A 280398-nucleotide genomic window follows, 5' to 3' on the forward strand; every position below is an offset into this window, starting at 1 on the left:
CAAAGGGTTGCTGACTCCCTAGTGAATGACTGATTATTATTTGGACACTATTTTACATTTTCATTTAGTCTTATTTCTGATGCAAATTTTTAGACTTCAAGCTTGAAAAACAGGTTATAGGTCTATATTTAATAATGCACTGCAAAACATTTTCCAGTTATTAAACTGGCTGAACTATTTGTTAGTAGAAAGAATCTCATAGGAGACTGGCAAAACAGTAGATAGTAGGACCTGGGAAAAACTGGAGAGGAAAAAATACTAAGATAACTGACAATTAAAAATCCCACAGTGATGAAGAAAAAAGGATTGTGCTTGTTTGTGAAGAGGTACCTTTGAATAGCTAAGCTCCCAAATCTCAATGGGCAGTCTGTTAAACAAACAGGGAAAGATACCTACAATCCCAGGAGGGGCATTAGCATTTAAGTATTAATGGTGCTAATTTATAGAAACATTAGGATTAACTACCTAGTCTAACAGCTCTGTAATTCTGGCAAGGTTATAATTAAAAATGAAAGGTACAAAAATTGTGCACAAATGCTACTACATTAAACTTATGTTTTAAGTATCTAATAGCTTAATTAAGTACATTAACTGGACTATTAATCCAAATTTCATTTGTAATGGTTAATGTTAGCAAATGATCAAAAATATTTTATTAGCCTTATAAAACTTATAAAAACTATAAATAATACAGTGAATGGCACATATGATTACATTCTGGTGAAATTCAGTTTCTTTTGTTAGTGACTTTGAAATGAAGGCTATTCTTTAAAAAAAAAAAATTCAAGGAAAACTAGCTAAGACCTATCCTTATAAAGTTAAAAAGCTTCCATTTAAAGGTAATTTAAAAGAAAGAAAAGCATAATGTACTTATTTTACTCCTTTGAGAATAGAAAATGAAATGCTAGCCATTTTAAAACAAAAAGGCTAATTATACCCTTATATGATGAAAACATGACAACCTGGGCTGTGTCTACTATAGAACTGGTACAAAAACTTGAAATTAATTAACTTATTGAACCAATCAACTCTCATCCAGGACTGAGCATTAACTTAGACTGAGAATTTTCTCTCCACTCTGGTTCATTAGCTTGATCAAAAATTATAATTGGAGGTCTATTATAAATCAGGCAGATAAAACTTTTTTTAAAAATCACATACAAGACATATACAATCACCATAAAAGCTTTCACAAAATTTAGGTGTATTCCTTTAAATCATAAGAGGTTCACTTTTTGAAAAAAAAAGTTTTTATTTACAATTCTTCATTAAACACACTCTAGAGAAAATCCAGAGCATTAATTAGTTTGGAGAAAAGCCTATCCAAATCAAGAAGCTGACTACACACTATCATCTCCTAACTAAGATTCTACATTAATATTAAACACTACTACCAGTTAATTCACTATATGACAATTATTTTCAACCACCTTTTTTGAAACAAAGTGCTAAATTTGGCTTACTTTAATAAAAAGCTTACGTCAGTTACCATTAATAGAATTAAGAACTTCATACAAAAATGAAATTCATGGGGAATATTACCAAAATAAATGGTCCTTCAGACAAAAATTGTGTTAAAACAATGTTCCTGCTAGTTAAAAGGCTTAGCTAGGTGAAAGCAAAAGGTCCTAAAGTAGTTACAAAAATTTTTTTAATATTAGGTAGTATGTGGCTTTGAACAAATTACTTTTTAATTTAAGACATGTTAAAATGGCAATAAAACAACTTCAAGGGACAATATCAGGGTATGAAAGGGATTTGAAATCTTAAAAAGCAGTAGAAAAAAAAATTTTAAAGGATAGTTGTGACTGACTTCATTCAGCCACTAACATCTTGAATGACCAGCTATACAGAAATTTTCAAAAACCTTACTCACAATAATTTATTTATTGAAAAGGCTATAATTTAAAGAAAAATATTTATTTTCATTTCTATTTTTAAGAGCAATGTACATTTAGCAAATATTTTTCCAACAGGAGTAGGCCATTCTGGCTCAAAACTATAAAAACTGAGTAATCTGTACACCATTCTCTTTAATAAAATTTAACATTTTTGCATTCAAATGTAAAATATGTTGCACCAATAACCAGTGATTCCATGAATGACCTTCAGACAAGCCAACTTGTCTGTCAACAAAGCACCTCTTAATTACTAAAGTAATTTATTTATAGTAATTTAATAAATTCACTTGTTAACAACTGACCATAACTATAAATTGACACAAACTAGGTGAATGTAAGCCATGTACAAATACTTTAAATTGTTGAGAACCAAATACAACCACAAAAAACCTTTATTACATTTAGTTCTGTACAACAAAAAATTCTATCCCACTTTTGAGAAGACAATCTGACTAGCTGTGCTGTATTTTAGCCATTTTCATTAAATGGAAAATACTTAAATTGATTTGTCCAACTGCAGTGGAGAAGATGGAACAAATTCTTTTGTTACACACATTTTAAAGAACTAAAATTATCTCCAAATGACTTAGACTAAATAAATTCTAATGATATTACGCTCTTAAATCTGTTATTCAACTGACCATTTTTCTTTTATTCTAAATTAAAACACCAGATAACTTCACAAATAGTGTTTTTCCTCAAAAGGAAGACTAAAGGAAATTTTAAGAACAGAGAAGCTGGCTATTAGAAGCAGGAGGTGGAGAAAGAGTTAAGTCCAGTGACTGGCATTGCTATGCTGGCATGTCAAAATTCTCTTTCAGGAACTTAAAAAAAACAAACAAACAAAAAAAACAACTTGAAAGTATTTCAGTCTTTCCTTACTCTTCTTTTGCGTACTGATTTCACTGGCCCATCTCCAGACCCTGTACTTTCATCAGCTTCTTTCATCTAAGAAAAAAAGAAAGTATATTAGTAATTTTGTTTTCAAACACTTTATGAATTATCTTGAAAGGCATCTGACCAGGATACTGCTAATCAATTGCCTACATACTAGATTTTGACAATCTCAGTACTATCATCATGTACTTTATCATCATGGACTCTCTACTTTCTGTATGTCTCTATGAAGATAACTCGTAGATTCGTTTATCCACTCCTAGTATTCCTTCTGTGCTTTGGTCCCATATTACCAACTGTTTACCAGACACTTCATGCGCTAAAGTCATCTCAATTTCCATATGTCCCCCACAGAACTCATTATTTTTCTTCCTATATACATGCCTCTTTGAACTTCCTTTTTGTTGTCTAAGACAGGACCATGCTTCAAGCCAATCCAGTCTCAGCCATGATCGTTATCACTAGCCCCCCATATCCAAACAACTTCCAAATCTCGTCATTTCTATCTACTTAGGCCCTTTCCTGTCCACTCACACAGCCAACACTCTAGTTTAGGCATTATTTTCTATCGACTGTAATACCCGAACTTCCTTACTTGGATCTCCCTATCTCCTTGAAACCTCTTCCTACTCCAATTGATTCTTCACAAAGCTTAATAAAATTATGTCACCCCATAGCCTATAGAAGCAAATATAAATTGTGTTTGACATTTACCACTTCACAACCCAGCCCTATCTTATCTTCCCAGTCTTCTTACATTTTATTCCCTTCCTCCCATTCTGCTTTCCACCCATATTGGCCACTTGCTATTAAGCTACATAGGACAATCTATTTCTACTCTTTGTGCCTTTATCCAATTTTGTCCCAATAGTCCATTCCTGGTCTGCACTTGCTATTCACCTTTGCCTCTTAGAATTCCTTCCAAATTTTCTTCAAACGACTCAAGAAATACTTTCTTCATGAAAACTTTACAGATGCCCCTGCTAGCCCTCCATCCAAAAATACCTTCTATTCATTATACATATATATATATACGTGTGTGTGTGTGTGTATTCTATACATACTTACATATCCATATGTCATCTTCCCCATTAAAACATTAAGTTCCTTGAAGGCAGAGACTATTTTATTTTTGGCTTTGTATTTCTGGTACTTAGTAGGCATTTAATAAATGTTTGTTGATTATCAGGTTCTTTTTAAAAACAAAAAAATTTTTCCCCAAATTACATGTAAAGACAAATTTAACATTTGTTAAACAGATAATTTTTAGTTCCAAATTTTCCTCTCTCTTCTTCTGGAGATAGTAAGCAATCAAACATGTAAAATTATGTAAAACATTACCATATTAGTCAGAATGTAAGGTTCTTCAGGGTAGCCTACTCAATCTATCATAATGCCTTACACATAGTAGGTAACTTGATTCACAACAAATTTGTGTTATTACATCAACTATGCCCTCATCATGCATGGCAACACTTTATTTATCTATGATTGATCATATTTCCTTGCAATAGTTATATCAAAAGCTCCCTAATCTCTAAGCAGGAATCCCTTGCTTTACTGAGATAATTGATAAAAAGTCTTGAGTTCCCTCACCCCACACCTTTTCTCCTCACAACACCACAATCTACAGAAACCTTCATCTTGTCCTCTTTTAAGACTCACAAAAATAACTGTTATTCTTCTCATCAATAATAAGTCATCTGCTTTTATACTTGAACCCAGAAAATCCTGACTCCTCTGGAAGACGTCCAACTATCATTCTCTCATATTATCTTTCTATCTCTCATCTTTTCCTTTACTACTGGTGCTTTTTCTCCAACGCTATGCTACTTTAAAAATGTTCAGACATTCTTCATTCCTTAAAAAAAAAAAAAAAAAAAAAAAAAAAAAACTTTAGGAAAGGAGAAAGGATGGGGAAAAAAAGAGAGGAACTCATTTGAGTTCTCCAAAATTCCCCTCTAAATAGTACCTTAGAACAAATTCTGGAACAACAGAATTCACAAAAAAGATGGAGTGAAAACAATTCTCCAGACCCCTAAAACTTAGGTCAGCAAGCAAAGGTCCGTCCCACTGGAATGAGAAGGGAGCCCAGTTCGGAGCAAGGCACACACCAGTAAGTAAACCAGCCTCCAGTCTTGGGGTCAAGGAGATCATAGAGGCCTCTCTGCAAGCCATAAAGGAAGAACTCAGTGGCAGTGCCCATATGGAGATCTTGGATCACAGTCTAGTCTAGCCAACCAGAGCCTGCTGTTCCAGGCAAGCAGAGAAGAGTCCTTGTGGTCACTCACAAACCAGAGCACAGGCCAGGAGAGTAACATAGACACCTCTCCTTAGATCATACCACCAAGGAAACTTCCCAGCAAGTTTATAGACACCCAGAAATAGCTGTTCAAAAAACCTGAAGCTGGGGACAATGGGGCCATCTACCCAGGAACAAAGCCAAACTTTAATACAAATTTATAAATTAAGAAACAGGCTAGGAAAATGGGCAAACAGCAGAAAATGATCCATAAAAGTTATTATGGTGGCAGAGAAAATTAAAATGTAAACTCAGAAGACAACAACAAAGTCAAAATTGCTACATCCAAATATTCCCAGAAAAATCTGAATTGGTCTCAGACCCACAAAAAGAATTCTTAGCAAGAGCTCAAAATGGATTTTAATAAGTCAGCAACATGGAGAAAAAATTGGGAAAAGAAATGATAAGGATGTAAGAAAATCATGAAAAAACAGTGATAGCTTGGTAAAGAAAGCACACAAAAAATACTGAATACATCTGGAAAAAAAAATAGGTCAAATGGTAAAAGAGGGACAAAAATCCAATGAAGAGAAGAACTTGGCCAAATGTAAAAAGATATACAAAAATTTACTGAAGGTCAGAACTTCTTAAAAAGTAGAATTGACCAAATGGAAAAGGTCGTACAAAGCTCACTAAAGAAACTAATTTTTAAAAAAATTTAAATGGGGCAAGTGGAAGCTAATGACTATGAAACATCAAGAAGCAATGAAACAAAAAAAAAAAAAAAAAAAAAAAAAAAAATGAAAAAAAAATCAAAGCGTAAAATACCTTTTTGGAAAATCAAATGACAAGGAAAGATAATTTAAGAATTATTGGACTATCTGAATGCCATGATCAAAAAAAAAATAAAGAAAGAAAGAAAAAGAGCCTAGTTAACAAATTTCAAGGAAATATCAAGGAAAATGCCTTTTGATATTCTAGATCAGTAAGTAAAATATAAATTGAAAGAATCTACCAATCACTTCCTCAAAAAAAAAAAAAAATCCCAAAATGAAAATTCTCAGGAATATAACAGGCCAATGAGAAAATACTACAAAGTAGCCAGAAAGAAACAATTCAAATATTATAGAGCTAAAGTCAGAATAACACAAGATTTTGCACATTCTACTAAATTAAAGGATCAGAGAGCTTAGAATAGGATATTCTAGAAGTCAAAAGAGCTACAATAAAAAAATACCTACACAGTAAAACTAAATATAATCCTTTAAGCCAAAAGTGAACATTCAATGAAATATAAAACTTTCAAACATTTCTGCCAAAGACCAGAGCTGAACAGAAAATCTGACTTTATTCAATTAAAAAACTCAAGACAAGCAGAAAGGTAAATGATTTTTAGTAATCTATCTTACCATGAAGAGAAGTAGAAGGGAAGCAGATAAAGGCAGAGGACTGATATAAAGGAGGGTAGATTGGGGGATATAGTGATTACAAGCAAAACACTTTTGAGGAGGGACAAGGTAAAAGAGGAGTGGGGAGAAAGAGACAGCAGAGACAGAGACAGAGAGAGAGAGACAGAGAGAGAGAGAGAGAGAGAGAGAGAGAGAGAGAGAGAGAGAGAGAGAGAGAGAGAGAGAGAGAGAGAGAAGGATAAGTGGGGAAAATGGAATAAAGGAACATACAGTTAGTAATCATAACTGAAAAAATGAAAGCCTTTCCCCATTTGGTTTAATCAAAGGATATGAACAAGCAGTTTTCAGACATCAAAGCTATTTATAGTCATATGGAAAAATGCTTTATATTGATTACAGAAATGCAATTCTAACAACCTTGAGATACCACCCCCCTCACCTATCAGATTGGCTAATATGACAGAAAAAGAAAATGACAAACGTCATTTGATGTAGCAGTAGTACCACACTAAGATTGAAAAGCTAAAAGAACTTAAAAGTTAAGTTTAAAATCCTAAAGAATTAAAGAACCGAAAAAAAAAAAAAAAAAGATGTTTGTGTACGAAAATATTTATAGTACCTCTTTTAGTGGTGACAAACAATTGGAAATTGAGGAAATGTCCATCATTTGAGGACTGGCCTAACAAATTGTGACATATGTCACAATGTGCTACTATTGTGCTCTAATGGGGAGCAGAATGCTCTCAGAAAACCTGGAAAGACTTACATGAACTAAAGCAAAGTAAAATGAGCAGAACTAGGAGATCATTGTACACAGTAACAACATTGTACAATGATCAACTGTGAATGATTTAGTTATTCTAAGAAACACAATGATCCAAGACAATTCTCAATGACTTATGATGAAAAAGGCCATCCATCTCCAGAAAAGAATTGATGGAATACAAATGCTGATCAGAGTCATGCTATTTTACAATCTATTTTCTTAGGGTTTTTTAGGTCTACATTTTCTGTTTTGCATGGATGTATAAACTATATAAAATTCCTTCTTTTCTCAAAAGGGAGGAAGCAGAGGACAAAGAGAGGAAACTCAAAATTTTTTAAATTAATGTTAAAAATTCTTTTTACATGTAAGTGGATAAAAAAATAAAATCTTAAAATAATTTTAAAAGAAACCTTTCATTTCACCCTATGTTCCAAGTTGATTTCAATACTAAATTCACAGAAAACAGTTTACAGTAGCTGTATCTACATATCCTCTTTCCCCTGTGGCCAATCAGTAAGCATTTATTAAGCAGTTACCTACATTCCAGCTATTACATTTGGCACTGAGAAAAGATAAAAATTTAAGTCCCCACTTTCAAGAAGCTCATGTTCTATAAAAGAAAATGTGTGTGTGTGTGTGTGTGTGTGTGTGTGTGTGTAAACATGTTTATACAGCATTTGTAAGCACATATTTACATACACATGAAGAGTAGAGCATGATTGAATGATGGAACAACAAATATAAATATGTACTGTCTACACAAAAGCAAAGAAATGGAATGTTTTATGTGATGACCAACAAACATAGTCAGAAGAGGAAGAGGAAATGAGGAGGGGAAGAAGAGAAGGATCATCTAAATGCAAATTATTACAATATGTGGGAGTTGATGAAGCCACTCCAAATGGTCCACAAAATCAGAGAATTGGAGTACACAGGATGTGAGACAGAGAATGGGAGGCAGCAGTGTCACAGAAAGCAAGAGAGGAGCACATAGCTAGGAACACAGAGATTTGGGCCAATAGTATCAAATGCCACTGAAATAAAAAATGAGTGAGGAAGTTTTTCTTTTTCTTCCTTCTTGATCTGTGCAACCGGATGGCTGTGTGAATACCTATACACATATTGGATCCGGCAATATATTTTGGCATATTTGGCATGTATTGGATTGCCTGCCAGGTGGGGGAGGGGATGTGGGGAAGAAGGGGAAAATTTGCATCAGGGGGTAATATGGGGGTCAATGTCGGAAAAATTACTCATGCATTTGCTTTGTTAATAAAAAAAATGAGTGATAAGAGATCATTACATTTTGTAATTAAAGAGATCACTTGGGGGGGGGGGGGGAAGGGGAGGAATTCACTTGTTCTCATCTTCAAAATAGCTAGGGACATTAACAAATGATACTTCCCTAAAATAGCTGCCCTCAATTTCCCTCAAATACTGATGCTAGCATGATATCAAAATAAAAAAACAAAAACCAATAATGAACATATATAAAGTCAAGATAATTTTCTCCCTTTTTGTGAAGAACCTTATAACTTACAGTGTCTCATCAACACAAATTCATCAAAAAAGAAAAAACATATTTTCTTCTGGAAGTTTGACTCTTTCTAAAGAAAAAGGACTTGAGTTCACTAAATCAAGCTGCCATAATCTCTCATGTGTCCTACCTTCTCCTAGGATTAAACATCATTATCTATTTAAAATACTTGAAGAAACCCTATATATGTGTTTGTAATTTTACTTCTCCAAGCAGCACAATCCACAGTACTTGGAATGCCACCTTATTGGATAAGGACCTCAATAGAGAAGGGGAAATTGTTCCTCTAAGGCAGGATTCCATGATTGCTATTCATTATACAAGCATTGCTTTAGTTCCCCCATGTCCTCTCTCTCCCCCTTCAGAGGACTCTATTCCTCATTCCCTCTTTCTGTGCCCTTTGTTCCCATCCCATTTTCTGTCTATGGTGCTCTAATGCCTGGCGGCTTTATGGTTCTGCCATTCTGACAAAAATTATGTTTTTTCATTGATTTAGCTTTCCTCCACAAATAACTGACACTATTGTTCCAATTGCTGCTAACTACAACTGTTTCCCACTCTTTGCTTTTCTCAGAGTAATGTTACAGGTCTTTCAGAAAGAGAACAAAAGTGTTAATTAGTGACTATCTTCTTTACCATCTATATCCCGGGCCTTATCAAACTATCTCACACCTGAGTTAAAAATTTCCATTCATCTTGTTCCTTCTCCTAATCATTCAAGCTGTTCAGAATTCTTTTCTGGATCAGGAAAAAATATATCTGAAATGGAACATCCCATTTTGGAGGTGGGAAACTAGAACGCTGATACATTGTTGGTGGAGTTGGGAAATGATCCATCCATTCAAGTCCACCTTTAGGATTCCTGAACTTATTCCTTAGGCCCACATCAAGTTCTGAATTCTCTGGGAAGTCTTCCCTCCTTTCCTTAGCTGGTAGGGTTTTCTCCCTCTTCAGATACAAAGAGCACTGCCTCTTCTCTTCATGGGTCCCTAGCAATTCCTAATTGGAAATACGTATATTTTTCTTGCATTTCTGCCAACAGAATTTAAGCTTCTTCAGATTTGGGATGTTTATTCTTCTTACTCTATCCCCAGCATCTAGCACAACAATAGCTACTCATTTCCAAAATATATAGAGAACTGACCCTAATTTATAAGAAATCAAACCATTCTCCAATTGATAAATGGTCAAAGGATATGAACAGACAATTCTCAGATGATGAAATTGAAACTATATCCACTCATATGAAAGAGTGGTCCAAATCACTACTGATCAGAGAAATGCAAATTAAGACAACTCTGAGATACCACTACACACCTGTCAGATTGGCTAAGATGACAGGAACAAATAATGATGAATGTTGGAGGGGATGTGGGGAAACTGGGACACTAATACATTGCTGGTGGAGTTGTGAAAGAATCCAGCCATTCTGGAGAGCAATTTGGAACTATGCCCAAAAAGTTGTCAAACTGTGCATACCCTTTGACCCAGCATTGCTGTTATTGGGATTATATCCCAAAGAAATACTAAAGAGTGGAAAGGGACCTGTATGTGCCAAAATGTTTGTGGCAGCTCTATTTGTTGTAGCTAGAAACTGGAAGTTGAATGGATGTCCATCAATTGGAGAATGGTTGGGTAAATTGTGGTATATGAAGGTTATGGAATATTATTGGTGTTCTGTAAGAAATGACCAGCAGGAGGAATACAGAGAGGCTTGGAGAGACTTAAATCAACTGTTGCTGAGTGAGATGAGCAGAACCAGAAGATCACTATACACTTCAACAACAATACTGTATGAGGATGTATTCTGATGGAAGTGGAAATCTTCAACATAAAGAAGAGCCAACTCACTTCCAGTTGATCAATGATGGACAGAAATAACTATACCCAGAGAAGGAACACTGGGAAGCGAATGTAAATTGTTAGCACTACTGTCTATCTACCCAGGTTACTTATATCTTCGGAAGCTAATAATTAATGTGCAACAAGAAAATGGTATTTACACACATATATTGTATCTAGGTTATATTGTAACACATGTAAAATGTATGGGATTACCTGCCATCGGGGGGAGGGAGTAGAGGGAGAGAGGGGATAATTTGGAAAAATGAATAAAAAAAAAAAAAAAAAAAAAAAGAAAGAAAGAAAAAGTGAGATGAAAAATTGACATGAATCAAATTTTTTTCCCTAAGGCTATTTTTAAGAATCCATGGCCACATCAAATTCAAACTAGTTCTTTCCATTAAAGAGCTCACCTCATCTTCTGATCCAGATTTATTAGATTTACTGCCTTCTTCCTGTCCTTCTATAGTTTCATTTTCTTCTTCACTCTTTTCTTCGGTTTCATCTTCTTCCTCTAGAACAGAGATATCACAGAAATGATTCTGTAAACTCAGCTATGTTATTAAAAATTTCAAATATACAAAAAGGATTTTAAAATCCACTTTTTCAAGCAAATTCCTGCATTCAAAAATTTCTTATATATCTTATAATGTCCTTGGATTTTGCTAAATACTGCCTTTTGTCATAAATTTTGAAACAAATTATATTTATTTGAAGTGTCAGGCAACTTTCTTTAGGGCAGATTTAAATACTGTATCAAAGTTTTAAGTCAGTGATCCTCAAACTTTTAAAATAGGGGGCTAGTTCACAGTCCCTCAGACCATTGGAGGGCCAAACTATATTGAAAACAAAAACTCACTGTCTCTGCCCCTCAGCCCATTTCCTATAACCCGATGGGCCTCATAAATGTCCTCAGCAGGCCACATCTGGCTTGAGGGCCGTAGTTTGAGAACCCTTGTTTTAAGTGAACTGAAGAGGAAATCCAAAGCTGACTTCCCTCACAGAAACAAACTTATACATATAATCTGCACAGTGCATTATGTAAAATATAAAAATTTTATCATTATCATCCTCACAAAAATCCTTTCAGATAGGGCAATATTATTATTACTCATTTTCTACATTAGGATAAAAAAAAAAAAATAGAGACTAAGAGATTTTGCAAATAGAGATCCAAAAGAAAAAATTAACACAAAAAGTAGCAACTGGAAATCCATGGCCTCTAAAAATAAAAAACATATATTGTAATTAAAATCTAAATATTAGATTATTAAAATAAATATTTGCTGCTCTGTATTTACTTCTAGTATCTAAAAATTTACTGCTCTTCCTTTATCCCAATTCTGCACATCTGAGATATCAGTAGACACTGATAAAATCAATTAATTCCTCTTTAGCACTCTAAAATAAAATAAAATAAAAATTTTCAAACTCTAGTAATAAAAAAAAAAAAAAAGAAAAATCCTTTAAGGGCACAGAAGATAAACACAAATCATATTTATTTAACAGGCTGGCTCTCATATATTTTTTTATTTTATATTTGGATTCCTATTTTATCTATCTCAGGCAATAAACTATGTGGCATGTATGTAATCTCAAGGCATGCCAGCGTCCTAACATGAATAATTTTAATGAAACAAAAACCTGACAAGTTATTTGGAGTTAAATAACCTTTTTATTATTGAGATTAATTCCATATTTAAGATTAAAACTATGGGGCAGCTAGGTGGAGCAATGGTTAGAGCACCAGTCCTGAAGTCAGGAGGACCTGAGTTCAAATATGACCTCAGACACTTAACACTTCCTAGCTGTGAGACCCTGGGCAAGTCACTTAACCCCAATTGCCTCAGGGGGAAAAAAAAAAAAGATTAGAACTAAAGCAGGACTAAGAAGAGTCTCTTCAAATTCTCAGTACTTAGAACAACAATCTATTATGGAGAGAAACTAGAACCTAGGATTTATAATTCAGATCTAGCATTTTCAATCAGACTACTTTAGGAGAGTAGATAAGAAAAAAGAATTCCAGCAATCCTTTAACCGCATTCTGTGGGATGGACATTTTGGTGGACATATACCACTGAAAGACTATTTTTACTTGTGATTTGGCTTTCTTTAAGCAATAGCTCTCCTAATTGCACCTTTACAAGCCCATATATAATAAACAAATTCATAGAAAATAATAAAAGTGAATGAAACCTGAGCATTTGATTTGTATATCTAGAAATTCACTCAAGCAACTTGCTCCTGAGAAGCCAAAGAACACCAGGAATTTATAGCCTCATGACAATTTAAAATTGTAAGGGATTCTAGATGTCACCTAGTCTAGTCCACATCCTAATTCATTAATCCTCTCTATACTATCCCAAGTTGTTATTTAGACTTATTAGACATTTTCAACTGATGGGTAACTCTATATGAAGCAACTTGTTCCCTTTCTAAAACTGATGTAGAATCTATCTCTTAGTGCCAATTTTTATGAAACTTTTCTTTAGAATTCTTCATACTATGTATACATATATTGGATCTAACATATATTGTAACATATTTAACATGTATTGGATTACCTACCATTTAGGGGAGGGGGGAAAGGAGGGGAAAATTTGGAACAGAAGGTTTTGCAAGGGTCAATGTTGAAAAATTACTCATGCAAATATTTTACAAATAAAAAGTTTTAATTAAAAAACAAAAAACCAATTCTTTATACTTCCTTAATCTGTCTCTCTTAAGTTCTGTCATCTGGAGCTGTTGAATGACTTCTAAAGAGTTATAAGGGATTCTGGGTTCAAATCCTGGCTCTAATATTTATTAGCACTGTATGAGCTATAATTTATGGATAAATTCCTTACATCTCTCTGAATTTTCTTATCTGTAAATTGAAGTTAAGATTAGATGGTCTCTGATATTCCCTCTAGCTCCCAATAATATTTAAGAATATCCAAAATGCATTTTCCTTTTAGACTTCTATGAGATGCTGCTGATAAAGATTTAAGTTCTTTAATGTCAATTCAGACAGTATCTTGTTTCTTTGCCATCTATTATTCAGAAACTCAATGATGAATTGTGGCATAGGAAACAACAGACAGACAATAAGAAGGGGCCAACTTTAGCACCTGAGACTATCATTAAGCCCATACCATTAAGCCCATACCATCAAAGCCATGGAAAGGTCTCTTAGACCACCATCTCGAGTTGCTTTGACAGATGTGTTCCTCTTTTGCTTCTAGATTTTGGACTATAAGCTAAGATGGAGCTATATATTTGAATAAGTTACTATAACTAATACCAAAACTAGTACTTACCAGATAGCACTAATCTTTTTATATAGGTATAAGCATGCCTATATAAATCATCACCATCCTACCTTTTTCAATTTCACCATCATTGTGATTTTCTTTTTCCTCTTCCAGGTTTATAGTATTTTCTAGGGCTGCCTTCTCCTCTTTTACTTCTTGTTCTAAGGCTCCTTTTGTTTGTGGCTTATGTATATCACTTTTTTTGTACTCTGCATCTTCATCTTTTTTCTGTGGTGATTAACAAACTAATTTCACTATAACTTGCAATTACTGTGTGTCACATTAACAATGAAGCATGAAAATCTTTCAGAAAGTTTAGTTTAATGTTTAAATGAGTCACTTTTTCAGCCCAGAAACTCCTAAACATTGAAAAATTGAGAAAAGAAATCCTGTTCCATTACCTTTCTTGGCCAACAAAATAAAGTAATCAATATTAAAGGCAGCCCTGCTGTCAAGGCATAAATGATCCAAAGCCACCACCGCTCTTCAGCAGCAGTCAGCAACTGAGTAAATACACCAGGCTACAAGGGGGGAAAAAAGAAAAAAATTATTTTACAATGAAGAATTTTGAAATATAACGACATTTAATTTTACCAAGGCAGCTAGGTAAAAGAATATGTGAGCAAAAGAGTGCTTTATTCTATCACAATATACTAATAACAATTTTAAATCTGTAACAGATTTTAATATCAGTTTTAATATAATTTAATAGTAGAAAAATCTTTATAGAACTAGAAATACTGTTTAGAGCAATATAAGGAAAATTTTAAATATAATAAACCATATTAATAATTAAAAACCACATCAACAGATTCTTAAAATACTTTTGACAAAATAAAACATTAATTTCTGTTAAAAACTCTAGAAATCATAGGAGTTCATTAATGTAGTAAACAGTATTAATCTAAATCCAAAAGAAATATATATATACATATAAAATGGTGTTAAGCTAAAGCTTTTCCAGTAAGATCAGGAGTAAAGTAAATATCTCCATTATTACTACTACTACTTAAGTAGCTACCTACAACAATAAAATAAGAGAAAGAAGTTAAGGGAATGACTATATGGAAAGAAAAAAAATATCACTTTCTGCACTCTATGATAATATATACTTAAAGAACCTTAATAAACATAGATCAATTACTTGACCCAATTAGAGAACATAAGATAAAGCCACGTGAATCATCAGCATTTCCATATATAATCAACAAAACCCAGCAAGAAGAGTTAAGAAGAAAAACTCAAAGTAACTTTGGAAACTATGAAATATATAAAAAGTATCTACTAAGATTCAATGCAGGGAGCATTATGAAGGTAATTATAAAACAATCTCTGCAGAAATAAAGATAGACCAAAATACTAGAGAAACATTAATTGCTCAAGTTGAGGTTAAATAAGTATAAAAATGACAATACTATCTAAATTATTCAGTGCTATATCAAACTGCTAAATGAGTATTTCTAGAACTAGAAAAAAATAGAAAAATTCATAAGGTAGAACAAAAGATCCAGCATATTAAGGGTAATAATGAAAAAAAATGGGGAGAAGATTCTATTAGTACTAGATATCAAACTGTATACAAACAACAATCTTTTATTTTTTTCCTCCTGAAGTAATTGGGGTTAAGTGACTTGCCCAGGATCCCATAGCTAGGAAGTGTTAAGTATCTGAGATCAGATCTGAACTCGGGTCATCCTGACTTCAGGGCTGGTGCTCTATCCATTGCACCACCTAGCTGTCTCAGCAATAATCATTAAAATGATTTTAAATTCATTAAAAAAAAAAAGACAGAAATAGATCAAATTAAGTACATAGTATACAGAAGCAAAAAAGCATACTATTATACTGTTTGATAAACTCCAAAAATCTATTTAACCAGGGGGAAGAGTTCATTATCTAACCAAAAACTTCTAGGAAAACTGGATATAAAGTCTGGCAGAAATTAGGTTCAGACCAACATTTCATAGGATACAACAAGTTACGATCTAAATAGATATAAGAAGTTCTATCATAAACAAATTAGAGGAGCAAGAAAGAAATTACCTTTTGGGTTTTTGAATAAATAAGTGGCAAAACCATATAAGATAAAATTGACAATTTCAATTATGTAAAAATTAAAGTAATAAACATTAGAGTGGAAACTAGTAATTGGGGGTGGGGAATCTTTGCCTCTGATATGAGTCTCATTTACAAGACACACATAAAGCCTCATTAATACAATGATCCAAGACAACTCTCAAGAACTTATGAAAAATGCTATCCATCCCCAGAGAGGAAAAACTAATACTGTCTGAATAAAGATTGAAATATACTTTTCAAAAATCTTTATTTTTCTTGAGTTTTTTTTTTTTTTTTTACAACATGTTATAAGGGAAATGTATATATATAATCTATATTGAATTGCTTGTCTTCTCAATGAGGTAGGGTAAATGGAAAGGAAGGGAGAGAATTTGGAACTCAAAATTTTTTAGAAAACAATGTTAAAAAATTTTACATGTAATTGGGAAAAAATAAACTATTAAATAAATGTTAAATGGTATAAAAAAGACATAGTAACTGATTCAAATTAATATGCCCAAGATCTATATCCCATTAGATAAATGGTAAAACGATATGAACAGGCAGGTAATTTTCAGGGGAAGAAATTAAGCTAATAATTAGAGAAATGCAAGTTAAAACAATCAGATGATGTAAGAGAAAAATGACAGATGGAGAAGCTATAGAAAAATAAGTACACTAGTACACTGTTGGAGAAACAATGGATCAGTAATGCTATTCTTAGAAAAGAATTTGGAATTCTGCCCAGAAAGATACCAAACTATGCACACCCTTATACCTATACTAGGCTTATTCCTTGGGGGAAAAAATCGCATAAAGAGGAAAAAGATCTTTATATACAAAAATATATTTAGTAACTGATTTTATAGCAGCCAAAATTTGGAAACTACAAAATTGTTTTCCTATCTGGGAATGACCAAGTTAACTGTGATACACGAATATAGTAGAATGTTACTGTTCCATAAAAATGATGAAATGGACAATTTCAGGCAAAAATGAGACCTTTTATGAAATTATGCAGAATAAAGTGAGGAGGATGTTGAGAACAATTTACATAAAGATAATATTACAGAGAAAAACAATTCTAAAATATTCTGGAACTCTGCAATAATAAGCAAGTCCAAAAGAATGAAGATGAAACATGTAACTCTAAAATGTAGCGAAAGACACGTTTTTTTGCCACAGCTAATGTGGGAATTTGTTTTGATAAACTACATAAAGCTGAATTAAAGAATGTGATTTTTGCTGTTTCAAAATTAGGTAGTGACATACTTATATTTGAAAAAAAATTTTAAATGAAGAACTAGATGATGTTTGGTAAAAAATATTTTAAATTATTTGAAATCATGTAAGAACTAGGAAAGAGGAAAATCCTAGTTCATAAAAACTCTTGCCCTGCCATAGAGAATAACAATTTACATTGGACACAGAAGGATTTTAAATTTAGGAAAATTCTAGGACATTACCACTCCCTATACAGGGTAAATACATAGTATATCTTTCCAGGGATAATTTACTGAGCCATTTCAAAGAAGCTGGACCTCAAATTATGCTATATACTAACTTTCATTCAAGCAGTAAATTTCTTCCAAGAAATTCTACAACTAACCTGACTTTTCCAAAGAACTCTGTATCCTCTTTTTTCAGGTATCTTGAAAACTGTATAATCTCTAGTAAGATTTTTTTTTTAAGGTTGGTCTAATCTATTTGATCTTTCTATCTTTGTTTTCCTTAATATTATTTCTACTTTTTCATGCATCATGTAACAACACTATTAAGACTACAGTGATCTTGTCTGTATTATCTTCCTGAAAGTGGATTAAATATTTGGGGAGTTATTTTCCTTAAGAAATGGTGATAGTTTATGTCAATGCATGTTCACATACACATACACACACACACCCATTTCCATTTCCTTGACATCTGCAAATTGGTTAAATTGCCTTCCTCCTCAATTGCATGCCACATTTTCTCGTTTTATTCTTTCTCCTAATTTGGTATTGATTTCCACTGTAAAATATCAATGTTCTGAATGCACATGTTTTTGGACCTTTAATTATTCCACTTTATCATCTTCAACTTCCATCTCTTGGTTCCTTCCCTACCACCTTTAGACATACCTCCATCCTCTGACCTTAAAAAAAAAAAAAAAAATTTTTAAAAAGTACTTTCACTAGACTCCATTATCTCCCTCAAACTATTGTCCTACAGTTCTCTTCCCTTTCTAAGCCAAATTCCTTCAAATGAGTTGTCTATAATCGCCGCCTCCACTTCTTCACCTTTACCCTTTGGAATCTGGTTTCATTTAGCTGAAATTGCTCTCTCAAGTTATCAATCATCTCTCAGATGACAAATCTAATCTCAAGCCTCAACTGTTCATTACCCTGATTTTTCTACATGTTTGAACATTCCTCAAGTCTCCTTTGACAGCTTATCATATGCTTCAGTGTGTTCCCTCCCAAAAAAACCCAAAAAAAGTCTGAGATATTTTTCTTTTTTCCCCTGCTTTCTTCCTGTTACTTTACCAGCTCCAAAGGGATTACCTTTTGTCTCTACTGACAACTCACCAGTGTGTGTGTGTGTGTGTGTGTGTGTGTGTGTGTGTGTGTGTGTGTGTGTGTGTGTATATATGTCTCTGTCCATCTTTAATCTCTTATTACCAAATGCCCTTGAATAGTTATCTAAATTGTGTGCTTTATTATTTTATTTTTATTCTTTCATCTAATCTGGATATCTAGGAAATATCTTTTTTTATTAAAGCTTTTTTTTTTTCAAAAGATATGCATGGATAATTTTTCAATATTAACCCTTACAAAACTTTGTGTTCCAATTTTCCTCCCCTTCCCTCACTGTCTCCCCTAGATGGCAAGTAGTCCAATATATGTTAAACATGGTAGAAATATATATTAAATAGAAAATATCTTAAATATGTGAATGCCTTATCTTTCCCAAAAACCCTCACCTCTTTAAAATTTCCCTACTGCTGTCAAAGACAGCAACAGAAGTCATCACATCACCACCATAAGGCTCTAGTCTCACAGGCTTATAATGTTGGCATTGCCTTGGATTCCCTACTTTTCTTCACCCATCATAACCAAAAAATTGCCAAAATCATGCTACTTTTTACTTTATAACATTATTTGCATCTGAGCTCTTCTCACCATTCATAAAGCCATTCTTAATTTAAGCCCTAGATTATGACAACAACTTCTTTTTTTCCCCTTAAGTTTTCCTAAATATGATTTCTCAATTTAATACAGTGGCTTCCTATTGCGCTTCTAGGATTAAAAATAAATCTATTTAGCTTTTAAAGCTTTACACAAGTTTGTTCCAATCTAATTTTCCAGCTTTGATACTATATTACCTTTTACCTCTCTTCCTACACTCTTTAGGTGTAACCTATCATATATATAGATAAGACTTCACCAGCCTTTTCCCTGCTCACCCCATATACCTAGAATATATTATGCCCAACTTTTGTACTTTAAAAATTAAAATACATACTGATTTAATTTGGCTGAGTATGAAACAGCCACAGAGTTTTAGTGTCCCCTTTTTATATGGCTGTGGATTCTGATGAGCAATGCAGAGCCAGTGAAACTTTGATGAGCTAAGTCATCTCAAGGTATTCAGAAAATCTAACTTTCTTGAATATCCTCTTCATGCTATGGAGAAATCATTCTCCTTTTCTTAACTAATGAATGACCTGCAAATGCCTTATTTCATTCAAAAGTTGAATATGAACTACCAAAGAACTAATAGTTGACTGTCCCCTAAACACTGATTTTCAAGGTTTTACATAATTTAGGCTAAACTTAACTTTTTATTCTTATACCAAAATTCTCAGTTCCAGCCTTATTTATCTTCCAACCACCAAATATGCTACCAAGTACAGATGAATAATGGATATGCTTTGTTGCAGTCAGTAATCCTCTGTTCTAATCCTAATCAGGCTAGCTAACCACATGATACTGACTGTCCATATCAAGACATATATCTTTCAATGTTCAGCTTAGATCTCACTTGCCTCTTTAAGCTTTTCTTTGATTCTTCAAACTTTGGGCTTTGAATTTCTCAAATTCCAATTTATTCATTCATTCATTTATTTGTTTATTATTTAATGGAAGTTTCTTTATTTCCCTGCCTTCTGTAAGGAAGAATATATTAGTTCTTAACTAGTTTCCTCCCAAATGCCCACTATGGCCACTGTGTGTAAGAGTAGCAGGGTGAGCTTTTCAAACAATTGCAGGTAGACTGATCATATGAAATACTTGGAGGGAAGTAAGATGTGAGAATAATGGAAAAACAGGAAGACACCAAATTATAAAGAAGTATAAATGCCAACATTAGACTTTATACTTGATCTTGGAGGTAAAAGGAAGCCATTGTAATTCAGTGAGCAGGAAGGTGGCAGTCAGATGTACGTTTTAAGATTTTAAATTATTGTATCCACTTAGAATAAAAAAACTTAACAGCTACAGTTCTTGTCAGTGTTTTTACAAAAAGTATCATTATTTTAATTTTGTGAAGCGAGAAATGGGTCTATAATGATTAGCAATTTCACTTTTCCAAACGGGAAAAAAAAAAAGTGTTAGAATCTCATTTGCAAAAGATAAAATTTTTACCTAAATAAACTAAAGGATATTTATTTAAATTGTAGTATCATAAAAGAAATATTTCATGCCCAAATGAAAATTAAGTTATATTAAAGCTTTAGTAGTTATATTTTTACTTACCTTTTAAAATGAAAAATTTTCATAAAGCATTTCATCATTAACATACACAATTTTATACCTATTATTACTATTATAGTCCATACTATACCTCATTAGCTCTCGCTACCAATTTTTTCACCATCCAGCTATCTTCGGCCCAACGATCTGCTATTTCCTTATCTGAACAGATAATAAAATTATCAAAGTAGATATCGGATGTCATAGACCACAATTCTAAGCCAAGAGCACTGAAAGAGCTCAGAAGAAATGGATTTCTATCCTCATAATAATCTGGATTTGGAATTTTTCTAGGGGTCCATTCACCCTGGGTGAAAAAACAAAACCAAAAGGAGATAAGATTTATATATCTAATTACTAGAAGTCATTTTATACAATATACAATATATAATAATAATTTTATATAACTGATAAAAAGAAGTCTTATCTAAATTAGATATGCTAGTTGAAGCACAAAACTACTAGAGAGATACAGGAGAGTTAGGCACATGTGAAACACATCAAATCACTACCACCTACCCTCCTATAATAATGGAGACAGCCCAGTAGACATGACACTGAAGAAGAGTATGCTATGAAGGCACTTTGCCTCCCAAGTTGCTGTTGAAACTTTCCATGTTGTACTGTTTCCTCCATTAGAATGTAAGCTATTTGAATGCCTAGAACTAAGCACAGAAGTTCCCACATAGCACGTGCCTAATAAATATTTGGCTTATTTATTCATTCATTCATACAACTTAAAAAAGGGAGAGGAGAATCAAAAACTTAAAAGTTTAAAGCAAAAAGTTAACTTTAACACAAAACTAAATCCATCATTTTAAAGATGAAAAAACTAAAGATCCCTAAGTTAAGCAATTTCAAAATGATCAGAAATAAGAGTTAGGACTAGAACTTTCAAATCTATGCAAAAAACATTAATTAGTCTACCTAATTTGCTAAGTAAGGGTGTTGGAGTCAACTATTTCATTAGTCAGACAATTTGTCCTTATTTTGTCCTATTTTTTTTAATAACAACATATCTAATAATACTTTGGGAGTATTACAAGCAATTTCAGTTATCTGGCAACATCATTGTTATGTAAAATTACATAAATTACATAAAAATACATTATAAATAAATACAAAATAAAATCTACATAATAAATAAACATTTTAAGGCAATGTTTTAGCCACATAGATATCAAAACATAAAATATTTGTCCAAAGTAAATTTTATTCTAAAAATTCAAAGTAGTTCTTTTTTTTTGACCATAGGAATAGATTAAAAAAAAAGTTAATTACAATGTAGAAGAGATACAATTTGGATTGGTGTAGAGTAATATTCACAATGATAAAATTTCTCATGTTTTGAAGAAATTAAAGAGATTTTATGCATTATTTTATAAGGCTATCCTAAGAAAGAAATTTGTAGAAGTGGCCAAATTTGTTAACAAACAGAGTAGAGAATTACTCAGAAAATGTTTATGTAATTGTCAAATTGTCAGCAAAATAGAAACCTATAAAATCAAAATCTGTAACAATACAAAAATTGACAGTTATTAAAAAATCAAAATTTTAAATAAAAGTGAATGAATAATGTATCATTCTGAAAGAAAAGAAACAAAAGTTGTGACACAAAAAAACTAAATTTATTAAAAAAACAGTTCTGTTACTCCCTTATGTTGCTAAAAAAAAAAAAAAAAAAAAAAAAGCAAAGCAATTTAGGATTTGTGTGATCAAGTATAAGAACTAAGAAGGAAAAGTGGGCAAGTATGAGAATAAAATACAATTATTTGATGAAAAAGTTATTCATATGTTAAATCATATGAAAACATTGATTTTTGTTTTTTGATAACCCCTAAAACATATGTTCTTAATAATTCAATTTTTCTATAACACTATAAACATAAAATAGCATGTTGATAAGGTATTTTACAGATCACAGAGATTTTACTTCCATTATCTCATCTGGCCCTCAACCGAATTCCAAAGTTGATTGTTAGGTTAGGTGACATAATTCCCATCTGGGCAAATAATAATCTGAGCTTCAGTGTAGTTAAATGAATACCAAGATTATAAAAGTAGAGTAATGTTATATTATTTATCATTGTAAAAGACCATAGAAACTATCCAAACCTAAACTCCTCTGACAGAGGAGGAACTGGTGAAATGAATTGTATGTGGTTACACAAGTCACAGTTAAGCTGGGTTACAATTCAAATCCAAATGTAGATTCCTAAGTCATTATTATTACTCAGGAATAGAGCCTGAACTTGTACTAGTTCTTCTGAATCAGTCCAGTCTTCTTCCAATTATAAACTATGCTGTCTGGCTCCTTTATATACTTTTACTTATAGCTAATTTGTAAATTAAAATTTATTTTTGTATAAAGCTATAAATCTAAACATAAAAATCACAATGAAAGTATTCTTTTTCTGAAAAAGTATCTAAATGAATTAAATTAATACTGAAAAATAACACAAAGTTTAATATTTTAGTATGAATCAACTATTGTGTCCTTGTGTATTTATATGTCAATGTGACTTATTTTTTTAAAAAGTATCATGATAGATCACAAAAAATTTTTATTAAGAATCTGGAACCAATGAATATTACCTGATAGTTGGGGTTATCAATCATTGGAGGTTCCCATTTTCCTCTATATTTTGGATTGTCAATCATGGGATGCTGCCATTGACCACATCCAATTTTACATGCTGGATTAGGAATACGAGGGGCTTCCCATTTGCCATCCATGTCTTCATTCCTGTAGATATGAATATATCAGAAAGTAGCGAAAAATAATTTTCACATGGTTCTCTCAGCTAAGTAAAATATTTGAAACCACCAAAGGGAGAAAAAGACCTTAAATGTATATCCAGAGATCAAGGATTCTTACCAGTCTGAAGGTTTTTCAGCATTAGGATCTTCAATATATTCTGGTTCATCATCAAGCCAGCCCTCAGGTTTAAAAGCATCAGGATCTGCTATTTGGGCAGGCTGGCTTTCATCCCTTCAAAGAAAGAATTATTTAATGTTACTATGAATTGAAAGCACTAATTTAAGTATTCTTAAAATGTGCTACCAGTGTTTAATTTTCATAAAATTCCTCTAGTGGATGTATCATACATACTATGGTTTTTAAAAATAAATGTTACACACACACACACACACACACACACACACATATTCAAAGTACTTTAAAAGAACATCTCTATTTTTTGAAAATCTAATGACTTATCAATGAGAACTTTTTAAAAATCATTTTGAGTTACTGTATGAGGATGTATTCTGATGGAAGTGGATATCTTCAACATAGAGAAGAGCTAATCCAATTCCAATTGATCAATGATGGACAGAATCTGCTACATCCAGAAAAGGAACAATGGGAAATGAGTATAAACTGTGAGCACTGTTTTGTTTTGTTTTGTTTTTCTTCCCAGATTATTTTTAGCTTCCAAATACAATTCTTCCTTTGCAACAACAACAACAAAATTAGGTTCTGCACACATATATTGTACCTAGGATATACTATAAAATATTTAATATGTATGGGAATGCCTGCCATCTAGGGGAGGGGGAGGAGGGAAGGAGGGGAAAAATTTGGAACAGAAGGGAGTACAACGGATAATGTTGTAAAAAAAAAAAAAAAAAAAAAAAAAAAAAATTACCTATGAATATGTACTGTCAAAGAAAATGTTATAATTATAAAAATGAATAAAAAAAATTTAAAAAATCATTTTGAGTAACCAATTACGGCAATATGATCCATATGTATTAAAAGGGCCATTATTTATAGCTCACTGGACTGTCAATATCATCTAATCTAAGCAGCAGAGGAATTCCTTCTTGAAGCATCACAGCTTCTGGTCCATGAAGGGACATAATGACTATTTCTCAAGGCATCTCATTCTACTCTGTCATATTTCTAATTGCGGGGAAGCTTTTCACTTTTTTGGTGGTATTAGGCAGGAGCAAAGAATTAGTTCTCTTTACTAATTATTACTAATTTACTAATTACTCATTAAAAAAAGACAATTGCAATATTTACAACAGTCTACAACAATAAATACTGTTTCTTGATTGATCATTTTGGAAATTTCAGGTATCATTAAGATGACCAAAATTTCAGATCAGAATTGCTCTGATAAAATATTATATTGTTCCATAAGAAAAGTAAATAAGACATTCACAAAATAGTTGATATATGAAAGTAAAACTGGTATGATACAAGTTATTTTTTAATATCTTTGTATTGGTATATTTACAGTGTTTTTTCCATCTTTTTTTCCTGCTGTTATGTGAAAAACACTTTACTTGTGCCCCATGCATTTGAAATAGAAGACACTCTCACAAATTAGCATTCCCTTGATGCAGGCCCCAAGCTTAAAACCAGTGACATGGTGTTGTTGAGTAAGTCTCAAGAAATCTAAGTGTTATACTTTAGCAACTGTCTTTTATTATTATTATTATTATTATTATAGCTTTTTATATATAAAACATATGCATGGGTAATTTTTCAAAATTGACCCTTGCAAAAACTTCTGTTTCAACTTTTCCCCTCCTTCCCTCCATCTCCCCCCCCCCACCAGATGGCAGGTAGTCCCATACATGTTAAATATGTTAAAATATATGTTAAATACAATATATGTATACATATTTATACTCAACTGTAAGTCTTAAGCAACTTACTTAACTTCCTTGGTTTTCAATTCCCTGGTTAAAATAAATGGATTATACTAGTTGTTCTCTAAATTCTTCAGTTTTAGCACAATATTATTCTTATGAACGGTAAATCAAGTGAACCCCAACATTGTCTATTGCCAATTCTGTAAAGATGGTATATCACCAGCTTCTAAAATTAGAGGCAAATTGAATTTTAACTAATAGGAGCACAGTTTAAAAAAACCCAACAACTATATAAACCAAAATATTAACCTCAAATTTGAAAATATTTTTCCTTATCCATATATTCTAATTTTACATCTAAATTCCCAACAAACAAGTGCCTACCATTTCCATTTTATATTCCTTTGCACCTATATAGAGCCTGAGAAGTTCTATTTATGTTGAACTAAGAATGGTAAAGGGGGAATATAATATTTAGTGTTTTATTGTTCAAAGAAATGGGTTAATAAATATCCTCACTTTGGGGAAATGAAATTCGTCATGTGTCACACCAAGGTACCCTGTAGGACACAAAGGTCAAAATAATTCTTTCTCTAAGTACTTGAGAAAGGCATGGTGCAAGGACATCACTATCTGGTATATCACCATGATTTTTGCTTTAGGGACTTAACTCAAAACTATACATGTAATAGCTCTTCTCCTAAGGGTCCCTACTGATGAAACAACTAGAAGGTAGTCTTTTCAGAAAGCCAATTTAATAAATAAGGGCTACTTAGAAACAAGCTGTTCCACACTTGGCTCCAAACATTTAAGTAGGTCTTATGGGGATTCCTATATTAAAATAAGTCCATAATAATGATTCTCAGAGATAAAGATAAGGGTAAATGATGTTCATCATATTATGTTTTAAGAAGAGAGAGAAATGTATAGAAACATTTTCATGACAATGGTTTACTTAACTTTTGGTGTTAAAAGTGACATAAAATTCAAAAAGGTTGAAAAGTAAAAAAGTAGATCTCATTCACTGACTCACTGATTCAGTAATTAAGTACCTAATGTGTGCAAGTTACAAATGCAGTTATGATTGCATTTAAAAAAAACAAAAACTTACCAATCTTCTGGTTTAACAGAAGTATTATCAGGAATTTCTATTCTATCATCCCAATCATCAGGCTTTTTGTCATTAGGATCTTCTATTTCTTTAGGAGGGTTGATTGGAGGGTCCACATCTTCTAAAAGGCTTCCCTGGTTTACAATCACTTGGTCAATGTACACTTCAAATGTATTATCTGGGTTCATCACTAAAGTCCAATTTAAACACATATATTAGTTCATTTGGCAATATTATAATGACAATCCTTTTTAAAAGAACTGATTGCAAGCCAAAGGGGAAAAGTTAAAATATAATAAAGATTAGGTAAAAATGCAATTGAAATAACAAATGCACACAACTCACTACATATCTGGCTTTCTCTCCCAGCTAGAAGTAGCTGAGTCACTGGTACTTTGAAGAAAAGGAATCATAATAGTTTGGAATTAAAATTTGTGATATTCCCTTGGAGAATATCACACATAGGCAAAATGAAGTCTACAATATGTTCTAGACCAGAGGCATTACCAAATTTGTTCATTCCCAGTTAGCTTTCTCAGTAAATTTTCTTGTACTCCCTAATCACAATGAAAGGAAACAGAACCCCCAAGGTTACCATTCATATATAAGTAATAAAAATTAATTTCAACGGGAAGTAATTTATTTGGTAATAACTATTACTAGGTAATAATTATTTGGTAATAATAATGTCCAGACTCTAGACAAACATTCAACACTCTAGTCTGTGAATTACTATCTAAATCATTGAACTATGGCATAATTTGCCTAAACAAACTTACCTAAAAGAATAATTTTTTTAAAACTTGCCATTTAGGTATCATTTTAAAATGTTTTTAAAAATGTAACACTTATCAAATACTTTATAATCATTTGTTGTAGAGAAGCTAAGTGGTACAGTAGATAGAGCATTAGTCCTGAAAGTCTGACAGACTCAAGTTTAAATCTGACCTCTGACACTTGGGTAAGTCAACTAACCCTGCCTTCAAACAAACAAACATTTATTCTTTTGTTTTGTTTTTTTCACAGTAATACCAAATTATCCAAATGAAACGTAAGCTGACATTGAAAATTGACATGCAAAGAAAGAACTGCAAATTATAAATAGCCAGATGAAAGATTTCTCCAAATTACAATAGAAATATAAATCAAAATAACCTCAAAGTTTTACTTAACACTCAGAAAATAAGCAAAAATGACAAAAGTCAACACCACAGACAGACATCAATGCATTGTGACCCAACTACTCTGTAAAGTAATGCAAAGAAAGGTGACTAAAATGTCCATACCCTTTGACTCAGGAATTCTATCTAGAAGAAAACCAATGACGAAAAAGAACTTTTTTGTTATAGAAAGAAGTACTAGAAAGCAGATGATCATCAGTTGAGGAATGTCTAAACAAATTATAGAACATGACTGTAATAGATTATCACCGTCATAAAAATGATAAAGATAAAAAGTATATAAAGGCTGATGTGAACTGATGCAAAATGAACTAAGTAGCCCCCCCCCAAGATATTCAGTGACTAGTGTAAATGAGAATAACAATCATCAAAATTAAATACTGTAAAATCCAAAGAAGAGATATAATTAGATGCTTCTTTTCTCTCTTTGCCTCTGCTTTTTTGCAGAAGTGGGGGACCATGAGTGTGAAATACTATACATAAGTCTTCTTAAATATGTTAATTTTGACAATTTTTTCCTTACTTTTATTATAAGAGATAGTTCTCTGGGAAAGCTGGGAAGATGGACACAATAGAAAACTTAAGTGATATAAAATAAATTACCAATCAAAATTAATTTTTAAAGGATTAAACGTTGCTAGATCTACTCAGCAAATCAGTGTATGAGTTAGAATGTAAAATCAAATTTTCCTCCAGGTATCAAAGTACTAGGCATTACTATTTCTCGATTGCAATATACTCAATTTCTGGTTATAGAGTATGGTATTTAATTACAGAGGCAAGGGAGTTCTTAATGGCTAGTTATATTTGTATCCATTCAAGTGTGTATATTTGTGTGTGAATTAGACCCTTTTGGCAGTTTAGCATGACCCCTTTCTCAGAATGTTTGTAAATATATTTTTTAAAATTACAACATAAGCCAATTCTCTTGGAATATAGTTACCAAAATATGATATATATGCACGCACATATATGTATATATTAACACACATACACATACACACACTTGGTCACTGACCTTAGCTTAAGAAAACCTGAACAAACCTATAGCCAAAGACTACTTATCTAACTCTAGCCAGCATATCTTTCTGCTACAAAAATAGACAATGCAATAGAATATGAATGGTCAGGAAAAAAAGTTATCATTATTATATGATATGCTAAAGTACATATTCTATACCAAAGATGAATTTTATTCTCGCATAACACACAAAATGCTTTTTAGAAAATCCTTGAAATAGTTTAAAGAAAATAATAAATATTTGCCTAGTTCTGGATTATTTCTAAATAGTGTCAGTGAGCCAAATTTAAGAATTTTGTTGTCCACAAGTCAAAGATAAAAAGTGCCATTGAAATGAAGCCATTTATAATGACCATTAATGTCTTTGCTTTTCAAATGGACAAGTACCAATTATTAAATACAATTTCCTCATATTACAATTCCTCAAAGCTATGGGGAAAAGCAACTTTCATAATTCTGGCAGGGCCCTATCAGCATGAAAAATCATAGCATTTCCCAAAAGTAAAAGTAAGTATAAAATCTTTGAAAACTTAGTTTAAAATATAAATTCCATACAAAAGTACCTATCATTATACAGAGTAGTTGGAAGGCAGATTCCTGAGATACCTCAGATTCCTTCTTGCTATAATGATATTTTTATTCTTCAGATTATTTAAAAAAAAATAAAATAAAATAAAGATACTTCTTTGGTAATTATTCTCAGAAACCTAGAAAATCCTGCTAGTTTTATAAATATAAAGGTTACATGGGCAAAGGGCAAATTTAAGGAGTTGTATCAGCTATAAAACAAATGTCTTTCACCAGATCATTTCCAAAATCTCTCTCAACTCTAACAGTCTATAGTTTATGATAAATTTAAATTAAAATAATTTTAGTTATTAAAATAATTTAACAGTAATAACAGCAATGATACAACAGTCAACATTTTTATGCCCCTATTATATTCCAGGTATTGTGCTAAGTACTCTATAAATCTCTTATTTGATTCTTACACCTCTCAGCAGTGAGTGTTCTTAACCTTAGTTTATCTCAGTCTGAAAAATGTCAATAAGGTCATAAAGCTAAGATCTGAGGCTGGACTTGAACTTGGGTCTTCCTGCCTCCAGGCCTCCTTGGCACTCTATCCTGGGCCATCCAGCTACTTCTATATCAATATTTAAATAGTGAAAATTTCTAAAGCATTAAAGTTGTAAGTCACCTGAAGAGCCACAAAAAATGCCTTACAGGTAGATAGCCCCATCATGTACATCTCAGAGAGATGTCTGACCAGTAAAGGATGAGAGAACAGATGTCCCAGTGGCTGTGGGGCAGACTACTGCACTGGTAAGCAGGCTGCCAGGCATCTCTCTCCTGACCCTGTGGTACACTGGCTAACACACAAGGCTCAGAAGTTAGTTATACTTTGAAGAATCCGGCTATATCTGCTGACATGGGGCATTTTAAAAGATCCTTATGCCAAAGAAACCTGAAGATCTAATGTTTTATTTCAAAATAGTTTTTCTATCACCTGCCCTACTTAGTCCTTCTTGTGTTAAGAATGGATCAATTAAAACAGCAGCAAAGTGAATCTGTGTGACTGACCTCAGACCCACAGATGAGGAAAAGACATCTTGCTCCTTCCCTTGATGAGCCTTGAAGGTTGCTCCGCCCCCCTCCTGCAAGGCTCCTCCCCTTCCCCTCCTTTTCTCTCCTTCCCTTTCCTCCTTCCCGACCCCCCACCCCAGCGCTGCATGTCCCAGACTTTCTCCAGGCATTCACATTACAGGCCATCCGGTGACTGCTTCCAATCTATCCTGCAGAGGGCCTGTTTGTATGCCTATATTTCTCCTACTGGACACTGAGGTCCTCAAGGGTGGGCATTACCTTTTAACATTCTTCCTAGGCCCAAGGTTTAACATGGTAACTGGTACATACTAGGTCCTTAACAAATGCTTCTTGACTCACTGATAACACTAGAATATGGTATTAAAAAAAGAGCTTTTGTTTCCATGTGAATCTTTCATAAGAGCTGTGCAGTACAGCAGCAGAATAGATTAAATTAAGAAGAATTAAGTCCATTCAAATCCCAACTATGACACCAGCTATGTAATCACAGACAAGTCATTTAATCACTTTGAGCCTATTTCTGTAAAATGGAGTTAACAGCATGTCTCAGAGGGTGGCTGTCAGGATCAAATGAAACACAGTAAGTATAAAATCTTTGAAAACTTAGTTTAAAATATAAATTCCATACAAATGTCATCATTAATATGAATTATCTTTAGTTCTCTCTAGCCATTTTGAAATTTGGATGTTGGTTACCAACATATCCTATCCAACATCTCTTCTCTGTCTTGAGTTTACTTCCTATGACATCTGACATTTATTGCCTGGCTAAATATCTCGAGATTTTCATAGCATTTCTCTCTTTTGGTTCTCCTCTTTGACTTCTCCTCAAGATATCATGTCAACATGCCCAATAACTGTGGCTGTCCCAAGGCCTCTTTCCTTTATACTTTCACAAGACGATCTCTTGCAGTTTTCATGTGTTCAATTATCACTATGTAGCTAACTTGCAGAAAAATATATCCAGCCCTGGTCTTTCTACTAAGCTCTATCAATGACTAATTTGAATTTGATATTATTCCAGAGATATCTCTAACTCCATAGGTCCAATTTCTATTTCCTCTTAAACTTATGTTGTTTAAAAATTAAACTGAGACAAAATTCCAAGGATAGTCAATTTATTATTTAGCCAAATGATAGGCAAAGAATGAACCCATGGCCTCCCAATAGTCAAAGGCCTCAAACAAGGGCTGACAAGCCAGAGATATCTCTAACTCCATAGGTCCAATTTCTATTTCCTCTTAAACTTATGTTGTTTAAAAATTAAACCGAGACAAAATTCCAAGCATAGTCAATTTATTATTTAGCCAAATGATAGGCAAAGAATGAACCCATGGCCTCCCAATAGTCAAAGGCCTCAAACAAGGGCTGACAAGCTCTTTTAACAATTGAGCAACCAAGCTATCTTTTCCCCTGATTGGCTGTCAATGCCACAGTCAGAACTGATATTACATCATTTGGCCCTCCTCTTCTAAAATCCCCATAAGCACAACCAAGACACAGTCACATGACAAAGGATCCCAGGCAATGGGAACAGGCTTCAGGAGACGCACTGACCAATTCTGTCTGAAGGAGGGTAGTAGGTAGGTTTCCAAGGTGGAAGTATCTACAAGACACTTGCCAGCTAGATACATGGCCCTGGTCAAATCTGATTGGCCTTCATCCACTGGAGAAGGACCTGACATGTATGTATATGTGTATAATACATCCATGTGAATATAAAATGTAATGTAACAACCTCACTAATATCAATGATGGCTTCATTCTTGTCTTAGTTTTTCCAATGTTTAACACAGTATCTGGCAGATAGTAAGCACTTATAATACATGATGAATAACAGAAGGTTCTGAAAGACAAGGTCTGGAAAAATAAGCCAGATAAGTATTTGCTTCATATCACTTAGATGTTTATAAGATAATAGAATTTTAGAAGGGAAGGTCTCTGAAGTTTCCTTTCAATTTCAATTTTCTCTTATACATCAAGTAAAACTATTTTCAATTTTGTAATTAGTTTATTTTTATTATTTTCTCTAAATAGATAAGTTTTTATATTTCTTAATAATTCTGAGAATAATAAGCTCATTCATTTTATTTTTAGTATATTTTTATATATGGCAATTCTTTCCTCTATCAAGAATAACCAAATTCTGTTTGGTTATCAGTAACTTCTTGATACCCTACCCCTGCCCTAAAAAAACAATCTAACACAGCAGTACACTGAATAGTACTCAACAGATTAAAACTGAGAACCCACATTCTAAAGGATCAACAAAAATGGGAAAGATGTAAATCATCATAATCTCTTCTGCTCTGAGAATAGTGTTGCAAGTATATACCTAACAACTATCAGTATCATTCATCAAGACTATTTTCAGGATTGTTTTCTCTATCTGAAAGAATGAAACTCAGAATTTCAAATGCAAAGAAAGAAAAAAGTAAAAACACCTATTTTAGACAGAACACTGTGAAGATTAATACCTTAAAAAAAAAAAAAAAAGAAAGGCACATTTCTATTACTAAATATAAAGGATCTATTACACTTCTACCCTTTTCTCCCATTTGATTAGCGGTATATTTCAGGTCTATCCCACACAGAACATAAGCATTCCCACAAAGCTCTGTCTACCAAAATGATAAAGAAAGAAGAAGAAAAAGACATGGATGGAATAGGGGGGCAGGTATCAGAATTAGTTTGGGCAAAAATAATCTTGGTTTCATTGGAAGGTGAATTTGGTTAAGGACAGAAAGGGAGATGATAAAATGGCCACTGGCAGTAAGGAAAAGTGAATTTGAGGGTTTAGCATATAATTTTCCTGTAAGATTGAATTCCTAGACAAAAAATGAAGGTGGTACCTGAGCAAAGCTGGCAGCTAAGAGAAAAAGCACTAACTGGAGGCAGAATCTTGAAAAAGATAGAGACCATTTCCAAAATATATAGAGAACTGACCCTAATTTATAAGAAACCGAACCATTCTCCAATTGATAAATGGTTAAAGGATATGAACAGACAATTCTCAGATGATGAAATTGAAACTATGTCCACTCATATGAAAGAGTGTTCCAAATCACTACTGATCAGAGAAATGCAAATTAAGACAACTCTGAGATACCAATACACACCTGTCAGATTGGCTAAGATGACAGGAACAAATAATGATGAATGTTGGAGGGGATGTGGGGAAACTGGGACACTAATACATTGCTGGTGGAGTTGTGAAAGAATCCAGCCATTCTGGAGAGCAATTTGGAACTATACCCAAAAAGTTATCAAACTGTGCATACCCTTTGACCCAGCAGTGCTACTACTGGGCTTATATCCCAAAGAAATACTAAAGAGCGGAAAGAGACCTGTATGTGCCAAAATGTTTGTGGCAGCTCTATTTGTTGTAGCTAGAAACTGGAAGATGAATGGATGCCCATCAGTTGGAGAATGGTTGGGTAAATTATGGTATATGAAGGTTATGGAATATTATTGCTCTGTAAGAAATGACCAGCAGGAGGAATACAGAGAGGCCTGGAGAGACTTAAATCAACTGATGCTGAGTGAAATGAGCAGAACCAGGAGATCACTGTACACTTCAACAACAATACTGTATGAGGATGTATTCTGATGGAAGTGGAAATATTCAACATAAAGAAGATCCAACTCACTTCCAGTTGATCAATGATGGACAGAGGTAGCTACACCCAGAGAAGAAACACTGGGAAGTGAATGTAAATTGTTAGCACTAATATCTGTCTGCCCAGATTACATGTACCTTTGGAATCTAATGCTTATTGTGCAACAAGAAAATGGTATTTACACACATGTATTGTATCTAGGTTATATTGTAACACATGTAAAATGTATGGGATTGCCTGTCATCGGGGGGGAGGGAGTAGAGGGAGGGGAGGATAATTTGGAAAAATGAATACAAGGGATAATATTATAAAAAAATATATATATATATATATAAAAAAAAAAAGAAAGAAAAGAAAAAGATAAGAGACCACCAACCAGAGTATGCTATGTCCCAAGTTCTCTCCAAGTGACTAAACACTAATTCTCCAAACTGGTCATGAAAAAGCAATGCTCTCAGCTCCCCCAAAGGAAGCAGTTTTGTTTCTTAAAGTTTGAAAGCACACCCTTAACTAAAAGGGTTAGGCTACAAGGAACCAGGGGTATACAGCCCATGTGGTTGCTATTTCAATATGTGTGTGTATATATATATATACACACACGTGTGTGTGTGTGTGTGTGTGTGTGTGTGTGTGTGTATGTATATAGTCATCCATGATGGGGTGACTAATTGCATTTATTCTAAAAGCAAGGAAAGGAAAATTGTTTTGCTTTCTAGTGGAGAGAAGGTACTACGAGAACAAGTCTAATTAAATAAATTTATAGACAGAGAAATAAGTTGCCATACACAGCAAGGAAGGAAGCCATCAATGAAGGGTCAGACACCTAGCCTGCAATGCCCTCTAATGGTTAAAGTAAATACTAAATGGTTTGTCAGTCTTCATAATAAAAATAGCATTCCAAAAGACTTGGTGAAGTATTAAGCTTTAATAGGTTAAAGCTATTTGTATCCTCTTGCTCAAACAGCATAAAATTGACCCGAATTACCTAGCCATTTTCTGTGAGATCTTTGAGGGAATGTATGCCATGTTTACACATATACACATACATATCTCAACACAGATTCATGGTGTCTTTTCATTTGCAAGAGAAGTATTAAATAATAATACATTCTATTCCCAATTATCTCTTAGAAAACACTTTCCTTCCCACTGCAATTTACATCCTGAAAAGAGCTTTAGGCTCTAAATTTAAACTTAAAATTATCAAAGCCAAAACAAGAAGGAATGATATAAAAAATATTAAGCCAGTACTTATATTAGTACTCTCCTGCTTAAAAAACGACAGGAATTCACTAAATAAGTCCTATATTCTTAAAATAAATAATATTATTTTGCCAAAAAATTCTGAATAACAATGTTTTAAGAATAATCTTTTTTTTTGTAACCCTCAGTAACTGTAAACCACTTCAGAACAAAGCAAGAGTATTTACAAAAGCCCAGCTTTGAAAGAAAAGGAAAGTCTGTTTGAAATATTTGGCAAAATAGTTCCATTTCTAACTAGGTCTATTAATAATTACTTTAAATGAAATTAAAAGGATATACCAAGTGTATAGAGATGTGTCTTCTTATCAGAAAAATACTTTTTCAAGTCTACATTTGGAACTTTAGCATGTTTCTCTTCAAAAACTTCAGTTTTAGGATGTTTATATCTAAAGATAAAATGAAGTTTATGCTCTTCTCCACATTTATCTGGTCCAAACATAATGGTATAAGGTGTTTTATCAAAGAAATTTTCCTGCAAAAGGGGGGAGAAAGGGAGAAGGGAAGAGATGTCTTAATATGGGATTAAAAAATATTTAATGAGCTTCTATTCTCTACTTAATCTATGCAAAGTTCATCCTTAAGATATATTTTATGTAAGAAAATAATTCTCAATACATCAAAAATTACTTGAAAAGAATAATTTTATTAACAATAATAGATTAAATTGAAAACATTTTAATGTAGGAGAATGTAGGAGCCAATAACAGAAAGAGCACTGAACTACAGGTCAGAACAATGATATTTCACAAATACTTATCATATGCTACCTCTGTAATTTGTATTAAAGAAGAAACAGAAGTTACTTTATCAGTGTTTTTATATGCTCCTTTTTACTGTATAATCTAGTTTTGTTTTTTTGTTTGTTTGTAATGTAAATTGAACCTGTGCTTTCACTGGTGTAGGGAATCCTCTATAATTAAATTCCTTTACCAGTGCAGATGGTCACCTGATCCCTAATTTATCTTAAAGAATTGCTTGGGACGCAAAGGTAAAATAACTTGTCCAATATATATATATAAGGGGACTTAAACTTGGATCTTTGCTTCTTACAATGAGGCTTAAAATACTACAATATAAAAATTACATTAATACTTGATATAGTAAATTAAAAGTTTTTTGAGAGAATAATTTTCTAGCTAAAGAATACATTTCATTTTTCTTTAATGCACAAAAAGGAAAAAAGGCAGCAAAAGTGTAATCCAACAGGCACAGGACGACTACAGAGACCAAACATACTAGCTTCCTATCCCCAATCATTTCCTTTCCAACTGGGATTATATCTTCAAATGATCTTAACCAATTGTAAATGCTCTTACAAACTGTTCTTCCAGGACTCTGATACACTAAACAACAATCAAAAGAACTAAGGTTCTTTACCTCTTTTGTGTTTTGGAGTTGCCCTGTACTTTCCACAGAAAAGTTAATCAATCTATGGACCCCCTTCTTAGAATAAATTTTAAATGCATAAATTACTGAAATAGTTATATAGTTTTAAAACAAGCTAAGACTCCAGGTTAAGAAGCTCTATTACAGAAAGTTCTTTCAAACTGTATTTTGAATTATCCCTCCTCCTAGATGGACTGAATAAAAGTATTTAATCAAAGTTGTTTTTTTTTCCCAGTTACAATTTCCTAAAGCTTGAGGTTTCATTCTCTAACTTTTTTCTTAGTAATGTAAACAATGTAAACAAAGGGTTTAATTAATTTTCATTTGTTATTCCTTTTCTGAACTTGTGTTTATTAATCTTATTTTGAAATCATATATAACTTTACTTTACTCCAATAGTATTTTAAAGCATATTTTATAATTTAAAATTACAGCAAAATGTTAAGAAAATTGATATCATCAAGTAACAAATAATAAAAGGATAAAATCTTTTATTTATGTTGAGTTTTAGAAATAACTTTTATTAGATTTTTTAAAACTTTCAGAAGTTAATTTCAATTAATTTTAAATATTGTTCATAATTTACAAAATATATTATTTAAACATATGTTAATTCAAGAAAATTAATTATTTAAAAGATCATACCAGATTCAAATAATCATTGTCTGTTAGAAGCTTAATGTATGCACCGCCACAATCCATACCATTTTGAAAATTTACTTCATATCTGCATAAGTGGAAAAGAGCTACATTGTAGATAAATGAAAATCATTAAAATGGCTACTTTATTCCTATTTACCAATCTAAAGTCAAGTAAAACATTCACCCTGCATGTCAGCAAGTGACCTATAAAATATAATTTCTAAAATTACTACAGCAAATGAGTGAGCTTTAACAAACATTTCCTGTTAAAATGTAATTTGAATCCCTGAAATACAAAAGCTAAATTCTTTCTCATAAAAAAATAGGAAAATCTTCAAAAACATCAGAAAAATATAAAATTTTAATTCGATGTTTTATGCCCACAAAATGCCAATGAAACTAAAATTCATACTTCAAAAGAGGTGGGACTACAGGCTTGTTTACTTAATGATAGCTTGTTTTTATTTTGGTAAGAGTATGTTTAACAGAATCTCTAGAAATCAAATCTTCCACACTGCCTCTTTCAGCTGATTGAAATCTAATGTACTTGATTAATCAGTTAAATACTTCTAGGAAAAGACACATTTAGGAAGCTTTTTGAATGTGTTTCACAATTTTTACATATCCAGACTTAAGGCAAAGTATCAGTTGAGAATGAGATTCTTCTCACAAATAATATCTCTGGTTGTTATATCCCACTCTGATTAAATGAGGAAACACCTCCTTATCTCACTTCACCCTGTCTGCCTCAGTTTCCTCATCTGTAGAATAAGCTAGAAAAGGAAATGGCAATCACACTCCGGTATCTTTGCCAAGAATCCCAAATGGGGTCAGATATGACTATGCAACAACAAGCCATAGTAGGAGAGCAGCATCTTATATAAAGGTCCTAGTAACATGACTAAAATGCCTGTCCGTATTATGTTCCTATCAGGAATCTTCAGGCTGCAATCCTCCCACATTCCCAACTCAGCATTAAAGCCCTTCACAATTTGGCTTCTGCTTCCCTTTTTAAGCTTACTGTATATGCATTACTACCCTAGATCTCTCCCAGCAAAACTAGCCTCCGGGAGCTTCCTGAAACTGAACCTTCTGCCTCCTTCTGCCATATTTTCACAAGGCCTGTAATCCCTGCTCACTTTCACCTCTTGGGATGTCCTGTGTCCTTCAAGGCTTCAACTTACCTGGACCTCTCCTCTAAATGGCCTAGAGCCCATTAATTCTTTGTGCTGTCTCCCCCTCAAATAATCACTGGTATGTTGTACATGTTTACAGATTACATTTCTCCATTCAAATGCAGGCAGCAATTTTGCTTCATGTTTTTATATGCTAGTGCCTAGTAGAACATTAATAATATAAGATGGGACTTTAAAATAGACTTTAAAATGAGTAGACTTGAGAGCAATGAGATAGCACAGCAGATATAGCCTCGGCTCTGGGTCAGGATGACCCGAGTTCAAATCTGGCCTCAAACACTGGATGCTTAGTAGCTTTGTGACCCTGGGGAAATCACTTCACTCCAACTGACTCACAAAAATAAATGAAATGACTAGGCTGAGTTGAAGACATCTGTGCAATCATAATTTTGTTTATGTTGGTAAATTCTTATAACTTCTTGCTATCCCCATTAAAAACATTAAGATATCTTTACACCAATTATGCCCATTCAACTTATTCAATCCCTCAATAAAAGGACAAAACAAATATTCAACATCTCCCTTACATCAACTCTCCTGGGAGACATGGCATTCCAACCTTTATATTTAGTCTTGTAAGCAAGAATTTGCATTAAGATAATAATGAATGCTAATTTCATTATCTCATCTTTTAGCCCTTCATTGATAAACTGGAAAAAACTACAAATATCGATACATTTTTGTTGCTTTTCTTTTAATTCTGTTATTTAAATTTCAGAATCAAAAACCTAACTCCTGGAAGCCTACCAAATTCTAAATATGGTGGCAGGAGTAATCCTGATACTCTGAGGATGAGAGAAAAGAGAATGAATTTTCATTATAACAAAATCTTAACAATATACTGTTTTCAACTCACAACAGCATAATTTAAAACCTACCTATGGTATGGACCTTAAGAAAATCTGTAGTATTGTAAACAATTCAAAGTTTTGTGTTTGCTATATTTTTTTTTCTGTAAAGTTGAAGTCCCTAAAAGAAATAAAATTCCTATATATGCCTGTTAAATTTTAAATAACAATACTGAAAGTTTTAGTTAAATTAAAACTATCAATATTTAAAGTAACTTTCTCTTTTTGGTAATTGTTTCTGAATCCTCACTTACTACAATTAACAATATAGTTAACAATAATTATGTCAATATTAACTGTTAACAATAAATCATCACTCAATTTGAATGTTATCTTAATTAAACACAAGAATGTAAGGTAGCATTTTAGTCCAAAATAGAACATTTAGCCATGAATATCAGAGAATTCTGAAATCTAGAGTCAGCATGTTCAAGATGTGCTGACACTAATTTGTTGTATGAACTTTTCATTTAACTATTAAGCTTCAATTTCTTTATCCATAAAATGGGAATAATATCATTTATAATAACTGCCTCACAGGATTGTTGTGAGGAAAACACTTAAATCACAATATAACTTGTGTTATTTTTAAAGAGCAAATTTTATATAGCAATTTTAGAATAGCAAATTTAGGTTGCATTGTTTTGTTGTAAAGAGTTAAAGAAGAGGGCAGCTCTGGGGAGAAGTAGATAGAACACTGGCCCTGAAGTCCTTAGGACCTGAGTTAAAACTTAGTCTCAGACACTTAATACTTACTTGTGTGACCCTGAGTGAGTCACTTAACCCTAATTGCATTGCCCAAAAAAAAAAAAAAAGTTAAACATATTTAAATGTGTAACAAATTAACATGCCTGCTATTTCAAGCCTAATTGGTTTTATACTCACAGGACAATGAATTTCTGTAAAGAAGCTAAGTTTGCCAAGGATAGTTAGTAGTCATACCCAGTATTTCAAATTCATGAAATTCTAAGTTCTAGGAAAGCAGTCATAAAACTTACTGAACTATCAAAGGTTTATCTGCAAAAATAAACGGTTTTGATAACAGAGCTGATATTGCATGATGTTTTGCTTGTGATTTCAAAACTAGTCCTCTGTCACCAGGAACTCTATTTTCTTTCAAATCTTCTATCTCCCATCTTCCTAAAAGGAAAAAAAAAAAAAAAAAAAAAAAAAAAAGACAATGAAAAAATAATTTTTTGAAAGAAAAAACAAACAGCATATATTAATGTTATAACATCTTTGTTACTCTACAAAATGTCCAGGTATCTTTTGTTTTGACATGATGACTATGTTAAAACTGGTTTAATAAATCAAAAACTTCTTTTAAGTGGCACTTTGAATAATTAGTATACAATGATCCTCATGCTTTTAACTCATGATATCTATGGAAAACTATAAAATATTAAGTGCTAAGATGTGGGGACTAAATTATGTTTCGTTTTCAAGTCATCCTTTGTACCATGGTCATCAAGTACTTTTGCTGATTTTCTAGCTGGCTTCTTCCCTTTGCTGTACCTAATTATTCATTAGTTCTAGTCTCTTACAAGTCTCTTATGTATTAGTCTCTAGTCTCTTCTTTTCTTAAATGTTTTGCCTAATTCTTTGCAACAATGAGGGGATTCAGGCAAGTTCCAATGGAGTTGTGATGGAGAGCCATCTGCATCCAAAAAGGGGAATATATGGGGACTGAGTATGGATCATAACACAATATTTTCACTCTTTTTGTTGATGTTTGCTGGGGTTTTTTTCTTCTCATTTTTTCCTCTTTTTGTTCTGATTTTTCTTGTTCAGCATAATTGTGGAATTGTGTAGAGAAAAACTACACATGTTTAACTTATGCTGGATTATTTGCTATCTAGGGGAGGGAATGGGAGGGGGGAAGAAGGAGAAAAAATTTGGAACACAAGGTTTTGCAAGCAAGGGTGAATATTGAAAACTATCTTTGTCTCTATTTTGAAAATAAAAAGCTATTAAAAAAAAAAAAGTAACAACTGTTTCATCTAATCCTCTGGTTTAGAATTGACCTTTCAAGTCTTCCCTCTTCTTTTTACTCCTTTAGCATTTTTAAGTGCTTTTTTTGGCTCTGAGAAAAAGGTATATATATTTTTTGAACCCTGCTTCATTATTTATCCAAAGATTCCAATATTCTGAATGCTAAAAATTTTATTATCAGTATTGTGATTATTCTCTTCTCTCATAAACAAAGTTCAAAGAGCTTTTAAGCCTTTATTTTTTTCTACCAAATTAATGCCTTCTTTAAAAAAAATAAACCCAGATAACCTTTCTATATCTCTTAGTCAATTATGATGACGAAGATATGGTGTACTACAGAAAACCACCTGTGAAAAACTGTCTTTTAATGTTTTCATTATAGATAACTGATAGATGACAGTATTTTTATAGAGATGAGAAAGTAGACATGCACAGGGTTATTTTCTTAAATGTCTTTTTTTGTTAAAAAAAAAAAAAAAAGCATCATGAATGCGCTTGATTATTCTTTTAGATTTCCCTTCTTTGGGACTGCAGTACAAAATCTGAAAATAGTCAAGGATTCTAAAATAAACTGATTTTTTTGGCTTGAGCTTTCACCTTTTACTCATGCTGGCATATGAATTTGTTCACATTTTTAAAAAACTGAGTAAGTGCAAAACAAACTCCCTCTTCACTGAGTAATAACCCCATCTTGTGGACTCTTAGGATATTGTGGCTATTGTTTTTTAAAACCTTGTTGAGTTTACACAACTACAAGTAATAAATGGGATTTATCAACTAGGAAATGAGGATCAGATACAACTAGAAAACTGTGACTGGGCAGAACAAAATCAAATCAAGGGATAATTCTGGTCACTGGACTGAAAGATTCCCCATCCCTTATAGTTAATAAATTAACTTTCTGCTGATCAAAATACTTAACTGATCAGGAATTCTTATTCCCAGACTATCATACAGAATTTTATAGGGCATTACTTTAGTAATGATCAACGGTCTCTCAATCTTATTCATAAAGAGCAGTTTGTGGCTAAGTTTAAAATATTATGATATATTTAATGATAAAATATTTCAAAACAAAACTGCAACGATATCACAACAAAACTAGTACTGTGTTTCCAATTATAATTTAATATGCTTTTGATTTAATATATTTAATGATACTTTTGAATAAGTGAGAGAAACCTTGAATCACCTTTTAACACAATTCTTAGCTAGTAATTCAAAAAGCAAAAGTAATATATAAAATGTTGAACTTAAAATCGGATTTGATATAATCTGAGGATTCCCTAATTCATTTCTAGAGTTTTGCTTAATAGTACTGAGCCAGGAAAAAAAAAAAAATGCCCTTTATAAATATTTGAATTTTTAAAATTATTTTAATTAACTTATTTTAAAAGTTTACAGACTAGTATTTTTGTTTCCATTTTATGTAGAAAAGAGTGAGGAGTATTGCTTTGATAACTTAACTAAGAAATAGCACACACAGAGAGCTAAATAAAAACTATTAAGGCATCATAAGACAAAGTATTCCTCTTGCCCATTTTTCTAATCTGTCGATAAGAAAACTAGAAAATAATCTACAAACTGAAAGTGATCCCAGTATTCCTTCTTCTATTTTGAGTTGCATATTCACATGGAAAAGACAAGGTTCTAATTTAAAATTTTTGTTTCATAAATATATAATTTTATGTGTACATAAAACATAAACATACATTTTTAAAACTTTGCTAAGTTCTTAAATGTAGCCAGAAATTCAAATCACAGAAAATTTTTATACAAAGTTTCTATTCTACAAAGTAGAAAACAGTTAATTTTTATTTAATGATAAAATGTGCAGTAAATTAACTTTTCTGATTCTTCCCAGTGCTTACCTTCAACAAGGGCCCAATCTTTTGTTCTTCCTTTTCCTCTGCTAACCCTAAAATTTCTGACTGAGATTGGATTTACCAAGTACTAGGTCTCACTTAGCAATGATTTTTCCTTAAAAGTAGTACTGCTCAAAATACTAGTAACTGAAATATGGACATCTGGATTCAAATCCTGGCTCTACAAGTTTTCATAACGTCAGTTTCCTTATAGGATTGTTGTTAGAAATACTGGGTAAGGCTTAAAGTTCTGTCAAAGTGAGTAAGATGACTAAGTTTTAAATTATCTGTAGTGGAAGCAAATGGCTTTACACTACAACTATGAATAATTAATGCTACACATTTAAAAAATAACAATCCTGATAACCCACCTCTATAAAAGCTTACACAGCACTTTTCAGACCATGCTCTTTTTTTTCCTATTTTGTAAAGGGTTAAAATGAATGTAAGGAACTTGCTCTATATCATACAGCTGGAAAGTGATTGAAACAGGGTTTGATTTCTGGTCCTTTTATTCCAAGGGCAGGCTTCACTTTACTGCCACAGTAAACCCTTTGCTGTTAAGTTTATATCACCCCAAAATTTGTAATTAATTTCTTTTGTAAGTTTCTTTGAAGACCAGTGGCAAATTCCACTAAAAAATGTAATTAGATCAAATATATAAATACAATTACATAATGTGGTTTAAACATGTATATATTTAAGGAGTTTACCATCATATTTAGCAATGTTTTCATCAGTGTCTTCTTTTCTTGCTTTGGATAACACCCACCTGTAAACAATTAGTTTTCTTTAATAAATAGCACACATGTTCATCAATTTTTCAGATAGTTTAGAAAAGACAAATGAGTCAATTCCATAGTTTATAAAGGGTTCTTAAGGTTCAGTTTCCACTAATACTACAAACTGTTTATTATTTCTGAAAGTAATTACAAATTTAACTTGAAATAAAATCAAATAAACATACATACAACTATTTGCACAACATATTTCTCAAACATGTGCCCATGACTAAATTACATATTTTCTCTGAATCTTTTGCCTTTGGACATTTTTTTTTAAATGTTGTTCTTCAGACTTCATAATCAATTGTATTGTTTTTCCCATCTATGACATGCTCCTTTTGTTCATTAAAAAAATTGATTTATCTGCTTTCATTCAATATCTTTTTTGCTTGTTGAGGAGCTATTCACTATTATTTAATAGTTTAAAATGTATGTGTTAAACAAAAATAGAATAAAGATATTATATATTCCCTAATCTAACATACTGTTTAATACTGATTCATTTGGAATTTACTGTATTATGTGACATAGATATTTACATTTACTTTCTTCTATATTACAATAATTTCCCCAATATTTCTTATATAAAATAGCTGTTTCTTCAGATATCATTATTATTCATAAGATCTCAAATACCCATCTTTAATATACTTTTGGTTCTATTTCTGCATTGTCCTTCTTTCCCACTGTCTTATTTTTCTGTTCGTCTTTTTTTTTTTTTTTTTTTTTTCTGAGGCAACTGGGGTTGTGACTTGCCCAGCATCACACAGCTAGGAAGTGTTACATGTTTGAGGTCAAATTTGAACTCAGATCTGTTAGGTTCTTACTAAGTGCTAATGAGATAATGAGATGATTAAGTTCTTACTAAGTGGTAAGTCAGTACTTAACAATTCTCTAGATCGGGCCTTTACTGGGAGTTTTACTTCTGTGAACTCCTGGGGAGGAGCTTACATGCTTAGGAGGAACAAGTTCATTGCTTGAAGTAATTTTTCCCAGAAGTCCTTGCGTTACCCACGCCCATTCCCTGGGAGGAGATCTGCTGTGTCAACTCAAATCTCTAGGACAGATTCTTCTTCCTGTAGAGAGCCCTTGTCTCCAGATAGTTGCACTTAGTAAAAACCTAACACAGATCCTCTTGATTTCAAGGCTGATGCTCTACCCACTGGACCACCTAGATGCCCCAATAAATTTTTTTTAAAGGACAATGCTTTTATAAAATCTGAAATAACTAATCTAGTCCCCAGCTTCTTAAAATTGTGGTTCACAACCCCATAAGAGGGGTTTCACAAGTGAATGTGGAAATTACAAAATTATGATTATCAGGAAATGTTTGACTTGTATACCTATTTCATATTCTGAAATATGTGGGATCACATAAAAATATTTTGGGTGAAGAGAAAGGGTCACAAGCAGAAAAATTTAAGCAGCCCTATTCCCCAGAAACTTTAAAAGAAAAGGTAATAGGATCACAGATTTACAATTAGTTGAGATCCTTGGAAATATGACTAAGGTAACAAAAGGGATGGGATTACTCCATTTCACAGAACTTGTCAGGTACTTGAAAAATTTATACTTTTGTTAAAAAAAAAAAAAAAAAAAAAAAATATATATATATATATATATATATATATATATTAAAAGCAGTTATCAATGGTCTAAACTCTAGCTTTAAAATATCAGGTACAATATCCTTTTTAATATTCACTATAAACTTACCCAGTTAATATTCCATTATCAAAGGTTTCTGTGAAATACGCTTCTCCTATAGGTTGTGGTGTCTTATATTTTACCTAAAAGACATGTTACAAATTGGTCTAAGTAAAAACAAAGCTTTTGAAAAGAACTTAGTACAATATACATTGATGAAAAATAACCAACTTTTGGGTCTGCCTCTAGGGGAGCAATGTCTATCAAAGAGAAAGCTAGATTTTAGGGAAAGGACATATAGCTTAATTGAGCAATACTGGTTTTAGTGGGAAAACATTTCCAGTTTCTACAAGAAAAAGAGATTATCAGTGAACAGGCAAGAGTCTACAAAGTTATTACTAGCAGGATTATGAATAAAACTATGGAATCTGGTTCAGTCTATTCTCAGCTTACTCAAAACTATCTGCTTCAACTAATTCCTTCCGGGAAGTAGGAAATTTTTTTTTTTTCTAGTAGGCTTTCCCTAACACACCAGCCCTGTCTGTCTTTACATCTATCATTGTACATTTTGGTCCTCTCCACTAAAAAAATAATCAAAAAAGCATTTATTAAGACAGTCTAGTTTAATCTGGCTCTTTGGATAGAAAAACCAATAGCAAAGAAAAATTCCTGCCTAAAGATTTCTTTATATATGAATATTTAAGATAGAACCACAGATGGTTAGTTTCTTTGGTATAATTTTCTAAAGCAAAAGAGTCAAACACCAATCACATAGCTTACATTTCTGAATGATGTTTGAAGCCAATTAAAATACATTTAGAAAATGTTGAACAAAATAACTAAGAAGATAATAGCAACTAATGTGAATGTGTGGTTTTCTAAGTCAATATGCTGTGCAGCCCAGAGGGATTCTGAGATAATTTCTAGCTGAGTTTGATACCAGAGTTCAATATAATTACTTAATAGCTGTGGCTAAACTAGTTATTTGAACAATAATAAATGAGTGTGACTGCTTTCTGTAAGAATCTGAAATTCTGTATTTAATGAGAGGAACAAGAAAGAAAACAGAATCAAAATAGTACAAGGAAAAAAACAAAAGAAATATTTTCAGAGAGCTTACCATTTAGCTAAAGAATGTGCACACATGCATCCCTGTCAAGCACAGCATCCAAATATGAAACAATAAGTTTATAGATTATTAATTCCTCCTAAGCACATACCAGATTTTAATGAGTGTCTATGTTTCAACTTTAACTCTTTCCCTTCCTCATTTTTCATTAGAAAAAAAAAATTTTTCTTAAAGATGTGTTATTTTCTCTTCTACAGATAAGAAATTCAACACTTATTGGAAGAGGAATCTATAGTTTAGAAGTCTTAGAAACAGAAAAGCTTTAAAAACTATTCTCAAAGTAATTTGTACTAATTTACCTAATACTAAAAGAGGGAATCCCTGAACTCTGAAAATCCTTGAAAGGGAAAATCTCCTTCAACTCTGCCTCAATAAGGGACACTGCCCATCTTTTTCCTTTAAGTGAATTTTAAGTTTTGACTGCTTGAGGGGGGAATGAAGAGGAAACTCTAAAACTCTGAAAAATCCTTAAAAGAGAAAACCTCCTTGGATTCGGCCTCAAGGAGGGGACTCCACCCCTTTGTTATCTGGGTAGGGTCGGCTCAGTCTCGAAACCTTAGAATTCAATTCAAATTCTAACCCGGGCTGAAACCCAGCCAGGAGCCAATCTGGTCCTCCACCCAAAAGTCCCCTTCAGCTTGTAGCTGAAAGCCCCTATTATAAAAGAGCCAGACTGGAGTACTCTCTTTTCAGAGGTCCCAAACTAGACAGCCTTACCCCTGACATACCAAAGATCACTGCCCACTGGAACACTGTTTCCGGTGCCCTCTTATCTCTCTACCTTCAACTTTACTAACTAGACTTTAACTTTATTTCCAAACCCCATAATAAACCTCTGTTCTAGGTTTTCGGGTCTGTAAATTCCTTTGCAGGGGACTCTTGCGCTGCTACCAGACCTCATTTAACTCCATATCTTTGCGCCGAATCTAAAGGGGTTGCAGGGGAGCTCTATTTGACTCCCTGTACCCCAAACCTGCCACTAGACTCAATTAAACCCTAATTTCATTTAGGTACCCCAATTCTAGACCTCATCAATACTAATATTACTAATCACTAAAAGATACTAATAGTACCTAAGGTACTATTTTTGATGTTTTCTTTAAAAAAAATTTTTTTTAAGTGACCTGAAAAATTTAAAGCAAAACCCTATTGATGGGGATTGAGGTCCCTTTAAGATTCCTTTCTAATTGCCCAACCCATGGCTGACCTTGATTCACAAATCCTGGTCAAAGGCACCCTTTGAATATCTGGGCCCAGCCCCACTATCAGCTCAGCTTCCCCCTAGCCCTCACCTGATCTGAGCTAACTGAAAAGCCCACCAAGAACTTGGGGGGTACCACCCATCATCTTCTAGGTATAAAAGAAATGAGCCGGAACGCCCTCTTAGCAAGGAGCCCTCCCATCAACACTTGGTATCCCTTCCAGCTACGTAAGGGTTCCTGCCCAACCAGAGGCCACCTCTGGCCCTGACATCTTTCCAACTGAGCTTTACTTCCAAATTTCTACAATAAATCTCTTTTATCAATCTAGGTTTTTGGGGCTGTAAATTCATTTACAGGAGACACTGCGTGCGCCTCATGAAATTATCTTATTATCTTTGCACTGAGAAATGGGGTTCCCCCTTTCCTTTCCCTCATTATTATTATGTAACATAATACAAAAGAGAACAAAACAATTCCCGATAGTAGATTAACAAACTAGACAACAAAGTCCTATGTATATAGACACAAGTCAGTCCATTTAGGAATTGTAGAATTGCAGATCTATAAGAAATTCAGGGATTAATCACATATAGGAGTTAAGGTAAAAAATTGACTATTAAATTTAATTGAATACTAATTTTACCTCTGGGGAAAGTTTATCTTCATTGGTCACAATTTCTTCTGAACTTTCATCAAAATCCTCCATCTCAACATCTTCGTCCTGCAATTCTGCTTTTACTAAGGTGAACAGTAGGAGATTCAAACACAACCAAAAGCCTTGGAATTGCATATTGTTTATCTGTAAAATTAAGATAAATTGCTAATGTAACTATAACATATAAAGCTATCTTTTACAATTTTTACAAATAATAATTCAATTCTCCCCACTCATTTTTAGGGCATCCTTATAGCCAAAGCATATATAAAAACATTTTATTATCTTGCTATTGAATGAGATGAGGTGAGATCTTTCAAGACAGTTGTGAAAATCGAGTAAGGCTTCATCTACTTCAGAGTTCGAGTAGGCCTGAAGGACTCTGAAGGGCATTGCCTTCCCCTCCTATGACCATCTCCCTATTTTATCCAAATATGGGCAACTATGTACTTATTGGTCAAGTTCAATTTCATGGGTAGATCTCGCGTTTAGAATGTAAGACTCTCAGCCAATGAGGATGAGGGTCAGTGGTGGGAGGGGGCGTTTTGCGTTAGGGATTAAAGGTGCTGTCCTGCCCACAGGAGGCGCTTCCTCTCTTCGATAGTCTACTCGAAGAGTGGGACGCCCTTCTCGCGAGAATGTACAATAAACTTTGCTTTTCTCTAGAGCTCTCTCCAGCTTTTTTATTAAATGGTGACCCCTCACCATTTCCGTACCACACAGTTTGGGGGCTCGTCCGGGATCCTTTACTCGGTGAGTAAGTGAACTCCTGGGTGCTAGTGGGGTGGCGCCCTGCCTTGATTTAGGCAGCCCGCCAGCATCCAGGGGCTTCTCCTTGCTCCCTGACGTAGAGTGGACCCGAAGTGGAGAAACTCAGAGAAAAGCAACGGAAACTCCGCGGTGAAAATCCCAACCGGTTGGTGGAGGACAGATCAGTCAAGAAATTTGCTGCGCAGCAACCCAGTGGAGGTAAGCGTCCTGTGAAGCCCCTTGAGTCTAGTTATAGATTCTGGAGGGGGCTGTAGACGGTAGACAGGAAGAGAGCTAGGCCTTCCTGGGTGACTGGGTTAACTGGTGACAGTTAGCGTGTTTGGGCGTTTAGGAGTCTGTTAAACTCCTTCCAAATTCAATGGGTGTGGCCTAGTCCCAGCCAGCCCTCGCGGAGAGAAATGAGAAAAATATCAGAAAATACCGGTAGATATTCCCTTGGGAGATAAATTAAGTAATTGGAACAAACTGCCAAAATATGAGGAAAAATAAAAAGCAAGAAAAAGCGGATAAGGTATTGTTGTTTTGTTGCAGACTGGTGGTACCAAAAGGATTAAGTGGTACCTGAAGGGAAGGACCTGAGAGGATTTAATTCCATTAGCCCTTCCAGGGGCCTTCGGGCCGGGAGGAGAACTAGGTCTTTTGAAGCAGGGGTCGTTTCAGCTGACCAGAAATAGCTGTTAGTAGATCCCATTTGGGATCAGAAACCCTGTACATGGGGAAGTTTGTGGGATTGAGCCAGTGAAGATGGTGGCTTCCTTCCTCTTCCTCCCACGTGTCCTGACTGCAGCAGGGCCACGGGGGCCGGGGGAAAGAAACCGCTATTTAGTGAAGTTCATTGTTTTAAATCTGATAGCAAAGTAGTTTTATATTATTGGGAATTTAAAGCTGTGATTGGGATTTTAAGTTAAAACATAGGTTTTTAAAACAATGCTGGTAGCTTACTTAGGGGAGGTTGTGGTTGTATCTCCCTACTTCGATGGTATGTTTGCTAGAGGTATTGGGTAATTTGTAACTGAGCTATGCCTTAAGTGTTTGTCAGCTCTGTTGGGCATGTATTAAGTTTTATGAAATTTGGGTCAGTTACGTGCAAACATTGAAGTGTAAAGTTTAAAAATATATACATATATATTTACTTAAAGGCGGGACAGGAAAGATTGATTTGTAAAAGTAATTAATAGTTTAAATGGAGCTATGATATATTGGGTCGGAAAGCATGGTGGTGTGGGGGAAGGGTGACCACGTGGAGAGGTCCCTCCCATTAAGTATAGTGGGGTTTTTTGTTTTTAATAACTGCACCTCCTTGCTGATTTAGATATTAATTATTTCTACTGTTTAAAGGAAAAGCCTACATTTATATGGTGTTGATAACTGAATGTTTTATTTTTATTTTTCAAGTCTATAACTGTTCTAAGGAGTTGGAACTGAAGTTTTCTGAAAACAAGTTATTCAATATTTATTTACATGTGTGATAGTCTCCTTGTTTAAAGATTATTTTAATCTGATCTGATAATTTGATAGGGTTATTTGCAAAAATTTTAATCCTGCTTCCTTTTTGTCCCCTGGAGAACAGAACTATTGCTGTATAAAACTGTAGAACTATTGCTATGTTTTGGGAAATTTACTAGTCTGTTGTGTATAATATGATAATTTCTGTAAACAGGGGGGGAAGGGAAACTGAGATTTCAACTGGTCAGAAAATTGGGAAAAACTGATGTCTTATTTCAGTTCAGGCCTAATTGGAAACTACTTACTCTTTGCTTACCTCATCATTTTGGTTCCCTGATGAAGGACCTCGAAAATAGACATAATTTGGGTACTGAATGGAACTCTGGAAAAGGTAAAAGATTTTTTTTTTTTGCACTGGACATCCAGGCTGCTTCTGGCCTGGATCGTTGTTAGAGCTCTATGCTCGGCAAAATTCTTTTAAGAATTGCTGCGATTGACAAAAGGTCTCCTTTTGTCTCGCTCTCTTGTCTCTACAGATAAGGGAGAGGCTGCAAAAAGTTGAAAAAGCTCTTTACCTGTCCACTAGCTAGACACACCTGATTTTAGCAGATGCTGGGTTTGGAGAAGGCTGCAGAGACAAAAGGCCTTTACAGGGGACTCTAGCTGAAAATTTGCTAGACTATGATTGGCTAGCTTATGTTTTAACTTTGAATTATTGTCCTGACTCAGTCCTGCCTCAGTTTCCCTGCCTCTTAGTTCTGCAAACCCCCCCCCCTGCCTCTATCAGAATACTTGATAAGACCTTATGTTTCAGAATAGCAGAATGTCTCTCCCATTACAAGTTAATGGGAATCTATTATCAAAACTTCTTGAATTCTCTTGTGTGGAATTAGACATTTTGTATATGATTGTATTTGCATTGGATGTTTTTAAAAACAAACTGATTTGTATGAATAATGTTCACTTATGAAAGATCTACTTGGATATAAACTCATTGGGACAAATTCCTTATTGTTATCAACACAAGGTTATGATAAATATTTGTTTAGAATTTATGTATGGTTCTTCTAGGATGGTAAATGGGAAAAGAAATGGGTTTGTTAGAACTTCCACTGTTACCAAGGGCAGTCTACCTGCCCATTGGTCTGCTCAAACTTGTGAATTGCTGTGAATTGTATGCTTTAAATCAAGCGTTAAAATTATTGTGTGACCAAGATGGGAATATATATATACTGATTCTAAATATGCCTGGGGTGTGGTGCATGTATTTGGGAGGATTTGGGAGGAAAGAGGATATGTAAACAGTAAAGGTAAAGAACTGGTTCATCATACACTAGTCAGAGAGATACTAGAAAATATTCTGACTCCTAGGAATATAGCAGTAATACATGTAAAGAGACATCAGATGGGAAATTCTTTTGAGGTAAGGGGAAATAGATTAGCAGACCGGGAGGCCAAGGGAGCCGGAGATCAGGAAATCTCTCATATAATGGCTTTGATACCTGTACTTCCCCCTAGTCTACCCTCTCCTAGTTTTACTCAGGAGGAAAAAGAGAAAGCCTCAACTCTCGGAGCAGTTGAGAACTCGGAAGGATGATGGCTCTTACCTGACGGCAGAGAGGTACTGACCAAAGCAAGTATGAGGCAAGTCCTTCAGCAACTGCACCAGGGCAGTCATTGGGATGTCCAAAACCTGTGTGATGCTATACTGACAAGGTATGTTTCCCCCGGCCTATATACTATGGCTCGACAACTGGTGGACGGTTGTCTTGTTTGTCGAAGGACTAACAGGGCTGCCCAACGCCAGCTTCCAAAAGGGGGATGACCTCCTGGAATCAGACTATTCCAAAGCATCCAGGTGGACTTTACTGAGCTGCCACCAGTGGGTCGAGTTCTTGCTGGTCATAGTGGACCATCTGACCTCATGGGTGGAGGCATTCCCGTCGGGCCGAGCAACTGCTTCGACAGTAAGTAAGGTCTTATTAGAACAAATTATTCCTAGATATGGAATGGTGGAGAGGATAGACTCGGATCAGGGAACACATTTTTCTGCCCAGGTATTGCAGAATCTGATTAGGGCCTTAGAAATCACTTGGGATCTCTATACCCCTTGGCATCCTCCCTCTTCTGGGAACGTAGAAAGGATGAACCAAAAAATAAAACGGCAGTTGACTAAGTTTTCTTTAGAGACCCAACTACCTTGGACGAAATGCCTTCCTCTCGCTCTGGTTAGAATCAGGACCAAGCTGCGTAGAGATATTGGGCTTTCACCTTATGAATTATTGTATGGTCATCCTTTCCAGGCTTATCCTAAAGGAGACTGGGACCCTATTTTAGAAACTAAGGATTTGTTTGTTAAGAGATATGTTAAATCATTGCTGGAACATTTGCAAGGACTTCAACAAAAAGGGCTAATAGCTCAGACTCCTCCTCTAGGTTTCCCTGTTCATAGAATTCAGGTTGGTGATTGGGTGCTGATCCGTTCCTGGAAGGACGAGAAGCTGACTCCGTGCTGGGACGGACCCTACCAAGTGATACTGACTTCAGATACTGCGATTTGCACCCAGGAACGAGGCTGGACACACCACACCAGGACAAAAGGACCTGTGGCGCCACCTTTATCACAGTGGACAGTTGAAGACAGGGGAGACCTCCAATTACATAAGAGGAGGGGACCTCCACTGAATGGGAACACTGATTCTGAATCCAGTGCATTGTAACTGTATGACTTCTCTTTTCTTACTTTGGGTCTCTTTGCCTGTTTGTGATTTGATATATTTTCCTTTGGGAAGTTCACCTTAACTTCACGGTGTTATAATAGTTGAACATTATGAGGCTCTCCCTAAGCTTTGGGTTTATCTATTTCCTTATGACCTTCTAGAGATGAGAACCAATTTCTCCTGCTCATGCAGAATATAGGGAGGACATTTAACTTATCAAATTGTTGGATCTGTGGTGGATCCCAACAATTGAACCAATGGCCATGGGTACCTGTCCCCCTAAGCCCAGCCTGGATCCTTAGCAACAGATCCCAAATTCATAATGGGACCGGTTTCTGGAATTTAGAAGAGAAACATCAGTGGTCATTGACCAAAGATAGGAAAGGGAAATACTGCTTAAATCAGACAGGACGAGGTTTGAAGCTGGGAAATAGTGTTTGTGAGTGGACCTATTAGAGAACAGACCTGAGGCCAAAGACAATTGACTGTACAAAAATGTCTAAATATTGGCGGGATACGGGGAGGAATCCTCAATTGAAGTGTGGGAAGGACTAGAAAGACTGTACCTTGGATGTTCTCCCAGAAATAGGAGAGCAGGGATATTGCTATCAACAAGTCACTACTGCTGAGTGTAGTGAAGTAGAATGGGATGTATTGAGATGTATAAAAGAGAATAAGAGGAAAGGGAACATATACATTGGGTACAGTTACCAATGGGGTTGGTATAATGTCACCCCAGGGACACCCGGGCAACATGGGACTCTGTTTTCCACATTTTGGAGTACCTCTAATCTAACAGGCCAGTGGCCAGTTGCCAATTGTAGTTGGAGAAAAGAGCAAGGTTTATGAAAATGCCAGTATGACCCCTTTGTGGGGGAAGCCCCCTAGGGACGAGAGACCAACAATATTACCCTTTTACAAGGAATAGCTCAGACATATTTCCAAGGGAACAACCTGCTCTAAAGGGTCATTGGATCTGTGGTTTAACTGCCTATACTCATCTGCCTCTTAATTGGACAGGGAATTGTTATATTGGACTAATAAGGCCAAAATTTTTCTTTCTTCCCGAACAGGCAAACCAATATTTAGGGATTCAGTTGTACGATGATTTGGGAAGGGAAAAAAGGAGTTTAGATACTTCCATCACTTGGACTGGAGATGCAAATGGTTGGGGTGAGGCCTGGCCCCCAGAAAGAATAGTCAAAAGAATATGGGCCAGCAACTTGGGCTCAAGATGGAAGTTGGGGATATAGAACTCCAATATATATGTTGAACAGAATAATTCGGCTTCAGGCAGTTGTAGAGATTATCACCAATCAGACAGCTGAGGCACTAGATCTTTTGGCTGATGAAGCTACTCAAACCAGAGAGGCTGTTTTACAACATAGACTTGTGCTGGATTATTTGTTGGCTGAGGAAGGGGGAGTTTGTGCTAAATTAAATTTATCCACATGTTGTATAAAGATTGATAACAATGGTAATCTAGTGAAAGAAATCACTAAGAACATTAGGAAGCTTGCTCATGTTCCTGTACAGACATGGACCTCACCATTCAGTACTTCTTGGTGGTCCTGGTTTGGGGAAAGCTGGTGGAAGCAGCTCCTTTGGTTTGGCCTTATAGCTCTTAGTGGTGTTATATTACTCCCTATCTGCATCCCCTGTTTGATCAGATTAATAACCAGAATTGTCCAAAACTCATCATCTGGAATGATCAGGTTGGAAGAGAAAGCTGAAGGGTCTGTTAAATAGATGCTGTTAAAAGGGTAAGGGTGGAGCCGGTGGCCCAAGGCCAACAGAAACCAGAAGGAAGTGAGGAATTCATAGGGAATGTGAAATTATGTTACAAAAATTTGAAGAGATCTCAGTGTACAAAATAAGAGGAGGGACTGAATGAGATGAGGTGAGATCTTTCAAGACAGTTGTGAAAATCGAGTAAGGCTTCATCTACTTCAGAGTTCGAGTAGGCCTGAAGGACTCTGAAGGGCATTGCCTTCCCCTCCTATGACCATCTCCCTATTTCATCCAAATATGGGCAACTATGTACTTATTGGTCAAGTTCAATTTCATGGGTAGATCTCGCGTTTAGAATGTAAGACTCTCAGCCAATGAGGATGAGGGTCAGTGGTGGGAGGGGGCGTTTTGCGTTAGGGATTAAAGGTGCTGTCCTGCCCACAGGAGGTGCTTCCTCTCTTCGATAGTCTACTCGAAGAGTGGGAGGCCCTTCTCGCGAGAATGTACAATAAACTTTGCTTTTCTCTAGAGCTCTCTCCAGCTTTTTTATTAAATGGTGACCCCTCACCATTTCCGTACCACACACTATAAGTTCAACTTTAAACAAAAAGCTTCTACAATGTATACCTTTTTTACAAAGCATAAGACTTCTGATCTCCCAAAATCTAAACAAATGTTAATAAGATGGGTCTTGATGTGACAAAAATGACTTAATTTAGAATGACAGAGTACCCCTCCCCAAATTATATTTAATAACAATTATTATTGTTATTAAATGGATAAAGTGGATAAAGAATGTTATTAGTGCAAAAAAGCTTTGTATCTATGTCTGCAAGTTGTCAATAAATGGATTTTTATGGATAAGAGGCAGCTCTGAAATCACCAAGGACCATCTAAATTTAAGGTTTTTGCTCTATACTCGTGGTATGACCAAAACTGATCAGATTGGGACACAGTGATTTGTCGGATCAACTTGCTCATTACATATCTCACAGGTTGTGAAAAAAATGTGGTTTATAAACTTTCAAATGAGCAGAAATGAGTAATTATATATATATATATAATATATTAATTTCTATGGATCTGAATTTCATCATCTGTAAAATGACAAGTCATAAGGTTCTATTATTTATAATGACACATGAGTTTACAAAGTATTTTTGAAGAGGGGACTCGGAAACTCTAAAAATCCTAGAAGGAGAAAATCTTCAACATTGCCCTCAGAGAGAGACCACCCCAGGAAATCAGATAAAGTGGTTTATCTAAGTAGGATAGATTCAGTCCTAAGCTAAAGAATTCCAACCCTATTCAAATGAAGATCTTCTATTCAACTCAAGCAGTACCCAGCCCCATCAAGAGCAACCCCCAGCTTGTAGCTAAAACTTATAAAAGAGCCAAACTAAGTCTTCTCTTTACAGAGGTTCCAAAAATGCCAGCAACCATGCTTGCTATGCCAAGAAGCCTCTGTCCACTGGAATATTCTTTTCCAATGCCACCCTCTCTTTACCCTCACCTATTTCCCTAATGAGACTTTATGCCTCTCTGTCAGGATTTCTAACCTTACTTCACAATCCCTATAATAAACCTCTTTTATCAATCTAGGTTTTCGGGTCTGTAAATTCCTTTACAGAGAATCTCTGTACCCCCAGAAGGGACTCCCCAAAACTCCCTATCCTTGCGCTGAATCCCAAGGGGGTGCAGGGAAGCCAAACCTCTCCATTTGGTTCCCTGAACCCCAAAGCTGCTACAGGGAAGCCAAACCTTTCCATTTGGTTCCCTGAACCCCAAAGCTGCTACTAGACCTTATCATTTAACTCCCTGACCACCAGAAACAATCTCATTTTGGGTCCCTAAATCTAGACTTTATCACTTTCACATGTAACATTTCATTTGATCATAAAAACAACAGGTAGTAGCCCACACATGTTTTATTATTTCTTTTTTAAGGGTGATAACATATATATATATATATATATATTTTTTTTTTGGAGGCTGGGGTTAAGTGACTTGCCCAGGGTCACACAGCTAGGAAGTGTTAAGGGTCTGAGATCAGATTTGAATTCGGGTCCTCCTGAATTCAGGGCTGGTGCTCTATCCACTGTGCCACCTAGCTGCCTCTGATAACATATATATTAGATAATAGGGATAAAGAACCAAAATAAAAATGCGTGAACCTTTAGAATATTAGTTAAGAGACATGATGCTTAGGTGGCACCCCAGCCTCAGAAAAAAAAAAAAAAAAAAAAAAAAAGAGACATGATGCTCTTCAAAAAAATGTTTATTTTATAGATGTTTTTTTCTTCACATCAGTCATTTCCCATTCCTCCAGAATGAGAAAAGCAAAACATGCTACAGATTTTGCTTAATTTCATATATAATTCTTAATAGTCCCCCATGTCTCTGACATGAAAAAAATTGGTTTGCCACCTGTTCTCCAAACTTATATCAATAATATTTAATAGAATCTTTTTTAAAACCAATTCCTTCCAATTAACTTCATTAAATTTATTTGTACAAAATTTTTAATTCTCATAAGTTTAAAATTGCTAATTTTTTTCAATTAACATACTGCCTCTTCAGACTTATATAAAAACATGAATTTAAATTTAAATAAATTTTGGTAAATAGAGAATTCTAATTCTAATTCCTAATGGTAGAATACTAAATAACAGAGTTAAAACATCATCTATTTTGAGAGTCAAATGACTTTTCTGTGCAAATTAAGTTAAATCAGAGCAATAAATATTCATTTAACATGGCTGAAAACCATTCATTCTGTCTGGAATTAACAACTGTCTTTACCACTTCTAAAGCCTCCTACTGTTATATATCTATCTAGTATTTCAGAATAATTAAGCAGGCTGTTAGTTATTCTAACTCCTAACTTTTATTGTATATATATATACATATATATATATATATATACACATATATAAAATTTATTTTGTTAATTATTTCCTAATTAAATGGAAAAAAATTAATCACTGAAAATTTTTGAGTTCCAAATTCTCTCTTCCCCCCATTCTTCTCCCCTCCTTGAGAAGGGAAACAATTTTGTATAGATTATTCATGTTGTCGTGTAAAAAACATTTCCCTATTACCCATGTTGCAAAAGAGAAAAAAAATTAAAAACATAAAAGTTTAAAAAACATGCTTCAATCTGCATTCAGACTTCATTCTATGGAGGTACATAGCATAGCATTTTTTCCATCTTAAGTCATTTAAAACTGTCTTGGAACATTATCAGACATGCTAAGTCTTTCACAGTTGATCATCATACAATATTGCTATTATGATGTTCTCTTGGTTCTGCTTATGTTACTTAAGAAGAAGTTTTAATTAAAAGTCTTGCCAGATTTTTCTGAAACCACCTTGTTCATCATTTCTTATAGCATAATATAATACATCACAATCATATACCAAAAGTTGCTCATTCATTCCCCTGCTCATGGGCACTCCCCTTCATTTTCAATTCTTTGCTACTACAAACTGCTTTAAAGGCCTTGTAGTGGTATTGCTGGGTCAAAGAGTATGCACAGTTTTATAGTTCTTTGGATACAGTTCCAAATTGTTCGCCAGAAAGGTTGAACTAATTCATTACTACAACAATGCATAGTGTCCCAATTTCTTCCACATTACCTTGAGCTTGTCATTTTCCTGTTCTATAAGTCAATATTCAAATTAGTTAACCTTTCCCTCGAGTTAGACAATCTGATAAGACATGAGATAGTATCAAGAGTTCTCTTAATTTGCATTTCTTTAATCCGGAGTGAATTAAAGCATTTGTTTTCAAATTATTATTGATATCTTCAATTTCTTCGGAATGATTTCATAGTTGTTCAATTGACATAAATCCCATCTAATCACAGTATATGATCTTTATGAAATACTGCTGTATTTCCTTGCTAGTATTTTATTTAAAATTTCCACATCAATATTTATTAAGAATTGGTTTATCGTTCTTGGTCTAATTTTGCTCTCCCTGGTTTAATTATCAAAACCCTATTTATGTCAAAATAGGAATGTGATGGGACTCCTTTAATGATTCCTGAATTATTTTGGGTTAAAATATAAATTCCTTAGTCCCCGTAATCTACCTCCAAATTATCTTTGTAACCTTAATTCACATTAATCCTCTAAATACATTCTATTTGGTCTATGCTGCCTAAACTATGCTGCATGCCTCAAATGCACTTACTTCTCATCTTAACATTTTAAGAACACTTCTTTTCCCTTTAACTCAGCTCAAGCAACATCTTCCTTGCACAGTCTTCCTTTATAACCACTCCCTTTGGGTTTCTCCTTTGTCTCCTATCATTCCCTGAGTTTAACTCTAGTGAAAACATTGTGTGGTACAGAAATGGTGAGGGGACACCATTTAATAAAAAAGCTGGAGAGATCGCTAGAACAAAGTTTATTGTACATTCTGGAGAGAAGGGCGACCCACTCCTCTAGCAGACAATGGAAGAGAGGAATCACCTCCTATGGACAGGATCAGCACTTTTAATCCCAAACGCATAATAACACCCCCTCCCACCACTGACCCTCATCCTCATTGGTTGAGAGTCTTACATTCTAAACTCAGATCTACCTATGAAATTGAACTTGACCAATAAGTACATAGTTGCCCATATTTGACTGAAATAGGGAGGAAATTGTGTCATGAGAGGATAACCAGAAGGGAACTCAATTATGCCCTTGAATCAATGCTCAAAGTCCTTCAGACCTACTCAAACTCTTAAGTAGATGAAGCCTTACTTGATTTTCACAACTATCTTTAAAGATCCCACCTCATCTCATTCAACATGATAACTAAGTCCATAGACTATAAAATCTTTTGAGGGTAAGATATCATTCTTTTGTTTCTCTCCAGTATTTTTCATGGCAGACACTTAAGAACATTATTGAATGGCTTTGTTTATAACTAACATTTACCATTTAATTGAGTGCTTTTTTTTTGAAACTACATACTTTTCCACAATAATAGTTGGTTTACTGATTTACTATAGATATTACTCAAGATGATTAAAATGATAGCAAGTATAAGAATTGTTTCTCATTATTATTTAATACCTTCAAGGGCTTTGGTACACAACAAATAAGTTAGATAAAAGAAATACTGCTAAAACTCAATTTGCAAGATATTTCCATCTTTATTATTACATTATTAATATGTTTCACCTGTTGTTTTGTTAGGAATTAAGATTGCCTAGAATCCCCTAAGGTGTTCAAACTGGAGGGGGCTTGGGGAAAGGGCAAAACAGTGCAGAACAGCAGTTGTTTATTAAAGGAGGAAGACTAAAACTTGATACAAACATATGCACACAGACACACAGAGACTGCTAAGAAAACCAATCTAAACATTTCCAATGTTCCCAAATATTATATAAGGTTAATTTAATAAAATATATGGTGTTATATAAAACAATAAATATACACTTTATATTTCCACATATGCACACCATGTTTAAAATTTTCCAATTTTAAATAATATAACCTCAGTGTAAAATCCTTTCACAACACAGAAATAAAAATAACTTCTTTAAACTATATTATAGGGAACTGAGTGTGGACCACAACACAGCATTTTCACTCTTTCTGTTGTTGTTTGCTTGCATTTTGTTTTCTTAAAAGTTTTTTTTTTCCCTCTTGATCCAACTTTTCTTATGCAGCAAGAAATATGTATATTGTATACATATATTGGATTTAACATATATTTTAACATATTTTGATGCGGTCCCTTTAAGAAACTAGTCCTTTCAGATGGATTTATTCCTTTCTGATTCCCAGCCCCTCCTAGCTGATGCATTATCAATTCAAGAAGCTAGGAACTTTGATTCACAAATTCTGATCAAAAGCACCCCTTTGAATTCCAATAGGAGATCTGGGCTCGTTCCAGCCCCCCATCAGATCTGAGCCAACTTGGGCTCTTCCAGCCCCCATCAGATCTGAGCTAACTTGGGACTCCACCCAGGGGCCCCTTTAGCTAAATCTCTCATTATAAAAAAGCCAAGCTGGAATCCTCTCTTTGCAGAGGGTTGAAACATGCCAGCACCATGCCTGGCACTAAGGATTCTCTGCCCACTGGAATCCTGCTTCCGATGCCCTCTTATCTCTACCTTCACCTATTTCCTTAACTAGACTTTAACTTTACTTCCAAACCCCATAATAAACCTCTTTTATTAATCTAGGTTTTTTGGGTCTGTAAATTCCTTTACAGGGGACTTTTGTACTGCCACCAGACCTCATTTAACTCTGTATCCTTGCGCCGAATCCAAAAGGGTTGCAGAGGAGCTCTATTTGACTCCCTGTACCCCGAACCTGCCACTAGATCTCAACCAAATCCTAATTTCATTTAGGTACCCCAAATCTAGATCTCATCAATTTAATATGTATTGGATTACCTGCCATGTAGGGGAGGAGGTGGGAGGGGAAGGAGGGGAAAATTTGGAACACAAGATTTTGCAAGGATCAAGGTTGAAAAATTACCCACGCATATGTTTTGTAAATAAAAAGCTTTATAATTGAAAAAATAAAAGAAAATAAACTATAATACCTAGAGTAAAGGCCTCTGCTTACCCATCAACAACTAGTAACCTGCTATACAATACTGAATATTGTTTCTAGCTAGATGTAAAGAGTGAAGGAAATTTCATGTGACTGGTATGAAAAAGCTCCACTCACTCCATAAAAGCAGGTGCTTATCTCATCTCAAAAAATGGAAAATTCCATTTGTCCATCCATTGTTATAAAAATAATTAATGGCTTGTATTTATATATGTTATGTTAGAATTTACAAACGGTCATACAATTATTTTCTCATTTTACTCTCACAACAACCCTAGGAGAAAGGTACTGTTATTATTATCCTCATTTTAAAGATAGCAAAATGAAGCAGACACTTAATGATTTGCCTGTGGTCAAACAGTTAAGTGCCCAGCTTTTCCCTAGCTTTTTTTACTATTTTGTAAAAACCAATGCAGCACTTAAGTTGTAATAGGGATATTCTTGGTTTTTATTACAAGATTTCCACTCATACATATATAAGTCTTTAATGAATGTCTTTTATGACACTTCACAAAACAAAAAATTCTATCTACAACCACTTTCTCTCTTTCCATTACACTTAGAGTCACTTCCATTTTGATTCTTCTGACATTTAAAGCAAGATAGCTGCAGAATTATTAATAATAAACAGATAGCATTTATAAGAGCTACAAGATCAGCATCATTGAAAAGTGTTATACAATCTCCCTACTGGCTAGTAACTGGCTGGTCCAGCCAAATCTCTTTTCCTACTCAATTTAAGGTAGAGGGGCAGCTAGGTGGCACAGTGGATAGAGCACCAGCCTTGAATTCAGGAGGACTCGAGTTCAAATGTGATCTCAGACACTTAACACTTCCTAGCTGTGTGTTCCCTGGGCAAGTCACTTAACCCCAGCCTCAGAAAAAAAGAAAAAGAAAAAAAAAAAAATTTAAGAGAGAACTGGGGGGAGGATAGAAGGGGGAAGTTCTGGTATTTTCACAAGATTCAGTAAAAAGCTATTAAAATATTTGTCTAAAAAATCAAGTCAATACATCAACTGATGCTGAGTGAAATGAGCAGAACCAGAAGATCACTATACACTTCAACAACAATACTGTATGAGGATATATTCTGATGGAAGTGGAAATCTTCAACATAAAGAAGATCCACTCACTTCCAGTTGATCAATGATGGACAGAGGTAGCTACACCCAGAGAAGGAACACTAGGAAGTGAATGTAAATTGTTAGCACTAATATCTGTCTGCCCAGGTTACATGTACCTTCGGAATCTAATGCTTATTGTGCAACAAGAAAATGGTATTTAGACACATGTATTGTATCTAGGTTATATTGTAACACATGTAAAATGTATGGGATTGCCTGTCATGGGGGGGGGGGAGTAGAGGGAGGGGGGATAATTTGGAAAAATGAATACAAGGGATATTATTATAAAATATATATATAATAAAAAAAATCAAGTCAAAAATATAAACAAGCAATAAGGATTTTCAAATATTTAATTACTTTTTGTTAAGATTTTGAGTTTCAAGCTGTCTCCCTCACTCCCTCCCAACCCTGCACTACAGAAGGCCAAAATTTCTCTCTCTCTCTCTCTGTAGAAGTAAATCACATCTTCCTTCATAGATCCTCTTAGGTGATATGAAATATTTATCTTACCCAGAATAGCTTAGTCATTCACAGTTACTCTCCACATAGTATTGCTGTAACTATTTATAATGTTCTCTTGGTTCTGTTAATTTCACTTCTCTAATTCCATGAAAGCCTTTCCATTTTCTTCCCTAAAATTAACTTGCTCATTTTATACAGCACATGATTCCATGACAATCATATACTACAATTTATTCGGCCATTCCCCAGTTATACCCTCAGATTTCCAGTTCTTTATAACCATAAGAGGGAAGAGAGCAGTCATAAATACTTTAGAACATACAAGTTATTTTTCTTTTTCCCTGATAACCTCAGGAAACAAACCTAAGAGTGGCACTGCTGGGTTAAAGGCTGTATACACAATTTTACAACTGCATAATTCCAGATTGCTCTCCAAATTGGATGGATCAGTATACAATTCCAGCAATATAAATTAGTGTCCCAATTTTTTCACATTTTTGCCAATATATGTATTTGTCATTTTCTCCTTCTGTCAATTCATCCAATTTGATATTTATGAGATAATATCTCAAAGTTGTTTTAATTTTAATTTTTCTAATAATGACTTGAGTATTTTTTCATGTGACAAGCAATAATAACTAGTAATTGATAATTAGTAATGTCATCTACTCTCTCCAATTTTGGGGCTAACATCATATGCAAAGGATTGTTTTATACTAATTCAATGAACTAGCAATCCAATTGCATATCTTAATCCAGATAAGAGACATTTTTCTATATAGTCTTTCCTCATTGAAGAGATCAAACTATTTCTTTTAAATAATCATAATTCTCATTGAAGATATCTGTTATGTTTGTGAGATTAATGCCTCAAATATCAGGATCTAAAAAATCTTGCTTTCTTTAAGAATGACTTTTCCAAACTACGTTTCAGAGAAAGTAATTTTCTATGACTGGAACAAACTTTGTGGAGTCTATTTTTTTCCTGTTTTATTATTCTTTGTTTTACATTTAAAATAATTCATTACCTCTATGGTTTCATCTGTCAAGGAATCTTATATTATGCATAAAAGATTATTTATTATAGTCTTTAAAGCTATAATTTGTTAATCAATAAACAATAACCATAGTAGTGATAGGGTACAACTTTTAGGGGAAATATAGCAATAATTCTAAGGTCCCCTGACCTTATTATCATTATTTTTATTGTTCTAACAATTTGTCTGCCAATGATTGTAAAAGTCTTCTGGGACTATTATATAATAGTATTTCTTCCCTTAGACTTTAGGGAAGATATATCATTGCTCCTGAGGCCCTCTGACATTAGAATGCTATTGTTCTAACAATCTGTCAATGATTCTAAAGTCTTCTGGCCTTAGAATAGTCCTACAAACATTACTGACTGAGAAGACAGATGATCTGTTGATCAGTGATAAACAAGTTCCAGAGACAATAATGAACAGGCAACTCCTCAAAACTACTTGAAAGCCATAAAATCAGCAAATAAGTAACATGAAGCTCTGGCCTAACTGTCCTATAAATCTATCTTCTTACTCTTGGTTCTTTGCTAAGTTCTTTTGGAACTTAGCCCACCTTCAATTGGCATTATAATTACAATAAACTTTATCCTTTTTTCTTGGAGATGGGTTCAAGCTTGCAAATTCTTTTGAGACACCCGATTTTTCTTGCACAATATGGCAAATATGGAAATACATTTGAAATTATTGTACATGTATAACCTATATAATCTATATCAAATTGCTTACTGCCTTGGGGTGGGGGGAAAAAGGGAGAAAAATTTGGAACCCAAAATCTGTGTGTGTTTGTTTTTTTTAACTAAAGCTTTTATTTTCAAAACATATAATTTTCAACATTCACCCTTGAAAAAAAAAAAAAAGAAAAAAACCAACATTCATATACCATAACTCCAATTGATGGGCTACATTCAGTTTCCAGTTTCTTGCCACTACAAAAAGGGCTGCCAGGCAAAAATTTACCAGCTTAGGGGAGGGAAGGGAAGGAAAAGAAGGGAAGGGGAGGGAGGGAGGAAGAGAGGAAGGAAGAGAGAGGAAAAGAGGAGGGAAAAGGAAGAAAAGGAGGAAAAAGGGGGAGAGAGGGAAAGAGGAAGGGAGAGAGGTAGGAAAGAAGAAGAGAAGGAGGGAGGAGGGGAGGGACCTTACATCTGGAATGTCCAGACTAGCTTTCTAGAGGATCTCTGGATGGGCTTTGGCCTTAGTGGAGGAGTGAAGGAGGTGGGAGAGCCACCATAAGGATGGTTAAGGATGGAGTCTGGGGTCTGAGATCGAGCTTGAGCACACATATTCTATCCTCTCCAGTCCTCTCAGCCCTTATATATCTTAGTATGATTACATCACTACAGCACACTGAGCATATGCCAACTATAGAACCATTACATCACCACATCACACTAAGTATATGTGAACTAGAGACCCATTATCTCATCTATCACACCAGTAAACACCCTGCTGAAATGAAAGTATACAGAGTTCCAGCCCTCTACATATACCCTAGTCAGTCCCCTGCTCCCTTTTTCAAGTACTGTAGATACCCAAGCTCCAAACTAGAAATTTGCTGCAAGTTTTATAGCCAGCATTCTTTGCTGCAAAAATTCTACAGGAATGTATGTAATGTTCTGGTTGTTTTTTTGGAGGTCTTAGAGCCTTCTTTCAGCTAAGTAATCACCACAAGAATGGCCAGGTGTTAAAGTCCAAATTCTTTATTGTCTCCTTCACAGTCTTATCTCCTTGCCAGGGGCCTGAACTAGCTTCCTGGAGGTCCTCCAGAATGTGTCTTGGTTTCTGTGGAGGAAGTAGGAGGACTACCAAGAAGGTCTCGGTCTTGAACTCTGTCTCAGTCCTAGAGCTTGTGCTCCAGCCTCCAGTCCTATCTCCCCCAAGTCTATCCTAGTCCCCCATCATGGTGGGAGATGGAATGAATGTCTCTGGCTGAGCTTGTCCCCGCTTATATACTCTATTATAATAACATCATCATAGCTATGAATCTTGTAGAATAGGTGTCAATCTTATAGAACTATGTTAAATACTAAGTACATGTATTGAACTAGAGAACTATTAATCACCAGGCTAAACTAGATAACCATTGTCTTATCACTTCCACTGAATTAACACCTTGTTGTAAGAATTTCTCCAGAATTTTGGCCCATTACAGAGGAATAAGAGGGAAAAATTGGCAGGACATATCTGCATTCAATCCCACACCTGACACTGCTCTTCCCTAGAGATCTCAGAGCTTCAAATGACAATTAAACCCAGGTTGTAAGAACACAAGCTTGGCAATGCTCTGAAATGAATAAGGTACAGCTGGAGGAGGGGAAGGGTTTTCTATGTAGCAGCACTCCACTAAACCTCAAAGCCACTTAGGGCAAACGTACACTAGTAAACTGCAAATTGTTCAATGTAGTGAGGAAGCCAACACCTTTTGAGAGCCAACAATTAGTGAAAACAGTATTAACAGGGAAGGGATAAAAACAATGAGAAAGATGAAAAGGACCTTGAGCTTAATAAACAGTTAAATCAATAGGAAAAACATTGACAGCAAAAAGAAATACGGATTCCAGACCTAGCAAATGAGTTCAGACATATATGACTAAATATTGGAAAATAAAGGAAAAGGACTCAACATGTGATGAGAAAGAGGACCTTATGGAAATGAAGCCACATTCTGTTCCTGGGACATTTACAAAGAGAAATAAAAATGACAGCAGAATTTATGGCCTGAACAATAGAAATAACTGGCTGAATAAAAGACTGGAATCTATAATGGCATGTCTCATCAATGAAACAAAAGATATTCATATTGGGAAAGCAAATACACAGAAATAAAGGGCACGCTAAAAGAAGAGACGCAATGAATAATAAAATTAAAACTTTTTTTTCCAAGAAAAACATGTTGATTTTTGAGATGATTAAATTGATATTGTATATTTTTTATTGATACTATGTATAATTGATTCTGTCCTGTAACATGGTTCTTGTAACTCAATTCAGAATTCAGCTGGTCTATAATGGGTTAAGAAATCCAGTTCTCTTAACTAATTATTCTTGCCTCAAGGAATTCTTCTATCTTTGGGGGATGAAGGTGGTCACAAGTGTTAGGTCATATTTTTTAACACTATTAATCTATCCTTTAAGGAAATATGATTTGCTATCCAAAGAAATCTGTCCTTCTATCTTTGGGCTTGCAGGGTTTCTGAATCACAGGGAGGGAAGGAGTGGGCCATTATTAGTCCCTTATTTCCAACTTCTAACTAATTGTATTATCTCCCACACCTCAGCTATATAATCAATCATGTTGTATCCAACTCCATAATGTCACCTACCCTGTTCTGTTCTTTATCCTGTGAGTCTCCAAAACTTATAAAAAGGGGAATTATCCTTTTACTCAGTCTTGGTTGGAACTGAGACAGCTGTGACCTGTATTATTCCCAGGTTCATGCCACGTAAATAAAATAGTATCTTGGTTGGAGAAATGTCTCTCAAGTTTATTCTTTTGTTAAATTTCACTCTACATATCTTAAAAGACATGGTGTAATGCCAGAGAAACTGAGGCAAGATGGAGATTAGAGAGTTTTTAATATTTTTATTTGGATTTCTGAGAGGGAGAGATTTTCTGGAACCAAAGTATCCATATTTTGGTCCCAAGGCTGACGTCTTAAAGCATTCAGTATCAGGCTCGAATGTGAGATTCTAATGAATTATAAATGTGGCTCCAAGATGGAGGAGACAAAGGCAGGGGGTGAATTCAGAACACTGAGATCGGTAATTTCCAGAGACAGAACATCAATCCAGTTCTGACAGGGTGGGGAGTGAAGACCATAAATTCTGATAAACTGGGAGTGCAGAGAAGTAGTCACTAGAGACAAAGTCTGGAACTTAAGAGACAGAGGATGCCAATTAGATATCTGAGATAGGACATCTGGAATTTTATCTTTTGGAATGACAAGAGTGGTCAGATCTACAGCCCTAATTATCTCAGTCCTAATGGTCAGGAAAGGGGGGTTGCAATCAGGGAAATTGAGGCAAAATAATTCAAGGAACTGAGGCATAACAATTTAGGGAAACTGAGGCAGAACAATAAAAGGAAACTGTAGCACAATAATGGTTCAGAGATTAACAGTTTCCCAGAAGTATATGACAAGTAAAAAATGTAAATGCCATAATATAAGAAAATTGTATAGGAAATATTATGAAAGATTCAAAAGATTGTCTTCAGGGGGAAAAAAAAAAAAACATAACTAAGGATGCCAATGCCAATTCAATTCAGAAACAAATCCAAGAAAAAGATTTTCAAATACAAAGAAAAGATAATTTGAATATCACAAGATTACTCTGAACCCACTAAAAGAGGGATCAGGATATATACTGAAGAACAATGAAGTTCTCAGGACGCAGCCCAGAGTGACCTACACTATCAATCTGAGTTTAATTATACATGAGAAAACATTTGTTGGGGGGGGAAAAACTGAAGTGATGATGCACCCCCAAACAATAGGAAAACAGAGGAAAAATACAGCAAAGAGACCAGTAAGAGACTTTTTTCTAAATGAATACAAAGATTCAACTGAAAAGATAGAAGTTAGATACTGAAAAAGATGCAGAGACAAACATTGAGGCATTGTGAATAGTCTTGAGAAATGTCAACTACAGATGAATCAATCTTTTTTTTTCATGGGATTACATTACAAAATAGGAGGGTAAAGAGATAGCAGGGATGAGTATAGTTTATGATGTGCCAAATTCAGGGCTAGAAATGAAAGGAAGGGTGATCTCTATGGTCTCAAATGCAGGGGAATAAAAGAGAAAGAGACGCTTTTATATGTGAAGAGAGAACTTCTGTGATGGGAAATCATGTGCTGGTTGCTCTGTGGGGATTTGGTACTTTAAAGAAACCACTCATGCTGGGGAGTGGGGGGAGGGGAATGTATGGGGCAGTCCTCCCAAGTGGCAGAGTCCTCTCCTCTGTCTCCAGAGAAATGGCATTTTTCTGGGAGTGAAGCACACTGTAAAAGGAAATCTGTAAAGTAAGCTCTACAAAGTAGTGGCAGTAACTGTTTAGAGTGAACAATCAAGAATGTGTAAGATTCCATGGAATGTAGAGAATACAGAAACACTAGATAGGGCACAGAAGTCATGAATCCAAGGAGGACCTAGGATAGACAGAAAGAAAAGATGGATAATGAAGAAAATGAGAGAAATCATTTCCATAAAGAGGTACAAAAATTTTTTTTTTTTTTTAATTAAGGAACAGGACAGGACTAGGACTGGTTAAAGGGGAAGAAAAGAAAAGGTGATCTACTTAGTCAAAGAAAAAAAAAAAAAGAACAGAAGAATTAAATGGCCAGATAAAAGCAGTAAATAAAAAGGAACTAATAAACAGAATTCCAAATAGGAAAGGGTATCAAATGTAATAGGGAACTGAGTGTGAGGGGAAAAGAGTCAGTGAGAAATTACTTTAAGGTACCTGAAGATATTGGCTAAGATGATAGGAAAAGATAATGATAAATTTTGAAGGGGAAGTGAGAAAGCTAGGACATTAATACATTCTGGAGAGCAATATGGAATTATGCCTAAAGAGCTATTAAAACTGTGCATACCCTTTGACCCAGCAGTGTCTTTCCTGGGTCTGTAACCCAAGGAATAAATAAAAGAAAAATATATAAAAGAAGGAAGAGGACCCACATGTACAAAAATGTTTGTGGCAACCCTTTTTGTAGTGGCAAGGAACTGGAAACTGAGTGGATGCCTGTCAGTTGGAGAATGGCTGAATAAGTTATAGTATATGAATGTTATGGAATATTATTGTTCTATAAGAAACAATCAGCAGGATGATTTCATAGAGACCTGGAGACTTGCATGATGCCAAGTGAAAAGAACATTGTACACTGCAACAAGAAGATTATGTAATGATCAACTGTGAGGGCCACAGCTCTTTCCAAGAAAGGAGATGATTCAGGCCAGTTTCAATGGTCTGGTGATAGTGTTCTGATTTTTCTTACACAAAATGAGAAATATGGAAATAGGTTTTAAAAAATTATATATGTTTAAATTATGATTGCCTGTTGTCTTGGGGAAGAAGGAAGTAAGACAGGAAGGAAAAAAAATTAGAACACAGAAAATTATTTTTACATGTATTTGAAAAAATAAAATGCATTGAGGTAAAAATACAAAATATATTAAAAATAATTTTAAAGAATGAAGGAAATTTTTTTTAAAAAAGACATACAAAGAACAAAACTTAAGAGAATAGGACAAAATGTATTAATCAATCAAGTAAATCCAAAAAAGCAGGAGTTGCAACCATGCTTATAATGCAATAACATTCAAAAAATAAACAAGTAACATATTATATGAAAAGAATCAGACAATAAACCAGTGTCAGTAATAAACTTATACATACCAAATGCCTTAGTATCCAAATTCAGAAAGGAACTACTAAATGAGCTATAAGAAGACAGAAAGTAACACAAAATTGATAGAAGACTTCAATGGTTTTTCTCAGTCTTAGTTATGTCTAATAAAAGGATTTTTAAAAAGTGGGGAGAGGGGAACATCATAAACTCAGTGAGCTGCTGGGAACAATTAGAGCTAAAGAGGTCCTATGGCATCTTATAAAAATGAACTGGTACCACATATAACTTGTTAAAAAAAAAAAAAAAGCTGATCATATATTAAGGTACAGAGATATTGCAAACAAATATAAAAAGAAAAAAATATCAAATACAACCTATGCAGGCCATAATGAAACAAAAACACTCAAGGTCCACAGACACAAGAGACAGAGCTAAATGGAGAGTTAACAATGAAATCCTAAGTGGATCAAAGAACAATGAAATCCTCAATGAATCAAAGAACAAATCACAGAAACAGTGAAATAATTATGTTTTATACACACATATATATTACATGAGTAAAAAATAATCAAAACAACATACCAAAATGTCTAGAATGTTGTTAAAGAATCCTCAAGGGGGGAAAAATCCTATCCCTAAAAATATACATTGTTAAGTTTTTTTAAAATATATATATTTTTTATTTTTTCTATTGCTAAAATAGAAAAATTTAAGAAGGAACAAATGAGATATGAGATTAATTTAGAAACAAATGATAAAATCAAAATGAAAACTAAAAGCTAATTTGCTGAAGAGTAATAAAATTTATAAACTGTTAGCTAATTTGATCAAAAAAGAGAACATAAAATCAACTCAATAAAATAACAAATGAACAAGGAGAAATCACAATAAAACTAGAATAAAAAGAATCAGAAAACATTATAACTACACATGAACAAAACCAAAAATACAAAAGAGAGAAATAACTTCCAAAATAAATACTCAAACTATCAGAAGACCAGATAGAAATCTTAAATAACCACATCTCAGAAAAGGAAATAAATCCAGCTGTAAAAGAACTCCCAAAGGAAAAAAAAAACTTTGGTCCAGATGGATTCAGAAAAGTCAATCAAACTTTTGAAGAATAATTAATGCCCATAATTCACAGTTCTCAAAAACAGAGAAAGAAAACACTATCAGAATCCTTTTATAAGACAAATACACTAATATCTAAATTAGGGAAGAATAAACAAGAAAAACTATAGGTCTCATTAATGAACAATGACTCAAAAATTTAAAACAAAATCCTGTTAAACAGACTAAAAACAACTTATTCAAAAATCATCCATTATGAATCCATTATGGGGATTTATACTAATAACATAAGTACAGTTCAGCATTAGAAAAACAACAACAACAAACTTAATTAAAAACCAAAGCCACGATTATCTTTTTGCATCCCGAGCATTTGGCACAGTGCCTGGAACAGAGTTGTTCAGTTTTTTTTCAGTCATGCCTGACTCTTTATGACCCCATGCATGTCTCTCCGTGAGGTTTTCTTGCAAAAATACTGCAGAGCTTTGCCATTTCCCTCTCTAGTGGCAAACATAAATTAAGTGACTTAGCCATGGTCATATGGCGAAAGTTTCCAAAGAACATAACAGGCACTTAATACATGTTTAATGACTGGAATTTTAAAGGGATTAACAGAAAGATGGGGAGGGATAACATTGGTAGATTAAGGGAAGCAGTGGTCAGAAGTAAAACAGACTCCTCCAGAGAGGACAGGGTAACATTGCAGCAAACTTCCCATCGCTGGAGGCCTTCAAGCAGAGCCTGAGAGATATGGGGAATAGGAATTCTTGCTCTTGCATAGGTTGGACTGAAAATCTTCTGGAATCCCTTCAAACTCTCTCTAATGACATTTCAGTCCTCCAAAAGATACCAATGGGAGGTGACAACCTGATAATTGAAAGTCTTGGGAGTTGGAGGAATGTGCTTATTAACCTTTAACCAGGATGAGATGAAACACCTTGGCTCAGGAAAAATCAAATGTGCCAATTCCTAGTTTAAATAACTTTAGTGTCTTAATAGATGATAAACAACAACAACAACAAAGGAGAGGAAGGAAGGGGGGAGAGACAGAGAGAAAGACAGAGACAAAGAAAGTGAGTCAACAATTATACATGGCTGAAGACAAGTTTCCCTTCCATTTCCTTTTTGTAACAGGAATGAGGGCAGGGAGGGAAAAAGAATTGTAAAGGAGAAACTCTAGAATACTGAAAACAAGGATTTGGGGATTCACTATTCAGTCCAAGCTCGAGTCAGATGGAAAAGAATCTTGTATGGGGCCATGTAAATTGTATCAACTGATATGATCAACAGAGAGATATCTGTGAAGTTAGGGAAAAAAGCTTACATGATATTTGCTACAATGACTTTCTCTTCCTTAGATCCATTTACCTAGAACTAAGTATCTCAATGAAAACAATCAATAAAAGAAAAGGATTTTTTAAATTTTTTACAGTTACTATCCTCCAAAGACAGTAACTAACCATCATAATTGGACCCTAACATGACATCAGAACAGTATACAAGGATGGATGGATGGACACATAAAGACATAATGTTTATATTTATATGAAATCCATGCTGGAGGTGACAATTGTGAACAAATGAGTGGGCAAAATTTCAGGCTTCATTACTAAGAAATGACAACTTTAGATCATCAGTATCTATTCTCTCAATTATAATGGGAATCATATACAGATGAAATAAGGACATCTTCAATGAGAATACTAATATAGAACAAGTAGACTTTAACAACAGATCGAATTATTACAACTTCACAACTGACTGAAAAATCTAGAAAACAGCTTCCTGCACTTATTTAACTCTTTGGTTATGAAGAAGTATTTGATTCAGCAGATTTGTTATTTCTATAACAATTGCATATAGTTAATTAGGCCGTCATCAAAAAACCATTAAGCAGAGGGGCCAAGATTTAAATTTAAGTGTTATAACTCCAAATCCAGTCCTCTTCCCTGTCATATAGATGTTACAATTATTTTCAGAATGGTCTTTTTGAAGCTTATGCTTATCATGAGAAGTATGAAATGATATGACCAAATAATTGTTTTATGAAACAACATTCCTTATCTCTGAAAGTATTTATAGTGAAACCAACTCCATCAATAACTTTTGCTTATTTCTCTAAATGAGAATCTATGAGCCATCTTAACATAACCTGTGTCAAAGTTTTCATTTCAAATTAATTAAGGGTTATCTCATGTATGTTGTCAGCAGGTAACCACCAAGGAAAACAATATTTCATCTAGATAAAAAGGAATTAAAAGGCCCAAGCAACTGGTAAACTTAAAAAATAAGACCTTTCTTCTCAGATGAAAAAGTGCTACACACATTACAACAATTTAAGACAAGGGGCATCAATAAAGTGATCAGAATTGTAGCCAGAGCTCAGAAGCTAAATCCCATTCTCTGATTGTATTCAAGGGTCTAGACTCTAGAGGAATAGACAGACAAATGAGAGTGGCTCAAAACCTGAGTTGTGTTAAACCTAAAAAGCTAGGGGAAAACCTGAAAACTTTTAAAAACGTGATTTTTCTTTTGCTAGGGTATCACAACCCAGAAAATAATTATGCTTCCTCCAGGAGTATTCATTAAGCACACAGACCCTTTCTGGTTTCTACCATTCTCCTTTTTGTCCTTTGTTGTCTAAATATCCTTAATTTTCCTGTAAGTCATCAGTCCAAATGTTTCATCAAAACTTAAAAGTTTTTGTACACCCACCTATGTATAGGTGATCCACATACCATTAAACTTGTCTTCATGCTATTGCACAGCTAACTTGCTATCACCTTTTATACTACTGTCTGATTCTTTCATTCAGGTGGATCTTTTAATCCTCTCGTGGTATCAGCAGTAACACAAAATGCTTAGCATATTTTCATAGGCTCTGAATCTCTTCCTCCTAGCTCTGGGCAGGTCATTTCATACAGGGATCACTTTAAGGTTTAATAAGAACTACTCATTTAGGACTTATAAAAACTGCCTCTCATCATTTCAAGGATAAATCCAAACAAGGAATAATTTTTCCACTATATCCAATTTAGTATAATCTCCCCTTACCCTTACCCTATAAGACCTTATATAATGGAAAAATGTGAGATTTGAGGATTTAACTCTAGGCATTCAGTTATAAAATCACCATCGCTAGTTTCTTTTATCCTACAAATTCCTAAGAGGTCATTCAAGCATTAGGCTAACTAGAAGACTTCAAGCCATTTTGTCATAGTAACCATTCCTAAATAGATTTTGTTTTCCTGTATTTTTTTTTCTCTCCCTTGGTGTGTGTGTGTGTGTCTCTATCTCTCTCTCTCACACACACACACACATACACATATCCTACTCCCCTTCTTCCCTCCCCCCCCCCCAAATACTTAAATAACACTGTCTTGTCAAGGAAGAATAAATTTGACTCCGGTTGAGAGCTACTTCTGGATACTGTATCTAGGGAATTTTACAACTATAGTTCCCTTATCCCCACTGATACCCCATATTTACTCCTCTTAAGTCTGAGAAGTTGGACCTAAAATTCTGATTCAATTAATACAATGATTATTTAAAAAAAAACAAAAAAAAAAACCCTCTAAATGTTTTTCAAGGGGAGGAGAAGGTAAACAAGATGAGTTCATTATAATGTTTTATTAATATGTAAAAATAGGTATACACATCACACCTCTCAGATTGGCTAAGATGACAGGAAAAGATAAATGTTGGAGGGGAAATGGGAAAACTGGACCCTAATTCATTGTTGGTGGAGTTGTGAAAGGGATCCAACCATTCTGAAGAGAATTTGGAATTATGCCAAAAGGGCTATTATCCATACCCTTTGATTCAGCAATGTTTCTATTGTTTACTATATCCCAAAGAGATCATAAAAAGGGATGCAAAAATGTTTGTAGTTGCCCTTTAACAAGGAACTGGAAATTGAGAGGATGCTAATCAGTAGGAAAACTGAATAAGTTATATGAATGTAATGGAATATTACTGTTCTAGAAGAAATAACGAGCAGGCTGATTTCAGAAATGTCTCTAAGACTTTCATACTTATATAAATGTAAACCATTAGCTCCTGGAATTTGCCATGTGAACATAAGAAAATTAGTTGAGGTACAACACTGATTTATGGATGAAATGCTCCTTGCCTGTGTTAAGCTTTATTTTATTTTTTTCAAAGAGATAGTGTTAGGGGGCAACTAGGTGGAGCAGTGGATAGAACACCAGCCTTGAATTCTGGAGGACCCGAGTTCAAATGTGGTCTCAGACACTTAACTGTAACTTAACTTAGCTGTGTGACCCTGGGCAAGTCACTTAACCCCAGCCTCAGGGAAAAAAAAAAAAAAGAGATAGTGTTAGATTCCCCAAAGTGAAAGTCCTTTGAGGAATTGTAACTTCTGATAAAAACATCTTAACTAAAATATTATAGCACAAAATAAGTATGCTGTAAACTATATCACTTTGACTTTTTACTTGCCAATGCTTTACTACTTAACTCAATTTTTAAAAAAGATGCAGATTTTAAAAATATGTATATATGACTAAGAAAATTAATTTTACATATCAAAATAGAGGATACAACTATCTATTGACAAATTCTAAAAGCATAGCTGATGAATAAATTGGTAGATACATATGCCAGAAGTGAAATCAGAGTATAAAATATTTAGACAAATATTCAAATTATACAAGAGCAATATTAAAAGGTCTGAAAATTTGTGTGAGCAAATTAACAGATAACAATAATAATTATATAGCACTAAGATTTGTAAACAAAAATAATGGCCAAAATACATCAGAGACCAAGGTAATCCCAATATCATGAAATAGTTAAAATAAACATGGCACTCTTGAAGAAAGGTGGAAAAGTAAAGCTTCTATACATTTATGTAAGAATACAAAAAAAGGAATTAAGCATAAAATCGAGGACCATCTAAAATGGCTCTAGAATATAATATAAACAAGTATTATGAAACAGAATCTTAGCTTAGCCTGAGCTGATATTGACAGTCCTACTCTATTCAATCAATGATTTCAATTTTTTTTTTCTTTCCCCCATCCACACCACCACCCACATAAGAGTTCAAGTCTGTACATTTGGTGCTATTCTTTATGCTTTCCTAGATGTGCTAAATTAAAAGTACGTTGGGTAAATTCAATCAAAAGAGTGTACCCAAGAATTGTGATTAAGTTCAACTTTGAGAAAGGAATGTAGTTGATTTTTCTGAATCCAGTCCTTTCACCATTTCCAAAACAATCATATGTCACAATTCATTTTGTCTTTTCCCCAATTCATGGAGATTCCTTTAGTTTCCAATTCTTAGTCACAACAAAGAGATGCTATCAATTTTTCTCATATATATATGTCCTTTTTCTTTTATCTTTTTGGGGTCCAGACTTTAGTAGTGGTATTGTGGGGTCAAAGAAGTTCTTGAACTTCTTGAAAAAATTTTCTTGAAAAAGCAGTTTATATATGGTGCCTCTACTTCCTTTCCTTTCAATAAATTCTAAGCCCTCTGCTTACCTCATTATTCAAAACTACTCTTCCCAAAGATTTGTCTTAATTGACAAGTCTTAACTGCTGCCTTTTCTCAATCTACATCCTTCTTGATTTAACTGTAGCCTTTGATATCAACAGTCATCCTTTCCTTCCGCACCACTCTTTCTCTTCTGCTTTTACACCTTCTCAATCACCTTTTTTGTTGAACTTTCATTTAGCTCAGGTGGTTCTCTTCTTTCCCCTAACCCCTCACCTATACTCTCTTCCATTATCTTGTCTGGTCATCTTTTCAACTTCCATGAATTCAATGAACTATTAATTTCTAAGCAAATGATTTCCAAATCTGTATACCTAGGCTCTCTTTTATGAGCTCTACTTTCCCACTGCCAATTGCCTTTGGCCATCTCAAACTAGACTTATATAGACACCTCAAAATCAGCATGTCCAAAACAGAATTCATGTATCATCTTTTCCCTGCAAACACCCCTTCCTTCCCCTTTAACAAACTTCAGTTACATAAATCACTAACTATTGAAAGAAGAATTTCAATGAAATTGTTTTTTTTTTTCCCTTGAAATGTCTATCTCTTCAATTTCACTACTTTCAACCTCTGTTTTACTCATTTCTCTCCTGGAATTGTTGACAACAATAATCAATGCCCTCCTAATTCACTATATTCAGTATCTGTTGTTTTAGTTCTCATCCTCCCTTCTCCATGGCAAGGAAAATCCCTATTCATGCACTTTGCATCTATAAATAATGGGAGAAACTGTGCTTAGACATCTAACTCAGTCATCAGGCATGTTCAAATGAGATAATGTGTATAGCACTTTGCAAACCTTAGAATGCTGTGAATGTCAGATATAATTCTGAGGTTATACATGTGTACCAATAACAGGTTTGCACCCATGAAGACAGGGTACCTATTAAAATAAAGCTGATAAGCTCACCACAACAACTTCTAATAGAATAATCAATTTTCTCCTCATCCAAGGACCCTATCACAAATGTTTAGGATATCCAAAAAAGTGTTTGCTGCTTCTTAACTGAATATATGGCAACAAACTAAAATGTTGGGTATCAAAAGAAAACTGGTGAAATAAAAACAAGTGTTCTCTTTATCCACAGCCTCAGAAGCCAAGGACCATGATTAGAATGGGTCCATTTACTCAACTTATCTCCAAGTTAAATTTCCCAAATCAAAGAATTTTGGATTTAGTAACAGCAAAATCTGTGATGATTGAACATTTTGCCTGCTACTGAGTTTAATGATTTTTCACCCCTATGTATAACTTTCTATTCTGTTTCCTTCACATTCATGTGTTCAGTTTTGTTTTTTTTTTTAATTCCATAAATGTTAAGCAGAACTTTTCAGTGTGTTTAAAATGTTCAGAAGGATCATGGATCTGGAGTAAAAGACCTTAGATTTTCTAGGGAGGCTAAATGGACTCACTTCAGGTCATTCAGGTAATAAATGAAAGTTAGCATCAGAACCATCCAAGGCATCTCACTCCAGAGCTAGGGAGTTTTTCACTCTCCCACACTTGGATCAAATCAATAAAAAGTTCTAAAATGGTCATAAAAGTACTTATGGGAAAAAACTGGATAAAATGAATGTCAACCCAACAATGTTGGAAAAAATCAGATAATTGTCAAAATTACAAATAATACTCCATAAGTTTCACAAGCTGTTGCAATTACCATAATTTTAATTTTCCAATTAAAAAACTCCCAGAAAATGGCTTAGTACTGAAATCCAGTAACAGTCTTCTATGCACAGAATATACTACTTCATACCAATACAACTGTCACGTCAGTGAATAAGATTTATAATCTAAATTTGTCCAAATGTTCAGACAGCAGAATTTATCACGAAGAGATTAAATCTGAATCACAAACAAAAAAAACCTTTATTCTTCCTGGGCTCAAAGGCAAGGTCTGCATGATATTTCTAAAGATCCGAACACGATCCTCCCTCCCTTTAAGCGATCCTTTTTCTCTCTTCAGAGCCACATAAACTAGCCATAAACAAACAAGTTTAGACTCCCTCGGGCCAAAGAGTCTCTTACCCAGAGCTATTAATTAAAGTTAGAACAGTGCCAGCCTTCCCCCAGGACACCGCGGGCTCCGGGCTGCAGCAGGCACAGTAGCGGACTGACAGCGCTCCGAGACGGGCCCGTCCCCGCCTGCGGCCCTACCTGGGCTGCAGGGCAACCTGCCGGGCCGCGGCGCGGAAGCCGATCCGCTCCTTCCGACCGCGCGCGCCGGCTTCCCTCCCGGACCTCGCGGTGGGGCCGCGCTGAGCGTAGCCGCCGGAGCCGGCCGGGCCAGTGAGCCGCAGCCTCGGGGGCGCGCGCCCTCCAGCCCCCCACCCCGTTCCGCTCCGGGTGGCGCTCGCTCCTGGCGCACGCGGCCTCCAGCTCTAGGCCCCCTGGGCGTTCGCGCTGCCTCGGGGCCCATGTCCCTCGAGCCCCAATAGCGGCGGGGGCGCGCTCCACTCACCGGTCCCGCTCTCCTGGGCTCCGCGACGCTCGAGCGCCCAACGCCCGGGCAGGGAACGGCAACCGCCGCTCTAACGGCCTCGTTGGCAGCCCGGGTCGGCCCCCTCCCCTGTCCCCAGCCCACCCCCGGGCGCACTCACACCCCCCTCCCCAGCTGTGACCGAGGAAGACGCCTGCCCGGACTCCCGTCGGGTCCCTTCAGCGGCTCCGCTCCCGAGCGGGCGCTCCTCTTCCACTCCGCCGCTCGCCTCCGGGCCCGCCGTCCCGTCCCCTCCTCTGCAGCCCGGCCGGGCTCACGCACCTGTGCTCGGGGTGGGGGCCCCTCGGTTGCGGCGCTTGGGCTGTCCGGCCGGCGGCCGCTGGGTGGTTAGCCCACCGCAAAACCAAAGTCGGCGCCGGCCACTTCACAGCGTCTGCCAACGGCGCATGCGCAAGAAGCGGCACTAGGCGACTCGCACTGGGCTCGCGCCCCTCGGGGCTCGGAGTGATGGGGGAGGGGCCGCCTTGGGCGGCCGGGCCCCATCGGGCTTCCCTGCGCACGCGCGGCCCTTCCGCGCGCGCCCCCTAGTATTCCCGCTGTCCTCGAGTCCCTCGTGCTGCAGCTTTGCTGGCAGGTGCGTGTCAAAGATGCGGAGATCCCCGACCTGTGCCCCCACCTGTTTAATGGAGACCCCCGTGGGCAGCTAGGCTCCGTGGGCCCGCGTGGACAGATGCCAGAACACACCCGGACTTTAGTGGAGCCTTTGTTAACTGGGAAAGTCGGCTTGAACCTTTGACGCCAGAGCAGTCATGCGGTGGCGAATACCTGCGAACTCGAGTCTCAGCCTCGAGATGTGTGCGCGGTGCCCGCCCCTCCCCCAGCCTGGTCTCCAGCTGTCTGGGAAACACCTCCGCAAGCGCCGGGTTGGCGCGCTTTTAAGGGCACAGTCCTTGTGGGCCGCGCAGGACCTGGGAGTGACTGGCTTTCTCCCAACCTTAGTTTCTTCTTCTGTAAAGTGCGGGCGGGAGCGAACGTGACCCCCACCATCAGTTTCTGGGCTCAATGCGGTTTGTTTCTTTTTTTTCCCAGTGGATCTAGCCTTGTATAGGCAGCCTCTTTATGAGCATCTCCTAGGCGTAAGCTCAGCCCAGCGCGAGATAGGGAACTTGAGCGGCGGAGATTCACTCATGGAGGACGGGAATGTTCAGCCTGGAGAAGATGGGGGAGGGGTGCAGGGAGAGGCAGCGGACTTCGTGTGGAAGGAGTGGTCGGGCAGCTGGCAGGACTTAATTTAGTTTTAGATATTGAAATCAAGATGCAAATAGAGTGACGGATGACAAGTAGACACCAGTTCACTTGTACCCTGCCAACTTTAGAGAAATGGATGGAAGACCTCGAAAACGTTGAGTTGGGTGTCTGTGTCAAAGTTTTGGAAGCGTTTGTATGACTGTGATCTGAACTGTTGAAAGGAACTCTTGAATCATTGAGATTCTATATACACTTGGTTACCTTATTTTATTCTCACCATCAACAAATATTCACATTTTACAGGCAGACCATCTCAGCAGTGGGCTAAATCAGGTGGAGACTGACCAATAAGCCTCAAGCCTGTCAGGGAGGCAGAGGGATGTTTACCCCAAGCACTTGAAGACCTCCCGATGGAATGGGCCATGAGATCAATGTTTCAGTAGTTGAGGGCGGCTGAAGCAGGTGCTGTGAAGTGCTTAGGCAGGGGTCCTCAAACTTTTTAACTAGGGGCCGGTTCTCTGTCCCTCAGACTGTGGGAGGGCGGGGCTATAGTGAAAACAAAACCTCACTGTCTCCGCCCCTCAGCCCATTTGCCATAACCCGCCCCAGGAGGCCGCATCCGGCTTAGAGTTTGGTCAGACATTGAAGATGCTGAGGTCATTCACTTCATCCCAGGCCATCATCCATCACCTGACTTTTGCAATAGGCTTTGGTAAGTCAGGAAGAGAGAGGGAGGCCGATGGGAGCAAGAGAGGTTGTACAGCTCAGTCTCACAAGGCAATTCATGCACAAGTCATCATCCGGTGATATCACAGTCCTGGAAAACAAAGATAACAGCGTATAATGCTGGGTGCTTTCCACCATAAAATGCAGTTTATAGCAACATATAGTGAACAAGAGATCCTCGGGACAGGTTGTGATATGCCCAGCTGGAAAGTGTCCTCGTGAGATTCCCAGATGCGTCAAAGTGTCATAAAATATCAGTATTAGGAACATAAATCAGAGATTGTTTTATCCAGTCTCTTTGATTTATAGGATTAGAAGAGCTAAGTATCTTAAGGTTAGTAGAGCCCACCAACTTGATGAACGAGGGGAATGTTTAGCAAGAAAAAAAAGGAAAATTAGGACTTTGGTGGCAAATATGAGCTACATTTGTTCTTGGCTCTGCAGCGTAAGCCCAGAAACAATGGGTGGAAGCTGCAACGACTCATCTTTACACTCAATGTCAGGAATAAAATACTAACTAGACCTTTGCAAAATGGGTATGACTGTCTCAGGAATGGTGGGTCTGCCACCTTGCTTGCAGTCTCCAAATGAAGGCTGTGCATTCGCTAGTGGATGATGTGATATACAGAGTATTCCAAAAGTCGTAGCAAAGTTTTAAGCTTAGATTGCACCAAGACTTTTGGGACAATTCATTTAAATAGGCATTTGAAGTTCGTTTCAAATGAGATTCTGTGATTCCAACCTCAAAGATAAGTAGGGGTGCAGTTATTAGTCGTGAAGAGAATAGAAGGAAAAAGCAGACGTAATACACCAGAAGCATGGAATGGGGCAGGGTGTTCCAGTGTGGATCAAAGAAATGGAATCAGGAATTGTCCCAATATAAGATTCCTTCTTCCTCTTCAAAACAAAACTGAATCTGGCAAACTTGGTACGACAAAACTTGTATTACCTGCCTTGAAGGACTGTAAAGAAAGCATTCTGTTGCATAAATATGAACACATTTTATTTCAAAAATTATTAAAATGAATTTATCCATAATGTGTTTTCTGTAATTGTAAGTTATCTTCAACTGATAGCCCACTGTATAACAGATTGCCACTTAAATAATGACTTGTCAAATTATGTATTTTTCTTTCATGGAGTATCTGCTGTTGTGAGCAATAAACTTTTTGAGAAGCTCCTAATAGTAAGAATCCTATTTGATTCATTATTATATGTCAGCCGATTTAAAAATAATGATTCTTTAAAGGGAAAAGCATTAGAAATTAAGTTTTTGCTGCGCACATGTGATTGCTATTGTTTTATCTTGTCACATATTAAAAAGATTTAAGTTTGTCTTGGTGGGCATTATGTTGAATGTTTTCATTTGTATAGGAAAGATTACTATTTTTTTGTACATTTTCTGCTGGAATCTTTTCTGATTTTTTTATCTTGCTCCCATATTTTGAAATATCCAAATTAAAAAGTAATTCACTGTGAAAGAAACTAAAAAAGATATATTTGCTATTGTTTTTAATAAAGTTATTAGTCCTGACTAGAATTTGGAAAGGGTCATATTCTGACTTTGCTATTCATATATTTGCATGAAACTACCTAATTATATAAACTTTTCATTTGATTGTAGCACATGTCTGCTAAATCACATTATTTATAAATATCCTTTAAATACTGAATTGTTGCCTATAACAGAACATGCAGATTCTCACACTGGGGAAATATTCATATATGTATCTATATATACACATAGACTCCATGAATATAGGCAATTTGTGTTCCTCAGCAAAATTTGAGAATTTTAGGTTCTGAAACAAACTTATATGTATACTTAAGACATTTATTCAGTCACTTCAATCATGTCTATTTGCAACTCCTTTTGGAGTTTTCTTGACAAAAAAAAAAAAAAAATCAAATGATTTGCCCATTTTTTCTCTAACTCATTTTACATGTAAGGAACTGAGGGAAACAGGATGTTTGAGGCCAGATTTGAATTTGAGAGGAGTTTCTAATTCCAGGCTAGGCTGTCTCTCTGTTGGCTTGCTGCCCACACTAAGACAAATTTCACAGGATGAAGGTACCACATTCTCCACTGTAAGTTAACGTACCACTATGCTTTTAAGGTACGTTTGTTCATAATGTAAAGGGAGACTGATCAGTGAGGACCCAGTATGTTTGGATTCCATCTTCCAGGAGATAACTACAAAACATGTACATGGTTCCAGTCAAACACAGGGAACTTTGGGAAGCCTGCTTCTATACATCATGATTGAGGAACTGCTACTGTGTGCTGTGACAAAATCTCTTGAGAAGCAAGGACTAATGACCCAGAAAGGTTGAGCTAAGAATGAGTATGTATACAAAACATGACTTAGCTCTCTGCCTTTTTTTTCTTTTTGGCTCTAAGAGGGCAGAATAGTTATGAGATGGGTAGAGCCAAGACCAACTACCCTATTTCTCACCTGGTTGCTCAGATATGCAAATATATCACCTGTTTCTTTTGAGTACATTCCGTCTGTCCAGATCTTAGGTAAATAAGTATTCTGAGAGACCAGAGCTCAGGTAACCAAGCAATCTGTCAGGCAGTAGCATAATCTCCCTAAGTGGTAGTGGTTGATGACAGGAAATGGAGGTAGGAAAAATAGCAGTATGTTGTGTGATAGAAATATTATGGATTCAAAAAAGGTATAGATTCAGAGACGGGCAGGAAGCTATTTCTGAGAAGAACTTCACTAAGACTCCACAACTGGAGAAAAGGAATGCCAGGGACAGGAAATCTTGAGATCTTCATTCATGTACTCTTTATATTTGACTAAATTTATTTTAAGTTTGGGTCCACTCTTCCCCCAGACCTTATGTGTGCAAGGATAGAAAACATAATCTTGTTTTGGGGGTGGGGGAAGCAGTATTGTGTTTCTACTATTCTTTTTATACGTTCTTAGTAAATTTAGTCATTCAGTAGTTTCTAAGTCTTTGTGAAACCAGGGTTCATAACATGGGTTTTCTTTTAGCAGAGATATTAGAGGGGTTTGCCATTTCCTTCTCCAATGGATTACATAAAGAGATTAATTGATTTGCCCAGAGTCACACAGCTAATGTCTAAGGCTACATTTGAACTCAGATCTTCCTGACTCCTAGCCTATGGATCTGAGCCACCTAGCTGCTTTCTCTTACTAAGTACTTTTCTAAATACTAATAGAATTCTCTTGGATGTCAGAGAATTGGGTGAGGAGTTATGGGGTTATATCCAATTGGTACCAGAAACCACAAACCCTCAGCGTTACTCCTGGAGTTCTTAGCATAATGCCTGTCACATTATGATGCTTAGTAAATGTTTGTGGAATAAATGAGAGAGTAAAAGCAGGCAGTAGTAATTAATAGCAGTCTTGTCAATGCAGGAATGGTACAAAGTATGTGCTTCAGAAACTGATTTTATAGTGGAATTCTCCCCTCAAGCAAAAGGTAAGCTTTCTGGAAAGAACCCAGAGGATGGCTGTTGTCCCTCTCCACCTACCTGAAGTCACGTACCTGGCATTCTTCTGGGAGCAAAGGATAATGCAGAGCTCAGGAGGTACCTAAATCATGCACTGCTAATTAGGTGCTCAGGGAGACAGACATATTAGTATAACCTCAATGAATCGTTGGGAACCTGAAAAATTAATGTGCCTTACTACCGGCAATGACAATCATATTTTTCATATCTATAGTTTTCTATTCACTTCAAAAAGAAAGTAAGTCAAATAAGGGTAGAAACTATTCCTTTTGAAGTGAATGAGCACTTATTTATGTAGAGTTTATCATACGCCAATCATTATGCTAAGTGCTTTTTACAAATATTATCTTACAATTCTGCAAGGCAGATGCTGTTATATTTATTTTACAGTTAAAGATACTGTGGCAGGCAGATTTGAAGTGACTTGCCCAGAATCACACAGTTAATTGTTTGAGACTGGATTTGAACTCAGTACTTTATTCATTGTGTTATCTAGCTGCCTTAAAAAAAAAAAAAAAAAAAAAGATACAAAATATTAACAAAAAATATTTTGCAAAAAGTTCTAAGAAATGGGGAACAGAGGCAGAGCATAGGGCACAATGGTGATATGTAGAATGGACTTTCAGCCTCTTCAGGCCCCATTGCCCACAGGACCCTGAACTCTTCTGGAGAAATCTCTCATCATCCTTTAAATGAGTTTGCTAAGAAGGTTGTTGTGGTTGTGGCACATGAGAAAAATCAAAAGAAATCATTCATTGCAAACCAGGTGGGAGTGAAAATTATTTAATTCAATAACCATTTACTAAATATTTTATACAAAATTAGATACTGGGACTACATACAAGACCGAAAGATACAATCTAAGATCTTACCTAGTTGGTTCAAGGAATTGGATATTTTTTTTTTTTTACTTTTTTACTTTTACCTAGTTACATGTAAAAACAATTTTTAACATTTGTTTTTAAAACTTTTGAGTTCCACCAAGAGAACATTGTAACAGTAACAGAAGATTGTGAGATGATCAACTGTGGTGGACTTGGCTCTTTTCAACAAAATAGTGATTCAAGACAATTCCAATAGACTTGTGATGGGAAATGCCTTTTGTATCCAGAGAGAGAACTATGGGGACTGAATGTGGATTGAAGCATAATGTTTTCACATTTTTGTTGTTGTTATTTGCTAGTTTATTTTTTCTTTTTTCCCTTTTGATCCGATTTTTCTTGCACACCACAAATACAGAAATATGTTGTTGTTGCTTGTTTTTTAACATTTCACTTATTTAGATTATATCATATGTCATATATGTATATTTGCTATCTTGGGGGAGTAATAAAGGGAGAAAAATTTGAAATATAAAATTTTACAAACAAAAAAAAGAAACTATCCCTTTCCCACACTTCCCACCTTAATGCCCCATCATGCTTAAAAATACTTCTTGAATTGAATTGGAAAGACTCAATGTGTCTAGTTTGGAAATAATGACCATCTCTACAACTTTAAAAGTTAATGACTTGAACACAACATTCACTAGGACTTAAGATATATTTAAAGTTTTCTTTATTAATAAAAATCATTAGAATGTTTATAAAATAAAATACATATTTGCCCTCAATCAACATTGTAATACCAATGATTTCCCCCAGGAGGTTATCTAGGACAGCTAGGTTGCCAATCTGGCCAGTGGAACAGCAGAGTCCAAAAAGTGATTTTATGGCTTAGAGTAGTAATGCAGCAGATAAAACTGAGGAGCAGGACAAGGTAGGCTAAGGCAGAAGTGGAGAAATAATTTTCAGGTGCCTGAAATCTCTTATCTTGACAGCATCAATGTCTGCATTATTTTTGCTATCTAAGATCACACAGTTGTAACATCCTAGTTTAGAGAGGTCCTATGGACCTTGTAGAGGCAGCTTGGTAACAGAAGGAGTGGGAACTCCCCTGCTGTTTCAAGGACCTTGAATCCATATCTTTGCCGCTGCTCGTGACTACTGGTGCTGTGGGAAGAATGAAGCAGAGGCAAAGAAATACATGCCCAATGAATGATTCAAAATTCCAACAAGTCAAGATTTTTATAACATAGCCCAAGTTCCTACTTAGATTTAACAATTTTAATGTAATATAAGGAATGCTATAAATAGTACCTTTAATACTAATAAATACTAATACAGTTAATACATATCTTGGTATGATGAAAAAATATATTTTGGGGAACCCTTTTAAAAATTGTCAATTTTAATTATGTCAAATTTGCATTTTATTAAATATGTGTTAAATTCCAGAACTGTATTCTTTAATAGTTCTCTCCTTTTTTCTTCATGACTTCTTTATACTATCAATGAGAATATTTTTTAAATTATCAAGCACATTTCTGCATAGATAATATTCCTAACCAATTTTTGGTATTATGTTCTTCTACTAGTAGTAACAAACAGTCTACTGAGATTCTTTGGCTCACTTAGAAATAGCTGCTTAAAAAGATAAAAAATACAGCACCCATTCTTTTAAAAACACCAGAAAGCAGAGGAATAGATGGAGTTTCCCTTAAAAAGATAAATAGCATCTATAAAAACCATCAGCAAGCATCATATGTAATGGAAATAAACTAGAAACATTCCCAATAAGATTGAGAGCAAAACAAAATTGCTTGCTACCACTGTTACTATTCAACATGGCATTAGCAATATTAAGTTAAAGGAATTGGAGTAGTAATGAGGAAACAAAATTATACTCTTTGCAGATGCAGATACTTAAATGCACTAAAAAACAAAGTTGCAGATACAAAATAAAACCCCATAAATCATTGGCATTTCTATATATTGCCAACAGACTCCAAGAGCAAGAGAGAGAAAGAGATATCCCATTTAAAACAGATGTAGATAATATAAAATATTTGAGAATTTACCTGCCAAGATAAGGCCATGAACTATATTTACATAATCACAAAACACACAAATAAAGTTAAATCTAAACAAGTGGAAGAATATAAAGTGCTCATAGGTAGGCCAAGTATCACCCCTGAGGACCTGAATTCAAATCCAGCCTCAGACACTTAATATGTACTAATTGTGTGACATTGGGCAAGTCACTTAATCGCAATTGCTTCACCAAGAGAGGAAAAAAAAAAAGCTGTATCTTTGGGGAGTGATTTTTCTTACTGCAAGTTTTCCATATAAGCTATCGGTAATGGTTGATTTGATTTATAAATCTTAGCTGATCCACCACAATTTTCAAATTAAACAAAATGACCAAGTCAATAGATGCTTTTCTTTAGCCAAAAGTCAACTATCATGTATGGTAATTAATTGTATTCTTTAATAAATATTATAATAGATTAATGGACCAGTAATAAAGAGGACCTGAGTTCAAGTCTCACTCTGACATACACTAAAAGGCTAGGCAAATTACTGATTGTTTCAATGCTTGCAGATGACTCTAAATTGAAGAGATTATTCTGGCCTAAGTTGGAATAGGGTGTTTCCTTCCTGGGTCCAATTTCTATTCTTTTATACATAAGGGATGAAAGAGCTGTGAATAGACTTAAGTGAGCTATGTTATGAGTAGCAAACTATGACTAAATTTTCTCCTAAATTTTGCTTAGTAGGGGCAGCTAGTTGGTGCAGTGGATAGAGCACCGGCCCTGAAGTCAGGAGGACCTGAGTTCAAATCTAACCTTAGACACTTAACACTTCCTAGCTGTGTGATCCTAGGCAAGTCACTTAGCCCCAATTGTCCCAGCAAAAAAAAAAAAAAAGAAGAAAGAAATTTTTCTTAGTAAATTTACAGGACTGAGACGACAGAAATTTTATCAATCATGTATTTGCTAAGTACGTACTATGTGCCAGGTACTGTTCTAGGCACCAAGGATACAAGTAGAGAAAATTAAATTATTACTATTAAAAAGGGTTTTATATTCCAATGGGGAAAACAATAAATATGAAAATATATTTAACATAAACATAAAGCTTATAAATACATATATGTACAAAGTAATTAGATATGAAAGAAGGCATTAGAATTTGGGGAAATTGAACATGGGAGTCATGCAAAAGATGATGCTTTTTAGAAAGGGGACAGAATGAAGTGCATTTTGTACTGCATATACATATATTTATTATTTATTTTTAAAAATAAAGACAGTTTTTATAGATCTATTATAATTTTTAAAAACTGAAACTAGCATATATACAAATATATATGTAAGTTTTTAAACAAACTCACATTTATTTTTAGTTTAAAATTTTTCATGTGTTAATTTGGCGTGAGAGTTTTCGTCTCCTTCTTAGGCACTGAAAATGGGTAGATCTCTTTCCCCCAACTTACTATCATACTACTTGTTTTACCCTTCCTCATTTTAGGATATATTTGCTTGAATTTTTATTAACATTTATTTCTTAAAGTGCACCTTTTTCAGATTAGGAGATAAAAGAAGCACTATTAGCATTAAGTACTAATACCAATAGCATTAACATGCCATGCGAACCTCCTCTGCCTAAGGATAGAAAATTATGTATTTCCAATTTTAAAATGTATATTTATGCCTATAAAAAACAAACTGGAAATATACAACATTGTATAATTTTAAAAGTTTTCTTAAATTCACTTAGTGAAAAGACAACAAAGTTAAATTCCCCTTTTTTCCCCAAGGAAGGACCATACAAATATCAAATCGACCTTCCTAATAATCTGTTAGACTCTTGGGAAGATTTCATTTAAAAAAAACAAATGTATAATTTTTTTCAGTCAACAAGACACATGAACAGAGATAGCATGATAAATATTCTATAAAAATTATCAGAACGTAGTGTATAGAAGTCGGTAGGACACATGGTGGGTGAGGTGATAGAAGAAGAAATAGCTGGAATATAAAATGATCTCAATATTTGGCTGAAGACTGATAAAGCAGGTCATTTGAAAGGTGTGACTCGGGTGCTATACCTAATCTATAGCCACTCTTTTACTATGGATTTGACACTTCTCCAACTCATACCTAATTAATGACTGGCTTCCACTCAAGGAATCTCAGGACAATGAAAGCCTAGCTTTGTCAGAAATGGTATGATTTTAAATATACATAGACACATGTTATCTATGTGTATATGTATGTATGTATGTATATATATATATATATATATATATATATATACATATTACACATTTATACATAGTAAATTCTTATCTAAATTAATAAAAATATTATTTATTTTAAAAGTCCTTGACTTCATTATTTATATATTATACATATTTGCTTAATATTCAAGTTCTCCAGGGCAAAAATATTCTGCATAAAAAGGTTCATTTTTTCTTCTTCTTAAAAAAAATCCTTAAAAAATTTAAAGTCCACTGTTACTAGTTTTCATCTTACAATAATTACTTCTGAACAAGTTAACAATAGATGATCTGATATTCAAAGTAGTCTATCAGATTCTAAAATGTATCATGAATCTTGGTGGTTTATAGTTTCAATTTGTCTTGATTAATATCTGAAACAGAAACAGAAAAGAAGCCAGTTATAATCTGAAAATAACTTCGGATTAGTTGATCTACAGGACTGATAAAGATTGTTATATTCATGATATTCTTTAAGCCACTCTATTCCCCAGCCTCATGCTTTTCCAATTTTAGAATTTTTCCCAACTTTTTTGAACATGGCATTACTAAAAAGTCTATTATTTTAGGGAATTGCCCGCATTATCATGGTATAACAATGAAAGCAAAGCCCAAGCATAGCTTGAGCTAGTGAAAAGAGTTCCTGCCCTCAAGGAGCTTACATTCTGGGGGAGAGGCAATAACATGAACACCAGTAAATGTGATTAAAGATAGGACACAACTTCCCAGAGCCTTGGTTTCCTAAGAAAAATGATTATTAATAACCAATTATAATGAGAGATCCAGAATTTCCCTGCTTTTCTAGAATTCAGATTTTTAAATATTTAATCATTGCTGATAATGAGATTGGACTAACTTTCTAGTTCAGACTCCACCCAGGTAGAGTAGCTAACCTGTTCTACTTAGGTAGAGCATTAATTCTTTGAATAGATTACCCAAATCAGAGGATGGTCTGGGTATAGAGATAGCATCTGAATCCAAGAGTGACAAGATACCATTCTCAGCCCCTCACAAAAATATTCACTCATTAATTGTTAACCAATCAGGATTGATTTGAGTAAACTGAGTAACACCTACTCAGCACAGGATACATAAACTGTGAGCTTGCTGCCAATATTATCTTTGACCTAAGAGAGATGCCAAATGATCTTTATTAATAAACATGCTGTCCCTGTTAATAAAATGATCAAATTACCCAGAAGTTATGTGTTTCATAATTTTTTAATCATCACATTCTTTATTTGAAAAAAAAAAAAAAAAATTTAGTACATACCCCAAAAGGGTGATAAAAATCTAAAGATACCAATAAATGTAAATTATTATCATAAGGAAATCTACCAAGTACAGTTGTCTGAATAAAATAATCATTCATAAACTCATATGCAAAAAAACAAAACAAAAAAAAAATAATAATAAAATACTCATATGACAGCTACATTTATAGAAGCTGCTTAAAATTTCTGCTAAAAAAAAATCTAATGCAAATTTAAAATTAATTTGGATGTTAATAAAATAGTGTATTGATAATAAACATTTTGGAAATAGACATAAGTTATGGTTAAAAATACTAATGATATCTTTTATTTTATTTTAAAGTAAAAGGAAATTTTTTGGTGTTAAAAAATGAAGCAACATTTATGAAGAAAAATTTTACTTTATTCAGCTACCAAATGATAGGAAAGTCCCCATAAAACTCAGATACAGTGCTTACATTTCACATGTGAAGAGGACTTTGTAGCAATGCTAGTTTAAATCTTACCTCATCTACTATAGCCCACACAGATGAATCCGACAACACGGTTAAACGAAAAGCCTTGATTTTTCCTGCTGCAGGATTTATGATGCCTTGTGCTACTCCATCTTGAAATGTATCTTTGGGAAATGGGGAAAAAAATTTCTTTTATATATTTATTTTTATTCTGACATTCACATTAATTTGTAAAACTTTAATTCAACACAAACAATAAGGAATTTAATATTAAATAAGACTACACAATTCCATTTTAATATAGATAACTTAATGTCAACCCTAACAAAATAGTATTTTAATTACTGCATATACTTCTGATCTCCTATTCATTGATGGATATATAAAATTTTGTTGCTGTGATAAAAAAAATTTTTATATATAACTTTTTAAGACCTTATTTTCATCTCTACTTTTTAGTTTAACATCATATTCATTTTTAACATGTCCTTCCACATTCTCTACATAGCAAGTTATCTTTTGAAACGTTTTTTAAAAGGAGAAAAAAAGCAGTACTGCAAAACTAACCAACACTAAAAAAAAAATTTCTCTGATCAGCCCCCAATCCCCTAAAATATATATACATACATACTCATATATACACACAAACACAGATATATGTGTATACACATTGACTATTTCTCTTTTATGATTTTTGTCAATTATTTTGTTTTTATATAGTTCTTGGTCTTTTAAAAACCGCATCTTCTAAATTGATAATAATGCTTCAAATTTACTAAGACTTTAAAATTTACAAAGTACTCTTCTCACAACAGCTTTCACATAAAACTCTATTTTACTTTTCTTTAATATATTTAACAGATGATTTTGCTAAACTGGCTTTTAAGAGATGGAATTGGGATTTTTTTTTTTTTTAATGTAATGGCAAGTATCATGAGAGAGGTAGTTTTATAACAAAATGCATAAATCAAATATAACAAAAAAAAAAAAAAAAAAAGACTGATCTAATGGAAAGTACACTCTGAGAATGTATGCAAAAGTTTCCAAAAAAATTCTCTGGAAATATAGGCTTAGTGGATGTACCACAAGAAGAAGCACTTTATATTATTTCACTAAAACTGATGCAGATTTTAGGTCAATAACAAAACAATGTCAAGTAGAGATTTAGAGTCCAATACGAAATAAATTAGAGAATATAAGTGCTACAAGGGATCTTCCCCTCAGTAGATAGATGAGAAAAGCAAAGCCCTGGAGAGTTAAGGTACTTGACTAGAATCAACCAGAATCATCATCACAGCTTCCCAATCCTAAATTTAGCATTCTTTCCACTATACTATAAAATCCTTAAATTGCCCAGTAATTAAAGCAAAAAATGGGAATCTCTGAAATTATCTAACCAATCAACCAGTAAATATTTTAATAAGCTAAGAAGTGTGGTACTGGGGATACAAATACAAAGAACGAGATAACAACGCTTCATTTTCAGATGAGGAAGTGAGGGAGAGAGAGGTGGAGTGAACAAATCAGACAGACAGGTATCAGAAATTGACTTGAACCCGAGTCCTCTGCCATCAAAACAGATGTTCTTTCTAATGTATCATGCTGCTTCCAAAGAGGAATAGCTGTGTATTCTCTCTCCAAAAATAAGTACACAAATGACTAATAGTATTATTATAGAGAACAAAAACACATAAAATTATTCCAAATCTGTGAAAAATAAAAAAAAGGGACTAAAGAGGAAACAAGAAAGGCAGGAGGAATGCAACAACAACAACAAAAAAAAAAAAAAAAATCTGCAAACTACAGTAACAATTTAATGAAAAATAGAATGTAGTTACAATATGAAGATGTTCACCTATTAGGAAAAACTAAAATTCACTGACTAAATATACTGATGCAAAGTTTAAAATTTAAAAAGCATACCATGAAAAAATACAAAATGACTATAATAAGGCAAACAAAAATAGAACTGTTATAAGGAAACTGAACTCATTTTAAAGACAATGATCAATTTTGGTTCCAGAGGACAATACCAACCACCTCTTCTTCTACCATCACTACCATTGCCATGCTGTTCTCTGGAAAAAATACTAATGCTGAAGGTAAGGGGATGGGTGTTCAAATCCTACCTCTGACACATACAATCTATATGACTAAGGGAGTAAGGTTAAATGATCTCTCAAGTCATTCCAGATCTTCATCTGTGATCCTTATAGTTGTAATTCCCAGATAGGAGATAGATTAGGGCACAAAATGATGCATACACATTCAAATGTGAACATCACATTGCTTACTTTTACTCAAGATGTATACATTGTGAAAAGGGAGAGATGGGGAGATGGGGAGATGGGGATGGGGAGAAAGGAAAATATTATTTTAAAAAATCAAATTTTTAAAATTGATAAGTACAATTAAAATTCAGATAAAAGAAGGTAATGAATGCTATGAGAATTTTTTTTTAGAATAGAAGTGACATTTTTTTTTAAAGCACACATGGCCTGGTTCAATTCTATAAGACAGTAGGATTCATATTAGAATGTTATATCTGTACCACCCATCTCACAGTGCAGATTATTATACATCTGAATTTAAATATTAACATTTTAAAAGATCTAAAAATTAGTTCTGGGGAAGAGGAAAATAAAAGATTATTTCTTCTATATAGGAGATTTCACAACTTGACAATCTAATAATGTTTTTCAGTACTTCAGTAAACTGAAATCATTTTTTCATCTCAAGGAAAAGGAGGAAACATTGAAGAATAATTATATAATTACAAGAAAATTTTTTAAATCATCAAGTTTTATCAATATTCATTTCTGAGTACTAGAGTTTCATATGCAGTGTCTCACACTTTCATATATAAAAATCCATACCACAGTATTCAATGATTGTCCAGTTTTGGAGTATTGCATTTCTAAGACAAAGAGATTTCAACTAAGGTTTTTTTTTTGTTTGTTTGTTTTTTGTTTTTTTTAAATTTGTTTAAGAACTAATGGTTTCAATATCCAGATGTCAGTAGATAATTTACCTATTTTAAAAAACCCATTACTGGTTGCTTCATAGTTTAAATTACTTCCATTTCTTAGCAAATTTGATAAAAAATCTGTTTCCTGAAACAAAGAAAAAAATTGGATACATTTAGTGGTTTCTTCTAAATTTCAGTCATGATAAAATCTGTTTCTGTGTATACTAATTAAAAGCAGAATACTTACGTTTTCAGGTAAAATTTCTACAATGGTATTGAACAGCTTATCTCCAGGATGTTGAATATTTCCACTTGCAAAAACATATCTGTCCCACAAAAACAAACAAACAAACAAACAAAAAGAACAAAAACAAAACAAATACAAATATATATTTTAGTAATCTGTGAGAAAATGACACATTATTTACTGACCCTGATAACAACAACAACAACAAAAACAAAAACCACCTGTCCAAAGACAAAATTTAAAGAGAATGGCTGTATTTTGGAGTCTTTTGAGTAAATAAGGTGAGGAATGTAAGAGATATCTACTAGAGAGCCTATGTACTTCACTGACATTCTTGTGATATCAAGAAAAACAAGAGATTTCCAAGAATGTTGACCAATGTAAGGGAGAATTTGAAACAAGAATCACACAGGTCTCAAAGAACCCATAAGGGGTTTTCTTGGCAGAGATACTAGAATAGTTTGCCATTTCTTTCTCCAGTTCATTTTACAGAAGAAATTGAGAAAAATAGAACTAAGTGACTTTCCCAGGTTCACAGCTAACAAGTGCCTAAGACCAGATTTGAACTCAAGGAAATGAGCCTTCCTGACCATAAGCCTAGTACTGTATCCACCTGCCCTAGAGAGAAAGGAAAGGAAATGAAAAAATAAACAAGCTTGTGGATTCAGATTCCCAAAAGGGGAGAACTAATCAACAACCATTTATTGAGCATTTCTATATGGTGAGCACTATTGCATGGCACCAGGGACACAAATACCAAAAATGATATAATTCCTACTTGCAATGAATTTACATCCTAATTAGGAGACAAATACATATATAAATTATATAAAGTGAATAAAGTTAAATGCATACAAAGGCATCAAATACAGGGCCATGGGGAAGAGAGGATTACTGTAGTTTGGGGAATTATGAAAGGTTTCATGCAGGTAATAAAGTTTGAAGTGAGTCCTAAGGGTAGAAGGAGAAGCTGGAGAGAGAAATGTGTTCTAGTTATATGGGAAAAAGCACAGTGAAAAAGAAAAAAAAATAACAGGGGAGAAGGGAATATCTGTTCTTTCCTCTTGTATTTATTGAGGAAATTTCTAGTGTTTCCCCATAATGCTAGCTTCCAATATATATTTTAATAATATTTTTCAAAAATCATTTTATGCCTATGCCTTGTGATTCATGAAAAACAATGTTTTATTTTGTCAAAAAAAATCTGCATACATTGTTATAATATTTTAAATATTTTATGTTAATTGTTTATTAAGAATTAATATAAATATTTTAGTATTTTTTGTTTATTCTAATTTTGAAATTAACAATTTAATCTGTTAATTGTTTTTTATTGTTGAATTATTGAACAATTCCTGATAGATATTCCATTTGATCATTAAAGAAAAGAACAAAAGTACTGCAAAGGGGGATGGCGTATCATGAATGAGATACAGAGAGAAAGCCAGCCCATTGGAGGGGAGATGGTGTGATACCCATCTGGAAAAAAAATTAGGCTTGTGCCACTTTCAACAATTAAACAACGTATTTACATTTCCTCCTAGAGGAAAGCCCAGAGGTTGTTTAAGAAAAATTACTTCAGCAGCCAAGATGTAAGATAAATGAAGTCAGGAGAGAGAAGAGATAGAGGACTCAATCAGGAGAGAGAACCTAGGAGAGATGACTAAAGCCTGGAGTAAGATGGTAGTTGTGTATGTAAAGAGAAGGCACAAAAACCAAGAGACAGGCAGAAACATCCACATTTTTCAAGTAAGGTTTGGTTACTACAATTTTGAGACTGGGAGAACAAAAACACATTTTGTCTTCAAAATAAGGAAATTTGGAAGAAGAGAAGATTTAGGGGGAAAGAATGAGTCCCCTTTTGGACATGTTGAATCTGAGATTTCTTGGGCATTCCATATGAAATGTGTTAAACCCACGGGAGTTGACAGTAGATGGTAAAAAAGGGCCTAGGACAGAACCTTGGTTTGGGGATCAGCCACAAATTGGAAGCTTGAACCAGCAAAGGAAACCAAGAAGAAATAATCAGATAGAATAGGAGGTGAAGCAGAAGAGAAAAGAGTTTAAAAAATGCAAAAAGGAGAAAGAATCCAGGAGGGGAGAATGGTCAACAAGGTCAAGGTAGCAAGTCAATAAAGAATAATGTTGAGAAAAACAAAGAACCAAAAAAACATGGTGTGACGTTGACAAGTAAGTTCTTTTACAATAATACTTACTCCTTTATGTTCAATGGGTAATGAAACTGTATGAGGATATAGTTGCCAGCTTTTGGAGAGATGGCCCAGAAAAATCCTCTTCTTAAATAAGCATTTTCCAAAGAATACTGCTCATAGGCTTTTAAGGAAGTATGCAGACTTGCAGGTGGATTGACATGGATTGGGTGTACTTCGTTTTTTCCAAAATCAATATCCTATAACCAAAAAAGAAAATTAATTAAAATACATAGATGGAAAGAATCATCTGCATTTAGGGAGACAACTATGGAGACTGAATGTAGATCAAAGAATAGTATTTTCACTCCAATTTTTGTGAAAGAAAATATGACTTTTATATTTTTGTATCCCCATTTTTTAGCCTTTCTTCCATTTTTATGATTTCTTGAGGATTTTTTTTTAAATCAACTTTTCAGGGATTCCATTGAGTCTTAAATTATTTCTTTTTGACCTTTTTTATATCAATATTTTGCATTTCTTGTATTGATTTTTAAATATTTCTTGCTTTCTCATGGTGTCATTGATTTGTTTAGTCTATCCTAATTTTCTTTTTTCTTTCTTTTTTTTTTTTTTTTTTTTTTTTTTTTTTTTTTTTTTTTGCTGAGGCAATTGGGGTTAAGTGACTTGCCCAGGGTCACACAGCTAGAAATTATTCCACATTCATTCTCCATAGTTCTTTTTCTGGATGTGGATGGCATTTCTATCACAATTCTATTGGAATTTTCTTGGTTTATCACATTGCTGAGAAGAGCTAAGTCTACTATAGTTGATCATCACACAATCTTGCTAAATAAATTATGATTAGTAAATGTAATATTGTGCTATAAGAAATGATGAGCAGACTGTCTTCAGAAAAACATGGGAAGGCTTAGGTGAAATGATACTAAGTGAAGCGAGCAGAATCGGAAGATCATTGTACACAGTAACAGCAACATTGCATTTGTTAGCCACATTCAAGGAAAGAACTGTGGAGACTGAATGTGAATCAAAGCATATTGTTTTTACTTTTTTAAAATTTAGTTCTTATTTTTTTCTTTCTTGAAGTTTTTCCTTTTGTTTTGATTTTTCTTTCACATGTCTGATAAAAAATATGGTTTAAATGAATATATATATATATATATAAAATCTTTATTAGATTGCTTGCTATCTTGGGAAAAGGGGAAGGAAGGGAAACAGGAAGAAAAAAATTGGAACTCAAAATCTTAACAAAAATGAATGTTGAACACTCTCTCCATATAATTGTAAAAATAATAATAATAAGATAGTATTAAGTAGGGAAGTGGGGGGGGGGATAAAAACCAGCTTATGTCGAGTATTTTCATCTGGTAAAAATTTCTTTTGAATACACTTCATTTATGAAATGAAACTCACATTTATATCAAAGTTGTAAGGTTTATATAATATTCCATAGAACAAATCTGTTAGGCAGAGAGTGAAAGTAATATTATCTCATTTTACACATAGGCTAAATGGTTAGGCATATGGCAACTAAATGTCAGAGGTAAAATTTGGACCAAATTCTTTTGACCCCAAAACCAACATTCTTTTTATACCTAGACTATAAAACAAAGTGACTCATCATAGCTATCTGATATTTATGAGAAGAAAATATGTGAAAATAAGCGGAAATATTTTTAAATTAAAACTATCTTACTTGCAAATTCTGTATTTTTCCAGACAATGATGAATACTTTCCCACGTGTTGAAAGAGAGAAGGTTTATACTGAATGCGTAGCAGTTGTTTTTGCTTCTCACAATGAAGCTGGGGGAAGAAGAAAAATCATCTTCAAATGAAAAGATAAAAATATAGAACTCAAAATGTTTTTAATAACTAATTATGATATATGAGTAATTTACCAGTAAATCATTTTAATTTATATTTCTTTGGTAGTGAGATTGGATGTCTTTTTAAAGGAAAATCAGTACAATCAAAAACTTTAAACTAAGCTTATACTTTTAAGTTTACTGTTATACAGAATTCTATTAGCCAACATTTTCTAGCTGTGGAATGATATTTACTGTATGCATGTTATTTCCTCCATTAGACTGTGAGGTCCCCAAGGACAAAGAACAATTTTACCCTTCTATTGAATCCCTAGTGCTTAGCAGAGTTTATAGCACACAGTAGGTGCTAAATATTTATAAACTGACTTATCCAACAATGAAACTTGAGACACAAATAAGAAGATAATTGGGGCAGCTAGGTGACGAAGTAGATAGAGCACCAGCCTTAAATTCAGGAGGACCCAAGTTCAAATCTGGTCTCAGACACATAACACTTCCTAGTTGTGTGACCCTGGGCAAGTCACTTAACTCCAGCCTCAAAAAAAAAAAAAAAAAAAAAAAAAAAAAAAGAAAAGAAAAGAAAAGAAACTAGAAGATAACCCCATGCCATTGCTTTGAACAGTCAAAGGAAATTTAAACTATAGTTCAACATACTTTTAATAGTAAATTGTTGTTGGTGATGATCAGTTATTTCAATCATGCCCAATTCTTTTGTGATGCCATTTGGGTTTCCTTGGAAGAGAAACTGAAATAGTTTGCCATTTCCTTCTCTAACTCATTTTACAGATAAGGAAACTGAGGCAACACAGTAAAGTTACTTGCTCAGGATCTAACAGCCAGTAAGTGTCTGAGGTTGTATTTGAACTTAGGAAGATGAGTTTCCCTGACTCCAGGCCAGGTTCTCTATCCATTGTACTACCTATCTCCCCCTAATATTTAATAGTAATAATATAGTACAGTAAATACATTTCTTTATATTTTAATTCATTGAAAAGAGATCTATAATGTGAATCACAAATATACAAACAACACATGCATATATTTTTATTAAATCTTTTTTTAAAAAATTTGCTGCTCTAAATGTATTATGCATAAACACAAACATATATATGCAAATAGGTTAAATATGTGTATCTATACACAACGTACATTTTTACAATAATTATTAAATAGAGCCTGTTTGCTGTTTCATGTTGATACTTCTGAAAAAATTTTCTCCCATCCCTGGAATGCATCCCCCCCAACAAAAAAAAATTTCTGCTTTAGAGAATCAATGCTTACCTCAAAGATCACTCCAAATATAACCAAATATTGGAAATCTATCTTCCTCTCCCTAGATGCTAACATCCTTCTCCCCAATTATTTTGTAAATATGTTCTTGTCAGTGTACATGATTTTCTTCCCATACAATGTGAGCTCATTAAGGGTAGGGCTTTTTATGCTGTCTTTTTATTCCTAGTGCCTGATCATATTGTGTGTTCAGTTATTTTAGTCATGTCCAACTTTTTATGATCCATTTTGGGGTTTGCTTGGCAAAGGCACTTGGAGTGCTTTGCATTTCTATTCATAGTTCATTTTACAGTTAAGGAAACTGAGGCAAACAGGGTGAAGTGACATGCCCAAGGTCACATAGCTACTAAGTACCTGACCCTGCATATGAACTCAGGAAGATAAGGCTTCCTGACTCCACATCTGGCACCTTATCTACTGTGTCAGCAAGGTCCTAAATAAGTGACTTACTGTTTGTTTCCATTATGTTGGGATACCATAGGCTAGGTAAGAGATATTTATGTTTATTTTAATAATACTGCTGCCATTACTTATATGCTGTTTTAGTTTATAAAACACTTACACATTCATTGTTTCCTCTGTCCTTAAGACAATTCCTTGACGTCAGTTCACAAATAGGAATTGTAACCCTTCTTTTACAGATGATAAAACTGAATTTTAGAAGCGTTATGACCTAAGCAAGAAGACTCAGACCTTGGCTGGGATTATACTGGGATTATACAGATGTGGAGAGTCACTTCACCAAATGAAATTATGTCAAGAATATTGCAGAGTGGCCAAGTCTGAGAGACACTAAGCAATTCACCCTGGATCAATCAGACAGATGTATAATTAAATGTCAGAGGGATTTGAAGGGTGTTCTTATTGACGCCAAGTTCAATTCTTTATCCCCTATACCAGAGAATGAGGGCCACTAAGCTATACTCAAGGATCCCACATATTGACTTAAAAAATCATATATGAACATTATCTATATATTATTAGATTTTTATTTCCTCAAATACCTCCCAATTATATATTCTTCTGTCATTCACATGTTCTATACTACATTGCTTCTCTGACAACTTATATATGCAAGTAAACAAGTAACTCTGGGGAAGGGGTAAAGTTACATTTTTCAGCCACTAAAAACTTAGTACTTCCCTCTTGGAGAAGTCAGGCAAAAACAAGCAAGCATCTTTAGTTAAGTTCTAAGACTTCACTTGTTTCATTAGATACAAATAGATGACTAAAACAGAATTTTTAACTCATCTGAAATAAGTAACTCATGTTAAATAGTTACTTTATTTTAATAAATTACAAAACATTATAGTATATATACTATGTTATATAATTCCTGGTCTTTCCTTACTTCCCTAATAACTTCATAGAATATCACTTTTTTTTAATTGCTAAAACTTTATTTAATTTAAATATTTATTTAAAGCCTTATGCTAAAGCTATACCCAGAAAAAAAAAATGCAGTGGTTTTGTCAAGTTCTACAAAAAACTTCATTTTATTCTGTCCAGGTCCTTCATCTGTTTTAGCTTTTAGAAAATGGAATTCTTTTTAACAAAATAAGGCATCTTCCACTGTCCCAGTCACTTCTGAATATAAATATTGTAATCACTTAAGGTTCATGCTAAAGATGGAACACTTGTGCTCTCTCTTGCCCTCTCCCCATTTCTCTCTGTCTCTCTCAAAATGAAGACAAAGCCGAGGAAAAGAAGATGGAATACTTCACTAATGGCATATTTATAGGTTATTAGTTTTTTTGTGATGGTTAAAAATGGAGATCTCAATTAATTAACCAATATTTATTTAAGTAGCTACTATTAGGCAAATATTGTTCTGGGTGATGAGAATACAAAAGCAAAAAATTAAGTATTTACTGTCAAAAAGTTGACTTTCTGGTGAATTACTTACTTGATAGCTCAGAAACCATAGTTCAATTGCATAGAAAAGCATCAGGCATTTGTAGAGTGTGAGGGGGCTGATGAATGAGGTGAGGGGATAGACTCTAGAAAGGGAGTTTCTTTTCTAACTGAATGTTATGAAGTTGGAAACTTATTCCTGTATTAATGTATAGTGTTAACCTTTCCCAGAAAGCAAGCTGATTTTACTTTTATAAGAGTTGGAAAAGTATAATTTGGAACAAGAAAGGAACTTAAGATGCCATCCGTTCCAAACCCTGCTTCTTATAGATGACGTCCAAGTTTTTCAATAAGTATGAGACTCCTCTTCCTCATTTTAAATCCAAATTCATTTCCTAGCTTCATGACAACTCACTTCCCCCTGTTTGCCTCAATTTCCCCATATGTCAAATGAGCTGAAGAAGGAAATGACAAACCACTCCAATGTCTTTACCAAGAAAACCCCAAACAGGGTCATGAAGAGTCGGACATAACTGAAAAACAACTGAATAACAACCTGATTCTAAATCTTTCCATTACTCTAAAAACCACATGAAATTTCTGTGAAAATTGGGGAAGAACATAAGAGATTGAGGCAAAGGAATCTCAGTTAGGTTTCATCTAGATTAAGTGTGTTTAAATGCTGCCTTGGGTGATCATTGTTATTTCTGGTACCTAGAAGTCACAATGTCTCAGGCACTGGGGAACTCTCTCTAAAATTCTAAGTTGCAAAAAAGAGAATGACTTCTCAATAGAAGGTCTTCTCATCCAGGAGAACATATATACCAATGGAACATGGTTTAGTCTCTGGTCTTATCCAAGGTACTTACAGCATGAAAAACACTGAGAATATAAAGGTGAAAGAAATAAAACAGTCCTTACTCTTTTTTTTTTTTTTTTAGGCTGGGGTTAAGTGACTTGCTCAGGGTCACACAGCTAGGAAGTGTTAAGTGCCTGAGACCAGATTTGAACTCGGATCCTCCTGAATTCAGGGCTGGTGCTCTAATCCACTGCGCCACCTAGCTGCCCCAAAACAATCCTTACTCTTGAGGAGTTTTCAGTTTATAAGATGGATAAAATATGAACACCTTTAAGTGAATACAACATATTCACAAACTAATTTGGGAGGCAAGAATGGTGGGGTGAAGGGCACAAATAGCCAAGAAAAATCAAGAAAGACCTCTTTTCATCGGAGTCTATTTCAGTAAGGCATGCAACATGACTGGTGACATTTTCGTAGCTCGATAGTGTCACTTTATTTTGTTAACACATACTTGATATTCTATAAAACAAAGACATACTCACATTATCTTTTTCTGGGTGACATACTTTCACATAGAATAAATGATCCAAAAGCCAGTCTACAGGTTTATCTTTGTGGAACATTATTAAAAATTGCACTATCAAAGGTAAATCTTTGGTTTTAAACAGCTTTCCTGGGGGAAATAAAAGACATAATAATCCAATTAAGTATGTAAACTGCACATAATACACATATATATATTACCATCAATTAACATGCACCTAAACTTAAGTTAGGAATATAAAAATAAAATGATAGTTCCTGTCCTGCACTTAGATCTTACCAGAAAAAAGCAATAGGAACACAAATAATTCAATATATATACCAAGAAATTATAAAGAAATTTTGGGTGGAGACAGGAATACCTAATAGGATTCCAAAAGACTAAGTGTAGGAGTCAGTGCATGGGCTAAACTTGGAAAGAAGCTTTAACCATGGATATTTATTCAAAGACGATGGCAATAAAAATGGTATTTACCTAAAGGTAAAAATTTTAAAGGATTCCTTTAAATATAAAGTTATGGCAGGCTGAGGTTAGTAAAGATTGAGTTGTAGTGTAGTGGGAAGAAACGAACATTAATGTTTTACCTATGTGTGGATTGAGGCTCAAAAAGGCTTACAACCTTGAATAAGTTAATTCACCTGTTGTGAGTCTTAAATTTCCTCACCTGAAAAATGAGTTGCTCTATAGAAGTGATCTTGAAGATTCTTCCCACCTCTAGAATCTTCTCACTTGCTTCCCTCCTCAAGGTTAAGACACTATCTCTAAGATCATTGCTTGATAAGTTTGCAAGAGACAATAACTTCTAGAGAATATGGCTCCTTCTTAGAATTAAAATCCCAGTTTCTCATTTTTAGTAGTTATTAGATGTTTACTTGGGGATCCCCCCTCATATCAATGTGAGCCTTCCTTGAATTCTCCTGACATCCAAATGGTACCAGTGGAGAGGATGCATGTTTCTTGTGATTGGGAACTGCTTTGATTGTTGTTGTTACTATTTCTTTGTATCTCTAGCACCTGTAAAACCTCTGCATACCCTTTGATCCAGCACTGTCATTACTGAGTCTATATTTCAAAGAGATCATAAAAAAGGGGAAAGGACCCACATAATCAAAAATACTTGCAGCTATCCTTTTTGTAATGGCAAGGAACTGGAAACTAAGTAGATGCCCCTCGATTGGGGAATGGCTGAATAAATTATGGCATATGAAAGTAGTAGAATATTATTATTATTATTATTATAAGAAATGGTGAGCAGGCTGATTTCAGAAAATCCTGGAAAGACTTACATAAACTGATGCTGAGTGAAGTAAACAGGACAAGAGCATTATATACAACAACCACTAGATTATATAGGATTTGGCTCTTCTCAGTGATTTAATTCCAATGCATTTGGGATGGAAAATGCCACCCATCCAGAGAGAGAACTATAGAGACTGAATATGAATTGAAGTATGTTTTCACCTTATTTTGTTTTGTTTGTTTGTTTTTCTTTCTTGTGTTTTTTTTTCCCCCAGTTTTGGTCTGATTTTTCTTGCACAACATGACAAATGTGGAAATATGTTTGAAATTATTGTATATGTACAGTCTATATCAGATTGCTTGCTGTCTTGGGGTGGGGATAAGGTGGAAGGTAAGGGAGGAAGGGAGGAAAATTTGGAACCCAAAATCTTTTTTTTTTTAATTAAAGCTTTTTTTAGTTTTCACCATTCACCTTTGCAAAACCTTGTGTTCCAAATATTTTTTCTCTCCCTTCTGCTCACCCTCCTCCCCTAGATGGAAAGTAATCCAATATATATTAAACATGCGTAATTCTTCTGTACATATTTCCACAATTATCATGATACACAAGAAAAATTAGATCAAAAGGGAAAAATATGAAAAAGAAACAAAAAGCAAGCAAACAACAACAAAAAAAAGTGAAAATACCATATTTGGGATCCACACTCAGTTCCTATGCTGGGTGCAGATGGCTTTCTTCATCACAAGACCATTGGAACTGGTTTGAAACATCTCCCTGTTGAAAAGAGCCATGACCATCAGAATTGATCATCATATAATCTTCTTCTTAACATGTACAATGATCTGGTTCTACTCACTTCACTTGAGCATCAATTCATTTAACTCCCTCTAGGCCTCTCTAAAATCATCCTGCTGGTTGTTTCTTACAGAACAATAATATTTCATAACATTCATATACCACAACATATTTAGTCATTCTCTAATTGATGGGCATCCCCTCAGTTTCCAGTTTCTGGCCATTACAAAAAGGGCTGCCACAAACATTTTGGCACATACAGGTCCCTTTCCCTTCTTTAAAATCTCTTTGGGATATAAGCCCAGTAGTAGCACTGCTGGGGCAAAGGTATGCACAGTTTGATAGCCCTTTGGGCATAGTGGAATACAAAGATTTATTTTTAAAAATGTTGAAAATTATCTTTATATTTACCCAGAAAATTAAAATTATATTGAAATTTTAAAAACTTTTTTTTTTAACCAACATGACTAATAAGGAAAAATGTTTTGCATGACTTTATATATCATACTACTTGTCTTCTCCATCAAAGGGCTAGATGGAAGACAATTTGGAATTCAAAATTTAAGAATATAAATGTTTAAAAATGTTTTTTAAAGATAAAAAACAAACTTAAATCTTTGAGACTTGGTTAAGAGTCTCACTCATACTTGCACAGCTGGTATGTCACAAGAACGAATCTGAAATCAGATCTTTCTGCCTTCAAAGCCAATTCCCTAATCCATTATACCAGGCTGCTTCTCTTGCAGAAAAAAAGTGAATACAAAACTATTTCAGAAAGGAGAGAACACTATTAGTTGTGAAAGCAGAAAAATTTTCTAACAATAATAATTGCTAACAATTAAGCTGAACTTTGAGGAAAGTAAACGTTTCTAAAGCAAGGAAATGATCAGGACATACATTCTAGAAATGGAAGGCAAACTTCATGTACAAAGGCATGGAGATAGTTGATGGCAGATTGAATTCAAGGAACAGATAATAAGCCAATTTGCCTGATATATGAGAGCCCTGAAATGCCAGGATGAGGGACTTTCCTTTATACTAGAAGCAACAAGGAGTTCTAAAGATTACATTTCCCATTTCCTTTCATACTGATGAAATATTGTCTGTCTAGACTTAGTGACGTGATCTCATCAAGTTTATCTAGATCCATTTAATCTTCTTGGGTTGCAACTCCCTAATGTTCAGGTTTTGTTTCTTGCCAATGCAAAGGTCATCCTTAACAAAGAAAACAGCAAAACAACAGTCACACAGTCTATCTTACCTTTTCTGTTACTGTCATGTACCTCCCATTTCTTTTGAATAGCAATCTAGATACTTCCTTTGATCCCCTTCACTTCCTTAAGAGAGCCAAACTGAGCCATCATTTATTATAATTCTGCATGTTTCACAGCTAGATGACATAGGGGACAGAGACCTGGATTTTGTGTTAAGAGAAGTCTCAGTTTTCTTATTTAAAAATGGATATAATTATAGTGTCTACCTTGAAGGGTGGTTAGAAGGACTAAATGAAATAAGGTAAAGTGGAAACCTTAACAAGCTCTATAAACATTGGCTCTTGTTTTTATTATGATGGAAATTATTTGAAAAAAAAAAAAGACTATTTAATAGAAGAATTTTTCTTTTGACATTTGCAGACATATATCTACCCAAAATATCACTACTATTTTGGATTGCTGTGTGTGGGTGAGACTAAATTAAATCTCTTTAGCTATGGCACACTGGTTTCTTCTTCATAAAAAAGCAAACCCCCCCCCCAAAAAAACCAAATTATGTATATTAGCATTATTTGGGATACTAGTATTAAAATTTTTTGTTAAAATGATCAATTTCATTGAAAATATTTCTTGTTATGCCTCTATTATTTGTTCAATATCAAATCTCTTCTTAAAATTCTTAAGATTTCTCAGCATTAATGGCTGTTTAAAAAAATTTGGCTCTAACAAAGCCAAGAAATTACTTACCAATAAACCCAAGTTTTGAGAATTCAAGTACAATCCAATCAGAGGTTTGCCCAAGTGCAAAATCCTTCATTGCCATAAAGTATTTTGGTTTGGCTATGATATCATCCTCTAGCTGGAAAAAAAAAAAAGGCAATACACAAATGATATTAGTTCTTCATGGCTTGTGATAAATATGTAAAATGAACTTTGTCTGAAATGCAATCACTTGCTTTAACAGGAGAAAAAATAGAATACAATTTGATGAGTGAACGCTATTAGTTTTACTCTCACTCATCTAAAGAATTGTGAATTTATTTTCCTATAGTGAAAGTAGACAGATTAAATTGCTATCCCCTTTTTCTCCCCAATCATTATCATTCAGTGACAATTTTTCCCCCACTTCTTTTCATTCTCATTCTTGTAGTTCTCGTAATTGGATACCATATAGAAAACTGCATTGGTGAAGTATCAAGATATTATTTATGTTAGATATTATCATTTGTCTAAGGTTCAAGTAGTGTGGCTGCTAAATATTTTTGATCAAGACAAAGGGATAATGAAAATGAATTGGATAATTTAATGGAGCTGTTCTTTTTTTTTTTTTTTTTTTTTTTTTCCTTATGGGGGATAGAGAGGGAAGGAAGGAACCTCATAAAAAGTTTGGACCTTTATGATTGGATCTTTGAAAGCAGAGAAACAACTTTACTAACTGAGATAGAGGCTGAGAGAATTCATTAAGGCTAACAAAATGCCTAGATAGCATGGTATACTGGAAATTATACTGGATTTGAGGTTAGGGAAAAAAAAAAGTGTTTAATCAATTTAGTCAGACATTTATCGTGAGAACCTGAGGGAGTCACTTAATTTTAAGGTCACTTCCAACTCTAAATCCATAATCCTATGATAAGAAATGCATATCTAACCACATCAATCATGTGTCCAACAACAGGGAGAATTAGACATTGCCTCTGATCTTCAGGATCTCTCAGATCTCACCAAAACAGAAATTATGCACTACATATACCACAATTTAGCTACCACCATGGTCTAGGACATTAAGACCCCAAAGAATATTTTAAAAAACCCTCCCTTGAAATCACTCAGCATCTTCTTCCTACTGCCCACGATGTTACCAGTTACAAGACTACTCTGGCCAACCCAAAACATGGACTGATAAAAAGACTTTCAAATGAAAGTAAAAGAAATTCTAATAATACAAGATTATTCTACACTAACTAGCCCCCCCTTCCATTTTTCCATTGTCTGGAGATTCAAATTGCAAACTATAGAATTATTCCAGAATCCAGGAAAACAGGCAATCTTAGCAGTGGAGGGAATGGGACAGGACAATAGGAGGCAGTGTTGAGCTATCTGTCATTCCACTAAGCCTGAGACAAAATCCAGCGTCCAGCTGAAGCTACTTCTCTCTAGTCATTGGGTTAGAAACCTTGGCAGCTACACCACCAATTACCAAGTTGGGAAAGAGGCTGGGATGCTTTGAGATCCAGCCCCCAGGGAAATCACCAGAAGAGGTAGGGAGTCAGAAGTGAACAATATTAGAAAAAATGGGGGTAAAGATTGAAATGATTAAAGATCTTAAGATGATGAAAACTCGAAAACCTTAAGCATACAGACAAATCAATAGTGATAACATTGACCCCAAAAGAACATAGGCTTCCAGATTCCAGATCTAATAAAGAGGTTCTGGCACATAAATAAATACTATAACACAAAAGAAAACAACTCCACATTTGGTGAGAGGGAAATTTGGAATTTGAGGAGAACATTGGACCACAATATACTATTATTCCCAAGTTTTTAAAGGACAAATGAAAATTATGAGTACAACTTCCAGTTGATCAATGATGGACAGAAACAACTACACCCAGAGAAGGAACACTGGAAGTGAATGTAAATTGTTAGCACTACTGTCTATTTACTTATACCTTCGGAGTCTAATACTTAATGTCAACAAGAAAATGGGATTTACACACATATATTGCATCTAGGTTATATTGTAACACATGTAAAATGTATGAGATTGCCTGTCATTTAGGGGAGGGAGGGATAACTTGGAAAAATGAATACAAGGGATAATGTTATTAAAAAAAATACTCATGCATATGTACTGTCAAAAAATTTTATGAATAAAATTAAAAAAAAAAAAAAGAAAAGAAAATTATGAGTACAGAACTTTATGGCCAATACAGCAGAAATAATTGGCAAAATAAAAAAATTTGAATCTGTAAAAGTTTCACCAAGAAAGAAAACTGAGGGTAACTCATTAGGAATTATAAGAACAAAGAAGTGAAGGATAATCTAGAGGAGAAATGAAAAGTAATAACAAGAGAAAACATGCATTTCATTTATAGTGAAACATAATGATTTTGAGGATAGGAAGTGTACAACCTGAGAAGTATAAGTTTCCAAGAAATCAAAAAATTTGAATACAATAATTATATGACTTACTGTCTTCCCCAGTTAGGAAGAAGCCATCATCAGATAATTCTATTATAAGAGAATTCCCAGATTGTATAAGAAGGAAATCAACTTCCATTGTTCATCCCCCAACCTCTGGGAAACTTTAAAAAAATTTTTTTAATAAATATTTTATTACTTATTGACTGGCTACTACATTGTAAGCCCCTGTTGTGGGGAAAATTTAACCAATATATAACATGAGGCCACTTCTCCAAGTATAATATCATTTATTAATAGTAGCATGTGATCTGTTCATAAAAGTTACAAAGACCCAAAATGAGAGATGGAAGAAGTGGGTGGGGAAGGGATAGGTTTTTACCTAGGTACAATTTTCTTCTGATTGGCTATAATTTCATTATTAGGACCTCCCTCTAGCAATCTTAATTGGTTAATATTTAAACGAGGAGATAAATTAAGAGTTTTCAGTTTTTCCCAATTATTTTATCTTTGGGAACTTAGGTGGTGGAAATAGGGGAAGATGGTCAATCAGCCCCTTTCTGACTCCTGAGGAATTCTCTGGGTAGCTTTAAACAACCTTTGAGAACCTTTGAATAGCAAGTCTGGGATCTGGTCCTCCCTCTCGAGTTCAAGGCTTTACCTTTGGGAAACTCCCAAGGCTATATTTACCCTATAAAAAATGTGTTTATGAGGAAGATCTTTGCTAAATTCTTTTCTGGACTAAGCCCACTATGAAGTATTCTCTTTCCCTCATACTGCTTTCTCTTTAATGGAGCCTTTCTTCTTACTCTAATTAACTCTAGTAATATAATCTACCAGTCAATGATTTACTCTCACCTCACAGAGTGGTCCCCTGATTAACTATGAGTTCCCCTGGGGAACTTATCTTTTTCCTTGTAAACTATATGCTCTCCCAACTTTTATTTCATATCTGCCACTGCTGGTGCCTATTTTATCTGTTATCTTTGTCTATGACCTATTACTCTAAAAACATCTGCCTTTTACCAAAGAGAATGGCTATTGTCAATTTGTGACATTTATTTTGCTAAGAATTGCTCCCTGATCTCATAAAATAATACAAGAAATAGTACAAGAAAATTGCTCCCAACTCTTGAACACAAAAAAGGAAATATCATTTGAATGAATATATAGATCACCTCCAGAAAACAAAATGAAAACAAAAAAACAAGACAGCTAATGTCAAAATAAAGTATCTTAAATTTATTAATTCAGTTTAGAAACAACATTTTGCAATTGATCAAATTGACTTTGGGGAGAACTTCTAAGCTATCCCCAGAGACCTGCCTCAGGGCATCAAGATAAAGTTTTATTCAGTTATCTGGGTGGGACTGGTTAAGTCCAGGACCATTTGTACTTACTTAGCTTGAGCTGGAGATTCCAACTCTATTAAGTTCGAGATTAGACACTCATTCAATTCTAAGATTCTCTATTCTAATTTCAGCTCAAACAGCCCTCACCAAGAGCTGCTCATAAAACAAGTTTCCTTCAACTCATCTTCTTGCAGAGTACCTAACATGCCATGCCAAGGAACCTCTCTCTCTCTCTCTGGCAAAAGTTGCAACCCTTTGCCCACTGAAATGCTATTCTCTTTCAGCATTACTCCCTCTTTATCTCTTTCTCACCTATTTCCCTTACAAGACCTTATTCACCTCTCTATTGGGATTTCTCTGCTACAGAATTTCTCTGCTAGAAAATCTCTCTCTCTCTGCCAGGACTCCTCCACTAGAATCTTTACTTCTCTGTCAGGACCTTGCCAGTAATTCTGTCTTTCTAGCAAAGGCTGACTTCCCAATGCCAATAATAAACTTCTTTTGCCAGTTTAACTTTCAGGTTCATAAATTCATTTACAAAGGACCTCTGCGCCAACCAAAGGGGTTCCCACAACTCCTTGCCCTGTGCCAAAACTCATCATTTGGGGACATAACCCAGAACCTCCTCACAGTGACATTGGGAGATCAGTAATAGAACTCTTTCTAAAAATACCCAAGGATACAGAAATGAAGGCAGAAGTTGAGGGGTGATAATGGTGGAGAGGTAGGCTTTGGGATTATTAATAAAATCTCCCAATCTCCTGCCTGTAGATGAAGCAATATTTTTTGTGGGATTTCTTTCCCCTCCATTTTGCAGATGAGAGAAATAAAGGCCAGAAAAAGGAAATACATTTGTCGATGCAATATTACCAGAATTACTGACTATATTCAATGAGCTAGCAGTGACAAAATGGATGGCCAGTGATCTAAAGCATTGGGAAGCTTTGCTCACCATGGCATTCCTTTTGGTTCATAGATGTTAACCATTTCCTCATTTCTTCTCAACTCTGCTGAGGAAGTTTTGGTTTGAAGGAGGAAGAAAAAGTTCTTAAAAATCTGAGCAAAACACAGCCTCAGGATACCAAACAAAAAGCCATTTCCTTTATAGCCTGGAGAATATTTTCACATATAAAATGTTATTTCCTCAATTTGAGTAAAATTTATCTGTTGATCAAATATTCATTTAAAAAATGAAAACATTCTAATTTATACTTGCAATCTATTAGTTCACATATTTTGATGTAAACTGTGTCCCCCTGATCTTTTGGGGGGCGTGGACCTAGGTTAGAGAAACCCTAAAAATCTTAATTCCTCCTGGCTTCTGGGAAGGGCCCCCACCCTTCTGTTCCTAGGGGAAACTCCCATGGAGATCTCCACCTACAATTCAATTGGAGATCTTGGCCTGGGACATAATCATCACCCTTTATTGAACTAAAAATTAGTCCCTCAAATTTATCAGGAGATTGCTCCCTAGCCTTGGGCCATAAAAACCCAATATAATCAAAGGCTGAACCCCAAACCTTTGTCAAAAATCTTTTCAGGATTTGACCTGCTGGGAAGTTGTTTCTCAGTGTAATAAACACATTTTTTTGCCACAAATCTCACCTGCATTCTTTCCCAAGAACCTGCGACACCAGCCTGGGGAACCTCTCACGCTCATTTCTTATATCTTAACAATTTCATTGGAAGTATTTGGGGGACTCATAAATTTCTTGATGTGGGTCAGTTTTTTTAAAAGCTCTAACAGATAACTGATCCTCTGTGAGTCTAGCACTGAACTTTAGGATTCAGCTTAATGAGATGTTAATAGACCCTAAAATAAACATTCTTGGTTTTTAGTATTCCACATACAGAAATCAATATAACTCACTCTCTCTCTCCCCCATCCCTCTTCTTCTCCTCCCTCTTCCTCTGCCTTTGCCTTTCTCTCTCTCTCACAAACACACACAGAGTTTCAACTTAATTCTATACATGTCATCTCCCTGCTTAGAATGTAAGCTCCTTTAGGACAAAAGCTGTTTTTGTTTTTTCCTTTTTCCCAGTGCCTTGAACTGTGAAAACACAGAATTAGTATTTAATACTGTACAATACAAAATTTTACTGAGACAAAACAACTATGGTTAAGCAAATAAAAATAAGTCACAAGATCTCTGATTAACTTATGAAAATATATCACATAGCTAATTTTATTACTTTTATTTTTTCTTATTTTTGTTGGTATATTTTACTTTTATAAGGATAAAGGGTAAGGTATAAGACCCTTCACCCCAGAGTTCCCCCACTATCTGTGACCCTCTAAAATCCTAATTTCCAACTGGGGTTTCCTTATAACTTATAGTAAAGACAATGAGAAAAAAAAATAACAATTTAAAAAAATCAATCTATCCAAGTATGTTTTTGCCTACATAATATTCTAAACTCATCATCTTTACAACAAAGGGAAAATAAGGTTATATTTTCCATTCCCAAGCTTTGTAAATTTTTTTCATTCAATAGTCAACTTCTTTTTAACATGATTGTAGCTATTGTGGATGATGGTTTCTTTTTCTACTTCTTTCATTCTATATTAATTCATTCAGTGCTTCTCTAAGTTCACAGTATTTTCCATTTCTAAAGGCACAGACAATCCTGTTGCACAATTTTTGGCCATTCCTCAATAAATGAGCATCTACTTTGGAGCCAGTTCTTTGCTATCAAAGAGATCATAAAGGGCTGCTATGAATTCCCTTTTCTTTGAAAAATTCATAAGTGCTTAAACAAATATGCTCTTTATACTATCACTTCAATAATGACAGAGAGCTACTAAAGTCCCTCTGGTATCATTTTTTAGAACTGAAAGAGACCTCAGAGGTCATCTAGTCTGCAACTCTTTTCATTTTATAGACATTTTATAGACTGCCTCCATTTCCTCATCTGTAAAAAAATAAAAAGGGAGGGGGGAACCTATCTCATGGAAGCCATGGATGTGAAGTGATGAGTATCAGAAGTCATACTGGAATCAGTCTTCTAACTCTAGAGGTCTTTGTGTTGTAGTACAGCTTTTATTTTATTAATTAATTAAGCTATTATTTATTTGTTTGTTTGTTTTTGCTTTTCTTCTGTAGTTATTAGAAAATGGTCTAGTTTTCTTTAGTGAATATGATGGTTTCTTTGGTTTTAGTAATATCCAACACTTCATTATCCTATTTGAGGTTTTCTTGGCAGTTAAAAAAATAATAATAACTAAAAGTTCCCATTATCTCAATATTTTGTAGTTTTTAATAATACATGATTACTGTCAAAGACCTTTTCTGCAAGCTATTAAAATAAGTATGGTTTTGGTTTTAAATATGATTAATTGTGTAATAAAGCTTTTAATGGTTCATTGTAATATATAGGTGGATCCTGGATCCTCAAAAATTATGTGAACAGAAACCAAATTCTAGATAAGGGGATTCTTAAGTTCTAAGATCCTACAGCATGTCACCATAACCCAATTTTGCAATCTGACATTAATCTGTCATCTATTCATTGACACTCTTCAGGTCTAGAGGCACAGAACTCCAGGTTGCTTGCAGGAAATTGCCCAGTGCCCTCAATGATACTAAAGTATTTAAAGTCTCACATTTTGAATAGTAGTGTTCTTCCCACAACGTATCTTCTTGATACAAATAGTGAAATATCATAAGGTACAGAGGTTAAAATGAAAGATGACTAAAAAGGGCACTGGAAAGTGTTTCAGTGGGAACAATTAGATTTGTTACCAGAAATTACTTTCATGTGAATATATCTAAGTTAAGAGCCTAAGGGGTAGTGGAAACAGAATTGGGTCCTGCAGAGCAGTAATGAAAGAGACCATGTCTTCAGTTAGGGAATTGAGTAATAAATAGATAATGCAAGATTTAATGGATGTATGTGTATGTGTGTGCATGTGGATTAATCATAAAAATGCTTTACTCCATATTGCAAAATGAATCTTTAAAGTTTCTCCTTCAAATCAATTCTCTTGATTTCCTAGAGACTGCCCTTGGTCTTGTATACATTAGGCTCAAATATAAATGTGGAAATATGTAGAGAAGAATAGCACAAGTTTAAAATATATTGGAAGAAAGAGAACAAAATTTGACAAGGTTTTGCAAGTGTGAGTGGTGAAAACTCTTTGCATGTATTTTGAAAATTTAAAAAGGCTATTAAAAATTTAAACAGGATTCTTTGATAGCTAAAAGAGGAAAAGGGAACAAGCTTATTTTAAGCACTACTATGTGCTTAATATGATTGTTTGCACTGTTTAAGTACTTTATAATTATTTATTTTATAATTTATATTTATATATTTAATTTCTATTTTCTATATTATAATTTTAAATAATAAATAAATTATAATTTAATATATAATTTATATGCTTAAATTATAATAATTTATAATTATTATGTCATCTTCACATCAATTCTGAGGGGTAGGTCCTTTTATCCCAATTTACATTTGAGGAAACTGAGGCAGACTTGCTCAGAGTCACACAGCTATTAAGTATCGATGAGGCAAGATTTGAACTCAGTTTTATCTGACCATGCACAGTATTCTATGAACCATATGCCATTCAGTGTTCTAGGCATTGTGCCACTTAACTGCATCAACCAGAGGTATCTCAGTTCAATGACTATCTTTATCAATCACAGCACTAAACAGGGAAATAAATATTTTCTAAATGTGTTTGCCAATGCAGTAGGAGACATACTAAATGTAAGAAAAATTCCTGACAGCTGAGGAGGTCCCCCTAACAAGGGCTATTTACAATGCTGATTCAATTTCAGAACATTGTAGTGCCTCCTTGAAAAGATCTATACTTACTCGAATGTGTCAGTGAATAGAGTGCTGTCTTTGCAATTGGAAAGATTTAAGATTAAATTCTATCAGCCATTTCCAGCTGTGTGGTCCTGGGAAATTCATTTAAAACCTTTCTGCCTCCATTTCCTCATCTGTAAAAAAATAAAAAGGGAGGGGGAACCTATCTCATGGAATTATTATAATTCCTTCACAATTATTATTGTGAAGCTCAACTGATATATATATAAAATCAGCTATATGTGTGAACATATATGTAATATATAAATACAAAACATATAAAAATACATGCAAATATATGAATATTTTTTCAAAACCACAGAGCTTTTATAAATCTTAGCTATTATTATTGTCAGCCTAGCAGCTCACTTAGGAAAACCCAAATGGATGAGAAATGCCTGTTACTAGATGAATTATGTCATACAGTCATATAGGAAACCTATTGAATTCGTCCAAGAACATCTTTATCTACAGTATCTTCAAAGATTCCAAGCAACTTCATGTCAGCAAAACTTAACATCAACATCTTTACAATAATAGCCTGATTACAGATCCTATAACATCAGGACCATAGAAGAATAAAATCTGTAGGTAACTTAAAGGACAACAGAAGGCATCTGCTAACAAAAAGGAGACTGTAACAAGAACTAAAATGGAAGAAGTGATATAAAATGCATCACTGAGGATATGAATGATGGGGAAAGAGGTGAGGAAAGGGAAAAGTAATGACAAAGGATATATATATATATATATCCTTATAAAAGGATAGCTTTGGTTTGTTAAAAGAATCAAAGGAAGGACTCTAGCCCATTAGTTAAGTCTTCTGCAGCATATTCACGGAAGGATAAGGGCAAGAATTTAAGTGAATGCAAAGACATAAATGAGTTATAATATGCATTGGTAAAAGAACAACTCACTCTAATAAAACAAGAGACATATATATATATATATATACACACACACACACACACACACACACACACACACACACACACAATTATTAAAAGTCTCAAAGTATGATGATTCAACCAAACTCAAAACATCCCATGCTCTAAAGCCCCATAGATTTTTTTAGGTTTCAATTCCAGAAATTTAGATAATGACACTGAAAATAAGGATGAAATTATTTCTTCTCATTGAATTTTTCCCCAAAGATTAAAAGTTAAATACACTTTTTAGAGGATACCAAGAATTAGTAAGTTTTTTCTCATCGATTCCACTTCATGAAATCTATAAGTAGATTACTGGTGCAAAATAACCTTATGGCCTTTTTTTTTTCTCTGATAAAAGAACACAATAATGATATTGCACAAAGAGGAACAAGGATATAGCAGTTATGCTGTCATTTGGCTACAGAAAGTCAAACTTGATAAGGAAAGAAAATTATATTTGTTAAATAAACATACAGATAATTCAGTCTTTTTGTTTTTCAAAAGCATCATAAAATCCTATAAAAAGGCTCTTTGTACTATGAGAAACAAAGAACTGTGGTAGAAATGTTGCCAACGACGGTGTATTTTCACTATGAAAGTTAACAATGACACAGAAAAATATCACAGGAAGACTTGTGTTTATTTGGTAAAGAAATGTTCCATTATATAGAATTATAATTCAAATAAAGTATTTCATAAAATTTAAAGGAAGCCAAGAGTATCTAACACCTTTCTGCAATAGTACTAAGCCAGAGACCCTAAAAAGAGACTAAGTTTACAGAAATTCTATAAAGAAAGCAAATTATGATTATCTTTCCACTACATTTTCCTTCCAACAACCTGTAATCTTTGACCATTACACACGTATATAAAGCAAAGCAACAGGTATCAACATTTCTTATACCCTTCTGGACCCTAATACCCTATACTGCTTTCAGCTAGCCAATGACTTTCAATTCAAGTGCCATGTTGGTCTTGGCTCTTGAACAAGTATTCTTGAATTATTTTGTGTTACTGGACCATTTGGCAGTTTTTTGAAGCCTATGGATGGATCCCTTCTCAATTATTATAGTGTTTATTTTTAATTTTTAAAATTTGTAGCTCAAGAAAATGATAAATTTCAGTTAAGAGTTTAATGAAAAATTTCTTACCCATTGTACTACATGGACATCTTTAAAATATATTGACAAGCTCCTTGTGGGTCCAGAATACAAATTTTAAGAACTATTGCTCTACCTGGAAAGTCTTATATGAACTGATGCTAGAAGTAAGAGAACACTGTACATAGCAAGAAGCTTAAGTGATGATCAACTGTGATGGATTGACTTTTCAACATTGAGGCAGTTCAGGACAATTCCTAAAGATTTGTGATGGATAGAGTCATCTACATCCAGAGAGAAAACTATGGGGACTGAATGTGGATCAAAATATAGTATTTTCACCTTTTTTAATTTTTTGTTTTGTTTTTTTCCCCTCTTAATCTGATTTTTTTTTTTCTTGCACTGGACAACAAATGTGGAAGTATGTTTAGAAGAACTACATATGTTTACCCTATATTAACTTTCTTCTTTTACATTATTTTAAATGGCTTGGTACTCACAAACCTAGCCCTTAACTTAGCACTGGGTGAGGAATTTGGGAGTCTCAAATTCTATATCTTTTCCCGACACTATGTATTGCTATGTAGTCTTATCATGTCATTTATTTAGATTTGATTTTTTTCATATTAGCACAATGAAAGAGTAGAGCCAGAGGATGGCTTTCTAAAAAATAAATAAATAAAAGCTTGGGCAAAATTTTTTGGTGGAGTGATTTTTTTTTTTTAAGAACATACAATAAGTTAGTAGACCATACACCAAAATGTCAAAAGAATCTAAATGTGTAGAGAATCCTTTGTAATAGAACTTGCTTTAAAGTTTTTACTAGTGGTTGTTTTACATATTAAAAATTTTCTACTATAAGATACAAACAAGACCATTAAGTATCTATTTGACATGCACATGTCACATAACTGAGATTCAAACAGGTATGTACGTGTATTCAGAAGACAAAAGATTCTTTTGATATTTTGATGCTCCATTAAGCCAAATAATGTCAAAAAAATTCCTAAAAATTCATGTCTTACTTTATTGCATGTAAGCAGTAAAAATTCTTCAACTGGTGGTTCCATTACTCAAACAGCTAGAGGTCCATTAATCAATCAGGAAGGAAATATCTGAGCTCAAGTTTGGACATAAGACACTTAGTACCTGTTTGACTATAGCCAATTCACTTACTTTCTGCCTCAGTTTTCTTATCTATAAAATGGAAATAATAATCCATGGTTATAAGGATAAAATTGTAAAATGTTTTGAAAACCTTAAAATGCCTTATAAATACTATTATTATTATTATTACCAATTATGAATTGATTCTATGAATTAAAATGAATGAAAAGCCCAGCAGATATGACAGGCTATTGTTAAAATTTTGAGCAGAATAGGGACCAGTGGAAACAAGTGATATCACTATCACTCAGGTCAATGAAATTAATCTGCAGTTATGTTTTTTCTTTTTATATTATAGCTATTTTCTCCACTAATGGTACATCACCACCTTTTGCTTTTTCCAATTTGCTTTCACAAATTGGTCCTGCAACATAATGGGATAGAGGCCACAGTCTGATATCTTAGAAGCAAATCAGGACTCCAGGATTGTAGGGCACTCTGGCTCTGTTTGGGAACGAGGAGAAGATGCTGTTGAAATAGTGGTCACCCTTCACTTCAGCTGAAGTCATAGTTTCCTCCCTAAGATGCTGGGAAGGTGGTTCTCTGTCCATGGCTCCTTTTTTTTTTTTTTTTTTTTTTTTGAAAGTAAGGAAAGGAGGGGCAGCTAGGTGGCGCAGTGGATAGAGCACCAGCCCTGAATTCAGGAGGACCCGAGTTCAAATCTATTCTCAGACACTTAACACTTCCTAGCTGTGTGATCTTGGGCAAGTCACTTAACCCCAGCCTCAGGGGGAAAAAAAAAAAAAAAAAAAAAAGTAAGGAAAGGGACACTCCTTGCTGCTCAGCTTTATCTTTAGGACCTAACAACCTCAAGCTTCCCCTGGTTTCCTTTAAACTCAAATCCTGTCTTCTATAGGAGATCTATTCTTGCTCATGACCATTGCCAGTACTTTTCTTCTGAAACTATTTTCCATTAACATTGTGTATATCTCGTAAATAGTTGTTTTTTTTTTTTTTCATTTTGTCTCCATCCCCATCCTTCCACCTCACAACAGATCATTAACTGCTGAACAGCAGAGACAATGTTTTTTCCTTTCTTTATATCTACAGGACTTAGTACAGTGCCTGCCACATAGAATATAAAGTATGGAGAGATTCTAAAATATTTAAGTAAGTAATACCTCATATAGGCTCATCTCCTCTAAAGAGGCAAGAAAAGGACTCATTTTTAAATATTGTCCTTCCATTCTATGTGAATGACACAGAAAAAACTCCCCACCTAATTAACCTTGGGGTTTCTGATCCTTTAATATTGTGTGTATCAGTCTATTATAAATTTGTTCAATTACTTTTGATGCATGTTTATATGCATTTCTGTCCTTAAGAGCTTAAAATCTCCTCTTGAGCTAATTAAGCCCAGATAGACATCATCCTTATTGGTGTCCTCTTTTATCAAGTGAAATGAGTTAATTACAGCAAATAAGAACACATGTATTCAATCCATGACACAGTTTGGCATAAATCACGGGCTAAAATAACAGCCTATATGGATAAGCCTGAATTTATGACAAATTTCAAATTAGGGATCTAAAAGTAGCTGTCACATTTCACATTTTCATTCCAGTTCCCTTGTGCATACACAGAAAGCACTTAACTGTAACTAAGCCTCTCTCAAAGATGCTTTCAGCTTTAGAAAAGCACAATTAGTTGATGGAGAGCTCAATGTAAATGGATTTGAGGAAAAACTGTAATAGTACACAGCACTGGGGTGAGGCGCCTACTTTTTTTCAGCTGTTTCTCTCTGCCCATTCCAAAACACTTCCTAGAGTGCTGAATGAATGCTTTTTGATTGAATATAATTGAATAGTAAGCTGAGTTGCATGAATGTATGGAACAACCGGAAGGAGAACTGGACTTGGGCTGGGTTCAAGTATGGGCTGCTACTTCCTACTTCTGTGATGTTGGACAAATCAGTCACTGCTCTTCCTTGGGCCAGACTTTCATCCAATGGATTTCATTGGATAAGTTCCAATCTACCTTAAGGGTAAGGCAAAAGGAAGAGCTGTAAAAAGATCAACCTATATTTAAATGAGATAATTAACCTTAGTCCATTACTACAAAAGTATAGTTAGAAATTGCTGTATTAGTACAATTTTGGCCCATCTCCTGTGTCTGATATTGACTTTAAAGGCTCAGCAAATTCTGAAGCAACACAGTTGTGAAGCCATTCTACAAGATGTGTCTATGGCACATGAATCACGTCCCATAAGTGAGGCTGGGGTAAGTGACGTGCCCAGGGTCACACAACTAGGAAGTGTTAAGTGTCTGAGACCAGATTTGAACTGGGGTCCTCCTGAATTCAGGGCGGTTGCTCTATCCACTGCGCCACCTAGCTGGCCCCCAAAAGTGATTCTTAATGTCATAATCAGAGAGCACCTGTGGTCCAGTGGGAATTGAAATTTGTAAACATTTGACAATGAGCCACTTGTATTTTCAGAAGCCAGTTTTCGAAGATTCAAACGGATATGGAGTTTCAGAATTATTTCTGGGTTTAGAGAGAATAAGGTCAAGTAAATAATCTTTGCATATGCAAATATAAATCATTTTTCAGCCATTTCAGAACCTTTGTAACCCCATTTGGGGTTTTCTTAGCAAAGATAATAAAGTGGTTTGTCATGTCCTTCTCCAGCTCCTTTGACAGATGAGGAAACTGAGGTTTTTTATTTGGTTAAATGACTTGCCCAGGGTCACATAGCTAGTAAATATCTGAAGAAAGATTTGAACTCAGGAAGATGAATCTCTCTAACTCCAGGCCTAGTCTTTTACCCACATTGCCATCTATAAAATATCTTCCTAAAAATTTCTAAGATGTACATTTCCCTGTTACTTCCAACAGAGATGCATGGAGGGATAAAGGCACTTTCTGCTGGTTTATTGCATAGTCTTTTTGTAATTCTCATGAAAAATATTTCACAACTGCAGATTTATTTAGAATCAAAAGATTATAACCTTTACTCTGTGCTTCAAAGGAAAAGGTAAAGTTGGAAGGAATCTAGAGATCACCTGCTCCAACCCTCTCATTTTACAGATGGGGAAATTGAGTTGAGTCTCAAAGAGTTATGTGATTGCAGAGGTGGGATGTAAACAGAGATTTGGTGCTGATCACAACAGGAAGAGGAACAATGCAAAGCTTCTTAGCTGAGAGCCATAATTACTTTAAAAGAGTTCAGTCTGACTGTCCACAGAAGAAAAGCCAAATGGATGAAGAATGTCTCTTGTTGAGATAATTAAATGAAATTAAACAGACAAGTCATAGATTTATGCTATATGCTGGAAAGACACTGCATACAGATGATGAACCCAACCAAAAATTAAGAGGAAAAACAGGAGAACCTAGAGAGGGCTAACTTAAGAAAACGAAGAGCTTTTAATGGCACTGAAACAAAGATCCATTTTTTAAATGATATTCTTCTAATAAGAAAGACAATGTGGCAAAGTAGCCAGCATTGGAGTCTGAAAGAAGCAGGTGCAAGTCCTCTGACAAATATTTGCAGCACGACCTGGGCCAAGTCACATCATAAATTTTTAGGCAAATTACTAGGATTGAGAGTTGCAGAGCAAATGTGAGCGTGCAGAGCAAAAACTTCCTCAGTGTAAGTTTCTTTTTTTTCCCCCTGAGGCTGGGGTTAAGTGACTTGCCCAGGGTCACACAACTAGGAAGTATTAAGTGTCTGAGACCAGATTTGAACTCGGGTCCTCCTGAATTCAAGGCTGGTGCTCTATCCACTGCCCCACCTCGCTGCCCCCTCAGTGTAAGTTTCTTAACCCAGCAAAATCTGAGATCCAGGACAGTGAAAAAAAAAATTCTATATGGTTTTGAGTGATAACATATGACAGCTTCCAAAAAATTAATTCTGAGGGTCATCCAAAGGGCCACAGGGAGTTACACAAAGGATTTGAGTCAGTTATATGACAATACAAGGAACTGTGTAGAGAAGCGTATAAATAATATCAGAGATAAATGTGATTAGAAAAGAACATGGACCAGTTATATAGTAGTCAGAGGAAGAAGCTCAAAAGGGCAGCATCCATACATACTACAAGACTATCCACATAATAATGCCAAGAGATAAAAGTTATGAATAATGTAATTAGAGCTTATTATATAACACATGTATATGCCTATATAATCTATGTATTATTTATGTAATGTTCAAATAATCCATATATTAAATACAGATTATAATGTCAATATAATCCATATAATATCCACATAATGTCTAGAGCAAAGCTTCTTAACCTGTGGGAAACTGAATATGGAGATCGCAAAAAATTGAGCAACAGCAAAAGATATCAAATATTTTGCCATATTTTTTATGTAAAAAAAAAAAAAAAAAAAAGCATACTCATCTTATTAGTATGGATATTTGCTTGTCTTTAAAAAACAACAAAATTATATGTATATCAAAAATTTATTTTAAAATAAATTTTTTTGTGATTTGTTATCAGTAAATGTTTAATTTGTATACCCATTTTATATATTTATAAGTCCAGGGTCATGTCTACATTTCTGGGATTAAAAGACATGTAATAGATTTTTACTTACTTACTTACTTGCTTATTTATTTATTGAGCTTAATATTACAAAGAATTTATTAATAATTTGAGATTCTCATAAACAGAATAATTTTTTAATTTTATAATTATAAATTTTTTGATAGTATATATGCATGAGTAATTTTTTTTATAACATTATCCCTTGTATTTATTTTTCCAAATTTTCCTCTACTCCCTCCCCTAGATGACAGGTAATCCCATACATTTTACATATGTTACAGTATAACCTAGATACAATATATGTGTGTAAATCCAATTTTCTTGTTGCACGTTAAGTATTGGATTCCGAAGGTGTAAGTAACCTGGGTAGATAGACAGTAGTGCTAACAATTTACATTCACTTCCCAGACCTGGTCTAGAGGAAAGTCCCCAACATCATGAGTAAGATCTCCTAGGTAAGACTTAAGAAAATGATACTTGTTTAGACAGGACACCAATTTGTCCAAGCTATTATATAACTTTTATACTTGGAAGAATTTCAATTCTGTGTTGATATTTCAAAATAAGGGCTGTGATTTCAGTGCTTTTACAAAACTGAAATTGATCATGTGGGAGCACCCACCATGAATTTTAAGCATAATTTAACTTTATTTTGATTCCTCGGGGTGCTTAGGCATTGTAATTGTCTCTGCGGATGGAGATGAGATGGGACATAAGTGTGAATGGATATTGGCCCAGCAGCCAATGTCTTTTATATTAATAATGAAACCTCAACTTGCTTGTGGTCATTGTCTTCTTTAATGATTTCGGATAAGAAATCAGTGTGGTATACTAGTGTAGTATACTAGAAATCTGGAGTTAGGAAGACCTTCCTCTGATACTTACTAGCATTGTACCCCTGTCAAGTCACTTCATTTCTCTGAACCTCAATTTTGTCAACTTTAAAATGAGATTCCACTCAGTGACCTTTAAGATATCTTCTTGTTCTAAATTCTATGATCCTAAGAATCATTTTGCCTTTTCTGGAGTTAATTCCTCTACCTTTACCTAATCCCATTGTACTCCTGTCTGCTCTGTCTATACCTTTGCTGTGATGATTTATATTCCTCTTCCAAACCTCCTTACATTTTTTTCTCCAGGGGCTGCCCTTCTGTCTGCTTATAAACATTTCTAGGTCTGCCCTATCCTTGAAAAGCCATCTACTAAAACTCTTCTCTTGACCCTGCTGCTCTCCTAAGTCACCATCCCATCTCTATTGTCCACCATCACTAAAGAAAGGCACTCTGCCTCCAGTTCTTGTCATCTGCCCACAAAAGTCATTCATTGTGTGTAATAGAAAAAGGAGGTGATCCACTTAATAACAAGGGTGGAGCATGACATATAAATAGGGCCAAATGCTTCACTGACAACTAGGCAATACAAAAAGACTTCCGGTGTGTTGAATAGCCCCTGATTTATAGAAACACAGAAACAAGAATTACACCATTTGAGTAAGCATGGAAGGGTTATTATTTGCATCACTGGAGCAGGGACCCACACTAAGGAGATCATAGATCCTTTGAAGTACAGAGTAAATAGAGTAAACACATTACTTACCTGAATTATGGATAAGAGTAACATGGAACCATTAAGGGAGTTTTGTGCAAGCAGAGGCAAAACCATGTCTTTAGAAGGAAGGGCAGTTATGACAAAATCTGGTCTGATGTGTTTTACTGTTAATTCCTTCTGCTACTAGCTAAGGGGCAGCTAGGTGGTGCAGTGGATAGAGCATCAGCCCTGAATTCAGGAGGACCCGAGTTCAAATGTGACCTCAGACAATTAACACTTCCTAGCTGTGTGGCCCTGGGCAAGTCACTTAACCTCAACTGCCTCAGCAAAAAAAAAAAAAAAAGTCAATGAAAACAGTGAACATCCATGGCATAAGTGAGGGAGATTGCTACCTTGTGGCTCAACAAATAGTCTGAAGGTAAGGGGGTGGAGCAAGTGTAACAAAAGCACAGGAGCAGAATGGGCAGAACTGGAGGCAGTATGTTATTAATTCTGATATTGGTAAGGATGGAGCATAATATATAAATAGGGCCAAGAGCTTCCCTGGTCAGTACGTTTAGTCTTAGTCCTGATTATCACCATTTTAAGTAAGTTAAGAATTCTGTAATTTGTGGCTATAGATAGAGACAGACAGGACGACCCAAAATTGAGTGTCATTTTAAATTTAAATAGCTTAAAACTATTGAAAGTTACTAAAGGTTGCTATTGATCAATCGTTTTTAGCTATTCTGACTCTTGGTGACCATAATTGATGTTTTCTTGGTAAAGATATTAGAGTGGTTTGCCATTACCTTTTCTAGCTCATTTTACAGATTAAAAAAACTGGGATAAACAGGATGAAATGACTTGCCCAGAGTCACACACATAAAAAGAACCTAAGATTTGAACTCCTAATGTTCCTGACTGGAGGTGCAGTGATTTGTATCCTGTTCTACCAAATCACCTTGCTTCCCTGAGATTCAGGTTCCTCCTCTGAAAAATGAGAGAGGTTTAGACTACTCTGATGTACTCCTAAGATCCCTCTCAGTTCTAGAAGTGCAGATCCTGTACTACTAATGCCAGCCAAGGGTTGAAGAACATTATTTGGAGTCTGTCTCTGTCTCTGTCTGTCTATCTATCTGTCTCTCTCTACATATATGTTTTTGTTTTTTGTTTGTTTGTTTGTTTGTTTGTTTTTACTTTGTGCATTTGCTACAAGAATTTTATTTTATTCTGTAGTTTGTTTTTCCCCTTAATGGAAGGATGGCAAAGAAAGAATGCAAATTCTTATTAATTGAAAAAAAAATCCAACTAAATAGCATTCACCATTTTCCTTTTATCATGACGGATCCCTAATACAGCCAGAAAACACAGCTTAAGTTATTTTCACCATTTGAAGTGAGCTATGACTCCATAGCTAGTATGTATGTTATAAAGGAGACCCCTGGCAGAAATCAACTTGGTATCAGGATTTTATTGTATCTTGGAGCTCTGTGGATGATGGGGCTGTGACCCAATTGGCCTGAGCACCTGGATCATGTACCTTTTGCCTGGTATTTTAAACCTGTGACTTATTCACCTAGATTCCTGACCCACTTGCATGAGAATTATGTGTCCCTTAGCACTTTTATTTACAAGCTGGACTGGCGCCCCTTCACCTGCTCCTTGCCTGTGATACCTAAATTTTTTTAACCCTCACATGGTCTCCTGGCGTGTTTGGACCCCTGACCACAGAATCTCTATTCTGGAGACTCCTGCTCTGCCACTAACAACAACATAATGTGACTGGACCACAGGCTCTTACATTCAGAGCTAGAAAGCCCCCAATACCATTTAGTTATTGTATTTTAGAGATGAAGAAACTGAAATAGTGTAGACCTCATAAGCAGGATTTGAAACCAGGACCTCTGAACCTGGAGCCAATATCACTGTGTCAATTCATACCAGTGTCTCTTCCTTATCATTTTCCTAGTTCAGACTTCTATGATTTCTCCCCAAACACTTACAGTAGCTTCCTAACTACTCTCCCTGACTTCAGTCTTTCCTACCTCTAAATCATGCTAAATACAACTATCCAATTAATTTCTCTTAAAAAATCTCTCTCACCATTCCTTTTCCTTGTGCAAAAAAACCCCATAAATAAGCAAAAAACCCTCCAACAAAACCAAACTCAACTTCAAGAGCTCCTTATTCTTTACAAAAGTCACTCCAAACTCCTCTCTTTCCAACTCAAAGCCCAGTATGCGATGGTTCCAACATAATTTTCCAGGCTATCTCACACTAATCTCACTGGTACATCCAGGGCTTCCATATGTGCCTAGCTGTTCCCCACAAACATCCCCTGCTTCTTATCTTTGTGCTGTTCCTGCTTAGACTGGATTGTCCTTTTCTACCAGGACCATCTGCTTAATTCAAAACAAATATCAAATGTCATCACTACCCCAGATGTAACAGAGCTAAAAGAAACCTCAAAAGCCATCTCATTAACTTGCTCCTGACTTAACAGGATCAGGAAACTGAGGCCCAGGGAAGCTAAGTGTAATGACCACAGGTCACAGTGAAATATCAATATTTTGATCAAGTTAGCCTTTACCTCCAAATCCTAACCCAATTTCTACTATCTCATCGGGCCAGCTTTCCCTTTTCTGGAGTGGGAATAATCTTGTCTTACTTTTAATTAAAACCAATCTTTTTGGACTTCCACATTCCCATTATACTATCTGAAATTATCTCTATCCCTCTCTTCTCTCTCTCAGTCTATAAATTCTGAGGGCAGAGACCGGGCCTTAGTTGTTTTTTTGTTTGTTTGTTTGTTTTTTATCCCCCAAAGGGGTCTAGCAAAGAAATTTACAAATAGTAGGTACTCAATAAATATTTTTCAAATGGGAAGATCATTGATTGGATCATAGAATTTTAAAGCAAAGCTTTCAGAAAAAGCTCAGCTATAGTTTGTTATTAAAGTCTGTCTTGTTACACGATGATTTCTGATTATATAAAATTTATCTAATCATTCCATAAAGCTTCTCATATTTCATTTCTATTTCCATGGGGATTTAGAATCAAATTTCCCCTGTCAGTAAAAGAAATCTAGGTTGGTTTTATATAAATGTATTTTTAAAAGAGAAAAAAAAAGAAAAAAAGTTAACATGTACTTCAATTCATTATCAGGACTATCCAATATTTTTGTCCACACTGGCTAGGGCAGCATCTCAACACAATTTTGGACTGTGACTTAAGGCTTTGGGCACAGCCTTAGGAACAATAAATGAAATAATACCACCTAACTGCAGGACAAGATAACATTGAGAATATAATATCAAGTGGCAGGGGGAGTGAGAGAACTATCTGCTTTCATTCTTAATTAGCTTTAATGACCACCAATGCCAGGATGGAGACTAAGACAACCATACCTAATGAAGGGAAACAAAATCTCTCTAAACAGAACATTAAAATTTTCTGTTACAAATATTTATAAGAAACAAGTATATTTTCTAAAAATCCACATTAAGATTGCAAAGAGGTTCTTAGTGAAAGGTCATTCTTTTCCTATTCTTTTCCTTTGGATGTCTCCCTCCCCTTCTCTTTCCTCCCCCCAGGGTCTACACCTTTGTGAATTGGAGGTCAAGGCTTCTTTAATGCCTATTACTAATTTACTCCTAGCATCACAGAATTCATGGAACTTAAAGAGGTCTTAAAGGTCATTTGGCCCAATTCCCTCATTTTATCCATGAAGAAATTTTTTTCTCAGAGAAGTAAAAACTCCCACAGATGGTGAGAAGGAGAGCCAGGATTTGAATCCAGGTTTTTTTTAGACTCTAAATTCAGCTCCTTTGGGCCACACACATTATGGCCCATCACATCAGAACATAAAAGGGATGAAAGTCATTTTCTACCTCTATGAGGACGATATTATTTAGAATGTAACAAAAGCCTTCTAACTGGCCTCCCTATCAGCCCCTGAATTTAACAAATTTCATTAACACCTACATTTCTGAGCATTGTGCTAGGCTTACAAATACAAGAACATATCAATCCCTGGTCTTAAGGATTTTATATTCTTCTTAGGGGAAAAGGGGGAAAGAGCAAAAATGCAGATAAATATGATATAAAGAAAGTTTAAAAGGAAAGTATTAACAACCAAGGGAGGGGAAGAAAGCCTCACAGGAGTGACATAGTGAGGAAAGGAAATGGTCAGAAAATCAAGATTCTGAAAGATGCGGCTGAGTAGAGAACTGAATTCAGGAAAATTTTATAGTGTGGCTGAAACAAAGGGCTTCTGAAGGGGAGAATATAAAGGCTGAAAGTGGAAGCTATATGGTGAAGAGTTGTAAACACCACAAGGAAGAAGTGAAAGTCCTCTGATTCTTAATTTCTCTATACTATACTTTCTCTATACTCTATATATACTATAACATTCTCTATACTATACTATACTATACTATACTATACTATACTATACTATACTATACTTTCTCTATACTATACTATACTATTTCTCTATACTATACTAACTGCTATGGAGATAGAAACATGAATTGATATGTTGCTTGTGCTCCTTCTCACTCTTTCTCCTCTCTTTTGTTTTCTCTCCTTCCTCCTTTCCCTCCCACTCCCACTCATAGCTCCTTCTCTAGACTGAAAGACACATAGATATCAATATCTATAATACCTATATCTATATACATCTATATGATGTAAATATCTAACAATAGTTATTTAACAATAGGTATTTATACAATAAGTAAGATAGACAGATATAGATGTGTAGATAGATAAATAGACAGACAGACATACAGCATGAGAAGCAATATGAGGCAATAGAAGGAGCTGTTCCTCAAATCCGGCAACACACGGATTTAATTCCTGCCTTTGAAAAATATTAGCTGCCTGATCATGGCCAAACTGCTTGATTTGCCAGCGATTCAGGCAATGTTGAAAGATTACAAAATTACTGAGAAGCTATCAATATTTTTCATCAGAGGAAGCTGCCACATTAGGGAGTTTCCTACACAGATAAAATTATGGATCGGGATCAAAAATTAAAGGACACTCTAAAGCAAATGGTTAATTACTACTATTCAAATGATATACAATTCAAAAAGGAGTTGATAGAGATGAAGTAGTTGTTAAGAGCTTTGTTTTGAGTTTGCTTGGTCAAAATCTCCAGTATAACCAGTTTGAAAAGAAACTTTTATGCATGACAACATCTCCTTTCAAATTATGACAACCATCAGTTGTTCTAGTCATCGTACCTAGGAGCACACACAATTTAGCTTGTTTACAGAACTTCTGGTCTACTAATCTGCTGAGTTAAGAAAATCTAGGTAGCAGTAAAAAAATGGCACAGATAGTTATGTAGACTTTTCAGAGTTTTTATGTTGCCCCTACAGATTTCTACCATTGTTATTCAATAAAAGGATTTTATTAGTACCACACATCTAGGTAACCTACACAAGTCCAAATAATTCCTTTGTGCCCATACTTTAATTAGGAAAGATGAGTGCCAATTCAAAAGCTTTTTTAGAAAACATTCTAGAGTCTAGCTGGTAAGTTCATCATGACTAAGGGATAGAACACTAGGCATGGATTCAAGATGACCTGGGCGGTCAATCCTCCCTCCTACATATAAGAGTGTCATATGGCTGGCTCTGTTATCTTGGGGGTGTTTCTAAAACACTCGAAATCTGAGGATTATAAACATATTACCTATTGTACTGTCTATAGTACTACTTATACTATCGTCCTCCCCAAGAACTTCTTCAATTTTTTGTGAAACAGCTCCTGTCCTCGACATTTAACTGAAATAATGAAATATTCCTCTAGGACCATTTTCTCCCCTGAACGTCAATCCCATTTAACCAACTGCATATTACACATTTCAAAAGGTATGTTCCAGAAATATCTCACACTCATTATGTCTAAAACTAAACTTGCCCTCAAGCTTTTCCTTCTTCCAAATCTCCTCTGAGTGAATCACTCATCAAATACTAACATTTCTGAGATTATACATTGGGCATAGTTAGAGACAAAAACAATTATTATCACACAGGGGGTGTCTTTGTTATCTCACAGATTATAGTCCAATTGGGAAGACAAATCAGCACTATTTAAATAAAGAATTCAAGAAAAACTAAATAAAAATACTAGAGATATTTCCAGGCAGTACAAAGAGAATGAATACAGGATATACAGTAACCAGGTAATTTATTTAATAATTAACTACTCTGGACACTGAGTTTTTTTTGTTAATGGACTGTTTACTGAAACTAGAATGACTGGGAAGTAACCAGTCAGGCACAACACTCAACAGATCATTATTCTTTGGGAAATGCCAGTTGACTATCTGGGGATTATGATGCTTAGGAAAGTGAAGCTAAGGGGACTGGCGGTTAATGGCTAATGCAATGAGGAATTAAGATAAAGGAAGTTTCTGCAAAAGGAAAGCTGGGAAAATTGAGCTAGGGATGATTAAACTAAAGAAAAGAAGATAAAGCATACATAGTCTGTAACAAATCTTGCTTTCAAGTTGTTATAACTTCAGAATGGAATTGTGAAAAGAATACTTGGCTAGAACTATGGAGACCTGTGTTCAAACTCATTCTTTTGATGGGAGGGAGGGATGGAGGGTGAAGCAATCAGGGTTGAATATTTTATCCAGGATCACACACAATAAATGTCAAGTATCTTGAGGTCAGATTTGAACTCAGGTCCTCCTAACTCCAGGGACCAATACTCTTTCCACTATACCATCTTGCTGCCCTGTTTAGATTTTTGATAATTAAAGCTATTTGACTCTGGGGAAATGTCAGCATCTGAGCCTTTTATTTTCTCGTGTGAAAAATGGAAAGCATCATCCTCAAGCTTCCTAAAAAGGGTCTTCTATAGCCATTTAAAAATAGACATTATAAGAATGAATTGCTATTGGTATTATTTATTATGTTTATTATTATATACCAAAGTCATCTAATCTAATGGAATAATAAGTCCTTTGTGGGCATGTTCCATAAGGTTTAGATGGAAAACTTGCATCAAGCAGATTATAATGCTGGGTCAAATCTAATAAAATGACATTTTAAAAGACAAATAAAAAGTCTCACAATTGGATTTTAAAAATAAAATCATAATTACAAGCACAAGAGGGAAAAAAAAATACAGCTACCTGCATCTTGAGAAAAAACTTTGGGCAAGGGAAGGTTAATGAAGAACAAACCCATTTTTTATTTATTAAATATGAGATGGAGCAGATGAGATAATTAATAGTCTTTTGACTAATGTGAAACAATGAAGAGAGAAAGAGTGTTAGTTTGCCTTCAGTCCCAAAATCAGACTACATCTTGAATACCATCTTCTGTTCTAGACAACACAATATAGAAAGGATATTAATAAGTTGAAGAGATTTCAGAAGAGCTAGCCAGAGTGATCCAACACCATAAATTCATACCCTGTGGGCAGATGCTTAAAAATAACTTTTCAAGTATCTGAAGATCTGTCACTTGGAAGAGGGATTAAGACTTGTCCTTGGCTTTTGAGACATCAGAATCAAAGGAAGTATAGGTGTCAAAGGAGGGAAATTCAGGCTTCTTTATAGCAATGAGAGCCAACCAAAAGTAGTGGTTTCTTCATCTATCTCCAAGGTGTGGTTCAGGTGCCACTTGTCTCTCATCTCCCAGCTCTTAATTCTCTTTCTATTTGCAATTTTCCCTAGCTATGCTGCCCAGAGCCCTGCCTACCTAAATTAAAAATTTCTTCCATAGGTAGATGAATTCTGAAAACATCAGCAGTTCTCAAAGTTGCAACTCTTCTAAATTGTTAAAAGGATTTGAGACCCCATTGATGAAATCATACTGAGCTTAGGCTCCACTAACCCTCCGTGTTCAACACAGTGCTTTGCACATAACTTAATAACTGAATATATAATAACAATAACTGAAGTGATTTGAAGCAAGGTATCTAGAGCTACACCGTTAATACTATTTGTTAACTTATGAACCCTGGTTGTGGGTTGTCAGGAAGTAAGATGGTATTTCTGCCATGGAGGAAGACATAAGGATGCCCAAGGAAACTTTGAAAGAGTCACCCTATTATACAGGAATGGGAGAACCAGGCGTGCCATTTTTGCTTTCTGAGCTAAAAAACATCTCCTCTTTACCATAAGATGAGTCCCATTTATTTCCACATATAAAAACCCCAGTACTCAAACTCAAACCAAGCACAAAGAAAAAAAGGTTGAAAATTAAAGGAGAAATAAATAAAGTAGGTCACAAAAGATGATGGAAATGATCACTGAAATCTATTTTTTGAAAAGACAATCTAAAATGATAAATTGTAACTGCCTTGAACAAAAAGTAAAATTAAATTGCCAAAATAAAAAATGACAAAAGTAAAATTAGAAATTAAAAAATCAATAAACAATAAAGAGAAATAAAATGAATGATCAGCTACATAAAAGAATGATCATAGCTACAGCAAAACAAATGGGACTCTCTATTAGTTGATACCAAGCTTCCTTTATAACTATATCTCATGCAAAAAAAATGGGTGGCCTTGCATATAGAGCTCACACTTTCGTCTCTTTGACTATCTGCTCACACCATTCTGGAATGCCCCCCTTCGATTGCTGCTTACTGACATACTATGTTTTCCTTCAAATATTAATCCAGAGGGTGTTCCCTCCATGAATCTGACCCAGGTCTTCCGTAGCTATAAAGTCCTTATACAGCATTTTCTTTTCTTAAAGTATGCACTTGCCATTTTTTACTTCCTGTTATAATGACAACTGTTGTTATCTTTTTCTTCTATACAGTTGTAAGGGAATACAGAGACAGAACAAGGCAGAGATTGATCTTAACATCTACTCCCCAGCATGATGCTATACAAAGAACTGCCTGATATGCTTTGTTTAATTGAATGGCGATGCTGAAACTATTGATAAATCACCTTACCTGAAGGTAAAATTTGCCCTTTTCTTGGGCATATAGCATCAAGAAGCTGTAATCCAGGTTTTGCTTGGTCCTCCACCTAAAGGTTAGCAATAAAATCTCCATTAATATTTTTTTCCTAGTATTGTTGAAAGATATGATGTACGCAACACAATTCAGGGATTAGAAGGACTGAGAAACTCTTCAAGATGGTTACTATGGGCAAGTGCTTGCAGGGTTAAGGATGTACTAAAGGATGCTGTCTTCTTTACTTAGCTAACAGCAACCACCATAAAACGAGGGAGTTTGAAGCACCAAACCAGACACCTCCAACCTTCTCATTTGTTATCCCATTTCCTGCTGAAATTTCTCTAATTTATTAAAAATAACAATTCTGAATCATTATCATGTGAAGTCACCAGAATTCTCCTTCTACAAGTGCAATCATTGCTTGGCAAGGGGAAAAAAAAAGTCTTCCTATATTTATAAGGTTTATAAGGACCACCTAAGTTGTTGCCTGATTTTATAAAAGAAAATGCTTCATTCCTGCTATCTGCCAAATTCACTATAGACAGTCTACATACATTTTATATAAATTGTACATATCTCTCTGAAAGAAACCTCTAAAAAAAAAAGAAAGAAAAAAAGATGTTTCCTAGCATAGAGTCCTATCATAGATGTGTATACAAATCTTCCCATCTGCCACAATTTGTCATGCTTAAAAACATACTGATGGCATCTTGACATGGATGAATTTATATGGAAAGAAAATCTGTGAATAAAGTTTCTCAGCCAACAACATAATTTATGCATTTTTACAAATATCTGTCCTTTCTAATAAGGGATCAGTTGTATTAAAAATAAATTATTGCACACACAACATACGCCAAAGCAGTCCATAACATGACACAAATTAAAAATCCTTCTTTTTCCATGATAGTAAGATGGCCAAGGAGGGTGGGAGAAGGGAAAAGGATAGTGTAGAATGTTTCTTCTGGTCCAGTCTAAGCTCAAATATAAACTTCATGATATTAGTATGAATGAATAAGTGGTAAATATAAAATATAGATGAAATATATCATATAAATGACATAATAAATAAATGCAGAATGCAATAAGTTTTGCCTTGCCAATGGAGCAGTCTCCTTGTTCCATACCTGTGGTGTGTGCCTACAGATTCAGGAACCTCCCCAACTTCTCCCTCTCCCCACATTCAGACACAGACAGAGCTTGTCCCATGCCTGAAAGGCACATCTTGCTACTCATCCTCCTGGTCAATGGTCCCCTACTGCTGCCTTTCCAACTAATCCCCAGCTTTCCCAGCTCCCCAGCAACTGGCATAGAGCATTTCACAAGTATTTTTTAAATAAATGGGTGTGCTGCATGGCTTCTTGCTACCTTAACAACGATGGCAGCAGCAGGACTAGGAATTATTATGGAATCTCTCTACAGCTATGAAGCAATTGAGATTGCTGTGTCCCAGGGTTTGGGGTCTCAATGTCTTTTGAGAGGTCAAGTGTCTTACAGTTGTTCTCACATGAAGCAATCTATAATGTATATAAAAAGACAGTATTAGCTATCTACAGTTCTTACTTATTCTTCTGCACATATCATACTGATACCCTGGGCATTTTTTGGTGACTAACGGAAAGGGAATTAGTATCTCACTTAGCTCATGAAACAGTAAGGGAAAAAAAAATGCTGTTTTTTAATTCTACTTGACATGTTTCTGTCTTTGGCTCAAAGTAGTTAATTCCCAAACTAAAATAAATAAGTTATGATTTAAATAAGTGCAGCTAAGTCCTAAATGAAAATAAATTAAAAAAAAAAAAAAAAACTTGAAGGAGTAAAATCACATTCAGCTCTTAGGACAACTGAAAAGCAATCAGGAAGATGAAAAGGTCAATGATTTACTTTGGCAGCCCTGGCTAGAATCCAGCCAAATGATCTGCACACTGAAGGAGACAGAAAGGCCAAGACCTCTTCAGGGCACCTTTCTCACCCCAACAATCTACCATCTCTTTAAAATCTATTGCCAAGGTAAAAAGCAGGTGCTTAACAGGGCACAGAAAGTGGTCATTTAGTTAATGAAACAGTAATATATTAAAAAGGACATTTGATTTATATCTAACTCTGGCTAGAAACAATATCATTATTGAATTCAGAAGTAATAGACTGAATTAATATTTTTCAAATGAAGTGTAGAAGAAAAATCACTGGCTTTAGGGATCTGGGTTCAAATCCCACTTCAGATACTTTATTATTTATATGATCATCAAACCTCCCTGAGCTGTAGTTTCCTCATCCAATGAAATGGAGTGGTAGGTTCGGAAAAGATGGCCTCTGGGTTTACTTCTAGATATTGATAAGTAATTTTATGATCTTGTGGGTATAATTCATACTGAAATCATTTGGAGAATCCATGACATAAATTTACAGCTAGACAAGACTTTAAAAAGAGGTTGTTTGATCCAACTCCTTTATTTTAAAGCTGAGCAATTTTAAATCCTGAGAATTAAGTGATCAAAAAAGTCTAGTCTTCCCCAATTAGACAATTAACTCCTTGAGAGCAGGGACCATCTTATGTTTTTTGTTTGTTTGTTTTTGTTTTTTCTATTTGTAATGCTTAGTGCTTAGCTTACAGTAAACTTTTTTTTTTTTCTACTTGGGAGGCACCCAGGCTTAAATGATTCTCCTATATCCAGGGTTAGTGGTCTATCCACCATAAACTTTTTTTTTTTTTGCTGAGGCAGTTGAGGTTAAGTGACTTGCCCAGGGTCACACAGGTAGGAAGTGTTAAGTGCTGAGGTCAGATTTAAACACAGATCCTCCCAATTTCAGGGCTGATGCACCTAACTGCCCCCATAAACTCTTAATAAATATTTTTTCATTCATTTAAACCACATGTTGGTAATCTTATGGCTCCTATTTAAGTAGTTTTTTTTTTTTAATGAAGAATTTAAAAGAACCTTATGTTCTGCATATAATGAACTGTACTAATATGCTTGGCCCAGAAGCTAAATTAATTTTTGTCCCCCTCCTACTCATGATTCTTGTCTCTTCCATGAGTTCATTTTATGAGGAGAAAAATTTTGCCAAATATAGGGACAGGAATTAGAGCTATAATTATATTGACACCATGAACCTCTGGGTGAGGAAATCCTTCAGCTATTACATAATAATTTGTAGTTCTACCAAACTGCCAGGAAATTTGAGAGATTAAGTGACTTGACCATGTCATACAGCCAATAAGGATCAGAGGCAGCAGTACTTGAACTACGGGCCAAGGCCCTATCCACTACACTATGCTGTGTCTTCTGCCACTTATCTGATATTATAATATTAGGTGATTTAGCATACATTATTATAATATACATATATTATATACATTATTATACATTATAAAATAATGTAAAAATACATTATTTTTATAGTTTCATTTATAAAAGTTTTATTCCCGTGATAAAAGACAATAAACTTCCTGCACTGTTATTCAATGCATGCAATGCTCCCCACAGTTGCATTTAATGAACTGCTGAACTAGGTGCTGATCAAAAATTAACTAAATTGACTGAAGGTTAAGAGCAGTTTAACTTCATTTAGATAAAGGGGAGACTCCCTCAACCAGTACAAACTGTTAAAATGTTTTTTAAGAATAAATCTTCTGAAATGAGATATAAGAAGTAGTTGGAATTTCTTTTCTATAACAACCCTTTAGAAAAGACCAAGATGAGTGATAAAGGACCAGAACCTCCCCACCAAACAAGGAGAAACAGAAATGGTAGGAACCTTGAGGAAAAGTGAACACTCGTTTCCCCTCTGTGAACTTCTGACAGAAATAAAGAAAAGCGGCAGGAAGGGCTGGAGATTTACTCAGGGAAAGAAGATTTCAAAGGGTGCAGAGAAAGGATAGATTCCAAGGATTTGAGCTCAAGGCCATTAGCCCAAGAGAGATGGATATCCAAGAAAAAAATTTTATAGACAGAGAAACAAGTTTTACCTATGTGGAGAAAAAGGGGGAATCATCCAAAAATTACAGACTCAGAAAAAGGGAGACCTCATAGAATGTCCAGGAGAATGACTTTAAGACTAGAAAGAACAGAACAAAAGTTGTGAAAAGGGAATTGAAACTCAACATCATGGAGAAGAGGAGCAATGTTACCTGAGAAAGCAAATCATTTATTTTTCAAAAGAAGGGAGGTAGGGGGGCAGCTAGGTGGTGCAGTGGATAGAGCACTAGCCTCAAATTCAGGAGGACCCGAGTTCAAATCTGGTCTCAGACACTTAACACGTCCTAGCTGTGTGACCCTGGGCAAGTCACTTAACCCCAGCCTTAAAAAAAAAAAAAAAAAAAAAAGAGAGAGAGGTAGAGTTTGCAAACTGTACACCAGTGAGCTTGATTTCTCCTCTTGATAATTCTTAAATGTATTATTGAAAGAATGGTTAGTGAATAACTAAAAAAGGAATCAGGAATTATAAAGAGTCAACATGGCTTCATCAAGAACAAGCCACACCAGTTTTCACAGGACACTAACTTGATTTCTTTTTCTGACAAGGAATAGCAGATCAGGGATAGGCTGTATATATTCTCTACACCCAGATTTTAGCAAATTTTTTTGCAAAGTGCCTTTGCTGTCTTTTTGGTGGAGACATAGGGGTTAATCAACAGCCCAGTTAGGTGGAGCTGATACTGCCTCGATGGTCAGACCCAGAGATTTGTCAGTGAGGTAGCTTGAGCAGTAGATAGAGAACCTGCTCTGGAGTCAGGAGAACTTGAGGTCACATTCAGCCTCAGGTAGTTAGGAGCTGTATGAGCCTATGTAAGTCACTTAGCTTGTTTGCTTTGGTTCCTCATATGTAAAATGGAACTGGAGAAGAAAATGGCAAACCAATCTAGTATCCTTGCCAGAAAACATCAAATGAGGACATGGAGAGGCAGACATAGCTAACCACAATGAAAACTTGTCCATAATGGCTCAGTATCAGCTTTCAAGATATAGTCTCATGGTGTTCCACAAGGGATCTTTATCCTTATCCTACATATTTAATGTTTTATCAATGACTGAGATAAAAGGTAGCACAAAACTAGGATTAGCTAACATGCAGGATGAAAGGATTGGTATTCAAAAAGGGCTCAGTACCTAGACCACTGACCTGAAGCTGGACAATGATGAAATCTGAGAGATAAATGTATTGATCTAATATTTGAATTTTTAAAAATTCAACTTTACTAGTATAAGATGGGACAGGCAGAGCCAGAAATCTATTTTTCTGAAAAACATCTAAGATTATTAGTAGACTTCAAGCTAAATAAAATTGATATATGGAAGCTTAAAGAGCTAATATAGTCTTAGGGAGACTTGGGAAGAGATTCAGGGATGAGAAAGACAGAGACAATGGTCTCTCTACACTCTATTTTAGTCAATTATGTTCTGGATACAACATTTCGATAAACATCCATCAGCTGGTAGGATCCAAAGGGAAATAGTCGAAATCAGGAAAAGTCTCAAAATTTTGCCACAGAGAAGAAACTAGGGAGGTCTAATCTCTGAGTGGGTATATAGGGGAGAATATGATAAGTATCTTTAAATATTTGAAGGATTGTCAAATTGAAAAGCAAGCAACATTTTACAGTGGAAAAGGTTAGATTTTAGGTCAAAACACCTGGCTCTCATTCCCAGTTCCATGTGATCTTAAACAAATCACTGACATCATGCAGTGTGTTACAGAAGGTATTCTTGTTCAGGGCAAAAACCGCTGTGGCTGTCTCCACTCTGAGCTTCTGGGATTCTAGAATTCAGTAATCATTGCTTCAAGCCTATAACAAGTGCATATGATAGTCACTTTCAAACCAAAAAAACTGTTAAACTTCAGGGAGAAATCCTGCTGCTCTCAAGAAAAATATCAACTAATTTTTGTTACTTACATTTGTATAATACTTCCTCCATAATATTCATAATACTAGAAACCTAATCGCCAAGCCAAAAAATTCTTTTAATTTATGAAAGCTCTTTCAAGTTTATTGCTTCCAGCTATTCTGCCAATATCTTGATGAGGAACGCATTTGTATACTCATTTGAAAGGATAAATAAACTGTCTCAGAGAGGTTGACTTTCTTAAAGTAGCACAGCTAATTGAGTGGCAACCTTAGAAATAAATGCAAGTTTCCTGACTTAAGGTCCCAACATTTCCTGCCTGGACCCATGCTTTTCTTAAGAATATTATTAAGAATATCTAAATGTTGAAATCATTTGGAATGTACTCCTTAGATACAGATTCTCAAACATTATTAATATTGGCAATTGTCAATGCTGTAAAATTACCCATGCATATAACTTGAATATAAAAAGCTATAATAAATTATAAAAACATTATTAATAAATGTCACAAAATGAATCACTACCAATTTAAACAACACTGTTGTCCATATTGTCATACCTCACTCTTTTTTCTGAGTCTCCAAAAGTTAACTTCATGTCTGAAAAAGATGGATAATAAAAGGCTGGAGGAGAAATCATCTCTAAAACTCCAGAATTCACTTCTTTGGGGAATCTGTAAACAGAAACAGTTAATTGATACTAAATACTTTATTTCCTGAAATAAACAAACAGAAAAATCTCCTCCCTCAACACACACCATTCCCCCATGAATTTAAAATATTTCATTTTATGCTACATACATCTAAGAATATAAGAGTTACTAAATAGGATAGTTGTTAATATTAGAAAACAAATTCAGGATGTTTTATTAATGAAGCGTTTAGTTATAAGTTCTTTGGGGTATTTAGAAAACATTACTGAAAATTTTTCAATCTTACTTTTCTATTTCCTTTTATAATCAAAATTAATCTCAGATATTTAAGCTGCTAGATTGGGTATGATTAATGAAGAAGATGAATTATAGATCCAAATGCAAGGAGACAAATGAGATTTCATGGCATTTCTTGACTGCATTACTTTATTCATAAGAATCATAGTAGTTAAAGGGCCAGGGGGAAAAAGAGGCTAGGTAAAGGAGGGGAGAGAATTCCATGCTAAGATATATTCATGAATAAATCCAGGAACCATCCAGGGAAAGCAGAGCAAAGAGTACTTGAGTGAATGACGCAAGCAGGAAGAACAAAATTGTCATCAAAATATGAGAGAGACTCTCCCAGCAGAAAGAGAAAACAGCAGAATTTGAGAAATCCCACATAAGCTTGGATCAGGTTAGCATTTAGAAGTGATGGGAAAATAAATATCTAGACATCTGCAGTAACAATTAGTTTCTTCACTAAATTAATTAAAGTTTGACAAAAGTAAAATGATATACCTCAGAAAGTACTTGTTCTCATCTCAATAAAAGATTTCAAGAAAAGGCAAGATGACCATTTCCTGGCTATGCTAGAGAAAGGATCTTTTTTCTCTCTCTCTCTCTTTTTTTTTTCCTGAGGCTGGGTTTAAGTGACTTGCCCAGAGTCACACAGCTAGGATGTATTAACTGTCTGAGACCAGATTTGAACTCGGGTCCTCCTGAATTCAGGGCTGGTGCTCTATCCACTGTACCACCTAGCTGCCCCTAGGATCTTTTTTCTCCATCAAAGCTGAACTCAATAACCTCTTAGGTCTTTTCCAGCTTTGATCCTGGAAGAGATTGAAGTTCAGCCCCCTCCCTTTACCTTTCTCTACTATCTGCTGCTTGCTCTGGGAAAAGTAACCAAACTAATACTATCATTACTTCTGGTTAAGAGCACAGCAAATGACTGCTCAATGGCTGCAGTCTGTGCAACCTCCCTATTTATAGGGTTTTATTTGTTTTTTATGAAGGTACAAATAGAGTGGAAATGGGAGAAAGGAAAGAAAACAGATTTTTATTAACTAAAAATCATAGCAAATTCACAGGCCTTACTTATAGATCTATGTCATCACCTGTTTTTAAGAAACTTCAGTAACTCCCTATTGTGTCTAGGAAATAAGATACAAACTCATCTGGCATTGAATATCCTTCAGAATTTGGCTTTAGGGTACCTTTCCAAATTGATTTCACAAGACTCCCTTCACATGCTTTTCATTCCAGTGAAATTGGTCAATCTCCAGTAGTTCTTTTAACACAAGACATCATCTCCCAACTCTGTTCCTCTTCATGTACTGTCCCCCATGCATTTTCCTACTCAACACTACCTCTCAGAAAACCTACTAGCCTTCAAGGCTCTATCCGATTAAGCACCACTTTTCCATTATGCCTATTTTATATTCTCCACCTCACTGAACTGAATGAAAAGAAAAGGGCAAAAAGAAGGGCAGCTAGGTGGCGCAGTGGATAGAGCACCAGCACTGAAGTCAGAAGGACCAGAGTTCAAATCTAGTCTCAGACACTCAACATTTCCTAGCTTGTGACCCTGGGCAAGTCACTTTACCCCAATTACTTTAGAAGGAAAAAAAAAAAAAAAGGAAGGGCAAAAGCATTGCTTCAGATAAAAACAGGAAATAAATGGACAGAACCTCTCACCTATAAGAGATAACCTACTCGTGGATCATACTACACAGCTCATTTAACCTACAGGTACTAAATCATTAACAGCAAAAATATTTGAAAAAGTGAAAAGCTGTTAAAAAAAAAAAAAAAAAAAAAAAAAGTGAAGGATGAGGAATAGAGACAAAATAAACATAAAATGGAAACACGAATAACTTAATATATATGAATTTGCATAGGATACTTACCTAGCTTTGATTATTTTTGCAAGATCATTAATATAAGTTTCATCAACCTAATGAACAAAAAAACAGAGTTCATTAAAATGAAGGGCTTTGCTATTCCAAGTTCACATTTTCACCAACTGCAAATAGAATTTGAGAAGTTAGTTGCTATATCTTCTAATTTTTTGGAATTTTCACTTCTCAAACCACAATTTTCCTATTTTCTGTGAGTTTAAAATCTGCAATTTGAATGAAGCAGCCACTCCTTTCCTCCCTTTACATGAGTACGTGTGGCCTAAAAGCTCTGAAACTAAGTTTTTAAAATAAACATTCCCAAACACATAAGCACTTCCCTTTTGCCAGTAGTCCCCATTGGAAGTCCATACTCTCCCCAGTTTTTGCTGGTTTTGCTGCTTTCTTAAAATCTTTTGGGATCTAGCATTTCTTTTGAAAGGACCTTTAAAGCCCATTTACCAAATAAGCAAATGAATGATTGAATAGGATATAAATCTTGTGACTTTATACCCATGTAGTCTCATTTTTAGGCCAAAATAGAAGGCCTTGGTTTAATCGCTCACGTTAGCCAACAAACTTGGTTTTGAATGATCTTTGGTGACTTTGAATTTTCAAGTCACCCTTCACCATAAAAGAGAATGGCATAATACCAATAGTGCAATGTGGAAGTCAAAAATGCATTTAGAAAAGTATAGTTCATGCACTACCCATGTGATAAGTAGCTGGGGGATTAGTTTCCACAGAGTTATGTAAATTGAATTAAAGAAATGAAACATAAATTAGAAAATTGAAACCTAAGAAATGGAAGGATATAACTGGAAAAAGGAAATAAAAAAAATAAAAGGGAGACACAGACTAATAAAAGAAAGGGAATATGCAATCAGGTTTGGGAGATTAAGGAAACAGAAATAAAAAGGGGGAAATGTAAGGTGGAGACTTAAATAGAAGCACTATTGTTAGATGTAATGAGGAGTAGACATTCACTCAGAAATCTCAGTAGCACACAATTAATGGGGAAGCAGCACAGGGACTTGCACTTTAAGATGGGAAATAAAAGGCTACTTTTGCTATTTCAAAAGTGTGCCTTTTAACTTAGGCACCATTCTTGGGGGGAAAAAAAAGCGTAAAATAAAATCTTTTCAAGATTCATCAGTGAGTCAGTGAAGTTTTCCATAAGACATTTTTGATTCTTACACCCAAGACAAGGAAGTTAGATGATGATAATCCTAGGCAGATCAAGGGTGGGACTACTCTGTCTATCCCACACCTTTGGATGGCCACATCAGTATAAGTGGAAGGAATCTTCCAATGCCTAGCCTGAAGAAGAGACCACTTGGGATGATGAGAGAAATTATTTGTTTGAAGGGTTGTCATATGCAAGACAGACTAGCCTTTTTTAACTTAATCAAATAGAGAAGAGGAAGAATACTGGATAGATATTGATGTAAATTGTGTCCCCTTTGGGGGGAAAGGTGCTCCTGACTAGCAAACCTTCCAGACTCCGGGGAGTGGTACACCCTTGCTAAAACTGCCAAGATAAGTAATCTCGTTCAATTAGAAATCTAGGCCTGGGGCGTAGTCAACATCCTCTATTGAGTTGCTCAAACTGCTCTCCAGCCCCAGGAAAAGACTAACCCTTATAATCATAACCAAGGATTTCTCAACCTATTTTTGTTAAATGCCCTTCTGGACTTAGCCCACAGATGAAGATATTTTCTCAGTATAAACCTATCTTTGCTAAATTCCTAAGCAGGAGTTTGCCTGCTAAGAAAGCTGTCTTCTTAGCATACTGACTTCTTAGTGCAAATAAATCCCCCTTTGCCACAAAGCTTGTGCCTGTATTTATTGGGGTTTTTGAATTCTTTCATAAAACCTGCCACGGGCCAAAGGGAATCCCATTGCTGTTAGGGGATCTCTTACCCTCAATTCTCACACCTCATTAGTATTAAAGAAAGGCAAGCATTCCAGGTTTGGAATCAGAAGACCTGAGTTAAAATCCTAATTAATCAATTAGTTAATTAGTGTTTGTGTGGTTCTGGGCAAGTCATTTAACCTCACTAAGTCTGTTTTCTTCAACCATAAAATGAGGGCTAATCTAGTTGAGTTGTGTCAGACTATTCCTGCTCTAATGAATCTGAGTAGAAAAGCAATTTAAAAAGTAATGATCTTCCCTTCTTCAAACCTCAGGAGGGTCAATGACCAGTTTTTAGGAATATTAAAAGGAATGTTTTTGGCCAAATATTGACTGGACTATGAGGTTTTTTTTTTGCATCTCTGGGATTCTATGATTGGATGGACATTTAAAAGAAGCTTAAGATGCTGAAGGAAATATCAAGAGTGGTTCTAAAGATGTCTTGAGCAGTGGCAGCATCTTTGAAATAAATATATGTACTCCTGGGCAAAGACTTAAAGGGGACAGCATATATTTAAATATGTAATGTATGAAATGCTAATTTTTATGAATATCTTTATTTTGTACTAACTATTACTGAAGTTAATCATGAAAAAAAGTTTTCTGGTTAGGCTGGTTTTCCTTGAATAATAATGAGTGAACAAATTAACTCAAGTAGAGTTTCCTTTGCTGGGGGCTACTTAAAACTTAGGAATTTAGTTCAGGCTTAGCAGATCAGGGAACATACAGGTTAGAAATCACCACAAGAGACTTCCTGAGGGAGTCATTCAATGATTAATTTCACTATGGAAAATTCAGTTGTTAGCCAGAATTTAAGTGCTAAAATTTAAAGAGTTAGTTAGGTACATAATTAGGATTCATGACATCCTTCAAACAATTTAGAATAAATTATTTTTAAAACTTTAATTTCAATGCATAAAATGATATTAACAAAGCAAAAATGGAGAAATAGAACTAAGAATGAAGAGAAAGTCAAATTCTATATTAAATACTTAATGCCATGATAAAATTAAAGTGACTATATTAGTAAATAAACTAACCTATAATACCAATAACTGCTGCAGTTGCTGAGATTACTAAGGTAACTAAAGCTTAGGAAAGCATTTTTTATATACTATTTCACTAAAGCCAAACAACTCAGAGGCAACAGGTATCATCCCATTTTACAGGAAAAAAAAAAAAAATTGAATTCAAGGAATTTAAGTGAGTTTCAATATTCTTTCTCCCACAATTATTCCCTTTGGGAATAATAATAATAGCTGATATTTGGTTAGCATTTGGTAGCTACAAAGTTCTTTACATAGTTTTTTTGGATCCTTCCAGCAATCCTAAGAGGGAGATTATTATTAATTACATATATTATACATATGCAGTAGCTGAACTATGAAGTGACTTATCCAAAACGAATGATTCAAATCCATAATTTTAGGCACAAGTCCACTTTAGTATAGTAATCTGACTGTATAAACCATCATCCCCTTTATAAGCTAATTATTTCTAAAGAAAATGGTCCAAAACATAGTGGTAATACAAAATAATACTAACACTTGTCCTGTCAGTCACTATAACAAACTACAAGTAGGGAATGGTTTTGGGCCTATGATTCCCAACATAGACACTTACTTGCCAGGTAGCTTAGGTATGAAATAGGGACACAAACATTTGAAGATCTAGATCAGAATTGGAAGGAGGGGAGAGAGAGAGAGACAGAGACAGAGAGAGAGAGATGTTTTAGGTGAATTAGATAAATAGAAGTATGTATAGGTCTAAACACTCATCATAAAATCATCTCACCACTTATACTATCTTTTCTACATCTTTTCAAGATCAAGGAGAATATTATCTATCACTATCCTGTCCCTAAATATAGATTCCTCTTCTAAATTCAGAAGATACTAAGTTTAAAGATATGGTTTCTGCCTTCATGGAACTTAATCCAGTACTAGACTATATATATGATGAATACAGTCGTGCCTCATAATATAAAATATTATTTGAAGACTGATGAGAAAATACCTACTGCCAGCACAGGGCATTTAAGCTTAAATGAGGGAAGCCTTCCTGGAAGAATTGGTATGTCAACTACCCTTTAAAATGATAGGAAAGAATTCAAGAGAGAAAGAAAGGAAGGAAGAACATTAAAGGAATAAAGAACAGCCTGAGTAAAAGCAACTAGGTAGCACCATAGTGCACAGAATGCTGAGTCTGGAATCAAGAAAGTCTTCCTGAGTTTAAATCTAACCTCAGACAATTACTAGCTTTGTGCTCCTGTTTGCCTCAGTTTCCTCCTCTGAAAAATGAGGTAGAGAAGGTAACGGCCAATAAGACCCCAAATGGGATCACAAAAAGTCAGACACGATTGAACAAGTATGGAGATGGAAGAAGAGGGGATTTATTCAGGATACTGAGAGTAGACTCATTTGTTTGATATAGTAGATTAAGGTAAAAATAACAGGAGACTAGAAAGGTAATGGTGCTACATTATATTAGACCTTGATGCCAGGCAAAGGAGGTTAAATTTCCCTACTGATTAACAACAGGGGCTATGGAGTAAGACAGTGAAAAATGTTCCTTCAGTAGCTATTGAATATTTCTGAACAAAGCAGGAGCATAACCAAATCTAAGCAAGAACAGACAAAATAAGATTGGAGAAGGGAGATACTGAAGATGGGGAAACCTCTTAGGAAGCTATTTCAAAGATCCAGGAGGGTGGTGAAAAAGGCCTGTATTGGGGGGGAGGAGGAGTGGGAATAGACAAAAGAGGATGGATTAATGAGGTGGTATGGAATTAAAATAAACAGGACTTAATAACTAATGGGTTATATAAAATAAGAGTCAAAGATAGCACCTAGGTAATGAACACTCAAGATTAAGTCACACCATGGATAAATAGTCAACTGAGGAAGTTCAATGTTACTGAATAAATATTTGTTTAATGTAGTCAATTCACCATGCCCCAGAAAGGAAAATGCTAATGAATAGAATGGCTGGTAATAATACTTATTATTGATTTTGGCCCTCAATGATGCTGAATAAGTGACAAAACCTTTCTTTACCACAGCCATATTCAGAAAGTAATAATTCAGCAAAGTAGCCTCAACTTTGAAATACAGTGATTATAGCATCACAATATACTGAAAAATGAAGGACAAAAGCTGCTAAAAAGCTGATGTTTTCAACTTGTTGATGTTAATTAAAATTTCACAAGAATTCATGATGAAAAAAGGGAAAAAAATTTTTTTAATCTCCCAATCCTGGTATTATAGCTATCTATAATACTGTGCTTTTAAGAGGTTAATTCACATACAGGAAAAATACCATACTGCATTTATAACAATAATGGTTACTCCTCAGTTCTCAATCGCCTTTGAGAGAAGTGTCATTGTACAAGAAAACATTCTGGCAGATCTGTGCCATGTTAGCAACAGAATAAAGGTTCAATATTGAAAAATAAGGATACATAGGGGCATATTTCATAATAGTTATTATATTGAAGATTTTATATGAATTATAGTGAAATAAGAACTAACATTGGAGGATAAGAGTTGGGGCTAAAATCTGATTCTGTCATTTACAACCCATGAGATATTGGAAGTGTCACATAGTCTGAGCTTTAATTGTCCTAACAATGAAAGGACTAGTTAACCTCTCAAGCTCCTTTCAGATCAAAATCCAAGAGGCAGAAAGAGGAAAGACTCTCTAGTCTTCTCTCTAGTGTCAGAGAAGAACATGAGCCAAAGGCATGGCGGCAACTAGCACTCCCCAAATACTAAGTCTTTAAAAACGGTCAGTTTAACTAGAGACCTAAGATTGGGAATACAGGTTCAGAACCAAGAAGGAAAGTACATAACTCAAGCATTTCGCAAAACTTTCAAACCAAGGCAGGAAAGGGATCCAACCAGAGGACTGGACTATTTGATGAAGCATGCAAAGTTCATGGGTTTTACAGGAAAGTGGTAAATCCTCAGGCACATTTAATTGTTTTCTCATCTCTAATAGAACACACACACACAGAGATGATCTGTTAAATTTTTATTTTTTTTTTATTTTATATATTTTTTATAATATTATCCCTTGTATTCATTTTTCCAAATTACCCCCCCTCCCTCTATTCCCTCCCCCCGACGACAGGCAATACCATACATTTTACATGTGTTACAATATAGTCTAGGTACAATACATGTGTGCGAATATCATTTTCTTGTTGCACAATAAACATTAGAATCCGAAAGTACATGTAACCTGGGCAGACAGATATTAGTGCTAACAATTTTCATTCCCCTCCCAGTGTTTCTTCTCTGGGTGTAGCTACCTCTGTCCATCACTGATCAACTGGAAGTGAGTTGGATCTTCTTTATGTTGAAGATTTCCACTTCCATCAGAATACATCCCCATACAGTATTGTTGTTGAAGTATACAGTGATCTTCTGGTTCTGCTCATTTCACTCAGCATCAGTTGATGTAAGTATCTCCAACCCTCTCTGTATTCCTCCTGCTGGTCATTTCTTACCGAGCAATAATATTCCATAACCTTCATATACCACAATTTACCCAACCATTCTCCAAATGATGGACATCCATTCATCTTCCAGTTTCTGGCCACTACAAAAAGAGCTGCCACAAACATTTTGGCACATATATGGATGATCTGTTAAATTTATAAGCATAGGACATAGAAGGGGAGAAAGAAGTCCATCTTGTCTGAGATATTAAATATGTGAATACTCATAAGGCTGAATGGAAAGAGAGGCAGTGTGGTGTGGAGCACAAGAAAACTCTTCAAAATATCCCCATTGTTTGTCAAGAGCACCAAATACACCTCTGGTCACCCAGATCTGCTACCTTAGAACAATCCTTAACTCATCATTACTTTTTATCCTATAAAGCCATTGCTTTGCCAAGTCATTCAAACTAATCTTGTTCTTTCTTATATATAATGTCCTATTTACTTTTCCCATATATTTACAGTGACTATCCCCAATCTCTGGAATGCTCTACCTTTTCACTCCTTCAAAACAAAGCAAAAACATCACCATCTACATAAAACCGCCTTGTATTTATTATTTTATTTATTCATATGAGATCATATGCTTTCTCCCAAGCTGGATACAGTCTCCATGAGGGCAAGAAACATTTTAGTCTGGACTTTATATCCCCAGCATCTAGCTGAGTGCCTAGAACATAATAGGAGCTCAATAATGCTTGTTGAGTGACTAAACAACAGTAGCTCAGCTCATGCCTCACAAAAGGACAAGAGGGACTCATAAATGTGTGCTGGTAAGAAGAATCCTATAATTGAAACCATACTGACTGATCCATAAAGGTACATAGGGAAGAGTCAGAAGACACCTGGGATGTGTTTCAAGGAACTAAGAAATTCTGACTGGGAAAGGATATGAACAGACAATTCTCAGATGATGAAATTGAAACTATATCCACTCATATGAAAGAGTGTTCCAAATCACTACTGATCAGAGAAATGCAAATTAAGACAACTCTGAGATACCACTACACACCTGTCAGATTGGCTAAGATGACAGGAAAAGATAATGATGAATGTTGGAGGGGCTGTGGGAAAACTGGGACACTGATGCATTGTTGGTGGAGTTGTGAAAGAATCCAGCCATTCTGGAGAGCAATCTGGAATTATGCCCCAAAAGTTATCAAACTGTGCATACCCTTTGATCCAGCAGCGCTACTACTGGGCTTATATCCCAAAGAGATAGTAAAGAAGAGAAAGGGACCTGTATGTGCCAAAATGTTTGTGGCAGCTCTTTTTGTAGTGGCTAGAAACTGAAAAATGAACGGATGCCCATCAATTGGAGAATGGTTGGGTAAATTATGGTATATGAAGGCTATGGAATATTATTGCTCTGTAAGAAATGACCAGAAGGAGGAATACAGAGAGGCTTGGAGAGACTTAAATCAACTGTTGCTGAGTGAAATTAGCAGAACCAGAAGATCACTATACACTTCAACAACAATACTGTATGAAGATGTATTCTGATGGAAGTGGATATCTTCAACACAGAGAAGAGCTAATCCAATTCCAATTGATCAATGATGGACAGAATCAGCTACACCCAGAGAAGGAACACTGGGAAATGAGTGTAAACTGTTTGCATTTTTGTTTTTCTTCCCAGGTTATTTTTACCTTCTGAATCCAATTTTTCCTATGCAACAAGAAATTCGGTTCTGCACACATATATTGTATCTAGGATATACTATAACATATTTAACATGTATAAGATAGCCTGGAGGGAGGGAAGGGAAAAAGTCACAAATCTGATTTGTGGGAGGTGAGCAACAGGATATTTAAGATACCTGTGCATGAACTCATTTGCTAGAATATGAAACTGATTATAAGCCTAATAAATAAAACTAAAGGAAGTGGAAATTTGCTTATTAGTAGCACATTTACAAACACATTTTCTATACAAATACGTTAACTGTCAGATTGGGATAACTGTTTTTGAGCTAAAATTCCTAAAGACCACATAATGCATTTTTTTCTGGGTAATTTCATCATTTTATTTAAAGACCAGCAGATTATTAATAAAAGGATGGCCATTTGTCTGTCTCAATTATTGCATTAAACTCACATTTTATATACTCTTTAAAACAGTAGATGTTTCGTTATATAGCAACCAAATCTAATTGGTTAACTTGATTAGAAGGGCTGAGTGTCTCTAATATAGGGAAACTAACTCTATACCAGACTACCCATAACTTTAGGCTTATTAATTTAAAAGAGTCAATGCAATCTCATAATCAGTAATGTCCCTCAAGAAAAAAGAAAAACTGGATTTCAATAGACTTGGGATGGAAATTGTCACTCATATCCAGAGAGAGAACTATGGGCACTGAATAGATGGAAGCATAGCATTTTCACTTTTTTTGCTTTTTTTTTCCCCTTCCTTTTGGTCTGATTTTTCTTGCACAACATGACAAATATGGAAATACATTTAAAAGGATTGGAAATAGTTAACCTACATCAGATTGCTTGGTATTTTGAGGAGGAAAGTATGCGAGGTAGAAAAATGAATGTCAAAAACTATCTTTACATATATTTGGAAAATAATACCATTAAAAAAGAAGAAGAAGAAGAAGAGAAAAGGGAAAATTGGCCTTAAAAGTCAGAACTTTGGAAGGAGGGTGGGATTCTGAATCTTTTCCAAGATACAGGTTATTATACATTGTATTTTTTTATCTTATGATACAGTTATAATTACTTAGTTTACAATTTATCAGAGAATCTGCCAATAAATGCCTCCCCCTCAAAATTTAGGCCTCTTAAGACTATTTCTGATAGAGAACTATGGGATGAAATCTTAGTAAACACCAACAAAAACATTTGAGTTGTGAAGATGTTTTGCTTCCTTTCAAAGGGAGCCTTTTTCATACTCACCTCAGCTACAAAGATAACCACAAGACAATCATCTTCTTCTAATTTGGACATTTGGAAGAAGAGAGAATTCAGTGTTCGTATCAGGTAACTTTCTTTTTCTCTTTTTATGGTGGGAATACCCATCACCACAGAGACTGCAGACAAATGAATAGAACAGAATCATTTCAATAAATAAACTTTTTTTTTTTTTTTTTAAGCAAGAAAACTTTCCTTTTAATGTGACAAAACAAAACAAATAGGAGGGAAAAACCATATTAGATAAAGGCCATTGTAAATGGGAAAGGATTCATTTTGTGTCATTATGTCACCAATATAAACTATTCCAATCCCCATCTCTTAAAAAAAAAAAAAAAGGCTTGCAAACTGTTTCATATACTATGTATGGTATACCCATCAGCAAGCCATATTTTTCATATACAGTTTGCGGTATTTAGTCTATCCTCCCCTCTTTTTAATATGCTCATGTTCAAGTCTTAGGATCATAGATTTAAAAATAAAAGCTAAAAATAGATCCTGACTCTAGTTGCTCCAAATATAAGGAGCTATAATTGACTGAGCTCTTATCTTCCTTATATTAACAAGCTGGCACTCAATTAAAATTAAAAGGATCTCAGAGACCACCAAAAATCCAACTTCCATTTCAAAGAAAATTCTTGACAAGCATCTCGTTGGCTGAAGGCTTCCACTGACATTGACCCACCGAGGTTGGTTACTAAATGAATTAAGTTATCCCCAAGCTGCCTTGCAGTAGCCAGCATCAGGATCCCCCTCCATCTCCTTAGCTTGAAGACAGATGTAATTCATTTTCCAAATTAAAGTTTATGCCTCACCTCCTGTTTTATTTTTCCCAAAGATTATGTTTGGATAAATATTGTTATTATAAGATCTTAGATGAGGCAGATGGTAATATAGGCTATTAAGCTTCATGAAGTCAAAGTTGGAAAATCCAAGGGTTTTCAAATTCATATCACCTGAAAGAAGAGACAAGAGTTTCAAATCACTGTATCCTTTATCAGAATTTTGAAAGACTGGATTTTACAATCAAAGTGGTATTTCAAATTAAGAGAGCTTAGCTTCATCGAACTTACTGGCTTATTATAGCATATTAAAGATTTATTATTACATTTTTTCCTTTTGAAAAAGTCTGTCACAGCAGCCTTTTTGGAATAGACATTGGTTGAAACATATAACACACATTTCCTCATGTATGGCTTAACTAAAAGCTGAATACAGTCTATCTAGTGGGCTCAGGAGATGTGAACTAGTTCTTCCCAGTCTGGAGTTTGCAATCACCTGATGAAGAGGTGTGGTAGGACAGTCTGTCTCAGTTAAATTGTCTTATAAAGTCCAAGGAGTTTCCTCAGCCAGATTCTTTAAATATCACCATGGCAAGAGCTCAGGATACCCATAAGCCATGTCCATGCCTTGACATTTTCCTTAATAGTAGTAGAAGTACTGGCTTTCTTTCTGTTTTGGTAACAATGACAAGGCAACATCTTTGTTGACTTTGTGAATAATACATAATTCATTGGCCTAGGAGACATAAAAGGCACTTTCTCTGTGGGAAGCCTCCATGATATATCTTGGTCAGTCTCTGAATGTTTCAAACTCATCCTGCTTGTCTATTGTTTCTTTCCTTACTTGTTGACTAATTTAAAGCATAATTCTCTTCCTCAGTGAAATAGTTGGAAAACTCTCAATGGCCAGGGTCACTTTACAAAAGTCGGCAATGTTGTGGTAAGAGACTATCTGGGTGGAATAAGCCATATTGAAAATTTGGACCCAATGACAATGAAATGGGGAATTCTGCCTTTCAATTTTATAGCCAATTGTGGGTTATTTTTCTTCCAGAATCATCTGACTTGTCACTGACCTCTGAAATGAAGGTTGATAGAGAGACCCAGGGGTCTTCACAATTTTCAGACAAGAGAAAAGGACTAGCACAGATCCTCTTGCCAGAGTCACTGTTTGAGTCAAAGTATGTGGACTTCATGCCTTGGATAGGATGATGATTTTCAAGAGTGGATGTTAACTAATGATAAAAGTTGGAGATGTGGAAAACTGTAGCACTAATGTATTGTTGATGGAGTTGTGAAATGATCCAACCATTCTGAAGATCAAAGAACTATGCCCAAAGGACTACAAAACTGTGCATACCCTTAGCTCATCAGTGCCATTATTGGGTCTGAATCCCAAGGGAATAATAAAGGAAGGAGAAGGAGTCATATGTGCAAAAAATGTTTGTAGCAGCTCTTTTTGTGGTGGCAAAGAATCAGAAAAGGAGCAGATGCCCATCAATAAGGGAATTGGCTGAATAACTTGTGGTATATGAAGGTAATGGAATATCATTGTTCTAAAAAAAAAAAAATAAAATAAAATGAACAAGCTGTTTTTAGAAAAGCCTGGAAAGATTTACATAAACTGATGCTGAGCAAAACAAGTAGAACCAGGAATACATTGTACACAATAACAGCAAGAATATGCTATGAGCAACTATGAACGACTTGGTTCTTATCAGTGGTTCAATGATTCAAGGCAATCTCAATAGATTTTGAACAGAAAATGCCATCTACATCCAGAAAAAAAACTATGGAGATCAAAAGTAAATCAATACATGCTATATTCACTTTTTTTTCCTTTCCCATGGTTTTTCTCTTTTGTTCTGATTTTTCTCTCCCAACATGACTCATAAAGCAATGTGTATTACATTAAATTAAATAAATTACAAATAAAGTGTCAAAGAAAAAAAAAAAGAGTGGACACCATCTATTATTGATTATCACTATCATCACTTCCAGAAATTCTACCAGAAGACCCTCACAATCTGAAGTGGGAGGAAAGCATTGGCACAACAACTATCAAAGACTGTCTACACAAACAAGGATTAGATTCAAGAATTAGAGAATTACAAGCGCTACCCAAGAATGTGCAGACTTTCCCCTGGTGCAATGAGGGATCGGAATAATTTGATTCAGTGGCTATGAAGAGCCTGTAGTGGCCAAAGGATACCTGTAGTGATGAAATCAAGTACTGGAAAAAGGGTTATATGAGGGCTAAATGAGAGGTGAAGAAGGGATTGCCTCTACAAAAAGAAAAGGATATTTTCTGAGGAAAAGGTATGGTTATGGCTATTTTCTTTTTCTTTCTTTTTTTTTTAATTTTAATTTTATTTTATAATTATAACATTTTTTGACAGTACATATGCATGGGTAATTTTTTACAACATTATCCCTTGCACTTACTTCTATTCAGATTTTTTCCCTTCCTCCCCCAACCCCCTCCCCCAGATGGCAAGCAGTCTTATATATGTTAAATATATTACAGTATATTCTAGATACAATATATGTGTGTAGAACCGAATTTTTTGTTGCACAGGAAGAATTGGATTCAGAAGGTAAAAATAACAGTTTACATTCATTTCCCAGTGTTCCTTTTCTGGATGTAGCTGGTTCTGTCCATCATTAATCAATTGGAATTGGATTAGCTCTTCTCTATGTTGAAGAAATCCACTTCCATCAGCATACATCCTCATACAGTATCATCGTTGAAGTGTATAATGATCTTCTGGTTCTGCTCGTTTCACTCAGCATCAGTTGATGTAAGTCTCTCCAAGCCTCTCTGTATTTCTCCTGTTGGTCATTTCTTATAGAACAATAATATTCCATAACATTCATATACCATAATTTACCCAACCATTCTCCAATTGATGGACATCCATTCATCTTCCAGCTTCTAGCCACTATGAGAAGGGCTGCCACAAACATTTTGGCACATACAGGTCCCTTTCCCTTCTTTAGTAGTTCCTTGGGGTATAAGCCCAGTAGTAGTATGGCTGGGTCAAAGGGTATGCACATTTTGATAACTTTTGGGGCATAATTCCAGATTGCTCTCCAGAATGGTTGGATTCTGTCACAACTCCACCAACAATGCATCAGTGTCCCAGTTTTCCCACAGCCCCTCCAACATTCATCGTTATTTGTTCCTGTCATCTTAGCCAATCTGACAGGTGTGTAATGATACCTCAGAGTTGTCTTAATTTGCATTTCTCTGATCAATAGTGATTTGGAACACTCTTTCATATGAGTGGAAATAGTTTTAATTTCATCATCTGAAAATTGTCTGTTCATATCCTTTGATCATTTATCAATTGGAGAATGGCTTGATTTCTTATAAATTAAAGTCAATTCTCTGTATATTTTGGAGATGAGGCCTTTATCAGAACCTTTAACTGTAAAATTTTTTTCCCAATTTGTTACTTCCCTTCTAATCTTGTTTGCATTAGTTTTGTTTGTGCAGAAACTTTTTAATTTGGTGTAATCAAAATGGTTATGACTATTTTCAATCATGCAGATTTGCAAATTCATTCTCCCTCAGCCTCCTTCAATTGCCAAATCTAATTGACCCTACTTCCAAATATTTCACTCCATCCCGTTCTCTTTACTCACACAGCCACCACCCTCATTTGAACCCTCATCTCTCAGCTGGAATATTGCAATAAATCTCTTAATTCTTCAGTAGGAACCCTGCCTCTACTCTCTCCCCATTCTGGTATGTCTTTCCCATGATTCCCAGACTGATATTCCTAAAGCCCAAACCAACCACCATAATATCCTGTTCAAGAAGCTTTGGTGACTTACTTATGAAATTAAAAACAAACTCCTTAGTTTGGCACTTAATGTCATCTCTTCTTGTTGAATTGAAAAAACCCTTATCAATTTGATTTTATGCTGTGTCAATTCACTCCACACATCAGCCAAATTGGAGCTGTCTCCTTATCTCATCCTGTTGTCTTTTGTAAAGATCATCCCTCTTAACTCCCATCTCTGAATGTTGAAATGGGCCTCATTTTCCTTAAAGGCCACTTTAGGCACAATTCTCTCAGTATTCTGACTAAGCGAGGAATCAGTTGGTAGACCCTCATTTCAGAGCCCTCTCTACAGGATGTATCCTGCTACATGCACATTTGCTTTCATCAACTGAAAATGATCCTTGCCCTAATCTCTTTTCAATAATGAGGTGATTCAAGACAACTTCAGTAGATTTCTGATGGAAAGTGTCATCCACATCTACAGAGAGAACTATGGAGACTGAATGTGGATCAAAACATAGTATTTTCAACTTTTTTTAAATTGTTTTTGTTTGTTGGTTTTTTCTCCTTTTGATCTAATTTTAATTGTGCAACATAACAAATATGGAAATATATTTAGAAGAATTGCACATGTTTAACCTGTATCAGATTACTTGGCAAGGGGGAAAAGGAGGGAGAGGAAGAAAAATTCTGAACACAAGGTTTTGCAAAGGTGAATGTTGAAAACTATCTTTGGAAAAATAAAATACTATTTAAAAAGTGATCCTTACTGGCTATATTAAAAAGTAGAGGTCACCAAAACCATTTGGTACTGGCTAATAAATAGAGTGGTTGATCAGTGGACTAGGTTAGGTTCATAAGACACAATAGTCAATGTGTAATCTAGTATTTGATAAATCCAAAGATTTCAACTTCTATTTGACAAAATTTTTTTTTTCCAGGATCACTAAACGTCTTTATTCTTGATCTTTTTTTATATATAATTTAATTTTTATTTTATTTTATAATTATAACTTTTTTTGACAGTACATATGCATGGGTAATTTTTTACAACATTATCCCTTGCACTTACTTCTATTCAGATTTTTTCCCTTCCTCCCCCAACCCCCTCCCATAGATGGCAGGCAGTCTTATACATGTTAAATATATTACAGTATATTCTAGAAACAATATATGTGTGTAGAACCGAATTTTTTGTTGCACAGGAAGAATTGGATTCAGAAGGTAAAAATAACAGTTTACATTCATTTCTCAGTGTTCCTTTTCTGGATGTAGCTGGTTCTGTCCATCATTAATCAATTGGAATTGGATTAGCTCTTCTCTATGTTGAAGATATCCACTTCCATCAGCATACATCCTCATACAGTATCATTGTTAAAGTCTATAGTGATCTTCTGGTTCTATTTGACAAAATTGCTGTAAAAATTGGAAAATAGGATGGTGGAAATGAGGCACTGACCAATATCTAACAAGATAAGATTGCTTTAGACATAAAAAGTGATACTATTAGCAAATTAGGAGAACAAGGGATAGTTTACCTCCCAGATCTGTAGAGAAGAAAGGAATTTATGGCCAAAGAAGTAGACCACATTATGAAATGCAAAATGGATAATTTTGATTATATTAAATTTAAAAGTTTTACCGCAAACAAAACCAATGTAGCCAAGATTAGAAAAGCAGAAAATTGGGGGGAGGGGAGGGAAAGTGTGGCATTTTACATCCATGAGTTCTGAAAAAGGCCTCATTTCTAAAATATATAGAGAATTGACTCAAATTTATAACACAAGCCATTCTTCAATTGATAAAGGACCAAAGGCTATGAACAGACAATTTTCAATGAAGAAATTAAATTAAATTTCTACTCACATGAAAAAATTTCTAAATTGCTATTGATTAGAAAAAAGGAAATTAAGACAATTTTGAGGTACTACCTTACATCTCTCAGATTGGCTAAGATGATGATACATGTTAGAGGGGATGTGGAAAACCAGAACACTAATACATTGTTTATGGAATTGTGAACTGATCCAACTATTCTAAAGAGCAATTTAAACTATGCTCAAAGAGCAATTAAACTCTGCCAGACCTTTTGATCCAGCAGTGTCTTTAGAGACCCTATATTCCAAAGAGACCATAAAAAAGGGAAAAGGACCCACATTTGCAAAAATGTTTATAGCAGACCTTTATGTAGTAGTAAGGAACTGGAAACTGAGTGATTGCCTATCAGTTGAGGAATAAGTTATGGTGTATGAATGTTATGGAATATTATTCTGTAAGAGATGATCAACAGGATGATTTCAGACAAGCCTGGAGAGACTTACATGAACTGATGCTGAGTGAAGTGAGTAGAACCAAGAGAACATTGTACATAGTAAAAACAAGATCACGTGATGATCAATTCTTAACAGATGTGGATGTTTTCTTTTTTTTTTTTTTTTATTATTATTTTTTTTATTCATTTTTCCAAATTATCCCCTCCCTCCCTCCACTCCCTCCCCCCGATGGCAGGTAATCCCATACATTTTACATGTGTGTAAATACCATTTTCTTGTTGCACATTAAGTATTAGCTTCCAAAGGTATAAGTAACCTGGGTAGATAGATAGTAGTGCTAACAATTTACATTCACTTCCCAGTGTTCCTTCTCTGGGTATAGTTATTTCTGTCCATCATTGATCAACTGGAAGTGAGTTGGATCTTCTTTATGTTGAAGATTTCCACTTCCATCAGAATACATCCCCATACAGTATTGTTGTTGAAGTGTACAGTGATCTTCTGGTTCTGTTCATTTCACTCAGCATCAGTTGATTTAAGTCTCTCCAAGCCTCTCTGTATTCCTCCTGCTGGTCATTTCTTACAGAGCAATAATATTCCATAACCTTCATATACCACAATTTACCCAAACATTCTCCAACTGATGGACATCCATTCATCTTCCAGTTTCTAGCCACAACAAAAAGAGCTGCCACAAACATTTTGGCACATACAGGTCCCTTTCCACTCTTTAGTATTTCTTTGGGATAAAATCCCAATAACAGCAATGCTGGGTCAAAGGGAGATGTGGATCTTTTCAACAATGAGGCAATTCAGACTAATTCCAATAGACTTCTGATGGACAACACCATCTGCACCCAGAGAGAGACTATGGAGACTGAGTGTGGATCACAACATACTATTTTCACCTTTTTTGTTGTTCTTTGCTTTATTTTCTTTCTCATTTTTTTCCTTTTTGATCTGATTTTTCTTGTGCAATATGATAATTTGTAGAAATATGTATAAAAGAACTGCACATGTTTAACATAGATTACTTGCTGTCTAAGAGTTGGTGGGGGAAGGTAGGGAGAAAAGATTTGGAACACAATGCTTTGCAAGAGTGAATATTGAAAATTATATTTGCATGTATTTGGAAAATTAAGCTATTTTAATTTTTTTTTTAATGATCTTTGCTTCTCACCTTATTCAAACAATCCAGTGGAAAAACACTTGAAACAAGAGAAGGTGCAAAAAATCTCTTAATTATCTGAAGACACATTTGAAAAAGGAAATAGCAGAGGAAAACATCAAAGAGACTGGAGTAAGGTACAGATTTCCTAGAATTGACTATGAGCTCTTTAAATCAAATGGCCAACAGGCTAAAGATGTTTAGGAATGTGTACTAAGTAGCAAGAATGGGAAAATAAAATTGATTAGCTCAATTTTCACTACACACATACATACATACTTTAATTGTAATTTCTAGTTTCTTTATATGACTCTGAAAATCAGGATTTGTAAGTGACTCATAAAAAATTCTAGCTATTAAATTACCCAGATATCATCTTTGACCTCACATTTCCATGACTCCACTATAAAGATAATAACATGTTCTTTTTTAATGTTTTAATGAAATGTTTTTAAAGTTTTAATGAAATCTTTGTTCCACTAATGAGAATTTAATAAATGATTTTTCACTTTTAAAATGTGTTACTCAGTAAAGAATTGCACAAGCATAAAAAAATAAAAAAGAGAAGCTGATATTTTTAAAGGTATATTGACAGTCAAATCCATTTCTAGTGGAACATAAAACAGTTTCATAAAGGTCTCCTAATTACCCTAAAAATGCTGCCCAGCTCCAAAAAGAACCATGGTTTTTTAAACCCACTAGCAAAGTGATGGCCATTGTTGGCAGCAGAAAAGAGTGAAATAACAAATAAAAGACCTTGCAACCCTGAACATACAAAACATATCTCAAAGGACTCAGGTGATCCCAAAGCAAACAATGGAATTATAATCTGAAAATAAAGAGTGGGTTTGAGAAAGGGGAAAGAGCAGGAGAAGAGGTATAGGTTTGTCAATGAGATCTGGCTCAGAGAAATATCAAATGAAGAATTGGGATTATAAGATGATAGATTCAGCAATGGAAAGGACTTCAGAATATCACTGAATAACTCCTTAATTTTGCAGAAGAGGAAATTGAGTTCCAGAGGTTATTTGACTCAATAGGGTGACATAGGTTAAAAAGTAACTGCAGCAGATACTTGAGCTCTGTTCTTTCTGATTCAATACTTCATCCACTATACACCTTACTACCTTGCCACCCAAAGAGATGGATTAAAAATACCAGTTAACTTTTTTGTCTCCTTCTCTGACTCCCTTGCCCTTTGATGGGCTGAAGTCTCACACATTATGTTCCTTCTTATCAAATTCCTATCAGATGAATCAACACAGTTATCAATGTAGGCACTCCCTCTACCAGTACAAATGGCCACTTCATACTTTTTTGGCCTATGATTTTTGTCCCTACACTTCTTTATATCTTTTGTTGAGGATTTAGCCAATAGATTTCTACTAAGTCTTTTTAAAATGCCATACATATATATATATATATATATATATATATATATATATATATAAAAATGAAGCACTTGACTTTTCTGTTACATCTCCCTTTCTTTATAGGACTAGATCACCTCCTTTTCCAGTTATGTTTATCTTGAAAATCTTTGATAACATTTCACATGACAAGTCACAATTAGAAAAAAACTACAAGCTAACCTACATTCAACCAATACCAAGAGAGTCAAGAGCAATGGAGACATAGCTGGCCAAGATATTACTTTTCTTAAAATGGAGACTGTGGGAAGAACTGTTCAACCAGAGGAAAGGGCCATTGGGGTGGAATATTCATACAGAGGTAAACTACATGAATGACGAACTTTCCTCTAACCAAAGCTTTAAATAAAGTGCACACGGGTGACTAGTAAATTCTAAAACTATGGCAAAACTCCCCAAACATTGGAATACAAGACAAACTTGGAGTTTCATCAGTCCATATATAAAAGGACAAGAAAATTCTTGTTATTTGTCCTTTTTGAAGAGAACCAATAATATCACGGGAGTGGGAATGGGATGGTTTGACTTGCAAATGAATTGGATTTAATTGAGACAGTTACATAAAATCATCACCTCACTCTCTCTTCTATAGTAGTCTTCTATAGTAGTGCAGTATCAGGACAAAAGTCAAGATAACTGGCATTGGTCCCAGGATACAGTGGATGACCTTAGTATCTCTATTGTTTGCCCAAGTTCTACACAGTTCATTTACAACTCCTGCTCCAGTCTTCTTCAGGGCCACTGGAACAAATTGTTCTCATCTCCCATTCCACCTGGTACAGTCTTCACATGCCTGACTCTAGACATCCCTTCAACTCACTGACAATAAAATCCTATTAAATTCTCTAAGGCTCAGAGCAGCTAAGTGATTCACCCAGAGTTACACAGCTAATAAAGGTCAGAGATGAGATTTAAACTCATTTGAAGTTTCTTGATTTAAAAGTCAAGTTCTCTATTCACTACTTTATCACTATCATAGAACCCCTTTTGCACTTCTACATTTTTGTCATTTAAAGGAGTAAACCACAATCCAGCCAAGAAAACTGGTCTTAAAGTGATACTATATGAGGATGTATTCTGATGGAAGTGGAAATCTTCAACATAGAGAAGATCCAATTCAGTTCTAATTGATCAATGATGGACAGAATCAGCTACACCCAGAAAAGGAACACTGGGAAATGAGTGTAAACTGTGAGCATTTTTTGTTGTTGTTGTTGTTGTTGTTTTGTTTTGTTTCTCTTCCCAGATTATTTTTACCTTGCGAATACAATCCTTCCTTTGCAACAACAAGAACAAAATTCGGTTCTGCACATATATATTGTATCAAGGATATACTATAAGATATTTAATATGTATGGGAATGCCTGCCATCTAGGGGAGGGAGTAGAGGGAAGGAGGAGAAAAACTCGGAACAGAAGGGAGTACAAGGGATAATGTTGTTAAAAAAAAAAATTACCTATGCATATGTACTATCAAAAAATGTTATAATTATAAAAATTATTAAAAAAACAAAATTAAATTAAAAAAAAATTGGACTTAAAATGTATCCATTTCAGCGCACCTAGTATCACACATGTAAACCTGGAAGGACATCTAATCCAACTAAGGAAATCAATGCCCAAAGAATAATTAACCCAGAGTCACACAGATTAAATAGAGTTTGGATTCAAACATTTAACTCCAGAATAGACTCTTTTCATTTCTTTATTCCTTGAATAATCTGGTCATTCCTAGTACAAATTCTTTCTTTCTTTTTTTTTTTTACTCCCTATTTCTCAACACCTCTGAATCTCATTATTTCCCATTAAAATAGCTGTCTTTAGTGAAAATTGTGCTTACTTATGATTCTTCTTGTTTTGATTCCCTTCTTGTAAATTATCTTTTTTTAATTATAGTTAAAAATTGAAAAAGGTTTGAAGATTGTTCCCATGAAAAATCAAGCCATGGAGGATTGGAATGATTTTCTTCCTGTTGGCAGTTACAATAAACACCTAAGAAATATTCTTCTGGGGACTGAGAAGATGATAAGAGTAGGGATCACATTTCAATATGGATAAACATTAATTTAACAAATATCAATTATTGTTTTTTTTTTAATTTCTGGTCATTAGAGCAGGAAGGAATAACAGATAAAATGAAATCCACAACTAATCAGAAAAACTCATTTTAACCATGAGGTTTAATGTCCTCCTTCACCTAGTTGTTTTTAAAGCTGTTCACATGAAGCAAAGTTGACAGATTTTATTTCACCTTTATCCTTTCCCCACATCACAGAGTCAGCTTGGTACATTAGTGAGATCAAAATGTTTAAAGAGCCGAGAAAAGAAATGTTAAAAGAATCAGCCAAGGGTCCCAATAAGCCACAAACTCAGGCACTAAATGAGAGACATCTATAAATATTTCCTACCATTTTAGTGGGTTTTAAAAATGCTGAAGAATATTCTCACATGAAATGAGATAATTTAAAAATGGAATTGTCATCTCTTTGATACACTGTAATTCAAGCCTTTATTCCTAGAGTAAAACACTAAAGCTATCTTATCTGTGTGTCTTCTAAGCTTCCCAATTTCAGGAATAAAAGTGAATGTTTTCATCTAAATTTTTTGATGTGTAGGTGTTTTCTACATAGATAACAAGACTGCTGTTCAGGTGCAATATAATATCAGTGACTAGACTAACTCCTGCTGCCCACTAAAGAATTAGAAAATGTAGTATCAAATGGTATATAAAGGGAAAAAAAATACACAAGGCAAATAAAGTAGCATGCCTTTTTTATATTTTTTTTGCTTTTTTTACAGTTATATATTTCAAAGTTATTTATATCTTTTGCTTTTACATTATCTTCATTTATGAACATATACTTTAGCCTTCTATTACTTCTCTTAGAATAGAGCATTTAAAAAAGAAAGGGGAAAAAATACAAATATCTAACCCACAGACCAACCAAAGCTGATAGCCTATGAAAAATTCCACAAGCGCTTTATTTCCCCATTCCTGGAAAGAATAAAGAGAGGTACAGAAAAGGTGTCCAAACATAAGAACAATACAGGCAATGACACACCAAGCATCCAGAAGGCTAGTGATAAATGAAGCAAACGATCCAATCTCCTGACAGAGATGACTCATGGAAGATGCAAAATGAGATATGCATGTTTGGACCTGGCCAGTGTGGCCACTTGTTCTTGATTCTAATTATCTGTCACAAAGGTAGATGTTATTTTTAAACCAAGAACAGGAAATGAAAAGGATAAATAAGAGATAATGATACTGAGAAGAAAGAAAAAGAAAGTTGTCACTGAAGCTTTTTAAAAGACAAAGAAGGAATTTTTTAAAAAGTTTGTTATGTGATTTTTCAAAATGCAAGGATAAAATATTTATGATTTCATATGCATAACATTTTTCAATTTTTATAAGAATATGTTTATTAAATTCTGAGCCAAACTTTTTTTTTCAAAATAAAGTTGAATTTTTTTTTTCATTTCCTCTCCAGGGAGGTTTGGTCATTATAATCACACAGTATTCAATTTCACTTTCTGTTTGTAGTCACTATATATATTCTATTTTCCAGGTTTTGCTTTTTTTTTAAACAACAGTTCATAGAAATAATCATTCCTGTGGAAATCTTCAACATAAAGAAGATCCAACTCACTTCCTGTTGATCAATGATGGACAGAAATAACTACACCCAGAAAAGGAACACTGGGAAGCGAATGTAAATTGTTAGCACTACTGTCTATCTACCCAGGTTACTTATACCTTCGGAAGCTAATAATTAATGTGCAACAAGAAAATGGTATTTACACACATATATTGTATCTAGGTTATATTGTAACACATGTAAAATGTATGGGATTGCCTGCCATCGGGGGGAGGGAGTGGAGGGAGGGAGGGGATAATTTGGAAAAATGAATAAAAAAAAAAAGAAATAATCATTCCTAAGCTTTTTGAAATTCTTATTTTCCATTCTGACCATATGTAACTATTCTAATAAATAAACTCCAGTGGCTCTCTATTGTATCAATAACTCAGTTTGGCTTTGAAAGCCTTTTACTACCTATCACGTTCTAACCAACCTTTCCAGCCTCATTGGACATTACTTCCCCTTCCCCTCTCCATGATTCAGGCAAACTTTGTTCCTTGTGTGTGCCTTGCCATCTCCTCTATTTGTATCTTTGCACTGGCTCCACTTCCTGTTTACAATGCACACCCTTTTCATCTCTTTTTCCTAGAATCCCTTTTCCTTTAGTATGGATGTATCTAAGGACTTCCTCCTACATGATGCTTTTCCTGATCCACTTCCCCCTCATCATTGATACCTCTATATTTCTTTTATTTGTTTTTGAACTTTCTATTTATTCTGTATGTACTTAAATGTCTTTGTAGTCTGCTCCTTAAGGACAGGCACTGTTGTTCTTTATGTTGGTAGCACCTAACAATATATCTGGCACACTGGGCATAAATGCTTGACTGAACAATTTTTTTTTTTTTTCTTACAATACAACAAAATCCACACTCCATTCACATACCACCTTCTGCATGACTTTTCCCTAAACAATTCCCTCTAATGTTAATTCAAAATTATTTTTGATGGCTTAAGAAAACTGACAATTTAGTCACCCCAAAAGCATGTATTAAGCTTCAATTAGGACCCTGAGCTAGGTCTTAGAAGAAAATATGAAGACAAAAGTGGAAAACATTTCCTACCCTCAAAGAATTTACATTTTCCTGGAGCACAGTCAATTCTACTCCCAACTTTAGTCCAGTAACAATGTTCATTCTTTTCAGGTTTAATCTAGTACAATGTTTACATGTCTCTTATGTAGATCTCATTAAAAAAAAAAAATCATTTTGTATTACAACCATTTGTGTACCTGTCATCATACCTTACCTAACTCTGAACTCTAGAACCATTCAACTGAGTACTTGGCAGGGCCATGTCTTATTTCCTTAATCTTTACAACTCCTGTACTGACACCAATGAACTTTAAAAAAAAAAAATTAAAGGAAGTCCTTCTGTACTGTGGGTAGACATTCAATAAGAGCAATATAGGCAAGAATAGTACAAAACAAGGCAGTAGAGGTGGCCTGGATTCTGGATCCACAGAAAGAATATCCATATCTGTATTTGTGAGGACATACATTCATTGAAGTCCTCCCATCATCTCATCCCCAACAAGGGATACTTTAAAAAGAAAGGATAATAAATAGATGTTTGCTGAAATAATAGTAGTAGTAGTAACAACAACAATAATAATACTTATAGCTTACAAATTTGTCCCATTTTATCCTTAGAAGAATCCTGGAAGGTAACTGCTATTAATTGACCTTATTTTATCCTTCAGATAAAATGAGGAAGACAAAAGTTACATGTCTGGAGTAACGGCTACTACCAGTCCAGGGCTGCATTTGAATCAGCTCCTCCTGCTTCCAAGGCCAGCACTCTATCCACATTTCACATAGCTTTCTCTAGTAGAATACAAGATAAATCTTGGTATTGATTGTAATGATCAACTCTTATGGATGTGACTCTTTTCAACAATGAAGTGATTCAGGCCAGTTTCAACAGACTATGGGGACTAAATGTGGATTACAACATAGTGTTTTCATCTTTTTTTGTTGTTGCTTTCTTGCTTGTTTCTTCTCATTTTTGTTTTCCTTTCTGATCTGATTTTTCTTGTGCAGCATAATAAATGTGGAAATGGTCAGAAGAATTGCATATGTTTAACCTGTACTGGATTACTTGCTATTTGGGGGAGCGGGTAAGAGGGAGGGAAGGAGAAAACTTTGAAACACAAGATTTTACAGGGGTGAATGCTGAAAACTATCTTTACATGTATTTTGAAAATTTTTGAAAAAAGAACAATCCCATAAATAAATAAATGGGACATGAGAAGCAGCTAAGTGGTGAGGTGGTTAGAGTAACAGCCCAGGAGTGAGGAGGGCCTGAATTCACATCCAGCCTAAGACACTTGTTACTAGCTGTATGACCTTGTGCATGTCACTTAATCCTGATTACCTTAACAAAAAACAACAAAATCCAATAAAATGAAGGACAAATGACATCATTACAAACTCTTATGATAACAGTTTCACCAGTTCAACTTCCAAAGCTAACTCCCATCTGTAACATTCTAGCTTTTCCTAGGATCAATTAGCAACCTTTGTTTACTGACTCCAGCTGTATATTTCTGCCCCCCAACACCTACCTAGCTCAAATGTCCTGTCTTATTTCCTGGACTAACAATCATGATCTCTGTCCCTTTCTTCTTTTGGTACTTTCTGTATGGGATTATTAATTTAGTAATCTTATTATAATGTCCCTTGGGCTTGCACTTTCACTAGCTTTTACAAATATTTGCACTGGGATGGCAAGATTTATAGTAACAAAAGATCACAAAGAAACTGAAATCATAAATCCTTGCCAGGAAATTCCCTTTCTTATTTTAGTTCTTTTTAACTTATTTCTTATCTCAGTTTGCCAATTTAAAAGTTACACCTACCTTCTTCCTTTTGAGTCATTCACCTACCTCTATTAAAGTCAATCCTAATTCCACAAATTACCTGTTGTGGAGACAAAGATGAATTCTTATCTATTTTTTTATTCAAATGAGTAAATAGTTCCTAGAGATTTTCATTGCAGAATAATCTGATTGATTGTCTTTAATTCTGTTAATTTGCCAATAAACTTCCAAATGCACCAGAATTATAGGCATTAAAGACCAAGCTCTTAAGCTCTCCATAGCGTCTGCTTTAGCCATTTTTACTGAACAGATTATTCTCTTCTGCCATTCTGCTGGGGTCTCTACATGCTTGGGGTAAACTTTCCCCTAACTCACTGGCAGGTTTGTGGTTTGTCAGTTACCTTTAACCTGGTTTAGCCCTTCTGCCAAGATGGATTTACTGAGTTGTGGACACTGGGCATATTCTTGGAGCCACAGGTGAGACCTGGGACACCAAAGCTGAATGAGCAGCCCTGAAAAGGGCTCAGCAACCCTCCTATCAGATGTACTGGTTCTTTCTGCACACTCCATTGAATACAGTAGATACTTAATAAATGCTTCCTTCCTTTTTTTCCATCAATTCAATCTGGTTAATGTTACTTCATTAAATTTTTGACATTGAAGAAAACAGTAATATTTTTCAGTTACCCAATAAAATTTTCTTTTTGTTGGTTCAGTATTAGACTCTTTACTTTCTCCATACCCTCTTTTCTCTATAATCCCTTTAACTGCAAAAGGTTTGATTATCTTCTGTATATAGATGACTCCTAAATCTGCATATCCAGACTTATCCGAGATGGAGACCACCTGCAGGTATTTCAAACTCCACACGTCCAAAACAGAGCTCATTCTCTTCCTCTCTATGCCCAACAGTTGCCTCCAAACTTTCCTATTTGGCATCAAGACCACCACCACTTCCCCAAATGCTCAGCTTGACAATCCCAGAGACATCCTACATTCTGCCTTCCTCTACTTCCTCTCTCGCATCCACCCCCTCCTCTCCTCTCCAAATTCAGGCTCCTATCACCTCTCATAAGAACTATCACAATATTCTCCTTACAGGTCTCCCTAAGTCCACTTTCTCTCTTCCAGTCTTCTGCTAAAATAGTCTTCCTAAGACACAGATGTAACTATGCAAGCTCCTGCTCAAAAGACTCTTTAAATGACGCTTTATCTCTATAATAAAATAGGATTTAATTTTTGTATTAAATGAAATAGCATTTTGCAAATCTTAAATCATTATATAAATGCTAATTATTATTCTTACTATTAATAATTATAAAATACAAAGTTATGGTTTTGCCCTAAAGAGGATGGGAGCTGCAGAGTAATGGACAGCTCCGTCACAGGAACAGGCCTGTTCAGCATTGAAGATTCTTCACAATCTGGCTCCAGTCTACCTTTCCCAACTAATATCACCTTACTACCCCCCCCCCCCTTAAGAAGTTAAATAGTCAAATTTCACTGTTGGGCCATTTTCTCACCAGTTGAAGTCCAATCTACAAACCAAGACCTGGAAGACTTAACTTTTTCATACTAACAATTTGGAAGCCCTGCTCTGATGAATGATTCCCTAGTTTTTTCTTTACTAGGTATCACGGCACTGTACTCAGAAGGCCCACTATTTTCTCTTCCTCCACTCCCCCAAATCTCTTTTCTAGTTCTGAAGCTTAATCAGTTTAACTTTTGATCCAGAAGTTCCAGCCATTAGCTCTAAAACTTATTCCTCCATGTCTACCATTTTATTTCCCTCTATTAAATAAAAGGTTTTTGAGGGGAAAGGGAATCTTTTGATCTATATCTCCAGAGTTTGGTTTGGCATGTGGTATTATGTTTAATATTAATATATGTTCTTCCTTCTTTCATTCATTATCTACCTTTCTGGAATTTTCACTTTAGCAAAGCAATCATTTTGTTCCTCAGTCAAACTACTAGAAAAAGTTATCTGTGCCAGGCACTTTGAAATCATTGAAATTTGAAATTACTCACTCCCCAAATATTCATATTCTTTCCTTCCTTTCTTTCCACCTTCCTTCCACTCTTCCCATCAAGCTCATAGTCTTTTCTTACTTCTAATCCTTTCAAGTCTCTGCTGCACTCTGTAGTGTTGGTCACTCTCTCATCTCCTGGGTAATTTCATCTTTGTAGATTTTTTGCAAAATTATTCTCTTCTGGGTCTGCTATTTGTCTGACCACTTTTTCTCAGTCTTTTTGACTCTAATATCATCCACAGCCATCTTTTTCTTTCTTGCTGACCTTATCAGCTTCAATGGATTTAATCACCATCTCTATTCCGATGACTCAGAAATCTCCTTCCTAAGCTTCAGCACCAAATCACTATGTATAAGGACCAGCCTTTCTTCTCTCCTTCTTTCTCTCCCTCCCTTCCCTTCCTTCTGCCTATCTTATCCAGGATTAAGGAACTATTCCGATAGTCTGGTTCCACTACTGATTTACAGTGGAGTGTGACCTGCTGTATTTCCATTATGGACAAGTTTGCTCCTCCTTAGACAACTCTCCGCTCCTCAGGGCTCACTGTGTTAATGCCCAACTTAGTTTTGATCTATGTTACCCAATATCACTCTAAATTTCTGAGCTCAGGATGCCAGCCTTAGCCTCTCAAATAGTGAGAATTCTAGATGGGCACCAATAAACCCAACTCTAGGCTCCACATATCCTCCAAAAGCATCCTGTCTTCCCCAAAACAGTCTTCCAACAAACCTCTATTTTACTAGGACACCATCATTCTTCCTAGATCCCAGGTTTCTCATCTTAGCATTACCCTCACCTCCTCTCCACGCATTTCTCCTTTATATCCCCTTTTCTTCACTTACATAACTCTGCTAGGTATCATGGCACTATACTCAGAAGGCCCACTATTTTCTTCAGGGGTTATTACCTTTTACCCAGATTATTGCAAAAGCCTCTAAAATGTTCTCCCTGCTTCATCTTTCTACTATAATCCATCTTCCATTGGCTTTCCTTAATCACAGATTTAACCATGTCATTCCAACTCAATCAACTCACATAGCTCCCCATTACTTCTAAGATAAAATATAAAATGTCAACTCCTTAGTGTGGATTTTTCCAGACTCCCTTTCCTACCCTCTCTAAGCCAGCCAAACTGCCCCACTGCACTCCAAAGTTCACTTCCATGTATAGGTACTTCCCCATGACTGTATTCCTCTTGATTTCACTTCCTTCATGAGTCAGTTCACGTACCACTTTCTACATGAAGCTTTTCCTGCCCCAAATGCCTGGTACCCTCCCTAATAATTACAAGAATGTTGTAAGCAAAAACCCTCATATTTATGTTGTATCAAACATATATATATACACATTTGAACATATATATATGTTCAAATGTATATATCTACAAACATGGGAACATATGTGTACATACATACACCCACACATATTTTTTCATTGTGTATGGGTGGGTGGGTGTGGGGGTGTATGTGTTCTGTATAGACAAGGTAGAAATAAGGATTCCTCAGTTCAAATTCTCTCCCCTCAAATACTTATTAGTTGTGTAATCCTGTCTGTGTCAAAGTTTGCTCATCTATAAACTGGGGATAATAATAGCATCTATAGTCTAGGGTTGTTGGATCAAATGAGAGAATATATATAAAAGCATTTGGCAAATCTTAAAATTCTACATAATTTTTTTTTTATTTATTATTAGTATATTACACATTGTCTCCTCCATATAGTATATGCACTTTAGGAGTCAAGATGTTTTGTTGTTGTTTCTACAGAGTAAAATTGAAGAATATTTTCTTTTCTTTTACTTTCTTCTCATCTTTTTTTCCTCTCTCAGGTATTTTCCCCCCTTTCCTCTCTCTCCTCCTTTCCCTTTATTTTTTACTCATTTATTCTTGGTCATGGCTAATGTGGGAATTTATTTTGTACGACTATACATATTTGGAATGGATTATTTTTCAAGTCATTTCAGTGGTTGGGGAAGGGGGAGATGAGAGGGAGAGTAAAACTGAATTTAAAAAAAGAAACAGAAAAAAGGACTGGTTATCTGAAAACAAAGATAGGTTGTGAGGAAGAAAGGAGAGAAAGAAATAACGTGGATTAGTTATACCTATCTCAAAGAGACAAAGTGCAGTTGGAAGCTCTGAGATGAGGAAACTGCCTTTAAAATACAGTGTAAGATTTAATGCACATGAGTAGTAAATAAAGTTGCTCCTTCCTGCTTTGTGTCAAAATGCACATTGGGTAAGGATATTAGGAAAATGCTGGAAGAGGCAGAATGGGGCGATGTAAACATGCCTCCAAAAAGAACAGATGGGGTACTATGTGATCTGGAAGTTCACTTGGGTTCACATAGGACAACAGTGAGTCTCAGATGTGCCTTGAAAAGTCCTGATCTCAACATTACCATGTAATCCAAAGCCCTGCTGGATGTGACAGAGAGAAGTTAACAGTGCCATCCAGCCAGGAAGGAGCAACCACTTCCCTAAATTCTGTCTCCCCACTAACATTGAAATGATCCAGCCTGATATTCATGCAGATGAAAGAAGACTGAGTTTGAAAATCAATATTCTGCAAAGAGAGAGGAGGAAAAAAAAAGTAATTTTTCTGGAACAAACCTTCAAGTTCTGTGGCAGAAACTGTTCTTTCTGAAGTGGTACATCTGATCTGATTCAAGGCATTCGACAACTCCAGAGACCTTTTTTTATTTTCTTCTTGTAAAAATAACAGTCTTTCCTGAACCTTCAAAATCTGGTTTTTATAAGTTGTCACATCATATCCTGAAAAGAAAAAAAAAAGTGGAGATTTATCCTCTTGTCCTTTCACTGAACAACAATAAATACAATGAAACATCCAAATTATATTCTCAGCGTCATATTTAACAATGGAATTAGATTCTGCATCTTTGTTCTTATACTTTCTTCACCACTCCTTTACTGCCTATAACCCAATTCCATCATTCTACTGAAACGCACTCAAAGTCACCTTTATTCTTAGCTCTTTTGTTTCTAGACTTCAATCACATCTGAGATGGCTAACCATACTTCTGACTTTTGAAACATCCTTCACCCTTCAGGTTCAGTAACACTGGTTCTCCTGATTCTCCCTCCTTTCTCGCGGATTGCTTTCACCTTTAACTTTGGGTATTTTTTCAAGTTTAACATATTTACTCTTCTCAACCTATACTCATACTCTCTTGGATCTCCCTTCATTCTCAGGATTTTGATCACAACTTATGCGTATGTAAATAATCTTGCTATTTATGTCTGCCCCTGACTTCTCATCTTTGTACCATATTTCTAACTCCTTAGAATGCATCTCTACTTGTGTCCCTATGACACCTGAAACTATCCCAAAGTCAAAATCTTCACCAGAAAAATTATATTTCTTCGCCAACATCTTCATTAATGTCAATGAGGATTAGCATCCTCTGATAGCCTCAGAATTATATCTTGGTGTTAAAACCCAGCCTCAGACACTTATTAATTGTGTAACCCTGGGCAAATATGCCTCAGTTTTCTGAACTTTAAAATAGAAATAAGAATACCTACCTTCTTTGAGTTGTAATAAGGAACAAATGACATAATATTTGGAAAGCATATAGCACATAAAAGGTACAATATAAATATTTATTCCCTTCTTTTCCACTAATCTCCTACTAGGGGATCTCCTTGCCTCCAGTTTCTCCATCCAGCATATACCTCTTAATCCCTCCTTCAAACATTTCAGACAATCTAACTTAAACTCTTAATTTTCTCATGATCTTTTTAAGCCTCAGTTCTATAAAAACAATGACTACAATAATAAAAAATAAAAAATAAATTAAAAAAAAAAGAAGAAGAAAATTAAGTTTGCAGCAGCCTTTTTTGTAATGGTAAAGAACTGGAAATTGAATGGATGCCCACTAATTGGAGAATGGCCGAATAAGTTAATGGTACATGAATGTTATGGAATATTATTGTTCTATAAGAAATGAGCAGCAGTATGATTTCAGGAAGGCCTGGAGAGAGTTACATGAACTGATGCTGAGTGAAGTGAGTAGAACCACAACATTGTACACAGTAGCAACAGTTCATATAATGATCAACTCTGATGGATGTGGCTCTTTTCAACGAGTTGATTCAGGACAATTCCAACAGATTTGTGATGGACAGAACTTTCTGCATCCTGAAAGAAGACTATGGAGATTGAATGTGGATCACAACATAGTCTTCTCACCTTTTTTTGTTGTTGCTTGCTTTTTTTCCCCTCTCTCATTTCTCCCCCCTTTTTGATCTGATTTATTGTGCAGCATGATAAATGTGGAAATATATGTGGGAAAAACTGCACATATTTAACATATATTGGATTACTTGCTTTCTAATGAATGGAGTGAGGGAAAAAGAGGGAAAAATTTTGAAATGCAAGGTTTTACGGGGGTGAATGTTGAAAGCTATCTTTGCATGTATTTTAAAAATAAAAAGCTACTATTTTATTTTTTAAAAGCAATATTAAAATGCTGCTGCTGAGTCCAGATTAAATATAATAACTAACTGGTTCCACAGAAAATAGGGGGCAACCGAAGCACAGCCCTCCTATCAAGAGAGATGTGGAGGACTATGGGTGTAGAAAGTTGCTGTCATGATTTTGCCAATTAGATTTTGCTCAAATGTTTTTAATAGAGGATTAAATAGGAAATGAGAATATGAAAGCATATATTTTTATAAAAACATGCTGTCCATACTTTTTTTCCTCTGGATGCAGATAGTATTTTTCTTTCTTTGTCCTGTCTAGATTATTGGATTGTTTATGATAGTCAAAATTATTTCTTCATTCAAAATTGTCCTTAAAACAATACTGCTGGGGCAGCTAGGTGGCGCAGTGGATAGAGGACCAGCCCTGAATTCAGGAGGACCTGAGTTCATATCTAGTCTCAGACACTTGACACTTCCTAGCTGTGTGACCCTGGGCAAGTCACTTAACCCCAGCCTCAGAAAAAAATAAACAAACAAAAAAAAATAATACTGCTATGATTACATCCAGTTCGTTTGCTGCATTACTATACACTGTTCTCTTGCTTCTGCTCATCTCATTCTTCATTATTTCATGCAAGCTTATCCAGGTTTTTCTGAGGATCTTTTTTTTTTTTTTTAAATCATCATTTCTTATGATACAGTAGTATTCCATTACAATCACATACCATAACTTGTTCAGTCATTCCCCAACTGACAGGGATCCCCACAATTTCTACTTCTTTTCCGCTACAAAGAGAGCTGCTGTAATATTTTCAGACATATAGGTTCTTTTTCTTTATCCCAATATTATCTTTGGAAATAGATCTAGTAGTGATATTACTGGGTCAAAGTACATAGGCAGTTTAATAACTCCTTGGCCTTAATTCCAGATCGACTGCTCTCCAAAATGGATGGATCAATTCATAGTTCCACCAACAGTGAATTAGTGTCCCAGTTTTTCTACATTCCTTCCAACATTTGTCATTTTCTCCTTCCATCATTTTAGCCAATCTTGATAATTGTAAAACGATATCTCAGGATTGTTTTAATTTGCATTATTCTAATCAATAATGATTTAGAGCATTTCTTCATATGCTTAATATAAATTAGCTTGATTTGTTCATCAGAAAATTGCCTGATTGAAAATTGGAAAATTGAAAATTGGAGGAGGGTTCATAGTTCTAAAAACTTATATTGGGAATGGGTTCAATAGGCAACATACATAATATACCATGAAGGATATAGCACCCTCCAAAATCTATAAAGAAATAAGGGGAAAGGGGTGGGTGGCTGGAGAAGCAAATGATGGGAGAGAAGATAAGGGATCCTTGGGTGGAGGGAGGTTAAGTAATAGCAAGGCAAGTTATGGAGCAGAATTTAATTAAAGAGTTAGGAAGGATAGATAGTAAAGACATGTGTAGACTTCCGGTCAAGATGGCGGGGTGGAGGCAGACAGCTGCTTGAACTCCTCGTTTTCTCTCAGAACTTACTTCATGACAAGCCTCAGTGTTAATGCTTGACCCAGAAAGAAATCCACAAATAATCACCAAGAGAAGACATCCTTGAGAGTCGCCAGAAAAGGTCTGTGTTTGTTCGGGGGAGGGTCAATCAGACTGGGCACAGACTGAGGGCAGACAGCCAGAGCAAGACAGGCAGCTCACACAGCTCAGACCGGAGGGGGAGGGGTGTGATCTCTGCCATTTCTGCGAAAGGGCTTTTGCCCCAGTGTGGATGCTCGGTCTTGGCAGCAAGCCAGGAGCAGCGGAGAGGGTGTAAACACCAGAGGTGAAGATTAAACCCCAGAAAGCCAGCGTCTCTCAGAGCCCGGCCACCCCCAACCCCCACCTGGACTGACTCGGTGCGTTCTCAGAGCCTCAGAGCCCAGACTCAGTACAGTCATTGCTGTTCTGTTAGTGGCTCTCTGCTGCCCTAACCCCAGTCTGTAGAGGAAGCCGATTAATACCATCCAGCCCTATCCCCCGCAAAACAGACCAATTGTTTCTCTTGTCAGTTTGTTTTCTTTGATTCCTGCTCTGACAAAATGAATAAAAAATTCAAAAGGGCTCTAACCATTGACAGCTTCTGTGTGGAGAGGGAGCAGACTTCAAATGCTGAGGAGACTAGGAACAGACTGTCCCCAGATGTATCCCCTGGGAGGGATATAAGCTGCTCCTCAATACAAAAGAACCTCATGGAGGAAATCAAAAAGGCTCTCACAAGAGAGCTGGAAGAGAAATGGGAAAAGGAAAGGGAAGCTTGGCAAGAGAGCCTGGAGAAGTCATCCCATGCATTCAAAGACAGAGTGGATAAAGAAATCAAATCATTGAGAAACAAGATTAGTGAGCTGGAAAAAGTAAACAACTCCAAGGAAAACAGGATTAGTGAGCTGGAAAAGGTAAACAACTCCAAGGAAAACAGGATTAGTGAGCTGGAAAAAGAAATCAGCTCTCTAAAAAATAAAATGGATAAAATGGAAAAAAATTCCATAGAAGATAAAAACTCAATTGGACAATTACAAAGAGATATAAAAAAAGTGAGTGAAGAAAATACATCATTGAAAATTAGACTGGAACAAGTAGAAATGAATGACTCAAGGAGAAACCAAGAGGGAGTCAAGCAAAACCAGAGAAATGAAACAATTGAAAAGAATGTCAAGTACCTTAATGGAAAAACAACAGACCTGGAAAACAGATCCAGGAGAGACAATTTGAGAATAATCGGACTCCCTGAAAAATGGGAGGAAAAAAAGAGCTTGGACACCATTTTCGAGGAAATTATCAAAGAGAACTGCCCAGACATTCTGGAAACAGAGGGTAAAATAGACATTGAAAAAATTCATCGATCACCTACTGAAAGGGACCCTAAAATCAAAACGCCAAGAAATATAGTGGCCAAGTTCAAGAACCATCAGACAAAGGAAAAGATATTGGAAGCTGCTAGAAAAAAACAATTCAGATATGGAGGATCCACAATAAGGATAACCCAGGATCTAGCAGCGTCCACATTAAAAGAACGCAGGGCATGGAACATGATATTCCAAAAGGCTAAGGAACTTGGTATGCAGCCAAGAATAACTTACCCAGCAAGAATGAGCATCATTTTCCAGGGAAGAAGATGGACATTTAACGAAATAAATGAATTCCATCTATTTTTTATGAAAAACCAGACTTACATAAAAGGTTTGATCTTCAAATACAGAACTCAAGAGATTTCTAAAAAGGTAAAAAGAAATCTTGAGAACTATACTTTTGTCAAAAAAATATGTAAAGAACATATGTACAATTTGTCTTAGAAACTAGAGGTAGAAAGGAGATTATATCATAAAAAAGTGTAAAGTGGTGGTACTACATCTCATGAAGAGGCAAAGGTAACCTATTATATCTGAGAGAAAGAAAGGAAGGAGATGAACATAGTGTGTATCAATAGACATATTTGATTTATGGTGAAACTTCTTCCACTTCATTGAAAAGTGAAAGGGAAGGAGTAAGCTAAGGGGAAGGGAATACAGTAATTTCGAGGAAAAGGGGTAAAATAAGGGGAGGAGCTTTAAGGTGGGGGAGGGATCCTAAAAAGGGAGGGCTGTGAAAAGCAAGTGGTGTTCACCAATTTAATACTGGATAGGAGGGTAAAAGGGAAGGAAAGGGGAAAAGCATAAGCAGGGGTTAATAGGATGGCAAGCAATATAGAATTAGTCATTCTAACTATAAATGTTAATGGGGTAAACTCCCTCATAAAGAGGAAGCAGTTAGCAGACTGGATTAAAAGTCAGAATCCTACTATATGTTGTTTACAGGAAACACACCTGAAACAGGGTGAGACATTCAAACTAAAAGTAAAAGGGTGGAGCAGAATCTATTATGTCTCAGGCAAAACCAAAAAAGCAGGAGTAGCCATCCTCATCTCAGATCAAGCAAAAACAAAAATTGATCTAATTAAAAGAGATAAGGAAGGGCATTATATCCTGCTAAAGGGCAGCATCAATAATGAAGCAGTATCAATATTAAACATATATGCACCAAGTGGTGCAGCATCTAAATTCTTAAAAGAGAAATTAAGAGAGCTGCAAGAGGAAATAGATAGCAAAACTATAATAGCGGGAGATCTCAACCTTGCACTCTCAGAATTAGATAAATCAAACCACAAAATAAATAAGAAAGAAGTCAAAGAGGTAAATAGAATACTAGAAAAGTTTGATATGATAGATCTTTGGGCGAAAGCTAAATGGAGACAGAAAGGAATATACTTTCTTCTCAGCAGTTCATGGAACCTATACAAAAATTGATCATATACTAGGGCATAAAAACCTCAAAATCAAATGCAGTAAGGCAGAAATAGTAAATGCATCCTTTTCAGACCATAATGCAATCAAAATAACATTTAATAAAAAACCAGGGGAAAATAGACCAAAAAATAATTGGAAACTAAATAATCTTATACTAAAGAATGATTGGGTAAAACAGCAAATCATAGACATAATTAATAACTTCACCCAAGAAAATGACAATAATGAGACATCATACCAAAATGTGTGGGATACAGCCAAAGCAGTAATAAGGGGAAGTTTTATATCTCTACAGGCCTACTTGCATAAAATAGAGAAAGAGAGGGCCAACGAATTGGGCTTACAACTCAAATTGCTAGAAAAGGAACAAATTAAAAACCCCCAGACAAACACAAAACTTGAAATTCAAAAAATAAAAGGTGAGATTAATAAAATTGAAAGTAAAAAAACTATTGAATTAATTAATAAAACTAAGAGTTGGTTTTATGAAAAAATCAACAAAATAGACAAACTCTTAGTAAACCTGATTAAAAAAAGGAAAGAGAAAAAGCAAATTGATAGTCTTGAAAATGAAAAGGGTGAACTCACCACTAATGAAGAGGAAATTAGAACAATAGTTAGGAGCTACTTTGCTCAACTTTATGCCGATAAATTCGATAACTTAAATGAAATGGAAGAATACCTTCAAAAATATAGCTTGCCCAGATTAACAGAGGAAGAAGTAAGTAGTCTAAATAGTCCCATCTCAGAAAAAGAAATAGACCAAGCTATTAACCAACTTCCTAAGAAAAAGTCCCCAGGACCAGATGGATTTACAGGTGAATTCTACCAAACATTTAAAGAACAACTAACTCCAATGCTATGTAAACTATTTGAAAAAATAGGGATTGAAGGAGTCCTACCAAATTCCTTCTATGACACAGACATGGTACTGATACCTAAACCAGGTAGATCGAAAACTGAGAAAGAAAACTATAGACCAATTTCCTTAATGAATATTGATGGTAAAATCTTAAATAAGATATTAGGAAATAGACTTCAGAAAATCATCCCCAGGATAATACACTATGACCAAGTGGGATTTATACCAGGAATGCAGGGCTGGTTTAATATTAGGAAAACTATTAGTATAATTGACCATATTAATAATCAAATTAATAAAAAACATATGATCATCTCAATAGATGCAGAAAAAGCATTTGATAAAATTCAACATCCATTCCTACTAAAAACGCTTGAGAGTATAGGAATAAATGGACTATTCCTGAAAATAATAAGGAACATATATTTAAAACCTTCAGTAAACATCATATGTAATGGTGATAAACTAGAACCTTTCCCTGTAAGATCAGGAGTGAAACAAGGTTGCCCACTATCACCATTACTATTCAATATAGTACTAGAAACTCTAGCCTCGGCAATAAGAGCCAAGAAAGAGATTCAAGGAATTAGAGTAGGAAATGAGGAAATCAAATTATCACTTTTCGCAGATGACATGATGGTATACTTAGAGAACCCCAAAGACTCTGCTAAAAAGCTATTAGAAATAATTCAGAATTTTAGCAAAGTCGCAGGGTACAAAATAAATCCACATAAATCCTCAGGATTTTTATACATTACCAACACAATCCAACAGCAAGAGATACAAAGAGAAATTCCATTCAAAATAACAGTCGATAGTATAAAATATTTGGGAATATATCTACCAAAGGAGAGTCAGGAATTATATGAGCAAAATTACAAAACACTTGCCACAAAAATAAAGTCAGATTTAAATAATTGGAAAGACATTCAGTGTTCTTGGATAGGCCGAGCGAATATAATAAAGATGACAATACTCCCCAAATTAATCTATTTATTTAGTGCTATACCAATCAGACTCCCAAGAAACTATTTTAATGACCTAGAAAAAATAACAACAAAATTCATATGGAAGAATAAAAGGTTGAGAATTGCAAGGGAACTAATGAAAAAAAAGTCAGAGGAAGGTGGTCTAAGTGTACCTGATTTAAAGCTATATTATAAAGCAACAGTCACCAAAACCATTTGGTATTGGCTAAGAAATAGACTAGTTGATCAGTGGCATAGGTTAGGTTCACAGGGCAAGATAGTGAATAAAAATAACAATCTAATCTTTGACAAACCCAAAGATCCCAAATTTTGGGATAAGAATTCATTATTTGACAAAAACTGCTGGGAAAACTGGAAATTAGTATGGCAGAAACTAGGCATGGACCCACATTTAACACCACATACTAAGATTAGATCAAAATGGGTCCAAGATTTAGGCATAAAGAACGAAATCATAAATAAATTGGAGGAACATGGGATGGTTTACCTCTCAGACTTGTGGAGGAGGAAGGAGTTTGTGTCCAAGGGAGAACTAGAGAGCATTATTGATCAAAAAATAGAACATTTTGATTACACCAAATTAAAAAGTTTCTGCACAAACAAAACTAATGCAAACAAGATTAGAAGGGAAATAACAAATTGGGAAAATATTTTTACAGTTAAAGGTTCTGATAAAGGCCTCATTTCCAAAATATACAGAGAATTGACTTTAATTTATAAGAAATCAAGCCATTCTCCAATTGATAAATGGTCAAAGGATATGAACAGACAATTTTCAGATGATGAAATTAAAACTATTTCCACTCATATGAAAGAGTGTTCCAAATCACTATTGATCAGAGAAATGCAAATTAAGACAACTCTGAGGTATCATTACACACCTGTCAGATTGGCTAAGATGACAGGAACAAATAACGATGAATGTTGGAGGGGCTGTGGGAAAACTGGGACACTGATGCATTGTTGGTGGAGTTGTGAAAGAATCCAACCATTCTGGAGAGCAATCTGGAATTATGCCCAAAAAGTTATCAAAATGTGCATACCCTTTGACCCAGCCATACTACTACTGGGCTTATACCCCAAGGAACTACTAAAGAAGGGAAAGGGACCTGTATGTGCTAAAATGTTTGTGGCAGCCCTTTTCATAGTGGTTAGAAGCTGGAAGATGAAAGGATGTCCATCAATTGGAGAATGGTTGGGTAAATTATGGTATATGAATGTTATAGAATATTATTGTTCTATAAGAAATGACCAACAGGAGAAATACAGAGAGGCTTGGAGAGACTTACATCAACTGATGCTGAGTGAAACGAGCAGAACCAGAAGATCATTATACACTTCAACAATGATACTGTACGAGGATGTATGCTGATGGAAGTGGATTTCTTCAACATAGAGAAGAGCTAATCCAATTCCAATTGATTAATGATGGACAGAACCAGCTAAGTCCAGAAAAGGAACACTGGGAAATGAGTGTAAACTGTTATTTTTACCTTCTGAATCCAATTCTTCCTGTGCAACAAAAAATTCGGTTCTACACACATATATTGTATCTAGAATATACTGTAATATATTTAACATATATAAGACTGCTTGCCATCTGGGGGAGGGGGTTGGGGGAGGAAGGGAAAAAATCTGAATAGAAGTAAGTTCAAGGGATAATGTTGTAAAAAATTACCCATGCATATGTACTGTCAAAAAAATGTTATAATTATAAAATAAAATAAAAATTTAAAAAAAGACATGTGTATGTATGTATGTATGTATGTATATAATCTACACATGTATACACAAATATGTCTTTTTTAACTGTAGCTTGCTTGAGGTGGAGTGGGGGAATTAAAGGGGGGAAAAGAATAAAGTAAAAAAGATGCACAGTAGAGAACCAAATAATAATTTACAAGAAAGTAAAGAAAAAAATGAACATTCATGAATATAATTTCTTCTAATAGATAACTTTCTTGATCCAGTAATTTGTTGTTATATATTTTAAATTCTTCCTGATGTTCTACTGTGCACATGACAATGATCTCTTTCATTGTACTTTATTTTGTTTTGTATTCCTTTTCTGTTTTTCTTTTAAAAAGAAAAAAGCAAATAGCCTGTTCATATCCTTTAACCATTTATCAACTGGGAAATGACTCATATTCTTATCGATTTGACCAAGTTCTTATATTCCAGTTTTATAAAATCTAAATTCTTCAGTCTAGTAACCTATTTTCCACAAACTTGCCTTCTGCCAGTGCTTTGAATACAGACTCAGAAGTCACAGTCAATTACTCCACTTTCTGTTCCAATTTTTCCCAGCCCTAAAACAATCAGGAAAATATTTCAGTAAAGTCTACTTCTGTAATTTATGCCATTTTCAACATCTAAATGAAACAACTTCCACATACACAACAGACATTAAAAAAAAAAAACAAAACACAACTGATCAAAATTCTTTACCCTGAAGATGTGTGATCAAATCCTCTCATACCATTATTATAAATTCCTTTAGTATTTATGTACTTTATTTTCTATGTGCTTTTGTTATTGTTAGTAATTACTTTAAAATTATTTCTTCTGAATTGTCTCATGGCACCTCTTTTAAGCTCCTTTGGTGTGAAATTTACTTTTGTCATTTGACTTGATTCAACAAAATCATAACAGACTTTAGTATAAGATAGAGAGCTATGGCTTTCTCAAATCCCACTATTTATGTTGGCATTAATCTTAAGTTTGCTCCAAGATGGGAGTTTCAAGGTTTCCATCAGAAAATTTCCTTTATCAAAGAATACAAATATTCTAAACAGGCTCTGCAGTACACACACAGCTCTGGTACCCTTTTTGACATGTTCTATTTCTAAAGCAAGAGTTTTTAATCTGTAATTCATGAACTTGGACAGAAAAAAAAAAAGACATTTTTATTTCAACATAACTGTTTCCTTTATAGTACCCTTTCACAGTTTTTTATTGCATACATTTAAAAAACATTATTCTTAGAAGATGTAATCAGGCTAACAAAGGAGTTCAGGCCACAAAAGTGAAGGACCTTCTTCTTTAAAGTTTCTCCCAAGTAAGTTTATTTCAGATATTGTACTGAATGAGAGCATTTTTAAAAACCTTTGTCTTCTCTTCAAATCTGTTTCCACAAAAAGAGGACAAGTAATTTATGTCTTTTTTAATGAATCACCTTCAATTTTTCCAACATCTACCAAAGGGCAAATTTATGATACAGGATGCTTCAAAGAAATCAGAGAAGTAAGAAGGGTCATCAAGAGAGATATTCATTAGTGCAGATTCTGATTCCAAAGGAATCCTACGTAATCTGCTCTGCTCATGATTGGCGTATTCCAAGGAATCTTTACTCTGCTTACATATCATGGACTGATACGTGTTACAAGATTCTAAATTTTTTTGTATGCTTCTCTTTTGTAGAAAAACTATAGCCTCATTAAGCTTCTTTAGTACATGGCCCCTAATTTTTGCAGTCCATCCAGAGCTGGCCTGTGCTGGCTCTAGCATACATGTAGCTTTATTTCATCCTAGCCAAGACAAAACAGGAAGACAGTGAGACACAATATAAATGTTTTGTGTTCTTCTGTGTGTCCAACAATAATTGTTGTTCTCTGGATTTAATTCCCTGGAATCCTAGAACTGACACAAAATATTTAGTAAATGTGAGTTGAACTAAGAAAAGAAAGTGAAGTGGCAATTCTGGTTTTAGAAAAGAGAGAGAGAGCACAGAACAATTTTCTAGGGCCATATTTGGTCTTCCATACCACACGCACAGAAGGCATATACATTTTCCCAGATGGCTTCAAGAAGCAGCAGCCTGCTAACAAGGAGAGTGAACTGCGGCTAAACTCTGTCCTTGATAACAAATGTGTGAAGCCTACACTAAGACTAGAAGACAGAATCAGAAAGGCATGTCACAGTGATCTTTCAATCAGCACACTCTTGTTCACATGGTTAAGAGCCACAAAGGGCTACAAAAGATTCTTGGAGCAGTACAGTAATCATCATCCTCAACCCTGACTGGGTCCCAGTGAGAAGCACAGTGCCCACCCTATGGAATTATCTGGTATTAACAGACTTATATACAAAGCTATCTTATACTGATGCCCACAATTACCTTATACAATAGGAGGTTAAGGTATAGATGTCAACTCCCTTTTAGGATTTAGCCTGCCCCAACTTTACAGGGTCCTCCCTTTCTACTAGGTAATTCTAAGTTCTACTGAGGAACTTGTCTTTTATATACTTTCCCACTCTATTTCATATTTGCCATTCCTGGTGTCTAAATAAATCTACCTTTTGCCAAAGAAAATGGCCATTGTGAATTCTTCACATGACTGAACCCAAACTTTTGGTGCCTACAAGCCCCACCTCCTAGATCACATCATTAGGAACAGCAAAAAAAAGTTCAATCATCTTTGGTGATAGTCCAAAAGATTTTCTTGTTTAGGGACACAAGCTTTTGCAAGGGTGAATGTTGAAAATTATCTATGCTATGCATATTTTGAAAATAAAAAGCTTAAATATATACAGGGACAAAAGAAGCCCAGAAACCCACTGGACATAGGAAAAACCAACATGTTCCTAGATAACTAAAAGAAGGGAGGGAAAGAGAAATAACAACTAGGAAATGTTACTGTCATCAGAAAGATTGGGCCCCCAAGGAAGGGAAGGGAAGAGAACATAGGTTTACAAAAGAATACTAGGAATGTGAGTAGCCCTGGGGAAAACTATGAGATAGGAGATGGGGTGTTGATTTCTGGTAACTACAAGAGCAAGAGTTCTTATTTTGAGTTCCAAAAACATGGATGGGGGAAAAATTACATCTTTATGGCAAGATAACTGGTTTCCTTTGTAATCCTAGACAGTTTATTTTACACATTTAGAAACATTTTTTGGGGCAGCTAGGGGGCACAGTGGATAGAGCACCAGCCCTTAATTCAGGAGGACCCGAGTTCAAATCTGACCTCAGACACTTAACACTTCCTAGCTGTGTGACCCTGGGCAAGTCACTTAACCCCAGCCTCAGGGGGAAAAAAACTAATTAATTAATTAATTAATTATTTGAGAAATTAAAAAATAAAAACATTTTTCTGAGCAGGGCTCCGAATGGTCTCCCAGATTGTCAAAAGAGTTATTACCACAAAAGAGAGAATGGTGAGATCTTAGGTGTGATTAGCAGAGGAACTGATCCCTGAGGCAGGCAGGGAGAAGGCGGATACAGATCAATTTAGTTCCTTGATCCCAGCCACTGGTCTTCCAGTTATGTCATAATCCTGAGGCTCACCCTCTGTAGGAGTCTCAAGCACTCTCATTTTGCCACATCTTTCAGATAACCCAGTAATGTCCCTGAGGTTAATTTTCCCTATAAAATTTACTTATGGGCCACCCCATGGCTGCTGCCCTCCTCTGGGTGGGCCCACCATGGCACTGTCTTCTGATGTCTTTCCTCTTCTCCTTCCCCCATGTCATGTGGTATCTTCTCTAACTCCTCTATAATTCTCAATCCCACTTCTCCTCCTTACAGCTAACCAACTCTTTTGGGTCCTAAGTCCCTTTCAGGATTGGCCTGCCAGTTAGGGACAAGCCCCAACTTCATGGAGTGCTCCCTTCCTACTGGGTAATTTTAAGTTCCACTGAGGAATTTGTCTTTCATATACTCTCCTTCTCTATTCCATATTTGCCATTCCTGGTGTCTGATGTCTTCATTTTGTCTGTAACCTATTCCTAAACAAATCTACTTTTTGCCAAGAAGAATGGCCATTGTGAATTTTTCACAAAATGGAACCCAACTTCTGGAGCCAAACCCCATATCATAAACCACATCGAGAAGGTAGAATATTATCAAGAGGATTACTGAGAAATAAGTCCAAAAATAGATACTGGGATCAGATCCCCAAAGACTTTAAAAGCCAGACAAGAGAGATGGATCTTATTCTACAGGCAATAGGAAGGTGCCGTAGAGTCTTGAGTAGGGAAATGAAATTTAAATTAGAGTTGTGCTTTGCAAAGGTTATTTTGAGAGCTACATGTTAGAAATAAACTGAAGAAAGAAATAGAAGACTCAGGAGAATGGCATTACAGCTGTCCGAGTGAGAAATTATAAATGGACTCCAGGAGGAGGGAAACTAGATCTAAAACTTCAGTGGCTCCCCATTGCCTTTGCAATAAAATGCAAACTTCTCGGTGTAACATTCGGAGGCCTAAATTCTTCCAGACTAATTCTACAATCCTCCCCGGATCCCCAAAGTTCCCTCTCTCTGGAATGCTTTTCCCTACTCATCTTTGCTTCTTTAAGACTCATCTCAAACCAGCTCTTGGTAGTTGCAGCCTCAAATCACTTTAATTTATTTTGTATATTCCCATAATTGTTTGTCTATGCAGATGCTTTCTGCCCTGGTAGAATATGAGATTTTTGAGCACAGGGTTTATTTCATTCTTGCTTTGTATCCTCAAGACCTAGAACAACTTCAGGTATACAGTAGATGCTTAATAAATATTTGTTAATTGACTGAAAGTGGATAGCACAATACTGAGCTTACAGAACATTATTTGAGGTTACTTAGAAACTTCTAAAGTTCTAGCAGGTTAATCAAGGGGTCTTTGCACTACCAAGGGTCCCCAGGCAATTGCCTAATGCTCCTTGAGAAAATAAACCTGTGTTTAAAATTTAGATGTGGATGATGCAATCAAATTGGGCTTCCATAGCTCAGTTTTGGCCCCAGAGGCTTAATCTGGCAGACATGGGAGGGAAAACTTTCTCAAGAGAGAACTGCACTTGGTTCAGTGACTAAGCAACGACATCAAAACCTGATAGGTTCAAAATTCTCATTGTGGGGATGTTCAGTTTCCCAAACAATCTCACTCAAGTCTTTTAACTGGCTGAGCTTCCCATTTGTAAAAAGGAAATGCCAAGAACAAACTCACAAGTTTATTCTGAAAGGGGAGAAAGATTTGAAATCACCTTACAAAGAAGATGTCCAAATCAAATATTAGAAAACAATGAAAACTGGGGTGGGTGGTTTGAGGGTTAATGAAAACACTCAAGTAGTGCAGACAGAAAAATAAACATCGGTCCATTTTCAGGGGAAGTGATCTATTGTGGCTTGTCTCTTAGAAAAAGACACCAGAGGAAGCTGTGGAAACAAGAGACTAGTGGATTTCTCTTCTCTAACTGATGATTCTTCAGACATTTATTCAGTTTATTTCGAGATAAATCACTTACCTTCTCTTAGTCTCAGTTTCTATACGGGTAAAATGGGGAAATAACACTTACCTCACAGGTAAGAATCATATGAGATTAACACATATAAAGGACTTTGTGAACCTCAAAGTGCAATAAGTACTATTTATTGAACAACTGTCATAAATGGTTAATTGGATAACTATTTTATTGAACCCTTATTTTATTACAGTCAGTATTAATTTGATAGTGGGCCCCAAAGCTGTGAACTACAGGTTCTAAGTTCAATTACTTAATCATAGGAATTTAACTACAAGACCTCCACTCTTGTTTTTCCTTGTCATGGTGACAAGGCAGAAATGACTCAATCACATAGAAAACCCCTCAGCTATTTTTGCTTACTTTGAATCCCTTGTCATCACTTTATTCCCCAATATGGGGAGATGACTATGAGCACTTGGCCAGTGAGTGACCCTAGTTGCCAAACACAGACTACCCTTCTTCTAGCCCACATAAATGTTTTGATTTCACCTTATTAAATCCAACTTACAAGTATGCCTATGGGCTTAATGGGAACTCCTGAAAGGTCAAGGTAGGTCTGCTCATTATCCACTCTGTCAACCAATGGAATCCCATGGTTTGTGTAGACCCTTCTAGATGGCCTAGAGCAAGGTCTATCAACCAAAAAGATTCTATATTTTTGGTCTGTTTCACCTGTATAATCCAGTTATCAAGAATTATAAAACTAAGGTCATGGAAGAAGGGAGCACCTTAGATCACAAGGAAAATCTGAGATCCACTTCATTAGTGGGACTCATAGGGGTCACCTTTAATAAAGTGACATTGGCTCAGAGATTTGCTTCGGTAGTTTTTCTTGCAGATCGGACAGTTCTGAAATTCCCTGCACAGCTAAGCATATGTAAATTGTCAGGAGAAAGACAACAAAATTTTTACAGGAGAAAAATCCAAACCCAAATATACTGAAGAGAGAAATATGTTAACAGGGAAATAGTAGCCTTGTCTACTGACACTTAAACATCCCACAATCAAATCTATAATATAAAACCCTAATAATGGGAAAGAATGTTCTGTTTAATGAGGTTCTTGACCTTTTGGGGATCATGAACTCCTTACATGCAATAAAGCACTGGGATCCTCCTCAGAATAAGTTTTAAATAAAATAAAATTCAAAGGATTAAAAATGAAGTCAACTATATTAAAAATTATCAAATTAAATTTTTAAAAGTTCACAAACCCAAGATTAAGAATTTAAGGGAACCTAGGATATACTATAAGATATTTAATATGTATGGGAATGCCTGCCATCTGAGGGAAGGAGGGGAAAAACTCGGAACAGAAGGGAGTACAAGGGATAATGTTGTAAAAAAAAAAAAAAAAAATTACCTATGCATATGTACTGTCAAAGAAAATGTTATAATTATAAAAATTAATTAAAAAAAATTTAAGGGAAATAAAGCTGGCTTAAAAACAAAACACAATAGAATAATTGAGGGTCCTGCCCCATTCAGGTTAGGTAGCTATTCCTTTATAAGGATAGAAAATCTCCTCAAGGATCAATATGTAACTATGTCCAAAGCGCTATCAAACTGTGTACACCCTTTGATCCAGCAGTGTCTCCTGAGCCTGTAGCCCAAAGAGACTATAGAAAAGGGAAAAGAACCCACATGTGCAATGTTTGTAGCAGTCCTTTTTGTAGTGTAAGGAACTAGAAACTGAGTGGATGCCCATCAATTGGATATTGGCTGAATAAATTGTGGGATATGAATGTTATGGAATATTATTGTTCTGTAAGAAACGATCAGTAGGATGATTTCAAAGAAGTCTGGAAAGATTTATATGAACTAAGCTAAGTTAAGTGAGCAGAACCAAGAGAACATTGTATATGGCAACTAGAAAAATATGTGAAAATCAACTCTGATGGATGGGTTCTTCAACAGCTAGGTGATTCAGGACAATTTCAATAGATTTGTGGTGGAAAAACTCACCTACATCTAGAAAAAAGACTCAGGACTGAATGTGGATCACAACATAGTATTTTCACTTTTTTTTTTTTGGTTACTACTTGTTTACTTTCTCATTTCTTCCCTTTTTGATCTGATTTTTCTTGTGCAGCATGATAATTTTGCAAATTTAATGTATGTTGGATTACTTGCTATCTAGGGGATGAAGTGGAGGAAAAGAGAGAAAAATTTAGAACACAAGATTTTGCAAGGATCAATGTTGAAAAATTATCCATGGTATCTTCAACATAGAGAAGAGCTAATCCAATTCCATTTGATCAATGATAGACAGAATCAGCTACATCCAGAAAAGGAACACTGGGAAATGAGTGTAAACTGTGAGCATTGCTTTGTTTTGTTTTGTTTTGTTTTTCTTCCCAGATTATTTTTACCTTCCGAATACAATCCTTCCTTTGCAACAACAACAACAACAAAATTTGGTTCTGCACATATATATTGTACCTAAGATACACTATAAGATATTTAATATGTATGGGAATGCCTGCCATCTAGGGGAGGGGGTGAAGGGAAGGAGGGGAAAAATTCGGAACAGAAGGGAGTACAAGGGATAATGTTATAAAAAAAAAAAAAAAATTGCCTATGCATCTGTACTGTCAAAGAAAATGTTATAATTATAAAAATTAATTTAAAAAAAAAAAGAAATAGTAAAAAAAAAAAATTTAAAAAAAAATTATCCATGGGGTTGGAGCCAAGATGGTGAAGAAGATACATGCGAATTTGTAAGCTCCCTTCTTCCCTCATTACCAATTAGTTAAATCAGCCTCAAAAATAACACTGCACTGATAAAAACCAAAAGGATTAGAAGCACAATTTACCAGCTGAAGAGAATCTGGAATTTCAACAGAAAAGGTTGGTTCTGAGGGGAGGAAAAAAAAAAAAAAAAGGCCAGCACAGACAGAGTTGGACTGGGTGCTAACACACTGTGCCGATTGGGCTGGGGAGAACTCTGGGATCAGAGAAGCCACTGAGGTAGAGGAATCTGACACAGGCTGTTAGCTCTTTTCTGCTTATAAAACAGCAGCTCAGAAGAGAAATCAAGCTACTTTAAAATATAAAGCCAAATCCTTAATCCACCCCAATCCGGAAGTGACCTAATAGATCTCGGCATGGCTGTGCAGACACCTTCTGCTGCGGGGCCACTCTTTAGGGTAGTTGAGAGCCTGAACAGAGGGGACACAGCCCAAGGCAGCCTCTAATCCACATAATGCAGAGCTCAGCCTGAGGCAGTGGAATTCTAGCAGCCTCACAATTCCCAGAGAAGAGGAACCTTTGAAGTAGAGACCTTGGTTTCTCAGCAGACACTTCTGGTTTGAGTGCAGGGGCTTTTCACATCAGCTGCTGATATCCATGGCCCCACAGCAGGCATTGGCTGGGGTTAGTGACTTCACTGTTCAGCCTTAAACCTCAGGGCAGTTTCTAGGCCACACAGTGGGGTCCTTCACTGGGCACTCCTGGCAATGCAGCTGTACTAATCACTTCTGAGGCATTTCCCGGAAGAGGGGAGGAGAACTCTCTCCCAGAGCTCTCTCTTAGCTCAGGTGCATCCATCCAGTATGGGAGGAAGCTAGTAAATAAATAAACTTCTTACCCCAAGGGCAAACCCCAACAGATTTTTAACAATGAGTAAGAAGCTGAAGAGAACAATTGACACCTTCTACACAGAGAAAGAGCAGGTATCCAACCCCGAGAAGGCTAACAGCAGAGAGTCTGCAGATTAACACTCTACAGGGAAACGATACCTGCCCCCCATCACATAACTCTCTCCTAGAAGAGGCTATTAAAAAGTTAAGAGAGTTTGAAGAAAAATGGGGAAAGGAAAGAGAAGCTATGATAGAGAATAACAACGTCCTGAAATTTGAGTTGGAAAAAATAAAGAATTCACAGGAGGTGCAAGGAAACAAAATTTGTGAATTAGAAAAGGTTAAAAAAAAAAATCACAGGAAAGTAGGATTTCTGAATTGGAAAAAGAAAATAACTCACTAAAAAAAAGTTAGTGAAATGGAAAAAAATTCAACAGAGCAAAATAATTCATTTAAAAACTCAATTGGTCATATACAAAAAGAACCAAAAAATGTGAATGAAGAAAATAACTCATTAAAAATCAGGACTGAAGAAATACAAATGAATGATTCATTGAGAAACCAAGAATCAGTCAAACAAAACAACAACAACAAAAAAAATGAAATAATGGAGAGTAATGTCAAATACTTACTGGGAAAATCTATAGACCTGGAAAATAGATCTAGGAGAGATAATCTGAGGATCATTGGATTTCCCAAAAACTATGACCAAAAAAAGAGCCTAGATTCTATTTTACAGGAAATCATCAAAGAGAACTGACCAGAGATAATAGAAACAGAAGGGAAAATAGGTATTGAAAGAATTCATCGAATACCTTCTGAAAAAGACCCTAAAAAAAGAACTCCATGGAACATTGTGGCTAAGCTGCAGCACTACCAAACTAAGGAAAAAATATTGCAAGCAGCTAGAAAAAAACAATTTAAATATCAAGGTACCACAATAAGGGTCACGCAAGATCTGGCTGTCTCCACATTAAAGGATTGAAGGGCCTGGAACCTGATATTCTGAAAGGAAAAAGAACAAGGTTTGTAACCAAGAATAAACTACCCAGCTAAGGTTAGCATTTTCTTCCATGGAAGAAGATGATCATTTAATGAAACAGAGGAATTCCATTTGTTTCTAAAAAAAAAAAAACAGACTTAAACAAAAAATTTGATCTACATCTACAAGACTGAAGACAAGCAGAAAAAAGTAAAAAAGAACTCTAGAGAACTGTATCTCTGTTGTGGATATACAGAAAGTCCACATGGATAATTTGATTTTACTAATATAATATTTTTTAAAAAGGGAAGTAGTAAAGGGAAAGGGATAGTATCAGAAAAAGGGGAAGGAGAGATAAAAAGAGGGAAATTACATCCCAGGAAGAGGCATAGAAAATACTACCACATCTGAGGGAATTTAGAGAGGGGGAGAAACATTGTGTGAATCTTACTCTCATCAGAGTAGGCTCAAAGAGTAAATAATTGACATATTTGTTTTTCAGAGAATTCTCTCTCACCTCATTAAAAGGGGGGAGAGAAAAAGGGAAAAGGAAAAGGGGAATAAGTGAAGGGTACAAGAAAGGGGAAGGGACTTAAAAGGAGGGGGGAGGGATACTAAAAAGGGAGGGCTGCACGTCACAAGTGGGGTCTATAAATTAAATATTGGGGAAGGGGTTCAGGGGGGTCAAGGGATAATAAAAGCATAATCAGGGGATAATATGATGGCAGGAAATACAGAATTAGTAATTTTAACTGTAAATGTGAATGGAATGAACTCTCCCATTAAACGGAGGCAGATAGCAGACTGGATCAAAGGTCAGAACCCTACAATATGTTATTTACAGGAAACACACTAAAAGCAGGGAGATACATACAGAGTAAAGGTAAAAGGTTGGAGTAGAATCTATTATGCTTCAGGTAAAGTCAAAAAAGCAGGGGTAGCTATCCTTATCTCAGATCAAGCAAAAGCAGAAATTGATCTAATTTAAAAAGATAAGGAAACTATATCCTGCTCAAAGATAGCACAGACAATGAAGCCATATCAATATCAACTAAACATATATGCACCAAGTGGTATAGCATCTAACTTCCTAAAGGAAAAGTTAAGAGAGTTGCAAGAAGAAATAGACAGCAAAACTATAATAGTGGGAGATCTCAAACTTGCACTCTCAGAATTAGATAAATCAAACCACAAAATAAATAAGAAAGAAATTAAAAAGGTAAATAGAACATCAGAAAAACTAGCTATGATAGACCTTGGAGAAAACTGAATGGTGATAGAAAGGAGTATACTTTCTTCTCAGCAGTTCATGGAACCTATACAAAAATTGACCATATATTAAGACATAAAGATCTCAAAATTAAATGCAGGAAGGCAGAAATAGTAAATGCCTTCTTCTCAGGTCACAATGCAATAAAAACTACATTCAATAAGAAATGAGGGGTAAATAGACCAAAAAGTAATTGGAAATTGAATAATCTCATCTTAAAGAATGACTGGGTGAAACAGCAAATTATAGAAACAATAATTTCACCCAAGATAATGACAACGATGAGACATCATACCACAATTTGTGGGATGCAGCTAAAGCAGTAATAAGGGGAAATTTTATATCTTTAGAGGCTTATTTGAACAAAATAGAGAAAGAGAAGATTAATGAATTGGGCCTACAACTTAAAAAGCTAGAAAAAGACCAAATTAAAAACCCCCAACCAAAAACTAAACTTGAAATAATAAAATTAAAAGGAGAAATTAATAATATTGAAATTTTAAAAACTATTGAATTAATAAATAAAACCAAGAGTTGGTTTTAGAAAAAGCCAATAAAATAGATAAACCTTTGGTAAATCTGATCAGAAAAAGGAAAGGGGAAAATCAAATTGTTAGTCTTACAAATGAAAAGAGGGATCTTTCCACCAATGAAGAGGAAATTATAGAAATAATAAGGAGTTACTTTGCCCAACTTTATGGCAATAAATTTGATAACTTAAGTGTAAATGGATGACTACCTCCAAAAATATAGGCTTCCTAGATTAACAGAGAGGAGATAAATTGCTTAAATAGTCCCAGGAAAAAATCCCCAGGACCAAATAGATTTACATGTGAATTCTACCAAACATTTAAAGAACAATTAGCCCCAATGTTATATAAACTATTTGAAAAAATAGGGGATGAAGGAGTCCTACCAAATTCCTTCTATGACACAGACATGGTACCGATACCTAACCCAGGTAGATGGAAAACTGAGAAAGAAAACTATAGACCAATTTCCTTAATGAATATTGATGCTAAAATCTTAAATAAGATATTAGCAAAAAAGACTTCAGAAAATCATCCCCAGGATAATACACTATGATCAAGTAGGATTTATACCAGGAATGCAGGGCTGGTTTAATATTAGGAAAACTATTAGTATAATTGACCATATTAATAATCAAATTAATAAAAAACATATGATCATCTCAATAGACGCAGAAAAAGCATTTGATAAAATTCAACATCCATTCCTACTAAAAATGCTTGAGAGTATAGGAATAAATGGACTATTCCTGAAAATAGTCAGGAGCATATATTTAAGACTGTCAGTAAGCATAATATGTAATGGAAATAAACTGGAACCTTTCCCAGTAAGATCAGGAGTGAAACAAGGTTGCCCACTATCACCATTAATATTCAATATTGTATTAGAAATGCTAGCCTCGGCAATAAGAGTCGAGAAAGAGATTAAAGGAATAAGAGTAGGTAATGAGGAAATCAAACTGTCACTCTTTGCAGATGATATGATGGTATACTTAGAGAACCCTAGAGATTCTAATAAAAAGTTATTAGAAATAATTCACAACTTTAGCAAAGTTGCTGGATACAAAATAAATCCACATAAATCCTCAGCATTTTTATACATCACCAACAAAATGCAACAGCAAGAGATACAAAGAGAAATTCCATTCCAAACAAATGTTGAGAGTATAAAATATTTGAGAATCCATCTACCAAAGAAAAGTCAGGAATTATATGAGCAAAATTACAAAACACTTGCCACAAAAATAAAGTCAGATTTAAATAGTTAGAAAGACATTCAGTGCTTGTGGATAGGCCGAGCAAATATAATAAAGATGACAATACTCCCCAAACTAATCTATTTTATTTAGTGCTATACCATCAGACTCCCAAGAAACTATTTTAATGACCTAGAAAAAATAACAACAAAATTCAAATGGAAGAATAAAAGGTTGAGAATTTCAAGGGAATTAATGAAAAAAAAGTCAGATGAAGGTGGCCTAGGTGTACATGATCTAAAGCTATATTATATAGCAGCAGTCACCAAAACCATTTGGTATTGGCTAAGAAATAGACTGGTCAATCAGTGGAACAGATTAGTTACAAGGGACAAAAAGGGTACAACTATAGGAATCTAGTGTTTGACAAACCCAAAGATACCAACATTAGGGATAAAAATTCATTATTTGAAAAAAACTGTTGGGAAAACTGGAAATTAGTATGGTAGAAATTAGATATGGATCCACACTTAACACCATATATCAAGATAAGATCAAAATGGGTCCAAGATTTAGGCATAAAGAACGAGATCATAAATAAATTAGGAACAGAGGATAGTCTACCTCTCAGACTTGTGGAGGAGGAAGGAATTTATGACCAGAGGGAACTAGAGGTCATTATTGATCACAAAATAGAAGATTTTGATTACATCAAACTAAAAAGTTTCTGTACAAACAATACTAATGCAAACAAGATTAGAAGGGAAGTAACAAATTGGGAAAATAGTTTTACAGTTAAAGGTTCTGATAAAGGTCTCATTTCCAAAATATATAGAGAACTGACCCTAATTTATAAGAAATCAAACCATTCTCCAATTGATAAATGGTCAAAGGATATGAACAGACAATTCTCAGATGATGGAATTGAAACTATTTCCGCTCATATGAAAGAGTGTTCCAAATCACTACTGATCAGAGAAATGCAAATTAAGACAATTCTGAGATACCACTATACACCTGTCAGATTGGCAATAATGATGAATGTTGGAGAGGCTGTGGGAAAACTGGGACACTAATACATTGTTGGTGGAGTTGTGAAAGAATCCAACCATTTTGGAGAGCAATTTGGAACTATGCCCAAAAAGTTATCAAACTGTGCATACCCTTTGATCCAGCAGTGCTACTACTGGGCTTATATCCCAAAGAAATACTAAAGAAGGGAAATGTTTGTGTCAGCTCTTTTTGTAGTGGCTAGAAACTGGAAGATGAATGGATGTCCATCAATTGGAGAATGGTTGGGTAAATTATGGTATATGAAGGTTATGGAATATTATTGCTCTGTAAGAAATGACCAGCAGGAGGAATCCAGAGAGGCCTGGAGAGACTTAAATCAACTGATGCTGAGTGAAATGAGCAGAACCAGAAGATCACTATACACTTCAACAACAATACTGTATGAGGATGTATGCTGATGGAAGTGGAAATCTTCAACATAAAGAAGATCCAACTCACTTCCAGTTGATCAATGATGGACAGAAATAACTACACCCAGAGAAGGAACACTGGGAAGCGAATGTAAATTGTTAGCACTACTGTCTATCTACCCAGGTTACTTATACCTTTGGAATCCAATTCTTAACTTGCAAAAAGAAAATGGGATTTACACACATATATTGTATCTAGGTTATATTGTAACACATGTAAAATGTATGGGACTGCCTGTCATCAAGGGGAGGGAGTAGAGGAAGGGAGGGGAAAATTTGGAAAAATGAATACAAGGGATAATGTTATAAAAAATTACTCATGCACATATACTGTCAATTTTTTTTATAATTATAAAATTAATAAAAAAAGAAAAAAAGAAAAATTCCCCATGCATATGGTTTGAAAATGAAAAGCTATTATTTAACTTTTTAAAAAGAAAGAAAAATATCCTCAAGATTTAATTGGTTCAGAGGATTAAGTCTAAGGTCATTGACAGGATTTTCTGGTCATTTGAATACAAAATAACCAAAAGCAGCTTCAAGCTGGGCTACAGCAGACAGGGATGGGGTCATTCAGATGCAGGGGAATTCTGCTCTGTTGCACTGAATTAGCTCAGTGTCCTCACAGATGCTTTTTTTTTTCTTTTTTTTCTTTTTGGCTATAATAAAGTCAACCTTTTGTTAAGCAGTAAATGTTCCTTAAATATTTCATTTCATTCCAATATTGCAACAAAACTATCAGCCATGGCCCATAAAAGAAGTAATCAAATGACTTTTCTCTGAATGGAGAATGGTAACAGGAACACTTCAGGGTAGAGGTCAAGTTTATCTCACATTTTTATAGGTTACGTGTAAGACTAGATACAGAATGAAAGGTGCAGATCTCCAGGGGATACAAAGTCCTTCAGGATAGTAAAACATAATGGTGATGGAAATAGAAAGCTGGAATATTTTAGGATCCCACAAGGAAACATACACAAGTACATATGGATTTCTCTATAAACTGCATATGCCTCACCTTAGCTACTGATTTATCTAGTTGGGAAAAAGATACTACTTCCTCTTCAGTCAAGGAAATATTCCATTTATAAGACCAAAAAAAAAAAAAAATGAGTGTTTTCAAAAATTACTGTGCATGAGATGTTTCACAATGAAAATGTGAACTGCATAAGACCATCTTTTCTCAATAACCATTTTCCTTTGCTCAATTTACCTGTTTTGGAAGGGGTCAGAGAATGGAGGGACCAATGATCTCATTTATTTGTCATCTCTTGTCTAACAATTCCAAATACCAAATGAACCTGATTATGAAAATAATAGAGCTCTCCCGATAGTAAAAAAAACAAACAAAAAAACAAAAACAAAAACAAAAAACCACACACACAAAATAGACCAAAACTGATCTGATGGAGTTAGTGACAGGAAATAAAACAAATCGAACATATTACCTATAAACTTGCACTTAAACAAGGTGCCCTGCTACATACGTTTCTATTAAAGAGCAATTTTTGTTTAGCTTCAGCTTCTCTTTATCCTTTGCTGTAATGTCCGGGCTAGCTTTCTGGAGGTCCTCAGAAGGGCCTTGGTCTCAGCAGGACAGACACCACGAGAATGGACAAGAATAGTCTAGATTCTTTATTCTGACCCAGTCTTGAACTCAGTGCAGGAGGCATGAGAGCCACCACGAGGCTGGTCAAAAATAGAATGTCTCTCTTCCATTCCTTCTTAGCCCTTATATATCTGATTACAATGACATCATTGCAGCATACTATGTATGTATGAACTAAGAGAACCATTACATCATCATCCTAAGTACTAAGTATACATGTGAAGGAGAGAACCATTATCTCATCAGTTCCACTGAGTTAAGTTCCTGCTCTCTACATTTTGCCTCCTCTTTCTTCTTCTTTTCCTTTTAAAAACAAAACAAAACGAAAAGACAAAATAATTACTGGGAGTCTCCATGGCCGACCTAGGCTAGAACTACAGCAGCCACTCCCAGGATAGACTCCATTGCTGATTAGTATAAAAGCTTTGGTCTGATCACTTTCTGCCCTGTTTGACTCTCCTAGCAAATCTGGTGGCCCCAGATCTCAGAAACCTCACAAGTCAAAATTTGCCCTTGGTATAAACATTAGCTTTTACCCTACTACAGCTCAGAACTCCCAAGTTCAAGCAGTTCTCCAGCCACAGGCTCCCCAGTGGCCAGGATTACAGGTATGCCCTCCTACCACCACGCCAGCCCCAGGATAGGTTACAGAAAAAGTAGCTTAATTTCATTTAGCACTTCCCATGTGTTATTAATTTGATCCTGATCACGTGAAACAACATTATTATCCTAGGTTTATAGGAAAGAAGAATAAAAATTAGGGAATTTAAGCGACTTTTTCCAAACTCATATAGAAGTAAATGATGAAAAAGTATTATGAACAAGTTTGTTTTTCTAAGACTAATCAATAATAGTTCCACTACAGTATTTTGCTTGTGCTATACAATGGACTTGGCAAGGATATTTAGCACCAAGCAAGAAGAAGCTCATGAGTTATGCCTGGGAAAGAGAAGAAGAATCATTCAGTCTTAATCATTAAGGGAAACAACCAGCCTTCTGGCTCAATACTAATGTATGTGACTTTGGTTGCTTTTCTCTCCCTGTGAGCCATTTGGGGTTTTCTTACCAAAGATACTGGAGTATTTTGACATTTTCTTCTCCAGATCATTTAACAAATGAGGACGCTGACCCAAAGTTTTAAGTGACATGCCTATCTCAAATGACATGACTGAAAGTGAACAACATTAAACAGATAAAAAGATAATAGTTGATTCCAATCAACAAACATTTATAAGCACACAAACATACATGATTTCATTAAAACTCTACCACAACCCAAATGAGGGAGGTTATAGGGGTATTACCTTTGAGGTAGTGTAGCTTCCTGGGAGGAGGTAGCAATAATCCTAAAGTCACTAGGCATTGGGGGTGCTGCAGTTTCACAAACAATGCAGGCTGTCAGATAACAATCTGCTGGTCAGTAATAAAGTTTCTGAGACAATTTAAGAATTCAATAATAGGATGTAACTCCACAAAATTCAATACTAAGGCCACTCATTAATTCTACCTTTAAAATTAGCATATGAATTGACATGAAGCACCGGATCTCTCAATCTGTTTTCCCTAAATTTATCTTCTTGCCCCTAGTTCTTAGCTAAATTCTTTCAGATCTTAGCCCACTTTAATTAGCATTATAATTATAATGAATTTTGCCTCTTGACTGGGAGATGGGTCTTAGCCGGCAAATTCTTTTGAGACACCTTGTGACACCAGTTTGGAATTCCAACTTTTGGAGTTTCCTTTGAACCCCAATACCCTCATGTTAAAGAAGAGGAAAGCAAGGAACACAGAGGTTAAATCATAAGTTAACTTGGAGACAAACTGAGTTTGTAAATCTTTCACTATACTCAGTACTGACCTGAGGCCCCTAATATTGTTGGGGTGTCTTCCACCTCAACACTTTCTCATTCGGTGTATTAGACAATACATTGCCCCAAAAGGCCTGTGGATCACAGACTGTGAACTGAAATAGATCTCAAAGTCTAACACAACTCATATTGGAATGAGAATCTACCCTACAAACTACCCACCAGTCAAGAAGCCTTCATGAAGCACCTAGTATATTCCAGAGACTTTGTAGAGGCCTGAGGAATACAAAGAAAGGCAAACACCGGTCCCTATCCTCAAGGTCTTTACATACTAATGTGTAAAACGACTTATGTACAACATGTACAAAGGTGATCTATTCAAGTAATTGGGAGATAATCTCAGAAAGAAAACACTAAGATTAAGGAGAACTGCAAAAAGTTTCTTGTAGAAGGTGAAACTTTTCAAGAAGAGGGCTATGGCATCAGGTCTTGCAAATATTGCAAATAAATTAGACTGAAGTGCAAGAGGGCTGTGCAAGTCACCAGCCTCACTTTCTTCTCTCTAGAACCATCTGGGTCCAGTGGCCAGATACAGATCAAGAAGACTGGAAATGGGCTTGGATGCAACGAGAAATCCTGATCTTTTTAAGTTAAACAAGAAAAAAAAAAGTTAAGAAGGTGAAACTTCAGTTGAGATTGGAAGGAAGGTCTTATAAGCCTGGAGGTGGGGATAAGGAGGCAGGGATAAGATTCCAACAATGGAGGCTGCCAGTGACAAAGCTCAGAGGCAAGAGTTTGAGTGTCTTACTCCTGAAAGGGGCTGGAGATCAGAGTCTCTGTACTGCAGAATATGTATTGGAGAGCAAGATATAAGAAGACTGGAAAGATGGGAAGGGGTCATCTTATGAAGGTTTTAAAATCCAAGATTATGTTATTTTTGATCCTGGAGATAAAAGGGAATCGCTGGAATTGATGAATAAAAAGAGAGAGAGAGAGAGAGAGAGAGAGAGAGAGAGAGAGAGAGAGAGAGAGAGAGAGAGAGAGAGTGTGTGAGATTTGAGGAAGACAAAATACTATAGCAGCAGTCCAGGTAAACAGTCACCCAGATTATCTAGACTTTCCCGGAAAACCTCCAAGGTGAAGGGCACTACTCCCACCCACAAGGCATCCATTTTGGGACACATTTATAAGTAGGTTTTCATTTCATGGAACAGAAATCTACCCATTTCTTTCACCTACCCCTCACTGTAGCCAAGCTACTTTCTTCTCCATAAAGCAGCTATCAAATGCTTAAAGAGAGACATTCTTGCCCTCATCAAAGCATCTCTTCTTTGGGCTAAAGTCCTTCAGCAGATCCCTTCAACAGGTTTTCAATATTTTCTTTTTCATTAATTTACTAAATTTTCCCAACAGACTTCACTCTCTTTTATTACCCTCCATTTCCCTTTTCAAGGTGAGAAAGTAAAATGATGTGCTAAAAAAAAAATTTTATATATATCACCAAAATTCAACAAAACACATCAGCTTGTTACAAGGCACAGTGCAACTACAGCCTAAGGGCATTGCTGCTACAACTACTACTAACATTTATGTAGCATTAACTATGGGCCAGGCACTGTACTTTACACATATCACCTCATTTTATCCTCACAAAAGCCCTGGATGATCATTATCATTCCCATCATGCCACTGAGGAAAATGAAGCAAACAGATTAAACAACTTGCCCAGAGTCACCTCAGTAGCAAGTGTCTGAGGCAGACCACCTGTATATTTCCTGCCTACTCCTGGGGTATCTCTAGTCCTCATCACTCTTTACTCTGTCCACTTCATTACACCAGTACCTTCTCTTGATATCTTTTTAAGAAAAATCTTAGTAATAGCTTTCTACTTTGAAAATACATGCAAAGACAGCTTTCAACATTCACCCTTGCAAAACCTTGTGTTCTAAATTTTTCTCCCTCTCTCCCTATCTCCCCTACTCCCTAGATGGCAAGGTATCCAATACAGGTTAAACATGTGCAATTCTTCCAAACTTATTTTCACATATCATGTTGCACAAGAAAAATCAGATCAAAAAGAAAAAAAAAAGAAAGTATTTTCACTTTTTTGCTGTTTTAATTTTCTAAGTTGTGATCCACACTCATTCCCCAGTCTCTCTGGGTGCAGATGGCTCTCTTCATCACAAGCCAATTGGAACTGGTCTGAATCCCCTCATTATTGAAAAGAGTCAACTCCATCAGTTAATCATCTGGATACCCAGATTGAAAATGAAAATAGAGCCTGTTCTCAAAAAGCTTACATTCTATAAGGTGGGAGGGGAGAGGATATAGGTTCAAAGTTACACAATTAAGCAAGTACAAAGTAATTTCAAGAAGGAATGAGAGCTAGTAACTAGGGAGAATCAGAAGGTAGAAAGTGGGTGCTTTGGAGGAAGCTGAGAAACGTACAAGGAGGAAGGGCGGGAGTACACTCCAGACATCTAGAGTGAAAACAGAGAGTTTTTTCACAAAGCCATATCTAAAGCAAATAAAAAGATCTTTTATACTTCAAGGCAGTGTTTTGCATGATTGCACATTGTATAATCTAGAGCAGAGCTTCTTAACTTTTCCCACTTAAAATTCCTTTTCATCTGAGACAATCTTACATGACCCCAAGGATATAAAATAAGTATACAAATTAAACATGTACTGATAATAAATCATAATTTCACAACCCTCATGTTCAGTTATGAGACTCCATATTGGAGGGGAAGGGTTTGAACACAGCTCAAGAAGCTGAGATCTATATCAAAGCATTTGCCTTCTTAAGGAAGGAGGAGGAGAAATAGAAAGGGTGGGAATTTCCAACTCAAAAAAAATAAATATAAAAAATGCAATCCTCTTTTGTATTGTCCGAAAGTCATTTTCCCTAGTTGGGGAACTATTAATATTTGTTATCAAAAGACGATTTTGATCGACAAATGTACAAAATATTTATAACTATGAAACAGCAAGTTATCACCCATTAAATGACCTTACTTGCTAGTTGAGTTAATACTTGTTTAATCTGATCCTATTTAAACCCAATTCTCCAAAGGGGCCCATTCACACCCTGGCAACAGTGTGTTTAAGGAAACATATTCTAGTTGAAAGACCCCCTCACTAGGAGACAGGTTCTTCAGTTTTGGAGCACTAAGTGGCAATTCCAAGGATTCAGGCCAGGTCACCAGGCCTACACATACCACCAGTGCCCACTCTGCCAGCATTTCTTTGATGTCACCTACAGCTTAAGGCACCAGGGGCATATTCTGCATAAGGGGGAAAAGGCATGCTTGGGGGCTAAGATTCATTTAGACTAAAGGTTTATCTGACCCAATAATATGCTGTGGTACCTACTTTGTAGTCAATGTGCAAGTTATTTTTTATACTCAACCTTTTTCAAAGTTCTCTGATTTCCCAGTTAATGAAAAAAAAAATAATAATAAAATAATATCCAAGTTAAACCAGTAACCATGAATAATCCTGTTATGGGATTATCACCCTTGAGCTATTTTAAATAGTCTTTGAATCTATTCATCTTCTCTGCTTATATTATCACTGAGGACAATAAGTTCCAGAAGTTTATTTCAGGACATTAGAGCCATGTGTAGTGACCATACGGGGAAAATTTGGAGAAAACCTGGGTTTGAATCTAGACTCTGCCAATTAGCTCCTGTATAATCTTGGGAAGGTCAATGAATTTCTCCCAGCCTCAGTTGCTTTACCTAGAAAATTAAAAAATTGAACTAAGTTCTCTTCCAACTTTAAATATGTACTCATAATAGTCTAAGATGGTCTAGCCTTTGATCTCTATTCTCTCTGCTTCCATCATTGTAAACTAAGCAATGCCCTTTTTAACCACCTTTTTGAACAATGGTCTCCACATATTTAGTATTGCAGGAGCTGCACTTTTCTTGATTTTCTTTAGTTTTGTTACTTGAAGATCAGTGGATAAGAAAAGAAATACTCCCAGTATGGACGCACTACTGGTGCTACTGGTATTTCCAATATGGTGCTTGAGTCACACTGTCACCTTTTCTGGCCTGGTCAATACAAAGGGAAAAGTTATTAATATCTGATTTTAGGTGATTTAGAGAACTAAGAAAAAAAAAGGTAGCCTTGTTAATGACTTACTGGGCAACCTTGGGGTTCTTTCATTTCCCTCTCTTACTTCCTTTAACTGTGTAATGAGAGATTTGAACAGAGGTGAGCTAAGGTCCTTTCCAACCTTAAAACTCCAGGAGTCTTTTGGATCTTCTCAACAACAGACTTGGATGGAAAATATCATCTGCATCCAGAGAGAGAACTATGCAGACTGAATGTGGATTGAAGCATACTATTTATACCTATTATGTTTGTTTTGTTCTTTCTTTCTCATGATTTTTTCCATTTTGGTCTGATTTTTCTTACACAACATCACAAATATGGAAATGTTTAAAAGAATTGCACATATTTAACCTGTACCAGATTGTTGTCTTGGGAGGGGGGAAGTAAGGAAGTTAGGGAAGGAGAAAATTTTAGAACAAAAAGTCTTACAAAAAGGAATGTTAAAAATTACCTTATATGTATTTGGAAAAATAATATTGAAAGAAAAATTCTAAATGTATCAATCTAGGTCATAAGCAGCTCAACTGACATCTCCATCATCTGCCCCCTCCTTAACCTCCCTTTGTCAATCTCTAGCCCTCCAAACCAACTGCTTTTAATAAAGGTCAATAGAATTTATGGTGAAATCTTTCCCATAAGTACATATCATATTCTCACCATCATAGCTAGCATCTCTCTCTAGGACTTTAAGATTTATAAAACATTTGACATGTGTCATCTCCTTTGATCCTTACAAAAACTCTGGAAGGTAGGTATTATTACTACCATCATTTTACATATGAGGAAACGGAGGCAAATACATCTAAGTGATTAGCCCAGGTTCATACATCTAGTGACTAAGGCAGGTATGATCTCAGGCCTTCCTGACTCCGTGTTCAATACTAAAAGTTACAAAAAAATACAAAAACATGTCTGTATATATGCATACATCTACAGTTCTGTGGGAAGTATTGTTTTCCTACACAAAACACCGCCAAACTGGAAAATGGAGAGCCTGCATGTGAACCCTGGTTCTGCCACTTCTATGTGACTTTGGACAACTTGTTAATCATCTCTTTGGGCCTCAATTTCTTATTTGTAAAGTAAAAGTTTCAGGTTGGATGATCTCTAAGGTCCTTCCTAGTCCTAAATCTGTGATCTTAATTATATAGACACACACAATTAAAACACTCTCTGGCAATAACCCTGCTTCTTCAAAGGGTATGTGTTATAAGGCTTTACTAACACCCGCCCAAGTAGGAGATGCCAGACAACAATGACCATGGGACAAGCTACAAAGAACAATCCCCGACTCCTATTTGGGAAAAGTGCCCCATGAGTTATTCCAGGGGTAATTGTTTCCTCCTGATAAAAGCTGATAGAATGAACCTGCTACAACTGTATAGCCTCTTTGTTAATGTAACTCAATGACTGACCTTTAGCAAAATTAATTGATTTTGTAAAGTACACAATTGAAGCAAATACAATTTATTCAGCAACATCATGAGTTTTATGTAAATATTAATTGGGTAGCAAAATATGGACTACCATGATTTCATAGCTAACTAAGCCCAACTTGATCTGAATACACCTCCCTATCCAAGGGTGGGGCTGGACTAGGGAACAAAACAAGAGACTGCACTTCCTTGTAACTTTTGATTCCAGGAGTTTGTGCAACAGAAAAGACTGATTTGGGGACCTGGGAACTTGCCTTGCTTCAAAGTTTGGTGCCAATCATACATCTCTTATATATCTCTTAGGATATGTACTGCTTAACAGTTGTCTTTCAATCCGGATCCCCACCCCCCAAACTAAAAATACCTCATCCATTGTGGCCATCTCACCCAGTATGATTAGAGAAGGCTGATTGTAGACTTGGAATATGACTTTTTAAAGATTCATCTAATCCAAAGGTTCTAACCCAGTAGTCTATGACCTTGTTTTAGCAATATTCTTTTAACTGTATTTCAAAATAATTTTTTCTTTCTAATCCTGTATTTTTTTTAATTTTTTATTAATTTTTATAATTATTACCTTTTCTTTGACAGTACATATGCATAGGTAATTTTTTTTTTTTTTACAACATTATCCTTTGTACTCCCTTTTGTTCCGAGTTTTTCCCCTCCTTCCCTCCACTCCCTCCCCTAGATGGCAGGCATTCCCATACATATTAAATATCTTATAATATATCCTAGGTACAATATATGTGTGCAGAACGGAATTTTTTTGTTATTGCAAAGGAAGAATTGTATTCAGAAGGTAAAAATAATCTGGGAAGAAAACCAAAAAAAAAAAAAAAATGCTCACAGTTTACACTCATTTCCCAGTGTTCCTTTTCTGGATGTAGCTGATTCTGTCCATCATTGATCAATTGGAATTGGATTAGCTCTTCTCTATGTTGAAGAAATCCACTTTTATCAGCAAACATCCTCGTACAGTATCATTGTTGAAGTGTATAATGATCTTCTGGTTCTGCTCATTTCACTCAGCATCAGTTCATGTAAGTCTCTCCAGGCCTCTCTATATTCCTCCTGCTGGTCATTTCTTACAGAGCAATAATATTCCATAACATTCATATACCACAATTTACCCAACCATTCTCCAATTGATGGGCATCCATTCCTAATCCTATATATTTAATCTTATTCCATTAAAAATATTCTGAAAGAGGGTCCAAAGTCTTTTACTCCCTTACTCCTCAAAATGTAAAGAACCACTGATCTGTAACAGTCTCTTCATTTTACAGATGGGGAAACTGAGGTACAGAAAAGTAAAAGAATTTACCCAAAGTCACCTTTGTAGTTTAAGACAGAGTTGGTATTTGGGTGTCCAAACAAACCCTCTATACCACTTTCTGGCAATGTCAGCAGTAACAAGCCAAATAAATTTTTGCCAAATGTTTATAACAGCCCTTTTTGTAGTGGCAAGGAAGTGAAAATTGAGCGGACGTCCATCAGGTGGATCATGGCCGATATCGTATAGATGAATGTAATGGATCATTGTTCTATAAGAAATGAGAAGTAGCTTGACTTCAGAAGAGCCTGGAAAGAACTGATGGTAAATGAAGTAGAACCAAGAGAACATTCTCCACAGTAACAAGTTTATGTAATGATCAATTGTGACAGACTTGTGATAGAAAGAGCCATCCACATCCAGAGAGAGCACTACGGAGACTGAATGTGGATCAAAGCATAGAATCTTCATCTTTTTGTTGTTGTTTGCTTGTTTTTTTCTCTCATGTTTTTTCCCTTTTGATCTTAGTTTTCTTGTTCAGCATGACAAAGAATTGTATATGTTTAACCCGTATCAAATTGCATGTTATCTTGGGGGAAAGAGAAAAATGTGGAATATAAGGTGAATGTTGAAAACTATCTTTACATATATTTGGAAAAATAAAATACAAAATACAAAATAAATGCTTGCCTTTGAGGGGCTAGGATTCATCCCTGAAATGATGTTATATTACTATTATAGCAAATGGAATATATGATAATAACCCTTCAAGAAGATATCTTTTGATAGAAATACATGAACACCACTAATGTTGTAGTCAGGTGGGGAAAAGTGCTAACTAAACAAAATGAGTCATAGGAACAGGCTTCAAAACAGCCCCTGAACTGGAAACTCCCACTAGTCTGACAATTGGGAAACAGCTAAAAAAATTGTGTCATATAAAGGTTGTTATTGCGCCATAAGAAGTGACTAAACAAAGAACTCAAGGAAATGTGGGAAGATTTAACAAGAAGGGATTAGCGGGTAAAAAGCAGAACAATGTAAGTACTGACTTTGATGATTATTTTTTTAAACTAGAGATCAGTAGATCTGTGATTTCACTCCTGGGTGAGGAAATTCCTTCCACGAATTAATTGGCCTGGTACCTTCTCAGCAACTTCAAGGAGTCTTCTTAGAAAGCTGACCAGAATGCTTACTCAGTTCTCACAATCTGTTTATGTGAGAAAGAGGAATTAAAATCCAGTCTGCCAGGCTTGGGGGCTAGATCTCTATCTACTGTGCCACACTGCTTCTCCAATAAGCACCCAAACCTGGAATATACTTTGAAGGAAAAATTCAAAAGCAAAAGAATAAAGTGTGCTGGAATGGGGACGTCAGCTGGATTTGGAGTCAAAGGACCTGCCCCATTTACTATCCATATGACCCTGGGAAATAATGTAAACTCTCTGGGTCTCAATTTTTTAATCTGTAAAATGTCAAGATCAGTACTATTGAAGAATATTATCCACATACTGACAGAGGTGAGGGATTCATAAAGCAGAATAGGACATATAGTTTTAAAATGGGCCAATATGAAAATTTGTTTTACTTGAGTATTCATATTTATTACAGATGTTTTTTAATTTTCTAATTTCCTAATTTTTTTTCCAGTGGGGAAAGGCCATAAATACTTATTAGTCCAAACTTTAAATTTTTTTAAAATACAATTGCTTTTAACAATAGTTAAAACTATTATATATAAATAATATATATTATATTTATATATATATTATATATAAAAAAATAGTTAACACTTTGCTTGCTTAGAAGGGGATCTTTTGTTATTTCCTAGTTAAAGTTAATATGCACACTTTTAAAAACTTTTTATGGTTTCATTTTTTATATATAAAAAGGAGTAAGTGGATTCTAAATTACTGCTTTATCTACCCCTGATCCTGTGCTGTTTTTCATTTTTATCAGCGACATAGATGAAGACATACATGGCATACTTATCACATTTGAAAATGACAAGATTGAGTACAGTAGCTAAAATACTGGATAAATTAAAATCCCAAAAAATCCTGACAAGCTTAAAGTATTAAGCCAAATCTAATAAGAGGGAAGTGAATAGATGCTGGGCCTAAAGTCGGAGGCAGTGAGTTCAAAAAAAGACTGAAACATTTGCTAGTTGTGTGACCCAGGGAAGGTCTATCTGCCTCCATTTTCTTAGCTGTGAAATGGGCACCTAATCACTAGGATTATTGTGAGAATCAAATGAGATGATAGCATTAAAGCCCTAAGAACAGGAGCTGGTACATAGCAGGCACTTAGAAAATTCTTATTTATAAAATGAAATGCCATCTAGGGGAGAAGTGAGGGAAAAAAAATTGTAACAGAAGGTTTTATAAGGGTGAATATTGAAAATTATCTATGTATGTGTTTTAAAAATAAAAAGTATTGCATTTTGTTGCCTTATTCATTTTCCTTTTTGATCTGATATTTCTTGTGCAGCAAAAGAATTGTATATGTTTACACATATTGGATTTAACATATATTTTAACATGTATAACATATATTGGATTACTTGCCATCTAGGAGAAGGGGGGGGGAGGATAGGAAAATCTGAAACACAAGGCTATGCAAGGGTCAATGCTGAAAAATTATTTATGCATACGTTTTGAAAATGAAAAGCTTAAAAAAAAAACAATTCTAACAAATTATGCCAAAAAAATTAAAATGAAGAATAATTGGCATAAAGTTTTAAATTTGAGTTTAAAACCATCTTCACAAATACAAGGTGGAGAATACAACTAAACAGCAGTTTGAAAAAGACGTAGGGGAATGGGGTCTCAGTAGAGTACAAGTTCAATGAGTCAACAGGACAACAGTAGCCAAAAAAAAAAAAAAAGCTAAGCAGTTCTTGACTACAAAGGGGAGGGACTTTTAGCATCAGCTTTACTCAATCTTGGTTAGCCCAAATCAGAGGAATGATTAAGTTCTGGGTATAGCATTTTAGGAATATTAGATGTTACATCCAGAATGAGAAATCATATTGTTCAAGAGCCTTAAGATCATGCCATAGAACATTAATACATTGTTGATCAGAGTTGTGAACTGATCTACCCATTCTGGAGGGCTATTAGACTTTGATCCAGCAATAACACTACTGCATCTGTATCCCAAAGAAATTATTTAAAAGGGAAGAGGACCATCCCATGTTCCTCCAATTTATTTATGATCTCGTTCTTTATGCCTAAGTCTTGGACCCATTTTGATCTTATCTTAGTATGTGGTGTTAAATGTGGGTCCATGCCTAGTTTCTGCCATACTAATTTCCAGTTTTCCCAGCAGTTTTTGTCAAATAATGAATTCTTATCACAAAATTTGGGATCTTTGGGTTTGTCAAACACTAGATTGCTATTTTTATTCACTATCTTGCTCTGTGAACCTAACCTATGCCATTGATCAACTAGTCTATTTCTTAGCCAATACCAAATGGTTTTGGTGACTGTTGCTTTATAATGTAGTTCTAGATCAGGTACTGCTAGACCACCTTCACTTAATTTTTTTTTCATTACTTCCCTTGAAATTCTCGACCTTTTGTTGTTCCATATGAATTCTGTTGTTATTTTTTCTAGGTTATTTAAATAGTTTCTTGGAAGTCTGATTGGTATAGCACTAAACAAATAGATTAGTTTAGGGAGTATTGTCATCTTAATTATATTCGCTCGGCCTATCCAAGAGCACTGAATGTCTTTCCAATTATTTAAATCTGACTTTATTTTTGTGGCAAGTGTTTTGTAATTTTGCTCATATAATTCCTGACTCTCCTTTGGTAGATATATTCCCAAATATTTTATACTATCGACCGTTATTTTGAATGGAATTTCTCTTTGTATCTCTTGCTGTTGGATTGTGTTGGTAATGTATAAAAATGCTGAGGATTTATGTGGATTTATTTTGTATCCTGCAACTTTGCTAAAATTCTGAATTATTTCTAATAGCTTTTTAGCAGAGTCTTTGGGGTTCTCAGACTTGTGGAGGAGGAAGGAGTTTGTGTCCAAGGGAGAACTAGAGAGCATTATTGATCAAAAAATAGAACATTTTGATTACACCAAATTAAAAAGTTTCTGCACAAACAAAACTAATGCAAACAAGATTAGAAGGGAAGTAACAAATTGGGAAAACATTTTTACAGTTAAAGATTCTGATAAAGGCCTCATCTCCAAAATATGCAGAGAATTGACTTTAATTTATAAGAAATCAAGCCATTCTCCAATTGATAAATGGTCAAAGGATATGAACAGACAATTCTCAGATGATGAAATTAAAACTATTTCCACTCATATGAAAGAGTGTTCCAAATCACTATTGATCAGAGAAATGCAAATTAAGACAACTCTGAGGTATCATTACACACCTGTCAGATTGGCTAAGATGACAGGAATAAATAACGATGAATGTTGGAGGGGCTGTGGGAAAACTGGGACACTGATGCATTGTTGGTGGAGTTGTGAAAGAATCCAACCATTCTGGAGAGCAATCTGGAATTATGCCCAAAAAGTTATCAAAATGTGCATACCCTTTGACCCAGCCACACTACCACTGGGCTTATATCCCAAGAAAATACTAAAGAAGGGAAAGGGTCCTGTATGTGCCAAAATGTTTGTGGCAGCCCTTTTCACAGTGGCTAGAAGCTGGAAGATGAATGGATGTCCATCAATTGGAGAATGGTTGGGTAAATTATGGTGTATGAAGGTTATGGAATATTATTGTTCTGTAAGAAATGACCAACAGGAGAAATACAGAGAGGCTTGGAGAGACTTACATCAATTGATGCTAAGTGAAATGAGCAGAACCAGAAGATCATTATACACTTCAACAATGATACTGTACGAGGATGTATGCTGATGGAAGTGGATATCTTCAACATAGAGAAGAGCTAATCCAATTCCAATTGATCAATGATGGACAGAATCAGCTACATCCAGAAAAGGAACACTGGGAAATGAGTGTAAACTGTTATTTTTACCTTCTGAATCCAATTCTTCCTGTGCAACAAGAAATTCGGTTCTACACACATATATTGTATCTAGAATATACTGTAATATATTTAACATGTATAAGACTGCCTGCCATCTGGGGGAGGGGGTTGGGGGAGGAAGGGAAAAAATCTGAATAGAAGTAAGTGCAAGGGATAATGTTGTAAAAAAAAAAATTACCCATGCATATGTACTGTCAAAAAAAAAAAAAAAGTTATAATTATAAAATAAAATAAAAATTAAATTAAAAAAAAAAAAAAGGGAAGAGGACCCATCCAAATAAAACTAAGTAGAGAAGCTCTTTTTATGGTGGCAAAAAATTAGAAATTGAGTGGATGCCCAGCAATTGAGGAATGGTTGAACAAGAAATGATATATGTAATATAATGTAATATTATGCTATAAGAAATGATAAGCAGGCAAATTTCAGAAAAAACCTAGAAAAGCTTACATGAACTGACACTGAATGTGAAGTGAGCAGAACCAGAAGAACATTGTATACAGTAACAGCAACATTGTGAGATGATCGACTATGATAAACTTAACTTTTCCTTTTGGTAATCCAAGACAATTCCAACAGACTTCAGATGGAAAATGCCATGTTCACCTAAAGAAAGAACTATTTTCACTTTTTTTTAATTTGTTTTTTTTCTTTCTTTCTCATGCTTTTTCCTTTTTGTTCTGATTCTTCTTTTACAACATGACTAATATGCAAATGTGTAACATGATCATTCATGTATAGCCTGTATCAGATTGCTTGCTGTCTTGGGGATGGAGGAAAGAGGGAAAGAGGGAGAAAAATCTGGAAATCAAAATTTTGCCAAAGATGGATATTGAAAACTATCTTTATATCTATTTGGAAAAAATACTATTAACTGAAAAGTTAAGGAGATCATGCTATAGGAAGGACCTGGGAAAAAACTGTCTGAAATATGAAAGCAGCCTCAAAGTATTTGAAAGCCTGTCATATAGAAAACAAATTAAGACTAGTTTTATTTGACCTAAGAAAGCAAAAATTAAAGTCAAGTTAATAAGCATTTAATAAGCACATACTAAGTGCCAGATACTGTTGTGCTAAATACTGAGAATAAAAAGAAAGGCAAAGAAAGACAAAAACAGACCTCAAGGAATTCATAATCTAAAGTGGGAAGCAACATGCCAACAATTCTGTACAAACAAGTTATGTGCAGGATAAATTGAAGGTAAGCTCAGAGGGAAGGCTCTAAATTTCAGAGAGATTTAAAAAAAAAAAAAAAAAAAAAAAAAAAACTTCTTGCAGATGCTGTGATTTTAGCTGAGACTGGAAGGAAGTCAGCACAGAAATAAGGAAGGATGAAATGCTAAGGACACATGGACAGCCAATGAACAGAATGCTAATGTTACTGGATCAGAGCACAAAAGGAGTAAAATATAAGATATCTGTAAAGGTGGGAAAGCTCCAGTTGTTGAAGGCCCAAATGGGATTTTCTATTTGATCCTGGAGGGCACAGAGAACCTACAGGAGTTAGGTTTCAAGGTCAGGCTAGTGCTTTAGGAAGATCAGTTTGACATTGCTTGGAGGATAGACTGAAGTTAGAAAAGGCTAGAGACTGGAAAACCAATGAGCAGGCTACTACATCAATAATCTAAGTGTGAGGAGTGGAGGGCTTGTGTTAGGATTACCAGGTGAGAACTCAGGTTGTCTGGACAGTGACAAGGTGAGAACTCAGGTTGTCTGGACAGTGACAAGGTGAGAACTCAGGTTGTCTAGACAGTTCTCTGGCTCAGACCTTTGGTTCAGGCCTTTAAAGGGAGTTTACACCTTAGGAATTCTAGGAGGAGCAAGCTCATTGGTTGAAGTAATGCTTCCCAAAAGCCCTTGCGTTATCCCATGCCCATTCTCTGAGAGGATAAAAGAAGGGCAGCATTGGGTCTGAGAGAATCAACTCTGGATAAAGTCTTGACACCAGGCAGGCTGAAAGGAGACCTGTCTGATTTGAGAAAGGACAAGAGTTGGAGGAGATTCAGAGCTCCCAAGAAACCTGTGCACAGAGGAAAAGATTTTACAGATCTTCTCCCAGACAAGGATTATAATTGAGCAGACTACCAGACCCTCACAATTCAAGAACATTCCAAATTGGCGCCCAACATGGGGCAAGGACTTTTCCTTATCCTGACAAGGACTTATTCTGAGCCCTTCAGAGGAGCTAGCCCAGACCTTCGCAGGCCTGGACCAGAATTTTGCCAGTGTCAGAGAAGAGAAGGGGATATACAGGAGAGTTGTTGGGGGGAAAAACATATTTGATTATTGATTGGATGGGGGAGATGGAAGGGGAAGAGAGACAGCAATGCAGCCCTCAAAACTTCCAAAGGGTATAAAAATTCCTAGTTAAGCTCCCTTTTTAGAGAATAATTCCAAAAGAGAGTAAATTGTAAAGAAGAAAATTTGGAAAAAACTTCCCAACAACTGGAGAGACTCCAGAACAGAATGAGCTGCCTGTGGAAACAATGAGTTTCCATTGTTGAATGTCTTCAGGTGGAATCTGACTACTTGCTGGCTATTTCAGAGTAGAGATTTTTTTTTTTGTTAATGCAAAACTAGCTGGTTAGTTAAATTCCTACTAGCTTTGAGTTCTAAGATTCTGTGACTTTCAGGGGAAAAGGTAAATGGAGAAATGGATAATCTAGAGGATGCAGCGCATTAAACCTGGAGTTAGAAAAACTTTAATTCAAACATGTCCAAAGACTCTTACTAGCTGTGTGATTCCGAGGAAATCAGTTAACCTTTTTGCCTCAGTTTCCTCATCCGTAACATGGGATAATTAACAGCATGTCCCTTTCAGGGTTGTCATGGAGATTAAATAAGATATTTGTAAAGCACTTAGCACAGTGCCTGCAACAGAGGAGGCACTGTATAAATGTTGGACATCATTATTATTAATCTCACTGTGAGTCTAATCTCAAAGATAACTCCATCAGAGCTTGACCATCTCCCCATGTAATAATAGTAAAGTGAGGATCTGGGTTCAAATCCTGGCTTTGGCATTTATGAATGTGAACTTATCTAAATCACTTAATTTCTCCAGATCTCAGTTTCTTCACCTGCAAAATAAAAAGGTCCGAACTAGCTGATCTTTAAGATCTATTCCTTAAAAATGCCTTCCAAACCTAAATCCAGAGTTTGGGATCCTTGTAGATTCCTAATGACAAGTTATAGTGGAAGTAGTGGGTTTGTACATAATTAGAGGACCTGAGCATTCCCTCCCCCCTCAGTTACCTAATTTCCCCACTTGTGTGACCTTCATTTCTCTGGGCTTCAGATTCTGTATCTATAAGAGGCAGGCCCTGGATTGGATGATCTTTAAATAACTTTTATTAGCTCTAAAACCAGGATCCTCATTATATACATCAACAACAATACTATATGATGATCAATTCTGATGGATGTGGCCCTCTCCAACAATGAGATGAACCACATCAGTTCCAATAGAGCAGTAATGAACTGAACCAGCTACACCCAGCAAAAGAACTCTGGAAGATGACTATGAACCACTACATAGAATTCCCAATCTCTCTGTTTTTATCTGCCTGCATTTCTGATTTCCTGCACAGGCTAATTGTACACTATTTCAAAGTCCGATTCTTTTTGGACAGCAAAAAAACTGTATGGACATGTATACATATATTGTATTTAACTTATACTTTAACATATTTAACATGTATGAAACTGCCTGCCATCTAGGGGAAGGGATGGGGAGGAGGGGAAAAGTTGGAACAAAAGGTTTTGCAGCTGTCAATGCTGAAAAATTAGCTATGCATATATCTTCTAATTAACAAGCTATAATAAAAAAAAAAGCATAATTTGATAATGAAAAAAAATAAAATAAAACAGGATCCTTTCAGACAAGCAATCATGGAGTCCAATATCCTGCATATTTCTCTATCTGAACTTTTACAATAAAATAACCCCTCCAGAATGCTCAGCCTCTCCCAAGTCCCCAGTCACCCTTCACCCAGATGTTTTATTTTCTAACCATATCCCTTACCAAAGGTTTTTATTAATGATCACACATGCTTTGTGGTTATGTCTCATCCAGCTTCTCCGTTTCTCCTTCTAACAGGTCAACTTGATCTTAGCTCAGAACACTGTATCCATCTGGCTCTTATCTTTACTTCCCATCTACCCATTCCAGAACTTAGCCTCCTCCAGTATTTCATCCATCTTCACTGGCCCAAACCACAGCCAAGCTCCATTTTTAAAAAGCAGCTACTGAGTCACAGTCAGGATGTAGAAGAATCCAGTGGGGGGAGAGAGGAGAGAACCCAAAGTAATTACATCTAATACAATACATGCAACAAGCAAATAAGAATATTTACAGTAAAGCATTAGGAATGCAATGAGTGTGGAGAATCCAATGCTGTGAAAAAAGATTCTGGGTACAAACTTGACTTCTGCCACTTAATTTGTTTTAAATTCTAGACAAGTCACTTCACTTCCCTAATGTTCAGTTTCCTCATCTGTAAAATGGGAAAAGTACTCTATGAACAGTCATTAATTAGGTGGTCACTATGCTAGGTGGTACAGTAGATAGAAAGCCATACTTGAAGTCAGGGGTTCTTAAACTACGACCCTCAGGCCAGATGTGGCCTACTGGGTTATGGCAAATGGGCTGAGGGGTGGAGACAGAGTGTGAGGTTTTGTTTTTACTGTAATCCGGCCCTCCAACAGTCTGAGGGACAGTGCACTGGCACCCTATCTAAAAAGTTTGAGGACCACTGCTTGAAATCAAGGAGACTAGATATGACACATAGAGTAGAGGAGAGGTAACCTTTGATGGGAAGGTTCCCCCTCATTCCAGCTTCCCTTACTCTAGCTGGAGGATGTGGGCAAGGACTTCTGTAGTGGCGGCATTTGAGCTGATTCTCAAAAAGCAATTGATTCTAAAAAGCAGATATGAGGAGGGAGAATGTTGCAGGCATGGAGGATAACTAGTACAAATTCAGGGAGGTGGGAGATCGATGCTTCATATGAAGAACAGCAAGTATCTGGACCACAGGATACATAAAGAGAAAAAATAGAAGGATAAGAAGTAATGAAACAGGGGTATCCTAGAGGTCATAGGGAATCACTGAGTAGGTGAATGATATGATCAGATTCTTTGCTTAGGAGGAAAAAGTTATTTGCCATCTGTGTGAACAATGGATTGGAGTGAGGAAAGATTACAATTAGGAAGTTTTTCAATAGCACAGATAAAAAGTTCTACTATCTACTTTTACTATTTGTAACTGTGTGAATGGAGGGAAGGGATGTGCATGTGAGAAATGCACAGAAATTATAGGATTTGGTAACTGACTGAATATATGAGGTGAGGAATAAATGATGACACTGAAACTATAAACCTAGGACCTTTGACAGTAATCATGAATTTTGGAAAAGACATGGATTTTGGGAGAAGATAATGAGGTCTATTTTGGACACAGTTTGAGATGCCTATGGCACAGAGTTTTAAATGTCTGATAGGATGGGGGGGGGGAATACTAAAGCATAGGAGAGGGGTTAAGGCTCTGGGAACTGTCTGCAGAGAACTGATAATCAGGCTCCCAGAAGCTTGAAATGATCAAGCAAAAAAGGTATAGAGAAATGAGAAGAAAGTCCATGAGAGTGTGTGATGTGGATGAAGATCTAACAGAAGAGATTCTGTAGGAATGATCAAATATGTACGTGAACTAAAAGACGTCATGAAAACCCAGAAAGAAGAGAGTATACAGGAGAAAAATTGCGTCAAATGCTTCAGAGGTCAAGAAGTAAAAGTGTCTATATCAAGAGGGGCTCAAATCACCTGGATTTTCCAGGCTCCAGGACAGCTTTTTACCTATTAAGTCAATGCTGGTACTACTCTTTAAAAAAAAAAAAAAACAAAACTGTGAACAAAAGTTCACAGCTTTATACAGAACCCTTTCTGTTCTATGTTCAGGTTTATGTGTAAGTTCATAATATTTTAAAAAAAAAAGTTAAAATTCAAAGATCTAGAGGCAAAGAACAGATTTTGAGATTTGACTCCAAATATCGTTGTATGGCTATGGGATGTCACACCTCAGGCTGCTCCACATCTGTGAAGAGGAGCTACTAATAAAGGTGTGATTCACCTCACAGCAGGGAATAGAGAATATTCTTTTATACAGCCAAATGCCAATCATCTGCCCTACTACAGGAATGCAATAGTGGGGGCACTATAAAATTTTAATTCCCTTAACATTTGGGTATCTCAATAGTTTTCTACTTCTCTTGTACTTAATCTGATTCCAACTTTTATTAAAAGCACCAAGTATGTGCAAAGCACTGTCAAATCTGCAAGAGTCTGGGCTCTGTTAGCAACCCAGGGGCATCTCTATACCACAATGAGGCAAAGACAAGGAATCTGTGGCAAAAGCCATAACTATAGTGGGAACAAAAAAATGACTGCTTTATAGGGACTAACCTGGCTAATGAGAGTCTCAATATCAGTAGACTAACCAGTATGTAGTGAATTCTTTAGCCATGGCAATCTATTAAGCAAGGCAATATATAACCAAGTGCCAGGCCCTATGAGGGGGAAATAAGATGAGGATAAATGAAGGAAAAAAAAAAAAAAAAAGGAAGTTCATAGGCTGAAAGAATATAAATTTAGAACTGGAAAGGAACTTACAGAGGCCACTGAGTCCAGATCAGGAAACTGAGGCACATTGAAATTAACTGATTTGCTTGCTGAGGTCTTCAACTGACCTGCCTAAGACTCCAAGGCTAGTGCCCTACTCACAATATCACACTGTCTATAGATGGGCTACAACTGGAGCATGGGGATCATTAGAAAATTCTACTATTGTTCCATGGGTTAAATGCTAGTGTGAGAAATCACTAGTCTTTCCTGTCCTTGAGAGAGGCTGATAGCCCATGGGCTCTCAGATCCAATGGAGTGTTATACTGAACAAACAACCAAAACATGGTACCTAATGATCCGAGTCCTAGAAGGGTGATCATATAGTTACTTGTGTTCACTGAAAATTACACCTAAGTAACATACATAAAAGACATTGTGCACTGTCAGGAGTATAACAAAAGCCAAGAGTTTTGCTAAGAGAAATATGGAGAAGACAGGTGAGCCTTGTACTTTTCACCTAATTTTTTCTTCTTGCTCAACTTCATTCCTATACCAAAAATCCATGTGGATTTGTTTGACAAAGTTCCTGAAATGGAATTGTGAGACACAAGATGCTAATGATGGATTAAACAGAAGTTACAAAAAATTTCCAAGCTTTAAAGCTGGTAAATCAGATAACTAGATAGCCTGGGATCATAGACTTGGAATTAAGTGAAACAAAAGACTTATTCTTAGCTTAAATTATTCCAGCTGACTTTTATCCACAGCCATAATCTTAGGGAAGTAACTTATCCCCTCAGCTATCTATGAGCAACCAGAGACTCCTCTCAAACTCTCTTCTCCAGGACAACTAGTAGGCTTTCTATTCCCTATATCTTAGAATAGGGATAACAACCTAGTTAAAATCCAGAAGGGTTAATAATTATGAGACCCACATGGAGCAGTATGATGATGTGCAGTCATAAACATCCATAGACATGCATGGGTCCTAATCAAATCCCCTATGTGTGTGTGTCCTCAATGTGTGTTTTAGTCATATACATGTTCTCTCCTCCAGAAGTGGTGTGATAATCTGTGGGAGAGCATGCCCTATGTGTACATGAAAAGATTTTTTCTCATCCCTGTATATGATAGGCAATTTCATCAAATGCCTTTCTAAAAAAATGAAATTATTCTCTAGACAGTAGGCAAAAATGAATACTTTAGAAGGAATATCTTGAAACTGGTACAGCTTTTCTGCGGCATCAAGTGTGAATGAAAATGCCCTAAGTATTATATTTACGACCATGGGCAAGCAAAAATAAAACATGGAAAATCTGACAGAGTCCTTCAATTTGAAGCTTCATGCAAGAGAGAAAATTAAAGAGAATAAGAGGGAAGGAAAAAGTCAACTCTGACAAAAGATATAGATTAGGACTGTTTTGCTCCTGGAACTGGGGCAAAAAAAAAAAATTATCATGGAGTAAGAAGGTACAAAAGGACAAAGGGAAAATGTATATGATTGTGATTAAGTTTTAAAAAGAGAATTTGAAGTTACTTAAGCACAAGCTGTTATATTGACACAAGACTATAAAGTTTATTTGAGTGCATAGTTCAAATCTTGGATCTGGGTGAGGCTAGATAAATCACTTTTCATATTTAAATTTTCTTATAGGGGCAGCTAGGTGGCCCAGTGTGTATCAGCCTTGAATTCAGGAGGACCCGAGTTCAAATCTGGTCTCAGACACTTAACACTTCCTAGCAGTGTGACCCCTGGGCAAGTCACTTAACCCTAGACTCAGAAAAAAAAAAAAATTTCCCTTATAAAATTAAAGGCTAGGATTTAGTGCCCTTCTAATCCTAATCTGTGAATTCATTTACGATCCAGTTTAGTACCAGAACACTTAAAAAAACCCAAAAAACCTTTGGATTATTTTAGAATTACACTATTTGATGTTTTACATTATTCCACATATATAAAATATATCAGATTGCTCACTATCTCAGGAAGAAAAAAGGTTAGAATTTGACTTGTTTTTCAAATGTTTAAAAATTGTTTCAACATGTTCAACATGAGGGGGAATACTTTGAAATTGCATTATTTTGAATATCAAACAAAATTTTAGATATATATTTTGTAACTAGCTAGATCTATTAATAGAAGGATCTAGCTAGTGACAAAATACAATACAATTAATTAAGTGAATAAACAATAGCTAAGGAAAATAAAATATTTTTTATTAAATCTGGCTTTTTTTTTCTGATGTCCTGGGTTTCACTCATATGTAAAAGACATAAGCAATATCTTTTAAAGACATTATAGCATTTAGAGATGAAGGGAACTTTAGAGATGTTCACCTAGTCTAAACCCCTCATTTTAAGGATTAGAAATCTGAAGTTCAGACATAAAATGACTTCTCCAAAGTCATACAATTATCTAAAGGGGTTCAAAGGAGATTGACCTCAATATTTGGGAGAAGGTCCCAGAACAAATAGTTCCTTATTTATTACCAGAGCAAGTTCCCTATTCTCTAGAATCTCATATCACTAATTCAGTAATTTGACCAAACTCACAAATCATAGGCGTATTTCAAATAAACTACAGCTGGTTTCTCAAAGTCCTAAGATATTTTCCAAACATTTCACGGAGGATCTCTGGTGAAACTGTAGATCCAGAATGAGCCTTCAAGTCACTCACTGTCAGCCCAACTCAGATCCATTAATTTTACTGGGGAAAAACTTTTACCTTTCTGCTACTGTACTGGAAGTACTGGAAGATTTACATTCGTTTATATGGTCACTAAATCTGGTGGACAGGAGTGGGGGAGGAGAGAAAGCAGAATGACTGATTAAAGCTCCCGGAGGTGAGACATTGAGATCCGGAGTCAGAAATTTCGAATTCTTTGGGTCTTTTTGAACTGTAGGTAATAAGAAATTCAGAGGATATCCAGCCTAATCTTCTCATTTGTACAGATAAGTAAACTCAGGCCCAACGAGGTTAAGTGACTGGAGGCATTTTTGCATCGTACCATCCTTCAAAAATTAAAGAGAGAGAAAAAAAAAATAGATAGGGAGGGGGGGGAATCTGTCTTTTCAATGGCATCCAGAGGTTCGAACTTCTTTAAAATGTTGATCGGGTGCCACAAAAAGCGATTTTCTGTGAAAATTTGAGGCACTGTTCTCAACAGGCCATGGGGAATGCCTGCAGCTGGCACGGGCCAGACGTCGGGGAGCATGAGGTGGAGGAGATACACAGCTGGAGAGCAGGGCGCTCAGGAAGAGAAGGGGCAAGGGACAGTGGGAAGCAGGGGAGCTCAGGGGCAAGGGGGCAGCGGGAAGCAGGGGAGCTCAGGGGCAAGGGGGCAGCGGGAAGCAGGGGAGCTCAGTAAGAGAAAGGGCAAAGTGGCAGTGGGAAGCAGGGGAGCTCAGTAAGAGAAGGGGCAGAGTGGCAGTGGGAAGCAGGGGAGCTCAGGGGCAAGGGGGCAGCGGGAAGCAGGGGAGCTCAGTAAGAGGAGGGGCAAGGTGAGCAATGGGAAGCTGGCACAGGGAAGGCAACGGACGTTCCAGGCGGCTACACATTCTGGATTCCGGACCGAGCGCGTGAGACAGTCCTAAAGAGAAGCTCGATCATCATGTTCGCGCACAGAATCTTTTGGAAGGACCAGGAGGAAGAGATGGAAGTAAATTGGGAAAAAACACCACCACCACCACCACCGTTCCCAGGGTACGGCGAAAGAAACAAGGGTGTCAAAGAGTGCTTAAGGCCAAGTGGAAAAGGGTGGGGGCAGAGGGGGCGGAATAGGGAGGTGGGACACGCAGACACCCGCGGAGATCTTCATCCTTACCGCTCCAACGGCTCCATCCTGCGCCGAGCCAGGAAAGGGAGAGGAAGGCGCCCAGACTCAACAGCGCGAAAAGACTCACTTGCTTGAACCTCATTTCATAGCCCCGGCCCCCCGGGACCCTCCGGGGTCTCCTCTGGGGCCGCCTGGCTGGAGGAGGGAGGCAGCGGCTCTCTGGAGGCTCCCGCGCTCCCGGCACAGCTGTGGCCCCGGCTGCCGGGACGGCCTCCGCCGCCCTCCTCCGCACCTGCAGCGATGGGCGCACGGGGAAGTGGACCGAGTGCTGACTCCGCCGCCCGCTCCGCCCGGAGCTTTAGGGACGGGGCCGGGGCAACAGCCGGAACCCGGCAGAGCGCGCGGGGCGTGGGCTCTGGGGGAGCGCGCCACGCCTCCCGGGCCGCAGGTCCCACGTGCAAAAAGCCGGCCGGCCTGAGACAGCCTGGCGAGCGAGCGGCTCCGGCTTCCGCGCTCGCCTCGTCCGCTCCGGTCTCCCTGCCCAGCTGCCCCCGCTGTCCTGTCATCTTAATCCCTTCTGGCGGTGCCTTTTTTTCAGTCCCGTCGAGCTTCGGGAGCCCATTTGGAGTTTCCTCGCCATTTCCTTCTTCATTTTACCTGTGAGAGATTTAAGCAAAAAGAGTTAAGTGACTTACCCAGGATCACACGGCCAAAGCGTCTGATTCACCGGCGCGCTCTCCCTGTGCCATCTCAAAGGGAGGTGGCACTTTAGCTTGCCCTCTTTCCGGGGCTAAGTGCGGCCTGCTCCATAAGCTTTGAGCCAGTTGTTAAATGTTCACATTTCACAAACTTATTTTGTTTTCTCTTAAGAAAGAAATAAACGACGAAAACATTAACAATGATTAGATTTAAAACTCCTACATCATTTTTTTTCTCCTTCTCGCCCTCCCTTCTCTCCAGTCTCACCTCCCTAACCTCTCTAGTCTATTCAATAATGTTGATGAGATCTGTGATGGCACCAAAAGTTGGGGTTCGCTCAGGGGAATAATTCAGTGGCCATTCTCTTCGGCAAAAGGTAGATTTTTTCGGGGAAGAGTTACAGACAAAATGGAGGGGTACAATAGACACCAGGAATGGTAAATATAAAATAGGATAGGAGGGTGGAGGAAAGAAGTTCCTCAGTGGAACTCACAATTACCGGGTGGAAAGGTTGGGACGTGTTCTTAGCTGGCAGGATAAATCCTGAACGGGACAAAGCACCCCAGAAGAATTAGCTATTTGTTAGAAGATGTGGGAAACAGTGGAGTTAGGGGAGATACCACGAGTCAGGCAGGGGAGGAGTAAAGAGAAAGACACTGAGAGGCAGACTGCCGGCGGTGGCAGACTGACCCAGAGGCAGGCAGCAGCCATGGGGTGGGCCACTAGTAGGTTTTATAGGGAAAACAGAACCTCAGGGACGAGACTGGGATTTCTACAGAGGGTGGGGCTCAGGAGTTTGACATAACTTGGATTTCAGACTGGACCTCCTCCTCAAGGGGTGGGACCATGGAGATAAATTGGCCTTTATCAAAGCCTTCTGCCTGCTTGCCCCAGGGATCAATTTCTCTACTAACCACACCTAACATTGAAGACTTCATCACAACCACCTCCTGGCTCTTAAACCTTTCTCACCTTTCCTCTTTTCCTCTCGTCCCTCCAGGATCTCCCTATCCTCCTTTCACCTTCTTTCTTCCCTCTCCAGTCCTGTCATCTTCCTCCCAATCCCCCTCTCACCTTCTTTCTTCCCCTCTCCTGTTCCAGCATCTTCCTCCCTAACCCCTTCTCACCTTCCCTTCTCCTCCTTTCCAATATCATCATATTCTTCCCTCTCAGGTATCCTTGAAATTTATAAAGACTATTTGGGCCAAAATAGGTTGATATGGCTACAATATTCATGTCTCATTTTGAAAGTGGGAAAAAGGAAATTAAAAACTGCAAAAGACTTTTTCATTCAATAACATGCTTGTTCTGTATTTATTTCTTCAAACAAACAAACAAACAAACCCAAAATGTCAGTTATGGTAAATCTAAATAAACTGGACTCCAACTTTTTGGTTAGATTCCAATACTCTTCAATTGAATAACTGTAGGGCATTGAGGGAATCACTCAAGTTTTCTGAATTTCAATTTCCTCTTTAGCAAGATGAGGGAGAACACACTATCTCTAAATCTTTTGACTTCCCCTCCTTCTCTCTAATGCCACCAATTCTATTCTTAAATCCCCCTCTCAAATTCCCTTTCTCCATGGCATGCCTTAATATCCTTTTCTAGTTATGACAGATTTGAGTACATCTAACTGAGCTCAGAAACTTGGGTTAGAAGTCTGTCTCCTACAGAAGTAGATATACGATAATGGAGAAAGTACTTATTGGGAGGAAAGGAGAGAGTGACAGGGGAAACTCTAAAACTGTCCTCCCTGACTCTGAGGGGGAAACCATGGGGGAAAACTCTAGAGAAACTCTCCTCCCGTGTGCCTCAGGGAATCAAGATAAAGTGGCTTCATTGGGTTTTCTTAGTGGGACTAGCTGCTCCCTCTATTGAGTTGAAAATTAGTCCAGGACCACTCCTACTTAGCTGGAACTTAAGTAGGCTCATTCAACTGGAAATCTGGGCCTGGGGGCAGTGACAATATTGAAGGAATCTCATTGGATTGATCTCTTATAAAAAAAACAAAGACAATTTTAAATTCATTTATTTGCAGAATGTTCAAAGCAGGATTATGCCTTGTTAAGGAATCTCTCTTCTTGGCATAGCGGCCTGCCAGGACTCCTGCCCGCTGTGAAGAGACCCTCTTCTCAGTGAAAACCTCTTGTTATTTCTCTGCCAGGATTTTGCCACTCAGAAATCTTCCTAGAAAAGCTGGCTTCTCAGTGCCAACAGAATAAAACTTGCCATCCAAACTTTTCAAGTTCCTGAATTCTTTCACACTGAACCTTCATCAACTCAGGGGTTTTCCACAACTCTCTGCATTGTCACTAACTACATTAGGAAGAAGGGAGGAAAAACATGGTAGCATTTGAGTTGAACCTTAAAGGATAAAGATCTAAAGAAAAGACATAGACTCTCTTGTACCAGGAAATAAACCAATCTAGTGAGACTGTGGAGTACTTAAAGAATAACATGTAATAAATCGGGGAAAAGTTGGCTGTAGCCAAATTGGAAAGAGCTATCTATTGCCTTCAAGATCAAATATAAAATGGTCTGTTTAGCATCCAAGGCTCTTCATAAACTAGTTTCTTTCAATCTTTCCAGTCTTCTAATCTTCGTCTACTAAGATATAAAGGAGTCAGCTCCATACCCTGTATTTTTTCACCCAGTGACAGCCTCCTCCATTCCTGGGCTCTGAGCATCTTCTCTAGCTGTCCTTCATGCCTGAAATCTCTTCCTCCTCATCTCTGACTTCTGACATCCCTGACCTTCCTGGCTTCTTTTATGTCCCAGCTACAATTCCACCTTTTACAGGAAGCCTTCCCTAACCTCTTAATTCTAGTGTCTTGGCTTTCTTAATTATTTTCTATTTATCCTATATATACTTTTAAACTATTTGTTTGCATGTTGTATCTGCTATTAGATGATAAACTCCTTGAGGTTAAAGACTGTCTTTTGTCATCTCCACCCCCCCCCCCTTCTCTCTCATCTGAGCAATGACTGACATATAATAGAAACTTAATTGCCTGACATATAATTAGAAACTTTGCGATTGACTGAGCCTTTGGCAGTCAGGTGAAATCTAAAAAACCTCTGCTAATCCCACCTAGTTAGTTTGCCCAGGACCTCATCTGTAGACATTTAATAAATACTAATTTAATTGAATTAAATTTTTGTTTAAAGCACAGTCTAGCCACAGTTTTTTGAAGAATAAAAATGATGAGAAGCCTCCCACTGCTTTGCTTTGCAGATCATTTTTTATAAATGATCTAATAGGACTCTTTAGTCCCCTGATCTTCTGCCTCTGGCCCCCCACCCTCCTACCCTTAACTCACCTGGAGATTACTCTCTAGCTTCCAGCCACAGGAAACACCTAAAATAATCACTACTCTTAAGGTACCTGGAGATTATTCTGTAGACCACCACCATCCACTACTCAGTTCATCCGTAGATCGATCCTTAACTCCAGGTTACAGAAGACTAAATAAAATTGACCTGTCTCTCAATGCTCTGCTACTTTCCTAATGAGGATCCCAGCCCACTGAGAACCCTCAGTGTCATAATAAACTCCCCTTTTTTTTTGCCAATCTTAATTTGGAGACTGGGACTGCAAATTATTTTACAAAACGTGTAACACTGGCCTGGGAACCCCCAAATGCTGTTGGGTGTCTCATCCCTCAACATAGTGATCTAAGCCTTTGCCATCCACAATAGATTCACTGTATATCTAACTAGCATGATGCAGTGTGAAGGAGAATCTGTCACATCTTTTCTCCTTCCTAAGCCCATTTTGCAAATAATGTAAGGGTCAACCACACAGTCAGAATATTAAAATAAACAAAATTTGTTTTTATAGTTTTCTATTTCCCTTTTTGGTGGCTTTTCTTTTTGGTCCATTCACTCCCTTGTGACAGAATCTTCAGCTGCTCATCCCTCCTCTCTCAGAGGAAAACTGATCCAAAGCACAAATTTCCACTAACCTGTTAGGTACCATGTGGTTTTAGTGTGAGGAAGTAGTGAGGCAGCTGAAAGATTTTTAATGAGAAGATGTGTGTGTATGTATATATGTAGATAGATAGACAGACAGAAAGATGAATGAATAAATAAGGAAGCCTGACTTCAAGTTTTTTTCAAAACCTATTACTTAACCTCCAACCTGTAGGACCTGTGACAGATCATTTCACCAATAGCTTCCTCATTGGAAGATTAGGTACTCAGGGTTGCATTATTTTTAAGGTCCATTTTAACACTAAGATTTTATGAATTGTTCTTCCCTCAGAAATTTGCATTTAAAAAAAGCATAGTAATGAAAATACTTCACCTGACCAGTTAGGTTTCCTTGGGGCCTTATTAGCCTTTGTTTACTGTGAGACCAGTTTAAAATTTTAATTGAATTGACTAGCCAGTTTTAAAAAATAATAATAATAATCTTATCAAATGAGTTTCCTGATCTGTCCAGTTCTTTCAGCTAAATTGCTTTGTGTATATTTCATACTATAAACTCTAAGCATGTCATCTCTCTGGGGGATATAGGCTATTATTCCCATGTTACAGATTAAGAAATTGGGGTTCAGATTGATTTAAGGAACTGATCCATTTGAGTATTCACAGAAAGAGCAGAAAAGTGAGGAAGTGAAGATTCCCCTTCTCAGTCCCCACCCCCAAACAGAGGTGTATGGGATAAGGTCTCTGTTTCACTATGAACATTTTAGGGATGGATTAGGTAGTCAAAGACAGATGTGGAGTGAAAGGCAGAGTTAAGGTGGGAGGAAGATTATGAAAGCAATAGATAAATGGGAAGAGGTGAATGAGAAACCAGTTTCTAAGCCCAATTTAAAGGAGACATAATAAAGAACTTAGTTACAAAAAATTTAGTTTAAAAAAAAAATCTTTCTATACATTGTAATGCCAGAGAAACTGAGCAAGATAAAAATTAGAGGGTATTTAATAATTGATTAAAAGGGAGAGATTACTGGGACCAAATGGATCTATGGTTTGGTCCCAGGGCTGAAATAGACTATCATCTCTGAGAATCCAGCAGGGAATATCAGATACAAGATTCTTTTATAGGATGACAAGAACAATGACATAATGGAGGGAGGTACTGGAGAGGCTCCTCATATTCTAATGATGTCTAAAATGGATAAAGACCTTTATCCTATCAACCATTAAGAGGGAATGATTATAGTCTAAGGTCTAAGATATAAGACCTTTACCCTAACATTAAAGGGGAATGGTTATAACCTGAGGCAGAGTAACTGAATAGGACAATTAGGGAAACTGGGTCAGGACCTTAAAAGGGAACTGTGGCACAACAACATATACCTGATAGACTATAGCTTTTAGGAGAGAAAGCAATAATTTAAGGTTCCCCTGACCTTAGAGTGCTTCTGTTCTAACAATCTGTCAGTGATTCTAAATCTTCTGGCTTTGGAATCTGTGATCCCAAGATTTTCCCCACCCAACCTATTGTTCTGGCAACCTGTCTGTCAATGATTGTAAAAGTCCTCTGGCCTAGGAATATACTAATATTTCTTCCTTTAGACTTTAGGGAAGATATATTAGTGATCCTGAAACTCTTTAACCTTGGAATACAATTTTTCTGACAATCTTGTCAATGATTCTAAAGACTTCTGGCTTTAGGACTGTCCTAGGTCTGCTGATTAGTTATAACCAAATTCCTGAGCACCCTCCTCAGCCATAAAATTAATATTTCAATGACCTGAAGAACTGGATAAATGTGTCTTCTTGCTTCTGGTGCTTTGCTAAATTCTTTTGGAATTTAGCACTTTAACTGGCATTACAATTATAATAAACTTTTCCCCTTATGGAAGTGGATATCTTCAACAAAGAGAAGATCTAATTCAGTTCCAGTTGATCAATGATGGACAGAAATAACTACACCCAAAGAAGGAACACTGGGAAATGAGTGTAAACTGTTTGCATTTTTGTTTTTCTTCCTGGGTTATTTTTACCTTCTGAATCCAATTCTTCCTGTGCAACAAAAAATTCTGTTCTACACACAAATATTGTGTCTAGGATACACTATAACACATTTAACAAGTATGGGACTGCCTGCCATCTAGGGGAGGGGGTGGAGGGAAGGAGGGGAAAATTTGGAATAGAAATGAGTGCAAAAAATTACCCATGCGTATGTACTGTCAAAAAAAGTTATAGTTATAAAACTAATTAAAAAAAGAAAAAAAATAAACTTTGCCCCTTGACTTGGAGATGGGTTCAAGTCTGCAAATTCTTTTGAGACACCTCAGGACACTGGTCTGTGATCCCAACCTTTTGGGATCCTTTCCCAACCTCAACAGAGCCAATAAGTGACATTTATAGAGCATTTTAAGGTTTACAAAATACTCTTCTCAGAGCAATCCTGAATACATGTTATTGTTATCAATTTAGACAGATGCCATAGGGGCTACAATGCTACACCTGCAGTCAGAATCCTTACACATTTATATTTATTCTGAACAAGACATTAGCCTCTGTCTCATTTTCCTCATCTGTAAATGAGGATAATAATAGCTCCTTCTTCCTATGGTTGATGTGTAATGTTCTGTAAAATGCTTTGCAAACCTTAAAGCATAATAAGAATACTATTAAGTCAGGTCAAACTGTAGATATTGGGCTTATTTGTATTCTGCTTAATTATTGTTCTTTCTTCCTTTGTGAAGAGGACCAAGGACATCAGCACAATTATTAGGATTCAAGGGGGATTCCTTGAGTTTCAGACCAAAGTAGCAAAAGACTTTGCAGACTCAGACCCATTTCCAAGTTAAGTGGCAAAGTTTATTATAATTATAATGCCATTTAAAGCAGGCTAGATTCCAAAAGAAATTACCAAAGAACCAGGAAGAAGAAGATAAATTTATAAGTCTCTCCTTTTTTTTTTTTTAAGAGACCAGTTCCTTCATTTCACTGATGTATTAATTTTATGGCTTAGAGAGAGAGTTGAGGAGTGGTCTGGTATGCATCTCATTGTCTCAGAAACTTTGGTATCACAGACCAACAGATTGTTATCTGATAGCCAGCAATGTTTATGAAACTAAAGCACTCCTAAAGCTAGGTGGCCTTAGGGTTATTGCTATATCTTCCCTAGAAGCTACACTCTATCGTTCCCCCCTCAAGCAAGTGGAACCCAAACACATTTGGGGCAAAGAGATGAAGGTCTCATCTTGTGGAGCTGCTTCAGATTGATAAGGGGTGTAGGAGCTGGCCCTGCCTGGCAGAGTCCAGACTGAAAAGGGGAGCCACATGACTTGATGATGGTGGCAGCAGCATCCAAGGGATGCAAAGTCTCAGAATTAGGTAGCCAATGGTATTCAGATTGAATAAGTTCATGGCTTGGAGCCTAGAAGAGACAGCTCACTAAAAGGTTGAATAATAGTTGACATGGAAACATAAGTAAGAACACCCTTGCAAATGGAGGTTTTCTACTCCTGGGTAAAAGACTTGGGACTAAGTACTCAATTCTAGAAGATACATATCAAATAAGGCATTCAGAACAAACATGTCTATATCACAGGATACATTGTACAAACATGTTATTTCCACACTAGTAACAAGCTTGAATAAAATGAATATCTCATTAAATTACACTTTTTGTTTCAGTAATCAGTGGAATAACAGGTCCAATAAATAGGGTAACAATTTAAATTCTACTAATCACAATTTAGGGTTAGATATATTATTTTTACTCTCATGAAATTGCAATAAGCAATAAAAGTTTACCAACACTCACACCATAGGAGATTTTATTTAACATCTTTTACATGTTTTTCTTTTCTTCTTCTTGAGTTTAAAGTCATCCTGGTACAGATTTTTAGTAAACACATTCCTTGTTTGGGAACTATACATCCCAAACAAGTTCATTTCTCAGGGCTGATGACTTGCTTACACTGATGGTTTAAAGAAAACTGGCAAGCTTACAAAATAAGGGGAATTGACAGAAACCTGAGAGAAGGGGCTGAGCTTGCTGCTCCTACCTGCCCACTCCCACTATCAGCTTCCATGAGCTGTGCTGTTTGATACTTCCCCCTATTCTGCAAAGGGGGGAAAAGATGTTGCATACCCTCATACTTAAGTCCAACTGATAAGCCTTATCCCTCTTGTTCCACACAGTGTAATTATCAAATTTAAGTTTTAACATAATGACAATAACTCCAAATAATTAATATATACAAATAATTGACAATCTTAAACTTTTCATAAGTAATAGTCAAATAATCTTAGCTGTAATCTCCTCTTTATTTTCTAGCAAAGATGGAAATAATTAATTCTCTAAATTATATTTACAAAACATTGTAGAACAGGGTTAGCAAGATTGATGAAATAAACTTTCTGCCTCCTTTTAGTTGTTCAGTTTATTCTGTCTGTTGCTGTTGCAGCTTTGGAAGTTCTCAGAGACGGTTCTAGCTTCCCTCTTCCCTTAAATAAGTTTCCTTTTTGATTTCGGGAGAAAACAAGACAATTCATAAAATTCAGATAGAATAGAATCTATCACAAAAATGAATAGGAATCTCATATAATTTGCAGTCAAGTTCTAATTTTAACATAACCACTACTTTAAAAAGTTATTTTAAAATTGACAATTTTAGTTTATGAGATTTCCTAAATTCTAATTAAATGTTCCAGTCAAACTGAATCCACAAAACGCTGGAGTTCTAGGGGGATCCCAAAAAGGTTGGCAATCCAGACCAGTGTCTCAAGGTGTCTAAAAAGGATTTGCAGGCTTGAACCCATCTCCAAGCCAAGGGGTAAATTTTATTGTAATTTGTAATGCCAACTAAAGCAGGCTAAGTTCCAAGAGAAGTTAGCAAAAAACCAGGAACATTTTTGGGAAAATTTACAGCAAATTTATAGGAGAAAGTTAGAGACCAGGTGCTTCGTGTCATTGATATGCTAATTTTATGGGTTAGAGGCGGAGTTGAGATATGGTCTGGGATGCATCTCATTATTGTCTCTGACTCTGTTGTCACAGACAAACAGTTTGTTTGCGAAACTAAGACACTCTCTAGGCCAGGTGGCCTTAAGGTAAAGCCCAAGTAGCCTTAGGGTTATTGCTACATCCTTCCTAGGAGATATGCACATCAGAAAGATGTTTTGATTTGCAAGTGAATTGGATGTGCAGAACTGTGCAAAGTTATCAGCCTCTCCCTCTCCTCCCGAGTCCTAGTGACAAGATACATACGTCTGGATAGCTGGCTATAATCTGGAATGGAGGGGGAGACGTTGACCTTTTTAAAGCTAAGATTGAGGTCTTTCCCAGGTCTCAGTTTGTCTGAGGCAAGACTCATTAGGTCATTAATTTACTTTACTCAGTCAAATCAAAAAGAAGAGAATCGATCTGGGAGGGAAAAACCCTAAGGATTTCTGACTAAAAATAAGATTGCTATTTACATTAGTTCTAACATAAAGAAGCCAAAATAAATCAGAGTTAAGTCTAGCACCAAAATAGAAATAACTGCTTATTTGCTTTCACTCTGAGCCATCTCAAACCAGGTAAGTCTTGCACTTGGGCCCATTATTGGTCAATCTGTGAGAATCTGAGTGATTTGGGTTTAAACTCATAGTCAAACATCTCTATTTGAATCCCAATGGGCTTTAAATCTGGTAATAATTAGGAAAGAAAAAAAAATCTAGTTCCCCATATTCCTAGGTGTCTTGAGAAGTATATGGGATCAAAATATATGAATTCCTTTGGATATGTAAGGATGGGAATCCCCACATGGAAAAAAAGAGAGGGAGAGGAGGAAAATATAGATGCATTGCCCAACTGGAACTGGTCTTTTGCATTCCCCTAAGGGTAGCTACTATTATTCAGAGATTGCTATTCATCCTTCTTTGCTGAAGAAGGACCAATGACGTCTGGAGGGTGATATTTTGACTTGCACTTGAATTGGATTTAAATGATGCAAGAGTTGTGCAAAGTCATCAGCCCTCACTCTCTCCAGAATTGTCAGGTTCCAGTGGCAAGACAAGTCAGGACCCTTTTGGTTAATACAAAAAGTATCAAGACATGTTCAAGAAGAAAGATTTTTTCTTCAAAAGCATGGTGTCCCACCACCCACTTGTTAAAACAGTGATGGATTAATACAGATAATCTTCAGAAATCAGAATGGTTTAAAAGAGCACATTCACTCAGTTCACATCTGTGTGAGAGATAGAACCTGAAGGAAGGCCGCCTAATTTAGGTGATGCCATTGATCATGAAAATGGAGCTCTATTACATGGCTGTAAGAAGTTTGTTGCAAGACTTAATATATCCTCATCCTCCTTCCCTCTTTTCTGCGGTTAGTGTATTGTATTGCCTCTTTGTTGCTTGATTATGAAGCCAAAGTGCAGATAGCCATTCCTTGGTGAAGAGACCCTATCCAATACTCAGAGGAGACTAGAAGGCATGGGGAAGAAACAAGCAAAGAAAGTCACCATTTCATGGACCCCAGGATGTGCTTGCTTTATTGCAGGTATAACCAGGTATCTGGTGGGAGGTCTTGAGAGGGAAAAGTTTTGGATTTTATTTTGTTTTTTTAGTCTTTATGGGACTTTACTAATCACCTTGATTTGCTGGAGATTACTTTCTATCCAGAAAAGGCTAGGATTGACCTGGGAATCAGAACCAACAAAGCTAGAGATAAAACTAATCATTCTTTAAGCCTGGAAGTTCCTTGGTTTACTGGCATACTAAACTCAGAATTTCCCCTGTTAGGCCAGAGATAACTAATTTACCCTGATTCCTGTCAACTCCCAGTTCTGAAAACAATCCAGCCCAAGGATGACCTGATAACTACCACTGTGCAACTCCCCCTATCTCACTCCTGACCTGTGATTTTTGTCTTTATAACCCCTGCTGTCTATCAGTATCCTGAACTCTGTTCTAACTGTGCTTCCATGTATACATGTCCACCTACTTAGGAGGAATTAACTCGTAGATGTAACCTGCTTATCTCCAAACAACTCCAGAACTCCAGAAAAAAAGGTTAATATTTTCAACATTCACTTTTATGAAATTTTGAACTCCGAATTTTTTCACTTTCCCTCTCAACACCAACTTCCTCCCCAAGATGGCAAACGATCTGATACAGGTTATACATGTACAATCATATTAAACATATTTCTACATTAGTCCTGTTGTAAAAGAAGAATCAGAACAAAAGTGAAAAACTATAAGAAAGAAAAAAAAACAAAAAAAGTAAAAATAGTATGCTTCGATTTGCATTCAAACTTCATAGTTCTTTCTCTGGATGTGGATTACATTTCCATTAGGAGTCTTTTGGAATTGTTTTGAATCATTGTGTCGCAAAGAACTAAATCTACAAAGTTAATCATTGCACAATGTTGCTGTTACTGTGTACAATGTTCTCCTGATTGTGCTCACTTCACTCAGCATTAGTTCATATAAGTCTTTCCAAGTTTTTCTGAAATCAGCCTGCTCATCATTTCTTATAGAACAATAATATTCTGCTATCACAACTTGTTCAGCCATTCTCCAACTGATGGTATCAAGGGAGAAGTTTTTGAAAAGGATAAGAAATTGAATTGAGGAGACCTTGTGTTAGTAGCAGGATAGAGGAGCCAGGCTCAGCTGAAAGATGATTCATCAAAGGCTATAAGGTCTAACAGAGAATTCTCTAAGTTTGCATGTACGATTTATCTTTCCTCATTAATCTATTTAAGATTTTGTTGTTCAGTTTGTGCCTGATTCTCAGTGACTCCATTTGAGGGTTTCTTGACAAAGATACTGGAGTAGTTTTCTATTAAATCTGTTTAATATTAATAATATCACTCATTCATTCATTCATTCATTCCATACCTGTATTAGGGTCTTCTAAAATAGATGAAAACATTAAAGAGAAGCTCCATTAGAATGCTGTAAAAAGTTTATTGTAGGATTCAAATCACATGTCCTTGAATTAGGGTATGATTGCCAACAAGTACATCCAAGAGCTGGGATAGAATGTAGTCCTTATTATTCCAAAACTTTCCCTTTGGTAAATCAGACTTAACTTGAATAACTTAGGTTGAATCATTAAGAAAAAAAACCAAAAAACTGTTTTCCTAAGCTTTCAATATACAAAGAAGACCTCTTATGAAGTTACTTAAGTACGAACCCTCTTTTGGGGCCCTTTTGACTCACTTGCATAAATGGAATTTGCATATTGAGACTTGGTGGTGCAATGGATAAAGTGATTGGGCCTGAAATCAGGAAGATTCATCTTTCTGAGTTCAAATCTAGCTTCAGACACTTACTAGCTGTGTGAATCTGGACAAGTCACTTAACCCTGTCTGCCTCAGTTTTCTCATCGCTAAAATGAACTGGAGAAAGAAATAGTGAACCAGTCCAGTATCTTTGCCAAGAAAATTCCAAATGAGGTCATGAAGAATAGAACATGACTACAAAATAATAACAGAAGTCCTCTCTGTCAACCCTTTCATTTTACAAATGAAGAAATTGGCATTTACAAAGTTCAGGTGACTTACTATAGTTTCACAGAACCAGATTTTATTTTATTTTATTTTTTATTTTTTAAAATTAATTTTATAATTATAACATTTTTTGACATTATATATGCATAGGTAAATTTTTACAACATTATCCCTTGTACTCCCTTCTGTTCCAAATTTTCCCCTTCTTCCCTCCACCCTCTCCCCTAGATGGCAGGCATTCCCATACACACAGAACCAGATTTTAACCCAGGGCCTTTGCCCTGGTTATTTACCCTATGCCACAGTACCTTCTCAAAATTAATCTTTACTTGTTTAAGTGATCTCCATGAAATAATAGTAATATGGCTTATCTGTGGACAGCTCATTTATTAGTGCTGATAATTCTTATTTATTAGTGCTATTAATAATCTTTTTATTAATATGTGTTTTAATGCATCATCAATGTGACTGTTCCCTCCATCAGTGTTGACCACAACTCATCCATACATATTCATCCTATTCAACTTTTGTCTCTCATCTTCTCTAGATCTTCCTCAGGACATTTACCTAAAGTGTTAGACTATCTTCTGTTACAGTCTGGGGAGAAAAAACACACACACACACACACAAATACAAAATACAAAAAGCAAACAACTTGTAACTTTCTGTTACAATATAGTGTTTTGTTTCTTTGTTATTTTGGTTTTTTTGGTCTAATCTTTCTTAGTCAACAGACTGGCTTTCTCTGTGCTTATCCCATCCTCCTACACTCCCTTCTATTCTGCTTTTTTTCTCATGCACTCCTACCCACATATCTAGAAACACTATACTTGAAACATTCAAGGCTAAAACCTTACTGTTTCCTAGCTGATTAGCAGTTCCCTTGCCTGTGATCTCAAAGAGGAGAAACCTGTTACACTTCCTGAGTAGGATCCCCATCTCTCCATCAAAACTTATGAAATGCTGGCCCCAAGAGTGCTACAACATCGTGGATTTCTTCTTTTTAAAAACCATCACCTGAAGGTGTCAGGGACATTTCCTAGCCCTTCTATTTTTAGATATTAGTTCTGACCTATGTGAAGGACAAATCAAAGGACTGCTCTGATTGGAAACACTCAATCCCTAGACAGTCCAGCTATGTGATCTCTTCTTTTAGACTTTGCCTTAAATATAACAAATTAAAAGATTTGTTGCTGTAATCACTGTTGACTGGCTTGTCCAATTCTTTGGTGAAGCTACTTTTGATCCCATTAGTAGACACAGGCATCTTCCATTGTATTAATGATAACAATAATATATTGGACCTAGAGGTTAAAGAACTTCTGTCTGTTCTTAATTTTATCCCAATTCCTTGTACAAGTCTGTGTAAATCTTTTATCTTTGACTGCCTGGTGATTTTGCACATAGCATCTTCTCTAATGATATTGGGTATATTTATCAATAATATCAAGAATAATCATAGAGAACATTTAGCTTTATAAAGCATTTTCCTAACAATCACACAAGATGGGAATTGTAGATAATATTACTCCCATTTTAGAGATGAGAAATCTGAGGTTCAGAGGGGTTATCAGAGCTTAACTGGTTCACACAGCCAGTAAATCATCAGAGAGAAAATTTGAAATCAGCTCTTTTACATGACTTTGTTTTTACATTATTGATTATTGAACCAATGAACACTTTCAATTTGATTTCTAGTGAAAATTTTCATGTTTTCCTGGAACAAGCATGTGTGTATGTGTGTGTGTGTGTATGCATGTGTGTGTAAGTGTGCATGATATATATTCTTGTTATTTTGTTTCAGACTATTACAGTGCTATGCTTGTTCTGATTAACTTCACATAATGTTAAAAATCTCAGCTTTCCTCATATTTCAATAGTGGGTAGAGTGAAATGTCTTTTATGCCTGAATATTATCCCATTTCACCTTTACATCTTAGAAACTCTGGTTTGCTTTAAGGCATAATTTAAATCTTACTTTCTACAGAAGGAATTTTGTGATTAGCCCAGATGGTAGGGCTCACCTCAAGCCTCCAAATTAATTGGTATTTATTTTTCTGTGTTTGTCTTTTGAAGACGATGGGCACCTGTGATAGATCTATTCAAGCATGGTGAAGTGATTAGAATAAGAAGCTTAGAGTCAAGAATAGTTGTGTTCCAAGAAAAAAAAAATACAAATATGCTGGAGCAACAATTAGAATTGTGCAAGACATCAGCAGCCATAAAAAAAGACCATAGATCCTGGAATCATATCAACCAACAATCAAAAGAACTGAGCCTACAGCCAAAAACATCATGTACAGCAAAATTACTTATAATTTTGAGTGAGAAAAATGGACATTCAACAAACTTGCAGATTTTCATGACTTTCTATCAACCAAACCTAAGCTCAACAGAAAATTAAACATCAAAGAGCCAATATCAATGATCAATTTTAAAGAACTCAACATGGACAAACTCTTTAAACATGGACAAATTGTTTAAAAATTTTTTTTTTTACATAGGAAATGCATACTATATGTTTAAGATTCACATCAACAATAGGGTAGCTCAAAAGAAAGACTGGCAGAGTTAAGGTAAAAAATAGTAATTATATTATACAAATGAGGTACAAAGAAAGAATAGACACCCAGCCATTATAAGGGAGAGGAAGGCTTATACTTCTGAAAACTGACTCACCTCAGGAATAAGTTCAATAGGCAACATTATATATATACTATGAAAGGTATAACAACTTTGAAAATCTAGAAAGAAATAAGGGGGGGAGGGATGGGCAGATGGGGAAGCAAAGGATGAGGAAAGAAAACAAGGAAGGGATCCTTGGGTGAGGGAGGTTAAGTAATAGCAAGATAAGTTATAGAGCAGAATTTAATTAAAGAGTAAGAAGCGAAAGGAAAGACAGAAAATTGTGTGTGTGTGTGTGTGTGTGTGTGTGTGTGTGTGTGTATCTACATATGTAAATGTAAATATATCTTTTCTTAACTATAACCTGTGTGGGAGTGAAGGGAGGGATGAAAGGGAGAAAAAAGAATAAGGTAAATAAGGTGTGCAACAGAGAAAAAAATCTACAAGGAAGTAAAGAAAAAATGGACATTCATGAATATAATTTCTTCTACTAATATAAATATTTTCTTGATCTGGTAATTTGTTATATATTTTGAATCTTCTCTGATATTCTGCTAGGCACATAACATTGTTCTCTTTTGTTTTATTTTGTTTTGTATTCCTTTTTTGTGTTTCTTTTTTTCTTTGTTTTTTCAAATAAAATAAATTTTATAGTTGAATAACTGAGGCAAGCATCAGTTAAGTGATTTGCCTATTAACAATCTAAAGTAAATATTTGAACTCAGGTCTTCCTGATTCCACTACAAGTACACCACCTAAAGGTGTGTATGTGTGCATGTGTGTGTGTGTGTGTGTGTGTGTGTGTGTGTATGTGTGCATGCATTTATAGACACACAAATGTATATGTATTTGTGTATGTAATCACACATATCTATTTATATATGTATATATCAATCACTTATACTTTAACATAGCAGAAATTATAATCACAGATATAAATATAACTAAGATAGTACTAAGGTGGGTTTGCAAAAGAAAATGGTCTCTCTTTACTGAAGATCTCTTTAGTTTAAATGAAATAAATTCTAGGGGGCTTTTTACAGAATTTTTTTCTTAAAGATCCAAGCTAAAAATCATTATGCTACTAGCTAAATAAAAGTAAATTTAAATGATAAACAGGTCAACCTTGAAGATGGTTCAAATGATTGTTGGAGTCCAATTCCAGTAGTGATAGGGTGTGATAATCAGGGGCCAGGTGAGTGAATTCCTTATGAAATCTTCAAATTTATGGTCACAGATATATATATCTCCAATGCTAGTCAAGCAAGAGTCAAGACAAAATATGCTCTTTCATATTCCTGTATCTTTTCTAACAAGCCCAGTCTACTGAAATGCAAATGATTAAACCCTGATTTTGCCTACTTCAACAGAGATGTAAATAGTTGTGATACACATCAGAACAAAATTATCATACCGATGTCCTCAAGTACCTTTCTCCCAAATGCCTTTAGTCTCCATTGTGGGCTGCTTTTCCTATCCTAAGTTCAAAGGTATGAATTTGACCTATTATATAGCTGAGTTTTCATTTTGCTTCAGTCAGAGAATCTTTATCAATGTATTTAATAAATCTGTCTTTGCTATTGTATTATATAGAAAAGAGAAGTTGGTGAGTCAAACTACTGTAAGTTTCAAACCTGAAATGGATTCTTACCTCCTGGTTTTCTATAAATGATGACTAATGTACCATTTTTTATTTGAGAGGGGTATTACACAACAATCAAAGAATCATAGATTAGAAGGAACCTTTTTTTTTATTTTATTTATTTATTTATTTTTGCTGAGGCTATTGGAGTTAAGTGACTTGTCTAGGGTCACACAGCTAAGAAGTGTTAAGTGTCTGAGGGTCACATTTGAACTGAGGTCCTCTTGAATTCAGGGTTGGTGCTCTATCCACTTCACCATTTAGCTGCCCTGATTAGAAAGAATCTTAAGAATCATTTAATTGAAGCCCCTCATTTTGTAGATGTGGAAACTAAGGCTCCTTTGAGTCCAAATGACTTGAATAAAGTTACTTAGAGAGTTAAAGCCCAGGCAAGAGATATGGCTTCTAACTGCCCAATGAATGCTTAAATGCTTTTTTTTTTTTTTTTTTTTTTTTTCTTTTGGCACCAGGCCCCACTTTTACAGTGAAATCCAAAGTCCAGAAAGCCAAAGGAGGGGCCTGAGGAGTGACTTAGTAATCTAAGATTCAAAGGACCAGAATCCATTGCACTTAACATTTTTACTGCCACACACATAAAGTCAGATCTAATCAATTGGAAAAATATCAAGTGCTCATGGGTAGGCCGAGTGAATATAATAAAAATGACAATACTACTTAAATTAATTTTACTTACTTAATGACATATCAATCAAACTCCGAAGAAATTCTTGTATAGATCTAGAAAAAATAATAACAAAATTCATCTAGAAGAACAAAAGGTCAAGAATTTCAAGGGAATTAATGAAAAAAAAAAATGCCAGTGAAGGTTGCCTAGCTATGCCAGACCTATAACTATATCATAAAGTAGCAGTCATCAAAACCATCTGGTAGTGACTAAGAAATAGAATAGTTGATCAATAGAATAGGTTAGATTCATAGGACAAAATAGTCAATAACTATAGCAATCTCGTGTTTGACAAATCCAAAGACCCCAGCTTTTGGGATTAAAAACTCAGTATTTGACAAAAACTGGTGGGAAAATTGAAAACTAGTGTGGCAGAAACTAGGCATTGGCCCACACCTAACACTATATACCAAGATAAGATCTACATGGATTCATGTTTTGGACATAGTGATATTATTGAACACCAAAGATATAATTTCGATTATATTAAAAAGTTTTTGTACAAACAAAACTAAGGCAGACAGTATTATAAGGAAAGCAATAAATTGGGAAAACATTTTTAGATTCCAGGGTTCTGATAAAGGCCTCATTTATAACATATATTGAGATTCAAATTTATAAGAATTCAAGCCATTCTCCAATTGATGAATGGCCAAAGTACATGAATAGACCATTTTTAGATGAAGATACTGAAATCATTTCTAGTCATATGAAAAAGTGCTCTAAATCACTATTGATCAGAGAAATGCAAATTAAGACAACTCTGAGGTGCCATTACACACCTCTCAGATTGTCTAAGATGACAAGAAAATACGTTATTGGTGGAGTTGTGTACAGATCCAATCATTCTGGAGAGCAGTTTGGACCTATGTTCAAAAGGTATGCATACCCTTTGATCTAGCAGTGTTTTTACTGTGTAATGTTCTGGTTACTTTTCTGGAGGTCTTGGGACTAGTCTTGGTTTCAGCAGAATAATCACCACAAGAATAGTCAGGGATAAAGTCTTTATTGTCTCTTCAGTCTCCCAGTCTTCATCAGCAATCTTAGCCAATCAGCCTGCCAGCAGTCTGCACATCTCAAAGTAATGTCCTGCTTTCTAGAGCCCCCAAGTTGGGGTGACAGAACATATTGTTGCTTTCTAGAACCCCCACAACAGGGTGGATTAAAATATAGTGTCCAGACTAGCTCTCTGGAGAGACCAGCCCAACTCCTTAGTCTTAGTAGAGAAGTGATGAAGGGAGGAGAGCTATCATGAGACTGGTCAGTCTTATCCTCCTGTGGCTGAGTTTGTCCCCAATTTATATACACTCTATTACAATTAAATCAATTCATCATACTGAGTATAAGCCAATCATTATATCACCAGGGAACCATTATTTGTTGTAAGATTAATTCAGTCATACTGAACTAGAGAACTATGAATCATCATGCTAAACTAGATTGTTAGAGGTCAGATCTCTGAAACAAGGATTCTTACAAGGTGTTAACTCAGTGGAATTGATAAAGACAATGGTTATCTAGTTTAGCATGGTGCTTAATAGTTCTCTAGTTCAGCACATATACTTAGTACTTAATATAGTTCCATAAGATTCACACCTATGATAATGGAGTATGTAACAGCCAGCAAGGACTGGATGGCTCCTGGTGGCAGGCTCTTCTGCATTTCTCCATTGAGACCAAGGCTGGTATGAAAGGCTCTCCAGAAAGCTGCCCAGCCCCAGGAAGGAGATAATAAAGAATTTGGACTTTAACATCTGGCTATTCTTGTGGTGATTACTGAAACAAAGGCTGCTCCTAAGACCTCCAGAAAAACCAAACAGAACATTACATTAGATAACTAGTCTTATCAAATCCACTGAGTTAATACCTTGTTGTAAGAATCCTTGCTTCAAGTATATTTCTCCAGAGTTCTGGTTCATTACACTACTGGGCTTATATCCCAAAGAAATCTTAAAGGAGATAAAGGGATCCATCAGTTAGAGATGGCTGAATGAGTTATGGTATATGAATGTTGTGGAATATTATTGTTCTATAAGAAATGTTCAGGAGCAAAAAGCCCCACCTTTGGGATAAGAATTCACTATTTGACAAAAATTGCTGGGAAAACTGGAAACTAGTATGGCAGAAAATAGGTATAGACCCACACCTAACATGGTATATCAAGATAAGGGATCTATACATAAAGAATGATACTATAAACAAATTAGAAGAACATAGTTTACCTCTCAGACTTGTGAAGGAGGAAGGAATTGTGACCAAAAAAGAACTAGAGATCATTATTGATTATAAAATAGATAATTTTGATTATATTAAGTTAAAAGGTTTTTGTACAAACAAAACTAATGCAGACAGGATTAGAAGGTAAGCAATAAACAGGGAAAACATTTTTACATCCAAAGGATGTGATAAAGACCTCATTTCTAAAATATATAATTGACTCAAATTTATAATAGTTCAAGTCATTCTCCAATTGATAAATGGTCAAAGGATATGAAAAGACAATTTTCAGATAAAGAAATTCAAACTATTTGTAGCCACATGAAAAGGTATTCCAAATCACTATTGATCAGAGAAATGCAAATCAAGACAACTTTGAGATATCACTACACATCTGTCAGATTGGCTAGGATGACAGGAAAAGATAATGATGAATGTTGGAGGGGATATGGGAAAACTGAGACACTGATGCATTGTTAGTGGAATTATGAATGGATCCAACCATTCTGGAGAGCAGTTTGGAACTATGCTCAAAAAGTTATCAAATTGTGCATATCCTTTGATCCAGCAGTGTTTGTATTGGGATTATATGTCAAAGAGATCTTAAAGAAGGGAAAGGTACCTACATGTGCAAAAATGTTTGTGGCAGCCCTTTTTGTAGTGACAAGAAACTGGAAATTGAATGGATGCCCCTCAATTGGAGAATGGTTAGGTAAATTGTGGTATATTAGTGTTATGGAATATTATTGTTCTGTAAGAAATGACCAGCAGGAGGAATACAGAGGGGCCTGGAGAGACTTACATGAACCAATGCAAAGTGAAATGAGCAGAACCAGGAGATTTTTATACACAGAAATGATAAGACTATATGATGGACATGGCTCTCTTCAACAATGAGATGATTCAACCCAGTGCCATATATTGGACTGTCTGCCAGGTTGGGGAGGGGATGAGGGGAAGAAGGGGAAAATTTGTGGCAGGGGATTATGCAGGGGTCAATGTTGGAAAAATTACCCCTGCATATGCTTTGTGAATAAAAAGCTTTAATAAAAAAAAATAAAGGAAAGAAATAAAGAAATGATCAGGAGGATGATTTCAGAGAGGTCTGGAGAGACTTACATGGATTGATGTTAAGTGAAATGAGCAGAACCAGGAGATTATTGCACATGGCAACAACAAGATTATATAATGATTCAATTATGACAGACATGGTTGTTTTCAACAATGAGATGATCCAGGCCAGTTCCAATGATCTTATGATGATGAGAACCATCTGCTCCCAGAGAGAGGTCTGTGGGAACTGAGTGTGGATCACGACATAGTATTTTCACTTATTTTGTTTGCTTGAATTTTATTTTTTTCTCATTTTTTTCCCTTTTTGACCTTATTTTTCTTGTAAAACAAGATAATTGTATAAATATGCATGCTTGGATTTACATATATATATATTACATCTATGTTTTGTTTTGTTTTTTACCATGTTTAATATATATTGGACTACTTGCCATTTAGGGGAGGGTATGGAGGGAAGGGGGAGAAATTGGAACAAAAGGTTTTTCAGGGGTCAATGGTGAAAAATTGTCCTTGCTTATGTTTTGAAAATAAAAAGCTTCAATAAACAACATAAAATAAAATTAGTGATACTATTGTACCACCACTTAGCCTTCCCTGAAGAGAGAGCCTAGATGTCCATATGGGGTCATTGGGAGTAGTAGGGAGGCTAACCTGGATATGTTTTTTTTTTGGTAGTCATTAACATATAATGCTCCTTTCTTTGTCTTTCCTAAGATTTGTTCATCTAATTATATAAAAGACAAAACAGTAAATAATATTATGGGGGGGTGGAGTTATAAGTAGTTCAATGCTTTCACATTGAATTTGAGATCCTTGTGTTAAAAGCAACTTCAAAAAAATCCTGCTCCAATCCTGAAAATAGCTTCCCACCAAAAGACAGTTCAAAATTCAAGGGCAAATTCTAAAGATTAAAGATCTCTAAGAACGATCTCTAAGAACAGGGATGAGATTGACATGTCAAGGATGGACAGAAGACTCCAAGGGAAATGTTCTTCAGAGAGGGTCCTTACTGTCCAGAGGATCAGGGAGCCATGGTAATATTCTCTCCCCTTTATAGGACCGGTGGGTTGTTAAATGAATTTTTGGGAGGAGAGGAAGGAGTTTATAGGTCTAAACAAATATAAAAATCAGCCAAAGCAACATCATAACCATCCACCACTACTCCTAGAGAGGATGAGATTTCCAATTTCCAATGAGATTCCAGATGAGAATTCCAAAACACAAAAATGCCCTCGTTTGATACATGTCCTAGAGAGGTAAAGCTACAATTCTGGTCATGTCATGTTTCCATAAAAATATGGATACCTCATGTTTTCTGACCTGTGGGTTGTTTGAATATGCAAATATTAATCTTTCCAACAATTACTCTCAGGATACTGTATATCTGTGTTAGTACTGGGCCTCCTATAATGGGTGACATCAATGATAATGAAAGAGAGACTTCCCTGCATGATATTGAAAACTTTCTCTCAGAAATCTGATTTTGGGCGACACTGTCCTTTAAGTTGCAGCTAACATCTCATCATCCACAAAAAGATTTTCTTGAATGTCTTCATTCTGTTGGATTATTTTCAATTTGTTCCATATATACCTTGATTGTAAATACTTTTTGACTGTTTGCCCTCCCAATAGACTGAGTTCCTTAAAAACAGAAAACTAATTTTTTAGATTTTATTGCTTGCCTTTATATCTCCAGCTTTTAGCACAGTTCCCAGGCCATATATGGTACTTAATAAATATTTTGTTGCACAGCAGTAAATGACTATACTAATCTAGTGTTTGAGGAACTCAAAGATCCAAACTTTTGGGGCAAAACTTAACTTCACAAAGTTTCTGGAGAAACTGAAAAGCAGTTTGGCAGAAACTAGACTAGACAAGTATCTCACACCACATACCAAGCTCAATATCTAAGCACCTACGACTATGTATGATAATCTCTAACAATTTAAATGACCACTTCTGTCCACTTGTTTGACCTTGTATGCGACACTGCTTTTTGTCTCTGCTATCTCTTTCTTTATTCCCCTCATCATCTTTGTCCCATCTCATAAAGTCATTGTATTATGTTTTGAAAACAACTAGAATTAGTCAGCAAAGATTTGATGAGGGCAGGTTATGTGCTTAACATTCTGCTAGATTCTTTGTAGTAGAATACAGAAATATCAGATAGGGTACTGTCCCTGAAAGAACTTATAGTCTTGAGGGGAAGAGAAGAGTTATTACAAGAATTACATGTCAAATTGGAGGATATAATACATAACAATATATTATTAAAAATTCTCTATTCTGGGAACAGCAGAAGTGTAGCGAGCTATTGTCTCCAGAAGCTGCTGGATCGCTCTCTGGGAAGAGATCTGCTGTGTCTACTCAAATCTCTCAGACAGATTCTTCTTCCTGTAACGAACCGTTGTCTCCAGGCAGTTGCTGTTAACTCTTGTCCAAAGAAGTGACTTCCCTTCCTGCAGAGAGCCCCGTCAAGCCTGATGCAATTCAAAGTCTTCCTCTTTCTCTGAGAGTCCTCTCTTTTATTCTCCCAGAGAATGGGCGTGGGATAATGCAAGGGCTTCTGGGAAGAACCACCCCAGCCAATGAGCTTGCCCCCTCTATCAAGTCAACCTGAGTTCTCACCTTGTAATTGTCCAGAAAACCTGAATTCTCACCTTGTCACTGTCCAGACAACCTCAGTTCTCACTTAGTAATCCTAACATCTCCCCCTTTCTTTTGATTTAGAACATAGGACAGTCATGACCTTGAAACATAAATCCATCAATATGGGAAGTATTACAGATAATTACATAAATTATATAAGCACATAGTAACATAGTAACGTAACACATGCTAGAAGTATATAACATAATCATAAATTGAAAATTATAAATGTCCATAAGTCCATTGTCCATTAGTCTCATCTTGTGTGAGGAAGTCCAATGATTCCTGCTGGTTTTAAAGTTCTTTAACAGTCTTCTTATTATCCATGCTCTTTCAGTGTCAGATGTTTCTTAGATCTTCTCCTTTATTTTGAGGTCTTTCTCTTTTTCTGTCTCTCTCTGATGGACAAGGCGAATATGACTCGTTGGCACCCATCTGATTCCTTCTCCTGCTGAAGAAATACAAGCAAACCCTCTCTCCCAGGCAGTTAATCTATCTAATTTTCTTCTATTTACCACTTTCTAAATCTCTTCTCATCATCTGGCAATTACATTGGAGTTGTTTGCACTGGACACAGCCCTGTTGGTTTAAAAGGCCTGTATTCTCCCCAAGTGTAATCCATTTTTACAATCTGATTGCCTTTTGGCTCACTTATCAGGTAATCCCTTTCTGCCATGTGATTGCTTTTCTGCTGGTTGATTAAATCAGAGTCCTGGCCTTCTAAAGGTTCTTTGGGTGTAACATCAGCTGCCATCATGCCCCAAGTCTTTTTTGCCTGGGGCCCAGGTCCAGGGCCCCTCATCCCATTTCCCTGAATTAATCTACACTCTGATGCCCAATGGAGTCCTCTGTTGCATTTTGGACATGGGGTTTTAGGTCTTCTCTCACTCTGTCTTCTCACTGTATCTCCATATCTACACTGAGCTCTTAGATGTCCAATTTTTCCACATTGAAAACATCTCCGAGTTTCTCTAGAAGTCCCTTGCCAGGAGGGACCCTGTCTTTCCACATTCATCATTGTCTGGGTGTAAAAAGCATTTGTTCCCACTGTAGCACAGCGTCTTATGATCTCCTCTAAAGGAGCATCTTTGTCTAATCCCCATATAATTCTTTTGCAAATCTCATTGGCATTTTCCTTAGCCAGATGTCTGGTCATTATTTCTGTAGCTGAATTTTCTCCAATAGTTCTTTTGACAGCAGTTTGCAAACGTCCCACAAAATCTGCAAAAGGTTCATTGGGACCTTGCTGTATTTTAGTGAAAGCCTCTCCACGATCTTTCTGTCCAGGAAGGACACCCCAAGCTTTTATTGCAGCCTTAGCAATTTGTTCATATATTGTCATGGTATAATTAATCTGTTCCGAATTCTCTCCATACCGACCTTCACCAGCCAAGTGCTCAAAAGTGAATTGTGTGTTAACTCCTATTTTCAAATTGCATCTGACTTGAATTTTACATAATTCATGAAATTCCGAAAGCCATAATAAATTTTCTCCAGGTTCCAGGCATATCCTTGCTATGGATTTCCAATCATTCGGGGTTAGGACTTCATAAGACAAACCATCTAGTAACATTTTGACATAAGCTGATGTAGCCCCATAAAGGGTACAACCTTTTTTCAAATCCTTAATTTTATTCAAATCTAAAGGTGCATATCTTCTCCTTTTTTTACCTACAGAGTCAGTATTTTCAATCACAGGATATGCATGTATAAAATCACTTATATCCTGTCCTTCTCTCTTAGCTTTAACCAATGCTTTTTCTAATCTTGTCATAGGCTTAGGCTGCTTCACAGGCAATTCTGTTTGTGTTTCTGCCTCTTCCTCTCCTCCTTCTTGCTCCACCCCTGAAGGGTTAATTGAGGGAGGAGATGGGAGGTGCTCCTGTTGCTGTTGCTCAGAATTGTACTTAACTTCATTGTTATCTGATTCATCCTTTTCACCTAGTTTAGTTGACACCTCCCCATTTTGCTCTTTCATCTCTTCCTTTAGAATAACATTTTTTAAAGCCATTTGGATTAAATTGTAGGTATGAATTGTATCTTTGGAAACTGAGTTTGGTCTGGAACCAAAGGGTAAAATGTCACAAAGACAATTGTAGTGTTCACCTAATTGCTCTCCTACTAATTCCCATTCATCTGGATCCAATTCTTCTTCCAGAGAAAAAGAAGGACATATGACCTTCACAGTTCTTAAAAGTTCAGTAATCTCCTCTAAAATTATAATCAAGCCTTGGCTTTTCATAACCTTGATGATGCTCTCTAAACATTTTCCTTGAACAGAAGGTGTTTGCCCCATTTCACTATAAGAGATTCCTGGTTTAGCCCTTAACAAGTTAAGTTCCTTATTTATCTATTAGCACGCTCACTTAATCTTTAACAAAGTTTCCTCGTTACTCACGGTTCTGGGTCAGAGAGACTGAGATCTAGATCGGAAGCTTTTCCACTGGAATCAGGACTGTGTCTGTCCCTGTTCGGGCGCCAAATTGCAAAGGTCTGGTCTAGCTCTTCTTGTCAGGATAAGCAAATGTCCTTGCCCCACGTGTGGACGCCAATTGTAGCGAGCTATTGTCTCCAGAAGCTGCTGGATCGCTCTCTGGGAAGAGATCTGCTGTGTCTACTCAAATCTCTCAGACAGATTCTTCTTCCTGTAACGAACCGTTGTCTCCAGGCAGTTGCTGTTAACTCTTGTCCAAAGAAGTGACTTCCCTTCCTGCAGAGAGCCCCGTCAAGCCTGATGCAATTCAAAGTCTTCCTCTTTCTCTGAGAGTCCTCTCTTTTATTCTCCCAGAGAATGGGCGTGGGATAATGCAAGGGCTTCTGGGAAGAACCACCCCAGCCAATGAGCTTGCCCCCTCTATCAAGTCAACCTGAGTTCTCACCTTGTAATTGTCCAGAAAACCTGAATTCTCACCTTGTCACTGTCCAGACAACCTCAGTTCTCACTTAGTAATCCTAACACAGAAGGTAAAGAATTGAGAGACAAATTTAAAAACTGGTTTTGACTCTTATTAGCTGAGTAAATTTAGGCATGAATATACCCTCTGTGCACTTCAGTTTCTTCATCTGTAAAATGAAGAAATTGTTCTAGATTGATTCTAAAGTTTCCTTTAAGATCTGGAATTCTATGATTCTAAGTGGTAGATTTTGTATGATATTTAGTAATCTCATTTATGTCCAAGTTTTCATGACTCCATTTGGAGTTTTCTTGGCAAAGATATTGGAGTGTTTTGCCATTTTCTTCTCCTGCTCATTTTATAGAGCATCAGGAAGACATGATTTTCTCAGTGTCTCACAGTTAATAAGTGTTTGGGGCTGGATTTGAACGAATAAAGATCAATCTTCCTGACTCCAGGCTACCCGCTCTACCCACTGCACCACTTACTTGCCCAAGTGCCAGATTATGTCTTTCAAAGAAAAGGACTATCAGTGAGGACAAGAGGAGACAGAGGAAGCTTCTTGGAGGAGGTAGAATTTGCTCTGGGCCTTGAAGAATGTATAGGAAATAGCTGATGATGGTGAGAGGGAAGGTCAGCTTTTTATATTCATCCTGTAACATATAGATTTGAAAAGTATGGGGCAGCTAGGTGGCGCAGTAGATGGAGCACCAGCCCTGAATTCAGGAGGACCGGAGTTCAAATCTGGTCTCAGACACTTAACACTTCTTAGCTGTGTGACCCTGGGCAAATCACTTAACCCGAGCCTCAGGAAAAAAAAAAAAGAAAAAGGAAAAAAAAAAGAGAAAAAAAGGAGAAAAAAAAAAAAAAGAAAAGTATGTCATTTGTGCATAATAAAAAGCCAAGATCAGATCTCTGGGATATTCTATCAGTGATCCCTTTCATCAGTATATTAATGACTACTCTTAACTAATTCTGAATCCCATTAAATATATTGTCATTTGGTACACATATTTCCATCTTTTTAAAGTGACCAGTCAAGTGCTTCAATGGCATCATAGTATATACTATGTCTACAACATTCTCTTAATTTTATCAATCTATTATTAATCTATTTTTTTAAAGCACCACAAAATAAAATAAATGAAAAGAGATCATTTTAGTATGTTCTACTTTGATAAATCTATGCTGATTTTTGGTAACCATTGTTTTCCCTCTAAATGTTCATAAACACTTTTTAATTTCATATAGAATTTTGCCAGGAATAAAAGTCAAACATCCTGACATGCTCTTTTCTAGTTCTGTATTGTTCCTCTAATTCTCTATGACCTTTCCCAAATCACTAACAGCAACTCAGTAATTTTATTTGCCAATTCATTCAATATCTTAGGATGTGACTCATCTAGAAATGGTGAAATGAACTTATGAAGAGCAGCAAGGTATTCTTTTACAATGTCCATCTTTTAAAAATCTGAATTAGTCACTGATTCCCTCTTCAGGCACATTTGTCCTATTGGAAGGCGATTTCCTTTGCTGGAATAATTTTTTTAGAATTTCAGTATGAAAAACTTCCCTTTCCTCTGAAGGTCATTTTTTCTTTCTTTTTCTTCAATAGTATTTTATTTTTCCAAATACATGTAAAGATAATTTCTAACATTCATTTTTATAAGATTTTGTGTTCCAAATTTTTCCCTTTCTCCTTACTCCTCCCAAGATAGCAAGCATGTTAAACATGCACAATCTTTTCAAACATATTTCCATATTTGCCATTTTGTAGCAGAAAAATTTGAACAAAAGGGAAGAAATCCACAAGAAAGAAAAAAAAAAAACAAACAACAACAAAAAAAGGTAAAAATACTATGTTTTAATTTATATTCAGTCTCCATAGATCTTCCATTCTGAAACTATTGATATTATCTTGGATCACTGTATTGCTGAGAAGAGATGAATCTCTCATAGTTGATATCACATAATCTTGCTGTTACTATACGCAGTGTTCTCCTGCTTCTGCTCACTTCACTCAGTGTCAACTCATATAAATCTTTCCAGGCTTTTCTGAAATCAGCCTGCTCATTATTTCTTATAGAACAATAATTTCCATTACATTTATGTACCATAATTTATGCAGTCGTTACTGATGCTGAGTGAAATGAACAGAACCAGAAGATCGCTGTACACTTCAATGCTGTATGAAGAGGTATTCTGATGGAAGTGGAAATCTTCAACATAAAGAAGATCCAACTCACTTCCAGCTGATCAATGATGGACAGAAATAACTACACCCAGAGAAGGAACACTGAGAAGTGAATGTAAATTGTTAGCACTACTGTCTATCTACCCAGGTTACTTATACCTTCAGAATCCAATACTTAACGTGCAACAAGAAAATGGGATTTACACACATACATTGTATCTAGGTTATGCTGTAACACATGTAAAATGTATGGGATTGCCTGTCATCTAGGGGAGGGAGTAGAGGAAGGGAAGGGAAAATCTGGAAAAATGAATACAAGGGATAATGTTATAAAAAAAAATTACTCATGCATATATACTGTCAAAAAAAAGTATAATTATAAACTTAATAAAAAAAAATTATTCAGTCATTTCCTAGTAGAAGGGCATTCACTCAGTTTCCAGTTCCTGATTACTACAAAAATTGCTGATACAAACATTTTTTACATATGGTTCCTTTCCCCTCTTGTATGATCTTTTGGTAATACAGGATAGAGACATTGCTGGATCAAAGGGCATGCACAATTTATATCCCTTTGGGCATAATTCCAGATTGCTCTCCAGAATGGTTGGATCAGTTCACAACTCCACCAACAATGTATTAGTGTCACACTTTTCCTACATCCCGTCCAACATTCATCATCATCTTTTCCTGTCATCTTAACCAATTTGAGAGCTATGAAGAGATATTGAAAATCATCTTTCCCTAAAGAATATAAGCCATTAAATGCGAGCTAAACTTTCTTTGAAATCTTTGAAATTTACTCTCCCAAAACTTGTTGCAAATCTGCATTTGCCTGACTTTCTTTATCTATCAGGTACATAGCTGTGGAATGGTCATGTTCCCCGAGGTTCCTGTCATTGCTACATCAGTAACCATGTTCCTTCTCATTGACCAGAATCAGGACCAGAATAGTAGTTCTCTTTTTCACTTCCTCTGCCTTTTGAAGAATGAAATTGTAATTAAGACATCACAAGTGTCTTATTTTGCCTAAGAAAGTACTTTAGGAGCAATTTGGAACTATGCCCAAAGATATCAAATTGTGTACCTTTTGACCCAGCAGTGTTTCTACTGGGCATGTATCCAAAGAGATCTTAGAGGAAGGAAAGGGACCCAGATGCACAAAAATGTTTGTGGCAGCCCTTTTTGTAGTGGCCAGAAACTGGAAACTGAGTGGATGCCCATCAGTTGGAGAATGGCTGAATAAATTGTGGTATATGAATGTTATGGAATATTATTGTTCTTTAAGAAATGACCAGCAGGAGGATTTCAGAAAGGCCTGGAGAGACTTACATGAACTGATGCTGAGGGAAATGAGCAGGACCAGGAGATCACTATCCACTTCAACAACAATACTGTATGAGGATGTATTCTGATGGAAGTGGCCATCTTAAACAATGAGATGAACCAAATCAGTTCCAATAGAGCAGTAATGAACTGAACCAGCTACACCCAGAGAAAGAACTCTGGGAGATGAGTATGAACTACTACATAGAATTCCCAATCCCTCTATATTTGTCCTGCATTTTTAATTTCCTTCACAGGCTAATTGTACACTATTTCAAAATACGATTCTTTTTGCACAGCAAAACAACTGTTTGGACATGTATACATATATTGTATTTAACTTATACTTTAACATATTTAACATGTATTGGTCAACCTGCCATCTGGGGGAGGGGAATGAGGGGAAAAATTGGAACAAAAGGTTTGGCAATTGTTTTATTTTGTTTTTTTCCTGAGGCTGGGATTAAATGACTTGCCCAGGGTCACACAGCTAGGAAGTGTTAAGTGTCTGAGATCACATTTGAACCTGGGGCCTCCTGAATTCAAGGCTGGTCCTCTATTCACTGCGCCACCTAGCTGCCCCCTGGCAATTGTTAATGCTGTAAAATTACCCATTCCTATATCTAGTAAATAAAAAGCCATTAAAAAAAAAAAAAAGAAAGAAAGAAAAGAAAAGAAATGACCAGCAGGATGAATACAGAGAGGCTTGGAGAGACTTCCATGAACTGATGCTAAGTGAAATTAACAGAACCAGGAGATCATTGTACACAACCACAGCAATATTATAGGAGAATCAATTCTGATGGACGTGGCTTTCTTCGACAATGAGGTGATTCAGGCCAAACATAAAGAGACTTAATAAACTTATACTGTTATAGTCCTATATAGGAAGATGACTCCTAAAAATGTTATCCTTAATAGGGCATTTAGGGGGGCAGCTAGGGGGCGCAGTGGATAGAGCACCAGCCCTGAATTCAGGAGGACCCGAGTTCAAATCTGGCCTCAGACACTTAACACTTCCTAGCTGTGTGACCCTGGGCAAGTCACTTAACCCCAGCCTGGGGGAAAAAAACAACAGGGCATTTAGGAGCAGGCTTCTTAGAGAATATGGCTATGAGTTGATCATGTTGGAATTATTTTTTTTTAAATGAAGGAGTAAGAAAGAGGGGTGCACTGGGATAAGGGAGAGGTAGAATGGGGAAAATATCTCATAAAAGAAGCACTCAGAGAAGAGCTTTTACACTGTGTGTTTGATTTTATCTCAATTGATTCAAAAGGGTAAGAATATATATATAGAAACACATGTGTATGAATGCAGTATCTCTAATGTGTGTATATATATATATATATATATATATATGTATATATATATATATATATATATATATATATATATATATATATATATATACACATACATACAACATACACACACACAGTTGGGTAAGAAATCAATTTTACTCAACAGGGAAATAAAATAGGGGATTAAGAGAAAGGTATATGAGTGGGGGAAGAAGAGGATGCTGATAAGGGAACCAGTGGATAGAAGCAAAACAGGCTTTGGAAGACAGACAGGATAGAAAGGGAGAGAAGGATAAAATGAAAGCAAAGTGGAGGGAAATACATCATTAATAATCACAGCTGTGAATGTGAATGAAATGAGCTCACCCAAAATCTACCTGCTGTTTACAAGGGCTTCTGGGAAACATTACTTCAACCAATGAGCTTGCTCCTCCTAAGCATGCAAGCTCTTCCCCAGGAAAGGCCGGAAGTAGAGAATTGTCAAGTACTGACTTAGCACTTAGTAAGAACCTAATATCTCATTATCTCATTAGCGCTTAGTAAGAACCTAACAGAAAGGCACATACAGAATTAAAATAAAAAGTTAGAGCAGTATCTACTATGTACTAGCTGAAATGTAAATGACAAATGCTGGAAGGGATGAGAGAAAATAGGTATACAAATAATGGACTGTTGGTAAAATTGGTAAAGTTTAATCATTATTATTTTTTAAATTATAGTAGTTTATTTTTCCAGATATGTGCACAGATAGTTTTCAACATTGACCTTTGCAAAATCTTGTGTTTCAAATTTTTCTTCCTTTCTCTCCCTTGCTATCCCGTCCGAGATAGCAAGCAATCCAATATAGGTTAAACATGCAATTCTACATTTCCATATTCAACATGCTGTGCAAGAAAAATAAAATTAAAAGTGAAAAAGAAAAAAAAAAAAAGACAAGTATAGTTTAACCACTCTAAAGGATAGTATGGAACTATGCCGAAAGGGATAGCTAGTGTAGCATATTTTTTGACCCAGAAATGCTACTGCTAGGTCTTTATCCTGAAGAAATCAAAGGAAAAGAAGAGGACCTATATGTACAAAAATACTCATAGCAACTATTTTTGTGGTGGCGAAGAATTAGAAATTAAGAGAATGCCCTTCAATTAGGGAATAGCTGAACAATTTGTGGTACATGATTTTGATGGAGCACTATTGTGCTATAAGAAATGATGAGGGGTATGCTTTCAGAAAAAACATGGCAAGACTTATATGAAATGAAGTGACCAGAACCAGATCATTGTATATTGTAAGAGCAGGATTGTCTTGGTGATCAGCTGTGAAAGACTTAGCCATGCTGATCAATAAAATGATCTAAGACCACTCCAAAAATCTCAAGATGAAAAATACTATTCACTTTTAGAAAAAGAACTGATGAATTCTGAATACAAATTGAAGTAGAGTTTTCTTTTTTTTTTTTTCAATATGGCTAATATAGAAATATATTTTGCATGATTACATATCTATTGTTCCTATTTTGCTTGCCTTCTCAGTGGTTGAGAGATGTGTTGTAGAAAAAGAATTTGGAATTCAAAATTAAAAAAAAAATGTTAAAAGAAATATATTAAAAAAAAAAAAAAAAAAGGCAAGAGCATTATTACCAAGTTATTAATGAAATCAGCCAGCTATGTGAAACCTTTCAAGGAAAATTTCTTTTTTCCAGGATCTTTTTTTGCAGTTGCCCTCATAAGGGCCTTTCTAAAAGATAGCTTGTGGAATTCTCTTTTGTGAGGCTTTTAGAATATCAATACCAGTCTGAGGAAGCTCTGTACTAAGATAGGGTTGATAAAAAGATTAGTACAAAATAGGAGGAGTGACTCCTGCTGCTACTAGAATAATTTCTGGGATGGTCAGTGATTTTTTTTTTTTTTGGTCATTTGAAATAACTAAAATAAATGCAAGGCAAATATTGCAGAGTTCTAATTATAAAAAGCTTATAATATCCTATCTCATTTTATTGGAAATATGTAAGATAAATTAAAATGTTCATTTTATTTTATACCAAAAATGTTATTTTGTAAAAGAAACTTGTGGGGTATATTATACTTGGTGTATGTATATTTACATGTGTATATATGTAAATATATGTATATACATACAAATGTGTCTGTTCTTTCTAGTTATAGAATTAGCGTATTCTGAGAAAATATATTTATTCATTCTTTTTTTCCCCAATCTTTTATTACATGTAATTTAATTTTTAAGAGAAATGTTTTATATTAATTGTTCAAATCAATAAATACTATTAAATGCCTTGTTCTGCTTCTTAGACTTTCTCCAATTTTGCTACCATGGTTTAGCTGACTTCTCATCCCACCTCAGTACGTGGATCCCACTCATACTGGAGCCTTACAGTGTCCCTTCTCCCATTGGATGAATTCCTTCTGGAGCCTCCATTCTGAGGACAGGCCCAAGCTGAAAATGTTATTTTCTTCCTGGCTTTGGCTTCTTCTGCCTTTGGTCTTTAACACCATGTTCTTGTATTGATACTTTTCCCTATTCCTCTTTGTATTTACTTTAAGGAAAAATAATAGGTTTTATTTTCAAAATATAGAAAAGATAGTTTTCAACATTTATTCTTGCAAATCCTTGTGTTTAAAATTTTTCTCCTTCCCTTCGCCCAACTCCCCAAAAAGCAAACAGGTGCAATTCTTCTAGACGTATTTCTACATTTATCATGTGCAGTTACTTTTTATATGTTGTCTTCCTCCTGTATGGAATGGAGACATAAGGTGAAGAACTTATAGGAATGTTTAAATTCTTTTTCTGTATTTTATCTTTTTTATTATTATTCCTATGTCTCTGTGACCTACATAAGTATGGTGTGTGCTAGCCAATATTTACTTAAACTTTAGATACATTTACTTAACCAGAGATGATGACATTTATCCTTGTTCAATGTTATCAATATTTAGATTATTAAATGCTGTCAGCTCAATAATCTGAAGTTTGAAGGTCTGATGGATAATTCCTCTCAGAATCAGGAAAACTGAAAATGTTCCATTCTAATCTGCTTTTGGTACCCGTTTCTTAATGCTCCCCAACCTATGATATAATCCTTTGTAACAGAAACTATAAAAACTGTATATCTTTACTACTTCTTTAGCCCTCCTACCACGAGCTTTCTCTTTCTTATCTCGTGATGGTTCAGCTCATCCTCCGGAGCTTTTAATAAATAACTTTTCTGCTTTCTACTGAATGATCTGAGTAGTCATTTTTGGTAAGGGGCTTCTACATCCCTCCCACTCCATTAAAAAGTAAGCTCATTGAGGACAGGTATTGTCTTTCTTCTTCTTTGCTTGTATTTATGTCTCCAGTAGACAGTGCCTGGCACATAGCAGTGTTTAATAAATACTTGTTGCTGGCCTGCCTAGATAAAGCCAAATACATTCCCCCCCAATTCTGATAAACAACACTGAAAATTTACAATGATTGAGAACGTAAATATAAATGCTTCACTTTTATGAAAATATGTACTTTGTAATTCATTTAATGTTTGAAATACCACCACTTGAAATTTAATTCATTTGTGCAGTTAAATTATGGAAAGTAGGGCCACCAAAGATAAACTTTACCTGCTTAAGTTTTGCCCAGGTCAGGACTCGCTGACATTCTATATGTCTAACTTCTCTGCAGGTCTGAGGCGATTTTGATGTGATCTATGATATGGGGTTTGTCACCAAATGATGGCAGACACCAAAAATTATGGTTCAGTCATGGGAAGAATTCACAATTGGCAAAAAGTAGATTTATTTAGGGGAAGAGGTTACAGACAAAATAGAGGGATACACTATATCCTGGGAATAGTAAATTTGAAATAGAGTGAGAGAGCATATGAAAGACAAGTTCCTCATTGGAACTTCCAATTACCTAGTAGAAAGGGAGCACCCCATGAGGTTGGAACATGCCCTTAGCTGGCAGGCTAAATCCTGAAAGGGACAAAGCACCCCAAAAGAATTAGCTGTGGAGGTGAAATGGGGTTGGGAATTATAGTGGGAATCCCACATGGCGTGGGGAAAAAGGGAAGGGGAAAGACACTATAAGGCAGAGTGCCATGGCAGACTGACCCAAAGGAGGACAGTAATTATGGCATGGACTATAAATTGTCTCATAGGATGAATTTAGCCCCAGGGACTTGACATAACTTGGATTTCTGACTGGATAACCTCCAATGGGTGGGAACCAAACTGATCTAGATTATAGGAGCCTTTTTCCTGCCTGCCCCAGGGAATTTTTTATTTTTTTTTTAATCAATTCTTCAGTTTCTTTCTAACACACCCACCATTCAGGACTATATCAGTTTTAATGGATAATAATAATATATCCTTTTTAGGCCGGTGAACTCAGTCCAAATATAGACAGAAGTGAAATAGAATTGATGTAATGTGATTTTGGGGTCCCTGACCTTGGGGCTTCTGTTCTAATGAGTCCTTGGTCTTCTGGCTTTGAAATCTGCCTCAGGAAACTGAGCACACCCAATCTATCTGAAGACCACCCTTAATTCATCTGGAGATAACTTTACCTTACTCTCAGATCATAGAATTAACATATCTGTGATTGAAAGCTTAATAAATGTATCTCCTTGCTTCCTTGGATTCTTAGAATTCAGTCTGCTTGATTTGAAATAGGAGTTGGATTCAAACCTGCAAATTCTTTTGAGACACTTTGTGACACAGGTCTGGGACTTTTGGGGTCCCCCTTCTCAACTCAACAGAATCACTTGAACAGAGTTATCTCCAAACTAGATTCTAGATTTCTTGCAATGAAGGACTGAAATTTAAATACTTTTTCCTCTTTACTCTTCCCCACTCCCACACCAACATCTAGCATTCTCTCCGGAACACAGCATCACCCACTTGACTTGAGAGAAATTAATGGACTGGAATGGTGTTATAGGAACATGATACCATGTGTTTTATAGAGAAAGATTTTCTGAGAAAATGTCAAGGCATTATGGAGCTAGAATAACAAAGGAAGGTCCTTGTAATGATAACAGGTAGGTCAAAATTGAATAGGAAAAAGATTTAGAGAATTTTACATCATGTTCTAACATATCATCTAACGTCAGAGAAATCATTCAGTAAGGCAATTGATTTAGAAGTAGCTAATATTAAATATGGAAACAGGTTTCCTTTTTCCTGGTTAGTTTAGTTATTATAATCACCTCCATAATTTGAAGTTAATCAATAGCCAGTAGACCTGGCTATTAAACAAATTGCCTTAGGTAGTGTTAGGGACTCCATAATTATGGGATGAAAACATTTCCTCTACAAAGCTATGCTTAGGCTCATACATATAATAAATGTCACTGCTTTCCAGGCTTAACTTAAAATTAATGTGCTCCCTAAATCACAGACAAAAATGATCGGATTGACTATGGAGCGCAGGGCCGGGGGTCACGGCGGGGGCCGCCCAGAGCGGCCTTCCCTTGCAGGAGCTTGGAGGAGAGCGGCATAGGGGCCCCTTATGGCTGGGCTCGGACCACAATGGTTCCCTGTCCGGCTCTCCTAACAGGTACTTTGTGCAGGGTGGAGGCTGAGGGCAAGCACAGCACAGTCTTTCCCTCTTGTGTTTTGGAAAACAAAAAATAAAATGCAAATTCTGCTTTGACACATCTGTCTGTGACAATAGCAATATTACTAACAACAATTGCAAGCATTTATTATTCGCCTATTGTATGAGGTACTCTTTATAGTTACTGGGGGAAATATGAAGTTTATCTATGATGTAAATCCTGTCTTTAAGGACCATATAATTTCATAGAGGGTTAAAACATCAGCACAGTCTACTGATCAGAGAAATGCAAATTAAGACAACTCTGAGATACCACTACACACCTGTCAGATTGGCTAAGGTGACAGGAACTAATAATGATGAATGCTGGAGGGGATGTTGGAAAACTGGGACACTGATGCATTGTTGGTGGAGTTGTGACAGAATCTAACCATTCTGGAGAGCAATCTGGAATTATGCCCAAAAAGTTATCAAACTGTGCATACCCTTTGACCCAGCAGTGCAACTACTGGGCTTATATCCCAAGAGATACTAAAGAAGGGAAAGGGACCTGTATGTGCCAAAATGTTTGTGGCAGCCCTTTCCATAGTGGCTAGAAACTGGCAGTTGAATGGATGTCCATCAGTTGGAGAATGGTTGGATAAATTGTGGTATATGAAGGTTATGGAATATTATTGCTCTGTAAGAATGACCAGCAGGAGGAATACAGAGAGGCCTGGAGAGACTTACATCAACTGATGCTGAGTGAAATGAGCAGAACCAGAAGATCACTGTACACTTCAACAACAATACTGTATGAGGATGTATGCTGATGGAAGTGGAAATCTTCAACATAAAGAAGATCCAACTCACTTCCAGTTGATCAATGATGGACAGAAACAGCTACACTCAGAGAAGGAACACTGGGAAGTGAATGTAAATTGTTAGCACTACTGTCTATCTACCCAGGTTACTTATACCTTCGGAAGCTAATACTTAATGTGCAACAAGAAAATGGGATTTACACACATATATTGTATCTAGGTTATATTGTAACACATGTAAAATGTATGGGATTACCTGCCATGGGGGGGAGGGCGTGGAGAGAGGGAGGGGATAATTTGGAAAAATGAATAAAAAATAAAAAATAAAAAAATAAAAAAAAAAAGAAAAAGAAATGACCAGCAGGATGAATACAGAGGCTTGGAGAGACTTACATCAACTGATGCTGAGTGAAATGAATAGAAGCAGAAGATCACTATACACTTCAACAACAATACTGTATGAGGATGTATTCTGATGGAAGTGCATATCTTCAACATAAAGAAAAACCAACTCACTTCCAGCTGATCAATGATGGACAGAAATAACTACACCCAGAGAAGGAACATTGGGAAGTGAATGTAAATTGTTAGCACTATTGTCTATCTACCCAGGTTACTTACACCTTTGGAATACTAATAATGCAACAAGAAAATGGGATTTACACACATATATTGTATCTAGGTTATATGGTAACACATGTAAAATGTATGGGATTGCCTGTCATCGGGGGGAGGGAGTAGAGGGAGAGAAGGGAAAATTTGGAAAAATGAATACAAGGGATAATGTTATAAAAAAAATTACTCATGCATATGTACTGTCAAAAAAAATTTATAATTATAAAATTAAAAAAAAAAAAAAAGAATCCAGAGGTCACTTCCACATCTATGAGTCACTAGAATTGGACGTTTACTAGTTTATTTGAGAGCTGAGTTCATGTGTTATTGAGCTGGTGGTTTATTTCTCATTAATTACAATATTTATCTAAAGCCCTAAATTCCACCCATTGTTTTACTACAGTGGTAATGTAGGGACTGTCTCCTTGTTTTCTCAATTTTATGAAAGAATTGAGTGTTTGGAGCTTTTATAGGATGTGTAGAAAAGAGTTATGCTGTATGAAGTCACTGGTTAAGAGACCTATCTTAGTTGAATCAAAATGTGAAAGATAATATCATTTGTGTATGATTATGCACTAAAGTCTTCCCTTATTAGAAACATAGTTCTTAATTCTTGGAATAAAAATTAAATTTATAGTACAATAAAAAAAACAAAACAAAACATCAGCACAGTGATGTGGTTGGGAAAACATTATCTAGTTTGAAATAAACATGTGACAAATTCACAATGGTCATTCTCTTTGGCAAAAATTAGATTTGTTTAGAGGAATAGGTTACAGACAAAATGAAAGGATGAAACAGGCACCAGAAGTGGCAAATATGAAAGAGAGTTGGGAGAGCATGTTGTTAGAAAGGAAAGGAATTTGGAAGAATCCATTAAAGGAATGTGCTATGAGGCCTAAGGATTCCATTGACTGGTGGGTTAGATCCATAGTGATTAGCAGGCTAACCAGAGTTAGTAAGGAAAAAGGTACTTCCTCTTAACTTAGTTAGCAAAGATCTTCATCAGAAGCAAATCTTCTATAAAGGAAAAATAGCTTTGGGGCAAGGAGATCAAAGAAGTAAAGGCAGGAAAACAGAGATGGGTCAGAAACAAAGTGGCAGACCAGGTCTAGGACTTGTCTAAAGACATGTCGATGGAGATAGTCTGGGAAAGCTAGTTTCTTAACTTACAGTAATAAAGGAGGTCTGGGAAAGCTAAGTTGCCAGCCAAAGTTGTCTCCAAGGTTGTTGTGACTATCTGTAATGATGCTAACTAGATTGGAGACAGATTGGATGAATCAGCAGTAGACTCTGACTTCCCATTATTCTATATAAAGAAATTTGGCAGTTCCCATCAACAGGTAGCAATAAAATGTGACATTACATGGGAAGAGCAATAAAAAGTTGTGAAATGAGATGCTATGCAGAACCCATGGAGGAAACAAGGGGCATCCATTGGAAAAATTAACCAAAGCATCCTGGAATAGGTACCTTTTGAATTAGCTGTAAAAATAATGGTGTAATTGGAACACAAAGTTTTGTAAGGATCAATGTTGAAAAATCAACCTTGAATATGTTTTGAAAATAAAAAACTTCAATTAAAAAAAAAAAAAAAAAAGAATTGTATAATAGGCAGGCCTGACCCAGGCTGATTCCCTATTAGTTTAGATTTGGTATTGGAATGATCTTCTTAGATATTTAAATAAAAAATGGTTTACTTAACCATGGTAGACCAAGGCTGTTCAATGAGGATATAGTAGCTCTCAGCCTGAGCTCCATCACCTCCTAATGGAAACTTACTTGGTCTGTAGGGCAGTGCATGCTGATTCCTGAATCTTGGGATGTCTACCCTCTCTGAGAGGGCTGTTCAAAAGTGGGTCTTTTTGTAATGCTGGAGAACCTGAGCAAGATAGAGATTAGAAAGTATTTAATAATTTATTTAAAGGAGAGATATACTGGAATTAAATGGATGCATGGTTTGGTCCCAAAGCTGAATGAGACTATTTTCTCCAAAAATCCAGCCCACAATGAGAGTTCTCAATGATATTTATACACATGGCTCCAGACTCAGGGGGTAGACAGAGGCAGGGACAGAGTCAGGGTGCTGAGAGCGAGAACGGGACTCTGACAGGGTGGGGGGAGCCTCTGGAGATGAGATGACATAATCAGAGGGAGGCATCCCGGACATGGGGAGAGACATTTTGATAAGATGGTATCTGACATTCCTATAGCTTGGGATGGGAAGAGGCATTCTGATATTCTAAAACATAAGATCTTTTATCCTTATCAAGTATTCTAATAAAGTGGTTTTGCAGGACTGAGAAGCAGGACTGGATCAGGATACTTATGGAAACTGAGAACTGTGGCATGACATTTTTATGCCTTTAGGTGATTAGGAAGCCATCATCCATAACTCCAGAGGCCACTAAAAGCTGATATTGAAAGAATCAATTTAATCCTCAACTTCCTGGACCAATCAAATCCCTAGGACCTTTTTGTTACCTTTTAGGGAAAAAAAAAAAAAAAAAAAAAAACCTGCCTAAATCAATCTTGGAGATGGGTGTGGGAGGGAGAGGAAATCCTGGTATCCAATTATTTTATCACAAATGAGTGGTTTCAGTGGTTTAGACTTTCACTGAAAAAAGACCTAAGAGATGTGATGTCTTAACTTGCACATGAATTGGATTGAAGGGAGGCAGATAATCAAATTTTTATAAGTACAGATTTATAAGGTATATATCTAGATTTAAGTGAGAGTTAAGATTTAAGATTTAAGTGAGACAGAACTGCCCAAAGTCATTAGCTGAGCTCTCACCTCCAGAAGTCACAGAGGATGATGGTTCAAGATGCATTGAGTGAACTCAGCCTTTATAAACCAAGGTCTTTCCTTCATCTCTCTGAGGACACACCTATTCAAAGACTTAAGACTAGATAAGAGTTTAAAAAAATATGGCTCAATTTATCATCACAAAGATATCAATTTGGGAGGAGAAAACTCTTAAAATTTCTGCCCCAGTCCCAAAGGGGAAAACAATTGCTATTTACACTCATTCTAAACCCAACAAAACCTTATTGGATTATAAGGATTATTGGCCTTTCCATAAAAGACAGAGTAATGTAAAGGCTAATGTAATCTATTTGAAATACAGTGGGTGAGGTAAGAATTGGCCTAGTTTGTGTTCATAAAAAGTCTTCCCCTCCAAATTAGTCTATGCCATTAGTCTTTTGATGACACATTAGGTCACTTTATTGATCTGAGTTTTGGAATGTAATTTTTAAAAAAAGTTTCAGAATATATGCATGGATAGTTTTTCAACACCGACTCTTGCAAAACCTTATGTTCCAAAAGTTCCCCTCATTCCCCCCACTCCCTTCCCTGCATGGCAGGTAATCCAATATATATTAAACATGTTAAAATATATGTTAAATTTAATTTATGTATACATATTTATGTAATTATCTTGCTTGCTGATCAAAAAGGAAAAAAAATGAGGAAGAAAACAAAATGCAACCAAACAACAACAAAAAGAGTGAAATTGTTATAATCTTGCTGATGTCATGAACAATGTTCTCCCAGTTCTGCTCATGTCACTTAGCATCAGTTCACTCAAATCTCCCCATGCCTCTGAAATCATCCTGCTGGTCATTTCTTACAGAACAATAATATTGCATAACATTCATATACCATAATTTACCCAGCCATTCTCTAATTGATGGACATCCGTTCATCTTCCAGTTTCTAGCTACAACAAAAAGAGCTGCCACAAACATTTTGGTACATACAGGTCCCTTTCCGCTCTTTAGTATTTCTTTGGGATATAAGCCCAATAGTAGCACTGCTGGGTCAAAGGGTATGCACAGTTTGATAACTTTTTGGGCATAATTCCAGATTGCTCTGCAGAATGGTTGGATTATTTCACAACTCCACCAACAATGCATCAGTGTCCCAGTTTTCCCACATCCCCTCCAACATTCATCATTATCTTTTCCTGTCATCTTAGCCAATCTGACAGGTGTGTAGTGGTATCTCAGAGTTGTCTTGATTTGCATTTCTCTGATCAATATGATTTAGAACACCTTTTCAAATGACTAGAAATGGTTTTTCATTTCTTCATCTGTGGTACAGTGGATAGAGCACCAGCCCTGAAGTCAAGAGGACCTGAATTCAAATCTAACCTCAGACACTTAACACTTCCTTGCTGTGTGATCCTGGGCAAGTCACTTAACCCCAATTGTCTCAGCCAATTTTTTCTTCATTTGAAAATTGTCTGTTCTTATCCTTTAACCATGTATTGATTGGAGGATGGCTTATACATTCGAATCAATTTTTTTACATACTTTAGAAATGAGGCTTTTATCAGATCCCTTGAATGTAATTGATTTATCTTTGAAATTTGTCTGCATTAGTTGTGTTTGTACAAAACCTTTTTAACTTAATATAATCAAAATTATCTATTTGGTATTCAATAATGAGTTCTAGTTCTTCTTTGGTCACAAATCCCTTCTTTCTCCATAGATTTGAGAAGTAAATTATCCTATGTTTTTCTAATTTGCTTATAAGATCACTCTTTATGTCTAAAACATGAACCCATTTCAATCTTATCTTGGTATATAGTGTTAGGTGTGGGTCAATACCTAGTTTCTGGCATACTAGTTTCCAATTTTCCCAGTTTTTGTCAAATATTGAATTCTTATCCCAAAAGCTGAGACCTTTGGATTTGTCAAACACAAGACTGCTATAGTTATTGACTATTTTGTCTTGTCAATAAACGTTCTTTCTCTTTGTCATTGTGGTCATCATGCAAATGATCTTCCTGGCTCTAGTCACTTTGATCTGCATCAGAACACACAAGTTTTCTCAGTTTCTCTGAATTTGTCACATATATCAATTCTCACAGCACAATTATATTCCATTATATTCATATGTCACAATTTGTTTAGCTACTCCCTAATTGATAGGCACCAGTGCTGTTAAAAATTTTCCTCTGTTTATAACTTTCTTGGGGATCTGTGCCTAGGAATGGGTACATGGATATATATGATTTTTAGTATAATTACAAATTGTTTTTGATAACCTTTCTGTAGCCCAACAATAGGTATTAGTTTATCATGGGTATATCCTTAAAGAAATATTTGAATTGTGGTTATGATATAATATAGCAATAATTTTGTGATCCCCTGATTTTAGGGGGGCCTTCTCTTCTAATAATAAATCAGTAATCCTAAATCTTCTGGCTTTGGAGTCTGCCTCAGGAACTTCCCACACTCTTAACCTAAGAACAACAATCAGACTGATTCTGAATAGCCCACTACTCAGTTCATTGCTGGCTTCAGATAGATAATCTGTTGGTCAGTACTAACCAAATTCTGGAGACCACTCCTCTGGGCCATGATTTAGCATTTCAATGATAGAAAGCTGGATAAATGGGTCCCTTGCTTCTGTTTCCTTGATAATTTCTTTTGGAACTTATCCCACTTATAATAAAACTTTGCCCTTTGACTAGGAAATGGGTTCAAGCCCACAAATTTTTTTTTTTTTTTAATTCATTTTTCCAAATTATCCCCTCCCTCCCTCCACTCCCTCCCCCCATGACAGGTAATCCCATACATTTTACATGTGTTACAATATATGTGTGTAAATACCATTTTCTTGTTGCACATTAATTATTAGCTTCCGAAGGTATAAGTAACCTGGGTAGATAGACATCACAAATTCTTTTGAGACACCTCACAACAGCAGTCTATGACCCCAAACTTTGGGGATTCCCTTTCCAACCTTAACAGTTATAGATATACAAAGAAAAGTCAAAGTTCATGGAACAGCATTTGCCAACAGTGGGTATTCAAATACATCATTCTTTAGTTGTTCTGTGGTTATGGATGGCTTTTAAAGCAACCTGGAAGTTTTCTTTGCCAAGTGGAACAAATTCTAACTTTCATCAAAGATCAGTTAAATGGTTAATAGGATTCTAATTGTGGTTCAAGAAGGGAGTTCTCTAGTTCAGCAAAATTAGAAATTGAGGCAGAGAAAAATGAAACGATTTGCTTAAGATTACAGGTGTAGTAAATTTCCAAATAAGCATGTGGGCCACAAATCTCCTGCAGCCAGAACCAGATTAAAACATTGTGTGATGATCAACTATGATAGACTTAACTCTTCTCAGCAATTCAAAATAATTCCAAAAGATTCTTGATGGAAAATGCTATTTACATACAGAGAAAGAACTATGGAGACTGAATGCAGATCAAAGCATACATTTTCTCTTTTTTTTGTTGTTTTTTATTTTTCATGGTTTTTCTCTTTTGTTCTGAGTCTACTTTTACAACCTGAGCAATGTGGAAATTTGTTTAATATGATTGTACATACCTAACCCATATAAAATTGTTTATCATCTTAGGGAAACAGAAAAAAATTTGGAACTCAAAAATTTTATAAAAGTGAATGTTTACATGTAATTGGAAAAAAAATAAAATAAAAAATAAAAGCAAAAAAGGAAATGATCTAAAGTAAACGAGGGAAAGAAATCTAAGGATCTTTTTTAATACTGTAATTTAGGAATAGATTTCAAAGAGGAATAATATATATCAAAATATTTATAGCAGCACTTTTGTGGTATCAAACAACTGGAAACAATGGGTGCCTACCAAATCAAGAATGCCTAAACAAGGCATTTATTGCTGAACAATAAATGTAAAAGAATATTAGAGTAGGAAGAGATAAAAAATAGGAAAGATTAAGAGGAACCAAGATTTATATGCCCCCAAATCAGATTGAAATAATTAAAACAAGACAAGGAATATATACAATGATTATAATAATGTCAATAAAAAGGTCACTAAAGGAAATAAAATTTTGAATAACTGAAAAATAAAAAAAACAAAAATAATAATAAAGTAGACAAGTAAATTACCATTTTATTCTAATCAGAAGATGGGAAATTGCAAATACAAAAAAAATTACAGACTTTGTCAATGGTAGTCATTATATTAGTTACTTTTTTCTTGACTGTTTTTCTATCTTAAATAGTGAATTGAATTTGGGGAGTGGATTATATATAGGAAGATATCTTGAAGTTACTGTGATTAAAAGAAAAAACAACTAAATCAATAAAACTTGTATTTTAAAAATTTAAGACAGAACAAGTTACCTGACTTAGGAATGAAAAAAGATTTAATATCGGTTTTAAAAGGTTTAATATCAGTGACCAATCTGAAATATTAATAAAAGGAGAACCAGTTGACCTGAAATAGTAGACATCTAATTTTAGTGTCCTTGTCTCTCTGGTGAGAGTAGTCCTCAAATTGTAATCTGTGGCTGGCAGAGAATTTGTTATTTAACCTTGTTCAGCAGAAACAAACCTTTTAGTTTCAAAATTAAGAATCTGGACCTTATCAAAATGTCCTTGCAAGTTAGTTGTATCTGACCTTCAACTGGAAGGAATACATTTGTCATCATTCACATCAAGGAAAGGCTAGTGTTTCCTTTACCTTTAAGGTCCTCAAATATAATTTTTAAGTACAGCTGCATCTCACATTCTAAATCAAAGCACACCAGGAGTTTTTCCCATAGAATAATAAGAAGATGGAATAATTAATAAGAATAAAAATATGTTTGCAAAGAGTTTTCAATCAATTAAGAACCATTTAGTAAATGCCTGTTATGTACCAAGTACTATTTTAGGTGCTAGGGATATCAATGCAAAAGTGAGAGAGTCTCTGCCCTCAAAGAGTTCACATTTTATTGGGGAAACGTAACATAAGTAAATTCAGGAGATATATTTTGAATCTACATCATCTATATCCACACATACACAAAGTAACTTTTGGGATATTTGGGGATGGGACACTAATCTCTAAAGAAATCAGGAATAGTCTCTTGAAGGAGCAAGCATTTTTTGTTGAGTACTGAAGAGGCCTAAACCTTCCAAGAAATGGCAGTAAGTAGGTAGAGCATTGTAGGCATGGAGGAAACTTGAGCAAAAATGTAGAATTGAAAAATTGAATGGAATACATGAACAACCCATTTAACTGGAATACAGAGTGTGCAGAGAGTGGTAGACAATCATCCTGGATCCAAATTTTGAAGGACTTAAATGCCAAGAGAAGTAAATTTGATCAGCTTTGTGTGTGTACATGTAGGTACAATAATATTTTTTACTGTATTTAATATTTATTTTCCCTCAATTATGTTTAAAACAATTCTTTTTACATCTGTTTTTAAAACATTGAGTTCTTGATTCTTTTCTTCTTCAGCCCCAGACTCTATTAAGAAAGCACATGTGAAGTTATGCAAACTATTTTCATAAAAGTCATTAAATTTTATTGTTAAGGCAATGGGGGTCCCATCATTAAAACTTCCTGAGTAGGTAGGTTCCATGGTCAGAGCTGTATTTTCAACACGATAATTTGGCAATGGTGTGAAAAATGAATTATAGGAACTAGAAAAGATGAGAAGAAAAAAATTAGGAAGTTATTTCAGTAGTCCAGAGGGTTCAGACTAAGATAGTTTTGATATAAATAAAAGGAAAAGATGGATGTAAGAGCCCTTATGGAGATAGAACTGACTCATTCTCTCAGCTTAAAAAACATAATTATGCACAAAGGAGGATGTGGTTTGAATCAGATTCAGTCCTGGGGAGACTGACTTCTAATGAGAGCAGGTGAGGGCCCCATTCTCATATTCTTCAGCTCATTAACCCAACCTCACTCCCCCATGTCTAGGAACATCCTGGAACATTTTTACTTATAGCTAATTTTATCCTTAAGGCTTTTTACTTATGGTTTTTGTGTTGTTTCCTTAAAAAGGAGAAATAAATAAGATTTTTCAATGCAACAATATGAATCAGATATAGGAAGGATAATTTATTCTTCCAGAAAAAAAGCAACATTAAACAGAATACTCACAAACTCACACATTGACAAAAATCAAACTTAAAGCAAGGTTCAGTAACTTAATCTACTAATCAGAATCTTCTGGGAGGTTGATGCTTAAAGCTCATCAGAACATAATTCAGTTCGCAGGATTGTATTCTAGGTATTTTTAAATTATATTTTTACATTTTCATTTTGCCTCTGCACTATCCAAATAACTCCTGATACATGGGTGGAAAGGCTGAAACTCTTGAGTCAAAGCAATGGGTCAGACAATTGAGCACTTGAGGTAATTACTGATTGGACAATACCCTATAAGAATATGGTTGGAAAATGGCCCTTCCCACTATATCTCTGCTGGCCCAATTGTTTGGTGGAGAGAGAGAGAGAGAGAGAGAGAGAGAGAGAGAGAGAGAGAGAGAGAGAGAGAGAGAGAGAGGTTGCAGAGATCCTACATGTCTATTCTTTTCACTTCTACTGCTAAACACCAAGAATAAAGGCTGTTTGCTTATTCTGACTCCGGCTGATTCTGAGGTGTCCAGGGTGCTAACGTAGTCACCACACATGTCTGCTGCTGAAAATAGCCAGAATGGTCCACTTTTCTTGTCCCTGGCCATGCTCTCCAAGAAGGCTGTAGTTGATGCCTCCTATTAAAACCCTCCAGACTTCCTGAACTCCAGGTTTCCAAAAATCACAAGATTTCCTTCCAGCTTAGAAAGGTGACTATCAAGATAGTTCTCCTAAGAAAGGATAATCACAAAAGATAGGGGTCCAAAGCCAAGGTTGCCATGATGCTTGAGGGGAGAAAGGTCATTCTTTTACCCCACACAACCCTTACTAGAAGTCTCAGTATTCGATGGTGGCATCTGGAGAATTTAAAACAGAGAGACTGAACTGGAAGGAAAAGTAAGGCTGTAGCAGGTAGTTATTAAATATCTCTTATGTGTTAGAAAGTTGGCTCTTCTTTTCACTGATAATGTATCCAGTGTCTCCTGCCCCTGGCACATTGTGGGACTATTCCTTCATATCAAAATGCAAAGTGTTTTTAATTCTCAGGGGAGGATGTTATCAAATGGCTAGAAGCAGTATTGCCAACTTGAGAATTTTCCAAGGCATGGTTCCTATAAGTCTATTTTTTATTTTTAATTCCGATTTTGTTCCCCACTTCCACCTTTTTCTCTATTTGCTTGACCCTTTTAAGTACTAAAGCAGTCAGTGACCTTTGATAAGCTTTTTAAAAGGCCATTTGTAGAATTTTGTACGGGGGATGATTATGATATCTAATAATCAGGTTTTTAGCTATGGAAGGCCTCTGCCCTCCCTAAAGACTTTTAATTTTGAAAGGGATATTTTAAAAGAGTGTCAGATATATTGTTCAAAATTTTTTAGTGCAGGACATTAGAGAAGGCATTTGAAACGACAATGCTTGAGCCTTTCTGGTATTCCAGGGTGTGTCAAATACACACTAGCCAATTTACTGGTGACAACAAATATTTGTAGAAAATTTATTTTTATTTAAAGATATTTATAGATAAATACAATTGCAAGGACCTGTCCTTATGAGACAAATTTGATATTTGGGAAGCCTCTTTTGCATTAATTCTTTCCTGGTACAGAGCAAATGAGTACTCATTTGGACATAGATGTGTGCAGACTTGGAGGGGACCTTGTAGGTTTGAGAATTCCAATCGTCCCACTAAGTCAGAGCTAAATGGTGCCAGGGTATGAGTCCCCAGCCACCACTCCTAGCTTTCTTGGAGAGGTTAGCTACTTTCAGAGGATTAGCCCAAGCCTGGCTCCAGGCTGACAGAGGGTACAGAAGACAGTGTGAGATCTGCAGTCAGGAAGACCTGAGTTCAAATTTGACCTTAGATAACACATCAGCTGAGGAATTCTAGGCAAGTCACAATTTCATTTGCCTTTCAGTTCCTTCAAATAGAGATAATAACTGCATCTACCTTTTTAACATTTCTGTGCCTCTTTCTGTCCTCTATTTCTCTCTCCTTCTCTCTCTGTACTTCTATCTGTCCTCTCTCTCTCTCTCTCTCTCTCTCTCTCTCTCTCTCTCTCTCTCTCTCTCTCTCTCTCTCTCTCTCTCTCTCTCTCTCTCTCCCCTCTATCTGATTGTCTCTCTTGTCTCTCTGTCTCTATTTGTCTCTTCTATCTTTTCCTCTATCTAGCTTTCCCTCTCTCTCATCTCTCTTTTCCTCTCTCTATTTCTCTTTCTTTCTCTCTCTATCTCCCTCTCTGTCTCTTTTCACTCTGTTTTATCTCTTTCTCTTTTCTTTTTTTCTGTCTCTCTCTTCTCTGTTTCTCTTTTCCTCTATTTCCTCTTTCTTTCTTTCTCTTTCTTTTTTCTCTCTCTCTCTTTCTTTCTCTTTCTCTTTCTCTGTCTCCATCTCTATCTCTATCTTCCTCCTCTCTTTTCCTCTCTCTGTCTTTCTCTGTCTCTCTCTCTTCTCTGTCTCTCTTTTCCTCTCTATAATATATATAGTGTGTGTGTGTGTGTGTGTGTTTATTCCCCACTCTAGGACATTTCACCAGCAGACAAGTGCCAAAAGTTGTTTGTTCAGTACAGAGCTGAGATGATAATGTAAAATTCCTAATTAATAATCAACAGATAATAAATAGATGACTGAGCTAGGATTTGAATTCAGATCCTTTATCTCCAAATCTAATTTTTGTTCCACTGGACCAAAATGCAATTAATATGAATGTGAATTCCTGAATCTTTTCCCAGGAATTATAAAATTATCTGAAGTCTATCACAAAGAAATCATTTCTAAAATGTTTAGAACTAAAGATCATCTAGTCAGCAGGAAGGATCACCTTTTTATTTTTTCTTTAAACAGTGCTAATGTATCATATATCACTTCATTGCACTTTTGGATAAAAATATCCCCAGTTATTGCTGCAATCATGCACTTCAGAATTCCATTTCAGCAAATAAAAATCATATACATATGGGGATGAAACAAGGTAATAAAAAGAGAACAGGATGTGGAGTCCAAAGATGTGTGTTTGAGGTTCCACCTTTTAATAGCTGCATGACCTTTAGGCAAGTTAGTCTCCAAGTATTTCTAATATAAAGAAGTTCAACCTAAAATAAGAAGATTCAGCTGGGCAAACTCTTCCAAAGATTTTTCCAATGAGCAAAACAGCTTGTGCTTCTGTGCATTGTATTTTTAAATGTAGTACTGGAGGGCAATTTTATTTATTTACTTTTGTCTTTTTTTTTATTGAATTTGTTTATTTTCAAAACATATGCAAGGATGATTTTCAGCATTGACCCTTGAAAAATCTTGTGATCCAATTTTCCCCTCCTTCCACCTATTCCCTTCCCTTGATAGAAAGTAATCCAATATATGTTAAACATGATAAAATATATATATTAAATCTAATAGAAGCATATATTCATATAATTATCTTGCTGCACAAGAAAAAATCAGATCAAAAGGGAAAAAATGAAAAAGAAACTAAAATTCAAGCAAATCACAACAAAAAGAGTGAGAATATTATGTGGTAAACCCTACTCAGTTCCCACAGTCTCTCTCTAGATGTAGATGGTTCTCCTCATCACAAGATCATTGGAACTGGTCTGAATCATCTTACTATTGAAAAGAGTCACATCCACCAGAATTGATCATCATATAATATTGATGTTGCCATGTACAATGATCTCCTGGTTCTGCTCACTTTACTTAGTTTAGTTCAGGGAAGTCCCTCCAGTTCTCTCTGAAATCATCCTGCTGATTGTTTCTTATAGAATAATAATATTCCATAACATTCATATGCTATAATTTATTCAACCATTCTCCAATTGATGGCCATCCACTCAGTTTCCAGTTTCTTGCTACTACAAAAAAGGCTGCCACAAACATTTTTGCACATGTGGGCCCCTTTCTGGAGGATAATTTTAAATGGATTAATTCTAGAATGATAGATTAACAGCTGGAATCACTCTTGGATTTCATCTACTCTAAACTTTAGTTTTATTAACAAATTCATTCTATTCCTGATCCAGAGATATATTTTTTTAAATCTCTATTTTCTCATCACATACACATATTCACACACCCACAGTTAATGGGAAGATTAGTAAAAATTCAAGATAGTATCATCTACTATGTTCTGTATATTGGTAATATTGTTTCTTGAATCAATTCATATCATAAGTATTTGTAAAATGTGTACAATGTAACAGCCACTGTGCTAACTGTAGAGAATATAAAGAAAAGCAAAACCAATTGTCCTTGTCCTTGAGGAACTTCCAATTGAATGGGAAGTCAGAGAAGTCCTTGTATAGGAAATGGCACATAGGAGCTAAGACCTAAATGAGATTGGAGATTCTAAGTGATGAAGGAGACGTTTTCAAACATAGGTGAGTTTTTTTTGTTTTTGTTTTGGGTTTTTTTTTTTTTTTTTTTTTTTTTTGAGGCAGATCTTTTGCCCAAGATCACACAGCTAATAATTGTCTGATGTTGGATTTGAACCAGGAAAATGAATCTTCCAAGTCCAATGCTGTATCCACAGCACCACCTACTTGCTCTTGTATGTGATCCTTGGAGGCATATAGGTGAGAAATGGAATTCTATATATATATGGAACATCAAATAAAACAATTGTGTGTGAGGGTACAGCTAGAGCAGAGGACTGAAGATAGGAGGTTCTGAGTTCAAATGCAGCTTCAGATGCTTGATGCACTGGTTGTGTGACCCTGAAAAATCACTTAAGCCTGACTGCCTTGCACAAAAGCAAAAAACAAAACAAACAAACAAAAAAACCTACTCATGCCCTTGACCCCATCCCTTCCTCATCCCATGATCATCTACTCTTCATCTCTCTACTTCCACTTCTCCTTATTTATCAGCTCCTTCCTTACTGACTCCCAGATGTCTATTTTCCTTAAAAGAGAATCTTTACTTATCCAAATTCTCCCGTCTTCCTGAATTGGTACCCATACCATGTAAAAAGACCTAAGGAAGATCATCACATTGTAGAGATCCTCCATGGAGGATGTATGGAAGAATATGGACAAGAATTGTGCAGGTTGAGAAGACATGGATAAAATTGTTGGTGCCAGAACAAATCAATACTAGAATGGGAAAGTTTTAGAACCAAAAATGATTTATTGTTGTGGTCTCCCCAAAGAAACAAAGAGACAAAGCTTATATAGCTCTCAATTAGGCAAAAGGTAAATTGGGGACTGGACATCTTTTGACTGGATACGACTTATTGCTTGGAATTTGAGGGTGGAATTGGAGCTGTGCAAGGTTTTTCTTTGGGTTGACTATTTCTTGTAATCCTGCCCCAATAGATGGCACTATTCTGTTTTACTTGTTATTTCAGCAGAGAGATGGAAGTTATAAATAGGGCAGAGGCTACAATACACACAGAATCAGAAATACAAAAAATGAATTCAGCAAGAATGAAAGAAATACACACAGTGATTAGATCACAGATTCTTTTTTTATTTTTTTAATTTATTATATCTTTTTATTTACAAGATATACGCATGGGTAATTTTTCAGCATTGACAATTGTAAAACCTTTTGTTCTAATTTTCCCTCTCCTTCCCCCCACCCCCTCTCCCAGATGACAGATTGAGCAATACATGTTAAATATAATATATGTATACATGTCCATACAGTTATTTTGAAGCACAGGAAGAATCAGATTTTGAACTAATGTACAATTAACCTGTGAAGGAAATAAAAAATGCAAGTGGAAAAAAATAGAGGGATTGGGAATGCTATGTAGTGTGGTTCACACTCATTTCCCAGAGTTCTTTTTCTGGGTGTAGCTGGTTCTATTCATTAATGAACAAATGGAACTGATTTGGTTCATTTCATTGTTGAAGAGGGCCATGTCCATCAGAATTGTAGACCACAGATTCTTTAAAGTACTGAATCATAATTAGAATCATAATCCACGAACAATAGTGTTTAAGCTCTTGAAATTTCTGATAACATAGTCAAACTCTGGACAATATTTGGGGCCAACCCGCTCTTTAGAAGTACAATTTCTTTAATGAAACTACTGAATCCTAAATTGAGAGTCATCAATTATAGTGTCAATCTGCAATTTATCTCCTCCTCTGTTAATCTAGGAAGCCTATATTTTTGGAGGAAGTCATCCATTTCACTTAAGTTATCAAATTTATTGGCATAAAGTTGGGCAAAGTAACTCCTTACTATTTCTCTAATTTCCTCTTCATTGGTGGAAAGATCCCCCCTTTGTAAGACTAACAATTTGATTTTCCTTATAGTGTCAATCTGGAACTGGAATAGAGATATACCCTGACTAAAAATGCCTCAAGAATACTTCTTGAAAATAGTTCCGTTAAAAACTAGAAGTCTTTTTGACTTAATAAAAAACATGATCAATGGCTAATATTAGACCTCTAACTGTGCACTTTTGTACAAGTAAGGTTGATTAAATTGTTTGGGGCCTGGTTTTGTATTTGAAAATCCATATTTTCAATAGCTAGCAGGGTACACTTCACCATTGTTATCACTTTAAAAAAAAATCTATGCAGCCTAAACAAGTATGGATTTTGATCATGTGCTGAAAAACCTTGGATGCTCCAGAGAGATGAATGTGAATGTATCATAGGGCATGTTTCCAAATGTTCTTTAGAGGCTATACTTTTGATGGACAAAGATGTTTGTTATGCATTTACAATTTCCCAGCAGTTTCTACAGGGAAGGATGGATAAAATATTCACCTTGAAGTTAGAAAAACTTTCTGATTTTTCCTCACAGCCTCCCTTGTCTGTGTGAATCTGGAAAGTCACATTCAAGTCTACTTGTTCATGTATAGAACATAATGTTAAATAATAGCATAATGTTAAATAATAGCATCTGCTACATAGGATTATTACAAAGATCCAATGAGATAATATTTATAAAGCTCTTTGCAAATTCAGAAGCACATTAGCAATGTGAACTACTACTATTACTGCTTCATAGCCAAGGTTGTTATTGTGTTTGTCCTTCATTCTTGAAGAAGACTGTGATATCAGGAAGGTAATATCAACTTTAAGTGAAAGAGGACTGTGCAAAGTCACTTTCTTCTCTTGGACCCATCTGGGTCTAATAGCAGGATCAAGGGGCAGCTAGGTGATACAGTGGATAGAGCACCAGCCCTGGAATCAAGAGATCCTAAGGTCAAATCCAGCCTTAGACCCTTCATATTTAGTTTATATTTAGTCATACATAGCTGTATGACTCTGGCCAAGTCACTTAACCCTGATTGCTTTGCAGAAGAAAGAAAAAGAAGGAAGAAGAAGAAGAAAGAAGAAGGAAGAAGAAAAAGAAAAAGAAGGAAGAGGAGAAGGAGTAAGAGGAAGAGGAGCAAGAAGAGGAGGAGGAGGAAATGGAAACTTCTTGTGTAGCATGATAAATATGGAAATATGTTTAGAAGAATTGCTCATGTTTAAGCTATATTAGACGATTTGCTGACTAGAAGAGGGGGGATGGGGAGGAAGAAAAATTTGAAACGTAAGGTTTGCAAGAATGAATGTTAAAAATTATCTTTGCATGCATTTTGAAAAATAAAAAGCCATTATTAAAGATTGGGAAAAATAAAAAAAATAAGTTAAAAAAATGAAAACAGAAACCTTTGGAACCACCTCTGGGAAAAGTCAGACTCTGATATGTCCTATGATTTCCAGTTCCTGTACTTTTAGACATTGCTAAGAATGAATCCCTTTCCTCACATTTCACATGTATAATCAATATCAAATTATTTGCTTTCTCAAGGAGGGCAGAGGGTAAGAGAGGGTCTTTAAAAATCAAAATTTAAAAAAAAATGATGGCTAGGTTTTTTTTTTTTTAACATGTAATTGGGAAATATTTAATAATTTTTTTTTAAAATGCTATTTCCTAGTGGGATAGTTTTTTTCCTTGGTCAGATGAGAGTTGATCTTGCTCCCAAGCCTAAGAAACTGTTCTGGACTTATCCATTACTTTAATTTGTCAGATTTCCTGGATTTCTATTTCCATTTACTTAAATAAATGTGTTTGTTTGCTATCCTACATCATCTTTTCTGTAACCAGCATTTTGATGGGAGGGAGCTAAACTACAAGTCTGAGCTGTTACCTCCTACTTAGTAACAACTCAGGAGAATAGCTTTTATTCTGAATCTCTAAATGTAAATAAATAAAGGCTAGACTACAAATATTAGAAGTGTAATAGATATCATTCTAGCTCAATAACTCTTATAGATGGGAGAGTGAACAAACGATTGCCTAGCCCCACATGTACCAGACTCTGGCCCGGTGCTGGGTGGAACAAGTCCACCACATTAAGCTACTGTTGGTTCTGCTACTTTCCAAAAAGGCAGAAACCAAAGTATCCCCTGAACATGAGGTGCCCCAGACCATGAAGCATAACTATCAAAGTAAAAATCTGTAGCCAATCTAGACAATTATCTGTTACATTTAAATGTTAATTACTTATTTTCTGCAGGCCCTCTTGTCACTTGCCTCCTGTCCAGGCTTCCAAGCTTCCCTGGCCTTAACTTTGGTTTTTGCCTGCAGTCACTTTAGGTCAAGGACTTTGTTTTCCCTATGATTTGACTCATTTCATTTAAAACCTCACTGCTTCTGTTTTCTGGAACTCTTTAAAACTTGTGTTTCTCTAAGGCTCTTTGTCTGGACACCCTTTCCCATTACTGGGTACTCTTTCTTTCATATCTCTAAGTCATTGGTAAGAGGGTAACTGACTTGCTCAGAGTCACAGAACTATTAAGCATCAAAGGCCGGAGTATTTGAATTTTCCTGATTTCTGGTCTGGCTTTCTATCCAATTTAGATTTAGAGCTGGCAAAATCCTAGAGTTCAAATGAAAGGAAAATAGAGTAGGAAAAAATATTTATTTGAAGAAGGCAAATAAAGAGGGATGCAAGAAAATCCATGAGGCTTTTAATTTTAAGAAATTCAAGTGATAAGGGGAGGTCAGACAATAACTGTGATCCCACCAATTAAAATCTGAGTTAATAAAATCATATCAGGGAGTGGAGGGGGCAGAAAGGATCTAGGATCTTGTAATGATGGGAATGAAAAACAAGGAAAATATTTTAGAGCTTTGGCAAAGGAAGAATTAGTAGGTGGTGACAACTAGCTGAGTAAGAGGAAAAAGGAAGGAGAAGAAAAAAAAACCGAAGTCAAGATTCCTAAACTGGATGATTGGGGAAATGATAGTGACATTGATAGATATAGCAAGTCTTATTAAACCAGACAGAGAAATCTCTTGGATTGGGTTAATAAAAATAAGTTAACTCTAAAGATGAATATATATCCTTCTACAGTATTGCTACATGCATTGGCTGGAATCGAACTTGTGTCAACTGCTTGGAAGGCAGCTGTGTAGACTAACACCTCTGGTATGAAGGCTGTTGAGCCCCTTACAAGCCTGTTTTCCAACCTTTGGCATCCACCTGATCCATCTAACTCCCACCTGTGGCCCCAAGAAGCTGTAGCATGCACAGGGGCTGTTCTTAAGTCAGGAAGGTAATGTGGTAGAGTAGTTTTAAAAGTCCTGACTGAGTTCTAGACCCGTCTGTGTAATGTTGGGCAAGGCACTTTTTCGAAAAAGAATGCTATTTCTGAAAAATAGTAGAAGTAGCGGGGGACTCTCTAAGGTCCTTTGTAGCTCTGATTCCAATAATTCCATCATTCAATTATAAATCAACAAGCATTTATTAAGCATCAACTATGCTTTAGACACTGTGCTACGTGTTAGGGCAACAGAGATAAAAAATATATTGGTAACCAGGGTAAATTCTCACTGATACTGTAGGTTTCTGTTGCCATCTACTGGTCAAACTCCTACACGTATCTAGTCCAATGAAGTTACTTTTATATGATTCAGCATATAGAAATCATTTCCGACCTAGATTTCTCTCCTATATAGCAGACCCATGTCTAACTGCCTGAAGTATATTTCCATTTGAATAACTCCT

General features: G+C 35.6%; 2 protein-coding genes across 4 annotated transcripts; both read right to left on the reverse strand.

The window, feature by feature from the left end:
• Nucleotides 1-1901: 1901 nt before the first annotated feature.
• CLGN (calmegin) lies at nt 1902-80566 on the reverse strand. 3 transcript variants are annotated; one of them, XM_074276698.1, is made up of 15 exons: nt 80364-80566; nt 48423-48578; nt 45518-45591; nt 43730-43788; nt 40158-40299; nt 37119-37200; nt 35367-35559; nt 26398-26587; nt 23557-23670; nt 23274-23424; nt 20770-20985; nt 14289-14408; nt 13956-14115; nt 11008-11108; nt 1902-2849 (listed from the first exon to the last, which is right to left on the reverse strand). In XM_074276698.1, the coding sequence occupies exons 2-15, from the start codon at nt 48567-48569 to the stop codon at nt 2769-2771; spliced, it is 1830 nt and encodes a 609-aa protein (XP_074132799.1). In that variant the 5' UTR covers nt 48570-48578; nt 80364-80566; the 3' UTR covers nt 1902-2768. The 3 variants fall into 3 exon arrangements, with proteins under 3 accessions (XP_074132799.1, XP_074132798.1, XP_074132800.1); XM_074276697.1 differs by lacking the exon at nt 80364-80566 and adding an exon at nt 80009-80246; XM_074276699.1 differs by lacking the exon at nt 80364-80566 and adding an exon at nt 79709-79731.
• Nucleotides 80567-90304: 9738 nt separating this feature from the next.
• On the reverse strand, nt 90305-223252 carry MGAT4D (MGAT4 family member D). Its single transcript, XM_074276700.1, has 15 exons — nt 222930-223252; nt 172940-173101; nt 153210-153350; nt 152380-152513; nt 143069-143115; nt 140808-140921; nt 134394-134469; nt 107659-107770; nt 103661-103791; nt 99042-99149; nt 97391-97584; nt 95175-95253; nt 94991-95072; nt 92011-92123; nt 90305-90625 (listed from the first exon to the last, which is right to left on the reverse strand). The coding sequence occupies exons 1-15, from the start codon at nt 223021-223023 to the stop codon at nt 90605-90607; spliced, it is 1608 nt and encodes a 535-aa protein (XP_074132801.1). The 5' UTR covers nt 223024-223252; the 3' UTR covers nt 90305-90604.
• Between the last annotated feature and the right edge of the window lie 57146 nt (nt 223253-280398).

This window comes from Sminthopsis crassicaudata, chromosome 6 (assembly GCF_048593235.1).
Source record: "Sminthopsis crassicaudata isolate SCR6 chromosome 6, ASM4859323v1, whole genome shotgun sequence".
NCBI lineage: Eukaryota > Metazoa > Chordata > Mammalia > Dasyuromorphia > Dasyuridae > Sminthopsis > Sminthopsis crassicaudata.

Bases quoted from the DNA above. Each gene is read 5' to 3' on its own strand.
- MGAT4D (XM_074276700.1), bottom strand. From the start codon at position 223,023: ATGAGGTTCAAGCAAGTGAGTCTTTTCGCGCTGTTGAGTCTGGGCGCC. The intron at 152,514-153,209 runs GTGAGGCATAAA...ATTTGTCTGCAG, and splicing joins TGGGAAAAATAAAACAGGAG to TCTCTGTGGTGATGGGTATT. The intron at 103,792-107,658 runs GTAAGTAATTTC...TATTTCCCCCAG, and splicing joins CTCAAAACTTGGGTTTATTG to GAAAGCTGTTTAAAACCAAA.
- CLGN (XM_074276698.1), bottom strand. From the start codon at position 48,569: ATGCAATTCCAAGGCTTTTGGTTGTGTTTGAATCTCCTACTGTTCACC. The intron at 40,300-43,729 runs GTAAACTCCTTA...TTTTCCTTTTAG, and splicing joins AAACATTGCTAAATATGATG to GAAGATGGGAGATAGAAGAT. The intron at 23,425-23,556 runs GTAAGAATCCTT...TCATATCTACAG, and splicing joins GCTGAAAAACCTTCAGACTG to GAATGAAGACATGGATGGCA.